We start from the raw sequence: 236193 nt of genomic DNA, 5'->3' as shown, positions 1-236193 counted from the left end.
GATGGGTGGGTGCAGGTACTCTGGGTCCCCCATGCAACCAAAGTAATACCAGCTCTTACCTGCAAGGCTAACTGGTGGGAGACTCGGTCTGTTTATGTTGGGCTTCTGTTTAAGATTTAATATGAAGCAAAGATTTGTTCCTTGAAGGAGGAGGGGGAGGAGAAGAAGAAGGAGAAGGAGGAAGAGAAGCAGGGGAAGGAGGATATGAAAAGTAAAAGAAAGAAAGAAAAAAACAAAGCAAAGCTAGAGATCCACCTTTCTGGGAGCTTCTGAGAACAGAACCCAGAATTTATCCTTGTGGATATTAGGGATAGAGGTCAGCAGCCCTGTTCTGAGAGATCCAGCCCGATTTCTTACACCTACTGCATGCCTTCAGGCACACATTGGGCACCTGCTGTGTGCAAAACGCTGGATCAGGTGGTGGGTGGAAGTTAACATAGAGGTGACGACTCTTGTCCTTTGAGCCTTTGAGGAAGCAGAACAGACACCTCAAAGGCAGGAAAACGGGACCAACAAATGCTAATTAATGCAGCCAGTCTGGTCCTTGGGCTATATTGTCGGAATTTTCTCCCTTTTATTTATACGCTCTATTTCCCCCAACCAGACTGTAATTTTCCAGGGGGGCAAGGAACACCTTTCACTCAGCAAATATTTCTTAAGCATTTGTCATATATGTCAGGTACGGGAAAGGTTCACAATCTCGTGGGTGAGAGACTACTTCCTGCATGGGGTCACCGATTTTTTCTGCGTAGTGGGGGCCAGGGAAGGTAACACCGAGGAGATGAAATTTAAGCTACATCTTGCAAGAATAGCAGCTCTCCATATTCCTCTTTCACTTGCCTGGGGGGCGGGGGGGGGTCCAGTGCCACACCCCACTGGAAACCAATCAGCAATGCCAACATGAGGTCGGGAGGGAGGAAGTAAAGGCAACTGCACATCCAGGTGTGGGTCTCTGAGAGCCTCCTGGAGGGAACTTTGGAACTGGCTTTCCATGGAGGAGGAGCCTGGGTTGGCTCTGAGGCGAAGGGAGTGTATCCAGGTTGAGATCATGCCAGCAGCAAAGGCAATTAAGTGAAGCCAGCAGAGCTTGAGTCTGAAGCTGGCCTTGAAGGGGAGGAGGTGAGGGAAAGCCAGTTAAGCTCGAGTAGAGTGAAAGGCAGAAAGAAATAAAGGTATTGGAGAGGGAGCTGGGAGAAACAGCTCGGAGGCTGGTACCCTATGCTTGAATCTAGTGCAAGCAGGGTGTTCCTGGCCGCACAGTAATATGCCATCAAAAATGTAATAATGGGGGTGCGCCCCCCCTTTCAACCACAACCTCACCACCCACCTATAAAACAGGATCCTAGGTCCTTCTCAAAAGACCTCTGGCTGACACCTCTCTTCTGCCTCCACCCCAAAGTCTGAGTTCTCCCAGGCCCTGCCTGCAGGTCCGGAGGCGCTGCGGGAGACAGGAGCCACCGAGGTGCGGGAGGAGAGTGACCCTGGCCTGTTTGGCCTGCGATGTCTCCCAGCGGTGACTCACATCTGGGGCTTCTGGAAATCTGACCTGAACTCTCCCACACTCACTCCTATACGTTCGTCGCCAGGTAAAGGCACGGATATGGACATGGGGGAAAGAAGGGACACCCCCCACAAACACAGCACACATTAAAGAGTCCCCAGGGCCGTCTAAGGGGAGGCTGGGTGTCCTGGGTTGGGTAAGAGAGGTGGCTGGAAACGCGGTTTCTCTTCGGTCCTCCTGGGGCACCCGTGCCGCGGCTTCTTTCTCTCTAATAATGTGAATGAACCCTGGGAGAGGGAGAGAGAGCGCGCGAGCGCAAGGAGGGAGAGTAACCCGAGCGGGGGGAGAGGGGAAGAACCGGGAGCGCAAACCCGGGTGGGGGCCGGGGCGCGAGGGGCGGGGCCGAGAGGAGCCGGGCGCGGGCCGGGAGCGCGGCGGCGGCGGGCGGAGGCGCGGAGGGCGCGGGGCGGAGGCGCGGGCCGAGCGGGGAGGGCGGGCCGAGAGGGAGGAGCCCCCTGTCGCCGCCGCCAACCTGCCGGGCGGCCCGCGCAGCCCTCACTCGCCGCCGCGCCTCGGAGTTTGAGCCCCGGCGCGGCCAGAGCGCAGGCACGCCCGGGGCGCCGGGTTGGAGCGCGCAGCGCGGCGCCGCCCCCCGGCCCTCGGCCCCCCAGCCCGGGCGCCCCCGGAGCAGCGCGTGGAGGGAGGAGGGCAGGCGGGCGCGGCGGGCCGGGCCGGCGGGCGGCGGACTATGAGGCGCCCACCATGGTGCGATGCGACCGCGGGCTGCAGATGCTGCTGACCACGGCCGGAGCCTTCGCCGCCTTCTCGCTTATGGCCATCGCCATCGGAACCGACTACTGGCTCTACTCCAGCGCGCACATCTGCAACGGCACCAACCTGACCATGGACGACGGGCCCCCGCCCCGCCGCGCCCGCGGCGACCTCACCCACTCGGGGCTGTGGCGGGTATGCTGCATCGAAGGTATGGCTGGCCCCGGTAACCCCGCCACACACACACACACACACACACACACACACACACATTGCCCTGGGCGCCGGCCGGGCAGGGGGTGGGCGCGGCACTGACTCCGCGCGAGACACAAAGGAGCCGGAGCGAACGGGCGGGTCCCCTCGCGGCCAGCTGTGTATCAGTTCGGGGTCCCTCCCGGCTGGGGACCCCGAACACACCGATCCCACAAACTCTCCACTAGCACACGCACACCCCCTCGCACACAGACACAATGAAACACCCCGAAACTCACGCGCGCGCGCCCTGCCGGACACCGAACCGATCCCGAGGGGCCGCGCTGGCAACCCCCGGGGGAGGTGGAGGCTGACGAGGGGGCGGGAGGAGGCTGGGGTTTGGGGGGAGCGATCGGGAGAGGAGGGGAGGGAGGAGGGGGAGGGGTTGCTTGGCAACCGGTGTCAGTGCGATTGCTATGGGAACTGGCCATCCTGGGGCGGGGCCGGCCGGGGGCGGGGAGCGCCGGGACCGCTCAGAGCTAGCTCCAGGCCCAGACCGAGGGGTGGGGGTGGGGGTGGGAGCTGGGCTCCTAGCGGGTCTGGGGGTGTCGTGTCGCCTAAGCCTGACGCCGCCGAGACCCTGCTCCGTCCCCTACTCTTCCACGGGGCTACTTGTCCGCTCCTCTCCGCTCGGTGTGGAGGGGAGGGAAGCGACACCCAGTCGCCCTCCGACTGGGGCAGCGAGCCCTCCGTGGTGGCCCCTGGGCAAGGAGGATGCGGGAGACCTCCGCAGAGAACTAGAGTGTGCAGGGGCTACAGGCGGACCAGGAACAGCCTGGAAGGGGCGTGGCCGCCGGGTCAGGTCAGGAGGGGCGGGGCGCCGCGACCCCCAGGTGCGCTAAGAGGCCGGGTAGTAAGTAGGTGTTGTACGGTTGGAATGCCTTCAGGTGCCGAAATTGGGTGCCCCGGGAATGGGGGGACCGCTCCCTCCGGGGTAGGGCTCCAGACACCCTCAGTGGCGAAATGCGCCCGACTTCAGCGCCTCCCGGGTGCTTGCCCGCCCGGCTACCGGACTTGAACTAACAGGTGGTTGTGGAGGGGCCGTCTGGTCCCCGCCAGGTTGTGAACGTGTCTGCCGCTTGGTCTTCGCTTTCAAATTGGAGACAGGTTGGGGGAAGTTGGCAGAGAGTTCCTGTCAAAAATCCTTGGACACAGTTTCTTCTTTGTTTTTCTGTAACCTTTTCCCGTGTGTGAACTCCGCCCATCAGTTGTTGGGGAAGTTCTCCCACACACCTAGCCTTCCTTACCGTAGTTACAGCCCCTGCAAACAGTTCAACGTGGTTGGATCTTGGTGGAGGTTGGCAGGGAGCTCTTAAAAAGATGGCCCTTTTCTGGCCGCATTTGGAGTCATCTAACAAGAGGCTTTGTAAAACTGGGTGGGCTTGATGAGATCCCACTTGCCCCCTTTCTCTCCCCCTAGACCATGCCTGTTCTCGTCTGGAATCCTGCCCACCTCTGCCCCCCACATTCTCTCCCAAACTAGGTTGCTTTGCCCTTTGCAGTTTGAAGCTCAATGCCAGGGCTAAGTGGAGTCTTCTAGGAGCAGTAATGTGCAGTCAGTAGTTTGGGAAACACAGCTGCACAAAGGATTGGTGGGCCCACGGTCACACCCTCCTCGTTTCTTTTGAAAACCATCATTTTTGTTGTACAATTGCTCAGATCGTGAACACCTACCTCCTCCTTTCGTCTGGAGAGTGTACCCACGTCACTACCTGCTATGGCACCTGAGTTAGACACAGAGCAGGGGCTGCAGTGCCCCCGCACAGGCCCCACTGGGCACTGTCCATGTGGCACACAGGAAGTCATACCACTGTCAACACCCAAACGTGCGTGTAGACCCCAGGCCTTCCCGTTTCCCAGGAAATTGGAACTAAGTCCTCCATGCCCGCAAGCCTGGCCTCTACAGAGTGGCTCTGATGCCTCCTTTATTAATTCCTCACCCTAATTAGGATTGATGTGCTCATCAAGAGAGCCCCAGGCCAATCTGGGCAGCTGGCTCTGCTGGCAGAAGGAGGGTGGAGAACTGCCATCTGGGGGACTTCACCAATGCCTCAGTCAGCCTCCAGAACTCAAGGGTTTGAGGGCCAATCCAGGCCACCTCCCAGCACTGGAACACCCTTGGATCAACCAAGGGCTGGGAGGGAGAGCTGGTTCAGGATTCCTTGTCATGGCTTGAATTGTCGTGACCATCCCTCAACCTGGGTGGAAACTGCCAGCTTATCTCATAAAAGCACATCACGGAGGCTGACAGCCATCTGACACCTATGATGCCACCACCTGCCAGCCAGTGTCCGGGCTGAGACTCGGACAACACATTAACCTCAGGCCACTACCTGAAGGCATGGAGAGGCCCTTTCACCTCAGTGTTGGCGTTTGTGTGTAAAATGCGTTATTTCCACCTGTTCTCTAGCAAAGTGCCCCAATGCATTACAGAGAAAGAGAGAGAGAGAGAGAGAGAGAGAGAGAGAGAGAGAGAGAGAGAGAAAGAAATAGAGAAGGAGATCAAACCTCTGAGCGGAAACTGAAGAAATACTGCAGGAGGCAGCTAACAAAGCACCAGTTGTGATGGCGGGTTTGCTGGCAACTCACAAACACCGGATTCAGTTTCCTGGTTGTTTCCCATAAATGATGTTGCCAGGCCAGGAGAGCCCAGCCCTCTGCGTATGTAAAGCATCCATGCAGTCTGGCAGGGCTGCATGCAGAGGGATAGCTGGAGGCTGCCCTGAGCCCCACCAGGGCTGACATCACCCCAGTCTCTTTTTGTGCCCCTCCAAAGCCAGGTCTTCTCCTTCTGCCCCTCTGTTGGACCTGTGTCAAAATACTCAAGTGCCCAGAGCCTTGTTCATGTTACCGCATGGCATGCTCACAACGCCCTGAGAGGGCGCTGCTTCACCCCCATCTTTAGGCAGGAAACAGGTTCAGAGAGGGTAAAGCACTTGCCCAGCGGCACCCAGGTAGGAGGCTGCAGGGCCAGATTTGAGCCTTTGTCTCACTACAGAGCTCTTCCCACCCTATCATCCTGCTCTTTCTCAAACAGCTTCTGGGTTGCCATTAAAAATAGAACCAAGTACTCGACTGCTGTGGAGCCCAGCTCTGAGGCTGGGCTGGCGGCAGCCTGGAGGCATTTAGGCATTTAGAAGCGAGAAGTACAACTGATGCTCAAATTGCATAACACGTGCTCCTTCTCTTCTCTTCTCTTCTCTTCTCTCCTCTCCTCTCCTCTCCTCTCCTCTCCTCTCCTCTCCTCTCCTCTCCTCTCCTCTCCTCTCCTCTCCTCTCCTCTCTACTTCTGTCTTTGTCTCTGTCTGTGTTTCTCTCTCTCTCAATCTGTCTTTCCATCTCTTTCTCTCCTTCCACCATGTTCTGGACTAGCCTGCCCAAACCACAATTAGCCATCTGCTCCCTCCCTCTCTGAGACCCCCACTCATTCTTTTCTTTGATGACACTCAGCCCAAGGCTAGGGACACAGGAAAGGAATAATAAATCTTTGCAGATGTTTCAATCAAAGGTATCGCCAACCAACGTTTGTTCAATCTCGAATGCATTTTGGAATTAGACTAGGTGTACAATGTAAGCAAGCATTGTGGAGCATGTATTGTATGCTAGGGCCAGAAGACCTTGTGACACGTCGGGAGGGGAAGAGGCGACTCTGGGCCCAGATGACAGAGCTCATGCCAGCGTGTCAAAGCCCCCATGCACACTCACTGTTAGTGCTGGAGCATTTGCTGGGGCTGCTAGAGGCCAGGGTCCACAAGGGACCCAGTCACGGTGCTGTCATCAGGAGAGCTCTGGCCCCAGAATAAACGGCCCTGGCAAAGTTCAGCATCAGCAGCACCATGCCCCTTGCGTGCCCTCATGTCAGCCCTAGATGAAGCTGCCCCCAGCATACTTGCAGCTCTGTCAGAACCTTAGACTTGCTACCAGGGGTGGTCCCTGTGCCTGCTTTATGCCAGCTCTGTCCTGGGCACTGGCAGGGGAAGGTGCAGAGAGATTCTGGACCCTGAGAGGGAGAGGGTCCTTTGCCCCAATCATGCCCACCTCCCTCACCTGGGCACCATATCTAACACCAGTGTACCAAGACTATTCACACCATGGCACACAGAGAAAAACAAACTATTATCCTGCCCCCTGGGGTAAGGGGCGGGAGAGAACAGTCATTAATGACTTGCCAAGGCTCCAGCCCCCAGGCCCTGCCTGGTTGCTCAGAGGTGGCTGGGGCTCACTCTTCTCGCACCTGGAAGGAACCCTTTCATGGCAGATCAGCTGGGAAGCTCTGCCTTAAGCCACACTCCTGACATCAGACCATTAGGGAGCTTTTGATCCAAATAACATCCTTTCCGCACCAGCTCCAGGCCAGGCACCGGGCTGAGAACCTTGCCTGCCTGTGTTTGCTTTCATTTTCTCCTGCAGTAACCCACGGGCAGCCTGTCCAATCAGGCCCCGGTGGGTGACAGCAGCCAGAGCAAGCCTCCTTCCCACAGCGCTCGCAAGTCACCTCACCCGCAGGCCTTCCTTTGCCCTCTAGTGTTAATAATACCACCAATCGCTTATTGAAGACCTTCATGCAGGATTTACATTATTTCACGTAATTGCCAGCAACACTTCAAGGTAAATATTAATTATCTGCCTTTTATAATGTAGAAAAGGAGGCTTAGCGTGGCCATAGCTCCTCAGTGTCAGGATGCCTGCTGCTGTCCGGATCTTGGCTGACTGTGCATCGATGAGCCAAGCCTGCCGCCAGTCAGGAGCTGTCTTTTATTTGGACCACACAGATGCGGGAAGGGGCAGGAAAGAGTGTTGTCTCCGGCTGCCATAACAAAATGCAATAGACTCGGTGGCTTAAACAACAGACATTCATTTCTCACAATTCCAAGATTAAGGTACGGGCCAGTTTGGTGCCCGGTGAGAGCCTGCTTCCTGGCTTACAAACTGCCTCCTTCCCTCTGTGCGCTCACATGGCAGAGAGCTAGCTCTCTGGTCTCTTGTTATAAGGGCACTGATCCCATCATGAAGAACCCACCCTCAGGACCTCATCTAAACTTTGTCACCTCCCAAAAGCCCCAGCTCCACACACGGGTGGGGTTAGAGCTTCAACATATGGGTTTGGGGGGGGACACAAACAAACATTCGTTCTGTGGCAGGGGTGGTCTCCCTTCCTGTTCCTGCTTCGTAGCTGGTGCTCAGTCTGCAATCATTCAGGGAGGGGCCCTGGCAGTCCTTTCTTGTGTCTAACTTCCCTTAATGCCCTGCTCTGTCTCTTCACCCGCCTCTGCTCTTCACTCCTTTCTCTCTTCTCATAAGAAAAAAATCAGCTCCTTTTAACTGGAACCCCCAGACCTAGTGGGGAGAAGCTGGGGATCTTGGTTTACCCCAGCCTGAGATCTGATTTAAAGGCCCCACCACAGAGCTAGCTTTGGAGGAGCCGCCTATCTGAGGCTTCAGCAAGGCTCAGTAGGAAGCCAGCAGCTCTTTAAAAGATACCTCCTGTGTCAGTCCCCACAGAAGGCCTACATTCCGGGAGTTTCCAGGACATAGTCACGGAAGCGTAGAGTACTAGGGGCCTCTGGCCATCGGATCCAAGGTCTCAGAGGTGAGGGAGGCAAGAACAGCACAGCCAAACTGGAGCTGTGGAAGAGAGCCTGGTGGGCCTCTGTTTGCTCATCTGAGAGTGGGGCCTGGCTGATCTAGAATATTCTTCCCCCCTCTGACTGTCTGCCACACGAGCCCCCGAGAGCCATCACTTCCAGTTGAACCAGGTTCATCGTGGCCTTAATTGGGATCCTAGGAGGAGGGGCGTGCTTCTCCAGCTGGACGAGCCTTTGAGATTACCTAGTTCAGCGGCTCTCAACCTTTTTCCTGCTAAGACACACACATAAGGGATATAAGTCACCTGCCTGCCGGACACACTTCTGTTCATTCCTTCCTGCATGCATGCATACATGCATGCTCACTGAGTACCTGCTCTGTGTCAGACGTGTGAGGCTCCGAGTCACAGTTGTGGACAGGACAGACATGGTCCCTGCTCCCCTGGAGCCGACATCTAATGGGGTAGCTGACACTTCCAGAAACTAATGAGTGTTACGATGAAAACAGAGCAGGGGGCTAAGCTGGGAGAGGGTAGGGAAGGATGCTGTCTGTCGAGGGGACAGGAAAGAGCTATCAGAGAAGGACTGGAGGAAGACCTTCCAGGAGGAGGAAAAGGAAAGCCAAGACCCCAAGGAGGAAAGAACCTGGTGAGGACGGAGGGAGTGGGCGAGGAAGAGGAGCTCAGTGGGGTGCCTGGGGCTCCGTCACTGTGGGGGGGGGGTCCTGGAGAGGCTTTAAGGTCAGAGTCAGGAGCCTGCTTTATTTTATGTGGTGTCCTGTAAACCCCTTTTTGGGAGCTTTTGGGCAGAGGCGTAAAGTGATCTGATTTATGTTTTTAAAAGATCCTGTGACTGTATGTAGAGAATGGAGATTCGGGAAAGCAGGGGAGGCCACCAGGAAACCAGTCTGGACATTATGGCAAGTGACCAGTCTGGGACCTGAGACCAAGGAGCAGCAGCACAGATAGAAGGAATGAAGGGCAGGATTGGAGGAGGGAGTGACGACTCCAGGATGACAGCCTGGATTTTGGGCGATGGCAGCGGGCAAGTTAGTTTCCAATCCTGTTCCTTCATGTCCACGTTGGAAACACGAAGGAACAGGATTGGAAAAGGAAATCAAGTGTGTACCCCTGGGGGTCCCCAGTTTTTGACACTGCTACCCAACACCCCCAGCCAAGCAGTGCCAGAAAGTACTATACGTGTAGAGCACAACTCAGGAGAATCGTAACCCCTGACAGTCCCAAGTGTGTGGGTTCATTGTCAACTGCCCCTCACGACAGGTAGCTCAACCTCGGGACGATTTTGGGTCAGATCATTCTGTGTGGGGCTTTCCTGTGTGTGGGAGGGTGTTTGGCAGCATCTCTGGAGTCCACTCATTGGAGGCCAGTAGCATCCTCCCTCCTGCCCACCAAGTTGTAACAACCAAAAATATCTCCAGACGTTGTTAAATGTCCTCTGGGGTGGGGAGGGGGGCAAAATTGTCCCCCATGGAGAACCACTCTAAAGGAAGCATCATTTAGGTGGAGGCAGGGGCAGACCCCGTTCCTGGCAGCTGGTAGGAACACCACTCATTTGTCTTTCCTTCTAGAAAAGGCATGCATCGCAAGTAAGGGGAGCATCTCTGTTCATGGGATGACCTGGCATCTGCTTTAGGTGACTGGAGGCGTAGACCGTGCCAGTCCCATTCCATCCTTAAGAGTAATGAATTGCAGGTGACCCAGCTCACCCTGCCTGGGACATCCTAGCATGTGTCCACCCTGGGGATGAGAACAGCTGATGTAACCCGATCCTCACACTCTGTAAGCAAAGGACACTAAAAGCAGGAGAGGCAGAATGATTTCCCCCAGGTCACATGGCTTGTTAGTAACAGAGCCAGAGCAGACAGAAGTGGGTGGGGGGGGCGGCCTGATTAGGGCTCTGTCAGCAACCCCTTCCCTGGAGCCAGCAGCACCTGGGTGAAGGTTGAGACGAAGCAGCCACCCCAGCCTGGGGTAAGCAGCAAGAAATGCGGAGAGACAGGGAACGCGCTACCTGTGGGCCTTTCTCTGCCACAGTTTGTCAGCTCCATCATAGTTAACCTGTGAACACACACTGGCAGAGGCAGCCCTGTCCTCCAACAGGAACGTCCTCCTGTGAGTGTGTGCACGGGCCGGCTCTGCTGGAAACAGCTTCAAAAAGAGAACAGACTGGTTCTACCCTCCCAGGGATCCGCCAGGCAGGGCTGCCTAGATCGACCCCAGGAGCCTTCCACCTTTCTTGCTGTTCACCCCCATGACATTCTGGGAAGTGCTGCGTGAGACCATCTTTTATGAACTGCAAGTCAGGGCTTGGCACCAGACCGAGCACAGTGTTTTCTAACGTATCAATTTCTTCATATGAAAACTTTTCGAAGCTGTGAAAATGGTATCACACGATTTTACTCTGTTTAGTTCTTTTTCCTCCAACTGAAAAATAGAGTAGAGAACGGAGGGAAGGGACCGGATAAATAACAAAATAGGTGAGGGACTGGGATGGAAGTTAAAATAAAATTAGGCAAATAAGATGATGGTTGAATCTGGTTAGTGCACAAAAGGCCTGCTGCAAAGGCTGGCTGAGTTGCCAGAGGTGGGTTTTCACAGATTTGTCTCTGAGCTTTCTGGGGGCTGAGACAGAAGAATATGACCAGATATAAGAGTCACAGTGCACATATAATAAAAGGAAATGAACACTCAAAAGAAGCCTAGCTCTTTCTAGTACAGAGGCCTGGAAGAAATGTATTCCTTGTCTCCTTATAGAAGGGACAGATATCACAATAAAATTGACTGTTGAAAAGGCATCAAGGAGTAGAGGAAAGAAGCCAGGTTTCGGGGAGAGAAATCCCAGTTTTTCCGGGTAGCTGTGTAGCTTTGGGCAGGTTACTTAACTTCTCTGAGTTGTTCACGTGCCTGGAAAATGGGATAATGAGGCAGTGAATGTGAAAGTATCCAGCACACGGCTAGAGTAGGTGTTCCCCAAATGGAGCGTTTGTTCAGAGAACGCTGGGGGAAATCGGGGCTGCCCCTGGCCTCTGTATTCCACCAGGCTCCTGGGTGTGGCCAGGGGACCAACCTCCAACACACGAGGCCTGTGAAGGAGGCCCAAAGGTTATCCATCACTGGGCGGCCATCCAGGCAGGAGCAGATATCCTTGCCCGTTTGCATTTCCAGGGCTCCCTGATATCTCTGCTGCATCCAGATGACCCTCCAGGTGAAGTTCCAGGGTATTTGCAAAGCGGACAGTTCCTGCCCTCACAGACCCCAGGTTCCCTGCTGGCTCAAGGACTGGAGGCTGTGACTTCACCCTTAGCTTTGCTTGGCCTTGGCGTCAGGCCTTCTCTCCCTCCCCTCCCACTGCCCTGGGGGCAGGATGGGGGCAGGGAGCCGCCCTGTTGGGGTGCTGGAGCCAGAGATGTGCTTGGGTCTAAAGAGTCCTCTATTGTTTTTGCTCCCCCAAAGCACCACCCCCACTTCTACTCCCCCCTCCAAACTTCTATCCATCCTTCAAGCCACCTTCTTTATAAAGCCAACCCCAGCTTGCTCCTTCTTTGGGCTCCTCCAGCATTTATGTCCCCCCAGCCACAAGGGGCTCCACTGCACCTAGGCTTAGAAGGGCTTTGGGTTTTAACTGGGGCTGCTCTTGCCCCTTCTCTCCGTACCCTCCCCTCCCCCACCTCCGCAGACCTCCGAGGCCCCTATTGTCACAGCGCCCAACCCTTCTGTGTTCCCTACCGTGCCAAGCCCACAGAGCCAGGGGTGCTTAGCAAATGCTCTTTGGTCCCTCCTTCTCCCCACCACTGCCCCATCTCTGAGTGTGGAAAGGCCTAGGAAAGTTTCTTGACTTGAGCCCAGCTCCAAAGCCTGGGAGAAAAAACCAAGATCTGGGTTTGAGTACAGACTCTGCCAATTGTCAGCTGTATGTCTTCAGACAAATCACCTAACCTCTCTGAGCTCCACTTACCCTCATTGTAAAATAGAGCCATCACCAAATCAACCCCTGGGATTGTTGTAAAGGTTATAGAGGAGAAAACAATGCAAAATACCCTCTGAGTGCCTGGTACCTCGCAGATAGTCCAGGTATGATTGCCTTCTCCCCATTTCCATGTTTCCTGAAACTTGGAAGATTTCCCAGAAGAATGAAGCGGCCCAACCTTTGCAGCTGAGCTCAATGAAGCTCCAGGTCAGCTCCTTGACCTCCAGAGTGTGGGAATGGAGAAGCTGAGCCTCCCCAAGGATGTTCGGGCCAGTAGAGAACATGGCACTGTCTCCTCACCTCTCAGAGGCAGAACCGCACTGAGTGGCTCCTGTGAACCATCAAATCAGAACGTGAGGTCTGTCAATTAGGAGTTGAAATAGGGTCTAGCACCCATGGCAGCCCCCCAGGCTGCCTGTCCTCTCATCCCATTCCCCGGCAGGCACTGAGGTTATAGCTGTGACGTCCAGTGTCCCAGGATGTGGGCTGCGATAAAGGCGGATGGAGCAGGGATATGGAGACATCAGGTTGGGAATCAGGAAGCCTGTGGACTGGTCCTAATTCTGCCACTAACCATCTGGACACTCTTCTGCTTGTCCCTTAACCTCCTTAGTTGGCTTGGCTGTCAAATTGGCAAAGGATCAACCTGTCCTTCCCCCCATGCTTCTTTCATCCCTCCCTCCTTCCTCCGTTCTCCCTCCATCCTTTCTGCTACCCTCCATCCTTCCTTCCCTCCATTCTCCCTCTGTCCTCCATCTATCCCTATGTCCTCTCCCTCCCCGGACCCCGTTCTGTGAAAAATCCAAAGAAATGATACTTGGGAAAGTGCTGTGAAAAGTACAGTGGCTGTGCTCCCACAGCGGCGCTACAGAGGGGACAGGATTTCAGGCTCATTTTCTTGGAAACACTGTTGGCTTGGCCTCTTTTCACCCTGACACCTCAGCAAGGACCCACACACTGGCGGAAGCCTCAGACATCAGATATGCTTGCTACTGGCTAGTGTCTTCTCAGCTCTGGAGAATCAGCCCTGTTCCCGCTCCACCCGCTCGGTCATTAGTCCACTCATCCAGCAAACACCAAAGCCTACTCTGTGCCCCACACAGTGAGGGCCACCGCAGAGGTAAGATAAAAACCCCTTTCCTGCAACACCCCCTCTCAATTCCTTACAACCCTCCCCAGTTCCACCCGCTCCGTCTCCAGAACTCACCACAGCTTTCCCTCCACTGCTCTCTCTCAACCTCACTCCCAGTCTCTGTCCCCTCCCCCCTGGATGCCCCAAGTAGTGTCCTGACCCATCTCCCTGCTCTCTCTGCTGCCTCCCACCCCCCATGCTGGCCCTTCCATCATAGCTAGAAGCATCTTATAAAAATATAAATCAGATCACGTCATTCCCCAGTTCGACACCCTCCAACGGGACCACATCCCACTTGTGCTAAAGGCAAACTCATTCCCTGATCTATGAAGCCTCACAGATCCAGCTCCACACACCTCTGACATCTCCCACCAGGAGCTTCACTGTCCATGAGAGAGTCAGGGAAGATGATGTCCAAACTAAGTTCAAGTGATGGTGAATAGGACAGGTGCTGTGGGGGATGGGGGTCAAAGAGAGCAGCATTTGAATCCTGCTCTACCCTGTATTAGCTCTGTGACCTTGGGCACATTCATTAGCTTCTCTGAGCCTCAGTTTTGTTATCTGTAAAATGAATATAGTGACAGACACCCCCCCCTCCAGGCAATGGAACCATCTCCCAAGACACAGACGAAGGAGGAGTCATCTTCGGATGGGGAACAGGAGAGCTTGGCTTTGGATGAGTTGGTGCTCAGGGCTGGGGGACCACTCTTCTCTACAGGGTTGAGGCAAGGCTGGCCTGGAGACACAGATGTGGAAGTCACCTGGACGGAGGGAAGCAACTCCTCCTCGCGATGAGATGTCAGGCCGGGGATGTTGAACCCCAGTGCCACACATGGCAGTGTGGCATTTGCATTTTCCGAACTAAAACTCTAGATAAAAGAGCAGGCAACAGACTTTCTGTTGTCATTGTTATAAGAGGCAATCCAAGAGTTGTTATTGAGATCCTCAAATGTTGGCATTTCTAGTTTTGAAGGGAAGTGGAGGAGTGGGGAAGAGAGCCAAAAAATTTTAAATCAAGACTGCCCTAGAAAAATCCAGACCCCAGTAATAGGTCATGTTCAAGGAATGTAAAATGACTGGTGTCACCCGGGCCATATTCATGGGCCTGAGACTTGTGCAGTTGGACTTGGTACAATTTATGCTTTGCTGTCACGTCTTGAAGTTCTTAATCACATGGGAACAAGAGGACCTGCATTTTCATTTTGCACTGCACCCCACAAATTATGTAGCCACTCCTGGGTGTTCTGTTCTACCCTGAGAAAAGACGTTGATTAGAGGATGAGTGGGACAGGGGAAGCAGGTACTGCAGGGAAGCTGATACCCGAGGGTCCTGAGGTTGCACAGAAATTGACAGCTGGGGTGGGGTGGGGGGCAGAGGTGGGTGCTGGAACCAGACCTCACCTTTCTCTTGTTTTTTCTAAGGCCCACCACAAACACTACACAGAGCCAAGGGCTGCTTGGAGAGCAGTGTTACTTAAAACTCCATCATTGTTTAGCATTTATGGGGCTCCCGCTGAGTGCCTGCCTTCATGCTGGTGGGCACTGTGGGTACAGAAAGCCTTTGGGGAACTTCCTTTCTGGGTCCAGGGAACCCGCAGGAGAAAGACGGACAGCATAATACAGCGCAGGGTGTGCAGAGCATTAGAACACACCTGGGTGTCAGGGCCTCCTGCTGGGGACTCTAACAATGCCTGTCTCAGGGTCTTCAGGAGGATCAAATGGAAAATACACGCAGGGCCTCGCCACATACTTGAAATACACAGTGGCTATTTTGAGTGGCGTCTTGGAGCGGAAGTAGGACATGGTGGTGGAGATGGTGCTGGAGGGCCCAGGTCCTGGAGTGAGCAGGGGTTTGAATCCAGGCTGTGCCTCCTACTAGCTGTGGGACCTTCAGCCAGTCATTGCACCTCCTTTGAGCCTCAGTTGCTTTCTCTGCAAAATGGGGATGTTAGCAATACCTACTGTGCAGATTTGCTGGCAGGAGGCGAGATGAGGTATGTCAGTGCTTAGCTTAGGGGTGGAATCAGGTGTTCAGTGCTTGGCGCTTATTCTCATTTGCTGACCCAAAGAATGCCCTGCATGTGGGGTGATGGGACGGGGTCCCACAGTGAGGATGGGTCGCAGAGGGAGGGAGTCCTTGGCCGTCAGCCAGCGCCCGGACCAAACCACAAGCAAGGAAAAGATGATGGATCCCCAAAGACTCCCTGAGGACGTTTCAGGACACCCAGGCGCCCTTCCAGGGGCTGAACAGTCCAGCCAAGGCCACGTCACCAGCTCATCTTTGCCATGCAGTGGGGGGAGGATGCCTCACTTTTGCTTCCGGCCATCGCTCCGAAAAGCCCGATAACAAGCACGCATTGACGGCCCGGGTTCCCCAGGGCGAGCTTGCTGTTCCCTGCTCCCATCTGAGCCCTCGCCCGAGACGTTTTCTCGCTTCGGCAGTTTGGCATGTCATACAAAGGGGCTCTGATCTTTCCTGATGTCCAGCTCCTCTTGCATGAAAAATAGCTTTTGTTGTCTTTCTGCCCACGGATTCCTGCATGTGAGTCAAGGCCAGATGCCTGGTGGGTGGAGAGTCCCCCATTTGCCTAACCTTTGGGAGGGTCTCCCTTCTTCCACCGTGGCGGCCATTTATAGTCCGTGGCCAAGGCCTTGAGGTTCAGTCTCTTGGGAAGTTGCCCACTGGCCCCTTGCCTTCCCTCCACCTTCACACTGGTCAAACTACTCTTCCCACTCAGTGACTGATTTTTTTATGTGTCCCAAGGGTCCTCGTTTGGGTCGCTGCCATCCCCACTGCCCCCACCATCACCACACCCACCTGGCAACCCCGTGGGCCCCTTCGATGATCATCCTCTGAAACCCAAATGACTTATTCTTTCCCATCCCCCATCCCTTCTTCCCTTTTTCTTATCTGTATTATATGTCTAATCATTTCTACCCCTCTCGTTTCCAGGCTGCCATATTTAACTCATAAGCCCTCTCCTACTTCCTGTTCAAGTCAGTCTTTTTTAAAGTTCTTGAAACATTGACTGGATAAAAATGTATTATTTCAACTCTGTGATTATCAGGAGGATTATTAAACATGGGAAGCATTCTATTAAATAGTAAATGGAGTGTGTCAAAAAACCCACAGATGTGGAACTTCTGAAGATCGTCCGGTGCAATACAGAGAGAAACATGGCTGTGGCCGTTCTATGAGGCCAGAAAAAGAATATTGGAAAGAAATTCCAAAATGTGAAAATGTGATCATGGGAACTATGAGTTATTGATTTTATCTCCTTCTATCTTTTTCCAATTTAAACCTGATGTTTAGATGTAAAAAGCACCGGGCAGGGCCTGTCTCCAGTCCTCAGATAGATAAATGGAGGTGGATGTTCATTCAGCATTGATGGTGTTTCTTCTTTTTATTCTTAAACGCATCCAGGAACACGCTCCCCGGCATCATGCCCAGTCACCTTTTGTCAGTGTTTTATTACTGTCCACCCCTGACTTATAACCAAATTGATTCCTGGATGAAAGCCTTGCCAGCCGTGCACAGTTGAATCTTTATTTCCTGTAAGCACAGTTTACACTCTGGGTTTCCATTCCTAGAAATCCATCTCATACAATAAAAGTGCCCAAACTGACCACAAAAGGAAGTGAAAAGAAAAGAAAACCCAAATCTATGGTCTTACCAACTTTTATCACATATGTAAAACTAAGCACTTAACATAAAAGCTGTGTCATGAAAGGTTCCTTTGGGGGAATTTTTCTGCCGGAGCCAGACTGCCCAATACGAACCCAATGAAGTTTGAACAGAAGATGCTTGCTTTATTTTTCCTGGAAAATCTCTCTGTGGCAAGTTTAAGCATGCTTCGTTGCACCCCCAAATCCTCAAACACTTTAAAGTAAAGAGTTCTTCTGTCTCAAAATTTTTGCATTGCCAATTCCATATGTGTAAATTCTTTAGAAAAAAATCTTTGCATGGTGATACTGGAGGAAATGCCATTTCCATCGTGACTTGTACCGCCACTGTGGCAATCCCTTGCTCTTTGTGTCAATGAGTCTGTTGACCCTTAAATTTCAGGCGACGCCAAGGTCTCAGCTTCCATGTCCTTGTTGCCAGGGGCTCACTAATGTTCCTTTTCGCTGTTAGCAGCCCTCCTAGTTTAAAAAAAAAAAAAAAAAAAGTGAGTTATTTATATTTTTGGATATTAAGCCCTTATCAGATATATCATCTGCAAATATCTTTTGATCATAAGGTTATATAAATGTGTAAACACTATGTTGTACACCTGAAATTAATATATTAATGTTGTATGTCAACTCTAATTAAAAAATAAATTTAAAAAGAACTAAAAGTGCAGGTGATGTACAGAGAAGCAGACAGTGAGGTCCCACGTCCATCAGTCCTGCGGCTAAGATGTCCAGTACTGGGATTAGAAAGCCGTTCCTTGATATTCGTCAAAATTGCTATGTCTCTCATGGTAACGTCTGTTCCTTCTTGTTCAGTCTTTCTTGGGGTTGAAAACAAAGCACTCCTCTACCGCCCTTGAAAGCCCTTCATTTTCTTGGAAGTGGTATCTGCGTCTTCCGTCATCTCTGGAGGATCAGGGAGGAAATTTACCTGGTGGTTTTGTCTTTTGTTTTTAAACCTGTTTGCTTTCTCTAGACCGTTTCTGGTTTTCCATCAACAAGCCTTGGTGGCATATCTGCCGGTACAAAGCACTCTGGGAGGCGCTGGGGTCCAGAGACCCACAGGAGACCTTCCCACTTACCAGAAGTGGGTCGTGGAGCTGCCCACGAGCAGGAAGGTGGCCAGGCCAGCCCTGCACAGCCCTTGTTCCCCTCCACCCTTACCTGCTTATCCACCCCACACCTTCCCGCTCACCTCGTGTACGATCCAAGTCATGAATATTTAAAATAAAAAGAGAGAGACTATCTAGTAAGCACTCGCTGTGTGCCAAGCCCTATGTATAGTATCTCAAGAACTTGCCATGTGTCATCCCATCTTATCCTCATAACAGCTATGATTTAATACTATTTAATTAATTATTTCATGAACTATTACTTAATCCGGTGTATTATATATAGAGAGAGCGAGCTAACACTTACCGGGCCTTTACTGCATGCCAAGAACTGTCCCAAGCACGTTATAGACATTGGTTAAGTTCATACTTAGCCACCTTGTGAGGTAGGTACTGTCACTACTTCTATTGTGTCGATGGGGAAACTGAGGTACAGAGAGGTTAAGTAACTTGCCCAAGGCCCCAGAGCTAACAAGTGGTGATGTCAGAATTCAAACCCAGGCAGTTAAGCTTCAGATTCCATCCTCTGCAACACTGAGCTATACCACTGAGCTGTGACAGCAGTAACTGCTACTTCTGAAAATCTCTTATGTGCAGGCACTTTCCATAGTTCGTTTCATCCTTACAACACAGCACGGGTACCGTTTCCCTTGTGGGAGGTGAGGAGATGAGGCAAGCTTACCGCTCTGGAACACGAGCCAGCATTTGCACCCAGGTCTCTGGCTCCAAAGCCCACTCTCAGCCCTTTCTCCAGCCCCATGCTAAAAACTGTCCTCTGCATGCTGCATGTCGGAAAAGAGAAGCAGCCTCAGTCTCTTCCAGGAGAATGTGGGGTGGCTCATTGTCCTGTAGATATTTCAATTGACCCCCCAGGAACCCAAGGGACACAGTGCAGGCTGCTGATGCTGGTCGGGGGAGGGAGGTTAGATGTGAAGAGAGAACAAGACCCACCCCACAGGTGCAGCCCAGTGGTTACCAGACACTGGCAGTGGGCCAGGCTGGCACGGCAGTCTTCTCGGAGGAGGCGGGCACAGCGTCGTGACCAGAACAGCGCACGATGTGGGGCTCCAGGTCTGACTCATGCAGCCTGGAGAGAAAAGATTCCGTTGTCAGACCGAGGGCGGCTCTTAAGATGGGGTGCTCTCAACAGAAAAGGTGAAAATCATTCTGCTCAAGACAGCTCCTTTAAGGAGACATTAACTGTGCACGTCAAACCCCCGGAAGCCCCTGGAAGCCACGTTTTGCAGGGGATGCCACCTGCCAGCACGCTTTCACACCCAGATTCCGATTGTGGGCATTCACGTGTTGACTCCTGGCTCACAAAAAGCAGATAGAATAACCGAGTCTGCTCATACTGTATGCCTCCATTTATAGCAGGTTCAAACATAGGCAACACTACCGCAGGGCGATGGAAGTCAGTGACGTGGCTTTTTGTGGAGTACAGACCAGGAGGGGGCAAGAGGGAGCCTCTAGGGCTGTGACCATGTTCTGTATCTTGATCTGGGAGGTAGTTACACGGATGTAGACAGGTGTTCATCGAGCTGCACTCTTAGGATTACTATCTGTACATTACCCTCTATAAAAATTTAAAACAGACAAATACATGTCTGGAGTAACAAAGACCCCTCAGGTGGCCTGCCACCTGCCCTCGTCTGACCCCACTGATCCCCACCTGCTGGCCGGTGTTTTCTTTATTTCTATAGCCAACCCAGCAAATACTCATTGGGAATGGATGCACCCAGCTAAGTTCTGAGGACTCAAGGATTCATTTGTTCATTCTGCAATTAGTTTTGTGCCCAACCTCTTGGGGACGCTGCTTGACCTGCTAGAGGAAAAATAGGTTCCTGTCTCAGTGAGTTCCATGATTTGGCGCTGTTCAGAGTGACAAGATCTCCCGTTTTTGCATGTCTCATGATCGGTCATCTCTCATGGAACCCTCCCTCACAACCCCACAGGAGACCATTTTTTTCTCTGCTGGGCAACTGTGATTTTGAGAGACTGCTTGGTACCCTGCCCTGGGAGACTCAGACCACCAGCCCTCATCCTACCCCATCTGCCACCACTGTTGTTTTAGTCTCTATTCAAATCGAGCAAATACTGATTGAGAATTTGAAAACCAGATCCCAGACTGAGTCCTGGGCACCCAAAGACTGATTCGTTCATGCCGCGCACATTTATTAAGTACCCGCTACTGACCAAGCAGTATTCCCAGTGGTGAGGGAAGTTTTCTTCACTGTAGTGAATAAAACAACAATTTGTGTAAGGGTTATATTGTCACAGGGAAGACAGACAATAAGCGAGGAAAACCGGCAGTGTCAAGGTGAGGGTTGTGATGATAAAGTAGCCGGGAGGGGCCTCCCTGTGGTCATGGGAGTCTTTCTAGATAACAGGTCATCTGAGCCAGTTTTGAAAGATAAACATGAGTTCGGTAGGAAAATAAAAAGGAGCAGAGGGATGTGGACAGAATTACCAGCATGGGCAAAGGTACACAGCCTGCATGTGTGCACCCAGCCATTCCGCGGTTATCGAGTACTTACCATGTCCCAGGTCCTTGGGGAGCCGAGGGACACAGAGTGTGTTCTGGAATGCGGAAGAAATTCAGAGGATGGAATGGAGGGAGCAAAGCTAGAGGCAGGGGGACCAGTAAAGGAAAACACTGGGAGAGTCCAGACTAGGGTTGATGAGCCCTAAATTAGGATGATGGAATGGAGGAGAGAGGGTGGTTGTGAGATCCGTCTTGGAGATAGACTGCATGTGGGGATGAAGGAGGAGAACCCATCACGGACGGGGTTACGGGGTAGATGGTGTGTTAGCAAACAAGACAGGACACCTGGGAGGAGCAGAGGACTTTTATGAATGGGACTGAGAAGTCCAGCTCCATGGTGAAAGCACAGGACGTGTATAGGGAACGGCAGGGCCCTTTATAGCAACTGACCTGCTTGGCCCTGGCTGAACAAGGCCGTCGTGTCTTAACTAATTGCTTCACTGTTTATCCCCATTTCACAGATGAGCAAACCGAGGTACAGTGAATTACAGCAACTCTTCCAAGTGGCAGAGCTAGCACTGGGATTTGAACCCAAGCAGTCTGGCTCAGGATGCCATACTCCTAACCACCACACTGTGAGGCCACCCTAGAGAGGCCCCCACCTGCTGGATACAGGGGAGAGCTGGGAACTTCTCTGGGCAGTGGGAGGAGCCATGCAGGCTGGTACCTATTTCTCAGCTAGCATGGGGGAACTCTGTATCCCAGGACCCCGCAGGTGTGACCAGGACGGACAAAACAGAGTTCACTGAGCCTCCTCAGCTGTGTTTCCTGGAAGGCTTGTGTGTGCCAGCTGGCCTCCCCGCATTAGTCATGTCTCCAACCTGCAGTGCTCGCTGGGAGAGAACATAGCTGCCGCTTACTGTCGAGAGACACTTAGCTGTCATCAGTGTAGAACTAAGCCCTGGAGGACCCAGAACATAGTGATGAGACCTGCTAAACATGGATGAGCCTAGAAAACAATATGCTAAGTGAAAGGAGCCAGACACAAAAGCAAGGGCTGCCATAATAAAGTACCGCACACTGGGTGGCTTGAACAGCAGAAAGTTCTTGCCTCACGATGCTGGAGGCCAGAAGTCCAAGAACAAGGTGACAGCAGGGTTGGTTCCCTCTGAGGGCTGTGAGGGAGAATCGGCTCGGTGCCTCTCCCCAGCTTCTGGTGGTGTGCTGCCAGTGTTCACCGTTCCTCAGCTCGTAGGTCTCTGCCTTCATCTTCACATGGCATTCTCCCTGCAGGCGCGTGTCTGTGTCCAAATTTTCCTTTTGTATAAAGACATCAGTCATATTGGATTAGGGCCCACCCTAATGGCCTTCTTAACTATATCTGCAATGACCCTTTGTCCAAATAAGGTCACATTCTGAGGTACTGGGGGTTAGGGCTTCAGCATACGAATCTAGGGGGAAAAGGACACAATTCAAACCTTAACAACCACGTTTTGTATTATTCTATTTATACAAAATATCCAACATATTCATAGAAACAGAAAGCAGATTAGTGATTGCTAGGGTCTGGGGGGTGGGGATCAGGGAATACGAGTAACTCTGAATGGGTGTGGAGTGTCCACTGGGTTGCTGAAAATGTTCTAGAACTGGGAAACCAGGGCTTAGAAATACTAGGTCAGACAACTAAGTGGTCAGGATGAGACTTATCCCAAAGTTTGTGTTCTTCCCCTCGCAACTGAGTTCAAATAGACGTTTCTCCTTGGACAAGTTATTTAAATTCTCCATGCCTCATTTTTCTCATCCGTAAAATGGAGTCAATATATCAACCCCATTCGCTACCCATGTGAGAATGCAAGGAGATAATGTACGTAAGTCACTGGCACCTTCTAAGTGCTCAATAAATGGCCATTATCATTATTAGTCAGGGTCCATCCAGGACAACAGAAGCTACTCTGTCTTGATAGAGGGAGTTGATGTCCCAGGTGATGAGAAGCCATACGGGGGAACCATGAGGCACCCAGATGTGAGTAACTACAGGAAGCCCTGCCACTCCTACCGTGGAGAGAAAACAAGAAGAGGTGGTTTTACCAGAGTCCAGAGACCAGGCCGTCCAGCAGGTGCTTGGATGATGGAGGAAGCTGGACGTAATCAAGTTAAGATGAAGTCATACTCAAACTGGATGGGTCTCAATCCAATAAACTGGGTCCTTAGAAGAACACACACACACACACACACACACACACACACACACACACGGGAGACGACCATGTGAAGACGGAGGCACAGATCAGAGTGAGGCAGCCCAGGAGCACCAAGGATTGCTGTAGACACGAGAAGCTAAGAGAAAGCCACGGGACAGGTTCTTCCCTAGATCTTTCAGAGAGAGCAGGGCCCAGCCAACACTTTGATTTTGGACTTCCAACGTCCAGAACTGTGGAAGAATACATTTCTATTATTTTAAGCCATCCTGGTTTGCAGCGTTTTGTTACTGCAGCCCTAGGAAACTAGTACAGGGAAATGAATTCAACCTTACACATACCTACCAAATTAACCCGCCTCCTGAAATTGTGCCCATGTCATCTCTAAGAATGGGTAACCTCAAACAAAAGAAATGTGGTTTTTGTCGGCAGCTGTGTGTCTTCTCGTTTAACCTTCCTACCAACCCTAGGATGTAAGCGCTGTTATTATTATCCCCATTTCTACTTGAGGAAACTGAGTCTCAGAGAGGTGAAATCGTTTTCCCATGACAGCGTGAATATTTTTATTTCTTATTTGGTCACTGGCTCATTTCAAAGCTGAACTCAGCTACTGAAGGCAAAATGGACTTGTTTGGATGAGAAATGTTGGCTTTCTATGCTTCTTAAGAAATTACCACACGCTTAGTGGCTTAAAACAACGCAGGTTTATTATCTCACTGTTTCTGTGCCTTGGGAGCCTGGGCCAGCTCAGCTGGATCCTCTGCCCAGGTCTCCCAGGTTGTGATCAAGGTGTCAGTGGGGCTGCATTCCTTCTGGAGCTGGGTGTTCTCTTCCAAGCTCAGTTGGTGGCTGAGTTCTTTTCCTTGTGGCTGTATGACCTAGGCCGCGTTCTCTTGCTAGCCATCAGCCAGGGGCCTCTCGGATCCTAGGGGTGCCCACAGTTCCTTGCCACATGGCCCCGCTGGCAGTTCACAACATGACAATGTGCTTTCTTCCAGGCCAGCAGGAACATCTCTCTGACTTCTCCCCCTCCCACCTGCCGGTGGAGTCTTACATAACTAAGCTAATCATCATATTCACAGGTGCTGCCCACACTCCAGGGGAGCATACATACCAGGGGGTGGGGATTTGGGGAACCACCAAGTTCAGGTGAACTTGATTTTGAGACTGAGATGAACTTAACTTGGAGTCCTGGCTCTCCGTGACTGGGGGTGTGGCCTTGGAGAATTTTCTTCTGTACCCTTTAAATCTGAGTCTTCTTATTTATGAAAGAGAGACAATGATACCAGACTCAGGGCTGTTATGAGGATTAGATCAATTAAACCCTCAAGCACTGGCAGTTGCTAGGAGCTCAGTACCTCGCAGCTCTTTCCCTTCCTTTTGCATGTGTATCTCCTTCACAAAGGAAAACACGGGATGGGTGGAAGGCACCTGGTCCTGAAGCCAGAAGGCCTGGCCAGGTTTCCGCCTGATCTCGGGGCAGGGCCTGCCTGCCTCTTACCCTTCTCCCAAATGCAGCTTTGCCTTCTGAAAGGTGACGATGAAACAAGATCCCCAAACAAACCCTTTGGAAAGGTCTTTCTCCCTGTAAAGCGTGAGGCATGGCTCTCCTCCTCCCAGGGTCCAGATCCCATAGAAGGAGAGGCACCCTCCCCTCCTGGTCCTCAGCTATGTCATGAGGGCGTGCAGGTCAGTAGTGGATATCTTTCCTCCTGTGTGATCACTCGTTGGTCCATTTGGTACCTTTAGTGGGTTCTCTGTCGTAACCCTCAGGAGAGTCTCATGCAGACCAGGTTTTTCCCACCCAGACACGGCATGAACCGTCCTATGCAGCCTCCAATTATTAACCCTGGATAAGACCTGGCAACTCTCACCCACACGTTAATGATACTTGGGCAAGTGAACAACCAGGAGAGCATCTTGCCAACCGAGGGCCTTGTTTGTTAGGGCGTCATCTGGCCCTGATGTTGAAGCAAACTGAAATCAGAGGTGTGAAGGCACAGGTCTGCAGACGGAGCCTTCTTTGCCACTTCGAGGGAGAGTTCCAAGTTGAAATTCCGCTCTCTGCTGTGCACTTCAGCCTCACCTACAGCCACCCTGCTGGAAAGTCATGGGACCTTCCCAGGGGACGTTGCCTGGCGCCCAACTCCATTCATCCTTCAAGACTCACCTCAGAGGCAGCGTTCCCCATGAAGCCTTGACCTCATTCATTTTTTCATTCATTCATTCACTTAACTGAGCACTGATTCTCCCAGGCACAGGGCATATGTCAAATAGTAAAGTCCTCCCAACTGCACAAAAGGAACCCAGCCTTGTCCTGAGTGGCTAGGGAGGGGGTCAGACAGGAACTGCCTGTATGAGCCCCTCTGAGGTATCCCAAAGCCATCCAAGCCTGATATAGAGACCCCCAGTCTGGTGGGGGTTTCCCAAGAAGGTAACAAAGTGGGAGAGGGCTGTGGTGTTTGAAATGCTTTCTCCACACAAGATCAGTCCTGAGGCCCAGGAACCTGTACTGGGTTAGCCCAAAAGTGGACTTACTGTGATGCATGAGAAGCCAGAGCTCCCTTGCATGGGCCCTTCCTAGGCCCAGAGTCTAATTGTGTGTTTGTAGCTGTATATTCTTTTCCTTTAAAAGGGTCTGTCTAATTGCACAAACTTTAGGGCCCAGTGAAATCTGGATCTGTCCCTGGTTGGGCCATAGATGTAAGCATCACCCAAGCAGGACTACTCAGGAAGATGGGGTCCCCATCTGTGGGGGCTCCAAGAGGCCCTTTATAAAAGGTTTGGGGGCCCAGAATGTCAGTGCACACCTCTGGGGGTAGCCCACTTTCCTCCAGCAGGTCTCTCTAAATCAAGCTATAAGGGGAAAGGGATAATGGACTCCTGGCACTGAAACAGGACCCATCTCTAAGGATGGAATTGGGGATCCTTTCTGTCTGAAGCCAGCCTGCTGGTCCTGTGCCCCTGGCCAGGTAGGGGCCCCCGAGCAAGGACTGTGAGTGCGTTTCATTTCTTTTCTCTATTCTCCAGCTCCTCAGACAATTAGAAAGCACACTGATCAGACTGACCTTTCAGATGCCAGCCAGCAGCCCTAATCCCTGCCAGCAAACACAGAGCCCTCCAACCTGGCTGCCTAAGTTTCTGGAGGGAAATCCCAGAGGGAACGCCCACCCCTGCATCCAGCATTTGCCTGTGTCGGCACCCAGCCCTGCCCACCGGCCCGGGCGTGGACTGGCTGTAAGGCGCCTCATTCCCACACATATGGAGCTCCGCAGGCCGCCACCCGGCCTCACAACCCGAGGCTGCCTGGTTCATTCGTGTGGGCCCAAGGCCCACGGTGGAGACTCGACATTTGCTGAGAGGTTTTCCATCATTTATTAATGAGCGTTGGCAGCAGCCCCGTGAATCAGGGCTCGGCTGGAAACGTGGGTTCTGAGAGGCTGGGCAGGCAAGGCCACTGGTTTCCAGTGGCTTGTCATCTGCTGGAAGATGCTGTGTGCTACTTCTGTCTGCGGGTCTCTCCCCACAGTGTTTGTCTACTCAAAGCCAAGCTCATGCATTCGGGGGCAAAAGGCAGCTTCCAGCCCCCACTGGGGCTGGACTGGGCCTCTGACAAGGGCACACAACTGTCCATCCGCCTTCTCCCCCATCACCACCCCAGCTGGAGCCGCCATGTACCAGCTCACCCACGTGCCTATCCACACACACACAGGTTGGCACAGCCTGTCATTCGAGGACAAAAGCATTTCGATACTGGGCTAAAGTCACAACGTCCTCTCCTGTAAGGGCAGACACGCGTGAAGGCACATCAGGCGCTATGCCAAGGCCCTCTGCTGCTTTACCTATTCTCACCCTCGGAGGCGGATCCTGTGATTATCCTGGTGTTTGGAGCCAGAAAACGAGGCACAGAGGAGTTGAGCAACTTGTCAAGTGCCAACAGCCCATAACAGACTCAGCCAACTACCAACTGGCCCCGTGTTTGAATTCAAACCCTGGCTCTGTTGTCTACTTGCTGCTCTTTAAATCACTTCCTGAAGCCTCAGCTTCTTCCTCCATAAAATGGGGACATTGGTACCCAGCTTTCGGGTTATCAGAGGATTTGGCAATAAACATGTTGGCAGCGTTTCATGGAGCCCCACACAAAGCGCTCAGTTCCCCTTCTTTCTTGGAGACTGACGGTGGGCAGAGGGTGAGGGAATGATATTTCCAGGATGGGGGTGGAGGGATGGAGATTTATGGTGTTGATACGAGGAAGGCTGGAACAATTAGCGCCCAATGGCCTTGTGAATGTTAAGTGGAGAGAGCTACCTTGCAAAGTACAATGGACTCTGTCTAACATCTTTATTTCTCGTTAACAAATTTCCCGAAGGGCCCATTTCAAATCAAGTTAATGCTGGGATCTAAAGGTATAAAGCCCATAACTCAGAGGCATTAGATGTGAAATATTCAGGCCTCCATGGGTGTGTTGCTGGCTCCCGGCCACAGCTCACGCCGCTGGCCTGGGTCACGGCACCTGGACAAGCTTCATTTTCCGCCTGTTACTTGAACGGCTGGAAATGGGCGTCCCGGGCTTCTGTCCGCAGACAGGGAGAGGTTCTGCCAAAGAACAAGGGTGTGCTATTCCTGTGTCTGGGTCCAGATCTCAACTGGGAGGAAAAATGGCTTACTGAATAATGAAAGCTTTGCCGTGCGTGACTCGGCAGTGGCTTCTCATGGGGCCTGAAGAAGTGCAGGCTTTTCTGCCCCAGCTCAGAAAGGGGATATGTTGGAGGGCGGGCTGGAGAGCTTAGGCCTCGCAGGATCCATGCCTCTGTTTGCAGCAGCTTCTCGTGTGGGCCAGCATTTCTTCTGAAACAGCAAGACGGTAGGACGGTATGACAGAGTATGTGGAATTGAAAATGGGATCTAGACAGACCCCTGGGTTTTTCCTTTTTTCCCTGATACTGTCACTTCAGCCTATTTACACAGTGGTGATTTTCACCTTGGTTTTAGAGTTGGTCAAAATGGAACTTGTCTGACAGCGGTCACACTGGATCCCCAACGATGGCTCTCAGAGTGCAGCCCATGTAGTCCATTCTAGAACCGTCGTATTCATATTACAATTGGCCCAGGTTTCCAGGAGTGATTTATTGACTTAGGAGGGTTGACGACAAGCACATGTGTCGTTGGCATCTCGTGAACAGAGAGACATTGCGTGTCCTGCCAGTGTCTTCCAGCTTTGTTACTGGACATTCTGGTGGCATTTCTGGAGTATTTCACCCACGGGGGGAGAGAGCAATGGGAGTGCAGGGTGGGTGTTCTTTTCCCCTTTCCCCTGTGGACATGGAAACGGTGCCAGGACAGAGCAGTGCCCTCCACACCGCCAGCGTCACAGAAGCCCCCTTTGGAGAAGGAAGTTCAGTGCAATTCAATCAGCGTGAATTGAGCAGAGACTGGGATAGGAGCTTGAGACTCAAAAATAAGTAAGTCTCAGAACTGGCCCTCTGGCTCAGAGGGAGACACAATGTGAATAGGATGCAGGACGTTGCAGTGATGGGGGTATGCACAGAGCATTGTGTGCGCTGACAAGGAAAGGGGGAGGCAGGTCCAGAAGCTTCTTGGAAGGGGCAGTGCCTGCACTGATGACTTCTGGGAGTTGACAAAGTGAAAGTGGGGAGGAACACTCCAGACCAGGAGAAGAGCCAGAACCAGACATGGTTCAGGAGAGAATGGCATGAACAGGGAACCCTGCACAGCTCACTGTTGTTGGAGGACAGAGCCAGCCAGCCGTGAGACTCGGGGCAACACGTACCAGCCCCTGATGACTGGCAGGCCCGAACTTTGTCTTGCAAGAGGTGAACGTCACTGACGGTGCGGTGGTCAAGAGTCCCATGTCACAAGATCACCCAGGCAGGTGATTTTGAGGGAGGCAGTGACAAGGCATCTTGAGGAGATAAAGTTGCAAGGTTGGCTGATGGATGAAATCTAGGCAGGGTACACAATGGGGAAGAGACGAGACGTCTTCCTGTGAGGGTCACCCAGAGACGGTTAGGGCGATAAGACAAAGAGGAGGTGGACGGTCACCAACGGCAGGATGATCATTTGATGTGAGCCACACCAAGGGTGGTCCCTGCTGGACATCCAGGCGGAGGTGTTCACCGGGCAGCTGGATGTGGGGTCTGAAGTTGCAGAAGCTGTGGACTGGGGAGCAGAGCCTGCAGAGTGGTGAACACCACGAGTGCGGAGGTCACCAGGGGGAGTGTGAAGACAGGAAGTAAGGGCAGAGGAGAAACTCTGGACACTCTGAGAAGAGATTGAGAAGGACAGTCAGAGAGAAATTAGGAGAGCACAGGAGAGAAAGGCCACAGAAGCCAGAAAAGTAAACTTTGAGAAGAATTGCAAAGGTCCAGGATGTTGAGCTGTTTCCCTTGAAATGTCAGGGTGTAGGGCCCCTCAGAACAGTTCTTGATAGTCACCAGGGGAAGCATCCATCTATGCTGAGAATTTGAGGCCCTCTGAGCCTGGGAGTCCCCCCGAGTGAGGTCTCCAGGCTTTATTTAACATGTCCATTCCTGAGCCTAGGATTGTGAACTGCTGGTCCAGAGCCTGGCCCAAAGTTCCCATCCTTCGGGACCCCACTATGCATCCACTCCCGAGTGTCTCCCAAGCCCCCATGCAGGCAGCTCCTTTCCAGCCACAGTGCATGGCTGAGCTCACCCAGGCCCAGCCCTGGGGCCTCGGCACGCTCCTGGGCTGACCCATGCACGCCCACTCCCCGCCTCATGCTCTGTTTCCAGGTCCATTTCATCTGAGGGTGATTCATACATTTTTCTCCCTCACCCTGCCCAGCTCTGCCTTCCCAACTGAGCACGCATTTCCAAGGAGACACACCCAACATCTCGGTCCACTTGGGTGCCCAGTGTGGTACAGAAGCTGGTGAGAGGGAGGCCCTCCTAAAATGGTCCAGGGAGCCCACAGAACATTCCATCATATGGGTTGGGCCTCCCTCAGCCCTGGCATGGCCAGATGGTGCCTGTATGTGTTATACACAGTGTGTGATGGTGGTTGAGCCAAGTGTCTTTACATGCTTGGGCTCTGAAGGATGACTGCCTGGGTTCTAATCCCAGCTCTGCACTTATAATCTGGGCAGCCCTGAGCAAGTCACTTAACCTCTCAGAGCCTCCATTTTTCCATCTATAAAATGGGATTGATGGGGCGGCTGGATGACTCAGTTGGTTAGAGTGCGTGGTCTTAACAAGGTTGCCGGTTCGATTCCTGCATGGGATGGTGAGCTGCGCTCCCTGCAACTAAGATTGAAAACGGCACTGGACTTGGAGCTGAGCTGTGCCCTCCACAACTAGATTGAAGGACGACGACTTGACTTGGAGCTGATGGGCCCTGGAAAAACACACTGTTCCCCAATATTCCCCAATAAAACATGTCATAAAATAAAATTAAAAAAGAATAAACTGGGGTTGATGACAACAGCAGCACCCACATGAGAGGGTTGTAGTGAGGACTAAATGAGTCGCCTTGAAGCATTTAGAACAGTGAGGTCCTCCATAAGTGTCAGCTGTTGGTACTCGTCGCTATTGCAGTAATCGTGGTGGTTAGCATGGGAGATCTGCTTGACCTCACGGGGGCTCCCCTCTGCAGACTTGGGTCCTGTGTCCCTTGTACATCTCTGGAGACTGGCAACAAGCCAGGGCAACTACAAACTCCTAGGACAGAAGAGACTTCAAGTTCGGGCTGTCCAACCGGGCTGCCTCCTGAGAACACTTTATTTCGATGAATGAGGGAGAAGGCCCACTCCCCCGCCCCCAAGCTGGCCTGGGAAGGATGATGGGTGACAGATGAAGAAGCCCCCGGAGAGGAGATGAAATTAGTCATGTCCAAACGCTGAGTGCTTCCTAATCAGGTGATAAATGTGGCTCCCACCACCACCTGCTTCCAGCCGGCTTCCATCCAGCCTTCCCCGGATCCCCAGCTAGCAGAATCCTGCGGCATTCCAGGCCTCGGCTCTCTTTCGCTGTCTTTCGCCAGCATTTCTCTTGCTTAATGGTGAGGAATATGGCTTCCCATTAACTTTTATCCTCCCCATAAATGGGCCGCTTGACTCACAGTGACAACTGTTCTGCTCTGTTCCCGGAGGTTCCTCCGTCGTCATCGTCTTGCTCACACCGCTGTGTCCCACTCCACCAATACCCCACTCACGGGCCGTGCTGTGCCTGTGCAGGGAGGGAAGCTGGCTTTTACATTTTATTTACCTTTTTTTTTGCGTGAGCTGGGCCTTGGAAGTAAAGGGCCTGGAGACAGGAGACGGGCCTCAGGGCACCTGCCCTGGGACGCTGAGCCATCAACAGAACTCAGGTGTGAGCATGGCCTCTGGGACAGACTGGGAAGGACACAGGAGGACAAATGAGGGCCAAGTTCCCCAGGCCCTGAGTCTGGACACAGGACATGAGTGAAGCAGCCCTGGGAAGGCCACTTTGAAAGGGGCTAGTGTCCCTAAGCCAGGGCTCCTTTTTGGGGAGATGGATGTTTAGTCTGAAGATCGATGGGAAGGGGGCACAGATTAGCTTTGGGGAACCCTCCTTCTCTGCCCCAAATCAGTAGGTGATCTTGAATGAGATTTTCATCCTAGAGACTGGGTTCTGACGGGCCTCCCTGCCTCCACTCTGTTCCCCACTCTAGAGAGGGACAGACCTTCATAAAAAGCAAATCCGATCCTGTCGGATTACTGGTTGAACACTCTCCCACAGTCCCCTGTAGCTTGGAGGCCCTGCCACTTCCCATCCCCTCCCCCTGCCCTCTGCCTCCAGCTGCACCCACCGGCCTCTTTGCATCTCCCCAGATGTGCCCCACCTTCTGACCTCTAACCCCTGGCCTCAGCATTGCAGTTTCTTCCACCTGGAATTCCACCCGTCTTCACCTTGCCAATTCCTGCATATCCTTCAGGGCTCGGCTCTTGTGTCAGTTCCGGGGGCAGCTTCCCTGACTCCTCTATAGGCACCCCAGCCCCCGTCAGTGCTAACTCAAAGTCAAGAGATTCTGGCTTGCCCCCCACCATGGCCCACTGCACAGCCAGCTTCCTGGCACATGGCAGGCCCTCGGGTCTGGGTGCTGAATTGAATTCAGGGAGTCTGGATAGCTGTGACTACACAGCTAGCTGCTCTGCTAGCACTCGGGGGGCCCTTGTGGAGGAGGCGGCATTGATGTGCTTTCTCTGACTCTAAAGAGAAGGGACGGTGCATAGTCCAAAAATAGTGAAGCCCTTCCTGGAAAGCCTCCAGACAGTGGACTGGGCACTGGCAGGACGTTGGGTGCTCTGGAGTTGGGGAAAATGGGACAAGGCACTAGGTGTGGCTGATCAGCCCAGGCACTCTGAGATCCCATCTAAGCCCACAGCTTGGAGGTTCCCCACCAAGCAACATAGAAGTGCTATGATTCTAGCACAGGTGAGGGGAATTTTAACCTGGCATCCTGGACCACAGGTGCTGGCGATAGTGAGCACGGTCTTGAAAACTGGGCTTGAAACCCATTCCTGGCTGCCCAGGAGGAGCCGTTTCCAACCCTGGGGAGACTCAGGAAGCAGATGTGCCGTCCCTGCAGCCTGGGCTCAGCCCTGCCCACCCACCTGTCACATGCTGGTGACCTGGCATGTGTGTGTACTCCAAGACGCTGGTACCCTCTCTCCCTTTTTTCTTCTCTCTCTCTTCCGTTCTCAAATAGAATAGGGAAGCAGGGCTGCACAGTGGTGAGAGCTGTGGTTCCGGAGTCAGACAGGAGCAGGTGAGAATCCTAGATTGGCTACTTGGGGCTCTGCTCCCTCAGGCAAGTTACTTGCCCTCTCAGAACCTTGGTTTCCTCATCTGTAAAATGGGTTCCTAGGAGCTCCTCCTTCATAGGTTATTTGGAGGCCTCTATGAGAAAATGGGAAGAACTTAGCACAGGGCTTTGCAGGGAGTCAGTGTTCCAGAGAGGCCAGCTCTTGTTCGTCCATTGGTGTCACGTGGGGTGTCATGTGGGGTCTCTAGTCCCACTCCCCACATAAGAATGCAGGATAGGGTGAGGCCAAAAAGGAACACCCACAGAGCCATAGATAGGGAAGTCATACCACTATAGTGTCACTTGCGGCTGGGTTGGAGACACAGGAGGCAGGAGCCACACGAACCGCAACCCGCTGTCCACTAGTTTCCGCCAACCAACCTCACTTGCTAGCTGCAGTCCGCTTCTCTGCAATCCGTAATCCACGCTCCGCCACGCCACGCCACGACACCCCCACCTTGCTAGCTTAGCCGTGGCAGTTACATCAGTGGCCAATGGCTAACCAGTAACAGCCAATGGCCAACTAGTCACAGCCGATGGCCATCTACTACCTGAGCCAGCACCTTTCCATGTGAGGCCGAGAGCCTGGAAACTGCTCTCTGGGGCTCTGTCCCCACAATTGGTAACGGGGCTAAAGGAGGGCAGGGTTGCTTTGCTGGGCCTTCTAACAGTCAGGAGGCTTTGCTTATTTTGAAAGCCACCATATCATGGGTAAATGAGGACAACGAAGAATCGATGTCAGTCCTGATAGGGGACAAACCTGGTCTGCACCCTTCTGAGAGTAGGGCCAGCTTCCTCTTTGTCATGAGAGCAGAGCTGATTATAATGACAGCTTACATGTTTTAAGCACTTACAATGTCCCAGGCACAGTGACATTTAAAGACTGCATTGACTTGTTGAATCCCCCAAACAGCCTTCTGAAGGTTTTCCCGTTTATGAGCCCCATTTCACAGATGGAAAAAAATAAGGCACAGAGAGGTTAATTAGGACCCCAAGTCACACAGCTAGTAGGTGATAACAGAGCCAGGACTCAGATCCAAGCAGGATGATTTAGAACCTGCCACCTCTTTGGCATCCGGCCATGGGATGATCAAGAGATACCATCTCGACTAGAAGTCCCTGCAGGAAGAAGCATCTAGACTGTGATCAGGGGAGAAAAGTACGATGACTGATTAGCAATGTCTTCCATGGACTTGGGAAGGGAGGATTCAGCTCTCTACAGGATACTTACGCATCAGGAACCTCTATGGCCACCGTGGGCCAGATCGTTCTTCATTATGGGGCTGCCCTGGACATTGTAGGTTGCTTAGTAGCATTCCTGGACTCCACCCACTACTTGTCAATAGCACTGACAACCTGCTGCCCCCCCGTCACCCCCCCCAAGTTCTGATGATGGAAACTGTCTCCAGACTTTGTCTCCTGGGAGGCAAATTTGCCCCTGGTTGAGAACCTTTGCACTGGAGCAGGCCATGGGGGATGGACAAAAGAGCACTGAACACGGAGTCAAGAGACCAGGGTTCTGTGCTTGGCTCTGTCACCAACCAACCTGTCACCGTGGAAATGGCCCTCTCCTCCCCAGGCATCTGGTTCTTAATGTGTAAAGAGAATGAAGTAGATGGCCCCAAGAGTCGCTTCTGGAAGTCTGTGATCCCACACTAAGATTCTCCCTCCCTCACCCAGACCCTTCAGTTAAAACTCTCAGGTTATTGGAGCATAACTTCCCAGAGATCTGCAGGGGCAAACCATCGGGAAAGCCTGGAGTCTGCAGAGTGCTGTTTCGCCCCCTTGGCGCTTCCTATTTGCTCCTCATTAAAAGAAAGAAACAAAGGGAAAAAAACCCGAATCTTGGTACTGAGATTTCATCCAAGCAGTAGTTATCAAGCAGCTACAAGTAGAAAAAGCACAGAGACAATAACTGAACACCCATTTCCCTGTGTTAGGAGAGAAAACGAGCTATTGGTTGGGGAAATCTCCCCGGCTCCGTTCAATTATGAATCTCAGCAGGAAGCCTGGAAAATCCTGGCTGCGTTGGAGTGAAGGGTTGGAGGAGGCGTAAGGCTGGCGCTGTGGGTTCTTGAAGAACTTGCTGAACGAGATGGGGGATGGCGGGTGGTGAGAGAGTGAGGCCAGGGTCCCACCTACCACCAAGGTCCAGGGTGGGTGGACAGGAGCTGGGCCATGAGGATGGGGTCCTCTGGGGCCTAAGAGCCATCTCTGAGGTCTTCACAGCAGGCGTTCCTTGAAATGGCAGGACTTATGTGGGAGGAGAGTTGGTTCAAGGGCTTGGTGCGTTGGCCACCAGCAGGTAAGAAGGCTTTTTCTTACTGGGATGGAGGAGAAGTCACCATTTACAGGGAACCATCTCCATGCTGAACACACATGGTCTCATTTCCTTATTCCTCATGGGAACTGTGTGAGATCCATTGATAGCTCCACCTTGTCCATTAGGAAACAAGAGATGCTGGACGATTAACTGACCAGCCCAGTGATTGTTTTCCCAGGTGACTGAGACCTCAAGAGGCTGAAATTTGTAGGTCACACCGTTTCCATGTGGCAGCACGGGAACTGGCGTTCAGCATCCCTGTCCCCCAATACAACGTCCCTCCTCTCCCCTGGAATGTGTGCCTGAGGAAGGAAGTAGGGCCCGAGCTTCAGAACTGAGAACTGGGTTGGAATCTCTTTCCCTTGATGGAGGTGCAGCTGGTTGCGGGTTAGGGTTCTCCTGGTTGTAGGCATAGAAACCAACTTCTGGCTTGATCCCAAAAGAGGACTTGATTGAATGTAAAGGGTCCCAAAGGGTGAAGGGAATTTAACAGCCAAAACCAAAGAAAGGGAGAACCAGGAGTTTTGTAGCTGGCATCACGGGCCACTGAGACGACCCCATTTGTGGACTTGCCAGCATCCCTTAGCCCCTGGATCTCCTCTGTTTCTGATCCAAAATCCAATCTCCTGAGTGAGCATCTGATTGGTCCCGCTCGGGCCAGATGTGTGCTAGGATCCCTGGCCAGGGACAGGGCCGTGGTCTGTGTGAAGGACCCATACCCTTTCCCACGGGTACACCCCGGAAGTACATCAGAGCCTCAGAATGGGCTTAGCACCAGGCACATGGCCCACCCCTCGCTCCCCACCTTCTGCCCCTCTGGGTCACTGCCCAGCTATCCAAGCACAAGGTCCTTAGAGTCCAGGACCTAGAGAGATGCCTCCATTTACCAGACTCATGGATCCCCAGGTTTCCGGTTTATAGAGACAGAGTTGGGGGCAAAAATAGAGTTTTCCCTGAGAATCCCACTGCCTGGGGAAGGGTCTTGAACCAGGACCGGTCCTAGACAGACCCCAGTTGCCTATCAGACATTGAACCAGAGAGACCAGCCCCACTGAAACAGGTGCCATCTTCCTTCTGCTGATGACAAGGGTGGCTTCCCCCCGAATCCTCCACTGGCCTCACTCCAGACTGTCCCATTTGGGGGAAACACGCTAGTGGACCTAGTCGCTCACTGAGACTGCAGAGATAGGAGGTGTCTTGGAGACAGATCCCCCTGCACGCTGCCTGATTAGACTAGAGCTGAGGGAGGAGACATTTCCCCTGGTTAGGTCAGAAACATTGCAAGTAGAGACCCAAGGCTCCTCCAGATGGCTCTCTCCTTGTGACTGACAGAGAGCTAGAGGCCAGGCAGGCTGAGCCTAAGGTTCCTGCCAGCCTCCCCACCCCACGGCCCTGGCAGCGGCGGGGACTGAGCCTGCCATGGCCCTTCGGACAGCTGCAGGAAGCTGCCGACTCTGAGCCAAAGTTTAAATGTGTCCCTCCTCACAAGGAGCTCCAATGTGAGGGGAACAATGAAGGGAGAGCTTGTTAATCCTGGAGCGGAGCCGCCTGCAATCTCCCACGCAGCTGGGCTCCTCCGGGACTAAAATAAGACGCCCAAGGGGCCCCAGGGTGGGGCTTCCACCCTAACAGGTCAAATGACACCCAGTCAGGCTGGGAATAGATTCCCAGACGTGTAGAGCCGAGAGGGACAAGAGCTCCCTGCGTTAGTCTGAGGGGACTTTTCCAGTTTAAGGAAAGCTCACAGTGGCACTGGCACCTCGGAGCCGATGGCATTAAATCCAGTCCCTTTGCAGGGCAATCCAGGCCACCTCAGTGACTGCAGCCCCACCTGCTTTTTTTCAGCTTCAGTCCCCACCCCTCCAAGTCCTCGCGCCTGCTGTCCTCCCGAAGCTCACTCCCTAACGGGAGAAGGCCTTTGGCCTTGTCCTCTGCCTGGGCTGCCATATGGCAAATACAGTGGTGCCTCGGTTTCCGAACGTCTCCATTGACGAACACTTTGGTTTATGAATGCCGTAAACCCGGAAGTAAACGCTTGGGTGTTTGAACACTACTCAGAAGTCGAACATGTCACTCGGCTTCCGCTGAGTGCAAGATCCTGAGGCCTAGCTGTTGGCTGTTTTTGAATGTTTCAGGACTCGTGGATTACGTTCGAAAACCGAGGTACCACTGTACCCCTTACTCCTCAGCTCTTCGTGAGCTCTCGCTCCTTCCAGGAGTTGTCCCAGATGACCCAGCCAGCACGTATTCCTAATTCTTTGAAACTCCATGAACCTGCCACGTCCCTTGTAGCAAATGCCACTGGCTGTCCTGTTCTAAGGTGATGTGTGCACCCACCTCCCCAACTACGCTCTAAGTTCTTGCCAGCAGGACCCATGTCTTTGGATTCCCATACGGCCTGGCATGAACAAACGAACGCTGAATTAAAAGGAAGAATGAGCAGAGGGCTGGAGGGATGATCCATGTCTGTATCAAAACCCAAACCAACCCCATAGCGATGACGAGGCACCTCAATGAAGAAGAAGAAAAGAGCGCGTGTGGGACTTGTCTGGCACTGGTGTAAGTGTCATCGTTGCCCAGAGACACTGCTCAGGCTCTGAGTCCCAAGCACTTGGCCATGGGGAGGACACAGAGAGCTCCTCCCCAAACCCCAGTCGGAAAACAGCTCAGTCTGAGGCATCTCTAAGAAACGAGGAGTTAAAACCTGTATTCTCACCCTCACAACATCATCAGGACTTATCCTTCTCCAATGCTTTGACCAACTTGGATCCCCTTGGGCCTCACTTCAGCTCTGAAAGATCAGAACAGTATTTCCCCCATTTTCCAGGTAATGAGAAGCTCTCCTGACCTCCGCCCTGTAGCCTAGGCCAGGTTCCTCAGTGACATACGCCCTGAAGCTCTGGCCTCTCCTCAGACTTCTTTCCTCAGTCATAATTGAGTGGCTCTGTAACCAGAAAGCTCCAGAATGGCAGAGACCACATCTGTCTTGTTCTTTATTATTATTACTATTATTATTATTATTATTGTAACAGAAACGCACCAAAATGTATAATCTTAAACATAATAGAAGTGGATTTATTGCTTACGTAACAGCCCAAAGTGGATAGTCCCCTGAGTGGTGGCTTTCCTCCACAGTGGGATTCAGGGACCCAGGCCCTTTCTGTCTTGTGGCTCCCCCATTCCCTGAGGCTGGTGGGGAGGCAGTGGAGTTGGTGGGGGCACACCCACTTTGAGAAGTATCCAAGAAGGGCGCACATCACTTCTGCTCACACACCATTCGACAACTCGGCCACATGGCCACATTCTAACTACGAAGGAAGCTGAGAAATACAGTGCAGCCACGTGCCCAGTAAGAAGGGGACGTGAGTTTTTATTGAGCAGATACTCTGCTGCATCAGAGTCCCCAGCATTTAGCATATAGCAGGTGCTCAATAAATGTAAATTGGGTGAAGAAACTGAAGGTCATAGTGGCTTAACAGGGTCTCACAGAGAGTCACTAACAAGCCAGAAGCTCGGGCTCCCCCAGGAAAGCCCAGCTCAGCCCACGCTGCCTCTCCAAGGCTGGAGTTTCTTTACCCAGCAGCCTGCCTCGAAGCAGCTGGAGAGGGGCCAGCTGTAGGAGGACACCAGAGGGTGCCAATTGGGAAAATCACAGCTATTAGGAGGATTCTTTGGAGACAGGCAGGAAAGTGGGAGAATTATGGGGGGGAGGGGAATTATGGAGAGCAGGGAGTAGGGCAGGGCAAGGAGCTCACTGGGTGGGAGAAGCATGGAGCCCGGGTTTGTTGATGGTGGCTTGGCACACTGACCCGGACACTTGACCGAGCATCTGCTCCTAACCCTGTGTTTGGCTGAATTGTGTCCCCTCCAATTCTTATTTTGAAGTCTTCATCCCCATGCCTCAGGCTGTGACCTTATTTGGAATACCGGTCTTTACAGAGTTAATCAAGCTAAAATGAGGTCGTTCGGGTGGACCCTAATCCAGGATGACTGATGTCCTTATGAAAGGGGGAAATTTGTAAGTGGACACACACAGGGAGAATGCCAAGTGAAGATGAAGGCAGAGAGCAAGATGATGCTTCCGTAAACCAAGGAACGCCAGCGGTGGCCAGCAAACCACCAGAAGCTGGGGAGAGGCCTGGAACAGATTCTCCCTCAGAGCCTCGGGAACGAGCTCTGTCACACCTTGATCTTGGACTTCTGGCCTCTGGACTGTGAGACAAGGAATTTCTGTTACTTAAGCCAGCCAGTCCCGTGGTACTTTGTTACAGCAGTCCTAGCAACCAAGGCACTCTGCCTCTCTGCACTGAAATGGTCTCAGCCAAGTTACTTCCCTTCTGGCCTCCGGTCCCTCATCTACAGACACATCTAAGGACAAGAGTTGGGGTCTCCCCAAAGCAAGCACACTGCTTGCCGTTGTCCTGTGCTGCCTTTCTTCTTTTCACACCTCCTGGCTGCCCTCACCCCATGCAGCCCCCTTCAGGAGTGGCCGCTGCCCGCCCAGAGACTTCCAGCCCCAACTCACCGCCCTGGAGACTGTACAGGAAAGTCCCATCTCAGCCTATCATGCGAGACCCCCAGGCCAGCCCAGCCTCTTCTGCCTGTATGCCCACGCCAGGCCATCTGAGGTTCCAGAGCGCACGGCTGGCCTCTCCGCACGCCTCGGCCCCCACGTGTCCTGTGCTTCCACAGCCAGTCATAGCACCCCCTCCATACACACCGGCACCTCTCAAAACTCCTGACCTTCCGCCACCGCCAAGCTCTGTTCTCATGCCCAGTCCCCCAACCCCACCCCAGCTACTCACTGTCCTGACAAGTGTGGGGCCCTGGATTGCCATCCATCTACTTGAGCATCTCCACCTCCAGGGAAAGGTTGTCCCGCCTCAAACACCAGCCAATGAATGCCCTTAGCCCAAGAGTCTGAGAAAACTAGTTTTCCCACCAAAGGAGAGTGTTGGGCACCCACACTTCCCCATCATGCTCCAGCCAATCAGAACTCGTTGGAGCTCTAGAGCACACTGCGTCCTCCGGCCTCCAGAGTGTGGGAGGTCAGGGCATAGAGTCTGAAGCCGGGCAGCCTGGGTTCGAATCCTGCCTAGAGCACCTGGTAGCAAATGTTAGTAATCCTATCTGGTTCATAGGGTTAGTATGAAGATGAAGTGAGTTAATAAATGCCAAGTGCTTTGAAATAGTGCCTGACATGTAATAAATGCTCAGTAAATCCTTGCTGTTATTCTCCTTGTGCGGATAACACTCTTTCCCCCACATCCTCACCCATCAGCCTGGCCAAAACCCTGCCACCCCTCTATTCTCCACCTTCTCCATGAAGTCCTGGGTCCTCTCTGGAAACATACAGCCCTCCTACTAGGCTGTTCCTGCCCTTCCTAGCGTTAGGGTTAGGGTAGGAGTGGGTTAGGGTAGGAGGCCAGGCTCACAGATAAACAACTCTGGGAAAACACTGGAAGAGAAGCCGTCCTAGCAGGTGATTGCCACCAGGATGGGGAACTCCTCCCACATGCCCCAGTCTGGGGCAAGGACTTGGGCCATTTGGCCCTTGGACCCCGGCAGTGGCCAGCATCTGATGACTCAATTCACAGTAGGAGACGGCCACTTCAAATTATTAGAAAAATAAATGTTGTTTGATTATTTTCCAACACATAAAATGATTCAAATGAAGCTGGTGGAATGTTTGGCTCCCACGTGGTTCTCACGCTCACCTCCTCCTCCGGTCTGGGCAGCCTCCCTCAGCAGCTGGGCCTCTTCTGGCCCTTCCCGCTCCTTGTATTGACCCCGAAGGGCGGGGATAACGGAGATGTACTGAAATCACGTGTCTGAGTAGCCTCTGCAGGGGCATCTGTCCCCACATGTGGGCCCCACACCTGAGCCCCTGACCTTAGCTTTGAGCTCAGCCACAAGTTCAAGACAGGAGTTCATGATCTAAAATGCCTCCGACCCGTTCCTGTGCCGGCCAGCCCGTATTCCCACCTGAAATGACACCGCTAGTCATTTGGTTTGTCGTCTTGTGTTGTCAGGTTCCCCCAGAACGGGAGCTTAGGACAATGCCTAACTCAGATCTGTTGTTCCAGCGCCTGGAACATACGTGGCACAGCAGTGTGTGCTCAGTACAGATACTGTTGAGGAATTGAGGGTACAGAAAAGCCCCACTCAGCCCCCTCTTCTACAGGGCCCTTTTGCTGTGTGTTCATGTTCATCCTGTCCTTGAGCTGCAAGGGGCCTTGCCACGCCAGGCCTCCTTCCCCCTGCCTCCAGCAGCCCCACCCATCCAGCGCTGCCTTTTCCAAGGCCTGGAGACCCTTTTGCCTCCTGCTTCGCTACCAGGAAACTGTTCACTTGAACCCAATGCTCTTGGTTGCTATCTGGTTTCACTTCCTGGTCGATCTTGGAGGGGAGGAAGACCAGTGGCCTACACTGCATTAGAACCCCTTCCTGCATTCAGACAGGATTCTTGGTGTGAGGACAGCAGTTTCCAGGCTCTCGGCCTCATGTGGGAAGGTGCTGGCTTGGGCAGTAGATGGCCATCCGCTGTAATCAGGTGGCCATCCTCTGTGGCTGGGTGGCCATCAGCTGTTACCGGTTAGCCATTAGCCATGGCCATGGCTATGCTAGGTGGGGTTGGTTGGTTGGCAGAGAAGCGGACGGCAGGTTGCGGATCGTGTGGCTCCTGTTTCCCGTGTGTCCACCCCTGCCGCCAGAGAGAATATAGTGGTATGACTCCCCTATCCATGGCTCCGTTGTTGTTCCTTTCTGGCCTCACCATATCCTGTGCTCTTGTGTGGGGAGCGGGACCAGAGACCCCGCATGACACTTGGCATGGCAGCGTCAGGGTGGGGCTGGAAGAACACTTGATGAGCCGTCAAGAAGCTGGATTCCAGGGGCCGCCTCTCTGCCACAGGCACACCAGGCATCCCCTGAGCCTCTTCTTTAAAATGGGGCAATGAAAGCTTTGTAGCGGAAGGGAGAAGGCCTAATCATTCAGAGCTGGGCCCCTGCAGTGGGGCTTCTGAAAGCAGGTCTTCCACCATCTCTGTCTCTTTCCTCCGTCTGTAAAGGAGCATTACTACGAAGATGAAATGGACTGATGCATCGAACACGCTTCGTAGCTTTCATCTTAGCCTGAGCCAGGGCTTGCTCAGAGGTGGTCCATCTCGGGTGTCCATCCTAGGGAGAGGGCATGGGGGAGGGCTGGGGAGAGTGAAACCAAGGCAGAGGGAGAGCCAGTGCAGGGGCATCCTTGAGTTGACTAGTCCTTGGCTCGGTCCTGCTGGGACCCACCCCAGAAGCAGGTGGAATGGACCTAATGGTGGAAACCGGAACATTTATCCACCAGTTCCCATCCTCTTGCCCAGAGATTACCCTGAGGTCGGTGAGGGTGGGGTCCTAGTCCCTTGAGCTTCCAGTTCCCCATGTGCACATACAATGCAGTCCCCCTGGGCAACCTGCCTGGTGCCGTGGCAAACAGCCAGAAATAATTGGTGCCACTGCATTGAGGCATTAGCAGGTGACACGTGCATGGAGCTGGTTGCTGCATCAATGAATGGCTGGAGTCACAGGTGGCAGAGAAGTAAGAGGTGGGGCAAAGGGTGTCCTAATACTCGCAACGGGTGTCCATTGTTGCTGTTAGTAAGTAGTATCGGGGTAGTTAGTAAGTAGTTAGTGAGTAGAACGTCAGGTGAACTGGTGCTTATGAAAATGCTTCGCAAGCAGTAAGGATCACACGGATGATCACCATTATCACTAAGTCGCCTTCTCACATTCTTTTCTCCAGGGTCCCCTTAATTACGACAGACCTCTGCGGTGGCCCATTACGGAGGCTCGTGTCAGATGTTAGCGCCCATGAAAAAACTCATAGAGTGACCAGCTCATCCCGGTTTGTCTGGGGCTCTCCTGGTTTTAGTGTTTAAGTCCTATGTCCCCGTAGGCTGAGTCCTCGCTGTACATAACGGCATGACCCCAGGGCATGACCTTCACCCACAAGAGGCTAAAATGCCGCCCACACATCTTCCAGCACCACAATTCACATCCTCTCACCTGCTTCCATGTCCAACTGGATCTACGGTCATTTCAGATGCACCACCCCGTTTTCCCTTAGAACCAAAGATTCTGTTTCTTTTCTTTTAATAAGCCTTATTGGTTCCCTTTCAGACATCATAGAAAACTCAGAAAATACAGGGAAAAAATGTGAAGAATAAAATTTTACTTCTCTCATAACCCTAGCACCCAGAAATAAAACACTGCACACATTTTAGGCTGTTTCTTTCCAGCTGTTTCCTATGCCTGTAGGAATACCTTTAACAAAAGTGGTTCATGGTGTATGTACGTGAATGGCTATGTTAACACATGCACACACTCTCCTATACCTTTTATCTACAAAATAGTCCTAGAATCTTAGGGCACGAGGGGCTCCCGCTGACCCAATTCCCAAGTTGTACAGATGCGAGAATTGGGAACTAAGCTAGAGAAGGGTCTTGGAACCATCCGTCCTACGTCCTATACCCAGAGTAAGAACTGAAGACGTTTGACATTCATTTAGGGAAAATTCTCAAATAACTGTGGACTCTAGGAGCAGGGAGCAATCTCTTTCACTCTGCATGTGCCAAAGATGCCTTGTGCCCGTCTCCTCCACAGCCCCTGCCTCTTCAGACTGGGGATGAGAGGAAGGTTAATCAGAATAGGGTCAGTCTTCCAGCCTGTTAATAAGGTCGTCTAGGGAAGGCGCCCGGTCCCAACTCTTGGCAGCTTGTAAGCCACCTCTGTCCTTACCTGCAAATCCTGGGCAGCTGGACAAGTACCTGTGCATCTATCCTATTGGACACAATTTCTCTCTTTTATGATTTGAAGGGTTGACACACGGTCGAAGGAAGGTTTTATTCCCAGGGATAATAAATACCACCAGTGGATGAAGTTTTGTGGAGGCAGGTGTCCTCTCAGGAACTTAAAGCTGTTTGAAAATGGAATGCTTTGGGAGGTGGTGAGGTCCCCGTTGCTGGCAGTCCCCACATAGGTACTGGCTGGAAGATTCGGGCCCCTGGTGGGGGGAACCTGCACCAGACGACTGACAAAGTTGCTTTGGAAGACTAAGCCTGAGAGATTGCATGAGTTTTCTTGTACAACATTCAACAAGAAGGTGCTTTTGCAGATGCCCAGGAAACATGGCTTCTTAGACATCGTCCATGAGCTGACAGAGAAGCAGGAAGGCCTGTCATACTTGTGACTGGGGACCCTTTCACCTTGCTGCAAGGCTGGGCCCCAACGATGAGGCAGGTTGCATTTTCTCTCACACAGCAACACTCCTGTGTTAGCTTCCTAGGGCTGCCATAACAAATGATCACAATCCGGGTGCTTTAGAACAACAACAGTTGATTGTCTCCCAGGGCTGGAGGCCAGAAGTCTACAATCAAGGTGGCCACAGGGCCACGCTCTCTCTGAGACTTGGTGGAATCCTTCCTTGCCTCTTCCTAGCTCTGCCAGCTCTCCTGGGCATCCCTCGGCTGGTAGACACATCATTCCACTCTCTGCCCCTGTCTTCACATGGCCTTTTCTCTGTGTGTCTGTCCACATTTCCTTCTTCTTATAAGGACACCAGTCTTTGGACTCTTCTTCTTATAAGGATTCAGTCATTGCACGCTAGTTCAGTGTGTCTTCATTTTAACTTGATTACATCTTTGAGACCCTATTTCCAAATAAAGTCACATTCTCAGGTACCAGGGGTTAGGACTCCAACCTATCCCTTAGGGTGGACACAATTCAACCTCCAGCAGCATCCAGTCTTTTAGTCTATGCAGAAGAGCTCGGTGCAGAAGGAGAAAGGGGGAGAAGAAAGGAAAAGAAAGGAGTCAGCAAGTGGCAGAGTGACTGCGGAGTGCATGCATTCAGTGTGCTTTAGAGCATAATTCCATGTGGTCGCATCCATGTGTCAGTCCCAAGAAGGGGGAGGTGTTTATGTCTATGGAATAGTTGAATTGGTAAACTGTAACTATGGATGGCTAAGCAGCCGCTAAAAGGAATGTGTACATAGTGATTTCTGTTTACAATTTCTGTCAAATATAAAATAACTCCCTCAATGTGGAGTGGAGGTTAGCAAAATGTAGTGGAGGAGCATTTGGAATAAACGTGTCTATATACAAGCTAGTAACGTTTCAAAACCTGAGTTTTACTTTCAGACTGAACATATAAATATATGGTTTCCTCATTTCTGCCAAAGCATATTTTTCTTTTAACATTATCAGCGTTGGGGCAGGTTTTAGCCCCCTCGTCCCTATGCTGTTTATTTCCTTCTAGGATTTTCAGCAACATTTGGATAAGTATCAACTTAATGTATTTTTTTAAAAAATAAACAGGTTTTTTTTTTTTTTTTTTAAAGTTAGAGCTACAGGTATTGACCTGGAGAGATGTTTGTACATAGTGGTAAATGAAAAAAGCAGGTAACAGAGTAAAGAGTATTGTATAATTCCGTTTTAAAAATAGGGATATAGCCATCCTCAAAACCAGACTGTCAGTCCCTTATAAAAGTAAACATGCAAGTACCATATGACCCAACAGTTACACTCCTGGGCATTTATCCCAGAAAATGAAAACTCAGGTTCACCCAAAAACCTATACATGAATGTTTATAACAGCCTTATTAGAAATAGCTAGAAAACACAGGTGTGATATGTGGTGTTCGTGCCGGGTCAAACATGAACAGCTTAATTTACCCATCCTCATCGGTATTATGGAGATAACCACAGGCCTTACCTGCTAAGGACCTAGGAGACTCGCACAAGATAATACCTAATAGGTGCCTAGGTGGTTTTTAGCCCATGGTGATGGCTCGGGCAGCAGGGGGAGGGGGAAGTTCACTGCTATTGGACCCAGAAATCACCCACCCTCTGCTCTGCAGGTCCTTACGCTACTGTGGGTAGTTAAGTTGGTGGAGAACCACGAGTGTTTGTGATCAAGAGGAAAGGCATTCTGATCCCAGCCTGCAAGAGCAGGGATGCTGCCCCGGGTATGAGGAGGTTGGCTGGCAGGGCAGGGCCTGACACCCTGTGTGCTCCCCCCACCTGTGTCCAGTTCTGTGCTGGGCAGGGGAGCAGGGGCTGGGAGAGTTGGATGGAAGATTCTGGAAAGGAGGACTGGCCTCTCTACCTGCAGTTACTAAACTGCCCAAGGTGTCGTGCCTCCCACCCTGTGAAGGCTACTTCTGGAAATAGCCTCGGCCTTTCTGGAAATTTCTTTTGCTCCATGTTCTCTTCCTTCCATCACGTTGAGTGAGGGGATTGGAATCAGGCTGTCAGGATTGTACATATTCGGTGTGTACTTTAGAAGGGATTCGCCATAACTGTGAGAGAGGGAAAGACACAGACAGACACTGTGGGAGCAGATTTCATTCTGCCTTCCCTGACCCGTGGCTGCCCTGCTACTGCCTCCAGCCCCTCTTCAGACCAGCCCCCCCACATACACAGGTCCTTCAAAGTTCCAGCCTCACGGAACTTCCTGCCACTCCCCAAATCCACCAAGCTCTGACCCTAACCCTGTCTTTCATGGTCTCCTACTCTGCCTAGAAGACCCCCTCCACCCAGTTCCTGGTGGCAAATTCTGTGTCATTTTTTAAGACATGGCTCTGCAGTCCCCTTGGGTAGGGGGACTGCACATCCTGCTCGCCCAGGGCAGTTCTGCCTGAGGCCCCTTGTCCCTGAATAGTTATTGATGGTCCTTTCTCTCTCACAGGTGAAAAATCAGACGGGACCATAAATGCCATAGTTACCTTTGGGGCACTTTCTCACTGTCCAGTCATTCCGTGTGTGTGTGTGTGTGTGTGTGTGTGTGTGTGTGTGCGCACCCATCCGCCACCAGATTGGGGATTCCTGAGCCTTTCTTTTCTCTCTGTGCTCTGGACCTGCACAGAGCCTGGCACACATGCAGTAAGCAGCTCTGGAATGAATGGACAGGTGAACCCATGGAACAGTTACAATGTTCTTTTCCTCTTGTTCCCTCCAGGGATCTATAAAGGGCACTGCTTCCGGATCAATCATTTCCCCGAGGACAATGATTACGACCACGACAGCTCAGAGTATCTCCTTCGTGAGTGTCAAGAGTCTCTCACTTCCTTTGTATGTGGAGGGGAAGCAGGTGATGGGTGGGCAGCTGGCAGAAAGACTGGGTAGAGGGGGTACCTTTCTCTGCACGCCCATTGTCACTCCCTTTCGGATTCAGAATTGTTAGTTCGGACGATGGAGTTTCATTCAATGCTGCCATGACATGCTGGGCATCGCAGTGTAGTAACTTGGCTGATAGGTGCATGCCTGGGGAGAATGAGGCCTGGGGAGTGCCCATAAGGGTGTGGGTGTCCCACTCCCCAGGGGTGCTGGGAGTGGTTAGCTTTGGAGGAGCTGTTGCTGCAGGTGGGCCTGGAGCCAGGAGGTTAAAGACATGGGCTTGTCCAGGCTGAGCATCCCCAGGGGACTGTGAACCCCTAACCACACGGCCCTGCTAGCACAGGACCTGCCCACCGCTCCCCACACACCCCCAGTATTCTACTCTCAAAAAACCAGATTACGTCGCACAGTAAGACAGCCTGCTAGGGTGCCAGGCAGCCTGTGGGAGAAGGCGAGGAAGGTGGCAGGAGCAGCCTCTGATATGTGGGACTCAAGTGTTTTCAGCACCAACTGGTGGAGCCACCAGGTCTGCCCCTGCCCTGCCTGCATCCTGTGGCTGGGCTGGCCCCAGAACGGAGCCCGGAAATCTCAGCACATTCTGAACCCGAAGGACAAACCCACCCCACGCCCTCAGTGCAGCTCTCACCCCTGGGCTTGTGTATACCTGCCTGGGACGAAGGAGCCTGGAAACGGAAAAAGCAGCACCACTTCGAAGTTATCTTCCTTTTCACGCAGCGCCACTCATAGCAGCACCCCAGGGGCTCTGGCCTGGCTTCATTTATGGAGAATCAATACCAGTGTCCTGCGAGGGAGCACACGCAATTCACTCTGCACCTGCTTATGGATCGTTTATTCCTAAGAGAAAGGATTTTGGTTCTGAGTCATCTCGTGAAACAGAACAGCGTGTGGTTCCCGTGGAGCCCTTGGCAGTGTCGGGCTGCTCTGGCGAAGCACAGAACCTGAAATAATTTGGTCAGATCTGCCTCCCCTCCCTCCTCTCTCACCTGCTCCTCTTCCTCCTGCCTGAACTCTCTTTCTGCTTTCTGGCAGGCAACACTGAACCGAGCAAATGATAGTCCATCGACCGCCACAAAGAGTTGTGCAGGTTGCACACTGCACAACTTGGGGGATGCCCTCGCATAGACGATGGTTGAATGACACCCTTCGAGTTGTACAGTGTGTGACCTGCACAGCCATCGAGAGTGGCCCCTGGGGCTGAGCCCAGCTGGGATGACTCAACTGAAACTCCAGGCTGACTCAGAACCTGCCCTTCTCTGCCCCACGCAGGGCAATCAGGTGGTTCTGAAGGCTCTGCGGGCAGATTTGCCCCACTGACCACCCGGGGACTATGAGGAAGGAGGCACTGGAGAAACCAACCATGCCCTCTGCATGTCCCACTTGAACTTGCCTGAAGTTATGGACATTGGTGCTGGTTCTTCCTCTTCACTCGTCTGCCCCGTCCTCCTCGTGTCCCCAGCGCTCTAGGATCTCTTTCTGGACTGGCCTCATGACAGATCAGCCCAGAGGTCAGAGGATGTGGCTTCCTGAGATCCCGGCAGGAAGCAGATGGCGTGCTCGGACGGGGTGAATGAAGGACGTTAGTGCAGGACTATTGACCAAAGTGAAGGTTAAGGGAAACTTGCAAGGAACGGTGAGCACACCGGGGTGAGTATAGAAGGAGCCCATACACCCCTGGGCTCCTGGGCCTGGACAGCTGAGGGAGGCAGCCGTGGGAACCTGGAGGAGAGCAGCCATAAGGACAGAGCTGGCTGGCAGGAGCTGTGGCCTTTATGAAGGAATGCAGCCACCTGAGGTACAGTCCACAGGAAGAAAGCCAGGGGAAGAACTGTCTCGCCTGCACTCTCCTCCTAAAGCCAGAGTCAGGGGAGCCCAATCGCTCATCCATCGATGGCCTCAGCCTCCTGGGTCCAGAGCAGGATGGAAAGAGGTGGAACGAGGGTGTGGGGGGCAGACCAAGCACGTGCCGCTCACTTGCCATCCAGCCTCAGACTGCTGCTTTCCTCAGACCTCACCAGGGCTGCACTGGCAAGGGTGTGATGGCTCAGAGGACCCAGCCATGATTTTCCCAAATAAAAGGATGGTGACAACACAACAGCGATTAAAGCTCATTTGAGAAGGAAATCTTCTCCTCAAATGTACACTATGGGGAAACCAGCAGGATCATTAACAAGCCGGGAAACTCCCCAGGAAGAGAAGAGGTGACGGCTTCAAGGCCTGTGATCTCTGGCCGCTGGTGGAATTGGGGTGGAGGGCAGAGACGACTCTCTCTGACAAGGAGGGTTTTTTTCCCTTGTTTTCCACTCAGGGGCTGCAGAACTGGGGAGAACTCACCCTAAAACTGAGCTCCAGAGTACAGGTCCTGTGAGCTTGGGGCGAAAGGGAGTAGGCGACATTCCGAGACAGGCCAAGGTCTCGGTCACCGCAGCCATCCAGCCTGTGTTTCCCAGGATGCCAGGGTTCCCAGTATTCAGTCCTCTGGTCTATGTCCAGACTGTGGATCCCCAAAATATGTAGAAGCACAGGAGAGAGAGAGAGCTCTGGGGACTGATGTTTGCAGGGGACAAGGGTTCATGGGAATTATTCACTCATTTAACAGAAAGTTATTGTGGGCCTACTATGTGCCAGGCACTGTTTTAGGCATGTGGGATACAGCAGGGAACAAAACAGAGCTCCGCCTGCTGGTGCTGACATTCTAGGGGAGACCGGTGTGTTGGAGGGCATAGAGTGTTCCCAGTGGACTGCCTGTGAGAGAGCTGGTTAGAGTAGCAGCTCAGCTGTCTGGGTGTGGGACACCAGCCCCACCGGGTCCAAGACTGTGCTCCTCATATCCTGTCTGTGACAACTCAAGAACAAAGTCCACCCTCAAGCCGTGCATTCTGAAGCCTTTCGGAGAAACTGGGCTTGCACTGAGTGAGGTCACTTTCACAGGGCTTCCTGATGGCCTCCGGGCTCTGGGGACACCACTGCTGATTTGCAGATTCACAAGCAGGTGTGGAGTTTGAGGGGTCACCACCCCACACCCTGCCTGCTCTTTCTCTTCCACTGGCCCCACCGGCCACACCGGCTCCTGAGCATCTTACCCTGGGCCTGGCGTCGCTTTTCCAAGTTTCGAATTTCCAGTTAGCTGGATGCTTTCTGTGTTAAGCTGCAGAGTACTGGAGTCAGGGCTGCTGAGTGTGCTTGAGGGCGAGTTAGAAGGAGGTGTGCCAGGACTTGCTCTGGCCAGGGGACACGGGCTGGACATCGGCCCCACTCGTCCAGCTGTGTGCAAACCCAACCTGCACCTCTGTGCACAGTGACCCCAGCTGACATCTGCACATCCAGAGCTCCAGAGTGAGCCCATATGGCAAAGCACAGGTACTCACATGACTAACCTGGGCAGAATGGATAGCTCTAAGCCAGGCCTGACCTCAGCGAACTTAGAGGCACCGGGTACCCTTCTCTCTGCCCCTCTGAACCACCCGCAGAATGAGGGCATCCAGGGGACCCTGATCCTGGCTTTTCTGGCCTGCACAACTCAGAGGCACGTTTCAGAAGCCCACAGGAAACCTCCCCCCAGAGCCTGCGGTTTCAAGAAGCCAGAGGGAGGAGGAGGAGGTCGTGCGGAGAAGGGCTTCATTTAATGCCCCAAACAAACCCGTCTCTGTGAAGCACGGCACACACTGGTGGGCTTAGAGAACAGGAGACAAACGCTGTCTTCAGAGGCTGAAAGGCCACAAACCGACTCAGCTGGCTCAGGAGGTTGGCGCCTGCCAGTGCTCCCCAATGCACTGTCCCCTGCCGGGGCCACCAAGGATCCACCTAGTGAGATTTCTGCTGGACTGAGAGACCTGCGGGCACATCAGGAAGGCTGAGCTCAGAGCTCCTCTTCACATCTCCCTTCCCTCCCTCCTGCCCTTCCTCCCAGCCAGATGCTAAGGAAAGGGGACCCACCTCTGTAAGCCCCTACTAAATGCTTTGTGAACCTGATTCCATCAAATTCTCACAACAACCCTCGTGGGCAGTGTAGTCTTTTCCTAGGCCACTATAAGAAGTTACCACAAACTGGTGGCTTAACACAACAGGAATCTACCCTCTCACAGTGTGGAAGCTAGAAATCTTCAGGCAGGTGTTGGCAGGGTGTGCTCCCTCCAAGGCCTCCAGGGGAGACTCCTGCCTGCCTCTTCCAGCTTCTGTTGTCTCCCAGGCCTCCTTGGTGTGGGGCTGCATCCCTCCTTTCTCTGCCTCCATCTTCTCCCCTATGTGTCTTTTCTTCCACCTGTGTCTTCTCCTCTTCTTCTAAGGGCACTTGTCATTGGATTTAGGGTGAACCCTAATCGAGGACGCATTACCTCGAGACTCTTAGCATCATCACATCTGCAAAGACCATCTTTCCAAATAAACTCACATGCATAGGTACGAGCAGTTAGGACTTGGACATGTCTTTTGGGGCCCACAATTCAACCCCCTCCAGGTCGGTGTTACTATTCTCCTCAGTTTATAAAAGAGGGGACTGAGTGGTCAGAAGTGAGCTCCTGGTCACCCTGCAAGTCAGAGGCAGAGCAAGGGTGCCAACCTAGCTCTGTTGGTCACCATGGCCCATGCATGCCCCACTGTCCTCCTCTGTGACCTCAGGTCCTGAGATTCCAGGTCCTCGTCTGTCAGCTGGGGGTGATGATGATGGTGACGATGATGGTGGAGATAACGGCTGTCACTTAGGGAAGTGTGTGCTATGGCCAGGCCCTGGGCTAGGCCCTTTACGTACAAAAGCAACCATAGGACATAGGTACGGTTATGAACTGCATTTCACAAATGGGGACACTCAGTTTGAGAGAGGTAAAGTGACTTGACTAAGGCGACATAGCCAGCATGTCACAGAGTAGGGCCTGCACCCAGACCTACCCCGGGCCAAAGCCTGTGTCCTCAGCCACCCATTGGAGCTACCTCTCATAGACACCACTTCCCAGCCGTCCAGAAGCTTTGTGGAAATGGTGTCTATGAACAGGCTCAGTGGGCTGTGAGATGTCACCCAGATGACAGGTGGTCCAGTGTTTTCATCGCTGTTATTATGGCCTCCCTGATGCCACTGAGGGGCCCTCGTCCCTTCTGGCGGGCAGAAGTGTGACCCACACCCAGGGAGAGCCTAAGCGAGATGTGGGCAGATGTGACCCCAGCCCACTCGGCGTCCGGCAGGGGAGAACCAGCAGGCTTGGACCACCTCGCCCCAGCTGCCAACCCACCACAGTCTCCATGGCCTGAGGGGAATATGCAAAGTCAGGGGGCAACGCCTTGAGTGTTGGGGCTCTTGGCCAATGCCATGGCCATGCCCAGGAGGGCGGGCGGTCTCACTGTCTTGTCTGCTCTGTCTCCTGCCCGGCCCAGGCATCGTCCGCGCCTCTAGCGTCTTCCCCATCCTCAGCACCATCCTGCTTCTGCTCGGCGGGCTCTGCATCGGCGCCGGGAGGTTCTACAGCCGCAAGAACAACATCGTCCTCAGTGCTGGCATCCTCTTTGTGGCTGCAGGTGAGCCGCCTGCTCTGGCCCCCGCTGCACAGAGCGTACATCCTGGTGGGGAGGCGGACCGTACAATAACTTCCAAAATCCAGGTGTGAGCAGGCTTGTGTGGGGCGTGGGAGCAACTGCTTACCAGGTATGGGGTCTCCTTCTGGGGGGACAAAAATGTGCTGGGAGTGGATAGAGGTTGCTGCACCACATTGTGAATGTTCTAAATGCCGCTGAATTGTGCACTTTAAATGGTTAATTTTATGTTATGTGAGTTCACCTCAATAAAAAATACTTAAGTCCAGGTGTGCAAAGTGCCACAAAGGGGTAGCACTGTTGGCTCTCAAGCCTGGAACAGGGATGCCTAGCTGAGTCGGCGTTCAGGGAGGTACCCACAGGGACTCATGGATGCGAAGACCTGAAGGAGCTGAACAGGGATAGACAGGGTTAGGGGTACAGGGCAGGCGAGGGTGCAGAAGGAGCAGAGAAGCCCAGTGTGCCTGGGGCAGGGTGAGTGAGAGGGCTCCGGAGAGAGCAGGGCAGACCCTCCTGCCCATCCTGACTACCCGACTCTCCTGGCTCAGACAGACAGCAGCACCTCAGAGCCACCCCCACTGTGACCTAGTGAAAACCCACAGAGCTATGGTGACAGTAACATCCCCCGTTTAATGGGTCCAAAATGGCTTACCACTGTCACTCCTCTGAGCCTCAGTGGAGACAGAGCAAAGCATGCCATGCCATTGCAAACGTGGAAGAAATCCAGCCCAGAAGTGGTCTCACAGCTGGTCAGTCACTAGCCAGTGCATGTAGTTCAGCGAGAACCCAGTTTTCTGGCCCTGAGTCTCCGGGAGCCTGTGGAGAGGGTGCCTGCCGGAGCAGAGCTTGCCTGGTGGCATCTTCAAGGCTGTGGCCATGCCTGTGGAGTTCAGATAAAGGTGCAACAGGGTCCCTGTCAGGAGAAACAGGAGCTGCCTGACTTCTATGGCCTCGTTCCAGCAAATAAATGTGAAAAATGTTACAAAGCTCAGCGATTCTTTCCTAAATTGTTATCATCGCTCCTTGCACTGTCCTAACAGCACTTTTGCTTTCAAAGTGTCTTTTTTCTTACACTAGACTGGGAAGGTGGAGCAGTGTTGGGGGTTGGCCTGAGCTCCAGCCCAGCCCTGCCCCCTCGCTGCTCCAGGTCTGCACGTCCTAAAACGGTCAGGGAATAGCTGGATGTTAGTAATGAGAATTCCAGCACTAGTGGTGGTCGTGCCCCCTTTGCTGAGGACAGGGAGGGCCTTAAGTGGCCCCCAACCCACGTAGGTGCCCAGAGGTCATCCTCATCCCCTCTCGTCTTCTCCTCATGGTTTCTCTTAGACGATGACTTCTGTTTACACTGAGGGTCAAAGCATGTACAGGACCAGCTCAAAATCTTGTGGCCACATTCGCAGGGCCCCGGGGGCTCCAGCTCCAGTTCCTGTGCTCTTTCCTCTACACCCCTTATGCTTTTGTTTCCTTCAGGGCAATAAATATGTATGTGTCTTCCGGATGTCTGTGAGTGTGTCTGAGGGGGTCATATATATATCAGGAGTGGGGTGTGTGTGTGTGTGTGTGTGTGTGTGTGTATTGGGAGGGAGAACATGTGTTCAGGATCGAAACCTACAACTGGTTTGCTCCGGGCAGGATCTCTGATCCGCTTAGCAGGAAATATTCCAACCTATCCACACTGGGATCAGTGCAGTAGGAAAATGGACAAAGGACATGGCAGTGCATTGACAATACAACAAAATAGGGCCTAGAGCCCACTCACTGTGTTCCACGTGTGGTTGTAAACACTGCTCACATAATCCTCACACCCACCCTGTGAAGTGTGCACCACGGGGATTCTCATTTTGCACATGGGGATACTGAGGCATAGGGAGCGGAGTCATTTGCCCAACATTTCACAGTTGGTAGAACCAGGATTCAAACCCAGGCAGCTTGGCTCTGCTCAACCTCACTTATAATAAGAGAGAACCAAATAAACACAACCACGGGTGACTATGTGTCACCTCCCAGGCTGGCAAATATCCAGAAATTGGATAATCCAAATTATAAGCTGTAGAGACATGTTGTGTCCCCATGGAGGGTGCTTGGGCCGTGCCTGTTCATCGAGGAAACTAGGTAGGGTGTTAGAAAGGGGTTTTGTGTACTATTTCTCAGCTTTTCAATAAATCTGGAAGTATCCCAAACTAGAAGTTTATTTTTAAGTTTTTAAATGCACCTACCGGATAAAGCAGCAGTTTCCCTTCAAGGAATTCCCGTAGGGGTACACGTTCACGTGTGGAATGGTGTGGACACAAGGATATCCAAGGCTGCAAGCCACCTGATTGTTCCCAGCAGAGGCCTGGTTAGATGTCCATGCAGTGGGTGCCACATGCAGTTAGAAAGACAGAGCCAGCTCTTCAGGTCCTGGTACGGACCACCTCTCAGATGGACTGTTGAGTGAAAAGGCAAGGAGCCAACGAGTATTGTGCAAAGAAAGAAACAGGTGTGTGTGTGTGTGTGTGTGTGTGAGAAAGAGAGAGAGAGAGAGAGAGAGAGAGAGAGAGAGAGAGAGAGAGAGAGAGAGAGAGAGAGAGAGAGAGAGACTGGATATAAGAAAGATATACGAGAAAGGATAACAACAGCCGCCTTCAGGAGGGAAATTGAGTAGCTAAGAGCCTATGTTTTGTACCCCTCATCTGAACTTTGTACTTTGTCACCCATTCAAAATTAATTACTTAGACAATAAGTTAGCGACCAGACGATAGCAATACCCACCACCCACCAAAACAGGGGAGTGGCCACCCGCCTGCCCTCCGCCCACCTGCCCCCGGTCCTGCTGTGGATCTAACCGCTGCCTCTCTCCCTCCTGCCCCCTCTCCTGCGTCCCTTTCAGGCCTCAGTAACATCATAGGCATCATCGTCTACATTTCCAGTAACACAGGCGATCCAAGCGACAAGCGCGATGAAGACAAAAAAAACCACTACAACTACGGCTGGTCTTTTTACTTTGGAGCCCTGTCATTCATTGTGGCCGAGACCGTGGGTGTCCTGGCCGTGAACATTTACATTGAGAAAAATAAAGAGTTGAGATTTAAGACCAAACGCGAGTTCCTTAAGGCTCCCTCCTCGTCCCCCTACGCCAGGATGCCCAGCTACAGGTACCGGCGACGGCGCTCGCGGTCCAGCTCGAGGTCCACCGAGGCCTCGCCCTCCAGGGACGTGTCACCAGTGGGCCTGAAGATCGCCGGGGCCATCCCCATGGGTGAGCTGTCCATGTACACTCTGTCCCGGGAGCCCCTCAAGGTGACCACCGCCGCCAGTTACAGCCCCGACCAGGAGGCCAGCTTCCTGCAGGTGCATGACTTCTTCCAGCAGGACCTGAAGGAAGGCTTGCACGTCAGCATGCTGAACCGGCGGACGACCCCCGTGTGAGCACCCCTTTCTAGCACCAACCTCTCCCCCAGAACGGCTGTTTGGATCCCACACGAGGGCACTGAACCCTTAAGACGGACCCACAATGGACTGAAGCCAAACCCAACCCTCCCGGGTCTCCAGATGTGTCATGGGCTGGCTCAGAGCGACGTGCCAGGAGACTAGAACCAGAAGCGGAAGGCTGACTTTAGCTCCCCAAAGGCTGTTCTGATGCCCCGGGTTCCAAAATCTCCCAGGAGGCCAAGCGCTCTCCTGAGGCTGCCCAGCCTTCACCAACCTGAGTAAATAAAATCGAGCCATTATTTCCTGTTGGAAACAAATCTTGCCAGAAGAATGGGTTTCCGGGGCCTTCCCTCCCTGCCTGGGCGATGGCCACCAAGGTATTCACCAGGCAAATGGAGGCCTTAGGATACTGGTCAGCCGCTTTTCAACCTGGGGTTGCCGTGTCTGGGAGCTGGAAACGTGGAAGCCGAAGCTTGCCCCTTCCTCCCTTCTGTCTGTCTGTCTCCCTCTGGCAGTAGCCTGTTGTCAAAATAACAGTAATCCTGAGGAGAAAGCCCTGCAGCCAACTGGTGCTTTGGCCTGTGTGCTGCCCTGGGGCTGGCTCCCCTGGCCCTGAGGAGGAATCCACAGAATGGGAGGCCTTCACTGGCCTGGGCATGAGGTAAAGGCTGGAGTCTGTTGCTGGGTTTCCTATCTGCTTCTGGAACTTTCTGCCTCACACAGAAAGAGCAGAACACACTAACTGTACTTGAGAGTCCAGAAGATTCCATGGGTCAGAGGAAAGGTGGTCACGTGGCCTCTTGCTTTGTCCCGCCCAACTGGCCTGACTAGCAACTCTGTCTCTCCTGGGGGAGGTGGAGGGCAGATACCCTCTCCCATGGGTGTTTAGCAACAGAAGCTTGAACTCCTGGGCAAGAAAGGGAGACCCAAGGGTCAACAGTGACCAAAAAAATCAGAGAACAAACATCCATTTCCTAGGTGGTTATTAATCACGATTTGTTGCAAATAAATGCCAGGAGAGCAAGTTACATTCATTCCCTCATTTTCAAAGTAGCAGAACACCTCGCCCAACTCCTACTGTTGTAATTTATTCTGCCACCACCTGAAAGGGCTCAGTGAGGAAGTTTGGATGAAGGGCCAGGCTATGCTTTTCTTCCTCCTCATGAAAGGGACGTCTCAGCGCTTTGGAACTGAGGAGGCAGGTTCCCTGTTTGACATTTTTTTTCCAAACATTTTTCCACTTCCTGAAGCCAGGAGAGAACATGGAAGCATGTCTGGGTTCAGAAGAAAAACTGTCTGGAACATGGAGCTTACCCTCTTTTATATAAAACACGTGCTTTCTAAAGACACATCCTTTCTTACTTTTTGAGACTTGGTCATACCACCTTGAGCAGTTGTCTGTGATGCCAGTAGCTGTGTACTTAGAAGTGACAAGCAAATTCTTACCTCAGCCACCTGCTCACCTAGCGGACTCGGCCCCTAGGGGTTCACATCCAGATCATGGTCATTGCCATCCTCCTTTTGCCCCCAGAGAGGAAATCTCCACTGTCCCATCTCTATTGGATGCCCCTGTGTGCTGGTGAGCTGAGGCGTGGCGTCCCTGGCCTCTCTGTGCTTGCTCAGAACCCTTCCCTCCCATTGAGGTTGGCTTTGTGTGGTGGTTTGTCCAAGCATGTACAACAGTGAATGCTGGAGAGCCAGGGCTCATGGCCTGCCCCTGCTGTGGACCAACCTTGTCCCCATGCCCTAATCCCAGGCCACCCGCACCCCCTCTACGCCATGACACCATCTTTCCAGGCTAGAAAGAAGGGGGTGAAATCGGGGGACCCATCACCCAGCAAGGCCCAGAGACTCTTCTGTCATTTCCAAAAGCAAGGCAGCCTTGCTGTTTCTTCCACATAAGTTTCTATCAGCTCTGGAAGTTTCTGTCATCTCATGGAGAAAGCTGTGCTCCAATGAATCCTACCTCTTGCCCAGTCCCAGGCAGAGAACGCAGAGCCCACTCTAGTTCCTAGAAAGAGTAGAAAGAAGCGACAGAGCAGGGAGAACAACCTCAGACCCCCTGGTCTTCACAGCCTTTCTCCACACTGCCGCCCCAGGCTCTGGGAGGGACCCTCGTCTGTGGTCTGTCCCCTCCTCCTCATGGTATCCCGGCCAGGGCATGCTTGGAGAAGGGACCGGAGCTGGCCCCCTGCCAACTACCAGTCTGAGACCTTGCGCCCACGGGGCAGATGTGGTGGCCTGTGCCCACCTCCTCACCACCCTCCCGTGCCACCTTCCTCTCCCACCAGCCCCTGTGTGTTTCGCCAATTAAGCACCTGTGAATCCTGTACCTACGACTGGTTTTGGATTAGTTCTGTCTTTTTTTTAATTAAATAAAAACATTTTTAAAATGTTCTCTTCTTGACGTGGGTGGGGGGCGGGAGGAAGGGGGTTGAGCGCCCCTCAAATCTTCAGGCACTTAACAGTGTCCCTGAGTCTCGGGACTGGGATTGGGAAGGAAGGTGGATTCCGTGTGGGTCAAGGCCAGCTTCTCTGGTTTTCATCTGGGTCCCCGGCCACCTCCCCAGTCCCAGCAGCTGATTTTAGACTTCCGAGTGGTGTTGTCGAGGGGCCTTTCCACAAAAGGGTCAGAAGACGGACAGGCCACCCTGGGGATGGTATAGGCATCAGGCAGCTGAACAAGCCGAGCTGCAGGGTACAACCTGCAGGGTGGAGGCCAGACAGACAGAGCCACAGCTTCAGAGGCCCTAAGCTGCTTGGTGGGGTTCCCAAGAAGTCCGCTAACCAGCCTCCTTTCCCCTCCAAGTTCTGAAATGATTAAGAAATAGAGAAGCCCAAGTCCCAGATATGAGCTATATTACTGAAAAAGCTGATGGGAGAATGTGGCCCTGACAGAGGCCAAATGAGACAGAGCCCCCCAAGCCCAGGTAGACAGGTGGCCACCAGGAGGAGTAAGGTAAGGAACAGAGGGGGACCAGACTGACCCCTCTGGTCAGGGTAATACAGACATCCAGCACAAGCCCTGGAGGCCACAATGTCACCCGCCAGGTTCAGCCTTGCAGGCGAGCACTTGCTGGATGCCAACCCTGCTGTACTGAAGGCATGAGGAGGAGAATCAGCGTCCCCTAGTTCTGAGCCATCCGGCCGCCCCTCCGGAAGCTCAGCAGCAGCCCGTTGTCTTCAATCTAGTTGTGGAGGGCACAGCTCCCTGGCCCGTGTGGGAATCGAACCGGCAGCCCTGTTGTTCAGAGCTCGCGCTCTAACCAACTGAGCCATCCGGCCGCCCGAGGCACCAAACTCTTGATCCTTATGAAGGCCTTTCCAACCCTGATCAGGGGACATTTGCCAATGTCTGGAGACATTTTTGCTTGTTCCAACTTGGAAGGCAGGTGCTACTGGCATCTAGCAGGTAAAGGACAAGAAGGCTGCTGAAGAACCTGGGATGCACAGGACAGCAGCCCCCATCCCCCGCCACCCCCCAAGAATGGTCTGGTCCAAAATGTCAGGCTGAGAAACCGTGCACTAGCCTGATTTTATAGTGAGGGGGACTACGGCACAGAAGGTGAGGTCACTGGTGCAAAATCACACAGAGGCTTTTTGGTATTCGTATCTAGGCTGTGGATATATTAAGAAAACTCATCTATTTATTCCCAGTGTTTCCTTTCCCTGCAACAAATTCCAATTTCAGCTTCTTTCTTCTTCACTTTTGAGTCAACAGTTTTGGAAACAGAAGCTGGGGGGTTGAAGAAGGACATGGGGAAATGGCCACCTGTCCCGGGTTGGGGGTGGGGGTGCCTTTGTTCCCTGGGCTTAGGAGCAAAATTCAACTAAACAGGCAGCCGAAGAACAAGCAAGCACAGAAACCTGGCCCAGCCTGACACGGCCCCAGCTCTCTGTGGCGTCTTCCTGCGCCCACACCCCAGCAGCTGCAGTGAGGTGGGCAGAAAGATGGGGATCGAACCCTCCAGTCACCTGCAGGCAGCCCTGGGTGAGTCACCCAACCTCTCTCCGAGCCCCAGCCCTTCCTCGGTGGAACGAGGAAGGTGAGACTTCTCTCCCAGGGTTAGTGGAGTGAATCAAACTTTAACCTAAACAAGGAACATTCATAAATACCCCAGCTCAGAGACTGGCATCAGAGTGAGCTTTCAGGAGTACCTGTTGACTAACAATACTCACGCCGTTTCCCAAAATGGATTGTTCTAGAACAACCCCTGGAGGGGTGCTCTGAGAGCTAGTCCCTAGTGTGTTGAGCCCACCGCACTCTGGTTTGGGACAAACCTGTCATCCAGCCAATCCAGGTACCATGCAGGACTCTCCCTCTAGGAGAGGGGTCCTCCCCCAGCTGTTCCTCTGGCTGATGCCCATGCATTTCTGCCCTCAGGGGTCCCCAGCTGTGGAATTCTGGTGCTCAAGGCAGCCACATGGCTGCTGCTCTCTTTGCAGGTCCCGCAACCCCTAAATCCCACTGGGGCATTCCTGATTTCACACAGGTGACGCGGGCTGCAAGAGCCTGGTCCTGACCACTCTCAGGTGCCCTGGCAGCCGGGCTGCACAAACAGGAGTCTTGTTCTAGGTCCCTAGTGTGGAGCTAGCAAAGGGGAGAGGCCTGGGGGGGGAAGGGGAAGAAGAAGGGAGAGAAAGGGAAGAGAATTGGAGGCAGGAGGGGAGGCCCCCCTGTGTGACTTCAGCTCCTTGCACTGGTTCCTAATATAGCATCCCCGACTGTCCAGTCCTAGAGATGAGGGCAGGGGAGGGACTGCCCAGGGACCTTAGAATCCAGAGGGGCAGATGGGGCAGATATACCTGATACAGATGTTTTTAAACTTGCAGCTTCCAGCAAAACTACCAGGGCAACCTCGGGAACAGAAGTATGATATCAAAGAGGGTTAGGGACCCACCTCCTTGTGCTTACAATTGCAGGAAAGGGGGCTTGGAGGGACCTCCATCCTGACCTTCGTCCCTTGGTATGTTTCCTTGGAGATACAGTAACCCCTGCGGGATCTCCAGAATTCACAAATTAAGTTATAAATAACCAGATCATTTTAAAAACAATATACTTATGTTTTTTAAAAAACATTATACTTATTTTGTTAATTCTAAAAAGTATTACAGCTTACCTAAAAATACATGAAAAATACAGCACAGTTAAAGAAGAAAACAATGTCAGCCATCATTCTACTACCCACGCCATAAGCACGGTTAACATTTCAGGGTACCCAAATGTGTGTGTGGATACGGCTTAGTCCCCTGTCTCTGTCCACTGTTTTTCATCATGAGAATCTTCCCACCTTTCAATATTCCTCAAAACCATAATCTTTAAGGGCTGCATAAAACAGAGATATCACCATTTATCTAACGTGTCCTATTGCCGGATGTGGCTTATTTGCTCCCTAGATCATAAATGGAATCTGAATGAGAACAAAGTACTGGGATACTCAGGATGCATCCAGTTAAGATCTGACAACTTCTCACTGTGATCTTCTGGTCCAGATTTATGCTAGAGGCTGATGGAAAGATCCCCCTCCAAACACTGTCAGGATCTTGTCTACGTTCTCACCTGGGTGTCTGGGCTCTGGGGATAACAGTCGCCCCTCCCACACTCCCTGCCAGGTGGCTAGGGAGCAACCTCACACCAGGTTCCTCTCAGACGGCCTTACACTTAGCCATCCTCAGCCACACAGAACAGAATTCCTCCCAGTCACAGACTGCATCTGTTAGTAGGGCTGTGTAACAAATTACACCAAACCTTAGTGGCAATAAACGAGTATTAAATATGGTCACAGAGTCTTACCTCTGCCTGATAGAAAGACAGGCTCAGGATGGCTTCTCTCTGCTCCAGAGTGGAGCCTCGGCTGGAAGGCTCAATAGCTAGGAGCTGGCTTCATCTAAAGGCTCGTCTGCGCACATGTCCTGCAGGTGATGCTGGTTAGTGGCAAAGTCCTCAGCCTGACTATGTACACGTGGCTTCTCTGGGTGGCCTGAAGTTCCTCACAGCATGGTGGCTGGGTCCAAGGGCAAGGGTCCCAGAGCAAGAGAGAAAGGTGGCAGTCTCAGAAGTCACATAGCATCACTTCCTCTGTACTTGACGTATTAGAACAGTCAAAAACCTGCCCAAGTTCAAGGGGAGAGGAAATAGGTTCCACCTGTTCATGGGGAGTGACGAGGTTCTGGAAGAACATGTGGGAGCAGAAATGGTGCTGTGGCCACTTTGGGAAGATATAATCTGTCCCCCTTGTCTCTCCAGGACCCTCACCTGGCTCTAGGCTTCTTCTCCACCCTCCAACCTTTCCATCCTCCATCTCCCTCTGGAACTCCACACATCTTAAAATCTCCTTACTGAGGTCTCCCTCCACGTGCTGGGATCAATGAAACTATCCTCTCTTCCAAGGACACTCCTTTCCCCAGTATCCTGGTGAAAGCTGTCCATATTTCTGCTGGGGTTCCCTGCACAGGTTCCCAATGTAATGCTCCTGGCTGCCCAGTCCCAAGAGGTGTGGGGCTGGAAAAGCAGAAAGGGGATCTGAGGGACCTTAGGATCCAGAGGAAGACTGGGGCAGATACACCTGATACAGATATTTTTAAACTTGCAGCTTCCTACAAAACTGCTGGTGCAACCTCAGGAACAGAAGTCTGCAATCAGAGAAGGTCATGAACTCACGTCCTTGGATTTATAATTGCAGGACAGGGGAAGGTGGGGGCGCTGATACCGCCAAACCATCACTCCTCCCCCCTCCTGGGGAAAAGCCTTCTCTGAGGGCCTGGGTAGACCATCCTGAACCCTTTCTCATCACTGTCATTTCCCCAACCCCGTTCCGCCCACACCTTTATGTTCATCAGGAACTTCGCATCTAGCTCAAAGCCCTCTTCTGCTCCCCAAGTCCTACCACCATCAAACTGAGCCACATCAACATCTGTGGGGCCGGCCATTCCAACTCCCTGGCCTCACAGCTCTGCCTTCTCACCTCCCTTGCCCTTCATCTCCAACCTGGATCTTCTCATCAGCCCTGACTGTCCCCCCTGTAATCTTCAGGGCTACGTCCTCCTCTCTGACCGCAACTTCCAGTGCTCCCATTTCCTTCACCACTACAGCTGTTCTCCAACCTCATCAAACCCTTCCGGGCCTTGACCTCTCAATTTCCTCCTAATATGTTGACACCTCCTCGTTGCCGGGCATCCTAACCAGCCCAGACATGGCAAGTCATCATTTAAACTCACCCTTGCCGATGCCCTCAGTTCCCTTGGGCCCTTTTCTTTCTATCTTTTCTCTCCTGAAAGAGCCTCAGCCCTCTTTCAATCTCACCTTCCATCTTCCCCATCCCTGCACCTGAGCTAAGAAGTGATGCCAGAGAACATCAAGCAAGTTCAAAATCGATGCTTGTGGTAGACAGAATAACGGCCCCTAAAATGTCCAAGTCCTAATCCCTGGAACCTGTGACTATGTCACTTGACACGGCTAACGGGACTTTGCAGGTGTGATTACATTAAAGACAGGGAGGTTTTCCTGGATTATCACCTTAACCACACGGGTCTGTAGAAGGGAAAGAAGAGGGAGGCAGGAGAGTCAGAGATGAAGATGCGATGACAGAAGCAGAGGTCAGAGTGATGCGATTAACTGCTTTGCAAATGGAAGGCTTCTGGACAGAGGCACCGGATAGAATTGGAGGCAGCAAGCCTGATGCAACAGAGAGTCCCAGATGAACAGTGACAGGAGGCAGAGGGAGTGGAGTAAAAGGTTGGGACCAATTGGGTGGTGCCTTGCTTTTTTATACAGGATCTTAAGATCAAACACGCAAGGCCATTTCTTAGCCCAATTAAGCCTGAGCTCAAATTAGATCAGCGTATCGCCAAAGAGGGGTTACTGGGCCCCCACCCAGGCGTAACCTGGTCCTAGCTCTGAATGAGGCCCACCTCTGGGAGGTGTTTTCTTTCCCCTAGTTATGTCTGGTCCTTCTTGGGAAAAGATTAGTCACTTGGGATAAATGGAAACGGGTTCATCTGAATGAGGAAAATACAGACAATTACCAAATTTCTCAGTGTGGCACATCTACTTTGAAGATAATGTCCTATCTCAGGAGGCTGCTGTGACAGGCAGGCAGAACTTGGTCGCAGAGGTGACGACAGTGCCTTCCTGGGGTGTCCCTCTGCACCTGGAGGTAAATTAGCCATTAATTCAAGCTGTCCCGGGGCTCCGTGTGGCCTTAAGCTACATAGAAATGTCCTTTGGATCACCCAGTGGAGTAAATTATCTAAGCTTCTATCTCCTTCTTCTTTCCATCCATGAGTCCATCATCCATCCATCAGTCATTCAACAAACATTTATGGAGATCCCATCCTGGGCTCAGACCTAGGGGGCTTCTCTAAGGGGACCCAAAATGAATACATAATACGGTCTCCCCGTCTCTATCTTCCCATCAGAGAAAGCTGATCCATCTGCAGTCTATCGATAATAATAACAGCCATCCTGGATCAGTTGCCTACTGTATTAGTCAGCTCAGGCTCCCATAACAAAATACCACAGGCTGGGTGACCTTAAAAACAGAAATTTATTTCTCACAGCTCTCCCTTCAGTCCTAGATCAGGGTGCCAGCCTGGGTGGGTTCTAGTGAGAGTCTCGGCTTTCAGCTTCTCACTGAGTCCTCACACGGTAGAGAAAAAGAGAGAGAGGAAGCCCCCTGGTGGCTCTTCTTAGAAGGACACTAATCGCATCACGGGGCCCCACCCTCATGACCTCATCTAACCCTAATCACCCACCAAAGGCCCCGTCTCCAGATACCATTACACTGGGGTTTGGGTTTCAACATATGAATGGGGGGGGGGCGGATAATTCAGTCCATAGCACCTACCACAGGCTAAACTGATAAATCCATTATCTCTACTCCTACAGCAGCTCCCCAGCCAGCTGCCATTGCCCTCATTTTATAGATGAGGAAAGGGCAGTTTAGAGAGGTTAATGGCTTGCTGGAAGCCATACAGCTAGAGATTGGCAGAGCGGGGACCTGACCCTGGGGCTGTCCGTTCCATCACTGGCAGGCTGACTCCCAGTCCCTAAGAAGCCATCTTTCCTGATGACCTGGAAAAGGTAGGACCTGTGTGGAGGACGTTGACGTCCCCCAGCCCTGGCTCCCAGCAAATGCTGGAGCCCCCTTCCTGGCCCAGCAAGGCCCTGGGAAGTGCCAAGCGAGCAGCCTGGCAGTGGCTTCCACGAGCAGAAATGGTCTGTTTGAAGGAGCTTTTAGTAAATGAGAGAGAGAAAGGAGACCTGCCTGCAGTGCCTGGCACTGCCAATGCCGTGGGAGATGTACAGCCCGACTACTTCTGAAGGAAGAGACATCAATCTTTCCTGGCTGGGTTGGAGGACTCAGGACCCCTGCATGTGGCACAAACCTGCCCCCCACTGAGGGAAGGTGCAGCCTGGCTGTCTGAGGAACCTGCAATGTGGGTGCAGCTGACACTGCGTGGACCCCGGGTGTCGGGCCCCCACCCGGAGGCCAGGATTTTGAAGCTCAAAGCCCTGGCCAGCTCAGGGGTTTATTTGTGGCTATGCATTAACCTCAGATACACCCCAAAAGAGGCACCTGGTGAACTGAGGAAGAAGAGGCCGAACCCAGGAGGGGTGTAGGGGCCTGGAGACCAGCCTGGGGGTCATGTGGGCAGACAGGCCCTCGGATGGTGGTCCCAAACTTTCACGTCTTCTGCTGCCTCTGCTCACCCATTAGCCTCACAGTAGTCACCCATAAATCAATCTACTTCTGTTCTTTTTTACTTAAATGTATTTATTTTGTAAATGGAAACATAACTGGAAAATCTTTATTACCTACAATTAATAGAGGTAAAACTAAAACAGTAAAACCAAAACAGAACTACAGTCAGGTCCCGCTGGATTCCGTGTCCTCTCCACGCTTTGATTTGCAAGTGTCAGCAAGGTGGTAAAGACTTACTAACCCTGAACGGGGCTTCTCTTCTGGACCAAATAGGAGAGACGGGAGAAGGGAACCAGAAATAATGTTCTCAGGCTGGGCAGTGTCCGGCCACGCCAGGCCCAGGAACCACCTGAAATCTTCCTGCCGTTTGGGGGATGGCATAGGCCTTGAGCTAAAGCTCTTGCCTGAGTAGTGGGCTCCAGAGGCCCTGGCGGGGCGGATCCCCAAGGTGTCCCTAGGCAGGATTGTGGGTCCCCCAGGCCTCCCGGACAAGGACCCACTCACCCTGCCCAGTGTGATAACCGAAAGCTGTGCCACCGTATCTCCCAGGGTCCCCTGCCCTCACCCAGCAGTGCCCTTTCTCCTTCAGGCCAGAGCAGGCAGACTCCACACTGAGTCTCCCTGTTGCTTATGCCTCACTCCCTCCCACCTCAGGTGTCCTGAGCTGCCACTCATTGTAGGTCTCCAGTCACCATCCAGATCCTTCCCTCCTTGCCCCTCCCTGGGGTATTTCTGGCTCCGTGAGAGGAAGACAGCCCTGAAACCCGAGAAGAAGTCATCCTCGGTGACGGTGGCGTGCCTGTCCATGTGCATTAATAGAAGCCTCCCTCAGGCCCCTGTCACGTCTGGGCAGCTGCTCAGCCCCGTCCAGTGTCCCTCTGCCCCAAGGCCAGCCCACTCTGGCTCGGCCAGGCACACTAAACTTAGCTTCCACCTCCTGCACCATCACTGCTGCCACCACCCCAGCCTGGCTGCCACCTGCCCAAGGAGACGCTGCCGCCGGACTCTGTCCAGAGTACACGCTCCTCTGCGACCACCATGTCCCAGATCAAAGCCCTGAAGATCCGCGCCACGCTCTTCTGCATCCTGGTGGGCATCGTGCTGGCCACGGTGGCCGTAGTGACCGACCACTGGGCTGTGCTCAGCCCCCAGGTAGAGCACCACAACACCACCTGCGAGGCGGCCCACTTTGGCCTCTGGCGGATTTGCACCAAGACTATTGTCATGAGCGACAGCAAGGACAAGAGCTGCGGACCCATCACCCTGCCTGGAGGTAACGTACCCAGTCTCTGTCCCCTGTCCCTGCTTCCTGCCCTTTCCCACCCCCCTGGAAAAGTGGCCAGTGGGAAAGAGGGTAGGTTTTCCGGCCTTAGAACAGCCCTCTGCGTCCGGGGAAGAGGATCTGAATTGCATGAGGTTGTGCTGGCCGCCAGAGTTGGGCTGTAAAATGAGGGCATTTGTCTCTCACTATTTCTGTCTTGCTGAGGCTTGGGGCTTTTTACCCAGAGCAGAGGGCTGCTCAGGTGGGACGAGAGGCTCAGGAAAGGAACCATGGACCTGCCAGACTAGGGGCTTCTGGCCCCAGCGGCAGTCACTTTTCTGGGTGTGCCTAGCTCCACTCTCTCCGTGCAAGGACAGGCTAGTGGCCCAATGTCCCCAGGGAAGGGACCTGTGGGGCTGGCTTGTTTCTTCAGGGTATAGAGGCTTCTTTCCCAGCCTCCAGGGTATAGACAGGATCAGCTGCAGAATTTATAGGGCCTGGTGTAAAATGAAAATGCAGGGCTCCTTGTAATTATTTTTAAGAATTTCAAGATGGTGACAGCAGAGCATGAAATCAAGCCTAGGTCCCTTCTGGGTGCAGGGCCTTCAGTGACTGACTACACAGGTCACACATTTGTGAAGCAGGTACCTGGCTATAGATGAGCCACCTGCCTTTTAGTCAGAACTGTCGGTCCTTCCATACATCCTCTCTTGGCTCAGACCCCTTCAGAGTTGGAACGCATTTTCTTCCTCTATAATATAAGCGCATTCCTCGATGTCCTACCATGTGACCAAACGACACGCTGAAGGTGAATTCCTTCTCAATAATACCTGGGTGGGGTATTCTGCAAATTAGGTCTCTTCTGCAAATGTGGAACCCTCTGCACTCATAGCAAATAGAGCACATGCCGAGGGAAGAACGCTGCTTGGAGAATCAGAGTCCAGGGCTCTAGTCATACATTGACCATAACCCCCCCAAATGACGACGGTGGGGTGGGGTGGGGTGACAGCCCATCACAGCCTCTGGCTCCTCCTATGGTGCTTGGGGTCAGCAACATGAAACCCCTTCCAGTGCTTACAAATATCACTCCAAGGCGGCAGGGCATTTGGGTGAGTGTGGTGTCCCACCTGGTTTTCAGAATATTTCCTTCTGTCATTCGACTGGGTGTTCCTTGAAACCTGCCCTTCTAGGAAATCAGTGCCAAGTCTGCACACATCTTGCACTGTATGTGTGGGACAAAGGAACCCAAACCCTGTGCCTCCCTCTTCCCTCCTTCGTCTTCCTTCCCCTCCTGCTGGCTCCAGGGAACTCCTGCCTTGCTTATTCCCACCGGATACTCGCAAGACTTGTAAATACCCAGCTGTCTTGGAAACATTGCGTCCCAGGGCTGAGGGCTTTAAATGACATGAACATGCACTGGAAGGGTATCACATAGCTCAGATGCCCACGCCCCTCGGCCACTGCTGAGCACACCCGTAAACAGATGCATTATCCAGCCAACTCAACTGGGCAGGGAAGGGCAGGGCAGGGTGAGGCAGATTCTCCAGGGACCATGCACGGAAATGCACTGATATGGTCCTGTCCACCTGTCCTTGGAAGCACCTGCCTTTTAAAGTCTGGTGAGTGTACAGAGCAGATGAGGAGGGAGGTGAGCTAAGTCTATACAAGGAAGAGACAGATTGGTGGGAGGTGACCGAATCTGCCACAGGGGACCAACAGGCATGGCTTGGCCTTGAACCTGAGCTGAGTCTATCTCTATGCCTTCTCACTCTGATCCAGAGTGAACCATACTACTCGTGAGCACTGCCTTACCCCAAACAAGCTTCTGACATGCATCCCTGCCTTCTTCCCTTTCCCTTTTCTCTACAATCTTCTTTCTTCCCCAGCCACCCTCCCTGTGCTCTATGGGTTCACTGTTTTCTAGATAGATGAAAAGAGATCACACATGTTCTCTGATTTATTATTAACAACAACGATAATAATAACAACTGCCAACACAGACAGAGCAGTTATCTGGAAAACATTGTTTTCAGTGCTCTATAGATATGAATTACGAGAATATCAGAGAAAAAAAAATGACAGAGTAAGAACCTCCAAAAGTCCTCTCCTCCATAAGAACAATGAGAACATTGGCAAAAATGATCAGCATAAACTTTTTCAGAACTCTGGAAATTAATCAGTCTTGCAGCAATCCAGCAGTGCTTATTCTAGAGAAACGGGTGAACCTCAGTAAGAACAGTGAGCTTTGTGGTGTTTTAACTTGCTCTATTCTTATTTCCACCCCACCCCCAACTCTGTCACAGCGTTGACAACCCCCAGCCTGCAATCACAGTGAAAACCAGCAGCCTGGTAGCCAGCCATCATCAGAGGGGACAGAATGGGCTGGATCTCTTCCAAAGTGTCATTCCCAAAGAGCGGTCATTATTTGATCCGTCTGGTGATTCCCTGCAAGTCCCTGTTTGCAAGGCTGTCTTTATTTGACCTGACTCTGAGCTCCTCCAGGGGAAACAGTCTTTTCCCCGGGCGGGGGGAGTGGGGGGTCATTTGTCAAAAACAATTAGAAACAATTATTTAATATCACAACTGCCTGAGGCAGTAGGTAACAGTTAGGACAAACGATAGGCTAACCAAATAGCTGGAGGATGAGAGATCCACAGGTGGCTTTGAAAAGTTTGGACAGATTCCTTCCTGGGCCTTTAGAAGGCCATGTGTAGGCACAGTGCTACGTGAGAGCGTAGGAAATACCTGAGAAGCCACCCTGAAGCTCTCAGCTCGGACGCATCCTGAAGCTGAACAAGCAGAACGTGAAGGCTAAGGCAGAAATGTAGACTGCTTCACCGACTGCTCTGCTTAGCACGGAGCCCCTCAGTAAAGACTGGGTGATGTATTAGTTCCAGGCATTTTAGGAAACCTCTGTGAGCTGAGCACTAAACTAACTGAGCAGAGATTGTAGTGGCAACACGTGACAAAGAATATAGAATTTACAAAATTAATTCAGAAAAATCACTAAACAAACAACAGGAACAAATGGAAACAGGAACAAACCCTGGGGAAGGGTGGGAATCTGATTTCTAGAGTTTAAACAACTCTGTTGTTTAAATTGTCCAGTTTTAAATTTAAATCTTAAAAAAATTATAAAACATGCAAAGAACTAAAAAGGGATGGCCCACACATAGGGAGAAACAAGCAGCCCATAGATCCTTAAGGAAGCCCAGATATTGGACTTACTAAACAGAGATTTTAAATCACCTGTTTTAGATACATTCAAAGGACTAAAAGAAACCACGTCTAAAGAACTAAAGTAAAAATAAGAATGATGTCTCATAAAACAGAGACTCTTTAGAAAGAGATAGAAATTATTTTTAAGTGACCTAATAGAAATTCTGGAGTTGAGAAGTACACAATAACTGAAATGAAAATGTTCACTAAAGGGGTTCAATAAAAGACCTGAGCAGGCAGAAGAAAGAATCCATGAACTTGAAGATAAGTCAAGTAAGATGAGCGAGTCTGAGGAACAGACAGAAAACAAAGAATGAAGAAAAGAGAACAGAGCCTGAGATACCTGTAGGGCAAAATGCATAACATGTGCACAACGGCAGTCGTCTCCAGGGAAGGACAGGAGAGAAAGAGAGGAGCAGAAAAGATAGATGAAAAATAATGGCCACAGTTTCCCCGAATTTGATGGAAAACATTAATCTACAAACCCATGAAGCTTAATGAACTCCCAGTAGAATAAAATGAAACCTAGACACATCATAATGAAACTGTCAAGGCAGAGAATCTTGTACGAGCAAGAAGTGACTCATCCCATACAAGGGATTCTTAGTAAGAGCAATAGCTGCTCCTTTCCAGACACCATGGAGGCCTGAAGGCAGTGGGATCGCATATACATTAACTCATCTAATCCTCACCAAATTCCCGATGAGGTCCATACTATTATTATTATCCCATCTTACAGATAAAGAAAAGGAGGCACAGAAAAGTTGAGTAATTTGACCAAGCTCACACAATTACGCTGGCAGAGCAGCCAGGATTCAAACCCCTAAAATTCACCTTCTGAATCACACTTTACAACCACCCAGTGAGGAGGCGCTCATTCTCCATGTGGTTCTCCTTCTACTGGTGGGGAAATTGAGGCTCAGAGTGGCCTTCCTAAGGCTAACCAATTAACAAGCAGAACCAAGTGCTTGCTCAGGGCCAGAGCCTCTTGTCTCTCCAGTCTCCTCCCATACCCTTTACTGCACATACAAACACAGCTTCTAAAAGCTGCTGGCCCAAGAAAACACAGAAGAGGCCAGCTTTTGACATGACGTGGCCCAGTAGCAATAGAGGAGACTTTTCAAGGTCCCATTCCACCAGAGAATGCTGGAGGCTCAGAGGACACAAATTGTCTGATTTGGTTTTTCACTGACCCAGAGTCTTAAAAGGACTATCATGTACGACGATCAACATCTGAGGTCAATTGCAGTGCCTCCAGAGTGGAAATAGGGCTTCCCCAGCTGTCAGGAGAAGCTGTCTGTCTGAAAGCCCAAGTGAATCTCCAGAGGGGTCAACACCTGCCCTTGGGCCGCGTAGAATGTTGTTTCTTTCAGGCTCTGCCTCTTTAGGGCAAGGCAGCAGCCTGTCCCAGTGCCCCATTTCCCTAGTGGCCTACCTTCTCTTCTGGTATTTAGTGCAGGGACTGGGGCCATATGAAAGAACACGATGCTACTGACCCCAAGAATTTCAGGGGCTCCCTTCCCATCCACGCAAGCCCATGCTGGAGACCCAGGCCATAACTAGACTTCTCTCCCATAGAACAGCAATGCTGGGAAGCTTAGGGTCCAGTCTTGGGGATTTCTCCACCTCATTTTATAAAAGTCTTCAGTCAGAGGGGTGGAGGGAGACAGAGCACAGAGAAACCACTGTTGGGAGCAAGGACTTTTACAAAAATGGTGACGACAACCTTGGCATTGATGCAAGTAAGGAGTGAGTGAAATGTTTCTTCCAACTCCTAAAGCACTAGTTCCCTTGGTTTTATGCAAATCAACCAGGTATTTTTTAATATATTAAAGTCTGCATCAACCAGCACGAGATGCATTCTCAGTAATAATCCAGAGGCATCGCCTAATTGTATAAGCTGTTCCAACTATCAGAGAAAGAGCTGTATTCATTCAAGTTCAGCTTGGAGTCAAATGTGCCTTCTGTTGTAGTTCTTTGAAAATGGTAGTTAGATGTGGTTCTGCATCACTCCCTTCAAAAGGATACTTGGTTAGCCAGAATACTCCGACCCCAGTTAAGCCCAATAGCTGAGTTCGCCATATTGTTAAAGGAATAATCCACTTCAAGTTTTTAGACCACTGAGTCTTATGACAGCTCATGGCAGATATTTCTGAAATACAGTCAAATAGAAATACAAATGTTAAAATCACCATGAGCCATTTGCAGAGACGAAGGGCGCTGGTCTTGGGGCTGCGGGGGTGGGGGAGTTCCTAATTATGGTCCCAGACCATCACCCTGTCATTGGTCTCTCTGCTGACTTAGTCCAAAGCATTTGCTTCTTCGGCTCAGTCAAGGGGCTGGAGCCCATCGAGGCAGAGCTGCAAGCCCTGAGCTTCGTGCAAGTGTGATGGAGGCCAGGCAGGGGCCGTGGAGGATATCGGAGAGGCATAGGCAAGAAGGCTCGGGATCCGCATAGGGTCTGCACTGAAGTGTCACTGCCCCTCTCCTCCAAACCCCTTACCTGTGCCTAAGTGGCCCATACATGGCTCATTCCAGAGGTCTTTCCTTTTGCAAGTTGCCCTTGACGCTCAGTTTACCCAGACAGCACCCAAAGGGGCAGAGGCAGGTCTGCCCATCTCGACAGGACCCTGGGCAATTCTTGAATGACAGTGGCAGATGCCTGGCTTGATCAGTCCTGAATGAGCATCTTGTGGGTGCTGGACATATCCAGGCTGAGGTCTAGGGCTGACATGCCCCCACCCCGGCCAGGGCCATCAAGGACCACAGAGGAGTCCATGGTCTCCAACGGGCAGCCACGGCTCCCTGAGTGGAGGTTCCTCCTGAGTTCAGGGCAGAAAGCACCAGCCTTCCTCCTGCGCTAAGTCCCAGAGAGGAGACTGGGTTGACCTGTCCATCCTCAAGCCCTGAGTTCAGCCACGTCAGAGAGAAGCTGAGACTTCCAGATGTCCTGAGTGGGAACCCCACCCACTGCGTGCTCCCATCCCCCATGTGTGAGAGCATTTGACAGGGGAGGGGAGGGAGGGAAATATCGTACCTGGGCTACTGAGGGGCAAATCACCTCCCAGAAGCCTCAGTCTGCCTTCCCAGACAGGCAGCCTCCCCCTGTGGTCTGAGCTAAGACAGTTTTGATGCAAGAACCTGGTGTCAGTTTGTCCAGAATGGAGCCTGGTGTTTATCTGGTAGGGTTGACAACCCAAACACGACCTGTGCAAGAGTACCGTGTTTCCCCTCAAATAAGACCGGGTCTTATACTAATTCTTGCTCCAAAAGACGCATTAGGGCTTATTTTCAGGGGATGTCTTATTTTTTTCATGTACAACAATCTACATTTATTCAAATACAGCCATGTCATCTTCTTCTGGATCATCGTCGTAACGTACTAAATGCGTCCGTCTGGCTGACGATCTTCACTGGGGCTTATTTTGGGGGTAGGTCTTATTTTCGGGGAAACAGCCTCAGCAACCCAGAACCACCAAATAGCTCTGCCTTGGCCAGGCTCTCGACAGACCTTTATCTCAGGGCTCTCCACTCGAAGGCCTTTCACTTGCGGATTGCAAGTAGTCAGAGAGGCAGCTGACCGTGAAATACACTTGAATTTAGTCAATTCTTTTCAGAGGGTTTTCAATGACAACCCAAATTGGTCCTTAAAGAATGAAACAGAAATGTTCCTTTGTCCAGAGGGAGACACATGGTGACTTATGACATAGCATGAGCCATTTTTGAAGCAGTGACTCAAGAGAATCTATAGCTAATAATCTAACAAATGTAAGAGGGTTGCATTATGCTTTAAAATAGCACCAGAAGCTGTGAGAGAGAAAAGAGAAGCATCAATTCTGACATCACCACTGGTAGTCAGACACCCCAGGTAACTCAGTTCAAAAGGAAAGTGATTTAAATATAGAAGCTCAAAGAGAAGGCAATTTACCTCTCTGAGCATTTACTGTTGCTAAGCCAGGCCTAGTCTCCAGGGGTCATTTCCTTCCTCAACCGTGGGGGCGGCAGTAACCCTGACACTGGGGGAGGAGGGCAGAGTGGGAGGCCGCAGTTGTCAGTGGCAATAATGATTTAGGCCAGAGAGAAGGAAGTCTGCATCCCAAAGAAGGTTATGGCTTTGGCAGCACCTCCTGGGTGTTTTCAAAAGAAACGAGGCATCAATCTCCTTGTAAAAATGTATATATAGCCTGAAGGTAAAGAAATGAATGCAAAAACCAGATGCCATCTAACCTAGGAGCACAGATGTTTTCTATTTGAAGGTCATGGATCCACAGGAAAAAGAAATCGGTGAAGGGCCTCCCACAAATAAAAAGCAACCTCATTTAGGGTTTGCTTGTTTTTTGAAGAAATAAAATAGTATAAAATAACCCGTTCATCTACTTCCTAAATCAAAAGTAAAGAATATTAACTGTATTCAATAAGCAAAAAGGCTATCCTTTGATTTTTACAGTATCCCTGAGTTATAAGAGAGATGAAAGGAGAAATATGGAAGAGAAATTATGCCTGAAATTATATTTAAAACCGGCATGAATTTCTTTGTTCTGGGACCTTCCTCTAGCCCCCATCAAATCCATATTTTTGGTCCGCTGTCCACAGATCTTCTATGGCTTTTGCGACACTTATCAGGGGGCCAAGCAGTTCTCTAGGAGAGGTCTTGTCTGGGCTGCCGCTTTGACCACAGGTGTCAAGAGTCCAATGAAATGATGCGATGGTCCCATTTGGCCCTCGAATGGATGTTCTACGCTTCACCCAAGTCCATCCCGATGGCCCACTCAGGGAAGCACTTCGTGGGGCATTGTAAGGAGCCTGGCGCAGGGCTTCCCAACCTGGCTGAGCATCAGAATCTCCTGGAAAGCTTTTGAAATACACTGTGTGCTTCCCAGGTCACACTTAGTGAATCAGGGTGGGCCTGAATGCTGATAAGAAACACAGCTCTAGATGTTGGTGTGATCCAGCCTTTCTCAACCTCAGCACGACCGCTACTGGGGAGCTGGAAAATTCCGTGTCGTAGGGAGCTGTGCATAGTGAGATGTTGTGCAGCGTCCTGGCCTTTACCCACTAGATGCCAACATCAGCCCTGCCCAGTTGTGACACCAAATATGTCTCCAGACATTGCCCAATGTTCCCTGGGGGGCAGAATCAGCCTCGGTGGGAACTACTGTTGGGCCCTTTGTCGACCATGTATCCTACTCTCCCTGAAAATTGGCTTGCGCCCTGGGCCTCAGTTTCCCCATCTGCCCCATCCCTCAACTCACCAGCCTCAGCTCCCTGAAGATTTCCCAGCCTCTTATGCAACCCCCTTAACTTACTGACATTTTGGTGTCAGGGTCGGGGAACCATCTTTGTCTGGGCCCAGAATCAGGGTTTGGGGAGAAGAGGACCAGTCACCAAGTCCCTGCACGTGCCCCTCCCCCTCGTCCTCTCCCACCCCCAGCGGGATCACACCCACCCTGTTTTGGTCCAGCCTCTGCCTCTGGCTGCAGACCCTTTCTCTCAACTGTCTCTCTCCTTTGCAGAGAAAAACTGTTCCTACTTCAGGCATTTTAACCCAGGAGAGAGCTCAGAGATCTTTGAAGTCACCACTCAGAAAGGTGAGCCCGTGGTGGGAAGCAGGGAGGGTGGGGAGAAGTGACTGCGGTCACACGCTGCTGAGCCAGAAAATCATTTGGCACAAAAGCCCTGACTTCCCCGTTCTTGATGAAAAGCGCCTTGTCACCCTCTGCGCTCCAGAGACAGCACTGCTCCATCTCCAGGTGTGCTGAGCTTCCATTCATGAGGGCTGGGGAGACGCGGTAAAGGGCTGGTTCCCGGTAGGCGCCTGAATCGCGGAAGGAATGCGTTTTCCAAGAGCACCTAAGGGAAGCTGTTGTGACAGGAGCTAGGAAAATGGAACAAGTACTCCACATCCCGATGATGGTTTTCAGGCCGGAGGGTCAGTCTGTGGGGAACTGTCGGTTTCCCTCCCTCGCTGATAAATCGCTCCCTGAGAATCAGGAGAGCAGGGACGTGGGGAGATCCATAAGGGTTCGGGGAGCATGTGAGCCCTGGGGCCTTTCGGGAACCATGGAGCTCAGATTCACCCCAGTGTCATGAGTATAGACGCACATCAGCCCATGTGCAGACAGCTGCACACACACACAGGCACACACACTCACGCTGAGAGATCCTTACATGCCAGTGCTGCACTAATACCCTCACTGGCGAATCTTACACCTGCACATTGTGTGTGTGTGTGTGTGTGCACACGTGCACACACACACACACACACACACACAAAATCACTCGCGCGGTGCTCCGAAACAAGCCACACTTCCACATGCTGTCTGTCCCAGGACAGACCTTCAGCCCAAGTGCCCCTCTGCCCTGTCACTCAGAGGAAGTTTTCTGCTCCAGAAAGTTCTCCAGCCATAAGCTTCCCGCTCCTTCCCAGGCCTCTGCCCCTAGGGAGAAGGAACTTGCAGTTCAGGGCAACCTGGGAGTTGGAATTAGGACTTGTCAACATCCTGGCCACACCCCTTACTGGCTATGCGACTTTGAGTGAGTGATTTAATCTCTCAGACCCTCAGTCTGCTCACCTGTGCAATGGGAATCGCGGTCCGTGGTATCGTCACTCACCTGGTTGACAGCACAACCAGCCGTGACCCGAGGCCCTGGGATGAGGCTGTGTTTGCCCCTCTGTGTGCTGCAGAGTACAGCATCTCGGCCGCCGCCATCGCCATCTTCAGCCTTGCCTTCCTCATCTTGGGAACCATCTTAGTGCTCCTGTCCTTCCGGAAGAAGCGGGATTACCTGCTGAGGCCGGCCTCCATGTTCTACGCCTTCGCAGGTAGAAGGGGGGCTCCTGCCCATGGGGGGGGATGATGTCACAGGGAGGGGGATGCTGCTACCCCATCCTCACAGCGACCTCAGGACGGGGGTCTGGAGAAATTCCCAGGTTCCACCCAGGAGCAAACTTGCTCAGGGTCTTAGCAACGCTCGGTGGGTCGGGAAGGGGCACAGATCTTGGCAGTTGGTCCATTTCTCACCAAGACTGAATCCTCAAGGTCCTGAGAGCAATGCCGTTACTCACAAAATTTGTAATTAATTTTAAAAATACTAGCAAAAGAAGGAAAGAAACGCAGTTCACCGGAGGACTAGCGAATTGCGCGGTGGGCAGGCAGAGGGGTCACTTTTGCAGGTTCCCCTTTAGTCAGTGTCCGCCCAAGGCTGGGTCTCCGCCTTTCCCTGTGCAGAAGCCCCGGTGGACACACGCTTGGGTGCGGCCCTGAGCGTCCCGTCCCGGCTCCGCCCGCAGGTCTCTGCATCTTCGTCTCGGTGGAGGTCATGCGGCAGTCGGTGAAGCGCATGATTGACAGCGAGGACACCGTCTGGATCGAGTACTATTACGCCTGGTCCTTCGCCTGCGCATGCGCTGCCTTCGTCCTCCTCTTCCTGGGCGGCCTAGCCCTCCTGATCTTCTCTCTGCCTCGAATGCCCCAGAACCCCTGGGAGTCCTGCATGGACGCCGAGCCCGAGCACTAGTCCTCCTGAGGCCCCAGCGACTCTCAGGGCTTACCCCTCAGGAAGCCGAACCCAGCCCAGAACATTCTAGATAGGAGGCAGGAACTTGACATCACTCCTGTTCCCACGTGCCCCACCACAGCTGCAGCTGCTTCCCCTCTCTGAGCTCCTCTCTGGGCTGTGACAGGCTCCACTGCAAATGGAGCAAGTGGACATGATCCAGACCTGCCCACGGTGGGAAGGAGGCAGGGCCAGCTCCGCTGGGGCTCCAAGTTGTCCCCACTGGGCCAATTGTCTTTGATAAGCTGGCTCCTGTTGTTCTCTCTAACCTTATAAGGATGCCCTGTGCTCACTACCAGCCCGGGTGTCCTCCTGTGTAAATAGCCAGCCCTTCTCTCCTCCTGGGTGACAAGTTGCACCCTGTCCCGTGAGCTGAGTGTTCCATCTTTGGCTCCTAGGAGGCCTGAGAAGCATTTTTAACTGGGTATTTTCTGACTGTGATTTGAAATAAAAGCTCTTTGAAAACTTGCCTTTTCTTTGTGCGTGCATAGAAATGACTTGGATTCCTGACCACAGCTCAGGGGCCCCACGACCCTGAAGGAGAAAGGAAAGTGTGTCCCGTGGGTGTGCTGAGGACTTCTGTGCGGATGACGGGGAGAGGGGGCAGAGGGGGCCTGTTTACCAGTGAGACGTAGAGGTTCTGAATTCCAACTTGTACCTCTGGGCCCTGAGATTTTCTCTGGGGGAAACCAGAGAATGTCTGACTAGGCAAGGGTGTTAAAAATAGGAGGGGTTATTTCCAGAGGCGGGCACGCTGGCATCTAAGTGCTAACACAGCACTCAAGCAGCACAGCCACAAGTGTCTGATTTCTGATGCTGAGTTTTTGTTGCCAAGAACATCAGGAAGCAGAGCTTAGCAGTTAGACACATAGGGCCACATGGAGTGCCATAATTGACACTCTTCTGCCTTCCAAAACCCCACTGTACTCACCCAGCCCTCAGAGACGGCAAGTCGAACATCGCTGGCAGAGGACCCATATACTCCTTTGCCTGGAACGTGCACCAGAAGTCATGCGCAGAGCTCATTCTTCTAGAGCGGGCATGGGGCGGTTGCAAACTACGGCTTGGGGGCCAAACCTGGCTCACCACCTGTTGTTGTACGGCTCACAAGCAAAGGATGCTTTTTACAATTTTAAATGATTTTTTTTAATCAAAAGAAGAAGATTTCATGATGTGAAAATTTTATGAAATTCAAATTTCAGTGTCCATGAGTCACGTTTTATTGGAACCGTCAAAGATAAACAAAGCCACTGGTTAAAGTGGGAAGGACAGATTTTAATCTGTCCTGTAACGTGCTGCTGCAATAGGGAAGAGTCCAGTATGAACTGGACTCAACTAAGATTTGTACAGAGGTGACTGGGCATTTTAAAGGGAGAATGAGGGAGTAGGGAGGGAGGTAAGGGAGAGGTCTGTAGAGAAATGGAAGATTACAAAAAGCTGGAAGGGGGAGTTGGTCCATGTAAAACCCACCTGGGTTTGCTAACTGGCTCTTATCAACGTTAGGCTCCTACCCTCTCACAGAGACTGGGAGATGGGCCATATCTTCAGGAGGCGGCCATATCAGGACAGTCTTTTGGCAGCCTTGAGTTTTCTCAGGCAATCATTTTAAGAGGGTTATGGTCATCTTGGGGGTGCGGGCTTGAGCTGTCAGCAACTGTTAGTGTTTGCTGAAGTCTTGATCGGTCAAGGTTGAATTGAGGAGAGGGCTCAAAGGAACCAGGCTAGAGTCTGGTCAAGGAGAGACTCTGTCAGAACACAGCCATGCCCCTTCTGTGGCTAACTTCTTGCTAAGACGGCAGCATTAGGTAGTTGCAGCAGAGACGGTCTGGCCTGCAAAGTCAGAAATATTTACTACCTGGCCCTTTATGGAAAACGTTTGCCAATCCCTGTTGTGGAATAACTGTGCACTCATCAGCCAGCTTGTTAACCCTTCGCTGCTCCCATCTGTAAAGCGAGGGGAAAGAGACTTGTTCATTCTGCTTAGAACAAACTAAAAGAAAGGTGCGTGAGTCTGGGGGCATCTGGGTAGTGGCCATGGGTGGGGTTGGGGGTGCTTGTCAAGATTCTTCTCTGCTATCTCAGGGGTCTGGGCTGGGCTGGGAGGGGTGGCTGAGGAGCCTGGGGACAGACAGAGAGCACAGCCCAGCCTGCCTTTGAGTCAGGGACAATGCAAATGTTTGGCACATGGTTCTGAAATCCAAAAGGGTCAAAAAGAGCAGGTGATATAAAATGTGATGAGGTCAAAGCCTGGGCACGGCGGCGGGGGGCAGGGAAAGCAGGTAGCAGGTGAGACCTGGGAGAGGCTGCACAGCTCGATGAGGTCCCACAGCCAAAGGCAGGACACCGTTCCAGCCATGCAAAGGGGAGCCTGGGAACAAACTTGCTCCAGGTAAGAGAATAGGAAAATGGAAGTCTGGGCCAGCCAGGTAGCTGGGGCCATGGTTTACAGGTAAGAAGAAAGACGAACGACCTCATTCCACAAACTCCATTTTGAGGTCAGTAATGTTGCTGTGTTGTTTTATTACTATTATCACTTTTAGCAGAATTAGACTGGTGCACGTTTTATATTTCTACAGGGATGCCTGTCTTTTTATCACTGAACAACATTTCTGAACGGACTAACCATCCACTGAACAGAACACATTTGGCTTTCTAGAGTTTTAAATCTTTCGATAGAGACAAAGATGTGCCTGAAACTGCTAGGCAGACAAAAGGGTTGGAGGTTAGCTGCCAGACACCTCCTTTTGCCCCTGTTGTGGAGAAAAAGACGATGCGACAATGCGAAACAGAGCCCGATGCTGAAAAAATGATCCCATCAAGCAAACTAATGAGAGAAAACATCTGGTTTTCCCCAGTCCAGGGACCGATCCTTGCCAGGAATGGGCAGTTGGTCTGTCTTGCTCGGGCTGGGTCTGGCTCGGGACTCAGGCATGGATTGGCTCTCACCGCAGACAGAGTTCAGCCAGGCCATGACTGAAAGCCTGCTGGGGGTGGGGTGGGGGGCCAGCAAATAATAGTGCAATTTGCTCTGAAGCAGGAGTTAGCATCAGAAACCCACAGCTTCTAACTCCTCACCAAGTGTGTGTGAATTCAACAATCCTCAAACCCTGAGGTCCCATAACACTGACACTTTTCCAGCTTTTTAAAACTCATCAGCTTCTATGAGGTAAGGAAGGTACTGTGTTTCCCTGAAAATAAGACCTGGCCGGACCATCAGCTCTAATGCGTCTTTTGGAGCAAAAACTAATATAAGACCCAGCCTTATTTTAATATAAGACCAGGTCTATAATATAATATAACATAATATAATACCCGGTATAATATAATTAATATAATACCAGGTCTTATATAATATAATATAACATAAGACCGGGTCTTATATTAATTTTTGCTCCAAAAGACGCATTAGAGCTGATGGTCCGGTGTGGGGACAGGGTCCCAGAGAGCAGTTTCCAGGCTCTCGGCCTCACGTAAAAAGGTGCTGGCTCGGGTAGTAGATGGCCGTCAGCTGTGACTAGTTGGCCATCAGCTGTTACCGGTTAGCCATTGGCCACTGATATAACTGCCGTTGCTGCCCTAGCAGGCGCGGATTGCAGTTAGCAAGTGAGTTTGGTTGGCAGAAAAGCAGACGGCGGGTTGCGGATCATGTGGCTCCTGCTTCCAGTGTCTCCACCCCAGCCACCAGCAGGAATATAGTGGTGTGACTCCCCTATCTGTGGCTCCGTGGGTGTTCCTTTTTGGCCTCACCATGTCCTGCGTTGTGTGGAGAGCAGGACTAGAGTCCCTGCATGACATCCGGCTAGGTCTTATTTTCAGGGAAACATGGTAGCAGAGCCAGGACTAGCAACTCAGTCATCAAGATTAATACTTAAGTGTGGTATTTTTAAAAAATTGTGGTAAAATATACATGGCATAAAATTTACCATCTTAACCACTTCCAAGTGTACAGCTCAGTAACATTCTGTACACTCACATGATTGTGCAACCAATTCCATAATTCTTTGCATCTTCCCAAACAGAAACTCTGTACCCAGTGAAATACTTCCCATCCCCTCTACCCACCGGCCCTGGCAGCCACCTTTCTATTTTCTGTCTCTATGAATTTGACTCTTCTAGGGGCCTCATATAACTGGAATCATACTCGTACAGTATTTGTCCTTTGGTGTCTGGCTTATTTCGTTTAGCATACTGTTCTCAAGGTTCATCCATGTGGTAGCAGGTGTCAGAATTTCCTTCCTCTTAAAGGCCGAATAAAATTTGCTATATGTATAGACCCCATTTTGGTTATCCATTCCCCCATCTATGGACACCAAGGTTGCTTCCGCCTTTTGGCTATTGTGAATGACGGTGCTGTAAACACACGTGCACAAGTATGTCTTCAGGACCATGCCTTCAATTCTTTTGGATATATACTGTGTGATATTTTTTAAAATCAAAATTGTTGCAAAATATCCCCGGTGAACATAATATCAAAATTTAAATAGAGACAAGCTCTGTATCACCGATTTTTCCTTTTGCATCATGCCCCTACGGCCCTGCATGGCAGTGGGAGGGAGCCACGATGAACCCCATTGTACAGAAGAGAAAACTGAAGACTGCAGAAGGGCTAGTTTCCTGGGCCCTGGTTAACTGGTACCCGAGCAGGAATGAGAACCAAGGTTGCAGGTTTCCCACCTGTCTCACCAGGGCTCTTTACCAGTCTTCACTTGGCCTCTACCCAGGTAACTGCGGGGACCAAGAGACATGTCACCCTGTCTTTGGCTAACACATAGTAGGGCCTGCCCAAGTTTGGTTCTTATTCATCCCTCCTTGAGACTGAAAATGTCAAGGCTCCCTGTGTACCTCTAGTTTCCCTGGCTGCCCCAGTAAAGAGGGGTTTTAACCACACCCGACTACAATATTTTCCCTGCCAGTGTGACTTGTCCAATTTTGATCAAATATTTTATTTACAAATTTATTTTTAATTCATACCCTGTCCCCTTTCAGAAAAAATCTGAAGTGGAGACAAAGTATTAATAAATAGTTTTGTTTTGTTTTGTTTTGAGGAGAAAAGTGTTCTTTATTCTAGATGCCAGCAGCTAGGGAAGATGGCGGACTAACATCTAAAAAGCCACCAATAAATACTTTTTAATAGCCCAGCTATTAAGCCAATGACTGGTGTTCAGGTGGGGACACAGCTGCTCATGGCCTCACTCAAGTGCAGCCACTGAGGCCACAGTTAAAATTAATCCGCATGCAAGACATCGGATCCTGGGCGGTGAAGAAAGTTAAGGTCACTGCCATTATAGAGAGCGATACTTCCTCTTCTTTTAACTTTGCTCCTGACAAGAATTTTTGACCTGAATGTAAAAGTCCCAACCTCTTGGAAATTTTGTTGATGTGGGATTAGACTTGCCTCTCTCTTCACCCACAAAGCAGTCATGGTCACCCCAAGGAGAAATGGAGGATGGAGGATTTGTCTGTAACCACAACGTGAGAGTTCTGGGCTCTGAGCTTGAAGAGTTCAAAAACACATTTCCAAGTCCGACGGCCAACCCCATTCCCGCCCCAACCCTGCCAGGCTGGTAGAATTTGTGCTGCGTTTCAAACAGGATCTTAGAGCAACCAAGCACGTGCTTCAAAGCACTAGTGAGGTTAATGAAAACAGGGATACCGTTTTACCCAGAAACGTCCAAGAGGCAGGGAAGTGACAATGTATAATCTGTCTAATGGGGAGGAAAATGAGAAAAGGAAACCGGCACAGCCCAGGCCGCCAGCCTCAGAGGCAGGCCGCGAAGCCGTGACAAATGAGAGAGCAGGCGAGGCGAGAGGCCTGCCAGCGGTTATTAAGAAGAGCTGATGGGTGTGACTGAAGCTGAGAGGCTCACACGCCAGCTCCAAAAATCCTGGTATCGAACTCTTAGCAGAGAAACGAAGTCTAGAACACCAAAGAACCACAGTTGTGTAGGTTTCACAGAAGTGAAATTTACTTCTGAGGGAGGACACCTCAAATCTGGTTGAAGGAAGCCTTTTCCCCTCCTAACCTTCCTCAAACAGTTAGACCATGTCTCAAGACCAAAAAGGGCAACCTGTGAACTGTGTTGAGACCCAGCTCCATCTTTAGCTGGAGAAGCCCCCTCTGGCCTCTGTGCACAGAATAGACTTCAGTTTATTCCAACTGGAATGGAAACCAACAGGCACTAATATATGTAACACGCATCGTTTGGGTACCTAAGAGGCCTCCAAAGAGATCAAACATCTAAGGAGACCTTAAAACAAAGTTTTTTCAGCCCTTTTCTCTGCATACATTTCAACTTCCTGTCTGTATTTCATGGATTGGGATTTTTGTTCTGTATTGGTCTTTGTAAAATTCAGGCCTGTGCATGTCTGCTTAGGTAAAGTGGTCCAAGCAAATACACTACTGTTCATCTTAAGGAATCACAATGTTTGTTCATATTGCCCAACCGAAACAAAATAAAGAAAATAAATTAGTCGGGGCGGCCGGTTAGCTCAGTGGGTTAGAGCATGGTGCTGATAACACCAAGGTTGCCGGTTTGATCCCCGCATGGGCCACTGTGAGCTGTGCCCTTCTTAAAATAAATAAATAAATAAATAAATAAATAAATAAATAAATAAATAAATAAATAAATAGTTAGATTTAGATAGCAGACACTATCCACCTTTCATAAATTCCATCTTCAAACGCGTGTGTGCTTCAGAATTATTGTAATTGCTCTAATGAAATGATTTTACAAGAAGCTGTTATAAACGTATTTACTAAATAAGTTATAAAAATAAAATATATATTTATGAAGTTATAAAAATAAAATATATATTTATGCATCATATATTTAGGCCTCACAGATTTAGATTCTAAATCCGTTGTTAGGGAAAAAAAAGGATTCTGTTGCTTAAAATCGTTGAAAACCATTGACAAGCATCTGATCACTAGATGATCTTTGAAATTCCCTCTAGCTACATTCAGTGAAGCAGATCTTGCAATCAAAACTTACAAGAGTTCAAGAAAGAAAGATCTCCTTACAATAAATTTATATTGCTTACCTTACAGGTAGCCAGAGAAGTTTTTTGAGGAAGGAAATGGAAAGATAAAGATAAACAAATAGAGGTGCAGATGAGAGGTGACTGACGAGGCGGAGATTACAGGTCCAGAGAGTAGTTAGAAAGGGTTAGGGTAGTGAGTGTCCCGCCTTCCAGACCTACAACCTAGCCTTTACCTCTTATCAACTGCCAAGTGTCTTGAAATAATTCTCCATATCTGTCACCACTGATTTATTTTGTATTCACTTAAGCCATGCAGTCTATCTTCCACCCACCCAGCCATCGAAACCACTCTCCTAGAGGTCACCAATGACCTCTCGATTACCAGCTACACCCTACGACACCTTTCTGTAGCATTTTGTACTTTTGACCTCTGTATCCTTCTTAAAATTCCCTGAATTTTCCCATGGTCCTGTTCCTTTTTACAATGTTCATATTGTTTACCACCTGCCCCTTAAACTTTGGTGTTTCCAAAGCTTTCCATCTTCAGCCTTCACGTCTCACACCACAATTTCTAAGAAATTTCATTTATTTCCAGTTCTTCAGTTCCCTGTGACTGTGATCTTGGCCTGTATCTCCAGCCCATCTTTCTTCACAGGTGTCAGTTTCAGTGCATTTTGTTGCCTTCCTTGGGGACCTGCTCCCCAGATGTACCAGAACAGCCTAGACATGTCCATCTATTCCCAGCCTCTGACTCTTCTTACCCAAGCCTATTCTTCCTTTTCTGTTCTCTCATTTTGATGGCCTCATACGTACCCATTCACCCAAGCCACAAATCGCTGCCTTTTTTTCTGGATGATTCCTAGATTGTTCACTGACCGAGCTAAGCCTCACAGGTTCTACTTCTGAAATGACTGCTAAATCCATACCCTCATCTTGTCCACCAGCCATCACCTGCCAGGGTAGCTTACCTTCTCTCTACCTGTGCCCTGGCCACCTTAGAGAACGTGGCTTTCCAAACATACCAAACCCGATCACATCTCTCACACAAGGGGTATGCTTTCGTAAGCAAACACATGCTTATTCAGTATATTCTATTCCTACTGATGCTGTAATAAATCATACAAACTTATGGTAGTAGCTAAAAATAACACAAGTTTATTTGCTTACAGTCCTGGGGGCCAGACGTCTGAAATAAGTCTCATGAAGCTAAAAATCAAGGTGTCAGCAGGGATGGTTCCTTCTGGAGGCTTCAGGTGAGAATGCATTCCCTTGCCTTTTCCAGCTTCTGGAAACTGCCCACTTTCCTTGGTGTGCGGCGGCCTCACTCCAATGTCTGCTTCCATCCTCACGTCTCCTACTTCTCTGTGGTCCTCCTGCCTCCCTCTTATAAGGACCTCTGTGTTTACACTGGGGCCATCCAGACAATCCAGGATGATCTCCCCATCTCCAGATCCTTAATTTAATCACATCTGCGAAGTCCCTTTCTCCACGTAAGGTAACAGGCCCCAGGGATTAGGGTATAGACATGCATTCACAGGTTCTGCAGATTCAGATATGGACAACTCGGGCGACCATCATTCTGTCTGCCCCGCTGAGTATCAACACTGCATGTTAGGCATTGAGCTAAACTAGGACATAGCAAGGAATAAGGAATGGTCCTATCCTTAGGAACTTAGAGTTCAACGACGGTTGATTTAAAAATGAAGTCTAAGTGCTATCAGATCAGGGCGGGTTCCTACGTAGGAAACACACAGGGGCATGTGTTTTTAAATGCCCCTGTGTGTTTCCTACATAGGAACCCGCCCTGATCTGAACCTGCTGAAGTCCTATTCTGCTCGGCCATTGCAAGGTGACTTGTTCTCCAGCCCCTCAGTGCAACATTCACGCTTCCCCTCTCCTTGTGTCCTTGACACTGTGCTGCTGTTCCCAGGACTCACCCATTCTGTACAGCTCAGTGGGTCTGCACGCCTTGCTGGATTACAAGCTCTTTGAAGGGAAGGGTTGTGTCTTCAGAATCATCCTGGCAGCTAGAAACTTCTTCTCCCACACCCCAAACCCTATTATTTTTTCTAAACCCTGTGCACAGTGCAGACAGTGCCCTCAGGACGTGCTGATACTTTGAACAAGTATGTGAACTAGACTGCTGTCGAGGTGGAAATGGGCAGGGAGGTGTGCACGCAAAGACGCTACAAAGAGGAAGAATCAGAAAGTGCAGTAAGAAAGCCAGGAGAAGCAAGAGAGGAGCTTCAAAGAGCTTCTCTGGGATCTGGCTCCCTGGCGCAGGTGTCTGCGGCCCGAGTGGCTTGTCCCTCTGCCTGGCCTGAGTCCCATTAATGAGACTGAGCCAGCTGTACTCCCTACAGCAGAGCACACGGTTGCCTGTCTCCCAGATGAGATGATTTTCTGAGCCAAAGCACATCAGCTGACAGCCTTTAAGAAAAGACAGGTTTCCGGAAGTGCTTTTCTACAACCACCCTTAATTACACTAGATCAAAAATTTTATTTTGAAACAGTTTATCTTCCACCCTGTTGGCAGAACCAGCCCACTCGGAATTATTTCAGTCCTACAAGGCCTAGAGGGTCCCCTTGAGGAGGAGATTTGATTCATGAGATAAAGCCTCTTCATTTACTCGCCTTCTATTCCGTTACCCATCTTCCATTAATTTCCTGTGAGTTACTTTTGTCCCAGGGTATGCAACTTACTTTAAGCCTGGTCGTGAAACTGAGGATTGAATCCACAAAACTCTCTCTTAGACGAGTCCCTGCCTAGAGTACCCACTTCTGTTTAGTTTTGTAAAACTGCGTACATGTCTGCATTCCTCACAGATGAAAGACCTAAGCAGCAGGCAGCTTTGAAGACCAGGCACAATGACAAGCCACCCACTCTTGTGACTTCAGGCCCTTCCCTTTCAGCTCCCTGTGTCTTTAGTATATGAAGACTAATTAGAACATTTCCGAGTTTCCTTTGCAAGGTCTCCTACATGTTCAAGCGGTCTGCTCACCCTGAGAGGGCTTGTCATCAGATTACGTTGCTATTCAACTATTGAGCCAACAACATCAAGCCACATTCTCCTCTGGTTTCCTTTGCTGGGTTGCCCAGAGCAGGAGCCTACCGGCCAGCCAGCCACGCCCACTTTCTGAGTCCTTTGCTGGCGCATCCCATCCTCTAACCAGGGCCACTTTCTTCTCAGGGATTATCAGGACAGTTTCCCCAAAACAATGGTTCAAATCAGTTTGCAGAGCCTCAGTTATAATGAGCTGGGAGTGGGATAATACTCTAGTTTTTGCAAGCTGCAGTTTCTATTCAATTTAATTACCTCCCTCTGCGGATTTAAAATCAACCAGAGTTTCAAACAAAGGGAGATTTCATCACTTTCCCAGAACGCTGTATGGTAGGCATATGCCTACAGACCAGGATATGCTAAAGTAGGCAACATCCATCAAAACTGACATATCCATGGTGACGCTGTCAAACTGAGAGTTCTAACAGTGATACCTGGTAAGACACAAACTACTCATGAATGCTAATGCTTTGTCACTGCTCGGAGTGCCATGCGGAGTGGGTGGGGACGTCATTGCACAGGACAGCTCACTCCTCCTTCACCCCAGCTCATCAGTCCTGCCGATCTGGCCTCCCTGCACTGGCAAAGGATGTCAGTGGGGAGGAGAGAGTGTCTTTAAGTTCTTCTCTCAGTCGCACCCTGGGATCCAGTTCAACAAGTGTTCCAGGGCACGCTATGTAAAAGGCAGAGGGCCCGGTGCTGTAGGTTTAGAGGTCTGAGGACATGACCCCTGCCTCCCAAAAGCTCACAAGCTCCTAATTACAATACAAAAACGGTGAGAACAGAGGTATACGGCTTAATCACAGGCAGAGGAAAAGGGAGCAGAGGAGGTGGAATTTAGAGTGTTGAATAAGAAGAAGAGCTCCCCAAAGTAGACTGGGGGTTGGGGGCATCAGTGCTCAAGCGCACACTCCAAAGTGGAGGCAGGGAAGAGAAGGAATAGCGAGTGGTCTTAGTCTGCCGTGTGCAGTGCTCAGGAACGAGACTTGGGGGCACCTCCAAAGTCCAGCTAAACCAGGGGTGTCCAAACTTTTTTCGTTTTTCACCAAGGGCCATATGCGGTAAAATCCACAAACAGCCGGGCCGCTGACTCGAGGTGAAGTACGTATTGCCTCACCTGGTTTATTTAAGTAAACTAAATATATTTTTGGAATTTGCTGCGGGCCAATTAAAAATGGATTGCGGGCTGCAGTTTGGACACCCCTGAGCTGAGATGTAGGATGTGATGGGAACTCCCTGAGGGCTTCTCACAAAAGAGTGGCACGATCTGTTTCAGACGTAACTGGAGAACCGGAACTGAGGTGATTCAGCTCCTCACAGGGGGCTTCACATCTGAAGCCAAGGATTTCCAGCCCTTAGGTGCGTCAGGACAATACTATGTAAGTGAAGCAGCAGAGTCAATTTCAGACCAAGGCCTCTTCAGCTGCTTAGGACCAAACATGGGGGTACCTGGATGTTCTAGTTCAAGCAAGTGAAGTGCAAACCGTTCTCCATCCCAGCCCTCCCTCCACTGAGCCGACTTCTCCTCTTCAGGCTTGACCTGCACTCCATACAGAACGTTCTCACCGTGCCATTCTGATGAAATGACACCATCCCATTAACTTCCTCATTAATATCATTCGCAGAAAGATGCTTCAAAGAGCACCGATACGGCACAGGAACCTGAGAGTCTTAAGACCTGAGAGTCTTCATTGCATTTTCTCACTGAGGGTGGTGCCTTGGCTTACTTCATTCAGAGCAGATGGCTGCTCAAGGAGCCCTCCACATCCATTTGATTTACATGTGAAGTGTTTTCTCTTTCCAAATTCCAGAGATGATTTATGTCGCATCCTATCAATTCAACTCAAAGAAAGCAAGATGCCTAGCTTAAAAACTGACTCACTGCAATGAGTAAGAATTCTAAATTGTCCTTAGGAAAGCCTGACTGTCCTATCTACTTACATTTACAAACTTTGAACACTTGAATATTCAAGTTAGATTTATGGGGCCACACTAATAGGATGTTAAAAATAAAATAGCCAGGGCACACAAAATCATTTTGTGACCTGTTAGTGCTTCTTAAAATTGCATCATGGTGGAAGCAAAGAATTATTTCCCCAACAAAAACAAGATCCTGACGCAGGGCAATTTTCTCCACAGCCAGCATTTCAGAGTTTGGTGAGGTGTAGGGGGGAGAGAGTTGAATTCATGCTTGTCACATACCACTATCAAGTAGATTATTATATCCACATAATATATTGATGTAAACTACGTTTACAAGTTCTGAAATCAATTCTGGGCTGCATAAGCCCAGCATTAACAAGTGACGTGTTAAGAGTAATTCATGACAATTTAAAAAAAAATTTTAAGATCTGTGTTGAATGACAGTTTGAGAAGGGCTCAGTTTCTCACGGACTACAGATGATTTTACACTTTCAGGTAACACTTTAAGCTTAGGCTTTGCAACTGCAGATGTTCGGAGAGTTAAGTAAAGTCGCAAATTTCTGGAAATTTGCGTCATGATTTTTGAGTCACGATTTTACAAATTATCATTGAGTTCTGCTACGAGAGCTAGTTTTACCGATTAGGATTATGAATAAAATCAAAGTGCTGTGCTTAACTTCTGTCAGGCCTTTGACCTTCAAATGAAGCAGAGAATTGGGGTTCACACGTAATAAACAAATCTCCAAATTATTAAAAAGGCATTTTATTATAAATACATTTTAGTTGTAGCAGTAAAATACATTTTGTGTTACCATGAATCTTTTAAAACAAAAGAACTTCACTGAGACAATGATCACAATGTAGGAACTGTAGACCCCCAAATTGAAGAAAACTTGTTCTAAGAAACCAAAGTGGCTAAAGCAATTCCAGAACTAAGTTAAAAAAGAAAATGATAAAAAAAAAAAAAACCTAGAGAGTGGCTTTGGGTTATTTTACTCTTTAGGTACTAGAACCTCTCACCTGAGGTATCATTAACTTCAAAGAAAAAAATTTTTGTTATAATTTTGCCATAAATTATGATAATTAGATTGGCTGCACGGCTGGTACTTCTAAGAGATGGAAACTGACCATCTCAGGTTTACGTAGCCTCCCTTTGGAAGACTTGCCAAAATAAGACCGAGTATGAATTCGCTAAGTAATGGATCATATGAAGTTAGCTGAACAAGTTTAGATAAGAACTGTTTTTGAAGCATTAAAAAAAAAAAAAGCTGTTACTAATAACAGGACCGTTTAATAAAATGCAAAACAAAACCCATTACCTTTATAATTTAGAGGAGAGGTATTTCAATCACCATATTTACCTAGGATACAACTACTACATATAACCAGTACCTTCATGGGTTTCCAAGAATCAGGTCAGATGACTGGCACAGAAAGCGGATACAGTACAATGTCATATACATGGATTTATAGGAAGAAGACATGGTCTGGATACATGAAAATCCAGGACCCTTCCTCTGTATGGGAGGGGGGATGACATTCTCAGGTGTGACTGACACGCTAGGACTTCACCCTGGACAAAGGAGTCCTCTGATCTACTGAAAGATAGAGAGAGGTCTTGGCATACAAGGCAGCGTGCAAAGCAAATGTAAATAAACCAAAGCTCCCTATGAGCTGGAATTGGATAGAGTAACCTGTGCGAATGTAGGCAATCCCCATTGAAGCTCATCCAGCCTTTCTAGTGGGAAGTACTGTGTTAAGAATTCCAAAGCTGTGCCTTCTATGGAGCTTATCATGGGGACTTCACATCTAAGTTATCCTACAGTTACCTTAGAAGTATTTTGTCTCTTTCTAGTATCTCAGTAAATTCAAAGCCAAACTAAAAACCAGAGGCAGAGCCCAATACCCCTCAACCTACAGTCCAGGGGGGGACACAAACAACAAGGACAATAACACACACATTTTAAAACATCCAAAGACCTGTCAGGTTTATTATAGACAGTTTCCTTCTCAAAAATAACTTGCTCATACGTGCGCACCTATGGTTTAGGAATAACTCATGCTGTGTAGCCCGTAGCTTCCCCTAGACTGTTTTGCAAACATATATAGATTTTTTTTAAGGTAGCAAAGTAATCAGAGACAATTATCAATTTTCTGCCATACACAACACTTCAGCCTCCCCAACACCTGCTGACATGGCAGAGAATCCAAAATAATTCTGTTAACCTGAGAAACACATAATTTGAAAAGAAATCCTTTGCCCTCACTTCCCCTATCCAAAAAAAGAACCCATAAAAACTACAAATACATTATTTGGGGACGATCCATTGTTTTCAATGCTCCATGTCACTGCCATCCTAAGGCAGCACCTTCTCTACTTAGTGCCTCGATCAACGCGAAGTGCATCCTCGTGACATTCTGAGGGCACCCGTCCTTCCACAATTCTCGTCTCCATGTGTACAGATTATCAAGACGGACTCTAAGCACACCAAACATACGCACAGCTTCCAGACCAAAGCCCAGGCTGCAATGTACACAAATCCGAAGTCACCCCAGAAATGAAAGAGCTCCTGCACCCTCATGTGGAGGGGTACCACAGACCTTAAAGGAGGCGGGCAATGGGAGCGGAGTGGCAGCCAATCAGCAGGGCTCGTCACTCCACAGAGCTTTCTCCATGACTGTTGCACGCATGGCATCAGAATTATAAAAATGTCTCAAGAGCATGGGTTTTTATACCGAGTAAATAAATGCTTGGTTGAAAAGAACTTCAGTCTCTCTAGACCAGTGGTTCTCGAAATGTGGTCCCTGGACCAGCGGCATCAGCATCACCTGGGGACATGTTGGAAATGCAAATGACCGGGCTCCAGCCTGGAACCAGAAACTCTGGGGATGGGGTCCAGCAGTCTGTATTCCAGTAAGACTTCCAGGTACTTCTGATGCTTGCCTAACCTTGAGACCACTGCTCTATCCTGCTCAAAGTTCTCAAATCTGAAAAACAGGACAGACCTGTGAATAGACACTACTGTGTGACTTCTACTGTGTTGAAACCTATGTAATTTGCCATCCCTTCCCCTTAACTTTCTCAAACATAACAAAAAAAAGTATTAATGAAAAAATTTATTTCTAAAAATCAAACATTTTTTAAAGTAATACTGATTTCCCCTCCTACACATAGTTCTAAGGCAGGCAGTCACACATGCTAGAATGCAAAATAAAATACAGGAGACCTCATAGAGGAGGTGCAGAAACAGCTAAAAAGACTCCCCAAGAACATAATGAAAGTTCCATAATATTGTTTAATGAACTCATAGAATTATATAAAACTTACTATGCTTTATGCTTAATATTTGTATCAAAATAAAATCTCTCTGTTGAACAAATTGCAAATAAAGTCTGGTCTAATACTCTGATTACTGAAACTATAATATATGAATGTCTCTAGGTTTTCTTAACACTCCAGTTTTAGAAGCTTTAGACTACTTTTCAAACTGGGTTTAGGATTTAACCACAGTCCACATTACTAAATCTAGATTCTTCTATTAGGTACCTCCCTTCAAAAAAACATTTAGAAACTCCTGTGACTGTTTCCTTAAAGTTTATTCCAAAGTAGATGTTTTCAATCATTTCAAAAATTTTAAACGTTACATTAAAAATTTGCTTTTAAACTGTGTAATCTGATCGTCTAAATAACAATGCCATTTGCTGAATGTTTTATAAGAATGTTAAACGTTAGTAAAAGTCACTTCTTGTAACAATGGTCTTAAAGTTGCTAATTAAACATGTATGAAAGTAGTTAAGTGTGAATTTAGCAGCTTTATAGTAAAATCTCAGCAAGTAAATATCCAACCTCAAGTAGACAGAAAATGTGAGAAGCCTGATATAATGAGCTGCTTAAAGACTAACAGGCCACTTACTCTGTCACGTGATGGACATCACTAAAGTGGTCTTTTGAACAAGAAATGTTCGGACTATAATATTACCCATTATTTCTAATTGTTAGGTAGTTTGAGGATCAGATAACAAAAAGGGGAGAGAAAAATCAGATCCATTAAAACATTTACGAGCGATTTAGGAAGACGCATAGGATGGTGGTAGAAATGAAGGGTTTTCATATGCTAAAGGAATGGTTAGCAAGAAATAATGTCTGGTAAATCATAAAAGACAAATTACTACCTTTCTGGAGCGGGAAGAAAAACAAATGGTAGCCTAACTAACATTTTAAGGCGGCAATTTGTATCTTTCAATACATTTAAAGTTTCAGTCTTGTATTTTTTTGATAGACTTTTTCTGGGATTCCCTTTTTAAAAACAACTCCAATATGAAACAATGCTAAGTATAACAGGTGTCTCTTTTTTAACGACTTTTCCAGTAAATCTTATTTTCTCAATAATAGTTGAAATCTAAAATTCATCTTGAAATTGTTTTTCACAACCTGGCTTTTAGGCAAGGTGGCTCTCTCTAGACAAGGTACCTAGAGATACATTCTTATATGTTTATAGCTTTGCTCTTGAGATGTATATTCATGGAAAATATTAAATGTGTAAAATCAACTACACGAGACCAAGATAGTACTATCTATTAATTACTTCAAAGTTAGAAAATTAAGTGAGCTTTCTCAGCAATTTCAATGCTTCCATAAACAAGGAAACTGTTTTTACAAATAGGTCTTGGAGATTGCGGTGTTTAATTAGCTAATGCTTATTCAGTGGGAATTCTGCTTATTTTACTTATTCTGCAATTCTGTGAACCGAAAAGACCAATTGATGTATATACCAAACCTGAACTTATTCTAGAATCTCTGTTGGAAAAAAACCCACAAAGCAGTTTGTTATTTCATATATACAAAATGACCTAGATAGAAAGCATGTCTGAGGAAAGGAAAATTAAGGTCATGTTAGTTTAAATGGTCAATAATTAACTACTGACTAATCAAAAACAAAGTTCTGCTATAACAAGTTGACAAGGCATATGCCAAAATGGCAACTAAAACCCCTTTTAAAAACACACCAGAAATGATCCATGTTACACTGAATGAGGCTGTTCAAATCTTAACAAAAAATTCATTTTTCGATCAGGAAAAATATGTTAGCACGAATACTCTACCTTGCATTCTATCACCCAAAAGAATTTCTTTAAGGTCAAAAAAGAAAATCACTAAAAGAAATTAAAAAGTGAAATGACTGAAAAACCGTTCTGGCAAAAAAAAAAAAAAAAAAAAAAAAGGAAACCAGAGTGACACAAAGAACAAAGAAGTAGAAAGACATCATGTGAATGATTAACCTCACTTAGAATAAATCTGTTCTAGAAGAAAAGGAAATTGGTAAGACTTGGTATCATACAATAGCTAACACCAAGTTTTCTTTAAAAAAAAAAAAGAAAAAAGTTCCATCTGAACTCTAAGGTTGAACCTAGTGTAGAAGTTGTTTTATAAGTCTGATTTGTGGGTACTCGCGAATACTACCCAAATAATACCGAAACAGCATGAACTGTACTCAGAAGCCATACCTCATTTCAATGGAAACTTACAATGATTTTTGCAGTAAGACTTGCTCAAAACTGGTTAAGATATTATGCATAAATGACAGATTTAAAGCACGGTTGGAAAGATGGCATTAAGTATTGCTGAGAAAGAGTAAGCTTGCTAGCAGTGGAAATACGCAATCAAAGCAGAATCTAAAAGAGTATCAGATGGAAACATTCGAATCCCTGACTGGCTGTAGAAGCAATAAGGAAATGAACACTCAGACACTTACAGCAGAGCAGGAGACTAATACGTAGCTATTACTTTTAGTTTGTTTAGAAATAACTGCTTAGAACAGCGATATCACAACAGCTTCCTTATCCAAAGCTTCCATCACTTATGTATCTATATAAGGTGGTGGGGTGTGCACAGGACCTCTTTAAGTATAAATATAAATAATTTAAAAACTGATACTTTTTAAAGATTCAAGTATGGAAAACAGAAAATTAGGCAATTACTTCATGACAAGGGGTTAACCCTGACATGACAGTTCTATCTTCATATTATCAACATGCTTTTGAACATATATCTGGCTTGTGTTATACAGTCCTGTATATTTGTGGGGGGTGGGGGAGAATCACCATTGACAAGAAAATTATTTTTCATAGACATCCTCACATAGGGGAGATCTAGTTTTCATTTGGGCTATGTCTTGAGTTTTGTCAGAGAATTGGAAATACACAGCTATATGGCAAAATTCTTCTTTTCTTGTGACTAAAGTGTGTTGCGTAAAATCTGACATAGCTAGCTAACTGGAGAGCTGACATCATACAGAGAAAACGTGGTGCGGTAACTTGCTGGCTCCGTTTTCTAACTGTGATTTATACTAACCATTAGCACGTCTGCAGTCTACAGGTCTACACCTGCCACCTGCCACAGAGACCCGCAGCCTGACACATGAAGCCACATACAAATGAACTGTGCTCTGAGCAGAGACAGAACTCAAACGAGGCACTCTTCATTTGTCCTGCAGCTTGGTAACCTTTAACTAAAGGCACTCTCTTCTACGTTATCTGAGGATTACAGGGGTTGTGGCTGGCCAATAGCAACTAAACTCCAGTCATAGAAGAGATGTAAGTAGTTTTTCTTTACCCCTGCCACTTTTCCACCCCGTTTTAAAAGCTTACTGCAAACAGGCTGTACGCGTTTGAAGAGGATGGCCTTTCAAAAGTCATCCTCCAAAACACTGTTTTTGAATGGGTCATCAGGACCCATTGGTTCACTCGCCATGTTTCCCAACCTCATCTTATTTTAAAAAAAAAAGTTATATTGTAGTTTCAAGATATTTCTGAAGTATAAAAGCAGTACGACTAGATCAGGAAAACAATAAGGACATGCATCGCTTCAAAAGTGTTACAAGACCACAAGTTTTAAGAGGGTAAACGTTTTCCTTTGGATGTTACCAAAGTTCATTCAAAACAATTTTTAGACCGTAGAATATTTAAGATAGCTATTTAAAGTTTATATTTTTGTACAAGTTCAGTGGGGTTATTTTCAAAGAATCAAAAGACATGAAAAACAAGGGTAGTTTTTTGCCCCAGATTTTGATGAATTTTGATACATCTTTGACAAACATTGTATTTCTTCTTTAATGGTGTTCCTCAAACAAAACAGTTAGCAAAACATTTGAATTGCCATGTATAATGTCACATTGTAATGTAAACATCAAATAAGGTACCCAAATTTTTACTGGAGGGGGGAAAATAAAACCTTAAAGCGGCACAATTCTTGATACCACTGGAGTGGGGAGAGCCAGATTACAAACATTTACACATGCATAGTGAGGGAAAAAAGGATTTTACTAAATTCACGCATTTTTAAAATAGTTATTAAGTCTACTAAGCACCAACAATCCTAAAAATTTTTCAGCTTCATGATTTGTTTAAAAAAAAACCACACTATCAAATTAACATTAAAAACAAGCTTGAAGTGTAGCTTGTCCAAAAATAACTAAGTATGCCAATGTTTTTTCACTATATAAAAAACAATGGCATACAAAATACACCTGCAAAGAATGCCTTTAACTCTATCCTACAGTGGATGGAGATTACAACAGCACATCAAACAGTCTAAAACTATAAAAGTTTTAGAATGCAGCATCTTGTCACAAAAAAAAAAAAAGCTGATAAAACTTAAAGTATTTAGAAGATGCTGCCCCTTTATTTTAAAAAATTTTAAATGAATTTAAGCAAAAATAACATACATTTGTACATCAACTGGCCATTTCTGGTACAGAAACCCAGCATATGGTAATATTATTGAATAAATGTAAATGCTACTTACAACTTTTTTTCTTTTTAAATACATTTTAGACAAACTTTTTTTCTTTTTTTTATAGTTGCACAATTAACCTCTTAGCTGCTAGCTTGATGCAAACATATGTAACAATACACAAATTTAAAAATATTTTTTATTCTACATAAAAGCTGTCAAAATTCCGACTCACGTCAAAAATGCAAAATAATGGAATATACTTTTAAAAAATTAGTTGCAAGTCTAGCAGCAAAGCCATTAAGTGAGAACATACTTAATATTAAAACAAAGGGAACTGTGCATCTATAGATGAGGTCCAACTATCTTAATTCTATTGATACAAACAGAAATTAAAACATTCTCCCTTGAGGAAAAAAAAAACTGATTATTTAAAATAGGAGTAAAAGCCATTGCTGCCCGAGGAGCTCCCCAGGCTAAGTTCCTGGAACAGGGACAGAGGGTCGCTGCTCTTCTTGGCTTGCTCGGGTGGGGGCCGGGGTTTGGGGGGCGCCCGCAGAGCGCTGGCGTAGGACATGGCGGGCTTGCTGCCCCCACAGCTCTGCGGGCTGCTGCTGGCGGCCGACTCCGCGATCTGCTTGTTGGGCAGGAGGGGGGGGAACTGGCCGAGATGCTGCAGCACCTTATAGTTGAAGGAACTGGACACCTCAAGGTTTTCGGACTTCAGTTGATCCTCAGAGGGTTTCACGGTCTTGGGTGGAGCTACAAGCAGAAAATACAGCACGGAGTTAAAGACAGGCCCACTAATACTTGTGCATCTCCTCAACCCTGTGTCACAGCTGGTTCTCATCTCCGGGAACTCAGTGACAGTAGGGCCACAAGGGCAGACGACTTTTGCCACACAATGGTAAAGTCACAACACATCTAACCATACTTCTCTGTCTTTATTAACACTCAGAAAATAATTCACTATGTGAACTGGAATAGCTAACAGAAAAAATAAAGGTCAAGTCTGAAGGTTTGCTTCAAAAAACTAATTTGTACAATTGTAGACTTTCATATTTATTGTATTAACTGCTCATAGTTTGAACATGGGAAACATGTTCTTTCTTAAATAAAAAGTCGTATTCGCAGACTAATGGTCAAAATAGCTTTTATTATTAACCTAAGTAATAGTAGTACTGGATTCCACTTCTTAAAAATGCTACCTTTCCTTGTAATGTATATTATAAATAAACATGGAATAAGGTGGAGGAAAAACAGCTCTAAACTTTGCCTCACAATTCCTATAATCTGCCTGACTTTCAAGGTCCTTTGAAATTTGACTCTACTCTTTCTAACTAATTTTAACGCCCACTAAATCATAACTTGTTTTCAAATTCTAAAAATTTAACTAATGTTATATTGGATTGTAATCATAATACATATTTATTGAGGATAACTTGAAAATTACAAAAAAAAAAAAAAACAAAGAAGAAAATAAGTCATTCATATTCCAAAATATCAGAAATAAGCCTTAATTTGTATATTTTTTTCCTTAGGGCATTATATAATGCAGGTATTTCATAACTTATTTAAGTAAACTCTTGTTTTTAGAAATTTGAATTATAGCCAATTTTTCACTTTTATACACTGTGATAAAGGTTATCAGAGATACATATTTTTAAATATTCATGACTATTTCCTTAAGATAAATCCCTAGAAATATAATGGCTGGGTCATATGGCATGTACAAAATAAAAGCTTTTGATAACTATGGCCTAACTTCCCTGCAGGAAGATACTGCCAACTTATACTCAACCAACTATGCTGACCCATTTCCTGACTCGATCACAATACTGGTGTTATCATTTTTTTTAACCTTAGCCTATGACATCCATAATCTTGTTGTGGCTCTAATTTGCATATCTTTGATTACTGGTGGACATTTATGGACATTTTCCCCTATGTTTATTACCTATTTGTAGATTGGGAGGTTCAGGTAAAAATATTTCATTCTTTAGTCCTAGTATTTCATTGACTTGATATGCTAACTTCATGGTACTCTTTTAAAACTTTAAAAATTCATAAAATTGTTCAAAAATTTTTAAACCACTTAATGTCCTTCTAGAACATTCATCTCTTTTCTGTCTCAATGTTACCAATTTTGTGAATGAAATAATTGCTTTCAAGAGCATTAGTTTAACAAACAGTTCAGTATAAAAGTGGCCAGTACTAACACAATACATAAAATAAACATCTTATTGGCTGTTCAAGAACTCACTTTTTTAATTTACTTTACTAAGATTATTATTTAACCATGTTCTCATTTTCATGACACTATCATCAATTTAAAATGTTTTCATTTAAATAATACAAAACAATATTTTAGAGGCAGTTTAACCTAATGCCTATTTTCCTAACTGTGAATCAAAACCTCTATTAATTTATCTATATACTGCAGATAAGAGAAACTATTCTTTTTTAAAACTCTGAATTTTACTAATCTGACAACCAATGATCTTTTTCAAAATACATATCTCTATCGAGCCTTACATTTTCATCCATTATCAGACATTTGTTTTAAAAGCAAATGTCTGATAAGGCATGTCTTATCACCAAAATAAGTGAATATATATTATTCACATCCGGGTTAGTGAGGCGAACCCCAGCTGCACCACCCTGGAACCACCACACTTAAGGCCTTGCGGTGCGGCTGTGTCACCCCTCAACTGCAGAGGACCTATTTTCATTATCTCCTTACTCAGCAGGCACTGATAAGAGCCTGAAGCGTGATCAGTGACAAAATGGGAAATCCAAAGTGCAAAAAGGTCAAAGACATGGTCTCCGCTCTCAGGCTTAACAACAGTGGAGAAAATCTTTTCCTTTTGATTCACCACTGACAATTGCTATGTTCCTCTAAAAATACACACACACACACACACACACACACACACACACACACACACAGACTGATACACAAGAAGTTATGCTTCAGGATATTAGCGATTTTTGAATTAATTTTTAAATACTTAACTGTTACTTCCAACTAAAGAACACTATAATTTATCTCTTAGCAATGAAGAAATAATTTTATATTTGTGAAAAAGATACCACAAATGACATGCATTTTGGGCATTTGTTCAGGAACTTTCTACCTTATTGATTCAGGTCAGATTTTTATTGATTTTGGCCAAAAGCTACCCTAAAATTTAGGTGGCAAAAAGAAGAGAAATGATGTCATCTTTAAAATAAATTATAATAAAACAACGAAAAAGTAAATTTTCATCACTGATTTGTAATTTAGATGTTTCTCAGGAAATTCAAACATGAGAATATAAGTGTATTTATGTTAGACTTTTAAAATGACAGAGCAACTCCAGATAAAATACAGCAGCTAATACATGGCAGGTACTAAAGAATGTTTCAAGATTACAATGACAATGTCTCTTGCCAGGAAACAAAACCAAAATCTTTTTAATGCGTTTTATCCTACCATATTTACTGTTCTAAACATGTGCTTGTATGTCACATGCTCTAAAATGAGTCAGTTACAGAAACAATGGATTCACATTCTACAGGTGAGCAAAATTAATTTCAAATACAAAGGGTACTACCAGGGCAGAAATTCACCAAAGGTCACAGACTTTTCACAAAGATCAATGTCTACAGCCTACAAAGAGAAGGCTATAGATTAGAGAACTCAAATAGTACCATTCATTTCTTTACATTCAAAATACATACATAAAAAAAGAGTGGACAAAGGAAAGATAAAAGTGCATTCATGTTCAAGGTTAAAGAGGAAGACTTTAAACATCCCCCCATACAAGTTTAGAGCCTTGTCCATTCCAAGGCCTTGCCATGCTTGCTTTTTTTTTTTTTTTTTTAACACTTTAGCCTTGGATTTCTCAATTCATTAGAACACAGGGAATAAACAAGGGATATCTAAATCTCGAAATGTTAGACTTGACTGGTTTCTCTCATGGTCAAACTCTACTGTATAGCAAACAGTCAACAACTTTATTGACAATAAATCTTTGAAAACTGCTATTGACCTAACCAATTCCCACCACCCCAACTCTTAAGAAACAAACAAAAACAAAAACAGAAGACAAACTTTTTCCAAGCAAAGGTATTCTATCTAGTATTTAGAAATATGTGTTAAGTTCCATTACTTCTTTGATTCGTTGATGGGTTAAAATGATCGGTTTCCAAATATGGATAGATCTACTTACATAATTCCAGACCATAAAGTGGAATCAATACAGTCCTAATTAAGATGTATGCCTGAGGCGCACCTATAAGCTATGACCGTTAAATATTGTTTAAAGATAATAATGCAAATGAGGGATATGGGTGGGAGAAGAAAAACTATTAAATGTCCAGGAGCTGAGTAGTTAAAATTACAGTGTTTGCAACCTACCAACTCTGTCTTACCTATCAATTCTCTGGGCTGAGCTGTCCTGCTGGAGCCATTGCACGGAATGTTCTGGTAGGGGGTAGGTGAGGTGTTTATCCAGGACTCCGGGGATGAAAAGTTGAAAGAAGATTGGTTATTATGGTCCTGAAGCTCTTTACACTGAGCAAGGCTGTCTTGAGGAGTGCTCACTTCTTCAGAACAAGGCTGGACTGAGCTAGATGAGATTCTTCTTTGGTACAAGGGCCGACCAGGCCCTCTGGGTTCATACTACACAAAGAAAAAGGACATTTCATGAATCAGTGAAACGTACACCCCCCTTCCCTTAGGTACACGACAATCTCACTGTATCAAACAGAAATTCTCAAAACTATTCTCTTCTGTGACCATGAACCCCCCACCGCCAAAGCAGGCTGAACTCTGGACATGGTATCAGGAGACGTGGGTTTAAAACTCATTTTGGCACTTAGTACCTGGTCCGATGACAACACACATTTAATTTCTGATTCTGTTTTCTTGCCTGTAAAATATAGAGCTGAGCTTCCTCTCTTCAGTTCTAAAATTCTATTGATGTTTCAGGCAACATTAGATTAAGAATAAGAATGAAAAAGGGGCTGGGTGAGAAAGGGGAAGGGATTAAGAAGTACAAATTGGTAGTTACCAAAGTTATGGGGATATAAAGTACAGCACAGAGAATATAGACAATAATGTTGCAACAACTATGTATAGTACCAGGTGGGTACTAATCGGGTATCAATGCATAAATTATATAAATGTCTAATCACTATGCTGTACACCTGAAACTAATATAAAATAACACTGAATGTCAATTGTAACTGAAAAAAAAATTTTTTTTTTAAGAATAAGAATGAAGAAACATATCTGCTCAAAATTAAACGGGAAAATTATAGTCACAATCAATCGAATCACAGCCATCTTGAACAGTCATCCATTCCAGGCTTATCTCTTGGGCCTGAGCCTTCACAACGTCCCAATTTATTATTCCCTAGACAGACCAGATGGCAAGATCCGATTCCTCCTGCCCCACATAAGTACTCCCGAATGAACTCACTGATTGTAGTCCTTCGGACAGTCTTCAACTGACACACAACATTCATTGCTTTTTTAAAAAAAAAAATCCTTTATATGTCTGAAACCCAATTAACTTATTCTGTATATTTTCTCCACCCTGCACTGCACAACCTGAATTCCTTTAACCCTCCCAACAAAATCTACTTGCCAGCCATTTCAAGATTTCTCACTGTTACTTAAGTACTCTCTAATTTTTTTCTTGCTGGACTGCGGTGACTAATACTCAGTCTCTGTACTAAATGGCAAAGCAGTCTGGGCTGGTAGTTAGGTATGTGGCCTCAGTCGACAGCCGCACTGACTACCTGGGTTAGACTTTATAGGCTGTCTTTTGCAAGCAATGTCACCCTGGGCAACCGACTTAACCTCTTGGGAACTTCATCTGTAAACGTGGCTTCATCATCCACAGTACCTACCTCTTAGGATTACCGTGAGAATTAAATGAGCTCAGCATATCAGTTAGAGCTGTTCCTGGCACACAGGAAGGGCTTGTTGTTATATAATTGTTTTCATGTAACACATAAAAAGATTCCACGTTAGATCTTAAATGACAGATTGGAATTGCCTTCGTTTGCCCCCAGTAATAACAGATTTGCTATTCAGTCTGTGATCATTATGAGTCTGAGGAATCTTTCACTGTTGTTGTTAGCAAAAATCAGAAATCAGGCACTCGAGGTTAGATTACAAAGAAGAGAGAAATGAATTGGCATCGTCATAGCAGGATGTTTTTGGGGACTGTAAGCACAAGCAGATATTGTCGGACAAATTAAAGGGGGGAAATTGTGGTACAAGTACTGTGAGGGTAAGGTTGTCACAGAATCACCAGAATATAAACCAGGGAAGGGAATGGGTCTGGACTGGCTGGCCTTGTGCAGAAAGGCAGGGAAGTGTGGGAAGAGAACAACGCTCTCGCTATTAAATGATGAGTGTCCATTTCCAAATTTTTAGCTACTGGCAGAGAAAGGGGAGAGAGAATACTCTTCCATCTAGTTAATCCTTTTCTCATATATTTTTTATTATTCTTCTGTCACTAAGTATCTAAATTAATCTTTAATTTTACTCTGCTTTAAAGGCAATATTTTTCAATGGTCAACGTCATTCTGAATTTGATTTCATTAGACTACAGTGTTGAGAAGAATACCCAACCTTTCTAAACTGCTTTCTGTTCTCTATGGGTAGGCAATCCAATCACTGATCACAACAGCTTGTGCAGTGTGTCTTTTTTTATCAGTGTTATGAAGATGATTAGCTCTTACAATCAAAATGAAGTATTTCTTTTTATTACCATGTCCTGAGTGTTTAGCCCAGTCGCAATCTGTAGGAGGTCACTTTCTAATGTCTTTATGTGTGAATACTTAAATACAAAACTAATAATGTCTGTTATGGCCTCAGAAGGAACAGGTTATAATAATCAAATCCCCTGGTGATACAGAACACTAAATATGCTCATATAAATTCAGGTATTAGTCTTATAAGCTTCTTTTCATTAAATATTTAACAGATATACTCTGGTAGTATAAACAAACACTCTTGTAATGAATAGATATATGAACCACAAAGCTTAACTGAGAAAAACTTAAAAATCAGAAAGCTACAGAAGGCTGATATAAAAGGAGACAATATTCAATTAAACTTTTTAGAAAATGTGTACCATTTGTATCTTCCAAACTGAAATTTAAAAAAAAATCGGAAAAAAAAAAAATCACAGAGTTGACAGGCACAGCAGTACTTGGGGAAGTATTGTGTAAAATATTTATAACAGCTCCTAAGCGGCTATTGACAGAGATTAATGTGTAGATGAAATATGAAATTCAATTCCAAATCACATTATGAATATAATCGATCCTTCGTTAGAAAAAGAGCCAAAACTTGAAATTGTTTTTACGTTCTTAAAATTAGATAGACATATTGAAGGTTTTATACATATATATAAAAGTCTGCTGGTATATCTATTTCACGTAACACAGATGATGGTAAATGCCTGAAAATATGATTTGCTACTTTGGAATCTGTCTTCAAAGGAAATTTGAGTATAGGCAGAGAAATCTTGATGACAACTGAATAAAATGATTTATGGACCAAATAGACTATATTTCAGCAGTTTTGTAGTTTTCAGCATACAGATCCTGTATCGGTTTTGTTACGATTTACACCTGAGTATTTTGTTTTATTTAGCTATTGTAACAGTATTGGCTTTTACAATTGGGTTTACAATTGCACGTTGCTAGTTATAGAAAAGAGACTGATTTGGTGCGTTGACCTTATATCCTGCAACCCTGCGAAACTCACATCAGTCATAGGATTTTTGCTGGTGTTTTCTGGGTAAATTCCTTGGGGGTTTTTCCACTGACAATCATGTCATCTGCGAATAGGGACAGTTTTACTGCTTCCTTTCCATTCCCTATGCCTTTTATTTCTTTCTCTTGCTGTACTGCACTAGCTAAGACTTCTAGTACAATGCTGAATAGGAGTGTTGAGAACACACAGCTCACCTTGTTCCTAAATCTTAGAAAGCATTTAGTGTCTACCATTATGTATGATGGTAGCTGTAGGATTTTATAGGTGCCCTTTAACAGGCTGACGAATTTCCCTTCTATTTCTAATTTGCCAAGAGTTTTTATGAATGGATGTATTTTGTCAAACGTGTGTGGGTTTTTTTGTTGTTGTTGATATAATCATGTGATTTTCCTCTTCAGATTATTATTAGTATGGAGTGCAAACGATGACACTGATTTATTTTCAAACACTGAACCAGCCTTGCATTCTAGGAATAAGCCCTGACGTGGTCATAGTGTATTAATTTTTTTCTATATTGCCGAATCCAATAAGCTAATGTTTTGTTGAGATGTTCTCAGATATCACTCTGTAGTTTTCTCTTTTTTGTACCGTCTTTGTCTAGTTTTGGTATCAGAGTAATGCTGGCCATATAGGATAGGTTGAGAAGTGTTCCCTTCTCTTCCACTCTGTGGAGGAGATTGTAAAATTGGTGGTATTTCTTCTTTACATGTTTGGGAGGGGCAAGAGGACACAGAAAAAAAGCAACAAGGTTTGGCCCCACTCTCTAGATACCACAGCTCCACCAAACAGAGATGGCTCCCCTCCCTCAGAGTTTTGGCTCTCGCAGGATTTCGTTGTGACCAAAGTCACCGCAGTGGAATTTTAAATCCCGTATTTCAAATACTTTTATTTTTCTTTGCGACCTTTTGTTTCTACATTATAGCTGAAAAAATTGTACGTTTTTTGTTTTGGGGGTTTTTTTTGGTGTTTTTTTTTTAGCTAAAATGCCAAGCTTGGTGCCCTTGCCTGGATGTTCTTTGGGGCCTCCCCCTACGCCCCCATCACCACATCCTTGAGTCTGGAGCTGAGTGCAAACGCTCATGGAGACATGTGGAAGCACCGGGAAGGCCACGGCGTGTTAGAGGAAGGCGCGTTCCAGGGCCAGTCTGGGCAGCATATTCTCCCAGAGCAGAAGGCTGTGACTCCTGTCTTTCCGGGGTTATTGTAACCCAGTTAATGAGTTCGCCACTCTAATCGGCCACCGGGGCCACTGTCTTCTGATACAGCCTGGCCAGGAACCCTGCCATCTGCAGAAGGGAGTTCACACCTTCTGCTATTTTCATATAAGTACATCTAATTTCCTTAACAAACTCTAGTTTCAAATATTCTGCCAATTGGAAGATTTCACACACTCGAAAAATGCTGCCAATGATGTCTTCTGGTGAACAGCCGAGATGCCACAGGTGAGCAAGAATCTCGCAGGCTTCGTCGATACTGGCCTTCACACAGTGCTGGGCGTGGGGCGCGTCACAGACCTTGAGTACATTCTCACTGTTAATAAAGCCGAATCCTGAGAAAACAGACTGCACGTTGTTCAGTGCCTGCCTTGTGTCTCCCTGGGAGGTGAAGATAATGGCTCCCAGACCATCGTCAGTGTACTGCACCTTCTCCTTCTCGATCACGCTCATTAACCTTGTAAGGATCTGGGCGTTGGTCAGCTTGGTGTAATGCAGGACTGCGCGCCAGGACTGAAGGGGCTCTGACTTTATCCGAAGTATTACAAGCAAGAGCAAAGCGCGTTGTTTGGGAGCAGGTTTCCATGATTCTCCTCAAGGCCTGCTGGGCTCCATCAGTCATGCTGCCTGCTTCATCTTGTTCAATTATAAATTCTCATACAATACGAAGGTTACTTTTTCATTAACAAAATTATCTTTTGGAGATGCTTACAATTCTCTCTTAATCTAAAAGTATGTTTTGGGCCTGAATCGGTTTAGGCCTGGATTTGTGTGATCCAAAGAGAGGCAATGTAACCTTGACTGAAATTAAAATGTAAAGGGCATGCAAAGATTCTGGGGCAGAAATTAGATCTTCCTTGTGTATTCCCAGCAACTAATGCACCTGATAAAAATCTTCAATAAATATTTGACAAAAGACTTAAAATGCTGAATGCTGATTAAATGCCATATTGTCTATTTAATTTTCCCAAGATTTGAAGAAGAAATTCTTGACTCTAGAACACTCCTAGGCTATACTAATTTACTTTAATTTACTTTCCCATAAAGTTATCATCTTATGTTTACAGCAATGTGCTCTAGTTTCCCATAGAGATACAAAGTTACCTAGAAAGAAAGAAATTAGAAAGGAGGGAGGAGAGGTGTACTACTGTAAGATAGAAAACAATCAATATTTTTAAAAATAATAAATAAAAACAATCAATATTAGCAAGGCAGGAAATGTGTGATGAATAAACTGTAGTTTGCAACAGTAATGTTTATGGGTTCATGGGATGTAATCTCCTGAAAAGTACTTGATAAATTATAACAATATTTTTTTAAAGGCATGATTCCCAGTTAAGGGTGGAGATTGGCCCAAGACTCCACTAAAACAACAATAAATGAATACAAAATATCTACAGCCATCAAGACCAGATGACTAGCCATCGACCAAGGACACATTTCTGGAATATATGGAGACTCCGTGGGTGAATGGTGTCTGTAGAAGAAGAATGGGAGTTACAACTCCCAACCAAGAAGAGAATTAATCCGCTCTGCAGAATTCCACAAAGGCTCAGGCCTCAGAAACACCAGCTACGATGGAAAGTGAAGGGAAGATGAAGGAATGTAATTGAGGGGATTAACTGAAAGTCAGTACAGGGAACAGCTGGTCTCACTCCACACTCCTCCCCAACAACCAAAGGGGCTCAAGCATGAAAAAGTCCCCCGGGAAAGCCTGCCACGCAGTAAGTCCTGAGACATACATAAAACTACCAAGTTGCTTTTTAGTAACACAGATCATCAAGGGTTACCAGACGTTTAAGGGGAGTTCTCCAGCATAAAAGATAAGGAAAGAAGGGAGCTCCAGGAAAAGTAAGTGACGGCGATGTTTTAAAATATTTTTACTAGTTTTAAAATATTTTAATAGTTCTTACTAAAATCTAAAACAAAACAAAAATAAGATGTTATGAAAAAGATGAGAATAAAGACCTCTTGGAAATTTAACACTTGAGGGCTCAAATGTGAAATGCAACAGAAGGGCTTGTAGACGAAATCAAGGAAAACTTTCAGAAAGTAAGAAAAAATACAACGATATTAAAACATGAGAGGAAAAAAACGAGATTTGGAGAATCCAGGAGGTATACTATCTTACTGACAAAAGTTTCAGAAAGTGAGCTACAGAAAAGAGATGGTAGGAAACTATCAAAGAAATAATATCAGACAATTTCAAAGAGCTGAACGAACGGTTATGCATCTTTCTCTAGAGCAGTACTGTCCACAAGACCTTCCCATGTCCATGGAGATGTCCTGTACCTGGACTGTTCAACAAGGTGGCCCCTTGCCACACATGGCTGTCGAGTAACTGAAATGTGGCTAGTGAAACAAGGAACAGATTATTTTATTTTATTACACTTCATTGCAAATCACACCTAATACATCAAGAATTCCTCTAGCTTTTACCTACAAATAGATCTTGAACTTGTTTACTTCTCGCCATTTCCATTGTTATGTCATCGTCCAAGCCACCACTGATTCTTGCCTAGATAATTACGATACCATCCACTATTTCTTTAATATTATTTTAAAATAATTATAAAATAAAATGCATTATCTTAACAGAATTTTAGAAACAACTTTAATGTCACATTAGGTTCATAAGACTCGATCATACTAACAGAAACAAAAATTTATCTTAATTTCCAAAATCATAGTACATTTATTTCTGGGTTTTATTATTATTGTCTTTCTTGAAAGAAAGGTATATGGAAATGATTGTGACTTTGTAGCAAAGTTCATTACAATCAATTTAGATCTAAATAAAGAAAAATACCACTTGAAGTATCTCACATGCAAGCGTGCTTAAACTTGCAAATAGTATTGTCCTACTCAGCAGTATTATTTCCCGACATCCATACATGAGGTACCAGTGGAGATACTAGAATGAATGCAATATTACTTCTAGGAGAGAAATGTCAGATTCACTGCTGTGACATTCTGAGCTACTCTGAATCTATCTGGCTCTTGTTTACTCTTCTTGAATATGAAACAGTCAAGTTATCAATTACAGACCACAACACCTTTTACAATGAGAAAATTTCAGTTTGGGGAGGAAATAAAATCGTTCATAGACGTTTACCTTCAACTCATAACTATTCTCATTTCTCTGAAGAATCATAATTACCATAGTTAAATAAATATACCAGCTTTAAAAAACAAGGTAATGCCAGAGGATTTTCGTTTTATTTTTAAAGAACATTTAGAAATGAAGTACTACATTAATGTTAATTTTCTGGTATGTGAGGTCTCTAAATTAATCATCGAAGAAGTCAAACATTTAGCAGATACAACTGGTTAACTTCAGAATCAAGAGTTCTACAACGAACCATCTCCCTCTCTTCTCCACCACGATCTCCCCACTCCCGAGAAAGGAAAACTTGATACATCAACTGAAGATTTAATTTTTTGGTGCCAAGAACATAATTTGGCTTTCCCCCCACGTCTATGTCATGTCATTGCAATCATTTCTTGTTCTCCAGGAATGAACCTTACTCATGGCATAATGCTCTGCAGAAAAGAGTGACGTTCCAGAAGCAACACAGAACAGGAAGTCAGCTCCACTTTAATTACTAACTGCTTAAGCTGCAAGTTCTTTAACTTAGTGCCTCGGCTTCCTGTAAAAAGGAGGAGTCAGAATAAAGGCTCTCCAAGGCCTCAAGTTAGTCCAAAGTTCTAAGTTTTATTTTCAAGTCTTCAATAAATCAGTCTTTGTCAAAGAAAATATAGTCTCACTGTTTGTTATTAAAATATCCAAACACAATCTATCACCAGCTTTAACAATCATCACCAATTCGATGTATTTGTTAAAATAATTCAAGTGTTATGACATATACAAGTCTACGTAAGTTATTTAAATTAAAAAACCCAGAGTATGCTAATTGACTACAATAGTATGTATTATGGGCAATGAGTTTATATTTTCAGATTTTTTTCCTACAGAGGGAATTTCTATGAAGTACACTGGAAGTACACGCAAAACAAAAATTTTAGAAGATCCTTTCCTGCAAAAGAATATTTCTGACAGAGAATACCCTTTATATTTCCACATACACTTTAGTCTTGTGCGCCCCTAGGTTGTTTAAACATATAACTCTATTTTTCCTCCCTTCTTTTCTTATTTCTTGACCACTGTTTTGTTTCCTGTTACTTTTGTCCAGTTCTCAGTTTTTTTCATGAAGAGACTTTTCTGTCTACATCCATCTCCTGCCAATCAGACTGTTTCTTTACTTTTTTTGGATGGCAACCGTATCAACAACTGACATTAAGTCTAATTTTAGAGTCCTCGGGTCTTAAATAATTTCATTATTTATTACTCTAAGGCTCACTCTACTCTGTGAGAGATCTTTACTTCTGGGTCAAGTATCAACTCCATATATATTTGTGTGCTTATAAATATTCTTCATGTTAATCTGTGAAATAGTTACATAGCTAAACATATGATCATTAGTTGCCAAGTCTACTGCTAATATCTCTCTCTAACAAAATATAATGCTAAAATTTCAAAAGTCATTTAAAAAGGAAAAACTAAATGACTAAATTATGCATAAATTTTCTACCGTTAAAGATGGTTGTCAGTATAAATAAAAATTTATAATTTGCTAGCACTGTCTCATAAGGTATATCTCTACTGTATGAGGTTAGCGAGCTATTTCATATGTATATACATAAATAAATAACTGGAGGAAAGGTTAGTAACTTAATTAATTAGAGCTCTATTTATAATTATACTATTAAAGCTAATCACTAAGGAAGAGCTCTGGTGAAAATTCCAAGTCTCATTAACTATGGTGCCAGAAACGTTAATTAAAATAGAACATCTCATTTAAATGATTAGCTTTGATAATTTAAGCATGAATAGAGGTCTAATTTATCAATTTGTTGATCACTGTCTCTGTTATACGCATTAGACGTTTTATTAGATACCATACATTAGCGATCTTTCTGAGAAGACAGCAACATTACCACCTGGTTATACAACACCATCCACTTCTAAAGTCAGGATAGGCAGAATATGTCAATCAGCCAAGAATATAATCTTCAAGTTACACTTGTACAATACTTTGCCCCATAGAAGGGAATTGGGATGGGGGTGATTAGACAACAATATTGAAATCATAACAATCAACTAACTTCAAAACTAAAATTGTTTGAGGGAAAAAATAAAAATGAATAGATGGGCCAAAAGTTCAAAGACCAACACATAAGACAAGAAATATTTCAAAGCAATATATACCCAGGCCTACGTGTCATCTCTAAGATGGTGTAAGTAAATGCTGATTTACTGAAAGTTTATCAAAATGAGTGCCTTATAAGCATCCCATTTTCATTACAAGGTCATTACAACAACACCACCACTGCAACACAAAACCCTGCAGTTTCATAAACAAATTTTGAGACTTTTACAGTGATGTTTTTAAAAGAATTTTCCATTATTCAGAAGCACCTTTAATCAAACTATTTCATGGCGAAGCATATCTTAAATGGCAAAAGCTTTGCTCTGCACCAGTATCAGCATTGCCAGTTCTATGTTAAATGAACATTTTTAACGTGGTAAAATTATGCCCACTTAAAGAAGAATGAGGATTTGTCCCTCAAGATAAAATGGCTGGAAAGTATAATGGGATAAAAAGGTCCCTTTCATAAACAAAACAAGGAAAAATCAACCTAAGAGTAAATTTAACCAGAAATGAAGACACTCCAGAATTTTACAGAGGAATATTCAGAAAATAAACAAAAAAGGGAGGAGGGGAAGAAGGGAGGGGAAAAAAAATCAAAATACTGAAGACTGTACTAATTCCTACATGAGAGGTTTAAAATATTTGTAAAGACAAAATTTTCCCCAATTTAAGCTATACATTTAAAGAAACCCAAAGAAGGTTATTGTTTGGGAGGGATCGCAGAGGGCGGGGGGGGGGGGGGGGGGGGGGGGGAGGGGGGGGGAGGGGGTATGGGCGGGTAGAGTTCAAACAGGTATTCTAAACTTCTAGTAAAAAGACCATCGACTAACCCTCTTCTCCCCACGACACACATACAGAAACTGGAAGAAAAAATAGTAATAAGGGAGACTTTACACTATCAAATTACAATACTACAAAGCCTCAAAAGTTAAAACAGTATAATTCTGGTACAGAAACATATAGATGAAAAGAAAAATATAAAGTCCAGAAACAGATCTCAGTATATACTAAAAAACTGTATCTTACTCAGAAGTTAGATTATAAAGTTATCACACAAAGTGAAAAAATCGCATGCAGATAAAAATTACCTTGAAAACTCCTGAATCATGCCAAAATTACTAGAAACTGAACCCTTAGAATCTCAGAAGTCAAGAATTAACTTTTATTTGTTTCTCTTTGCATTTCTCTCCCCACCTCCACAGCAGTTAGTTGAAATGCAAGGATGATACAGTGCTATTATAAAGAATTCAGTATTTGATAAGAAAGCTATTATTCTATTTAGTGAGAATAAATAACTTAATAAAGTACGAAGACAACTGAAATGGTCTATAACCTGGCCTAGGTAAGGATGGCACCTTTGCGGTCAAGAACTGGAAGTGGGAGAGGGTGCAGGCACTACCACCAGCCTACAGGGCCCCAGCCTCATCCAGGCAGCCGAGGGCCAGCACTTCGGCTGCATATGTGGTCGGTAAGGAAAACCCCTAGAGTCAAGCCTGAAGCACCTAAATGAGAATACTCTTAAAAATGTTAAGTAGCAAAAATGTTATAGAATAGGATCAAGATTCCATTTAGGGTGCCTCGACACAGTGGAAAGAAAGGTTTGATGGGGTGATACAACTGAACACAACAATTAGGGGAAAAATTGTTTTTAGTTCCCCAGCAAGTAATCACCCCCACAGATTCATATATGACGAATGCTATGAAAAGCTAAATGTTACAGTAACTATCTTTGTATAGTGAAATTAGAAGTAATTTCTCTAACTTTTATGTTTTCCATGCTAACCATGTATGTACTTCATTTGTCAAAAAAAAATCTAAATATTATAAAAAAGAAAAACCATAATATGAAAAACCATCTCTATTCAAGTTAACTGTTAAGCTAACATCTAGATGTTTTCATCCCACGTAAGATTAATTACAAGGTTTCTAGCAATAAAAGAATTCATAGCAGGAAGGGAAATAAGACATTTTTCTGCATTGTTAATGTTAAAGAAACTATTTTAAAAGGCTAGAAATAAACAGCAAGCACATAAACCATTCATTCTATGAGATGATTCATGCAAAAGCATTTTGTACAACATAACACACAAAAGTCATCCTAATGCACTCAAAACGTCAAAACCCAATGTGGTAAAAATAATATTTGCCTTGGCGAAGTATTTTTTCAGTGTTGCAAGTTAGTCATCATTTGTGAATCTCATGCATCAAAATAAAGGTGACCAAATGATTCTGCAAAAATAATTCCACTCTAAGAACTCACTGATAATGGAGGGTACTTACTCATATACTCACAGCTAAACAGTAATATCAAATGTTAAGAGCTCAAGGATACAAAGAACTTATTTCCAAAACTTTGGAACATTTAAATAGAGCAATAATTAAAGTACATTATTCAGTATTTTTCATAAAGTACAAAACTTGGTAAGATCTTATAAAAAACTTTGGCACATTATTTCCCACACATATTATACATTAACTTGGCAGGTTAAGTTAAAACATCCCAAGTGTTATCAGTAAAAATGGTGGAGTAAGGAACTCCAAAGTCCATCCCTCCAAAAGATCAATGAAAAAACTGGCAAAATTGTCACAAACAACTTTCCTGGAATGAAGGAAACCAAAGCTTGCAACTGTGTTTCCCTGAAAACAAGACCTAGCCGGACAATCTGCTCTAACGTGTCTTATGGAGCAAAAATTAATACAAGATCCAGTCTTATATTTTAGATAAGTCCTGGTCATATTATAGTAAAATAAGACCGGGTCTTGTATTAATTTTTGCTCCAAAAGTCGCGTTAGAGCTGATTGTCCGGCTAGGTCTTATTTTCGGGGAAACGAGGAACCACCAGGAGAGCACTTAGTTAAGAAAAACCAGAGAATTTCAGTAAGAACAGTGAGCTTTGTGGTATTTTAGCTTAACCTAGTCCCATTCCCTTGTTCTCCAATTCAGTGGTGGCCTTGAAATATGATGCTGTATTTCTGGCACCAGTACCAGAGGGAGCAGAATAGGCCTCATTCTCAAAGAATTGTAATTATTTGCTTTGACCTGTCTGGTGACTTAAAAACAAACAAAAAAACAAACAAACAAAACACAAGACCCCAAAAAAGTACTTGCCTTATTTCTGTCTAACTCAAGCTAATGGGGCCATATCGAAAACATTTGTAGACAAATATTTTAATTGCTGCTGCCTGAGTTAATGGATCAGCGAGATGAAACAACAGACTAACCGAAAGCTGTGGAGGCAAGGCTGGGGAATGAGATGCTTTAGGGAATAAGGGCCTCGAACAACTCGGACATTCCCAGGAAGCTAGAAGAACATACACGTTCTGTGCACATGCTCAGGAAAGACCCGCAAATCTCTCACCTCCAGCTAATCCAGAGGCTCTGAGGAAGCAGAACTTGGGGCTAAAGCAGAGATGTCAACTGGCAGGATGAGCATGGAAGGTGTGTCCAAACACACAGACAGATCCCACTGTAAAAACTGGGTAGTTTTTGGTTCTAAATATTGAAGGAAATCTCTGTGCAATGATTAGCTGATCATGAAGCTAACAGAAAGACTTTTGAGGCCACACATGACAAATACAGACTTCAAAAAAATAGTCTGGAATTTTAAAATTAATTTAAAATTATTTTCTAAAATTAATTCAGAAAAGTCACAAATGATAACAAAATCAATAATGGATATAAAAAGCTATCAGAACATCCAAAGGCAATTGAAACTGTGAACAACAATATAAACCAAACAGACCTCACGTATTTATAGAATACTCCACCCAACAAGAGCAAAATACTCATTCTTCTCCAGTGCACCTGAAACATTCTCCACGATAGACCCTATGTGGGCCACAAAACAAGTCTCAATAAATTTAAAAAGATTAACGTTTTACAAATATGTTCTCCACAATGGAATGAAATTAGAAATCCATAACAGAAGGAAATTTGGAAAATTCACCCTAAATATACTTGTTTTTCTCTAATTTTGCTAAATATGTACCCTAAATATTATACTAGAGGTTCTGGCCAGGGCATTTAGGCAAGAAAAAGAAATAAAAGGCACACAGGTTGGAAAGAAAAGAATAAAACTACATTTGCAGATGACATTATCTTTTATATTAAAAAATCAAGTGTCCACACACACACACACACAAATCTATTAGAGCTAATAAAGAGTACAGCAAGTTTTTATAGTCTACACCAAATGGTGCCATTTTGGAAGCTTTACAACCTGAAATTACTAAGATTTTCTTATCAGTGAAGGTCCATAAAGATGGTCTTTGGAAATACCTAAGTAGTTTAAGATAAAATTTCGATTTACCTTAAAATGCTTAGTTTAGCGGAGTCAATTCTATATTAAACAATGCAAATTCCGGGATTCAGAGTATCATTTTGTATCAACTGCCTCAGTCTAAGAAACCACCAAGATGTGTAGTGACATGAGAACTGACCACTGGCTGAGACAGCCAGCCCCTACGGAAAGCTCTAATTAACCAATGTAACCTAAGCAAAAAGATGACTCGCTAACAACCATTTCCCCAGATTAGACAGGACTAAACTAGGGCTTCCTCAAGTCAATCAGATGTTAAATGTTCCACAACAGCAATAAAAGACAAGAAGGGGCTTCAGGTTTCAACAATAATGACCATTCTACAAAGTCTGTAATACCACAATAAGAGGAGGCAAATTAAAATAAGTGCCAACATTATTTCTAACAGACTATGAAATTAAGTAAGATCTGTTCACTATTATCAAATCAATAAACATTGGAATTTTTCACAATCAACTAATCCCAAAAGAAAAAAAAAAAGGAAAGAAAGGCATTTACCTCTTCTAAGCTGGGGAGCGAAGAAGATGATACTGTTCGAGATGACAATGGGTGAAATGGCTCTTGACCAATAGCATGTTGGTGATTCTGTATCTGTACAAAAGGGTTCTGCGGTGGCCTGTGAGGCAATGGAGGTAGGCCATAGGGAAAACCCGGCCCCATTAGGTGATTCTGTTGTAAGTTAGCAAAAGTCCATGCTCCATCAGGTGCCAGGTATTTCAGGGGAGGAGGGGCAAGGTGTTCCGATGGCAACGAGAAAGGCGAGCTGAATATCTGGGGTGGCAGGCGCTGTGGAAATGCTGGGTTGTTGGCTACTTCAACGTCTCTGCTGTTGTCATTGAAGTTAGAAAAGTGGCTACTGTGGTCTGTACTGGATGGGGGAGATGGGACTGCTGGTGGGCTCCTAGTCTGAATTTGTCTATATTGCAAAAGTCTTGATTGAGGTGGTGGCATTTCAGCTAGTTCCCGCGTTTCACTTTGATCACGATTCGACAGTTCTCTGAGTAAGTCTTGAAACCTACAAAAAGACGACAAAACAGGAGGAGGAGAAAACAAAAGAAAGGCTCCATCACGTTAAGGAGAGCGCAGTCACCTACAAGTGCAATTTCTACAAAGTCATAATGTATCACTTGAACCAACATTAATTAATCTCAAATGTAAGCATTAACACTCAGCAGATGCTGAGCTGAAGACACTAACTATGCTCAGGGACCTAATTTCTTTCTTTTCCCTTTGTATTAAAAACGACTGCCCTTGTCTCTGTGTGCCTCTGATAACCGCAGTGATCAAGTCACCATAATGGCAGACCTGATTCAGAAGGGATCAGGAAACGCCTCAACGCATTCACATGACACGAGCCATCAAAGCAAGTTTACAGTCAAGACTGAACACTCATAAATATCTGTAGTTAAAAGAAGGTAAAAATCTGCGCCATTAGGAAAAAACTTAATAATAAATTTATAATTTTTAACCACTAATTTACTTCTGTCCTTGTTCATTCTTTGTAAGTATTACTGCTGAGTATGAAAAAAAACAAAACCCCACTACTGAGCAGGATGGTACGTTTCTCTTTTAGAAGAGACCACAGAGCCAAAGGCCATGTTAATTTCAGTCCACAGCCCACCGCCCAGGCCTGGATTTGCACAAAGCTAGCTTCTAAATCAATTCTCTGTATTTCAGGGTCAATCCATAGAACTGTGTAGTACGTGCCCAGAAGGCATGCATCCAATTAATCTCTTTGGGACAATATTCCAACCTGAGGCTAAAAGGACAGCATTCGAGAAAGAAAAAAGGGGGCGGGTCATGTTTCAGAGGCTATGTCCAGTCTGCTGAAATACCTCGAGTCTGCTGTTTCGGCTTCATCCTCGGCACTGCTGGGAAGCTTCCAGTCTGCTCTCACTGGCGGCTGAGGAAGATGCTGGAGGTGAGGATGAGGATGGTGATGGTGTGGGTACGGAATGCTGCCCTGGCTGAGATAGGCATGATGTTCGTTCCACTGCTGTAACCGTACTTGCTGCTGCCTTAATGTCTCCAAAGCTACACTCCCATGCATACGATCTGCAAAAACGTTTGTGAAAAGTTCACGTTTTCACGCATTTGGGATTTTCAGTCAGTTTTTTCACAAGTGTTTACAACCAGGTTTTCTCCACAAACAAATGGCTACTATTTAGGTTTGGGAGAAAGCAAATGTTTTCTAAATCTGCCAGTGACCAGAGTTCTGGTAATGATGATGATGACTCTTCCTCACCTACATAATGAGGTAACCTGGCTTCAACGGAGTGCTTAATATTACACAGCATTTGGAACTAGATCCTAGCTATGCCACTAAGTGACTGACTTTTGCTGGCATTAAAGAAGGAATCAATCCTGACCCACATTAATATTGCATACGACGTGTCATTTGAAGTAAATAATACCTGAATCTGTCACATTCAGCAATGACCGAAGAACTTACCTAAAGTCTCCCCTATAGGCAATCCTGGAGGGTTCTCATCAGTGAAGTTATTCAGATGTGAAGGAAGAATGGGGCCAGGCTGTGCAATGGCTCGCAGGGGACTGTGGCCTTCTTGCAGCATGGGAGGTGGCTGCTGCTCAGGAATCACAGCCTCTGCAGGAGGGGACTGTGGTCGATGAGAAACTGCATTATTAAAAAAAGCACTGCTGGGTCCTCCCTGATAGGCAGGAGAAAGTCGAGGAGGTGGCTGCTGAGTCAGCTGATTCAACGGATTCTGCTGCTGTACTACCTGATTTGGTTGGGGGGGCATTTGATTGGGTTGTTCAGGCAAATTATTCTGCTGCTGATTTAACAAGGCGTGCTGCTGCGGAATTGGAAATGGTGGTCTTGGTAGCTGCGGAAGGGGATGAAAATGACGACTAGGGATTGCATACTGAGCATGGGGAGCAGGAGGAGGAAGATTTATGTGTCTTGGGTTGAGATTATCTTTGCGATGAAATTTGGTATTGGGATAAACAACACCAGGACGTGATTCAGGACTTCTGCTCTGTGGATTTGATTCCAAATCAATCTAGAAAAAAATAAGAAGTCTTTTTTAACTATAGAAGGTCTGAGTCCTGTGGCTCTCCATCTTTTCCCACCCCTAGCGCATGTTAAGGATATGATACATTCTTATCAGTAATAGCAGGAGTGCTGGGTGCCCAATTAATCACTTTCTGACAATCAAAAGAGGGAATAAATATTTTTTCAATTAGGAAAGACAAAACCGATAAACAGCATATTAAGTCTTAGTCATAAGAACAAATACTGCCATTTTATTAGCATATGCACTTTAATTCCTTTAAAAACATTATTTTTAATTTCACACTTTCTTCTTTGGAAAGATAATCATTTCTTTCTTTCTAATATAAATCATTAAAATGTATTCTTTCCTTCTTATTTTTTTATATATCTCTTTCCTCAAAAATATCTATATTAATAAAAATAACTTATCTCAATTTAAATACTAAGTTGATGTTAACAAATAATGTATATATCACCTTTGTATAACCAGTTTGGTTGTCAACTTTTGCCATTAGATTTTGACATTTATTCCTTCAACAAACATTTATTGAGGGTTTACCAAGACTACTGTGCCTGGTGCTGGAGATTAAAAGGCAGTAAGACTGAGTTTGTATCCTCAAGAGCTTAGAGCAGGGGTTGGCAAACTATGGACCCAGGCCACTGCTGTCTCAACAGATTTTTATAAGTAAAGTTTTACTGGAACACAGCCATACTCATTCATTCACATATTGTCTGTGGCTGTTTTCTCACTGCAATGGCAGAGTTGAGTGGCTGCAACAGTAACCATATGACATACAAAGTCTGAAGATTTACTATCTGGCCTTTTGCAGAAAAAGTCTGCTAAACCCTGGCTTAGACTCTAGTAGAGGAAACCATGTAAACAAATTAAAATTAGAGGTGCTGTAAGAGGAAATGATATGAGATCTTAGTGCCTGGGAAAATATCAAGTGGCTTCACAAAGGCTATGGTGTTTGAGTTGAATCTTGCACAAAGACCTGGAATTTTTCAGGGAGGGAAGGACATTCTAGGTGAAAGTAACAGCTTATACAAAGGTGGAGAAGAGAGAAAAAGTATGGCAGATTTGAGGAACATGAAATTTTTGTGTACATAGCTGTAACTTCACTTGTTTATGTATCAGTTTTTCCCTTCTTGACATCAGATGAAACTGCAAGAGCCCGATTATACAAGATGTTGAATGATTCAATACTGAGCATAAACATTTTTTTAATCCTTAAACTGTGGCAAGTTACCAAAGGTTTGTAAGCTAGGGATGCTGTCATCCTTCTGAAATGCAGGCTGGATCATAAGCAGTGACAATGTGAAAAATGAAATATAAAATGGAAAGAAGAAAATTTTATTTTCCATCTCTGTCAAAATACTCAATGAGCTGCTTTGGTGTATCAATCTCCTTACAAGTTTTAACACTGAAATAGTCACTGAAGATGGCAGAGTACCTGCCTCAGCAAAGACTCTCGTTAGATGTGGAATGGACCACTCCCAGGAACACAGAACAAGTAGCATGTTCCTGAATTAAAGCGGGGGTACACCTGGCAACCAAGCCTGGTTGCAATGTGCCAATCATGCCTCAAGTGCATTCTTACCTCTAATCATTAACTCAAATGGACTGCCAATAAGTTTGGCCAATATGGTCCTTAAGATTACTAGGTGTATATAAATTGTTTAGAAAATGAAATGAGAAGAATGACAATTCTGTCCCAGCCTTCCTAAGCAGTTGGAATGCCAGCTCTTCAAATGTCTCAGAACCTGATTCAAGTTCTTTAGAAACAAATATTTTGCCCCATAAATCTTTATCTTTTTAATGACTGAAGCTACATTCAGCTGGGATATACTTTTTCCAAAAACACTGTTGATATACATGCTCTGATTGAATGAGGGCGACCATGATTAGATGTCAAGGTTGCTTGTGGATAAGTTGTTATTTTAATTGCCTCCTTCACTTCTGACTTTGATATGGACAGGAACCTAGGCCAGTGCCACAGAAATTTAGATCAAGACATGATACTTTATGATACTACAATGGGCTAAGTAGGATACAGGGATGTAAGGTCTGAAACAGTCTGAGTCTACTGTTATCAGAACTAGATCATCCTCTATCACTTTCCTCATAATACTGACTTACTGACTCAAGGAGAGCTAGGAAGTTTCTTACCCCTGGGCCCCAGCACAAAGCATCAGGGTGGGTAATAAAATGAAACTTGTCTATCAGGTTGCCTAGTCTCCTGACAGGGAAGGATCACATGGAAATTTTAAAACAAGGACATGAGAGACACTCAGCGATCTTGGCTTTAGTTGCTCTGATAGCACCTACGAGTCTTAGGCTTGGTTTTGTCCTAAGCTGCCTTTGACTACAACTGCTGCAACCCCATGCTCAAGTGCCGTTTGTTCTCTCCCTGAATCCCTTCCCAAACACGCAAGACTTCTACGTGCTCTGCAGCTCCCTTCTTACTGTCAGGAAGTTCCCTGGCTACCTCATTCGCACTGCAGCTCCTCCAGTGGGCACTGAGTCCTTCTGGTTGTTGAAACTGTGAGTCAGAGCTGCTTGTGGGACACAAGTTACTGAATATAGAGAGCAGCTGCTTAAAGCAAGGCTGAGGAAGCACAGATTTGCAAGTCATTATCATGGACCACGTACTTAAAATTACGGAAACGAACTAGTTTATAGTAAGAAAACATAGTATGCAAACAGAGGTGTAAGACAGTGACAAAACTCTGGGAAACCCCAACTTAAGGACTAAGAATAGATGGGAAGAAGGTGCACAGGAAAAGAGATAGAAGGTCATGTTAGAGAGTTGTGAAAAGTAAAAATGTGTATCACAGAAACCGAAAAAAACAAGCCGGTCCAAGATGAAAGAAGTAGAAAACAGTACCAAATACCAAAGATAAGTCAAATTAGATTACAACTGAAGTCTGTTTATAACATTGGGTCACTTGGAGCGCAATAGTTTCACAGAAATTTTGAGGCCCGATACTAATAATTTTGAGGCCCGATATTGGTAACAGACAAATAAAAGATGAGGTGGAAAGGAGAAAACAGGTGGTAGCTAAAAGATGATGGTCAGAGAAAGTATCTCTTAAAAAAACCATCTATCAATCAATTTACATATAGACTGAGGAAGCAGAACCAGTACCTAGAAAGAATCTAAAGATAAATGAGAAGAAGGGACAAGGTGACCAGAAAGGGAGAGATTAGTTTTAATGGGAACTCCTCCTCTGAGACTGGTAATAAGGAAGGAAGGATGTTCAGGATATAGAAAAGAGGTAAATCTAAGGTTTTAAATTAACAGGGTGAAAACCTGATGATGGAAGTCTAAGGCACGGTGACCTCCAGATCATAAAGATAATATGAGCTGCTGAGAAAATCAGGCAAAAGGAGGTAAGAACATGTAAAAGAAATGTGGGAGAGCACCTCAGGTTCCCTGAGATTAGAAAACATGATTTTCCAGAGGTACTAATTCAACCAATAATCCGATTTTCCCTAACTTGTTCACAAGCACAGAAACACAGAAAGTAGATGAATGAAAGGATAAAGAGTTAAGGATTTACACAGTGGGTGTGATGAGGTAATAAGTAAAGGACATGAGGAAGTTAATCCTTCCTCTGAGGAAGTTAACTCTTCTTCTTCACTATAACAGCTCTTCCCATTCTGAGATAATTTTTCAATGACACATTTATAGCTGTGTCTTCATTTACTACTTTATCATGGAAAGTCTCTAAATTCAAGTCTATCATTGAATATCACAATTTGAGAAAAATATATTGATAAATGAATAATGTAGACAAAGAAAAGGTAGAAGGAGAGTCAGCAACATGACCCACCAGAATGTTGTGAAACAATAAACATAAAAAGGTAAATACTTTTCTTTAAAACATCAATATTTCAAGATGATAAATCAGACTAAATCCATTAGAATAATGCATTCACTAAATGTAAGCAGCATACCTGTTTTGATTCTGTAGGCTTCTTCTCTGGTGTTCGAATCTTATTAATTTCAGGTCCAGGATTATTTGTATCACTTTTACCTAAGAAAATATTTTAAAATTCTTATAAATTATCTCCAGTGGATGTTAATTTCCAATGACTAACCAATATTAGACAAAGAAGCAGAATATTTTAAACATTTTTTTGCCCATTATTATCAATTTATATTACTGCTTGAGTTTTGTTCTTAAACTTTCAGTGGCAGTTTCTCTGCAAGAAAGAAAATTTATAAACAAAGCAGACCTCACTGACAAGGCAAAAGCTTAATAAAGGGATAATCTTAAAACATCAAATAATTCCAAAAACAATTTCCCAATCTCCAGGAATTTACAGCCTCATTTTCTTAAACAAGACATGGAAAAGAACTTGGTATTCTTGCCTATTTATAAAGGCTCAAAAATTTGGTCATTTATAAAAATAATTAAGCATATCCAAATAATGTACTAAAAGAATCTTAACTGAATATAGATACTGTGAAAGAAATGCAGTTATACATAAATAGTGTGGAAGCAAAATTGAGGTTAAAAATATCACAATTATAATAGACTTAAACAATGCTATTTCATACATGTGAAAAATTATTAATATATAAGAATTAACTGCTGGATAATTTAAATTCCTTGAAAGAATCCTTAATTTGGGTTCTTGTTCAAAAAACACTCCTTTAGGAATGCCATTGAAAGTGTGAAATGAATCATTGTGCCACAATAACCTTACTACTAAACTTCAAGAAATGAAAACTACATGCCTGAGATGAAAAACACACCGGATGAAATTAGCATCAAATGAGACAATGCAGAAGAAAACCTGAATGAACTTGAAGGCAGAGCTATAAAAACTATGCAAAATGAAATACAAAAATAAAAAGGATTTTTTAAAAAATAAAAAGAGCACCTATGAACAGTGGAGAAACTTTAAGTAGACTAATATCTGGGTAGTTGAAATTCTTGTAGGGAGGAAAAGGCGAAACAGAAAAAAAATATCTGAAGAAATAAAAGGTCAAAAATTTCCAAACTTGATGAAAACTGTAAACCGCAGATCCAAGAAACTCAACAAACCCCAAACACAAAAAGCATGAATAAAACTACACCAAAGAATATTTTAATCAAATTACTAAAACCAGTATAAAAGAAACTCTTAAAAGCAGTCAGGGAAATAAATGACACGTTTCATATAGAACAACAAAGATAAGGGTGATATCAGATTTCTCACTGAAGACAATGCAAGCAAGAAAACAGAGCAACACCATTAAAGTACTGAAAGATAAAAATTGTCAACAAAGAATTTTATACCCTGCAAAAATATCTTTCAAAAATTAAGGTAAAATTAAAAGATTTACAGAAATATAAATGCTGAAAGAATTCATCACCAGCAGAGCAGCACTACAAGGAATTTAATAGAAGGCCTTCAAGGAGAAGAAAAATTATATCAGATGTAAATATGAACATAAAGAAAGAAATAAAGATTACCAGAAATGCTACCTACGTGGATAATACAAACAATTATTTTCCATATTATTTAAAACTTAAAACAATGCTTGATGTTTAAACAAAAATAACAATAACTTTTGGAACTTGTAACATATGTAAAAGTAAAATGCATTATAATACTATCATAAAGACCAGGAAACAAAAAATTGAAATATTGTAAGGTTCTTTAACTGTATATGAAGTGGTAAATATAAATGGGAAAGTAAACTGTGATAAGTTAAAGATGTGTACTATAAACCCTAAAGCAAAATACTAAAATAACAAAGTTATACCTAATAACCCAAAAAGGAGACAAAAAGGAATAATAAAAAATACTCAACTAATCCAAAAGAAAGCAGAATTAAAAGAAAGGGGAACAAAATCAGATTGGACAAATTAAAAACAGATATAGCAAGATGATAAAATCAAGCCTAACTATATCAATAATCACATTAAATATAAATGGTCTAAACAACTCAATTAAAAGAGATTGTCATATTGGATTTAAAAAAAAAAAAATCAAGAGCCAACCATATTCTATCTAAAAGAAACACACTTTAAATATAAAGACACAAGTAAATTAAAAGTAAAAGATCAAAAAAAGATATACTGTGCTAACACTAGTCAAAACAAAAGCTAAATGGCTTTACTGATGTTAAGAAAAAATAGATCTCAGAGCAATATTATTACCAGGGATAAAGAAGGTCATTCCATAATGATAAATGAGTTAATTAATCAACAGCACACTATTGTGGTACTTAAATGTTTAAGTACCTAATAAGAGAATCTAAAAATTCATCAAGCACAACTTAAAGGAAAATAGGCAAATACCAATTGTATTTGCAGATTTCAATATTCCTCTCACAATATATATGTATTTTTAAGTAGACAGAATATCAGCAAGGATATAGTATACTTGAACAATCCTATCAACTGATTTGACCTAATTAACATTTACAGAGCACTCCATTCTCCTCAAATACATATGGAAAATTTACAAAGATGGACCATATCCTGGGACATAAGGCCATACAAAACAATCTCAGTAAATTCAAAAGGATTTAAGTCACACAAAATATGTTTTCTTACTACAATGGAATTAAAGTAGAAATCAATAACAGAAAAATTCTTAGAAAACCCCCAATAACTGAAAACTAAAATTCACCTTTCTACATATTCCAAGGATCTAATTTCAAGAGAAATTAGAAAGTGTACTGAACTGAATGAAATGAAAATAATACAATATTGGAATTTGTGGAACGCACTACTGAGGAGGAAAATTATAATACTAAATACCTATATTAATCTAAGTTTTTCCCTTAAAAAATATGTACAAGAGTTGTATACTGAAAACTTTTTAAAAAGCTGAAAGAAATTAAAGAGCTTGAGAGAGAGAGACAGAGAGACAGAGAGAGAGAGATGCCTTGTTCATAAATCAGAAGACTCAATATTGTTAAGATGTCAATTCTCCTCAAATTGACCTATAGATTCAACACAATCCCAATCAAAATCCCAGTAGACTTTTTTGTAGAAACTCACAAGTTGATTCTAAAATGTATGTGGAAATGCACAGGACCTGGAATAGACAATTTTGAAAAAGAAGAACAAAGTTGGAAGACTTACTACTACCTGATTTCAAGACTTTCATAAAGCTATAGTAATCATAGTTGGCAAAAACATAAACATATGTATCAATAGAACAGAACAGACTTCAAATATGTGCTCAACTGATTTTCAACACAGGCACCAAGTTATTTTAATAAAGGAAGGACAGTGTTTTCAACAAACAAATGGTACCAAAACAACTGAACATAAAAATACAAAAACAAAACAACAAAAAATCCATCAAATCTTAGCTCACATCACACACAAAAATTAATTCAAAATGGACATAATGTAAGAGCTAAACCTATGAAACTTCCAGAAAAAAATAGATGATCTTTGTGATCACGGGTTAGGCAAAAATTTTTAGACACACCCCAAAACATGACCCATAGAATAAAAAAATAGATAAACTAGAGCTCATCAAAAATGGAAGCTTCTACTCTTTGAAAGATACTATTAAGAAAATGAAAAGGCAAGCCATATCCCAGGAAAAAATATTTTTAAAACACATATTTAATTAAAGATTTGTATACAGAATATATAAAGAATTTTTATGATGTAGTAAGACAAACCAATAAAAAGCGGGCAAAAGATAAAAATAGATGCTTCATCAAAGATATACAGATAGCAAATAAGCCCAATAAAAAGATACTCAACGTCACTTGTCATTGGGAACATGTAAATTAATACCACAATCAGATACTACTGTGTTTCCCCGAAAATAAAACCTAGCCAGACAATCAGCTCTGATGCGTCTTTTGGAGCAAAAATTAATATAAGACCGTGTCTTATATTATGTTACATTATGTAAGACCCGGTCTTATATTATAGTAAAATAAGACCGGGCATAACATAACATCACATAACATCACAACACAACATAAACATAACATAACATAACATAACATAACATAACATAACATAACATAACATAACATAACACAACACAACACAACACAACACATAACATAAACATAACACTGGGTCTTATATTAATTTTTACTCCAAAAGATGCATTAGAGCTGATTGTCCAGCTAGGTCTTATTTTCAGGGAAACACGGTATCAGATACCCACTAGCAAGGGTAAAAATTAAAAATACTGACAATACCATGAGAATGTGGAGCAACTGGAAATCTCCTACATTACTAGTAGAAATTTAAAATGCTTTGGCCACTTTGGAAAATAGCATGGCAGTTTCTTATAAAGTTAACTATGTACAATGTGTTCCGCAATCTCACTCCTGGGTATTCACCCAAGAGAAATGAAAATGTATGTTCACACATATGTTCATAGCAGCTTAGAAGCCCAAATTAGAAATAACTAAGGTGTCCATCAATTGATGGACAGATAAAAAGATTGTGGTGCATCCATATAATGGACTACTAATCAATACTAAAAAGGAACAAACAACTGACACAGATAACATGAATGAATCTCAAAAGCATTAAGCTAAGTGAACAAAGCCTAACATAAAAATCTATATACTCCATCATTCCATTTACATGACATACTGGGATAAAGACAAAAGTACAGGGACAAAAGCCAGATTAGTGGTTGCCTGACTAGGGGTTGGAGGAGACAAATTGCCAAGGGATATGAGGGAACTTTTTGAAGTAATGTAAATACCCTGTGTCCTGATTTTGGTGGTGATTAACAACTCTATGTATTTGTCAAAAGACATCAAAGTGTACATTTTAAAAGGGTGAATTTTACTGCATGGAAATTATATCTCAATAAACCTGACTTTAAAAAAATATAGTGGGTAATTTTTCCTTATTTGTAATTCTAGTAGACAAGAGACTATGACATTTACATAAGACACAACTACTTTAAATCTATTGCCACAGTAGCATTAATGTTTAGTATACCACAAATACTTTGGGTCAACAAAAATGTTTAACGAAAGAGGGTTTTCTGTCTCAATTATAAATTACTACAATTTTTAAAAACTTTAAATATTAAAATTGAATCTTTTTTCAGGAAATTGGTAATACCAATCATAAGTAGTAGGTTACATGCACGTTTTGTATCTATGTACATGTTTGTATCTTCTGGAGAGAGGATCCATAGTTTTTATGTAGATTTTTTTTCTCAAAGAGGTCTATAATCTCTAAAGTTAATAATCATACAGTTAAAGGAACTTTATATGTTGATACAATTTAGCACATCATCCACTTAGGAACATAAGAACAGCAAACCAACTCACCATTTCGATTTTGCTCATGTTGATCCTTCTCCTGATGCTGGTTTTGTGGTTGCCCTATGCTGACAGGTGGATGATGCCCGAGGCCATACGGTATAGGAGACCCCCGTCCATGTGTCTGTAAGAGGTTCATGTTGTAGGCCATTGCTGCTTGGTGTGTAATGATTCGAGGATCAACGGCAAACCTACCCTGGTATCCTGTCCATGGTACCTAGGTTATTAAAAGAAACAAAATAATTTCATTAAGTACCTTTTGGAAGGCAAACTGCCATAGTGCTGTTGATTAGTAAACAGCAAACACACAGGGAGATGTTAATTTTATCAAAATGAGTAACTACAAAGTCAATGCTAATAGTAGTAATTGGTAGAATTATTACTACATCTTCACTGGCCAAAACATGGCTCCCTACATCTTTAGTGTGTAAGGGATAATTGATCATTTTTCAGATTAGGAAGAAATTGAGGACTTAAAATTAGTAATTATTTCTTGAGGCATTAAATCATTTTACAGTTTTGAATCATTTCCCCTCCATATGAACGTATACATGTAACATTACCATGAAAATTATCTTTTAAAATCATAAATGCATAGTTATATAGTTTAGACTGACTAAGAGAACGGGGGGGAAATTTAAGAAAGAATTTAGTCTAAGGAGCCTCAATTCAAAAAATAGGTATTCCAACTTTTATTACAAATCATTTAACGTTCATTATGATAAGCAAAATTCAAACAGGTCATTAGTTTAATTAATGCTTTTGATTAATTTAACTCTTCCCTTAAATCACAGAAACAAAAAATTTCTTTGGGTGTGTCTAAATATAAGGTCCCTGAATATTAACATAAAAGGAATATATACAATGACATCTGAGCTACTGCCCCTATTATTTTAACATAACTGCTAAACGCAGACTCTTAGAAATCTTATATAATAAAAGCCTCTTTGACCTAGTAAAATGAAATACAAATCCTAAGGGACTCACTATTTAAAGCAGATGATGTGCAACGTTGCCAGGCTGTCTGGGAAGAAATAACTCAGCTAAAATTGAAAGTCTATGGGGAGTAAGCATGGACTACATATTTCTTACTGACAGTTACTCTCATTGGCTGCCGTGGTTGTGAACTACCGTGACCAATATGGCTGAGAAATGTTTGTAGCTTGGCATTTGTCCATTTTTGAGGTGTGGGCACGGGTGCCAAAGATCCTCGGCAATGATCACCTCTGCCTGGAATTACAGTACTTGACTTAAATGTAAAAAAGGCTTTCTAGGCTAAAATTCTTGAATTTGGAAATATTAGTATATCAGCAAATTAACAAAGTTACCAAAATATTCAAATATCTTAAAGGAAACAAAAATGGGTTTACACAAGATGGAAGCCCTCTAAAAATCAGAGTCTTAGAAAGGATTTAATAATGTTTTTAAGTACCAGTAAGATTTCATAAGGCGTGGAATTTCTCAGATAAATTTAGACACAAGGGAGTTATTAGACTAATCCAGCCTCTCTGCCTCCTCCAAAGAACTGTATTTCTTAGGAAGGGTTAGTGAATTATACAAGAATAAAAAGCAAACAATAAAAGACAAACATCTTGTTTACAAAACAAGAGACCAACTTACTACCTCGGTTAACTTTTAGCCCAAATTTCTTCAGGAAAAATATTGTAAAAGAATACAAAGGCTTCTCAAGCAAAATATCTAATTTACGGATTTCTTCATAACCACTGACAATCTAGTAACAAATTCTAAGCAACAATTCACATTTCTTTGGTCATTTCAAAATTTGAAGGTTAAAGAAAAGAACTGCTTCAAAAGAAGCTTACAAGCATTGAAAAGTTTTTTTTAAAAAATAGTTGGTAGAATACTATTTGGGATAGGCACTAATTTAGTGAATGAAGCCTATTTTATTTTATTCAATAGAAAGTATCTCAAATGTCCACTTACAGGTAAAGGCACCGACATAACTACATTCCCTCCATAGACAGCAGGTACATAAAGAATACTTGTCCCAGTGTGAGGATCTATTCTCTGAACAGGGCTTGGAGATTTCCCCAAATTTGGGTGAGGTCCAAGAGGGGGTGGAGGAGTATATGCTCTAATAGGATTGCCAATAAGTACGGAAGGATTGGGCTGAACTGAAAAATAAATAGAGAAAGGAGGCACTCAATAGCTGTACATATTCACCTAGACAAAAATAATTTAAATCATCCAATAGCAAACTACATTTCCCAGGTTTGCCAGAAGATATCTTATAAACAAAGAATTATCAGGGTGGAAGAGTAAAGCATATTAAAAAAAAAAATCATAACCATTTAAAAATGTTCCCTAAAATTAGCTTAAGCTACACAAAGTATTCCTTTTAGAAACTAGCGTAATTTTAAATTCTGAGGCTAGAGACGTGTCTTTCGAGAGAGAAAACCACGCAAACACATACACTCTCAATAAACCTTCTTCCAAAACTAGGAAAATAAACACAATTCTTCAGAATAAAGTTTTGCAATTGTAACAAAGCCACCTATAATACGAAGGATAAATAATTATTATTTTTAAAGCATAATTCTGCAACATTTTAAATAATTAAAATAAACTTTTATCTTGAAATTTGTATGACTCAATATTTGTAGAATATGAGTATGTTCCAAAAAGTGTTTATGTTGCATAGAAGGCTTAAATGTTTTTATTCAAAGTTCCCGGATATGAACCTGGTACCTACAAAATAACCCCTTTTCAGAAATGACGTGAATGGGAGAGTTGAGTGAGCTCCAATGTGTCTGTGCGCGCGCGCCCTCTCCACCCTCCTCTTTCTAATGATGAAATTTGGGGTAAATCTCTTATATCATAAAAGCAAGTTTTCAAAAGGCTAATTTTTCCACTTACCAATTCCATCATTCTGGAAATGATCATTCTGGGTATGATGAAGGCTTTTCCCCTTTACAGAAAAAAACAAATGTATAATAAACACACTTAATATTAGGAAACAATAACCACTTTTCCTAACCCTATGCAAATCAAATGTATACAGCAACAATTAAAATTTAAAGACTGCGAGTCTTTAGTTAATAACCATTAGACTGCTTTGAACCAACTTTCTTCTTAAATATTAAGTCATGGTGCTAGAACTCAAGTGTTCTCAGCTTCAAATTAAGGACATCTAAAATTCTTTTTTAAATATTTTTTTATAAAAATATACATGTATGTAATCAATATGACTGAAACCTAAATTCTACTCCTTGCAGCTTCTCTATAAATTTTCTATGAATTAAATCACAAAATGTAAAAGTTGTTTTTCAAGAGAAAAATATCAGTCTTCAATTCTTGAGGATGAGAACCTTAAAAACAATAACATGAATGTAAATATGATTTGGGATTTATGATATTTTGGATACGATTCATGGCATCTTAAAGGGTGAAATTTATTCAAAGGGCAGAAAAAGACACACTATCATAATTTGCTTAAGAGAATGTACAAATTTTCTAGAAAGCAATTTGGCAATACATATTAAGAGCATCAAAAAAGTACACACACTTTAACCCAGTGACTATACTTTCAGGAATGTATCCAAATGGAATACTGGATTTGGGCACAGATGTTCATCTCAGCATTGTTTATACATGTGATAAATTGTTAACAACCTCAGTGGCCATCAATGGAGGATTTTTTAAATAAGCAATGGCAGATTCATATAATGGTATACTAGTCTATCACTAAAAAATGATGACTTTTCGGCAGAGACAGTATTTGAAAGAGACAATGGTTCTGAATTTTCGGACTTTAAAAAATTTCTTTCTCTTTCCATTGACTAAATGTAACACACAAAGCCATTCTACAACACAAGTAGCACATTATACAATTTACCCTTATAAGCGCACAAATTTGTTATTTGTATATTACATCTGAAAACTCAAGGGGAAGATAATGTCTATAGCAGGAAGAAAAATTCATTTGTGACTAGAGCAAAAGTATAGTGATGTTTCATTTATTTCCCTGTCAGCGACATTAAATGTTCAGATCGGCACTAAACTTCGAAGGCCATTTGGTTAGTGATAGGCAGGCAAGGGCTAAGCTCTAACTCTTAAAAGGTCAGAAAAAAAATAGTCAAAAGAGAATCATAGTTGGTCTATTAACCAGAAGAGAACGTGCACAGTGATTGGCACTAGCCGTAAAAAACAAACTTCTGAGGAATAGAGAACTGATAGGAAAAGCAGGCAGAAAAAAGGAGAAAAAGTGGAAATGAGAAAATGGCTGGCAGAAGCAGGTGGGAAGACCAGAAGCATAAGCAATCAGAGACGAGAGCAAGAGCAGCCAGGGGCACATAACACAGACAGAAGAAAGGTGAGCCAATGACAGAGTCCGAAGATAAGACGGTTCCAAGAGAAGAACCAACCTTTTAGATTTCTTAGCCTCTAAGGACCCATCAACCAGGGGCAATTGTGCAGTATGTGAAGAAAACAGTCATTTAGGAAGTGTGGTAGGCAGAATAGCCCCCCAACGATATCCACACCCCAATCCATGGAACCCCTGAATATATCACGTGATGCAGCAAAAAGGACTCTGCAGATATAATTAAAGTTATAGAATTAAAATAAGGAAATTATCCTGGATTATCTGGGTGGACTCAATCTAATCATGAGCCCTAAAAGTAGAGAAGTTTCTCCAGCTGGAGTCAGAGAGATGCAGCACAAGAGGAAGTAAGAGATGTGGGAGAAGGGGAAGTCATAGAGATTTCAAGGGAGAGAAGGAGTCAATGCACCACTGATGTCTCTGAGATGTAGGGGCCACATGGGAGAACTGGAGAGAAGCCAGCAGAAGCTAAGAATGGCTCCCAGCTGACATCCAGCAGGGAAACAGGGATTGCAGTCCGACAACCACAAGGAACTGGATTCTGCTAACAACCTGCATGACCTTAGAGGGAGAATCTTCCCAGAGCCTCCAGATAAGAGCCCGTTGGCCAACACCTCAATCCTGGTTTAGTGAGACCTGGAGCTGAGAAATCAACCAAGGACATCTGACCCAAAGAAAAGTGAGACAATAAATTTGTGTTGTTTAAAGTCACAAAACTTGTGCTAATTTGTTACAGCAGCAATAGGAAACCAGTACAAAGAGTAACCATATTCTAAGGTAATCCTGTACTCTAAAGCTGGAAGCATGCCAGACACATACATCAGCACTCGAGGTGCTGTGGGATAGACTAAATTAAAAAGCAACCTAGAATCTATCATGTAAAGCTACAAGCGTTATTTAGCAGTCTGTCCAGCTCGATACAGGAACAACTCCTCTAGCATATTTGGATTGCATGCAACTACAGAACATAAGAGTACTTGGTCTATACAAAATATACAGTTTAGTAGCTTATAAAGAAAATAATAATGTAGAAGTAAGCTAGCGTTAACTATGTATATAAAAGTCATTTCTTAATGAGAATTCTAAACTTTGGCTAATAAATCTCAGAAAGTATGTGTACCTTTGGTAGAATGCTAATTAATTCCAGGATTTTTATAAGCAAATGCAGTTCATATCTATTTTCTGAGGATTATCTTTTCACTCCACCATTTATTCATTCAAATATTTATTTTTTAATTCATTCTTTCATTGTTTTTCACTTATAGTTTCAACAAATGTTTCTGAGGGACCACCATTATGTCCACCCTTGGCTAGGCATGGAGTCTACTGACACATTCTCTGATGTCTGGACAGTGAGACACAATATAAACAGCTAGTGACAGACAGATGCTGAAAAACAACTCACAAACTGAAATCTATAAAATAATGCTTTGGTCTTTCCAGAGGATCCATTTCTGAATATTATCTATCCTCTGCATAGTTTTTATAGTGTGTATAAAGGAATCTACTCCATTTTAGCAAAGCTTCCAAACATGGCGCCCGCAATCGCCCTAGGAGTAAGCACCGTGAAGACAGGTATATAGTTTCCTACATGTTACTTCTGCAGGCGCCCATGAGATGGACAGTGCTGTAATTGATGCCTGGGGAGAATGAGGCCACGAAGAGTTAGCGGGGACTACCTGCTCCTGCATGTCCTGCATGCTCCGGCATTTTGTACCTTTGCTAAGCTTATCACAGAACTGACATCTTAGTGAGGAGAACAAAGTAATTTGCTGAACAGCCAGAGGTATGTTTTGTTGCCAACGGCAGCCCTGAGGAAGCAGGTCCTGAAGCATTTTCAACGATCATCCAGCCTTCTGATTTTATCCACATGAAATCTTACTGGGATTTTAAATCTTAATATAACATTAACAATACTAATTTTTAGTATTTCTTATGCACAGAATTGTGTTGGAAGTTAAACATTAAGGAAACTTCGGGGAAAACTGTATGGTTTAGTATCACATTTTCAGAAATATCATTTTTCTATCAGTGATGTAAATTCCCTTTAAACAAAAGACTCCAGCACATAAAATAAAATATCTGAGATTTGTTTTAAAATTCTCCAGTGTGTATATGTGCTGGTGGTGGAGTGGGGGAAGTGGGCTGCAGACAAAAATAAGATTAAGTAGATAATTACTGAAGCTGGATGCTAGGAAATTCATTATACTATTCTCTCTACTTATGTAAATATTTAAAATTTTCTACAATAGAGAGTTAAATAAAAAGAGTCCAGTACTTATTCAAATTTCAAAACAATTTCATGGAAATTAAAAAAAAATACTGGGTAGAGGAGAAAGACAAGGAGACAAAAATAACCTTTGGCTCACAATACCTCAGTATTTAAAATTATTATTATTATACATGATATAAATAATAATTTAAAATAACCAAGGGGATAGATAGTTTGGTGAGCCACTGTGTTAGTGACATAGAAATAACGGGTGATATCTATTGGATCAGTGGAGAAGACTCTCTAAAAAGTTTTTAAAAATTGGGGAGATGGCTCCTTTGGCCTTTAATTACACAATCTTCTCACTGAAAGAAGAAAGCCGCACTACCAGATGCATGTCCTAACCATTATTCACTTATCAGATACTTACCAAACACCCACTACGCAACAAGAGGGGCTAGGTACTAGGGGCAGTAAGAAGAACACAAAATAGGATTTTTGTCTTCAGGGAGTTTATGGTTTTGGAAAAGTAAGTGGATTCGACATATATTTTCTTCACCTTTAAAACAAAACCAAAGAGCTAACTGCAGGATCTTGCTGAGGGTCAGGAGACATTTGGTATCACGGCTTGAATCCAGCTGCCTCTATAGTACATTAATTGATACTTACGTTACTCAATTAAATAAGAGAAGAATTTATTCTAGTTACTCTATTGTACTTAAGAATGTGCAAAGGCTAAGATGATTTTGCAACATTTTAAATAAAAATAATATTAAAAAATTTCTACCTGGGGTCCCTAGTCCTCACATACCCTGAGCTACTTGCTATTCCCTGTAGAGCCTTTTGTGTAAGCTCTTTCTTAGCTTCACTCATTTATCTCAAAAGCACTTCTACCATGTTTCCCCGAAAATAAGACCTAGCCGGACAATCAGCTCTAATGCGTCTTTTGGAGCAAAAATTAATAGAAGACCCGGTCTCATAAGACCGGGCATAAATAATATAATAACCAGTCTTATTTTACTCTAATATAAGACCAGGTCTTATATAATGTAATATAATATAAGACCGGGTCTTCTATTAATTTTTGCTCCAAAAGATACATTAGAGCTGATGGTCCAGCTAGGTCTTATTTTCGGGGAAACAGAGTAAGCACCTATGATGAGCCAGATGTTGTCCTAGGCACAGAGAGGCAAGAGCAATAACTAACACAGGCAAATAGCTCTGCCCTAATGGGGCTTATATTCTAGTTTGTGACATGGCTCCCCAATCTCCCACCATCCCCACCCACTCAGTAGACTCTTACACAAGGTCCCCCCGGTGGGAACTGCCTTGAGCCCAGCTCCTTCCTCTGATCATCACCCCTCCAACATCTGCCACGAAGGACTGGAGGCTAAATGCTTATCTCTGCTTCTCTGGCACCTACCATAACAGCTGGAATGTAGAAGGAACTTAACTGTTGGATAAATAACTATCATTCATTAATAGTTTAAGCTTTAGAAATCTACAAGATACATTTAAGCAAAGTGCTTAACCCCCTAATAAGCCCAAGTCACTAAAGCATTATTGTACGTTAGGTTCATTTTTTATTACACTAAGAATACATAACAGTACATTAACATAGTAAGTACCTGTAGTTCTATTCTCAGCTTAATACATCTATTCAGCTAAAAGATTTTCAAGATATTAAGCCATTAATTATTGTTTACACATTAGGTTTTACATTTTTTAAATGAAACCCAAAACTGACACACTCTATTAACTCATGTCAATAAGTTTAAATACCATGCTGATGACTATAAATACACTAAAACACTGGAATAAATACTAAACATGTTATTCTCATAACTCTTTTCTAGATGGTAAGTGCAAGCTTTTTTTTTTAGGCACTCTAGCAAATAAACCAGCTGTCTCTAGGTCCAAAATAACTAGGGTTCAAAAGTAAAAATGGCTTTGACTCTCCCACCTCTACGCCCTGACTGAACTACTACTTCTACAACAAATATAGGTCAAAATCAACTCAAGTAATCTTTAAGAAGTCAGCCAAATTATCTCACAGTGTTAAACTTAGCTTCACTCATTCCACCTGAAATGAACTGGTCATCAACAAATGATTAGAGCTATTTTCTTTATACAAATATTGTTTTTATAATATGATTCCTTGTAAATAATATGCTTTTAATAACTGTGATAGTCTTTGAAACTGCTTCATTTTATATACATCTTGCTAGCATAAATAGAGAAGAATGGGAGGTTACGTTATACAAAGGACGCCAGAAGAAATCAGGTGCTTGGAAGCGTTAAGAGGCTGATGACAGCATTAAGCACGGCCCAGCACCACACTGTCTCTCCACTTACATGTCCACATTAGACAAGCTCCTTACACAAACTGCCTGCCACCAAATGTAACCTTCAAATGCAATATTTAAAAGTGACTTGTAGCCCAATAAACCTTTGACACTTCTGTCCCTTTAACCTTTTCAATTTCAGGAACGGGCTTTACCTTGGGAGGTGACTGCTGCAGCTTGTTGGCATTTCCTGAATGCTGCAGTCTTAGAGCCCGCGGGATAAATTCGGGTGCCAGTGGATTCAACACGTATGTCTTCTTTAGTTCTAAAGCCTCTAGCTGAGCTTTGATCTGTTCAAAAGTGATTCCATGTAGGCTATTATTTTCATGACACAGGGCAATAAACCGCTCCCAAAATTTCCTACAGAAAAGATTTAGAAGATCAGTTCACAATTTCAGTGGATGAGATCACAGAAATGAAGATAAGCAACTAAAGATCATTTCAAATTCCCTCCCCCTCCCACAACTCCTCAGGTCCAATACTCACCTGAGTATGATTCAGATATAAGCTTCCCACTAAATCACAAGACTTCAGGAGTTTGACTCTGAAATTAGAGTCATGTCTAGTACTGCAGAACATACAAAGTATGCTCTAATTCATTTTAGCTGATCAATTGCAAGTAGCATGGTCCATGTTCAACTATCCACACTAATTTAGAATGACGGTTTTTGCTATCCACATATAGTAAGTAAGGATTTCAAACCTGATGATAGCTCATTTGTACTTCTGGGCATGCTTATACCTACATATGGGTGTATATATATACATTATATACACATCACACACACACATACACACAAATTAAACTAATATGAATTATGGAACTAAAGTAGCGTGGTGCTGGATGACTAAGAAAAGCCAACTCAGGACATAAATCTAAGCCACAAAGCAGATAATCTCCTCATGAAAATTAAGAAATAACTAGCTCCTCCTATATTTTTCTCCGACATAACAAATTCTTGTCACAAGCACAAGTTATAACATTAATTGACTAAGTCAAGAATTAAATTAATTATGGAAAATACAGGAAGTTGGAATGCTCATTTTAATGTTGATTATTCATTTCCTAATCAAATTATTAAATACTAAAGGAGAAAAATACATTCAAAACTTGCTGCAACTATATACTGTTGTCCCTTAAGTTTTGAAAATAGATCTCCAAATATTAAAATATTAATACATATTACAAAAGACAACATGTAAAAAGTTTAAAATTTGTAAATGACTATTATAAATATGCATACCTATCTTTAATATGAGGTTCAAATAATGTTTTATTATGCTATAAAAGATATGTGATATGGATTCTTCCCCAGTTGGTATCCTTGTGTCCAGGGGGACAGCAGGTAATCAAGATGGCTTCAAGAAGCATAAATGAAAAGGTTTATATTATAAAAGTTAGTATACGAATGGGAATTGGGTTATTAATATATCCATAAAACTTTGCAGTTTAATTTCAAACTATGTTTCTCTCACATATGGCTTCTACCACCTTTTCTAATTTTTCAAAGATTAGTTTGAAAAATGGGTCCAGAAAAATTTCAGGCCTATATGCCAAAAACAGTAAAAGTAAAAATACTACAAAATATTATTATGTATTCCTGACATTAGATATAAAGGCTAACAAGACAGTCATTCAGTTCTAGGAAGTGTGTGTTGCTAAGAAATGTACACTAAAGCTGCCCTTTATTTTTATTCTTAAGGACCCTTTTGAAGGAATCAAGTTTTTTTTCTCAGTCTGATAGCTAAGAAAGGATTATCTTTAATATAGCACTCAGGATCTAAAATCCAAAAACTTTCCCACCCTTTTAATTAAAAAGCCACAACATTCAATTGTATGAATATTTATCAACACAATTCTACATGCTGTATTCAGAAGGAAGTTTTTTTGGTCTAACTGATAAACTATCGGTTTCACAGAGTGGCATTTAGTATTTGTGTTAAACTTCAAGACACAGCAAAACAACAACGAGAAAATGGATTGGCTTTTACTCAGTTTTTATTATAAATTTCTCCTAACATATTTTCATTTCCAGCTTAACAGAGCAAAAATGCTAGAACTTGCTCTATTTTCAAGCTACTCTTTTAAACTCCATACTCAGTTCCTATACTGCCCTCACTGACCCCAACCACACTGAGCAAGAGTTGAAGTAACACCAAATTAAGCAGAACCTTCAAACAACTTCACACCTAACAAGAAGCTAGTAGCTTAGTGACTGTCTACAAGATCGGAGGGATCTCAAAGAAGCAGGCTTTGAGCTAAAGGACACCACTTCCAAAGTAACAACACTAAACACTTACTAATCAAGTTAAACTACTTCTGAAAGTAACCTGAAATTTCCATTTTAAATCTCACTTGTCTTTTAATTACTGCACTGGTATATAACAAAATGGTCAAGAGAATGGATTCTAGAACTAGACTGCTTGGGTTTCAGTTGCGGCTCTGTCATTCATTCAAGTAGCTGTATAACTTCAGGCAAATTACTTAACCTCTCTTTGTACCTCAGTTTCCTGTGTAAAATAGGACACCAAAAGTATTATTATTATACTTTATTATTGAAAAGACTTATTTCTCACTTTTAAACTTTCAGAGAAATGTATTCTTTCCTTTAAAAATTCTTAGTTTTAAATCTTAAAATTTTCCTTTTTCTCTCTTTTTGAAAGCTTTTTCAAAGACTATTCACACTGCCCTTGAACTCCTTAATACTTGAATGAAATACTATGCATGGCATTATGTGGCATTTCTGAACTCGTAACTGGAAGATCACTTGAGAACTTCAACTACACTCAAAATGAAGGTAAGGATTCACCACCATCCTTATTTAAAGGCTTCACCAATTCTCAGCCCCCTTCCTAAAACATTAACATATTATTAACAATTTTTTCTAGTAATGTTGGTTAGAGAACACAAGTGTAGCTTTACATTGTAATATAAGTATTTCAAAGGACAGAACCTTACTTTTAATCAATGCACAAACACAAAATTTGCTTTTAAAACTTTTAAAAATTTGCTGATAAAACATTGAAAAAGCACTTGATGTCCTTAGGTCAGAGATAGAGAGAGAACAGAGGAGGAAATGTATACATACGCATACACACACATCTCTACACATATGTGAAAGAAGTTTATATCTCACTGAGTAAATGGAATTTGCTTACAAAGAAATTCAGTGAAAAGGTAGACCTTCTCCAAACACAATGGTTTGGAGAAATGTTTTCTCCCCTCTTCGCCTTTCCCCATTCAGTTCAGATTTATCCAATATTCATCACTTCCTGGAAAAGGCAGGGTAACCCAGTGAGAAGGGCTTGGATTTTGAAGTCAATCTGACATCTGTTTCAGTAAACTACTTAATAGCTATGTGACCTTGGGCAGTAATTTCAACTCTCTGAATCAGGCCCATTTAAAATGCAAATAAAACACCCACATTGCAGGGTTGTTGGGATGACTGAACGAGGCAAAGTGTGCAAAACACTTAACCTAGCCACCTGGCACAGAGAATGCTGTCACTAAACAGCGGCTACTGTATTACAGTTGTTGGTTTGGTGAGTAGGGGAGGGAGAATTCACTACATTCGTTTCAGGTTAACAGAACAATTCTATTTAAAAATACTTTACAACAAAGAATATTATATAACTGGTTGCCTTCTAAATGGTATAATATACCCAGTAATTATTCCTTGAAAATTTGATCAATATTTGAAAATAACATATTTTTGGGGTACATACTGAAGGGGGGGGTCCTGATTTACTCCAACTACAAAATATTCACTCCATTATTATAGTACCTAAGAATCACATTATGTCCTCCAGGTTTACTTGTATTATAGATTAAATTAATTTCTAATGAATTTAGAAACATTAAAGCATAAATATCTATATGCTTCAACTATCAACTTTTGGGTTAGAACCATGATTAAACTGTCCAAATAATATAGATAATCAATATTCCCATTTAGCCATGGGTCACATGACTTTTTCCTTCCTATACAACATATTTATCACTCTGAAAATATTTTGCTTAGCTTATAAATTAATTTGAAGTCCTTGACATACTCCAGCTCAGTAGTAAGAAATAAGCAACCAGTAGAGCTGGCTTCAAGTTAAAAATTAGCCCTGGATAATTCTGACAGCATGGTCTCACGAAGAATCATCCACCTGTAAGCTCTGAGAAAGTAATGGTTTATATCAGAGAGGAGTGAAAAATGCTGACTTCCGGCATTTCACAGTATAACTAACATGACTTTACAGAAAAGGGTAAGGATTTTTAAAAAATATTCATGTTGGTAAATGCTTGGAGTTATTTATAAGGAGAGTCTGAAACTAATGTGGCTCAAGATGATTGTTATATCTACTTATCCCAACAGTTTCAAGTTGGTTGTTAGTACATTTCGTCTTATTTTATACACCTGCTTTAATGTATTAAACAGTAATCAAACTGTATGTGTTCTCACATTGATCAAATGATAAAAACAAAAATGGTAAAATATCACAGCACTATTCTAACCAAATATACTTTCAATGAATAGTAAAGAAACTAAAATAAAATTCTCAGGAGAGAGGCCAAATTAATATCCTTAGTTTTATTCATTTGTAACTTGAAATTAACATATTCTCTTTCCCAATTTTTTGTCATTAGTGGCCAAAAACGAATGGAAATCTATTTTTAAAATATGAAATTAAAGGTATTTCACAATAGAATTGTTTATTTATATACAAATCCATCATAAATCTTTCAAGTTTGGGTTTTTTTTAAGGTTATTTTTCATAATGTAACTTACAAATTAAAACTCTACTTGATTATTTACACTGAGAAGCCTTGAGAGAAAATGAGTGGAGGAAATTCATCAAAAACAATAATGAAGGAAGTAAAACGAAGTATCCTATAAAGGATATTAACTTCTTTTGGAGTCTTAAACTCTAATACACGCATCTTATTCTTAAAGGTCCCAAGTCACTTCCCTTTCCACTGAATACTTTTTTCCTGCTGAAACGGGAAAACAGACAATCAAATGCTGCCATATCTATACTGCAACAGAAAGCTGGTTTAAAGGCCACTTTCTAACAGTGTTGTGCACTTTAATTCTAACACATTAAAACAGCATATTTGGGACAGTCTACATCTCTTGCTACTATTCTGAACTCACGTGGACAGGTACTAGAACACTTATAAAATTTTAAGTAATCCCTAGTGTATTTCTTTTTCATAAAAGAACATTATAAATTTCTGTTCAACTGGGTTTTCATGAATGTTAACATAGTTTTTCAATACTGCAAAGGCCAAGTGTTACATATTAGCTTCATACAGTTAAAATCCCTATTAACTAGTTTAAATCAAAAGTATATAGAGAAAATTTTTGTTTATGTTGATGTTTTAACATTTTAGTAGGAATAGTTCCTATGATTACAATCTAAGGAACACTAACAATGCTATCCGGAGACAAGTAACAACCACTTCTGTTAAGATTCTTCGGATTAACCAGATACAAAGAATTATTTACACTGACAAGCCTTGAGAGAAAATGAGTGGAGGAAATTCATCAAAAACAATAATGAAGGAAGTAAAATGAAGTATCAATATAAAATGCAGTTTCTATCAAAGATAACACACAAACACAAAACCATCTCAGGATCCTTGCATGGGTTATTCCCTCTTCCTGGAGCACTTTTACCCCAGATACCTGTATAGCTCACTGCCTCACCTTTTCGGTGAGGTCTACTCTGACCACACTATGTACAATCACCAACCGGCCAAGCCCACCCCATCACTCCTAATTCCCCTTAATGTTCTAGTTCTTTTCCATTGAACTAACCATATAAAATACTACAAGTAATCTTGTTTATTGTCAGTCTCTTTCTCTTCCCCAATAAAATGCAAGCCCCACAAAGCCAGGGATTTTTGCCTTTTTGGCTCACTGATACATCTATCCTTAGTGGCTAGAAGAGTGCTTAGAACATAGTGGGCACTCAGGAAATACCTGCTGAATGATGACTGAATGAATGAATATACAATTATGTATATACCGTGTTTCCCCAAAAATAAGACCTGGTCTTATATTAAGGTTTGCTCCAAAAGACACATTAGGGCTTATGTTCAGGGCATGTCCTCCTGAAAAATCATGCTAGGGCTTATTTTCCAGGTAGGTCTTATTTTCGGGGAAACACAGTATAATAGACTCAAAGCAATCTATTTTTGTGTTCTTACTGCAGATGAAGTCAAACTACACCTGACTTTAACTAGTCAAGAGGTCATATAAATAAATGTTCACGTAGGGATGCACATTTACTCTCCATTTCCCCCTTTAATGTCTCAACCAGTAACACATAATTACCTGCATCTTCCAATAGAGCACAGAGCAATGGGATCGCCCACCACGGCAACCAGGGATTGTGCTCTTGTGATGGCAGTATTGAGAAGTTTGTAGTTAGATAAAAAACCATAATCTAAGTCCTCTGTGGAATCTTCCAGCAGTTGCTCTTTCTTTTTAATTGGTGTCTGTTTATGTTTACAAGTATGCCTTGTACGTACTGTGCTAAGAAACAAAACTCTGAATTGCTTTCCTATTAAAAAAATAAAAAATAAAACACTTAAGATTGTTATTCTGAACCACTGATATGATAAAAAGCATTTCATTTTTTTTAAACGTTATTGCTAAATATCAGGTATTGGCAGGAATGTGGAGGAACTGGAACTCATGCACTGCAGGTGGGAATATAAAATGGTATATAAAAAACTATGAAAAACAGTATGGCAGTTCCTCAAAAAATTAAACATAGAATTAACATATGATCCTACAATTCCACTTCTGGGAATATACCCAAAAGACTGAAAGTAGAGACTCAAACAGATATTTGTATACCTGTGTCATAGCAGCATTATTCACAACAGTCAAAAGGTGAAAGCATCCCAAGTGTCCATCAAAAAGATGAACAAAATGTGGTATATACATATAATAAAATATTATTCAGCCTTATAAAAGAAATTCTGACAAATGCTACAACCTGGGTAAATCTTGAACATTGTGCTAAATGAAATAAGCCAGTCACAGAAGGACAGATACTGTATTACTGCACTTATATGGTGTACTAAAGTGGTCAAATTCATACACAGAAAGTACAACAGCGGTTGCCAGGGGCTGGGGAAGGTGGAAAGGGGAGTTATAGTTTAACGGGTACAGAGTTTCAATTTTACAAAATGAAAAGAGCTCTGGAGATGGATGGTGGTGATGGTTATGCAACAATGTGAATGTACTTAATGCCACTGAACTGTGGCATTTTATGTGTTTCTGAACACATAAAAAATGGTTAAATGGTAAATTTTATTAAATTTTTAAAAAATATTATTGCTGGACCCAACCTTAGTGATTATCTATACATTCAATACAAGCACCTTCCTTGCAGCAGGGTCATCTAGGCTCTCAATGACCAAGGCAGGCACAGCTGATTGCGTAAGAAAGCCTGTACATCACTTTTTAATGCTCTTTCTTACAGTAACACATCTATTCCCACATTCTATGGCAGGTCTCCAAATATTTGAATACAGTGGTGATGTGAGCCTTTAGTTTTTCTCTTCTGTAGGCCAAATAATCCTAGCTCTTTCAACCATTCCTAACTCCCATATGGCAGTTTCGAAACCATTAATTATCCTATATCTCCTTTGGGTGCTTCCTAGTTTACTAGCAATATTTCTTGTACAATGCACACCCAAATTCTGCGTGATCTGGACAACACATGGTCTAGTGGAGCCATTTGTTCCCTATGATTTAGAAATTGTTTACTCTTACTATTGTTATTCCCATGAAACCTAAGATTGTATTGGCTTTTGCTAGCATTCACATTGTAGTGTTGCTTCATATATTTAAAAGCACCGACTTTATAGCAACTAATTACACGAAGACAATTTAAAAGATTTGCTGGTAACTATTCACTTAGGAAAGGCTATAGATGAAAAACAAGTTGTGCCTTTAAAAATGCATTTAAACAGAACTTGCTTGACAAGATTTTTAAAAATCTTTATGAACAAGTTAGTCCTCGGATGGAGTAAAACAGTAGGTGCTCTATGCTCCAGTGATTGTAACGACAGCACACAGATAATGTATGTGGCACTTACACAATTACAGTCATTAAAAATTCATTTGTTTACATTTCTTTTTATATTTGGATATAAAAATTCAATGAACATGTAAATGAGCTCGACCTTTAATTGCCAAATTTGGCATTAAAGAGCTTGGTATGCAATAAAAATATTATTTATCCAGAAAAGAGAATTTGAGAATTAAAAATCAAATGTGCACCCACATTAAGACTTAAGCATCTGAATGACTTAGTTCGTTTCAATTAATACTCACCTTGAACATTTAGCACTCTTTCTACATTAACATCAGATAATCTCTTTTTCCGAAGTTCAGCACGTATCCTAAACACTTGATCAGCATACGGGGTCACCACACCGATACTGCCGTCATCTAACTTCCCCCACGCTACTGGCCACTTCCTTCTTAACTCTTCCACACGTTCCACCACTTCAAATACCTTTAAACAAACACACATATACATATTAAAGTTATACAAGTGTTGAGTGAAAAGAACATGGTAACTGAAGTAGATGTATAAAGGATTCACTTTTAGTAAATGTCATATAAAAATTACCTCTAAATAGGAATTTATGAACATAGTAAGAATAAAAACTTTTTCTTTACGTTCCAAACAGCAAAATTCTACGATAATACACCCAGTGAAAACATGAAAATCAGAGACAATGTGATTGGTGATTGGCCCCCACTCTTTACCCAGCCCCCATTCTTAAATGGGGACACAAGTTCCTGTGTGGGACGAAGGGCAGCGACAGGGCCATAAAACTGGCAACCCCATCTAGGAAACAGGGAAGCAAGTCCAACATTCCCAATATTTCTCAGTCCACTCTCTCCAGATGGAGCCAATGAAACTAACCAACCAACTAGAAGATTCCTAGAGTCAGTGTCACTAGTAAGTCTCAGCAGTACAAGGTCTAGCGCTGCCCCTCCCCCACTGACATAACTAAGCAGAGCAGCCAACAGCTGGCACTGGCACCAACAAACCACTGCTGGGAACAGGACAGATTTGAACCGGAGAGACAGGCTGTCAGAAGTCACTGCCTCCCAGAGGAACAAGTTCACCAAAGCCATTTCATTAACCTTGCACTAAAATGACGCCATCTTTTACCCAACTGAATGTTTAGATACCATTTACTGGGCTTTCGGCGTAGTTTAATCTATTTTAATTCAATGACTGGATCAAATAGTGTCAATGCTTAGCACGGTGGGAAACACAATGATTAATAAAACATGTTCCTTGCCTGCTAAAAGATTACTGTATATTTAGAAAACAAATTCCTAATAAAAAAATATATAAGGGAAGCTCAAAAAAGGGTCAGGCAAGAGCCTAGAGAGGAAGGAGATATTTTATTTAATGTTTTTAATATATTATTTATTTACTATTTGTTAATAATATCTACTTAAATTTACATTAAACATACTTAATAAAATTTGAGTTTTTATTCCTTTCAAGAACTTGAAGATTACTGGTTAGGATGCAGATCCCACTTCCACATACAAATTCAATGAACGACAGAGGCACAGACCATAGTCGCCCTATTGTTATGACTGTATAACAGCAAGTGTATCAAATACACAGGCTGTGCAAGGATTCTGAAGAACAAAGAGAACTGAAGGCGTGGTGCTCTCACTATGGGGAACCAGAAAGGCAGGTCTGAATCTACTGTAATAAGGAGTAAAACAAAGCTGTCTGGACCTATTTGGTTAGATATGGGGGTAGGTGAAAGCTGGGGAGACACCTGTTGCTCCCCCACACAAAGAGGTCCTACTACTACTACACAACACATAACCATCTCTCTATGTCATCCCACTGTTCACTCCCTTATATTCTAAGCAGCATAAAACTGTAGTCAAAATACACAGACTTGGAATGGTGGTATAAAGAGCCTGGGGAAAACTCTCTCCCAGACAGATATCTAATAAGCTGGTCAAAATTAGCAGGCAATAACTCAAAGTCTTTGGAGGTTGATCAAAGAGCTTGTAAGAGATCGAGAAGCATTTACTGTATTCAACAAAATCTAAAGAAATTCAGTGAGAAGAGTGGGAGGCCGGGACATTCAAACTAGGGACTGCACTACCCCCCACCGCTCTATCTTAGGACTGTTTCAGCAGCTGAGGGGCAGTTAGTTCCCATCTCCCCCAGCTCCCTGGGGTGCAAGAACTATTCCAGGAGGTTTGGGCAGCTGGTGAATATCAGCGCTCCCATGTCCCAGGGCTCTGTGCTGAAGAAGGCCTACACTGAGCAGTGAGCAGCAGTCGGCTGCTGCCTACTTCCCTGTCCGCGTCTCCTGTTATGTCGGGAGGATCGGAGTGGGACAGCGAGGGAAGGGAGCGGTCCTTTCCCGCACAGGCTGTTCTGCAGGGGAGCTGATGCAGTGAGCCCGGCAGCAGAGTGACAACTGGCATCTCCCCCAGCTTCCTAGGACAGAAGGCCTGTTCTCGGTAGGTTGAGCAGCCAGTGAATACCGGCAGATCCCAACCTCCCCAGCTCTGGTTTGCAGAAGATCTACACTCGGTGGTGGGAGCAGCTGGATGGTAGCACCTGGAGGGCAGCACAGATTCCACACACACGTAACCCACACGGAGCTCTTGCTCCCTAGGGGTGATGTGAGTGTACAGCCAGTGAACAGCAAGTTCCACAGCCTCCCACGGCAACCGCTCCCTAAGTTCTGTCCAGGAGAAGGTCAGGGTAAGCCTCACCACCTGGCGACACTACTCTGCCTCTGTCAAGGGACCCATTCCAATTGGATCACAATGTGGAGCAATCGGTGCCTCAGGGAGATGAAAAGGAAAATAACTGCAACGAAAATTCACTGGAGGGCCTCCACAGTAGATCTGAAACTAGCAGAGGAACAAATCAGCCCACGTGAAGATAGAGATTATGCAACCTGAAGAAGAAAGAGCAAAACAACAGCCTGAGAGAAATGTGAAACACCATTAAGCTCACCAACATACACATAACGGGAGAGCCAGAAAAAAAGACAGACAGGAGCGAAAAATATTCAAACAAATAATGGCTAAAATTTTTCCAAATCTGATGAAAAACATTAATCTACACATTGAGCTCAGTGAAGTTCAAGTAAGATAACTGCAAGGAGATCCACACCCACACACATTATAGTGAACATGCTGGGAGTCAAAGACAAAAACAAAATCTTGAAAACAGCAAGATAAAAACAACATATCCCTTGTGAAGGAACTCCAGTAAGATTAACAGATGACTTCTCAACAGAAACACTGAGGGCAATAAAGTAGAAGGAAAGCATATTTCAACAAAGTGAAAGAAATAACTCAACCAATAATCTAATATCCAGCAAAACTACCTTTTACAAAATGAAGGCAAAATAAAAACATTCCCAGACAAACAAAAACTAAAAGAATTCCTTACTAGCAGACAGGCCCTAAGAGAAATACTAAATAAAGGAAGTTCTTTAGGTTGTAGGCAAGTGACACCAGACAGTAATTCAAACCCTCACAAATAATGCACACGGCTAAAGGCAATTATGTGGTTAATTATAAAAGGCAGCATAACAGTATATGTTGTCTCCTTTCTCCTCTCAACTGATTTAAATAGCATTGCATAAAAAAAATACATAATTGTATTGTTAGGCTACAACATACAGACATGTAATATATCTGACAATAAGAGCATAAAGGAGGTGAGTGAAAACTGACACCAGATGGTAGCTCGAATCCACAGAAAGAAGAGAAACGGAATAGGAAATAAGAAGGTTAATACAGCAAACTCTATAAATTTGTACTTGCCCCGCCCCCCCATTCTTCTCTCAGAATCCTTAAAAGGCATAAAATTATATAACTATAACAAAGTACTATTGAGTTGTAATTTACAGGTATAATATGAAAAACAATAATAGCACAAAAAAGGGAAAGAGAGAATAGAGAAATGTAGGAGAAAAGTTTCCGTATGTCATTAGAATTAGTTTACATCTGAAGTTGATTCTAGTAAATTAAGATGTATACTGTAAGCCCTAAAGAAACCACTAAGAAAACAACTCAAAAAATACAGTTAATAATTTAAGAAATTAAAACACGACACTAGAAAAATGCACTTAATGCAAACAGTGGTAAAAAAGGAGAAACAAAGTAAAAAAACACAAGACACATAACAAAAAGCAAAGGCAGAGTAAATCCAACCATTATCAATAACAGCATTAAATGTGACTGAATTAAAACATTCAAACAAAAGGCAGTTATTTTCAGACTAAATTTAAAACAAAAAACAAAAACATGATGCAATGGCATGGTCTAAAGTAGGTATACTTTAGATTCAAAGGTACATGTAAGATGAAAGTAATAGGATGAAAAATACACCATGTGAACAGTAACCATAAGTTAGCTGAGTGGCTATATTAATATCAGACAAATGGCTTCAAAACCAAAAAAATGTTACCAGAGGTAAAGAGGGACATTTTATAATAACAAGGTCAAGCCACCAGTTCGATATAACAATTATAAATACATACGACAACTAACTAGGGTCCCAGTATATACAAGGCAAAAACCATGTTGTTTTCCTACATACACCACAGATTCCATCAAACCTGATGGATTCATTTTTTATATCTGTACAATTTTGTTTACCTCTCACTTACACTATCTTATAGTTATTTGTTTCCATAGCTCCTTTCTTCAGACTGAATTTCTCAAGATTAAGAATCATGTCTTGGTGTTTAGTATTTAAATTCTGCTTTTCTTTCCCCCAACTTGGCATTATATTGAGACCATTTCATTTTTGTGGGATATGAGTTCAGTCAGAATCAAGAAAAAAAACAGATGATCTTTCTCACTGTCTTTCATCCTATCATTTTAAGCATGTGAAAGAAGACACAAGTTCAAGCAATACACAAACACGTTACATAAAATTGAAAACCATTTTCCCTGAAGAAAGGACAATTATACAGAGCAAAACTGCTATTAATATTCAACTCCAGGTTCTTTAATTTTGCTTTTAATTTCATCCTTTAAGTTCCTTGTGTGATGGTAAGTCTGTAAGACTATATTATTTTCATTACAATGAAATCTCACCCAGTCTCAAATCTCATAATGTCCTCCGAAATTTTCATTGGAACTTTTATAAAAGAAGAAATCTCATTTTTCCCCTATTGATGTAACTGGCGCCACTTGCTCTAGAACACAAATTAGATATAAGTTTCACCTATAAATGATCTACCCTCAAGAAAAGTCCAGGACTTCTAAAAACATTTCACTGTCCAAAAACATGCCTATTCAAAACTTGGAAAATATTGCCTATAAACCCAAGACCTTCTACTCCTGCCCAAACAATACTGATACCCCCTTTATCAGCTCCAGTGAACAAGCATCAGCTTTTGCCCCTGTGGGAAGAGCACCTGGCGCAATACTCGCACGTCTCCCAGATTCTGACTGCAGTAACTCATGGGGCTGAAGAGAGCGACTGGCCAACCAAGCTATTACAGTGAAGTTCAAGGTGACTTCAAATGTCTCTCAAGTTACATGTCTGATATTTAAAGGTCACACAAATCTTACCTTTGTGTTTTTTTAAATATGAAAAATATTTCTTTCCCCCCAACCCCCAATTTTTGAGTAAAATTGACAATCCAGGAAGATGCACCTTATTCGTCCTATAGCTTGTAGGTTTCCTGGGAAACACACCTTGTCACCATGCAGAAACAAGTAGCCCAGGCTGCAAAGCTCAGCCTCTGGCAAACATCAACTCTGCCTTAAGATCAAAGTTAGGGCTCAGCTCCGACCCCTGGTGTCACAGCAGGACCACCAAGCCTTCTGGATTTAAGCTTGCCTCTCCCTGTCAGCATTCTCACCCGTACCATGGCGGGTTTCCTAGTTTCCAGGCCAGTGGTTTCCAACCTGAGTGTAACAGTCATAAAGGAGACCCTAAAGTATTTGTCAGTATTTCAAACATTTAAAGAAAAGTTTACCTTTCAAAATTAAATGGCACAGACTAACTAAAATGTCAAAGTTTCTTTGCTTTTGGCTAGGATTTTATCAAGTGGGTACTATCGATTTTCTTGTACTGACTTCTAACTACAAGCCTCTGATCAATTTTTAAAGGGAAAGATGATTTACTTACATAATAAAAGCCATCTCTTCGAAAATAAAACGAGTAAAGCATGGGGTTCAAGAACAAAGGAAAATGGACATCGCAGACCCAGAACCATTCCCTAGTGACCATCCATGCACACACCACCCCCCTCTGGTTTCCTGAAGTCCAAATCTCCTCTCGCTGTGATGGCCAGAACTTAAACAAAGGTTCTCTGGCTGGCCCTTCAAGACTTCACCAGGTTTCTGTCTGCTGCCAGGCCTGACACCTCATTTGAGTATGCACTATAAAATGTAATCATTGTCTGTTAGATGGCAGACAGAAATAATCGTTATGAAAATAATATTGGCTTTTCTTTTTAATGGAGCCATATATTTTGTCTTTTATCATAACACGAAATGTAAAATCAAAGTCTTGGTATCCCACAGGAAATTCATCTTAACAAATCAATGTTATATGAGAAAGAATAAACTTTCCATACTATTTTCATGTAAATGAAGTCAACACACAATATGATGCCAACTCAAACTTGTAAATAAATGCTCAACAAGGTCAGACTGTGTGACTGTGAAATGTTAACAATTTGTAAAAGAACTAAGGTACCTCTGCATTATTATAAAAAGCTGTGCTATTTTTTTCTTGCACATCTTCCCCTCGTGCTGTAAAGAAAGTTAGTGGGTAGAAATCTTTGTGTGCTGGTTGCTTTCCACTGGCCATCAGTTTGCCCTCGTAGAAGAGCTCGGAGGTGTAACTGTAGAAAAAGATCAAAATAAATAAATAAAAAGTAATTTGGCATTAAAATTAAATTCACCCAGAAGAAAAAAAAATATCAGTCAATCCTAAAACTGTTGCTTTCTGTCCATGATTAATTTTAAGCCAAACATCTAATACGAAGGAGGCCAAGATTTTCTCCAAAATTAACTACAGCATTAGCAACCGAGTAGGCACCTGGTATACCATTGCTAAAGACAGGGATTTAGGTGAGGTACGAAGCCAGATTACAGAAAGGCAGAAATGAAGGCAATTCAGTACGAGATGAAAATCTTGCTCTACGACGAAATAAGCCGGCAAGTGTATTTTCTTGATTAATACACACTTTTATTTGTGTGGATCATATACAAGCACAGGGACATACAGGCATTGAAACAATACACATAAGGGAAGGACACGCAAGTCTCCAACTGTAAAATGAATACTCGTTACTGAAGGAGGTGCTCGCTAGCACTGGGTTCATCGGTGACTCCAGCAAATGACTGGCAACAATAAAAAAGGAACCCTATTTTGAGGTATCAGTAAAAGCCATAGTTAAATCTACCGTTTAGTATGTATCCTATTGCTTTCAGAGAAACCTAAAGATGGTTTTCACATGACTGACATAATCAACATTATTAAATTATACTGAACTTTACAAAATTGTAAGTTTTGGGTGGGAGTAGTGACTGGAAAGGAGCACAAAGGGCTTTTAAGAATGCTGGTAATGTTCTGTTTCTTGGTCTGGATGCCAGTGACATGGGTGTGTGTGGGTCATGACTATTCATTGAGCTGGCACTCATGGTATTTTCACTTTTATGGATACACACTATACTTAATAGAAACCTTTAAAAATTGTATTACTAAGTTTCATGGTTTTCCTTCCTTCCTTTCTTTTAAAACAGACTCCTTTCTATAACACAGCAAGACACAACAAGCAAACCACTGTGCGGTGTGTCAATATATTTGTATATTACATAACGTAGCTTTACATATATATTGCATATTCAGTCACAGAAAAATATGCCATAGCTAGTGGAACCTAAAGTTTTAGTTTCCAGAATTGCCCTATTTTGTGAAAAATCACAGCTCCGGCTTTTGAAGTGTTCTTTTACAGACATAAAATTAAACATAATTTGCGACCCTAGAGACGCCGTATAACTCTGCTGGAAATAATCTGTCCCTGGTAACAGTGCTATTGAGTTCCTTCCCACCAGACCACAGGAAGTGTGATACAGAGAGGGTAGTTCACACCTACTTGATGATAGCTTCATGGGAGCGGTAGTTCTCACATAGGAGGATCCTACATGGAAACTCGGCAGGATAATGCTCATAGAGTCGATCAAGTAATGAAACATGAAGGTTTCTCTCCCTGGCAAACTCGCTGTAAACAAAAGGACTGAGCTGTAACAGACAAACATACAGAGAAAATTTAACTAAATATGCAAATAGTATTTTTTAATGTACTTATTTCAAAATTCGCTATGCTAAAACTTCTGCTGTACTAAATCTCAACATGCTGAACAATGAAATAAGCAAATCAAAAATATTTTCTATGAACAATTTTACTACTATAAAGAACTAGGCTAAAATTTCTAACTTCTCATTTGAAAATACCCACAATGACCTAGAGTTTTTACACATATGTTAATAAAGGGCTCTTCCAACATAATAATAAATAACTATTACTTCAGTAATTTCAGAAATGCAACCCGTTGTATCATTGGGAGAGTCAATCAGTTATTTCACTAAAATTGATCGACTATTTAAAATAGTGAGCTGGTAGGACATTTAGCTTATGAATAAAATGTTTTTAATAATTAGCAAAATAACTTTCTTTATCTCATAAGGTATAAGGAGCCATTCTTGGTTATATCTTCAACTGCTAAAAAATAAAATTAAACTACTCTTGACAAAGAAACAAAACCAGAATTTGTTCCTCTACATTCAACTGTTTCCTGGATGTCTTGACAGCTACAGTATTATATAGGTTCAAGCTTAATCAACTGTAGCAGAAGAGATATGTAAAACAGATACTTTAATAGAAATATTATATTCTCTTTCATATATAGGTATACAAATGCATCAGATATGTTCTTTGAGACTTTGACCATTATATTTAATTAAGGATGTTGTTTCTTATGATAGTGAAAAATTAACTCTTCAGGAAAACAAATGTTGGAACAGGAATTAGGGAACTGTAGGAAAGATCATTTAAATTTGCTTTACAAAGGAAAAAATCAAATACACTATAGAGAACTAAACTTCAAACATTAATAAACATGAAAATTATAGACTTGTTCATTCACTCTCTATCCAAAGAAGGAAAAAAAGTGGTGAGATAGTAATTTTCCTTCAGAAATACCAGTATTTTTCATTACTAGTACAGAAATATTTAAACTACTTAAATTGTAATACATGGCACAATTTCATAGGATGATTCAGAAAACAGAATATTAAACATCAAAATATAATTCACAATTCCTTTTGGTGCGATGACTCAGAAGGTACTCACCTGCATGTGGTCACCAGCCAAGACAATCCGAGTGTTTTTAGTTGCTAATGCTAGAGGCATAATGGTTTCACACTCCATGGCCTGGGCAGCTTCATCTAATAGAATGTGCGTAAAAAACCCTACAAAGTACAGTACAAACACAGTAAAGCAAATTACAGCAGCAATAAAGGTAGGGTTTTCTTTTTTCTTTTCTGCTAAGGAAAGAGCTTACTGTGCTAATTTAGGAGTTGTGAGTACTTTTAATGCCGATCCTCAATTTGGAAAATTGTCAATGTAAATCATTATTTAAAAAGTAGAGGTTAAAAGGAATAACTATTTTACTCAATTATAGATACATAAATCGCATCTGGTGCTAAAGGCTCCAAGACTAACAGTTCAATCGGTATATTTAAAAATACGTATTTTAAAGGTACAAGATAGTGAGTGGCTTTTCACCAAAAAGAAGGGCTGGCACTAAATACTGATAGGTCCAATGTCCTTTCACTATTTATTTGGTAAAACACCAAAAATAAAACAGTGGTACTTTATAAATATAAACTTTAACCTAAACATGGACATTAGACATTAAAATAAAGAAAATCAATCATACCTAAAATCTAATATAAAGGAGAAAGTTCTGATCTAACTTTGAAATCAAAGGTTATATCTAGTAGTAGCGAATTCACTAATTTGATCATTTAGGTTTATTGTGTTGTAGGTGTGTGAGATTTTTTTTTTTAGTCTAAGACCCTACCCTGGCTGAAAAAACACCACCAGTCTGCAAAAAAAAAAAGGGGGGGTGGGGGGAGGCTACTAACAAATGTCAAAAATGCACATTATCGAATATCCCCCAAAGAACATTCTGTCTCCTACAGTAGGAGACATCCCATGTCCTGGTTGCTGCTGCCACTCACACTGGGGCAAAAGAATCTGTACAGAAAGGAGGTCAAGTCCCTTTGCCCCCAAAAGAGGGGAAAGAGGCAAAACTCTCCTTGCTGTCTCAGTGTGGAGAAGGAAATAGTCGTCCCCTGCTGCCAACTTACTGAAGGTGGGGGGCCCTCTTTTTACTAACAATAGCAAAGAACAGCAGCGGAGTTTCTCAACACAATGATGAGTTATAAAACTCTGAATTAACCAGCCTACTGTGAGGTGGCGCAAGAACCTAATCTCTATTTCTATCGTTATTTCCATGAATATCCACAAGTTCCAGACAATCAGTTTATACTGCCTTCTGGTGCAACTTGTTTTCAGGTTGGAACTTTCTAAATCTAACTGGCTGGCAATAACCCTCATCATCATCCATTCAAACGAGTGGCTATGGTTGACAATACAAGTATTAATAACTGTTGTCTGTTTACAGACAGGAGCCCAAGCATGAAATGGACACATGTATTTTTCTCCCTGTTGCGGAGAATTTGTGGTTCCTGTGCTACAAGACTAATTAAGGAAGATGATTATATAAACATAGGATTAAATTGGGGGGAAAACTGAGACTAGCGGAAAAAATCTACTGTTTTCATTAGATAATGTTTTAATTAAATAGAGCTAATCTATTTAATTAGAATCAAGAACTGGATAAATCATGAAATTGTTATAGCTACTGCTTAAGCTAGTAAAAGGTACCTTGAATTAATCAAACTGATTTAGCCTGAGCCTTGGTTTTCTTATCTTTAAAATAACCCTACATAGGGTTGGTATGAGAATGAAATGAAATAAAGTATCAGCAACGCCCAGAACAAAGCACACAGTCGACTTCTAATACGTATTCTTGATAATCTTGCTCTTCAAAGCCATTCTTCCCTCTTTCTCAAGAAACTATAATGTTTAGGAGGCCTGGGTATTTAATATATGTAGCAAATATGCAGAGTATAATCATAAAGTAATGAGACTGATTGTTAAATAAACATACCAAAATTTACATTTCAAATAAGTGTGGTTCCATTCAAAGAAGTCAGTTGGGAGGAAATATAACTCATTCCAATGGTGCAGTCACTGCTCAAAACATTTTTGCAACTCTGCTTTTGTAACTGCCCTCACCAGCCAGCTATGAGCTGCATGCACAAGAAAACAAGTCTCATTACTGAGAGGCACATCTCTCGCTCTCCCTCTCTTTCTTTTTTATCCCTTAAGTAAATACTTATGGTATTTACTGCTCAGTTTGATCACCTACCTATTTACCAGTCTGAGAAAGACTCACAAGTCTCAGAAAGATTTTAAAGCTTTTCTAAAATTAAATAAATCTCCTCTCAAAAAAAAAAAAAAGAAAGTTTGGCCACCATTCATTCATTTAAGATAAAGAGAGGTTTATCAAGGGCCTCCAGGTGTCTCTATCCTGGGCCAGATGCCAGGAATACAAGGTGAAGAGAACAGTCTCTACCTTCCAGGATGTTCAAAAGAATTTGTCACTGGCTATGAAAGCAATTTCAAAAGGAGAGAGCAAAAAAGTGTTGAGCAACGTTAACAATTATGACAGTAATAAATGAATATTCTTCCAAAGCAACTACCTTAAAGTGATACCACTTTGTGATGGTTAAGTTCTGCCATATTTATCAGAATTTCTTGTCACCTTGTATCTATATATAATATTAGCTTGATTTTACACAGTTCCTGTAGTTAAATGTAATACTCTTAATAGTATGTTAAAAAAAACTGTCATAATTGTTGTCTCTACACTGTGTGACACAAAAGCATTTTACAACAAAAACTTGAAAAAATCGTAAAAAACACTAACACTGTCCAAATTTGAATTTTTCACATGATCAATAGTAAATAAATACCATCTGATCAATTAGAGAACAAACAGAATACCAATCACTAAAATGTCTAAACTAGGGGTTGACAATTTTTTTTTTTTTGATGACGGGCCAAGCAATATATAATTTAAGTTTTGTTGGCCATACACTCTCTGTTGCAACTACTCAACTAAGCTGTTGTAGCATAAAAAGCATCCACAGGTAATAAATAGGTAAATAAACGGGGATGGATGTGTTCCATCAAATACACTTTTATTTATTTACCAAAGCTGACAGCAGGCCAAATTTGGCCCACAGGCAGTAGATTGAGAACCCCTGGTCTAAACTGAATGCAAAGCCCTAAGCATTCACAGACCCCTCTCTGTGTCTTGAGTCAGCATACCAGGTTCAAGGTCCAACTGACAGAGGTACTGGGAAGTATTCAATGTAACAACCACCACTCGGTGTTTAAGAATATCTTCTTTCTGTGGCATCTGAAAGGTGGAATGTGCGCTTGAGATCAAACAGTACTGATGCACAACTGGGTGAACAGTCTTTACCCAGCGATTTCTGAAATATACCCTATAAAAGAAGATAATATTTCCTATTTATATTTATTAATATCTTACCAGTATCTGATTATCAAAATATTGACATTATTATTTTAGGTTACAATATCTGGAAATTAACAAATAAATATAATAACTGTTAACATTCTACTGGATTAGAATTTAATGTACAACTGTGACTTACCAAAAAAAGATTCAAACAGAAAGCATATGCACTACCATAAAATAAATATCTATTAATTTTTGGTTCAGATTGACCTTACAATAGAATGGCACACAGACTTGGGAATACCGGATGGGAGAAGGGCACACAGTTTCACAGGCATTACAGTTTAAGTTCAAAGCACTCCCAATTGGGGAATTACTTTTTTTCTAAAAATTCTTACAAAAATACACTTAATTTCTATTTTAATTATTTGTGCTAATAGTGAACTGCATGCTTACAACAGAAATTAAAAGTTATTTGCAGTTCACTTTAGAATATATCCTTATACCTATATTTAAATAGACCTCTATCTAAGGTTCTAGAAATTTTTTTAAATAAATACAAACTTCGGACAATTCGAAATCTTAAGGAATAGGATCTTTTTCATTAATTGCAAAAGAAAAATATTAGCAGGCCTCATGCAATAGATTACTAAGATGGTACAGAAACAACCTATCCATCTATCTACTCATCCACCCACCCGCCCACCTCTAACCCAACCATCTCTAACTCACCCATAGAACAAAGATCTACTGGGTGTCTATTATGCTCCAGCGCAGAGGCAAATCACATGGCTTGAAAACTTTCATAACAGTTTTAGATTTACTCTGATTTTAATGGAAAACCAGCAGAGAGTTCTCACAGGACGACTAGTCTTGACATGACTTATGTGTTTAAAGGACCACTTTGTTTCTCTAGACAGAAGACATAGTTTGGAGGAGCAGGTATTTGACGGTGGTATGCTGGTAAATGTTGAACAACCAGCTCTGGGGTAGGGGTAGGGGACTGGGGTGCTGGCTGATTTCTGTGGTATAAAACCTACTACCATGGCCATTTTCAAGCTACCAACATGATGTCACTGAACATGAACTTGGGAAGATACACACGACTGGCTCTCACAAGCCAGTACAAGCTAGCTGCAACACACTACTGACTGGAACAGAGGCAGGAGCAGGAAACGGAAGCAGGGAGTCCAGTTAGGAGGTTGTTGTAAGGATCTGGACAAGAAAAAAATGATAGTTTGGACTGGGGCGGTAAGAGTGGAGACATGAAAATGGTCAGATTCACTATACACTTTGAGAGTAACGCTGACAGGATTTACTGATGAACTTGATGTAACATTTAAGAGAAAGATGATTCCATGTCTTTGAAACTAAATGAATGCCAGTACTATTTACAGAGGTGGTGAAAAGGAGAAACAGGTCTGAGGTGAGAATTGAGAATTCAGTTTTGGACATATTCCGTAATAGACATCCAAGTGGAAATGTCCAGTAAGCAGGGGGGTATATAAGCTAGGAGTTCAGGAGAATGCCTGTGACAAGAAATATACAATAGAGCCTAGATGAGATCACCTGGAGAATAAATGTAGATAAAAAGGAAACGATTAATAGTTGGAAGAATGACTGATGGACCATGCCAACATTTAGAGGCCGGTAAAGGAGAGGAATACAGTAAAGGAGACAGGGAAGGAGCAGTCAATGAAACAGGAAAAAGTCAGGACAGTGTGGGGACCCAATCAAAGGAAATGAACTTCCATGGCACTAAATCATTTGAACAATTTCTAGGCCCATCAAGTTACCTGATTTCCTAGCAGCAAGTTCTGTGGTTGTTCCCTCCTTGAAACACTCTCTTTCCTCAGCTTCCATGACTCCGCCTTCCTCTGCTTTCCTTCTACCTCTCTAGGTTAGAGTTCCTCAAGGCTGAGGCTTAGGCTTCGTTCTCTCCTCTTCTGAGCTCTGCTCTTTGCCTTAACAGCCTCATCCAGGCCCGTGGCTTCAGTTGCCACCACTACCCTAATGACTCACATTTTTCTCTCTCCAGCCAAGACCCCCGCTCTGAGTTCCAGAATGCATATCTAACTCTTTATCTCCTCTAAGATATTTCAAAGGCAGCTCAAGTGTAAAATGCACAAAAACTAATCTCATGATCTTCTAAAATGTGTTGTAATGCTCCATGAAACACTTAAAACTGGCTGTCTTTTTTAAGCAGCAAAAAAACCCAAAAAACAAAAAAAAACACCATATTTAATAAATGTCCCTAAAAATCAACTGTAATACAGGAAAGTAAAGAAATGTATTTTAAAACATTACTATGACAGCAAGGGCTGTAAACTTCTAAAAGAAGAAAACATTTTAAACATGTTTTAGGTGTTAATAAAAAATAATAATCAAATCAGCAAAGCAGAATATATGAAAAATCTCATTCTACAAACTATCTGAAAAAATCATTTACAAATTATGATTCCACTAATATTAACTAAAGTATGTGTATTTAAGCATAAAAATTACAAGAAATTAAACTCCAAAATATTAGTAGTATTTATCTCAGGCTAAGGAGATTATAATTTTATTTCCTTCTTTGTTCTTTTCTGTATTTTCCCTATTTTTTTGAATAAACATTTCATTGTAAAATTGAAAAAGTGACTTAAATTATTCATTAAATCTAACTCCAAGCACTGCTTCTTCTTCAAAGAAAAAATTGAAATTGAAGATCTAAATCTCACTACTAACTTTTTAGTAATCACCTTGGAAAGCTATCTGAAGTTGAAGCTAGTAAGAATACAAAGTTTGATCATTAGGTCTATGTTTCCTTAAAAGCATAATATTCTAGTGCTGACTTCAAAATAACTTAAATATTTTCTCAGTACTTTTTGTGCAACATTTAATGTAGACACACTATTTATAAGATTATTTAAAACACATTAAGAACATTTTCCAAAACTGGAGAATTGATAGTGACAAGTGACACTTTTAAGCTCATAGTATAAAATGTAAGTGACACCAACTAAATAATTTACATATTTCTAGAAACAAACCATCCACATATGAAGTATATGATACTTAACATAGGAGACTGTCTGGTAATGTAATATTTTAATTCATTGAAATTGTATTCATGAATTGAATTCATATGCAATAACCCCCCAAAAATATTATTACTTATGACACTACATAATCTGAAAGACCTGATCCCCAAAACAATGTTTCTTTAAAGATCTACATAAAACAAATACCTTCTATTTGCCCAGAAAGCAGTAAATGCACACTTTCTCCATAGATAATCTCTACCTACTAAGTGATAACTTAATTTTGCCAGAACCAGATACTCATCTTCAGAACCATACATAGAAAGAAACTGTTTTCCTCTCTATTCCATTTTTAAATCTTCTAATTCTAAGGAAGAAGTAAAACCTGAAACTAAATGTAACCTAAAATGATTTCTACAACCTCCATCCCCAAATATTCTAAGCTTGACTCCTGGCAACTAACAGAATTTTATACATTTTAACCGTAAGTATGCATATTTAAACGTATTTACTATATTAACTACGTAATGTTTATGACCATTTTCACATGTTATCCCGTTTACCAGGGCCCTCTCTAAATATACTGTGAAGAAGACAAACTTCATCAGTCTTACTCCATAGAGACACCACATCTTCAAGGTCATATGTAGATACTTAGTGCCCTCTTGTGTTCTTCCCTCTGCATCCTGGGACAATTCAGATAAAGCTGATCTCCCCAGAGAGCACAGCCATTCTAATCTTCTCTATTCCATCTCCCATACCTCTCAAGTTTACTGTCCACTAGGAAAATTATAAATTCATTTGAGTTAATGTAATAATAGATGATGCTAATAAATCCTAACATTTCAATGCATTAATCCTTGTAGGCAACACATTCACAAGTTAATGTCTTTCCCAGAAAAATTATTGTGAAAATGTAGAGCCACATAAAAAAAAAAAAATACTTGGAGAAGTCAAGCCTTTTCTTATTTTAGTCCATTTACTAAAATGAAGTAATGTAAAATTTGTATTTAAATATGTTTAAATATTTTTCCATCTTGACAGAACCACTCTTGAGATTTGTGGAGAGGTGAGACTTTTCTGCTAGATGGCAAGTTTCTGTATTTGGGCCACTACAACTATACATATACTCTACTTGAACATAACTTCTTATTCTACATATTTAAATACATTATAATATTGAATTATAACCCCCCCAAACATAATTTTACATGGGAAAGCCAAGCATAATGCCAGTCAAATGACAGATTTTAATGTTTATCAACAACAACTCTACTGCCCCAAATGTCCAATGACCTATGCTAGGTTGACCAAGATTTGAGGGGCCTTTGCTCCATTGTTTCCAAGCCTACTACACCACGATTACTGAGAGTGCCATGGTTCCTACATAACACACACATACACAAACATAAACACACATACACATGCTCTACCAACAGTAAATAAAACAAACATCTCCATTCAAGTTAAGAATAGTCATAGCAAAAATGCTACCAGCTACTCCATTTTTCACTTATGAGCTAAAAAAGATTCGAATCCGAAGCAAATTAGTTATTGATAAATTTATCCATTGGTAAATACCACATTTTCATTTATAGTGACTGTATACATGTGATTTTTTTATTAAACACTACTGGGTTCTTAGAAAATAATTATATCTGCTCTAATTTTCCAGGGTGAAAACAAAGTATGGCATAAAAACCTGTGTTAACAGTCCACACCAGTTTTTGCTCTTTTGTGTTTTTTTTAATGCAAATGTAAAATCATTCAAATGGCTTTGGTTATGGTTATAAAGAATTAAATAGCAAATTCCCATTTTTCCATGCCTAGGCTCAACTAGAAATAAAGAGTTAGTGAATTATGATTCAAAAGTGTGGTTAGAAATTAATTTATAAACAATAATTGTATTCAAACAACATAGGGCATGACATATTAGTTTGTAAAATGGCAAAACTAAACATTAATTCGTATAACAATGAAAGCAAATGGTATAATAAATAACCACTTAATGATTCTTTATTGTTTTCTGAAGAAAAGGATTTTATTCCCCCACAATTCTGTGTAAGTACATTTCATACCCATGTACACGGAAAGGACCTTGCCATATCAACCTAAAATTTTCTTTGACACTTTGTCTTTCAAATGATAGCAAAAAGTTGTAAATACCAGTCAATTACATTTTGTTGCAAAAATCACTTCAATACTTCATGCTTCTCTAATGTGTAGCTTTTATGAAATTACCTGCATGATCACAGTCAAAATCTTATTTCCATAAAGAACTATCACTGCATGACTAATTTGCCATGCAAAATATGCTAGAATTTTAATTACATTTTATGTAATCATATTTATATTACTTCATCATAAGTAGCTTTTAGAGGTACACATCAAAATCGGCTCAGACTATAACAACATTTCTACATACAAAACTTAAAAAAGGATGTCTTTATCTTTACTTAATGTTTAAGAAGTAAATGGTCAAAGATTTTTCAATTTTTCCTTAATTTAAATGTTTTCTTCAAAAGGTATACCCTCCAAATGCCAATGCAGAGTCAAGGATTTTGGTATTCTCGAAGTTACTAAAATCTTTACAGACACCTTTTCTTAAGAATAATAAAGTATGATACAGATACATAATAAGCCTTAAAAAATACCTGAGAGGTCTTGCCTGGGGATTGCCTGCTTCTACATATGGATGTAAATAATCCTTTATGTAGAGATCAGCAGCACTATTAGAATGGGTGCAAATGAGAATCCTGCTGAAATAAATGGTGCAAATAAAAAGAATGATAAAACACAAAACTATTCAAGCAGTATAATACCAAAAAAAAAGCAGTGGCCATCTTAACATTATACATTTCCCTCAACCTACTCAGTAGCCTCTAACATATTAATCATTGATGCTTTAAGGAAATTATATTACTCTTTATGCTACACAGGAAATAAGTTCCCCCAAATTATTACTACATCTATCATATACAATTATTTTTTTAAAAATCCAACTCTTTGGCTGTAATATATATCACAATTCCTTAGCGGACTTGCAGTTTTGCTGGCTATTTAAAAGCTATTATTCTCTGTGTTGCCAATTTTTAAAAACAGTTGTGTTTTAAGAGAATTCAAACTTTAGTGCTGTGGGGTTTGAGTGTGGGTCTTTTTCTCTCTTTCGTATTTTTTAAAATTGCTGCAAGATGGATGAAAATTGTCTTGCTAGCCTAGCCCTCACTTTGTATTCACAACAATGACAAAGGTCATGCCCTACTAATGAGATCGGAGCACACACACCCCCATCTCACCTCGTCTCCTGCTGCTGGAGCATGTGCTTTACGGCCTGAGCGAGAGTGAATGTTTTGCCTGTGCCATAGGGTCCAATGATGAGAACAGGAGGCAGCTGTATTGAAAGTGGAGTTGTAATAGCCAGAACAGCCTCTTTCTGTTTTGCATTTAGTCGAGGATCCAACTGTTCGTCCCACTGTCTGTAGAAAATAAAAATTTATTTTAAACAAATGCATATTATGAATAAACAGAACATGACATACAAGTATCCTGAATTTCACTGAACCATTAAAAATTCTGAAATCACATAGCATACACAAAAACAAATGCTTATTCTAAAACTACCTTTTACAAAATTACCCAACAGTCGGTGTAAGAAGTTTTGCTATGTTGATCAAAACTCACTTTAGTTTACTTGCCCTATTTTAAGTGCAGAAAGATTTTGATAACTAACCTAAGACATCACACACTTCCAGTCCGGTTTCTGCCAAATCTATATATAGTTAATGACAACGTCCCTAAAATGTAATTTCTCTCTGTTACGTAGAAACACCAGAAAATTTTTTTCTGTAGTAACGAAGTAGTAGTTTGTTTGGATCATTTCTAAAATACAAAAGGAAAACTAACCGATTTTCAATTTCAAATCCATTGAAAAATCTCTCAGTAAAGTTTAAAATAAGGAGAAAAGAAAAAAACCTTAAGTATATCCCTACTTAAGAGACATCAAACTTTTATGGAGTTTTTAATTCAGAAAATAGCAGTGTTCTTTTAAAAGCCCACACAATATGAACTGTTTCCTAATATTTTCGCACACACAAATAACATACATATGTCATGTACTTCGGGGTACAGAACACCTGTCACGGTAGCACAAATGGCTGCTGTAATGAGATCCAGCCTCCTAGTCTCCTGTCTATGTCTTGGCTGAGTTTCGAAGATTTAAATGGACAGCAGATGCTGAAAGGGATCAAACCAAGTGGAGCATCAACAGCATTCTTTCTCCCAACTACAATTAAAATACTAAATATTCCAACAACTATGGTAAAAATGATAAGGATGTGAACCAAAATAGGAAGGGTGTGTAAAGAGACTCAGAAAATTTGCAAAGTGCCTACAAAATAACCCTGAAGTAGGAGGATGTGGTGTAGTGAAATTCCCTCTCTGTGAGGCTATACTCTACTTAAATTAGAAGCTAGTTATTTATGGAAAATGTTCTTAACACAGTTTAAAGAAAAAAATTATAACTAATGCTATATTATAATAGATAATCTCAAACAAAGAAACTTCTCCTAAAAAAAATGTAAAACCTTAGAAAGGCCATATAAACATGCCATTACTTATTTTTCTGAAATTAAAAATTTTTAGATAAAAAGCAAAAGGACTCTGAACAGTGGCACTAGATTTCCTGGAAGCCATTCACTAAAGCTCAAGCATTTTACTCCAAAGTGTGAAGCATTAACCAGTTTATTTACTGATAATTCTGCCAATCCCTAGCAATGTCTCATCTTTTATAAAAGAGGAAATTGCTTTAGATACTTGCTAAATACAAATCTAATCTATGTAGCAGACACTGTGGAATGGTTACCCCCAAACCATCCACACACCCTTTCTCCCTTTTTTCTATTGGGCCTAGACAGCTATAACACTGCATTTCCCGGCCTCCTCTGCTGGAGACCCAGCACTCGTCCATGAGATGTAGAAGGAAGTTCTTCAGAAGGGCTTCTATACCCAACAAAACAAAATCAAAGCCTCACTAGAAGAAAGCCCTTTTTGCTCCTTTGCCTTCCTGCTTCACCTAGCTGGAATGAGCTTATTGTGGTAAATAAAACTGCAGTAGCCATCTTATAATGAGGCAACAAGTATCAAGAAGAAAACCAGCATGCAGAGAGGAGAGGGAAACCATGACCTTGATGGCACTGCTGAACCCTGGACCAGTCCTGGACCACCGACCTCTGGACCTCTATCTCTACATGTTGAAGCCACAGTTAGTTCAGTGAAGTGTCACTTGCATCAATACCTGACCGCTATGATTCCGATACCTGACCCCATGGTTTCTTTATCTGTACGTGGACATATTGATACTTGCATCAGATGATTATTTTAAAGATCAAATGAGATAATGCATACACACTTTTCAGAAAAATAATTGAGCAATAAGTGCTTGATTAATATTAGCTTCTATTACTATGATATTTTCTGAGGATTTCAGAAAAAGGAGCTATTACTTGACCAGCGCACTTTCAAAGCACAAGGACAACTTTTTAAAACAACATCTTTCAAATTCGGGGACGTTAATGAACTTATGAATGGGTATTAGATTATGTACACAAGTATAAATCTAAGAGATTAATGACAGATTTACAGGTATAATTCTAAAATATGTCAATATCTCTTTACTTATATAGCCCATTCTACTTATTGTTTCAGTGTAAATAAATGCTTCAAAGCAGATCAGAAATTTTATCAATGTTGGTCATCTCTAGAGTTTCCGGTCATGAATGATGAATATTTATACAAAGCCAATGAGTAAAACAAATTGTCTTTATTTATTGTTACCACCTGCTAAATTAAGGGAAGAAGATTTACAATATATATGCTGATAAGCGTAATCTCTTACTTTCACAATTTAAACAATATAAAGTCTCTTCAAGTTTATTCTGAATAAAGTGTTATTTTATACCCTGAACCAAATTAATTCAAAGTTCATTTTTCCCTTGGTTTAACACATTGTTATTATTAATTATACACTACATGCCCAAGAATAATTTCTGAACTTCATTTATCTATATTTCACCTTATTCCAGAAAAGATTTTAAATGGCTAATGATTTCTCAGTATGTTCCCAGACATTTCAATTACTATTTATGATTATAGTGCTATGGAATCCCTTCCTGCTTAAAAGTTTTCTGCTACTTGACATTTTCTTAGTTAACTTTTACAGTTATCACTTGCAGTCAAGGATATTTGAATATATTGTTATATACTATATAATTTTCAGAAGTGAGCATATCAAGTAAATGCCTAATAATTTACTGTAGTATGGCCTCACATATGAAACCCTAATTTCTTCTTTAAACTGGGAATTTTTATTAATTTAAATGTCATAGATTAATAATGTGCAAGGCTCTGCTGGAGATTCAAAGATAAATAAGATGCAGTCTCTTCCTTTAAAAAGCTCAGTGGGTACTCAACTTCTTGGGGGAATAACCTCACAAGTTATATAAATGATTAACCACTATGCTGTATACCTGCAACTAATATAATATTGTATGTCAATTGTAATTGAAATTTTTTAAATATTTTAAAAGCTCAGAATCTAATGAGAACAACACAAATGTACACAACTGACAAAAACTAATTTGAGAGAAATTATGCTTGGAAACACAAAACTGATTGAACCTAGCACACAGTAGGCACCCAATAAATATTTGTTGAAATAATGAAATGGAAGGATAAGGTTTATCTACTTGAAGGAGAGAGCACTTGAGCTAGACTAAATCTTAAAAGATGATAGATCTTCAATAAACTAATGTTGGGGAAAGATCACTTCAGGGAGAGAACAGCACTTACAGATGAGAAGACCGGTCTGGGGGAGGGCAAATGCGGAGTTTAATGGGTATAAAGTTTCAGTTTTGCAAAATGAAAAAGTTCTGCAGATTGATTGCACAACATTGTGAATATACTTAAAGCTACTAACTGTACACTTAAAAATAGTTAAGTTGATAAGTTTTATGTTATGTAGACTTTACCACAACTTTTTAAAAATTTTAAAGAACTTTTAAAAAGATAAGGAGGCAAATAAGTGTAGGGAAAATTAAGCAAACTTCAACGTAATTCAATATATTATCTAGATCAGGGGTGTCAAAACTGCGGCCCGCAGGCCAACTGCGGTCCGCAATCCATTGTTAATTGGCCCGCAGCAAATTCCAAAAATATATTTAGTTTACTTAAATAAACCAGGTGAGGCAATACGTACTTCACCTCGAGTGAGTGGCCCCGCTGTTTGTGTGTTTTACCGCATATGGCCCTTGGTGAAAACCGTTGAAAAAAGTTTGGACACCCCTGATCTAGAGCATGGGGATTTAGAGGGAGAAAGGGGGTGTGAAGTGAAAAAAAGGCGTGTGAAGTAAAAAAAAGTAAAAGAAACCTGAAAAAGATACTGTTGGAAAGCGCTGCCAATGAGACTACATAGGAATCTATTATTAGGCTACTCAGATTTTATCTACATATCAAGGAGAAGCCTTCAGAGGTGTATAAGCTGTGAAGTGAAATGATTATTGTAGCAAAGTAACTCTAAAAGAAATGTGTGGGTTGGGCCAGAGAACAGACACACAACCCAGCCAGCAGGACGGAAGACCGACTAGAAGGTGACTGAAATGGGCCAGCTCTAACTTAAGCATGGGCTGTAAGAACAGAAAGAAAGGGGAGAATGCAGAGAAGCTAAATCAAATGAGAACTGAGAAGATGTCACTGGATTTTTACAATTAGATCACTGATTGCTTCCGAGAGACTGAGGAAGTGGAAAACAGAGATTACAGAATGAATAAATAAGAATACTGGAAATAGGTAGACTACCCCAGCTCAAGAGTTTTGGCAGTAAAAAGAAGAATGGGGATAGAATAGTAAGGGTAAGGGAAAACAAGGGAGCAATGATTTAGTTTTTGTGTTGTGAGGCGTATTTTGTTTGGTTCTGTTTTTAGGACCAGAAGAAATAGAATGTGAAGGGGAGAGATACCTGTCACCTCTAGGCCTGGCCCATAAATGTCCCACGTGATGCTCTGTGCTCATTCTTCCCGTATGCCAGCTGGATGCCAACATGCAAGGTAACCTTGGAAACCTTACTGAAGATACTTATTGAAGATTCCAGAGCTGCCATCAGAGATGGAACAGGGCCAGGCTACCACGACTGGATTGACACAGTGATAAATAAACTATGGTGTAGAGCAACTGAGATTTAAAAAAACAAAAAACGTATGGGGAGAGCTGAGCACTGCCAGGGGCCAAGAGGATAACACCCAATGAAAAGGATGAAAAGAAAGGTGTAGTCACGTAGGCATCACTGCTCTTATTCTAGAAACAAAATAGAAGTATCATATTTAATTACACGTAAAGACGTGCCAAACAGAACTTAAGCCGAAAAATATTTACACAACCATTAACTTGAGAGTAGTTTCTAAAGTACCATCATCTACAACACTTTCTTCATTTTGCTAAATTACGAAAGTGCCTTCTATATTAAAAAGTTATTTTAAATGAACTATTTGAAACACTTTAGAAAGGCCCTAATTTTCCCATTCAACTTCTACTCAGACACACTCCTGAATTGCTTGGCATCCTATCCAATTAAGGGTGCTGAGAAGAGTAGAACTTATGCAGACTCTAAGGAAAAGTGAAGAAAATAGATAAAACTTTAAATGTTTCATTCTAAGGGTTCTTTTACTCTCCTTCCTCAATTAATATCTCAAGAATGTAGGAAAACTTTCTTACAAAAGTATGCTTGAGTTATTTGATACAGATATTTAATTTACCATTAACATTTTCCTTTAATGAGATATTGCCTTTTTGTACCTGTTGGGACTCCAAGGTATGGTTGGAGTCATAGTGATGTCTGGAAATAAAACCCCATTGTCCTTGATCCTGTCTAGCGCATAATGCATTTCACAGAGGGGTAATCGATTTAATTGAAACTGAAGTTCAACCTGAAACACAAAATTAAAAAAAAAAAAATGTTTTAAAGCATTACAGTAAACATCAACATTTGCAGCTCACTAGAATATTTTTTGTAGATAATCTTTTAGGGGGCCAAGTTTAGGGATTCTTTTGTATTACAATTATATTCTAACAACAATTATGGTGGCTAATATTTATTTATTTAGTGCCAGGCACTGTGATGAGCGCTTTACATGGATTATCTCACTTAATAGGACCAATGACGTATATACTATTATTAACCTCGTTTTACATCAAGAGAAACCAAGGCACTTATAAATTAATCTCTAGATAAAGGCTATGATTCCACCATTCCTATGAAGAATACATTTGATAAAATCAGAACATCTGTAAAGTATCATCTCTCAAGTGACAAAAACCAGCCCTAAGACACTGTGTCAATTTACTATGAATGAATACTATTCACCGTTTTAATGTTTACAAAGAAAAAAATTAGCTTTCCAGTGAAATATGGCAGACTGAACACACAGTTCACCTCTGAATCCATAAAGACAAAGAGAACAGGAGCGGATACAACTTCAGATGAGAATTGTTACCAGGATGTAACTTGGTTTCTTTTCATCTGTTCTTCCATTGCTGACTTAAAACTCTGATCAGAAAGCTTGACCTTGTACAAAACTAGAATATTTTAGACGTTACTTAAAGAGAATTCATTTTATCTGAGAGTTAACCAGAGGTTCGATTCTCCACCCACCAATGTAACACTTCAAAGAACTGCACTTTTGGTGATGGCAGGAGGAGGAAAACCAAACCAGTAGGGCATCAGCTGACAAAGAGACTGTTGCCACACTCCAAAACATACCTGTGTGTCATAATCAGGCCGAAGATTAAGTTCTTCACAGCATTCCCTGGATATCCTTAAAAATATATATTCTTTTGTTTTTTCTTCAATAGTAGCTTCATAAACCTTCTCTTTGGTTCCCTGGGTCTGTACTAAGTTCTCCTTAGGGACTGGTAATAAATAAACAGCATTGACTTTGGTCATCACCAGCCGTCCAGCCAAAGTATCTTCAGAAAGTGTTTCAGTAAGCTTAAAGCGACCAAAAAGTTGTCCATTCTGAGCATACTTTGCACCTCCAGAAACCCCAGTGAGCATGAAGCTTGCTAGAATCTGCAATTGCACTTTAAGGTTGAACCTAAATCAGAAGCAGAAAACGAGTTCGAATATTTTACATCAAAACTTAACTAAAAGAGTAAGACACATCAAATATGAACATACGAAAAATTAAATCTTCATTATCAATTCCACTCCACTGAGCTACAAACTACATACTGCCTGTTGTCTTCCTTTTAATCTAAACTGGAGACAACAAAACTATTTTTTTAAAGTGAATAAACTCCCACCCAGTAACAAGCCTCACACTTAATTGTGTTGAAGAATGCACACCTTTTTGTCTAAAATCTGAGCATTTAAAATGAAGCTAAGCATGATTTTTTAATAAAATGAAATATTATGTATAATTAATATGAAAGTCTGTTTGAACAGACCATTGGGACAATTAAGACTAAAATTGCCTAGAAGCAGAAGGAAATGTATTGAAACTACAATGGACTTTTATTAAACTGATGCTCTCCAGGTAGATTTATTACCAGAGGACTCTAAATAAATTTCTCTTTCAATACTGTTAATAAATAACATCCAAAAAATTTTCGTTCATGGCTACATCAAGGCATACCTCACACAGGAATTACGGAAAGAGAAGTTAAAGGCTGTCTTATTGAACAATGGTTGGAGTACAAGTGAGCATGAGAGAGAAGGTGTGAGAAAGAAGTGCAGAGAATCAAGATCAATTTACACAGCCAAGTAATATGAATTGAAGGAAACATTTAAACTAATGGACAGCTCTTCTTTGCCATTCTGAGATGGTACTGTAAGAGGGAAGGCAAAGTGGTAGGAATGAGAACACTTTGTACGTTTTCCTAGAAGATTTAAAATTTTTTGTTGTAAAATTGTTTTAAAATCTACATATCCATTTATGGAAAAAGCTAGTTTTTAACAGTACTACTGAATTGGTTTTTTTCAAATCTTCGTTTGTATATACGATGCTAAGGTTGTCTTATAAATTCTTAAGGAAAAACAAAAAAACCCTTTTTTAGAACATTACAAATTTCTTTAATGGAAACATTTGTATTGCTTACAGTACTAAGAAACTAAATCTAATTAAAACACTGTATTAAAATTTTGAATGTCCACTTATATACTTTAAAGTTACAAAATTATACAGAGAAACATTTTTACAAAAATAAGAAAATATTTACAGAAAATAACACATCTGAATGTTTTTCCCCTTAGTATTACATCATGACCATCTTCACTGTATTAAAAATTCTTCAAGAACATAATCTCAATAGTTATACAATATTTGCTTATATGGCTGTATTGCAATTTACCTAACTTGTTCTTCACTACTCTTTGAAAGACATTTGTGTACAGGCATCTTTATCTTCACCTATGATTATTTCTTCAGGATGATTACTCATAAGTAGAATTACTACATCAAAAAGTTCAACCTTTCTGAAAACCTTTAATACAAACTGTCAAGTAGCCTCCAAAACATTATACCAAGTTAGTTTGCCACCAGTGCTCACTTCATGCTGAAGATATTTTTAAGCCCCTCTTTCATTGGCTTTAGAAGCCTTTGCAAGGTACTCTCAGAGTGAACTTTTATCCACTTAATTTCTTGATCAGAATCTGACCTCCACAATTTTGTAGGGTTTATTCTTTTTTCATTCAAATTTCTATTTTTAAAACACTATTTTTGAAATAATAATCTATAAGCTTATTGGTCTTTAGTTATAAGTCCTAAAGTAATGTATATGGAATAATTTATAAACATTAATAAAATACTAAATGAATATAAGTTAATTTATAATTTTTTCTGAATTTCTGGTATGGTACTCCAAAACGGTCTCTAAGATCATAAGCTTTTAAGCTCTGTTTCATCCTAATATTTATGATTTATCATAGTGTTCTTTCTTAAGAAAAAGGAAACTATGATAATGCAAATGAAATACATGCACACTAATATATTCTATCTGACTCTGTAAATCTTATATGTATTTAATTTGAATAAAATACTTTCAAAAAGTTAGATCATGTTTAATCTGTAGAGTAAGACAAGGTATCTTTTAAGTTTTCACTTTTCCTTTCAGTGTCAATAATGTTAAGGATAAGGTACCAACAAGGCAGCTTAGAAAAGAAAAACATGTTAGTTAGGCTGTATGAAAAGAGAGAACTACTTATTAAAACGTGTTCATGCCTCGTAACTGGTTCAGTTTTTAAGGCTCATTCCATTTTCTCTAAAAAGTAGGATGCTACTACCAAATATAACAACTATTTCATTAACATCTTCCTTCTCAAAAACGTTCATTTCTAAGATTACTTTTCCTATAATGATTCAAATAAAGTTTTGATTTAAACACTTGGTCTTAACCTGTGGTATATGGATAAAATGTAAAATACCTTAAAGCATTTATAAATTGCTATAAAGTTATTTATTATCAGTGTTCCTTACGATTTCAATTGTTTCATCCTCAAAATTGTTTTCTAAAATATGTGATCTCTTTCAGTTTTTGTATATTTATTAAACAAATATCCACTGAGTGCTTGCTCTGACTACCACGAGCAGAAACCTGACGAAGAGCAGGGATCACTTGTTTGTACTCCCAACACCTGGCAGTCTTGTGGAAACAACCTATATACTAAACACTAGGGCTACCAAGATAAGCGAAACACAGTGTTAGCCTTAAGAAGCTCATGTTTAACTACTGAATTACAACCATTTTACTATCTGTCTTCAGATAGGAACTCGTCCCTTTTAAATATGAAAAATACCATCCAAAAGGGGGATTAACAGAAAAAATAAAAGTGTTTCTAATGGAACTTACTTGCTGACTTCTTTATACTGGGCTATTTCCTCAATATAAAGAAGGTCATGCAACCGTGACTGATAGTTGGTCTTGGTCAATGATTTGTCTAAAACGGACTGGGTAAATAGCTGGTCAGCAGAGAGAGGAATTTGGTATCTGATAAGAAGGCTCTTCTCCAAATCAGTAGTTTCATTAGGTTCAAAATCTATAATAGTCTTAGAAGAAGAATCCCAACGCTTAGCTGTGGTTACTAGCTGTTGTTTTGCATGCATCAGGTATTCAAGATCTAGATGGGGGAAAAAACACATTTATAAAGGAACAAAACATTAAAATTCTTAAATAAAACATTACACCTTTTGGTAAGAAAATTTTAAATGCTAAAGCTAAAATTCTTAAAAACAGAACAATACCAAAATCCACATGACAGAGTATTTTCCCCATATCAGAAATATTTTGTCTAGTATAACAAAATGCAATAAAAAGGAATCCGTGTGAAAACCATCTTTTTCACGTCAGACTAAGACATACCAGAGATAGTTATTAACATTTTAAAAATACAGATTAATATTTAGAACTTAACTCTTCAGTCAAGAGAAATCTGACCTGCAGGAAGAAGATATGATAAATTCCTCCTAAGACAAAATCTATCAGGTGACAATCACATTCTCCTCCTACTACCAATACCTGCCCCATTAGAGAAAGAGAAGATCAGAAAACTGTAAAGGTTAAATGTTTTCTTATGTGGTGAAGCACAGTGAAACTCTCTGAAAGTCAACTTACGACAAACCAAACTCTTTTAGAAAATATTCATGGAAAACACTGCTAATTCCACATTAATATGTAATACGATGTACCATTCAAATGCCATGTTAGACAAATGCAGTTTAGCCTTAATTAAATTATACTGTGAGTAGGGCACAATGTCAAAATGAATGACTGTTCAAAGTCTGACATCTCTGGGGAAAAAATGTAGCAAATACCAGCACAGGGCAAAATACGTCATAACGTAAGTTCTGAGCACTGGGTAGGTTCACTCTACCTGCAACGCATATTATTTTTCTATTGGGGGAACATACATACACCTATAAATATGAAACTTAATCCAAAGAAAAATAAGTTGCTTAACTGACTAATCAGGCCAAGGTCCAGTTTTAATATAACATAACTGGAAAGATGATTTCACAACTCATTAAAATTTAAGGAAGAAATAATAAAAAGTTTAAACAGAGGTCAGTTAGCCTCCAAAATACAAAGACAAATGATCTTCTGCTATCTTTGAAATGCGAGCTTAATGCATAATTGCCACGCTTTGCTTAGGTAGAGATTTTACTACATTTAAATGTTATGTATAAATTATAAACATAGTCATCCACCAAGAGAAATTTCTCAATCATAGAAAATGGCTTATCCTAATATCTTAATAAAGATTAAAATGTAAAGGAGCTAATTTAAATGTAAAAATGTATAAAAAGGGGAAAATAAAAGTAAATGCCCTAATCTCTAAGCTTTGCTTTTTGGCAACATAAATACAACTATAATCATCAAGCTATAAAGATGGTCTGCTCATTAAAAATTTGCCTTTTTAAAATACTCTGGATGGGACAATGATGGTCCGTTTTTGCAACAGCCTAACAAGTACAGTTGACCCTTGAACAACAAGGGCTTGAACTGTGCAGGTCTACTGATACATGGAGTTTTTTAAATAAATACTGCAAATGTATTTTCATTATGACTTTCCCAGTAACATTTTCTTTTCTCTAGCTTACTTTAGTGTAAGAATAAAGTATATAATACAGTGTTTCCCCAAAAATAAGCCCTAGCAGGACAATCCGCTCTAATGCGTCTTTTGGAGCAAAAATTAATATAGGACATGGTCTTATTTTACTATAATATAAGACCAGGTAAAGACTGGGTCTTATATAATATAACATAAGACTGGGTCTTATATAATATAAGACTTTTGGAGCACAACTTAATATAAGACCCAGTCTTATTTTCGGGGAAACACAGTAGTTATTCCTGATATTTAAGTAACTGGGATAATAATGGACCTAACACAGTACAGCTTTCCTTTAAAAAAGCTTTTTGTATCACCTTTAATATTTAATATGCAAAGCAGATTACACAGAAAGTCATTCTACTCTGGGCTAGACGTACATGTTCAGGCTTTTTGAGAAACAGTAATTTTTTCTTATTTTACCTATGTAGTGCCATAATTCCCACTCTGATTTTAGGAAATTCTTAAAATTAGTGTCTTTAAGCAGATAACATAACAATTTCAAAACCATTCCCAAGCAATGGTAAATTTTATTCCATTTATTTTTTAAATGACTATAAACATTGTACAGGAGAAAGGAGAGCTGGGGGAACAGAAAGAAGAATCTCGAAAAAAATCCATGTATGCCAACATCAAAAAATCTACCAATTACTGACCTCCATCATTAACTCAGATGTCAAAAAATGAACTGTGGCCAGTGATTACTAAGGATACATTTTGCAAAAACCACCTCTGCTTTCCCCACTTCATCTGAACTTGAGACAAACTCCTGCCTCCAATCCTCTCATTTGTAAGAAACAGCTTATTAAACCAGTTTTATTACCCATCTAACTTATAGTGTTTAAAGGTCATTGGATTTTTAGAGTTCCTCTTTAAATAGAGGAGGGAGACGAGGCTCCCCCATGGGACTGGACGTGACTACTACTCGGGCTCGTTTCACCCCCACCAGCAGCACACGCATATCTGCTAACATCTAACCCAGACATGTACTACTCAGGGCAGCCTGAGTCAGTTCATCCTTGGTAAGGGCTTTTCATCACCTAGATTAGGCTAAAATGAGAAATACTCTGGAAAAGATACAAAGTGAACAGGTTAGGGTCAATATTCATAAAAGCATGTAGGGAGAGTTTAACAGGTGATTTATCAACCAACTCCTGTAAAAATGAATCTGAAAGCAAACCTGACAGAAATTATACACCTATGGAATTTGTGACCCTGAGATATGGTAGGTAGCAGCTATAAACATATTTTAAGAGAAATTCATAAGAAAAAAGTAAAAGAAAAATTAGTATAATTAAAATATACCTAATTTTTTGAAGATAACATAAGAGGAGAGCTGCTGTCAAAAATAGAATTCGAGATTGGAATAACTAGTCTGACATAAGATATGCTTCCCAACTCCCCTTGCCCTCTGATTACTGAGAATAGCAGTGCTCTCATTTCAGACACATAGTTACTATTCTAATAAAGCATCCAAAGGGTTGGTTTGTTTTGTCTTGAAGCATATCGTACAGGAGACTTGAAAATTATCCTTAACGGGACCTGGAGAATGATTAAGAAGAAAGTAAGGAGGAAAAAAAAAATCCAGTGTTCTATGTACCCAGCACAAGGGCTGACACAAAAGAGGCATGCAATAAATGCATGTTAAACATGGAATTTATTAAAAACAGCCATATTTATCTAGGGATTAAAAAGAATGAGATGAAATGATTCCTAATTTCAAAAGCAGATACCACACTCTTATCCTTAGAAAACCTTTTGGTCTGTGGCTTTACAAATCTTGAATGCCCAAATTAACAGTAAAATAAAATCCACAAGTTATCCCAAACTACCATTTCAGCAATCCATTTTGACATCATTCTTTTCACCAAAACTGCTACCGTGTTTCTCAGAAAATAAGACCTACCCCAAAAATAAGCCCCAGTTGAGATCTCAGCCAGGCGGACGCATTTAGTACCATGTTTCCTCGAAAATAAGACCTAGCCGGACCATCAGCTCTCATGCGTCTTTTGAAGCAAAACATAAGACCCGGTCTTATTTTACTATAAACTTATTTTAAGCAAAACATAAGACCTTATTTCAAGCAAAACATTTTACTATAAACTTATTTTAAGCAAAACATAAGACCTCTTATAGTAAAATAAGACCTCTTATAGTCTTATGTTAATTTTTGCTCCAAAAGACGCATGAGAGCTGATGGTCCGGCTAGGTCTTATTTTCGGGGAAACAGGGTATGTTATGACGATGTTCCAGAAGCTGACATGACTGTAACTGAATAAATGTAGATTGTTGTACATGAAAAAGTAAGACATCCCCTGAAAATAAGCCCTAATGGAGCAAAAATTAATATAAGACCCGGTCTTATTTTTGGGGAAACACAGTATATAGAAGCAAGGTGAATATCTCTTAGCTTTGCTATGTTGTCTGTCCCTACTTTCCATCTCTTAGCAAGGCTAATAAAAAAAACAGGAAAGTAACAGTATAGGAGTTTCTTAGTAGTTACATGCTTCTACTCAGTTACATTCATCTTTTACTGACAAATACAGTATTTTTTAAAACTATTTTTCTATTACTTTTCTGATCATATATTAAATATTATGTATTTAATATACATATAAATTATGTATTTAATATACATACCATGTTTCCCTGAAAATAAGACCTAGCCGGACAATCAGCTCTCATGCGTCTTTTGGAGCAAAAAGTAATGTAAGACCCAGTCTTATTTTACTATAAGACTGGGTCTAATTAATACAATATAACATAACATAACACTGGGTCTTATATTAATTTTTGCTCCAAAAGACACATTAGAGCTGATTGTCCGGCTAGGTCTTATTTTCGGGGAAACACAGTAAAACATGTCCTTAATTTACAAACTACTTGGGCAGTTGGATATCACTTCTAAGTCATACTAAATTTTAATGTTAATGTTAACATTCGCTGCTAGACTCAAAGTACAGAAATGTGTACTACCAAGTTTTCAAATTTAAACATAAGAATTAATTTTCAACATGTAGCTTTCAGATGGTCAAAGCAGAATTCCAAATCAATTTTGCCAAGAAAAACTTTCCCTTATTCAAAGTGTATAATGCAGTTTGTTTTCTAACCACAAAGGAAATTCACTAATTTCCTTCTTTTGTAGATGTCTTTTGCCACACACTTTCAAGAGGCACATCTTTAATCAAAAAAAAAAAAAAATTAGTACATATAGTATCCTTTACTGAACCTGAACCTCACCAACAAGGAAAAAACACTGAAAAAAGCAAAGTTAAAGTTATACATATTTCCCAAAGAGTGCAGGAGTGCATATAATGACTAGTGGAAAGAAAATTCACTCATGACCTGCAAACAGAAAAGGTGTGGATGCTTTAGATATCATGAAAATAATGGGGGGGGGGGGGACAAACAAACCTGGGGTTTTTTTCCTAATTCAAATTTGAATGACTAAAGTAGGATTTTTAGTTCAATAATGAACAATAAATTAGAAAAAGAAATGTCTGTTTCGGAACTTGATTTTAAGTTTCAAGAAGTAATGTACTAAATGTAAGTAAGTTCCACGATCAAATCAGTTTGACAGATACTGAGCCCTTACTGCAGTGCCCTGTGAATCTCTAAGAGGGAAATAAAGCATGCACCATTTCCAAATGTACTTGGACATGGAACTCTTTACCTATTATTAATATATCACCTATTAATTTCTGTGGAACACAGTTTTGGATACATTGAACTAATAGATGACCTACCATGGTCCAAATTTATAACTTTATGGAAGAGAAATATATGTCCCCAACATTAATTTAAGGATAAAAACTTACTTAACCAACAGCCAATCAAGTGGAAGAAGTGATAAAGATATTTCCTATTCAAATTCTAGTTTCACACCATCACTATATTCCTGTGTGTATAGAAACCAAATTGTATTATGATATAATTTATACTACTATCAAAGTTGTATGGAAACATGATAAAGTCCAGACCTAATTCAATTCCCCAAGTCCCAACTGCATTTGGCTAATTTGTACCTGAAATGACACTGTTCTCCTAATTCTAGGCCAAGGAAGACCAGATAATGAATTAGCTGAGGCTGGAGGTGAAAGTAGCCAGACTGTCACATTGTCACCATTTAACAAATAAGTTCTCTGGCTTTCAATGTCTCTGAATGTTATCCACATAAGTATTCCAGGAAAAGATACAAATGAGACTGAAATTTTATACTATTTTTTTATTGTTTCAGAATATTTTATAAAATTGTGATTTCACATAAACAAATCTTTTATCCTCAATTTTTTGCTGACAAGCACTCTGCTATAATAACCAAAAATACTCACTAGCACTAAGATAGAAGCAGGAAACAAATGTTATACTGTTTATATACTGCTTTCATTTCTCCAAACTTCTGTTGGGACTCTGTACCCAGTCATATTGAAACAGATATAGGCACACAAGAAAAAATTTAAGAACTTAACAAAAATATCCAGACACTCAAGGACATCAATTTTAAGAGTACAGAAAATAGCAGCCAAAGATAGAACTAAAAATTATCGTAACAGGTCAGTTAATTTAAACAACGACAAAATAATCAACCAAATATCATCTAGCTTGCCTAAACCTAGATTTAAGTTCTCCTTTCTACAATGTTCAAAATCTGACATCATAAAATACGTTTTTGTAAATTTTATGTTGTTCTCTTGTACTATTTATTTTTCCTCTGTCCTTGAAAAGCAGATTTCACTATGTGATAGTGTTTTAACGTTTCCAAATTAGTTCAAGAAAATGCTTAATTTTTTCAATTATTTTCTATAACATAACTACATAGAAGTAAAACCTTGTTTTAAAAAAAAATAGGCAAAGATACCAAACTACAAAGAGGTCACTTAAAAAAAAGAATATAGTACTATAAAAAAGGGGACGGGTATATATAGTATTGGTTCCTAAAGGGAAGATATCCTTGACTGTATTAATTCCCTCTACCACATCTGAATGAAATATAAAACTTATTATATTTTCAAACTGATACATTAGAAACATCAAAGATGAGACTCTATTTCTTCCAGTTACCGCACTCAAATCATCAGTGTTTGGACAACTCCTCTTCGATCGTCTGTATTGCATTATACATGACCTGTAGGTGTTGAGGCATTCATGATTTGGTTCTTCATTTCTGCTTTTTAGTCCCTCTGCTAACACAAGTCTTGGTCCTCATTAAAACAACAACAAAAATCCTCCTCCTCTCTTCCCTACTTTCTTCATTCTGTTTATCAGCCAGAAATTATGGCTAATGATAAAAATAATAAGTTCTATTTACTGAATGCCTACTAAGTGCCAGATACTATGCAAGGCTTGTTTCTAGTTCTCACAATAATTCAGTAAGACAGATATTAGCCCCATTTTACAAATGTTCTCACGCGAAGCTCAGAGACGTTAAGTACTCTGCCCACGGTCACCCAGGCAATAAGGAGAAAAGCAGGATTCGAATCCAACTCTATTTCACTCTGAAATGTGTCCACTGCTCTTTTTTCTCCACTGGAAAAGAAGAACATAACTGAGGCAAAAGTTGCCAAAATACTCTCAATGTCTCACGCCCAGGACGGTGCCCTGAAATCCTAATCACCACCTCCCCTCATTATTATCTATTTTAATAGCATCATTTTTCTCTTACTTTTTATTGCAGACATTTAACACTTTATATTATTAAGTAGGCTTTTATTATCCGGTACAGATTCTTGATGACACAACTATTTCTATGGGAAATGAGTCATGAGTTACAAACCACCAATCTTTTAAGCGAACTTAAAAGCACACTTTGAAAATATAACCCACATGAAAAAATAAATAATAAATAAATAAACAAAAATGCAGCCCACATGTAACCCAAGAGCATCTTTTCAGAGTTCTATTTGACAGGGGGAAACGCACGTGGGTCTCTTTGTGTCTTAAATCTTCTTTTGATTGAAAAAGAGTGCTTCCTAGTAGTTCTCAAGTTCTAGTTTCTAAAAGTAACTTAATAACGTAGGGATAGGCAAAGCACAGCAGCCAAGACAAATTCAGCCTACTGTTGTTTTTGAAAATAAAGTTTTACTGGAACACAGTCATGCCTGCTCACTTACATATTGTCATGGCTGCTGTCTCACTACAATGCAACAGTGACCATATGTCCTGTAACACACAAAGTATTTACTATCTGGCCCTTTACAGAAAAAAATTGCCAACTAACTTCTTTACTAGTAAATGTAAACCAAATATTTTTATTTTGTCAATTATCATATCTATTTGGCTACAGGAGCTAACATTTTGATTCCAAAGAAAACTAAGACAACAAAAAGAATACAACAATAAAAACAAGTAAAAGAAATAAATAAAGTAAGTGAGAAATAAGGGTAAAATGAAGTGTGGGTAATAATATTAGCACATGTACAAGAAAGCAATGCCTAATTGTTCAACTTGGGCACAAATGTTGCTTTAACCTTACTAGCAGCTAAAGTAAAGACACAGAATACTTCCACCTGTTCACTACGTCCAAAAAATTCAATCCTAGCATGTGCTAGCATGAAAAAAAAAACATTTATGTCCTTATAAACAGGACAGTGTGGTACATGATAAAAAACATCCTCCCCATATGGTGAGTTATAGTCAATACAAAAGCAAATTTTATATACTCTGCTATGTGAAGTATTTGTTAAATAAATATTTACTGTTTGTTAAATAAAATAAAGCATCTATAAATCCAACCAAGAGCCAAAGAAATATAGGCTAACGTGACCTTTCCTTGTCCTTTTGGATTTTGGCATAAAATGTAGGTACAGGCAGTTAATACGACAATGTACAAAGAAATTCACCTTCTACAGGTGTTTACACGTTGAAACCAGGGACTTCTTCCCAAGGACACAGAACAATCCTCTTAAAGGCGTCTTGGTCTCCTTTACACTAGTAAATGTACAAAACTAACTTATGAAAGCTTATATTTAGGACTTTGGGTTCAGAGATAATGTACTAGTATCAGCAAAGTTAACTTTGGACATGGAAATAGACATCGCAGGTGAATTCACAATTACCATTAAAATTACATTCTACCCAAATTAATATTAAAAAGTTTTACTGTGCTAAAATGATCTCCCTTTAAAAATAAAGTTGGTAGACCAAAACAGACCTGATCATCTACTCATACAAGTTTGGGGAACCTCAGAGTGAGCTTTGCCTGGTGACTGTATAAAGAGAACTGGGCATACTGTGAACCATTCTAATCCCGCTACACAGTAAATCAGTCGATTAATTTGAGATTTTTTTTCCTTATTATTGCCTCCCTATCCATGGAATATTTAGGGGCCAATACATATCTTTTAATGTCGTTATGACAGTGCCTTTTAATACATCGTATCAGGGGAAAAAAGTCTAAATATTACCTTCTGTAGAAGCTGCATCAATCATTACTCTTTGCATGAGTACTGGTTCCAATCCAAAGTCGAAAACTATGGTTTGGCGAAAAGTTCCAAATATTTCTGTGTTAAATGCTATCCCGACTTTATACACGTAATGATCTAATCCATTTTGGGCCATCTTTCCTCCTATCCATTCTTGACAGTTTTCTGGGACTTCTTGTGATACCTGGGTAGTACTATCTCCGGCAGATATTGCAATGATACTAAAATGAGGACGATGCGCATCGTAAAGCAATGCTACGCGATACAGCATTCTTGCAGGCTACAAGGAAGTTAAAATAATTCATTGAGTACACGGGGATGAAAAATCCAATTGTAAGTGGGCTCTTCAACGAAAATATTTCCATAAAGGGCTTTTACTTTCCCATGCTTCTAAGATACTATGTCAGAAATACAAATTGTGCTTATAAGCCATTTAAGGAAAAAAAAAATCAGAGTGGTTTAAAAAGTTAGTTGTTAAAATGATATATTTATGATGTCAATTATACGTCAATAAAGCTGAAATTTTAAAAATTATATATTTATGCTGCATCACTAGCTTCCCTGCTCTTTCTGTGATACGTTCACCTTTCCTTGTGGCAAAGGCTATCACCCTACATACCACTGACCTGTAACTTTCCAACTTTCCTTGGCCTAAAAAAAGTTTTATCTAGCCTCAAGTAGGAAGTCTTCATAGGAGGGCAGTCACCCCTGAAGGCACTGGATTGGGTTCAAGGCCGATGCTAAATGTTCCCAGATTTTTCATCCCAAGATGCAGATGGTACAGTGGAAGGAACACCACCAAAAAAAAGTACATAAAACTTTTCCACTGCACATATTCTCAGAAATTTTTACTTTGCTTCATTCTTAAACTTTGAATATTTATAATTCAACGTGGGAAGCACTGCAGAAAATGTCTCATATTAAAAACCCATTATTACAGAATTTGTGATTTCATCAAATCAAATATAAAAACAAGTTGTCATTGTTTAAGTATCTCAGAACTGCCAGATTAAACAATTCAATTTTTAAATAGTGAATTATGAGCCATGAACCCCATCCTATGTTCCAAGTTTGGAAGACAATATATCAAAGACATCTTTGCCAAATAAACAAATAAGCAAGCATCTAAAATAAACATCTATTCAAAATCTAAGAAGACAATTGTACCTTTAATGATTAAACTACAGAAATACATTTTAGCACAACATAGAACCTGCATTAAAATATACTTAGATTAAAACGTTTTCAATGCTCTTTTAGCACAGATTTAAAGGTCAAAAAAATCTTTACGAAAATTGAAAAACAATTTACATGATTTAGCTAGCACAACATTCATACCTTACACGTGAGAGCAAAGGTCCACGTCTGGTGAGACTTTTTGGTGTTGACAGTAACCGACAGATCTGGATTATGCTCTACTTTTACTCCTTCTATACATTCACTAAGCTGAAAATAGAGAGCAATTAACATTCTGTTTTGATTCCTACAAGCACACACAAAACTTCTGGCATGGTAAATAAATGTCAACAGTAAAGATGTTAATAGAACTATTTAACCAATGTATTTTATACATTAATTTTCAGTTATTTGTATAAGAAAAAAATACAATAAAGCTAAAACAAGAGACACAAGAAAATTAACAACAAAAAATGGCAGTAAAAACTCAAAATGAAGATAAATTAATATACCTGCAAATCTCCAAACAAATGGCTTAGTTCTCTGCTCTTTATTTTAGTCAATGGGTCTACTTTTGCTATGAAAAACTCAATTAAGAATCAAGTTCTTCATATAGATAACGAAATAAACCAAAATATAGCACAAAATAAAGTCAAAATTCAAACAAGGTCATTGTTTAAAACAAACAAACAAAGAAATGCAGTTTATTTTCCTCACCACTTTCTCAGGAGATAATGAATTCATCCACTTTTCTATCAAGGTTTCCATGTAACTGCCTGAGAGCTGTTTATTCTCATTTTGCTGTTTCAATTTTATCAACCGTGAAGCATATCTTTTCTGCCATTCTGCTAGTTCTTCCTGGGAATGTGCTGAAGTACACTGCGCACCATACCTACAGATTCCTTGCTCTAAAAATCTAAGTAGAATAGGAAAGACTGTTTTATCATATACTTTGTTGGACCATTTAAAAGATAAACTTCCAGCATTTGCCCTCTGACTCTTCCATAACAAAAACAAAACTCAGTCTCCTGAAAGGCCATATTTATCATACTGTCTTACACAGAGGAGGAAGAATAGGTTTAGAGAACATTTACAACAGTTAATCAAAACAGCAACTCCCCAAATTCACTAACTCCCTTCTTTGGAATCAGCAGGTATTAAAGCAGAACATAATCATAACCACCCCCACCCACAAAAACCACCATTGAAAAGGTAGCCTCCTTCGTGGTATCACAACTCTATTAGACAATTTCTCTTAGAGCAGAATTTTTTTAAAGCAACACTGACATCAAGTGGATTTGTTTGTCAAACACAGGTATGTCCTACTTCCCAAAATGATATGACCTAAAGAAAATTTTCCACATACCAGGAATTTCATTCTGAAAAAAATTTTAATATATCATTAAATTATCATTTTAAAACTTGCACTTTTCACCTTCAAATGTAATGCCTTTACTCTTTCCTATATTACTATTACCTACATTTCATTAAAACTATTAGACTATATTTATTTGAAGTTTTAAATAAAGAATAAAAGTTTTATATTATAATCACAATTCAATAGTCAGATTAAATCCTTCAATATGTAAATTCATAAATCATAAATGTTCATTTTAAAGGTTATAGAGTTAATAGTTTTCCAGTGTTTCTGACTCAGAAAATTCAATTAATTCAGTGGTCCAAAACAAATAAAAATGTAAGATTTTGATCATTAATTTTTTGTTTTAAATACTCTGCAAAATTATTGATCCAATCAGTTTCTAAACAATTGAAACATAAAAAATTAACAGAAGATCTGAGAGAAAAGGAAAATTCAATTATAAATAGCAAAATGGAAACAAGAAGATGTTATATTACAGACAATTTGTCAACTGGAAAAATATGGATAGTAAGAAATACAAAATGAACCACAGCACAATTTAAATTATCAAATGGCTCACCATGTTTGAAAAGATGAGTATATATAAAGATTTTCTTGATGCTACACAAAGCACTTGAACTTATACTATTAAGTGTGCTTATGCTTCATACGACATTTAAAATCAAGTATTTATTTCTCTTAAGTATGTCTTAATGAGCCAAATATTTCTGTCTTTCTATTGCTTTGTTTTAAATTATTTCCCTAGAAGTTGAAGGTATAACATTCTCATTTAGACTACAAATTTTCTTACATTTCCTTTGTATAATATGATTGTGGTCTAGATGTCACAAGGATTTTCAAAATTCACTACTTAGTTTCTTTATTTCTACTATAAAATCAAATCTGATGTCTTAACTATTTAATCATCAAAACTACATACCAAATTTCCCTCATCATCAAAAGCAATCTAGAGTAATGACATTTTATATCTAAAATCCTACTAGTTACTAGCTCCTATAAAAAGAACTGAAGAGTTCTCTTTTCTAAATGTGACTTTAATAATTCTTTCCTCCTTAATTCATAATTATTAAATTTTGAAAGGTTAACCCTTCAAATATAAATTACTTGTAAATTCTATATAAGGATTACATGAAGATAACAGATTTTCTTTTTTAAAAGTTATTAAAATATGTTAGCATTTCTTCATCTATTTTACCCTCTACTTCAGTTTATACAAAGTCATTTCAATTTCAATCACAGTAATTTAGGTAGATTTCACGTAAGCAGAGACCAGCAATTAAATTCAGTCATAATAATCCAACTGGTATTATCAGAGACTTATAAACAGAGTCTTAACAATCTCCATTTACATCATTGCTGTTTATAATTAAAAGAAGGCTCATCACAGCTTTGACTTTTATTATTTAATGATAATGACCACCATGGCTTCTGTTTCAATTTGAAAATATACCATTTTACTCAATCATTATACTTCTTTCACATAGTATTATCTTCTTGTAAAAAGTGAAGGAAAATTAACTACCCTTTGAAAAAAGGCATGTCATTGGTTTAAAAAAAATTACGTTACCTTTTACACAAAGTATATTCCTCGCTGCTTGTGATTCCCCTAGGTGGTGGGCGGAAATGCCAACCATTACAAGATCCTAGAGAGTAATCAGGACAGTCTTATCATTTGAGGCTTGCTGATAATTCTGATATTTTAATATGTAAGAAATTCTATAAACCCTCCACATACATCATCCCAGATTATGTAAAAAGGACATGACATACCTGCCTCTATCAAAAAAGTAATCTACCAATCAAATGAGTTGAATCAATTAACCCTAGGAAACTTAGAAATCACTGAAGAAGCAATTACCCAGCAGCTAACTCACATCTATGGCCCTGACTCTATCCTAGCAACTGGTGGGCATATTTCCAGTGCAGTGCCTTCCGTAACAGCTAACGGGAGGATGCTGGCATGCTTGTCATTTCTTAAGTATGAGATGTGTCTCTACTAGGAATTACTACAGGAATGAGAAAATTATGTATCCTCGAAGGAAATTTTGTAGAACAAATTCCAATAATGCATATTCAGTGAGAAGAAGTTCCACATTACCATCCATGTTCCTTAGGGTTTGTCTGACACATGTCACTGTATAAAGTAATCCTTTTATATCGTTAAAATAAAGTTCAAAAAAATTGAGTTCTGAGATAAGAGCTAAAAAAAAAATTAACATTTGTTTACTTCTGAATACAATGCACTTTGACTTGTTTACATAAAAGGTTCCATACAAACCAGGGAAAATAAAATAAGGCTTAAGAGTGAAAAGGCTAGAGCTACAAAGGCTGAGCAGCTAGAAGTTTTCAAGGACCTTATTTTCTATTTCCTCACAAGTCACTGTGCCCCCACCAAAAAAAGATATTCAGCCAGGTTGAATTTACAACTGTGTTTTATCCCTTACTAGCTGTGTGACCGGGAAAATGACTGAACCTTAAAAAATGTTTCATCGCCCTTCAAAAAGATGGTGAAGGGCTCTAACAAGTCAGTACATATTTTTGTGAAAGCCACTACCAGAGTTCACAGTCTCTAGCAAGCACTCAATGAAATGTTGCTCTCTCTTCCCTTTCCTCTGGCAAGAGAAGAGGAGATCGTGGATTTTAATAGTGGCAGGAATAACTCAGTTTACAGATCAGAACTTCCAAAAAGTAATAACTGTACTAGCCTGGGATAAAAGAGCGGAGAAGGCCCTCTCTTTAAGGACTGCTAAGAATGAGTTTTAAATTTAGAACTACCTGGAGGCAAGAAAATGAAACAGATGACCTCTGGAGCTACCTCCATTACTCCATTATTCTATGAAAAGGGACCAGTAAATAAATTGCTTTCATCTCCAACTATTTCTTAAAATTAAAATTTTATATCCTCACCTCCACCACCACTTACATGTACTGTAACTCAGTAACTGTCCTCCCAATAACCAATACAACAGCAATGCCCAGAATTACAACTACCAGAAGTGACGGAGTTTGGGACTTACCCTCTTCGAAGTCTTCCAGGTGACATCCAGAGAGGACATGACTAGTTGCTGTCTGCAATTTTTCAAATGAAAGATATTTTTATAATAAGAAATATCCAGTTGATGTTCAATTAAATTTGGACATTTTCAACATTTTTTAAAAGGTTGAGTTTGAATATTTAGAAATTTTTAACAAACATTAATATTTCAAATGATATTTTTTGCTCTATATTAAACTATATTTAAATATAGAAAAGAACTTGTGTGGCCCTCATTAAGAAAACTGATAGAGATTTCCAACATAAAAACTACCTGTTAGCAGAGGAGAAGGCCGTTTGTTGAAAATATTTAAAGGCAAATGTATTAGTCACTGCCATATGGGGTAAGAGGTAACAGTTGGGGCAAACATCAGATTAACCAAAAAGCTTGGGAGGAAAGACTAGGCAATGAAATGCTTAAGGAAATAAGTTCACACATATTCCTGGAAACCTAAATACCACACACATGCCCTGGACACATGCTCAGAAAAGACCTGAGAAGACCCTAAGCTCTCACTTCTGGCTGACCTTTAGGCAGCATTATTGATAATAGCCTTCAAGTGGGAACAACACAAATATCCATCAACTGAAAAACACTAAAAAACATTGTATATCCATGCAATGGAATATTATTCAGCCATAAAAAGGAATGATATACTGATACATGCCACAACATGGACAAACCTTGAAAACATTACACTGTGTGAAAGAAGCCAGGCCCCAAGGCCACATATTGTATGATTTATAGGAAATTTATAGGAAATGACAGACTAGGAAAATCGGTAAAGACAGAAAGCAGATAAGCAGTTGCCAGGGGCTGGGGGTACGAGGGAATAGGGAGTGACTGCTTATGGGCATCGGGCTTCTTTTTGAGATGACGGAATGTTCTGAATTTATATAATGCTGATGGTTGCACAGCATTGTACTAAATGTACTAAAAGCCGTGGTATCTACACTTTAAAATGCTTAAAATGGTGAATTTTATGTCATGTGAATTTTACCTGAATAAAAAGTATAAAAAAAGAAAACAACAACAAAACTACCTCCTAGCAAAAGAAAGACATCTAAGTCTCCAGTCCTGAACCCAACGGAGTAGCACTTTCCATCCATTTATTCATTTCACTCTCCTCTTCTTACCACCTAGAGAATGACCAACTAGCAGGGTGCCATTATCAAGTGCAGTGCCACCACTTGGGGGCCTGAGAGCATATCTTACCAAGGAGGTCCCCCTCACTCTGGGATGAGCCTTTCTCCCACAGTGGAGACCATGGCTGGAGACCCCTCACTCTCACTTCCAGGTTTTCTTGACTTCCTTGGTGCATATCTTACCCTGTGCATAAATCCCCAATCCGTCCCTCTGGCCCTAGGTTCACTCTAAGCTCCATACCCCCAACTCCAACTGAGTGCCAGCCACAGCACTTTTTATTAACTAGTCTACAGCATTTTACATGCTGCATCACTGTCAAGCATGTACAGATCCGCCTGCAACTGACCTCTCGCACTCCCGCCCCTCACAGAGGATCTGGCACATAATGGGTACTCAGTACATGTCACATGGATGGGTGGATGGACGGCTGAACACCCAAGTATTTCAAACATACTATGTCCAAAACAAAATTCATCAGCTTTACCCCAACTTTCATCCTCCTTCAATGCTCATCTCAAGTTAATGAATTCATCTTCCCAAAGAGAGCCAGACTGAAATTCTTGAACTATCTTGAACTCTCCCTCTTCTTTCTTGCTTTGAGTATTGTCCCAATCCTGCCCAACCAGGTCTAGAATAGCTCTCAGATTCTCTACACCCACGGCCCCAGTCCTAGGTAAGGCCCTCATTACTGCTTGTCTCATCTACCCCTGAACTAACGGACGGCTGATCTTGCCTCGTACCAAGTCACCTCTGGGTATTTATTCAGCTGCCCCCATCCTTTGACCTCAGTTCCCACACTCTTGCCTCTCTGGTTTCCCCACAGAGTGTTCATCTCTCCTTTCTCTGCCTGTATTTCCATTACAGCACTTACTAACTACAGGCTGCCCTGTGAGTACATTAGCTATATGCATCTCGGACTGACCCACCAGAATGTTTTTCATGAATATTTCAGCTTTCCAAATCCCACAGAACCTTGAACGGCACAGGTACACAGTAAATGCCGAACCGAATCGAAGGAAGAAACAGTAACCCAAGGCGAAATTTGGAGTGTCTTGTACCATAGAAAAAAATGTCATAAATGCTAACTGGGTATAACAAAAATACCACTATAATTTATATGTTGTTGATTAAATTGGACCTTTCAGGATGGGCTGGAACTAAACTGTTGTAATAACTCTTTCTACTGGAAAATATCTTCTGATTCTCAAACCACTTACCAATAAGTTTTTAAAAACAACCCGATCTATTTGTAAAATGAGGACTAAATATAAGAATACATAAGCTAACAAATCAGTTGTAATTGTTCACATTACAAGGATGCTATGCTCACAAAAAGATACATTAAAATATCTCTCTAAATTGTACAAGCAAGCGCTAAGTGCCAGAGTCCCACACTAGCTCTTAAAATATGATTCCATCTACACAAAATGTATAAATACAAAAGCTAAATCTTGACTTCAAGTATGAATTTAAAACATCCCCTCTAAAAAAATTCTATCAGAATAGGGGCCGGACCGGTGGCTCAGGCGGTTAGAGCTACACGCTCCTAACTCTGAAGGCTGCCGGTTCGATTCCCACATGGGCCAGTGGGCTCTCAACCACAAGGTTGCCGGTTCAATTCCCCCATGGGTCAGTGGGCTCTCAACCACAAGGCTGCCGGTTCAATTCCTCGAGTCCTGCAAAGGATGGTAGGCTCTGCCCCCTGCAACTAAGATTGAGCATGGCACCTTGAGCTGAGCTGCCTCCCAGATGACTCAGTTGGTTGGAACGCACCCTCTCAACCACAAGGTTGCTGGGTTCGACTCCCGCGAGGGATAGTGGGCTACGGCCCCTGCAACTAGCAACTGCAACTGGACCTAGAGCTGAGCTGCGCCCTCCACAACTAAGATTGAAAGGACAACAACTTGACTTGGAAAAAAGTCCTGGAAGTACAGATTGTTCCCCAATAAAGTCCTGTTACCCTTCCCCAATAAAAAATCTTTAAAAAAAAAATTATCAGAATATATGATTAAAAATTATAATAAAATGAGTATAGAAGGAAATCACCTTGAAGGAAATCACCTCAACATAATAATGGTTATATTATATGACAGACCCTCATCTAATATCATACTTAATGGTGAAAAATTGAATGCTTTTCCTCTAAGATCAGGAAGAAGACAAGGAGGCCCTCTCTCACCACTGTTATTCAACATTGTATTGGAAGTCTAGCCACAGCAATCAGGCGAGAGAAAGAAATAAAAGGCATCCAAACTGGAAATGAAGAGGTCAAACTGTCACTTTTTGCAGATGACATGATTCTTTATATAGAAAACCCTAAAGACTCCGTTAAAAAACTATAAGAAACAATAAACAAATACAATAAAGTTGTAGGATACAAAGTCAATGTACAAAAATCCATTGCGTTCCTATATACTAACAATGAAATTTCAGAAAAAGAAATGAAAAAAACAATTCCTTTTGCAATTGCAACAAAAAGAATAAACTACCTAGGATGTGAAGGATCTATACACTAAAACCTACAAGATATTATTAAAAGAAACTGAAGACACAAAGAAATGGAAAGAAAATTTTATCAAAATAAATATATAAAATATGCAAAAACATGGGAATAAAATGTTTTGGTCATAATATGAAGGCTAAAGCATTTATAATGATTAGAAGGGAAAAATACATGGTGTGTTTCACGAGTCAGCATCTACGATGCTCTGCAAACGGGCAGAATATGCCTGTACGGACACCACAGCTCTCAGTCTGGCAGGGTCTGGTAAACAACACATCCTCATCAAAAGAGCTGGTAAAAATGAGAAGCTTGGCCTGGGCTGAGTACTTGGCCACTGTGGCTTTTAGGTTCCAATGTACTATGTTTGTTTTGGGGGTTTTTTTTTTAAACATCCTTTTTATATGCTCAGACCCCAAGACAGAATGGCAATTTCAATTAGCTTATGATCTTCAGTCTTTGCTGACATCTTCAGGGAAAGCAGCCAGATGTCATATTGCTAGAATTCCTATAAATTCACAATCAAATCCATTGATTTGGCATTTTAAATTTTACTAGAGAATTGTTTTCGTTTTATTAGCCAGCCTTTGGTTCGTCTTTATCCTCATCCACTAGCATTTACAAGTTAAATATGAACTCAGCCCAACTTTTAAATAACAAGTTGTTGCTATTTTTAAATAATGCCGTGTGCAATAAATGAGAGTACCATTGTTTGGTAGCTTTTTCTAGATGGTTTTTTTTAAAATATCAGTTCATTAACCAAAAAGACTACTACTTTAGTTACATAGAAAATAAATTATAAACAAAACTAAATCGCTTCTTCCAAAAGCACAGTCACAAGAGTCAAATGATATTTGTGGCCTTACATGTAAAAAAATTATAAATATTAAAAATAAAATTTTATACAGTATATACATTTTATATATATATATATGTTTTTATATATATATGCATATATATATATATATACATATGTTGGTTATCAGATGTAGAGTCGGTAATTCAATCAAGGCAATAAAAAGAGAAGAACAATGCCCAATATCTTAAAATGAAAGGTCATCTTATTTTACACTCTCATTTTAAAAGTCTGAAACATTTTTAAAATTGTCTTCTGCTAGTCTTTAGAACTAGAAAAACTACATATATACAAGAAAGAAAATGGTTTTGAAGTTAATTAGAGCCTACTGATTCTTGATTAATTCACAATAACAGAAGACAATGACGTTTTTTTAAAAACCTATAGAACTGCAGCAAAACAAAGAGTCTCTTTATCTAGCTTATGCAATTTATGACGACTGTCTTCTTTGCTTACTTATTTGTTGGTATGAACTGTGATACATTATTAGATTTGAAATGGGAAATTAATCTACAAGAGGTCATGGTTTCCATCCCGGGTCTCTGCTCATCCTCTCCGCCTGTCTGGAGCACCCTCCGTCTCACTCTCCATGACACCAGCACCTTCTCAACCCTCACCTCTTTGTTTAACTGTCTCATCCCCACCCCAATCTCAGTGAGTTCTCCATCACAGAAAGTTTATCCTTTCCCTGATACCACCTACCTCAATGTGAATTACACCTATAGTTGTTTAATTTATTTATTTATTGTCTATCTCTTCCTCGAGACCTTCACCTCCCAGAGGACAGGACCATGGGTGTCTTGGTCAGTGCTATATCCCCAGGATCAAGCACTGCACCTAGCACACAGTAGGTGCCAATTTTTAAATAAATAAGCCAATCAACCAATCACTTTACATGGGCTTCCATTTAGGATAAAAGCTGACCAAAATGGATATTTTTAAAATAAGACTTCTAAATAAAAATACTTTTATATGACTGTTTGAGGAATAGAAATTTGAGACTCACAAAGCTATGGGTCTTTTTCATACCATTGCTGTCCCTGGCCTTCCATGGGTCCTTCAAGTGCTTTCCCAGAGCACATATTTATTCCCCATTTACCTGGATACGCATTATTTCCATCACCTAAACCCATTCCCTAAAAATAGTCTTTAAATCACAGACTTTTTTTAGTTGCTTAAAAAAGGCTTGAAGAGTATCTGATTTTTAATGACAGTATTTTCTGACAGCCAGATGTAGTCAAATGCTAAAATTTCCCAGTCATCTTTACATTTGTTGGCCAGAGACAGCTAATAAAAATTAGAGATAGAACAGAAGACCTGGGATGCAGAGAAGACATAAGAAGCAAAGTTCCTAGGATGGGACCAAGCTAGGTTACAGGAGATTTTTCCAAATTTTAATACCAAACTTACTAGCCAGACTGAGTTAAACTCTTTCCAAAGAGACCCACTGAAATAGTCTTACCTCAGTTTCTGTGAGAAGTGTTTTTAATCTTGTCAAATCTTTTGTTACCATCCCATTCTGAAAGGGTAAATGAAAAAAGGAAAACCAATTAATATATTAGTTCTGTACTATAGGGACCTCAGCTGTTTCTAAGGTTTATCTGTAAAGAAAACAATGCTACCCTCATCTCCCATCCCCACCACCATTAATGGTGACAATAAAGTTAAACATCTATAAGGAAAGTTTAAAAAGTTAACAGAACAAAATATACAGTGTAATTTGCAAAATGGTGAACTCAGTTATCCATGATTCAGATTCACATAAAATGACGATACCACTTTAGACGGCTCATTAATAAAATTGTTACAAGAAAATATGCAAAATATTCACTCTTCTGAAATTCAAATTTCACTTGAGATATAAAAGCAAATTACTTCCTCCTAATTTAAAAACCCAACAGATAAAACTATATAATATGCTTAACTTACATAAAAAAAGTTCCTTAAAGATAGAATAATAGTACCTTATCATCTACTTAGAACTAAAGAGTTATATAATTTTCTACATTAATAATATATTTTAGCTTTTATATTCATTTGTCAATTTGGTGAAATAAAAAAAATTGTTAAAACAATTAAACAATCACTGCACAATAATTCCTTAGAAAATAACTCAATTATCCTCTGAGATGAGTCATTATATTACACTCAAGTACCAAGTACTTCCTAAATTCTTTTACCAAATATATTTGCATTAAAAACACAACTTTGCTTCAGATTTTCACAATTTATATAAATCCAAAAGAATAAATGATGCATAGGTAATTCATGCTTTATAGCAAAGTATACATGTAACTTTCCTGCTTTCACTATTTTTCATTACGATTCCTGAAAAATACCATCAAATTTTACGTTACCAACTAGTGAAACATGAGTTATAATATCTCTTTTCTTCCACTGTCTATAGATTGACAAATTTAAAGTTCCAAAAAGCCATCTTTCAATTACCTCAAACAAAAACTCTGGAAAAGTAAATGCTACATAAAAAAAAACAAAAAAACAAAAAACGTATCCCGAAGGCCGAATAGAATAGCTCCATCAGAGTGGTCATGAATATCAACTTACATACACACCATCTTCAGAAACAAAAGTAATTAGTACTTAGTTTAGACAAATTTAAACATTTTATAAAATAAATGCCTAAATTTAAGAACCCTATAAGGTCATACATATATCCACAGAAGCATTTAAAAACCGCCCAAAATTTCCAGGTTCTGGTAAATTACATCTTTAAAGAAAATCATTTAGGTATCCTATACTTTCAAAGTTTTAAAAAGTACTTGCAATTCTTATATATGTTACCACAAACTACAAGAATCCAAAGATTAAACATCAGTTTATTGAAGAGAAATGAGTATCTCAAGATGCTCACGAACTTTCATTTCTAATAGGAGGAAGTAAGAGGAAAAATGCACACTAATTATTTTTTCCCCGCAATATTCCTAAGGAGTTAAATGAATGAATCTGTTTTTGGACATTCAAAATTAAAGCTCGTCAACATACCAGGGACTCTCCTGTCAGTGACTTGGCAAGAATGTTGGCTACAGGTTGGAGCTTTCCTTTCAGCTGCATGCAACAAAGCACCGCCTGGAAGGCACCATCTCCCTTGGCGAGACCTTCTCCCAGCACTGTCAGAAAAGAACACCCATCATTAATCACATGACATGCAATACACATTTGTCTTGATTAGAATAGTAGCATACTATCACAAGCATGACTTCTTACGTGCTAAAAGAAAAACTTCGAGTACTAGAGGAAAAGCAGTAGTGTTTCAGTTCTGTCCAAGACACGCGTAAAGACAAGAAAAAAACGGGACAATCCATGTATCTAACCCACTATAGCCTAGAGCCAGTAGGATCACACCAAAATCACAGGAAGAATTAATCTTAAAGCTCTCAAACCTATGATTTCTGGGTACATGAGGGCTTTTAAGCTGCAGATATAACTTGATGAATGAAGTTTTCACATTCTTGACAGTGACACAAGAGACTCAGTGCTATTCAAATGCGTAAGAATAGGCAATGAATATCTCAACATTTGATATTCCTAAGCAATTAAGAATTAGCCGTTATCAAAACCGAAAGATTAACTAGAACCCAATTGTCAAATGGCCATTGAAAATGCTACGCAAATTGTTTGCAAGTGTCTACAGACTTAATTTTATACAATCACAAGGAGCACATATTTCTAACAATACAGAATACACTCATTTTTAGGCCATGTCATTTGAGATAATTTCTCACAGCAACTGCTAATGGTTCAACTTGTAAAATAATCAGTATCCTTCTCTTAACTGCTAAGTCCAAGATTCTATTTTTAGTTTGTACACATTTTATCTTCCTTTGCAAGAAAATAATTTCCTGAAAGAAAATATTTTAGAAATTGCAACAGTAAACTCACATCTCCCTCAGACCTACTATTCCTAAAACTATTCAAATACGACCTTTGGCAAGTCACTTTATCGCTCTGGCCCTCATTATGGTCATCTGTAAATTAGAAAAATGTAATAGAAATCTGTTATAAGGATCAAATGATATTAATATAATGCAAATAAAACGCTTTGAAGAAAAACAACAGTCCTACTAAGGTCTGGACTCCTTACATTGCGAAGCCTATTTTCTCCCTTGTAAAATGGAGGCGACAGTAGCTCCTAATCAGGTTGTAGTAAAGATTGTGTTAATTATATAAAGTATCTAGCACAGACTTCCTCATAAGAGTCCCCTATTTGTTACCGTCCCCTTCTAAAAATTATAAAGCAGTATTGAGACCTGCAAAGGAACTTAGTTCCTTTTCAGTAATCGGGATATCAAGGCACCATAGCTATTAAGAGCTAAAGAATGTTTCAGGGGAACAAAAAAAATCTAAGAATTATTTCAACCTCAGGTGATTATGTCATGTTTAAAGAGTATTAAATCACATATTTTACAAACATCACAGATTTTTAGTTTATACAAGATATTTGCTGGATATTATTTTGCAAAAGTTCTCCCACTATACTAATGTTTGAATGTCCGAGTATTTGTCAAAATTATGTTTCCCTTTTCTCTTTTACAAGCAGTACTGATGTAATTTCTTCCAACTGTTACCTTTAAATGCAATTCAACTATGTCTTGTAGGATCCCACATGAAGAACCATGGCAAAGGAATAATCAGCAATTATAGATAAAAAACCTTTCCTGCTACTATATCATCACAAAATTAATTTGCAATGCTGCCACTCTGGTCCCTTATTATCTTTAAAATCTTGAAAAAAGTTTTAAGAAAACAAAGTATGGCCTAGTGTATTATTAAACTTGCCCCAGTTATAATAATAGAACTTACCAAAAGAGATGACATTAAAAATATAATCTAATCTTGAGTGATTATAAAAAAGCTACAATTCCCTGCAAATAAATTCTCTTCCCACCAATTATCAGCAAAATTCTACTGGGAACACACAACTGTTTCCAAATTGAATTGCTCCTCCGTGTCCACTGGGAGTTATAAAGGAGGAACTCTGAACAGCTTTAGCTGTGTCGCTGCATTCAAGTCTCTATCCCTAATCATTCTTAAGCTTCTGTAATATTTTCTAACACTTGAAATATGTCTTACTTGGAATGGTTTGGACGAGAAACTGAGTAATATTAAAGGAGTATTTATTCAACTGTTCCAACAAAAATAGCCTGTTAGTGTTTGATAGCCTCTGGCTACCAGAGGGGAGGATTAACAATTAAAATGTAATTCCCCTTGTTTGTAAAGAATTATTTCCAGTGAGAAAGGTAATTTAAAACAAGCTTAAAGTACAGTAAGTGTTGAGTATTGTTCTATATTTTTTCAGTAACATGATCACAGTATTTCTAAATTCTTTTATAGAAGAGCTTAGCCTAATCAACGTATTTTCCCAAATTTTTCAAAAAAAAATTTAATTACCAGAAAAACTAAATCCTCTAGTCATTAATAGAAATCTTTCACTGATTGGATATAATTACACTCTCAGAACCAACACTTCAGGAATTGAATCAAAAATGAAAATAGATTACGAGTATGCTTATGAATACATAAAATAAATTTATAATTTATAAATTTTCTTTCTAAATATCAGCCATGTAATTTTTGGCGATAAATTTATTTTCCAAAAAAATTTTTCTTGGGGGTGGAGGGGGGATTAGTATACAAAGGAACTCCAAACATAACTCTAAATCCAATTATTAACAGGAGAATAGAATGTTCATTTGTTACAAGTATCAAAAAAGTGTAACATAAACCAGAGTTAAAACACTGTGGCAAATCTCTCACCAGTGTCCAATTTGCCAAATTAGGTTTATTTTCCCAACATTCTTCTCCTCTGCCTCCTCAACCCTTTTTCCTTGCCCTCTATTTTCCAGTTGTAATAAATAAACACTTTTTGACATGTGGGCTGCAGCTTTTGTAGAATTTTATGCCCTTCCTACCAAGGTCTTTTGTAGATAAAATGTTTCCTTTATAAAATGTTTTTGAAAAATGAAAAGCTTTAATAGTTTTCAATGTTATCTATCACTTAGTCCTGAATATTTCATCTCCAGCTTTAAATACTCTAATGCATACGTGTGTATGTGTGTGGGTGGGTGGGTGGGTGTGTTGTTTTTACCCCAAATCCCTGCTACCTTGCTCTTTTCAATATTTGGTCCTTAATCTGGTCACAAAAATTGTTGTGATCTCTTTTACAGCCTCCTTGGGTGTGCAATGAGCTTTAAAGTTAAGCTCTGATTGCACATTTCTGGAAGTACTCTGTCCTTCAACTACAGTTCATTGTAAAGAGGCTTGGACTCCTTCTTTCTGGGTATTTTCATACTACAGAAACATAGGTCATTTCTCCTGGTTTATTTTCAGTGCTCCAGTTTAAATTTTAGAGCTAATTCATTTACTGTCCCTCAACTTCCTCACTACTATACAAATATAAAATAATTATACACAGTAGAAAGCTGACAATGCAATTAAGTCTAAATCAAACCTGAAACCTGGTTCCCAGAACATCAGAAAAGGTTATTCCATCATCTACCTACTTGAATAAACTTTTTACTTAAGACACTGCTAAAATATTTTCAAAAGTAGCCTGTTCTACACTGTGTGTGCATTGGGGGGGGGGGGGAGAGAGAGAGAGAATTTGCTGCTTGTAGAGCCTTAAACTTCCTCTTTATATAAAGAATCCCGATTTCTGAGATGCATTTGCTATATAGTTATAGCAAAATGAACCTCTGTTAACTGTTCAATACTGGATTAAGAACCTTTTTCTATTTCACACAAAATCAATTTGATTATATATATTTTTATCTTAAAACTCTTCCACTGCCATCATTTCCATTTCAGAAGTCAACATCTCGCCAGCTCTGTCGTAAGCACTCAAAGGAAATCCTGGCTGTGGAAAAGGCGAGACTTTTCAAACCCTCTGCTAGGCACTACCATGACTAATTTGCTTACTTTTTTCCCCCCGATAATTTGCTTACTGAAAAAAACTGACATTTTGCTAATCTTCTGTTTTCTTTGTCCTAAGGGAGAGAGCTATGTTTTCACATGTTCACAATTATCTTAATTTCAGCTCCCCTTTTGGTACAGAATTACTGAGATTTTATAAGGCAAGGTACCATTCATTTTTAATCCTGTTCTATAAAATTTAATTTCAGTTGATATAAAATTAATGCTAACAAATGTTTATTCCATTAGTCAAAAACATAAAATAAATATTTAAAAATGTCACTCATGACTACAACTGACACCCTGAATAAATTAGAAAATGTCTAGAACAGAGAATCACACAACCATAATGAGATTCTCGCAACTGAATTCATATAAACTCAAAGACGTAAACATTTATTCATAAAAAAGAGAGCTTGCATCTTTAGAGGATAACAGTCCTCAAACTTAATAAACACTCACTTCCCTGATTTACATTCTGTCCCAAAATTAGTATTCTATAATTTAACTTTTTATTCCTATCAAATTAAATATAAGAACTTTACTTAAAACAGTTAATAAGCCTTATGAGGAAACAGAGTGAAAGTCAAGATCCTATTCCACAAACCCTTATGTTCCTGTTAGAGAACAAAGTGTGGTATGGCCATACCGTGGAACAATATTCAGCCATATAAAGGAATGAATTATTGATACACACAACTCGGATGGGTCTCAAATATACGGTGAGGGGGGGAAAGCCATCTAAAAAGGTCACAGACAGTATTATTCCATTATGCACTATTTTCAAAACGACAAAACTATGGAGATGGACAACAGATTAATGGTGGCCAGGGATCAGAGATGGCGGAGAAGGAGGGTGGTGAGTGTGACTGCATCAGGTCGCAGTAGCACAAGGGAGAGCTTCATGGAGATGGAACAATTCCCTATCTTTACTGTGTTGGTGGTTACACAAACCTACACATGACAAAATGACATAGAGTTATACATACTCATTGTAGCATGGTCGGTTTCCAGGTTTTGTTATTGTACTACGTATAGTGATGGAAGATGCAATCAGTGAAGGAAAAGTACATGGGACCTCTCTGTACTATCTTTGAAACTTCCTGTGAATCTACAATTATTTCAAAATGAAAAGGCTTTTTAAATTCCTGTTGGAGAAATAAAGCTTGTATACATGAAATTTTTTAAAAAATAGTTAATGCAACTGGATCAAAAGAACAATGAATTAAGAAATGTTATTGGAATACAACCCTATTTTAAAAGTTTGGTGAATAGAAAAACCAGTGGATGGGCTAGGGACTTAAGACTCAAATTCTTGTCCCCATTCCACTAACGATTATCTAAGTGATCCTGAGCCTCCATTTTTTTCAGTTCTAGAATATTCTTGTGCCTTTTTCCCCAACTTCAGTATGCCAAATAGAACAATGTCTGCAAAACCCTAAAGAATACAGGCAGTAATTCAGGACAAAGAAAAGGAACATGGCCTTTCAAATCAGAAAAACCTCACTTTGAAACCACAGTTGCGCTCTGGACTGGCTCTGTGCTCTTAAGCAAATTACTTAATTTCACAAAGTCTGTTTCCTCGTCTGTAAAATTGGAATGGTATTACAATATGATTAAATAAAATAACATATTTCAGAGGGCATGGCCCAGAGATCATTCTAAATAAATATCGTTGCCCCTCTTCACTATATATTTTTCAAAAAAAATAATAATAATAATTTCCATAAAGTCTATTTAATCAAAACTCTTCCAAGAAGAAAGGTGGGTAAAGATGCCCCTTTTTCCACCTGGGAGAGAGTAAAAGGTTCAATCAATCACATATCAATTTGCCTTTTTTTTAATATACTCAGCCTCTATTCAACAGGGGTTGCAGGTTACTTCACAGGGCAAGTATCATTATAATAAATGTCAACAGATGTCCCACATTCCTTTGTAATGATGATTCCCTAAATTAATGACGCTCTTAGCTAGGGTTTAAAACTCTTGCAGTCTTACGAAAAATATTTATTGATATTTATGATGATTGAGTTTGTCCTACATACTACATATAGCATAAGACTCTTAGTTGCTAAAATTTTCTTTTGATTTCACTTTCTCCATTTACCTCATTTTATTAATGTAAAAAAATGTAAGTTTCCTATATAATGAATGTTTGAAAGGCAGGAAAAGAATCACTATTTCAGGAAAGTTTTCCTGTATGCCAAATACAACTTATGTTCGGATAGACTGGGCCACCTCACAATCCAGTGGTCACCAAGTCTGGCAACCTTCGTTCTCCAGAATACATCATCAAACTGGGAACTCAACCCCCTGAACTTAAAGCCTATGTAGTTTATTTTCAAGATGCCTTTGAGTCCTCAACTCAGAGCCTATTTACTCTTACTGAAGTAGAATTCCAACTTTAAAATTTTATGACTCTGATTAGTTACTGCTTTGAACAAATCAGTCATAAAAAAAAACACATTGTGAGGACAACCAGGTAAATCTGATTACGGCCTGGGTTTCAGATAATATTGGGGAACTATTATCCATTTCATTAGGCTAATGATAATATTGTGGTTATGCAGGTATGGCCTTATTTTTTAGAGATGCATCCTAACGTATCTAGGGGTAAATATCATGATGACTGTAATTATTTTTTTTTAATATTTCAGAAAAAAATTAAGGAAGTAAATATGGTAAAATATTACAATTTAAGTTTTGAGGCTATGAATGTTTAGTATACGGTTTTCTCTACTTTTCTGTAGGTATTAAATTTTTCATAATAAATTTTTTTTTTAATTTTTAAAAACTTCTATGACAAAGACTGCCCCGATTTCCTAACCCTTCCCAAGAAAGTGAAATCAGTTCAGAAGCAGCAAGTGGAGAAGGGAGGGTACTTGCAACGAGGCATGCTGAGAGTTGAAAGGAATGCGAACTGATAGCTTGCGAGTAAAGGAACAGACATCAAGACAATACTGTATATAAAATGCAAACGTAAGGTCTGGGGCCATTAAGATAGAAGTTACTCCACAGCTATCTGGCATTACAAAGCAGTATAATAATTAACAGAGGTTGAGGTTTTCATCTTGCTTTTTATTACTAATTGACCGCCTAACCATGGTATTTTACCTCACATATAAAAATAATGTTACCAAAAGCTGAAAAGAAAAGAAATTACATGCGATAGCAGAAACTGAAACCCAATCCATAATCAGGTAACTCTACAATTAACGATATATATGTACAGACTTGGCCAATGTTCCCAAATCTCTATTTCAAATGAACAACTTTATATACACTGCTTTCGCATTTAAATAAACATTGTCCATGTTCTTACTTATCACTGAAATAGTAACAAGGAATGGATAGAATTTAATTAATGAACTCCTCCCTTATTGGAAGCTAACTGAGTTTTCACTTTTACATACAGCACTGCAATGAACACCATTCTGCAGACAATTCTTTCTTTCTTTTGGATTCTTTACTTGGGATAGCATCCCAGAAATAAGATTACTGGGTCAAAGGGTGTAAACATATTACCAAGCTGCATTCTGCTTCCTACTCCACCAACACCCAAGAGTGTAGTCATTTCATTACAACTTTATCTCAGACATTGGTTCAACTTTTTTCCCAACACTACTGAGGTACATACAACTGGTATACAAAAAAACTTCATATAATTAATGTATGCAATTTGGTGAGTTTGGACATATGTATACACTCCAGGTATACATATATTACTATCATCAGAATCCAGGTAATAAATATACCCATGACCTCCAAAAGTTTCCTGGTTAAACTTCTATTTTGGTAATTCAGTAACTGTAGAAATAGTATCTACCTTTAAATGCTAAGTAAAACAATTAACTGAAAAATGTAACATTTTTTCATATGCTCTTTCACCAACAGCAGTTACTCTTCTGTGACTTTTCACAAGTCATTTAACCTTCAGGACTTTGCATAACTCCAAAATGAGAAGACTGTATCAACCTCACCAGAACTCAAGGAAGTCAAAATTAAAGAAAGAGGGGCCATTTCTCACATATGAGATTGGCAAAATGTCAAGACTGATAGGTTCCAGTGTTAGTGAGATTACAGGGAACAGGCATTCTTATACATTGCTGGTAGGTATGTACATCTGAAACGAATCTGACAGTGTCTGTTAAAATTATATACTACAAAATTATATAACCCAGATACCCAATTATTACAACTCCTTAACCCAGACATGCAACTTTTAAGACTGTCCTACAGAAACAAAGGCAACAGTGAGAAAGAATATATGTGTATTACAGAATAGATTATAACAAACTAGAAAAACAGAACCACCTCAATGTTCATTAATATGGAAATTTCTGAATAAATCATGGCACATCTACACTATAGAACAGTAAGCAGGAATTTGAGCAGGTTTATTAACTTAGAAAGATTCCATGATCTATGGTATGTAAGAAAGCAAGTTGCTTTGTGATGATCATATAATTTTTTTTTAATTCTTAAAGGAAAAATCCTACTACGTATTATAAGTATTTGTGTTTACTGCTATAGTGAAAGGTACAGAAGATACAGCAAACTAATAACAATGTTTTCTTCAGAAGGGGAAGAAAGAGAAATGATTCCCTCCCTCATATTCCTCGATGTTATCTGACTTATTATTATTTGGCTTCTTGGTAATTTTTAATGTCCACAGACAGTAAGGATTTTGTTAAAGAAAGATTGTACTAGATATCTCTCAAATTCCAATTAATTCCTAAAGTATAAAATTCTAGGAAGTGAGGCTCACAGAGAGGTCACTGAATCTTTAATGAATGGTTAAATTATGTCCACTATGCCATAGGAGTATGCAGGATAGTTTTGCAAGGTTTACAACAAAAAAGTTAATACATACGTTTAAAAGTTTTGAAATAAGGGAGTAAATAGGAAAAAAACAATTAACTTCTGTTAAATACCTCAGCCCACCCCGCCAAATTCTGGATAAATGAAACATTATATTATTCAAATCGCTGAACTGTGCAAACAATTCCACCAAGAGTGTGTGAGAAGGTACACTGAACCCTCTCCCACTCACTCCTAAATTCACTCTAGTGAATTCACAGCAGTCACACAGAAGAGAATTCCTATTCCAGGAGCACCCAAAGAGCAAGAATCTTTTTATTCAATTTCCTGCCCCAAAGAAAACAGGAAAAAGCACTAAAGACCATTCTAGTCAGTCTCTTCTTTCTAAGGGAAATCTTCTAATGAAGGGGAAAAACATTTTAGGAGGCATAGGCCCAGCAGTCCAATTTATCCAAGCTTACCATTTTAATGTGTGTTATAGCCCTTAAAATTTCACTCATATTGACTGAAAATACACAAACTTTGAAAGGACACTACCAGTGTTCCTATGGGAGTGACAGTATTTCAACACTCATGACTAGGAATAGTGTCCACATAGACACCCATTATACTGTGACTAGGAACAACATTCACATGGACACGTATATCATATCGTGACTCGGAATAATGTCCGCATGCACACCCATCGCATCATGACTAGAAATGTCACATGTACATCCATCATATCGTGATAAGGAACAACGTTCACACATACACCCATATCACGATAAGGAACAATATTCACATGTACATCCATCATATGACAAAGAACAACGTCCACACGTACATCCATCATATCATGATAAGGAACAACGTTCACACGTACACCCATATCACGACAAGGAACAATGTCCACATGTACACCCATCACATCACGACTAGGAAAATCCACATGCACACCCACCATATTGTGACAAGGACCGATGTCCACATATACACCCATCGTACCGTGACTAGGAACAATGTCCACGTGTACACCCATCATATCATAACCAGAACAACATTCACATGTACCCGCATCGTATCGTGACTAGGAACAACGTTCGTATGTACACCCACACCCATCGTAGCAGGAAAGGCGTCCACCACATTAGTCACTATTCACCTAATGCAAAAGGCGGAGGTGAATAGAAAGGCGGAGGTTTCTTTAATATTATAGTCACTTTTGAAATTAGCATATGGAAAAATGAAATCTTAAACAATATGCAATTAAATAATTCAAAATCTTCAAATTAGAAAAGTCCCATTTTTACACATACCATGTCTACAGTCTTCATCAGCTTGCCCATAGTTTTTCTGCAAAATAAGAGATATAAGATAAAATTAAATAGTGAAAAGCTACTTAAAACAGAGATTTTCATCAAAAAGCTCGATTTTGTTTCAAAGTTTAATCATTAATGTTGCAAATACTCAGAGCAAAGCTAACTCATGTGCTCTCTGAGGATTACACAATACTCTACAAATAAACACAATACACTTCCCTAGTCCATTTATTCACCCTCTTACTTCTCACCTTCTCTAACCTCAAATCACCAGAACCTCCTGAGCCCCCATTCTCATTCTCAGCTAATGACTTTACTGACAAAACCAAACCTATGAAAAAAGAATTTCCATAGACTGTTACCACATCTACCCACTTCCCAGCCTGCTCTCTGTTTTCCACCTGTCTGTTACCAAACCATCCGTGTTTCTTTCTAGAGCCATCCTACCACTGTGCAGATCTGCTCTCTGGCCTCCTGAGAATATCACTCTAGCAAGCCTCCTCTATTTCCTCTACATCGTTAATTATTTGCTTTCTATTGGTGCAGTCCTATAAACAAACATACTGTTATTTATTCCATCTAAAAAAATCATTCTCTTGACTTCACTTCTCCCACCAGCTACCATTTCATTTTTTTGTGCCTCTTTGGGGCAAAACTCCTCAAGAATTGTCTATACTCATGTACTTAAGTTCCTTTGCTCTGATTCTTTCTTAAACTCGCTTTAATCAGACATCCCCCCACCACTCCACACAACAGCAACATAGCAATGACACTGCAGAACATTCCCTCATTTGCATACACTTTCTTCACTTGGCTACCAGGACACCTACTCTCTTGGCTTTCCTTTACCTCAAGGGCTGCTCTTCAGGCTGCTTGGCTGCTTCCTCTTCTCCCCACCTCCTAACACTGTAGCGCAAGACTAAGTCATTGGTCCTTTCCTCTTCTCTGTCTGCACTCGTGACAGAGGTGATGTGACCCAGGCTCAAGACTTCACAGATCAACAGGTCAAGACTCTTCAATGACTGTCTTTAGCCGAGACTTCTCTCCCCAACTCCATACCTGCACATCTGGCTGCTGACTCAACACCTGTGGCTGGATATCTAAATGACATCGCAAACGCAGTATGTCCAAAATGAACTCTTCCCCTCCCAGAGCCTGCTGCCTATCTACAGCCATCTCCATTCCTCCAATTGCTTAGACAAAAAAATATCGAAGCAGTGTGTGACTGCTCTGTATGTCTCACTCCCAGCATTAAATATATGAGGAAATCTTATTAGCTCTTCCTTCAAATTACCAGAACCAAACCACTTCTCACTATCTCCACTGCTACCATTTTGGTCCGAGCCACTGTCATCGCTTACCCTTTCTAGTTTATTCTCAACACAAAAGCCACAGAATTCCTGTTACATCAGATCATGACACTCCTCTGCTCCAAGTCCCACAAAAGTTTCACTTCCAACTTCCAGTCCTTCCAGTGACCTGGAGGGCCTGATGGGATCCAGCCCTGTGACCATCTCCCCTCCATGCACCTAATCCAGCATACTGGCCGCCTATGTCCCTCGAACGTGGCAGGCATGCTTCCACTCAGGGTCTCTGCACTGACTATTCCCTCCGCCTGGAATACTCTTCCTCCAGGTTTCAACATGGCTCACTCACTTATCTCCGTCATATCACCTTGTCAATGAGGCCTACCCTGACCACCCTGATAAAACTGCAACCCTCTCCCTAACCTTACTAGCCCCAATCTCCCTCGCCCTGTTCTACTTTTTTCTACCCAGACTGTTACCTTCTAACAATCTAAGGTGTTTACTTATTTACAATGTCACTTGTTTATTGTCTGTACCCCTACTAAAAAAAGTACCACGGAGAAGGGATCTTTTTCTTTTTCACCAATGTATACCAAGCACCTAGAGCAGTATCTAACATAGAGTATGCACCGAACAAATGTTTATTGAATAAATAGTCCAAAATGCTATGTAATAGTACAATTTTCAAGGCTTAAAAAAACAGTTGCTTGCCGTCAAAGATATTCAACAATCACTAGCCACTTCACTCATCTCCTCAGCCCAGAATTAGGTGATTTGTAGAGGGAATGACCAGTACTAGTCCCCATTCAATGAAAAAGACAGTTTTACACGGTGTGCCATTGGCTTATTAACTTACCAGTTGTAAAAATGAGGCAATTCTGTAGAGAAGGCTCTCAATTTTGATGCTTTCTATCTCCAGTGGACATGGCCCTGTGAAATCGGCCATGGAGTACTGGCCAAGAGAAAGAAGGGCCTCTGTGCAGTGCTTTAGGGCCATTTCATAGTCCTGCCTCTTAAGTGATTCACACGCTTGTTCACATGACTTCTCAGCTCTTCTGTCTTCCATGACTCAGGGACAAAAATCCTAAAGACAAGGAGAAAGAACAAGTAAGAGAAGGTTTTAAAAACATATTAATTATAAATCCGAACCCCATTCCCATCTCGGCTGGCTTAATTATCTGAATAGCTACCTCAACCAGCCTTTTGATCAAGGTCACAGCTGAGCAGCAGCTATTGATGCTACAAAATCCATACTTCCCTTTATATTTTATGAAGTCTTTAGTAAGAGCCAAGCAAAATGCCAACCATAAGTCAGGATCATACCAACAAAACATCCAATTTATAAATGAGACAAATTTATAAATAAAATACAACTGAATATTGCAAAGTGCAACAAACCATAAAATCTTTTTTTTAACCAGAAGGTGCAGAAATGTTTCATATCCAAACTTCCCAATTTCAGTCTTGTAATTCCGTGATTACAGAAAATCAAAATCTATATATTACATAGGATTTTTCCCACCAATATAAAAAACTGGCTAAAATGCAAGTTTGAACTCCCTATTAATTCAATTCAGCAAACATTTCCTGAGGCCAGGCCCTGTGTTACTAGCAGCACTGAATGAATTCAAAGATGGGGCATACCATCATGGCTTTTAAGAAACTCAGATTCTAGCAAGAAATGCAAAGCACAAATGAACAATTACAAGAACAACATTCCATCTGCCAAAAGGCATAAGCTGGCCTCAAAAGGTGAACAAAAGTTCACCACACAGATGACAGGGAGAGCATATGTGAGCTTTTCAGAAAGAGGAGTTCAAGCGAAATCACCAAGAGGAGAAAGTACAGGACTGACTTAAACTCCAGCTGTGTCAGAGGAGGAGGAGGGAAAAGAGGAGGAGGAGAAGGGGAAGGAAGAAAAGGAAGAGCTATGAATGACCTCAAATGCCACAAGAAGTGAGGGGAGGGATTTATCCCACAAGCAATGGACACGACGGAAAGTTAAATAAAGAAGGAACCTATCATTTATAAGAACTGGTGAGAAGCAGCCATTGTCATTAATAAAAGACAACTAAAATAGTCCAAGTAAGAGATATTGAGAATTGAAGCACGGCCTCTCCCTAATTAGATCAGTCATATAGAAGGAAGCAGAAAACCTGGGCAGAGACCTAAAACCCTTTGACCTGACAATCATAATACTGCTTCAGAGGACCACCCTTGCTGAGCTCGTCACAAGCTCTGCCGAGCACAGGGATTGCTCTTCCTTCCTGCTCCCACCTGCACCTCTCCTGCGCTTCCTACCTTCTACCTTACCAACCAGCCACAAGGTACTTATTCATCCCCCCTGCCTCTCTCCAGCCTACACATACTCTGCTGCCTTGGCCTCTCCAGCTTTGAAGACAACCTGGCCCTGCCCTCTCCTGGCTGTTCTGTGGCCTATACACTACCTACATACTGCAGTGAGAGGTGAGGGGACAAAGTTGTTGATACGCAGCCATTAGACAGTAGCAGGAGGTGAAGCATGATGACGGACATCAGAAGATGTTTAGGCCCCTTCAACCTTTGAGATTCTTGGTGTATCAAAAAATGTAGAAATACCTAAGGAATGGGATGAGGAGGAGTTCAAAAAGGATTTCATATCTGTTAGCATTTGTTAAATATGCTGGTATATATGTGGATATATAATGTGGAGAATATAATATTTTCTACTCTCCTCAGTCTGAAACTTTTAATTTAAAAAATACCAAAACATGGTTTTTCAAATTACAAGATATTTTTTAAATGTTTACATTTAACAAATTAACACTTTTACCATAAAAAATGAAATCTGTGTTATTAATAAGATAATCCAACAAATATTTAGAGTAGTGTATTCTCAGTCTTTCCATGACCTCCCTTTCAACTTCCTCAGCTTTCCTTCGGTGGACTATAATTCCCAGTTTGATTTAAGGGAATTTAAATGTTTCAGTTGTAGTTGGTATTTATGCCCCATATAGACCTGTATAAATTTGGGTGAAATCAATTATCAAACAAAAATCAAAAATGATTGTATATTACCGCACTGGCTTTGGACGTAAGAATGGCATCATTAATTACATAGATCAGAACTGATGCTATTGACCTTTTGGGCTAAATAATTCTTTGTTGTGGGGGGTCTGTCCTGTGCATTATAAGATCTTTAGCAGCATCCCTGTCTTCTCCTCACTAGATACCGGTAGCACATCTCCCAACTTGTGACAACTAAAAATGTCCCCAGACATTAATGTCCCCTGGGGGGTAAAATTGCTACTGATACAGACAAGCATATAGTATTTGCTTGCCAGATAACAACAGTGGATAAATCAATGAATACCAAAGGCCCTAGAATTAGCAGATCTTACCTATAAACCTCCCAGCCCACATCTAGGAAATATTACAAAAAGAAGTAAAAAGAAAAGAAACACTAATACTGCTAAATTCTTCCTAGGCAGACAATGCAGCACAATGATTCAGAACACAGGCTCAGAGCCAGAAGACTTGCATTCAAAACTCACCAGCTCTGTCACTCACCAGCTGCCACTCACCAAATTCATGGCCTGGGACAGGTGACTTAATCTCAAGTATCTCAACTGGCTCACCTCTAAAATGGCAAGAAGACAACCAATACCTATCTCCTATGGTTATTGTAAGGCTGAAGTGAAATAATATGTATAAAGTGCTTAAAAGAATGCCTGGCACACAGTAAGTGCTCAATAAGTGTTAGCTATTGTTATTTCCCTAAACTTCCAAATTTTCAATTTATATAAAGTGGAAATCATTTTACTGATTTCAACATACAATATTATATTTATAGAAAATAAAATACCATTCTAGGTAACCACTTCAACCTATTTTCTCCATCTGAATAAACTGATAATGATTATGCAAGAATAGTCATTAGAGAAAAGTGCATTTGTATATCACTGATAAAGATGAGCTGACCCCTAAAACTGGCTAGAGGGGAGATCACAAAGACTGCTGCCAACATTAGTCACCAAATGTATTAGCCAGGGAGATCCCCAGAACATACAAGTAGAGATTAGAACTATCAGTGACAGGAGCTTTGGGCGGAAAGGACTTAGCTTAGAGAGAGCAAGTCCCTGATACGCTAGGCTCAGGTGCCTACCACAGAAGTCGAGGGCAAGGTTTCTATCACAATTACCTTTGGTAATCAGGTCCTGATCGTTAGGTTCCAGCTGAAGCCTACCTGAACCTCACCAGGCATACTTTGCTGTAGTGTGGATCTCAGTACAAGGATCTCTGTTCAGCTGTTTTCTCTGGTTTTCAGAAAGCAGCATGACCTTGCTACACATACCACGCTGGGCCTATAGAGCCTCCCCCAGGGGGACAGAGAGGCCCAGGGAACAGAGCTGAGTCACATGAATCACACCAGTGTAAGAAGCACTACATCTGCCCATTGTTAAGTCCACCCCTATGTACCTTGATTCTTTCTCTTCCTGTTAAAAATTATCCAATTTTCACTAAAAGGATATAAAACACTGTAACTTTCTGCAAACTCCTACACCTGTGAGTAACACAGACTTGGAAGACGTAACTTCACGGGCAAGAAAGCTGGAATCAGAAACCAAGATACTAATCAAAATCCATTAACTCCTATGATCTGTTGCTGACCTGTTAAAGAGACTGATATCACATTGGCTGTTTGGCCACCCAGTATCCATTCCTTTTCCTGGTAATAAAAGCCCACAATTAATTACCCTGTGAGAATTCACCTCTCCCCCACTCTCAGTCCATGTGGTTCCTGAAGAGCTGACTCCACCAGGGATCCAAGGGTGACATGTGACCAGAACTGGCCAATCCGAGCCTCACAGCCCTAAATACAGGGATTGGCTCAGGATAAGACATGTGATCCCTTAGGAGCCAATGAGAAATCATGAGACTTTTGCTTAGATGCCTGGGAAAGAGACAGGTGCTCTTTTGTGCTGAATCTACAATCTTAGAGGCTACAGGGGTTGCATATGCTGTGGCCATTTTTGTAACATATAGTGCCTGTAATTGAAGTCTATAAGGAAAAGGCAGAGTTGACTCATGGGGAAAAAACTGAGTCCTGAAGACATCATTTGAGCCCTGAATCCAGCTAGCTGTGCCTGGACTTTGCAGTTAGGTGAGCCAAGAAATTTCTTTCTAGCTTACCCCAGTTTTAGGCTGATATTTAAGGCAACTGGAACTTATTAATGTATGTGTGTATGTATATTGATTAGTATTTCACATTATGTAAAAACCAAATGAGCTGATAATTGTTTTATAAAACTGTACATACACTATTATTAGTAATACTGGTTACAGTTATTGATTACTAATAACAATAAGTGTAAAGAGAAAAAATAGGCATAGGAAAAAAAATGGCTTAGTGTGATATTTGGTTATTCTGTTTCTTGAAAATGTAATTCTAAGACATATAAACTTTATCATAAAGCTATTTTAGCAACAATAATAAGAAGAAGAAGAACCATTTGCTAAATGCTTACTGTGTGCCAGATGCTGCTGAAAAGACTATATTCATACAATCTAATTTAATCCTTATTAATAATAACTTTAAAGGGTGCATTTTATTGTTATTATTATTATCATCATTCCCACTTACAGATAAAGCACAGAGAAGGTAAGTTACTTACCCACAGTTACACTGTAAATTAGAGAGGCAGGATTTAAATCTAAACAGTGTTGACACAGCCATGACACTGACTCTGAACCTACAATCAAGGTTCCGATGATGTTCCGATGGAAGACAAACTCAACTCAGGCACTCCCAAAAGCATCAAATGTGAACACAAAACAGCACCATTTTAACTTGGGAACACTCTTAAAAACTAATTTCATACATAATTCTGCATTATAAAAGTATGCATATATTAGCCACATTAATGATAATCTAGTATTAGTGATAATCATTTTTTTAAAGTGTGAAAAACCTCACAAACCTAAGCCAATCATCTCCTTTAATTAAGCAAAAGCCATAATGTGCCCCCAAGACTGGGAGTATCCTATTTAGTGCCACCTTTCCATAAAAGGGTAACTTTTGCACCTTCCACAAAAGTCAGCTTTACGAGAACATCCCTATCGCTAAGTGACTCTGCACCCCTTTTAGAGAATAGAAATTTGTTTCAAAATCTATCCCTCTCAGTGCAGTCCAAAAATGAAAACTGATTAAATTGGACTTTATCAAAATCAAACATTTTGTTCTTTGAAGGACACTGTTCAAAGAATAAAAGACAAGCTAAATACTGAGAGGAAATCATTTGCAAATCACGTGTCTGAAAAAGGATTTGTATCTGAATGTATAGCAAATTCTCAGAACCCAACCATAAGAAAGCAACCCAGTTAAAAGCTGGGCAAAAGATTTAAACAGACACTCCACAAAGAGGATATAATGATGTCAAATAAGCACATAAAAATATGTTCAGTAGCATTAGTCAACAGAGAAATGCAAATTAAAACCATGACCATATACTACTACACACCTATTAAAATGGCTCAACTTAAAATATTGATAATATCAGTGATGTGGCATATATGAACTCTCACACATTGCTACTGGGAATATAAAATTGTACAGCCACTCTGGCAAAAAGGTTGACAGTTTCCTATAAAGTTCAAAAATATACTCACTATATGACCTAGTAATCACCTCTCCCCACAGTTACCCTAGAGAAATGAAAACTTATGTTCACACAAAAATCTGTACACAAATGTTTTTAACAGCTCTATTCATAACTACTAAAAACTGGAAACAACCCAAATGTCCTTTAATGAGTGACAATGGAAAACTACTGAGCAATAAAAAGGAACTTTCAATATATGCAATAACTTAGATGAATGTCAAAGACAAAGTAAAAGAACCCAGTCTCAAAAGCTCCCATATTGTATAATTCCACTTATATGATAATCTCAAAAAGACAAAACTATAGGGACGGAGAGAAGATCAGTGGTTACAGGGGTTATGGGATGGGCATGGGTAACCATAAAGGATAGCATGAAGGAATTTTTGAGGTGATGATACTATTCTGTCTCCTGATTGTGGTGAGGGGTACATAAACTCTACATGTGTTAAATGAACAGAACTGTACACCAAAACAAAAAAATTCAGTTTTACTGTATAATTTTAAAAACATTTTTAAAAAATTATTTTTAAAGTGTGAACCTCAAAGTCACAATGGACATACTCTTTAAAAACTGAAAAGAAAGATAAGTTTGTTGTTAATAAATGGAAAACCTATACATTTCCTCCCACACATGTAGGTTTTAGAGGTAAGAATGGAATCTCAGAAAGAATGTCTCCAAATAGAAAAATCATTGAGTTCACTTGGTACAAAATTTAGGATACGTTTGAAGAGTTCCACTGTAGATAATTGGTCCAGGATCAAAAGTAAACACTGGAATAAAAATGAAATCAGTAGTGTACCACAGAGGTGGTAGGCAGACTGGCGTGGACTAAGACAGTTTCAATAACAGATAATAAGAAAGGAAGTGATTTATAAGTATCACTCTCCTCCCATTGTGGATTTCTTTCTGTAACAGTATGAGAGTAACCACCAGGCAACCTTGAAATCAAGTCATGAAATGTACTTTTATTTTTTTTAAATCAGCTATCTTCCTTAAATTTTCTTGTTAATGTAGTCATGGTCCTCTTTTATTTCAAAAGACCTAAATCTTACTTGATTATAGAGACAGACGTCAAAGAAAATAAACTCTGATCAAATAGCGGGAGCCAACAGTAGTAACTAAAATTTCAATCTAACTTGAAGATGATTTCTGTATCTGTCTTATACACTTGTCTCCATTAGAAAAAAAAATTATCTACCTCATAATTAACTTGGGTGGAATGAATCTGTTAAGGTTTCAGAAGAGTGGTGAGCTCTGCGAAACGTTACCACTATCTACTTGGACAAAAATTACTAATATCCATAATCAGTTCTTGATTAGACCTCAAGTTATCTTTAATTATTAAACTATATGAACAATAAAACCATAGGAAAACTTAAAAGACAAACATAATAAAATATGTAAGTTTCTTTACATATCTAAAAAACAAAAATTTAACCAAAATAACTCTTACGGAAAAAATTAGCAATTCACATTTTTTAAAAAGTCAGTAATTTGCCCTTACACTGCCTCACACATTATTACTCTCCCTGTGGAAACTCCATTATTAGTCTGAAAACAAGACTATACTAGAAAGTAGTAAATATATTATGACAAAAAAAAAAAGCCAGAATGATACATCATTAAAAAACCCACAGGACCTAGTACAACGGAGTAAGGAAAACGTATCAGAACTTGCCCCTTTTCCCCACTAGGCAGCATGGCCTGGGTAAGACACTACAACTAGTAAAAGTATGTCATGCTTCCTCAGGGAGGAAAAACATTAAGAATCATTACTCTAGAGATGGCACAGCGGTTCCAAAATGCCTGTAAAACAACTTCCAAGCTCATTTCTAGAGATCCAGGCTAGCCACAGTCTGGCTGCAACCTAACTTTCCTACCACTCCCCACGCAAGCCCCAAGCACAGTCGATTCCGAATCTCTGACAATGCCCTTCCCTCATCCGAATGTCCTTTCCCTCCTCTCTCTGGACCTAAATCCTACACAGCTTTAAATGAATATTCCAGGGCCTAACTTCCTAAAATGCTCTTCTACCCAAACCAGCATTACTTCTTTTTGTTTTTTAATTTTTTTTGCGGGGGGGAGGGAATAGTGTTTTTCCAGGACCTATCAGCTCCAAGTCAAGCTGCTGTTTTCACTCTAGTTGTGGAGGGTGCAGCTCACTGGCCCATGTGGGAACTGAACTGATGACGCTGGTGTTATGAGCACTACGCTCTAACCAACTGAGCCAACAGGCCGCCCGCAGCATTACTTTTTCCAGAATGATTTGGCCTCTTAATCATCTATTATCTTGCATTAAATATATCATGTCAGATGCCTTAACCCTTAACACAACTATCTTATAAATAGGAGTCATATTTTATTTTACATCATTTATAGCCCCATGGCAACCATTCAATTCACTAAAACCATTCAATAAATGCTTTAATTGAATTTCCCAAAGAGATGACCTAAAATAACCTAAATGCCAAGCATTCCAAGATGTCCTATACCAAATTCAATTCCCATTAGAATGACAAGTCATAAAGTGGAATGTTGTATTATCTTTAAATTTATCTGCTTTTATACAAAACTGGAATCTGTGGTTGCATGGGATACATATGCAAAATATTCTGCAAAGTAATAAAGTTTTATTTATTGTACTGCGCTTAATATTCAGCCAGACTTGCATTTTTCTCTAAAACTCTTATACAATCACTGAGTATGCAAGAAGCATTAGAAGAGAAGCTAAGCCTACTGAGAAGAAAACTAGAAACTAAGATGATCAATCATATTCTATTTTGAAAAATCTCTTTCATAAAGAGGTAAACTCTCCCAAATTCCAGAATGAATAAAATTCAATACAGCAAATGTTTTAAACACATAAAAGAAATATCCTGATGGACCTTCTACCATCTGTTTCAATGACTAAAATGATAAAAACAAGAACTAAATTTTTAAAACATATCAACAGCTAAATCTGAAAATTCTTTTTATACCTATTACTTTGATTTTACCTGACCCATTGCCTTCTTAGTTTCAATAATTCCAAATTATTTCTTGAAGAGTTTGAGCCTCCTCCCAAATCATAATATGCTACCTAATCAAAGATATGAATAAACAGAAACCCATATTTACAACACAAGCAAATTATATTAAAAGACTGACTTCTAGAAAAGATTGCCACTTACCAAGAAAACTTTATTATAAATCATTTTCTGTTCTTTGTCTTTATTACTTTTTCCTTCCATATTATCTGTTTAGACGTGTATACACATCATAATTTAAAACAGTTGACCTTTTTAAATGAAACATAAATATAAAAGAGCCAACTGAATAATTAAAACAAATGGGTACCACCACCACCACCATCATCATCATCCCTCTTAAAGGCTGTCTTCAATTTACTAACAGTCGGTGCTCTAAAACTATATTTTCAAATCAGATGTTTGAAAACTCAGAAGAGTTTCCTACAGAAACAGTGTTAAGAATAGGGGTTATTGGGTCGGCCCGGTGGCTCAGGCGGTTAGAGCTCCATGCTCCTAACTCCGAAGGCTGCCGGTTCGATTCCCACATGGGCCAGTGGGCTCTCAACTACAAGGTTGCCAGTTCAATTCCTCGAGTCCCACAAGGGATGGTGGGCTGCGCCCCCTGTAACTAGCAACGGCAACTGGACCTGGAGCTGAGCTGCACCCTCCACAACTAAGACTGGAAGAACAACTTGAAGCTGAACGGCACCCTCCACAACTAAGACTGAAAGGACAACAACTTGACTTGGAAGAAAGGCTTGGAAGTACACACTGTTCCCCTTCCCCAATAAAAATCTTTTAAAAAAAAAGAATAGGGGTTATTGGAAAGATGTAAAGTTAACAAAAGCAGGTTACAAAATTGTATTTATAGTGTAACCTCACTTTGTAAATAACGACAAGCAAATTATAAAATAATATAATCTATAATCCCATTTTTATAAAATGTGTATCTGTATGTACAGAGTATTTTACATAAAAAGCCAAGAGAGATATGAAACAAAATATTAAAAGTGATTATCTCCTTCTCCAAAACCCATAGCTCCAATCTAATCATGAGGAAAACATCAGACAAACCAAACTGAAGGACATTCTATGAAATACCTGACCGGGACTCTTCAAAATTGTCATAAAAACAAGGAAAATCTGAAAAACTGTCATAACCCAGAGGACATGACAACTACATTCAACACGGTTCCTATCTAGGGACCATGATCTTTGAACAGAAAAAGGGTTTTAGTGGAAAAACTGGGAAATCCAAACGAAATCTGAAAATTACTTAATACTAACGTTCCAATGATAGTTTCTTAGATTTGACAAATGTACCATAGAAATGTAAAATGTTAACAATGGGGGGAAACTAGGTGAAGAGTATAAGAGAACTCTAACCTACATTTACAACTTTTCTGTAAATCTGAAATTATTCCAAAATTAAAAGTAAAAATTGGTATCTCTGAGTGGTCAATTACAGATTTTTTTAATCATCTGCATTTTCTAATTTTTCAACAAGCAACACACTTCGTCATCGTGAAAAACAAAAAGCAGAGGGGGTAACTATTCTAGATTAAAAGAGACTAAAGGGACATAATGACCTAGAGAAACGAAATATATTTGGGAGCTAAATGGGGATTTATATATTGACTTGATATTTGATAGTATAACCGTTAGCATTATTGAATTATTTTCTAAAGTGTAAGAATGCTATTATGTTTATGAAGAAAAATGTCCTCATTCTTAGGAGATACATGATGGATGAAGTGCCATCCAAGATGTTTGTCTGCCACTTCTTACTTTCAGTTGGCTCAGAAAAAAAACAACAACAAACAAACAAAAAACACCTCTATTTAGAAAAAGAGACAAGGCAGATTATGGCAAAATGCTAACAACTGAGTATTGATTATACTGTTCTTTCAACTTTGCTATAGTCCTAACGATTTTCATAATGTAAATAAAACAAATGGCTTTAACTTAAAAAAGTGATTCAAAACCCAAATTAATACAGTTTTAATTTTTTCTTAAATAGAAAATATATTCTATGTACTGCTTAATTTATCTTTTCTAAATTGAAAAAAAAATGATCAAAACGGGGTGATTTATTTCACATAGTTAAGAAATTATAGCTAACATTCAAGAATAATATTTAGGTTCCCTACAAATTGATATTGAATATAGTCTTCTTAATTAGTTAGGCAGTTTATACTGATCTTGGGCTTGTTAATTTCTAATGTATCTAGTTTTTTAAAATATGTTTATTTGAATACAATTATTTTATTCCTTAAAGAAGCTAGCGAGAAGATTACATAACCCAGAAGACACAGTTGGAGACTGTAAAGAAGTGTAAGAAAGAGGGTCACTGGCAGATCTCTTCATTCCATGTACCCGCAGCACAGACAGCTCAGCTTGAGTCTACGATCCAATATAGACACACCTGCCCAAAATGCCTTTCTTCAGCTGAGAAGACAGTGGAAATGCTGAAGCAGAGGAGGACACTCATTGCTGTCTATCGCTAACTGAATTAGGAACCTTAATATCATTTCCAGTCCTGAAATTCTATGATTCTACATAAGACACCTTTAAAACAGGTATATGTTATCCCTTCACACCCATTAGGATGGTTACTATAAAAATAAATAAAGAACAAGTGTTGGCAAGGATGTGGAGAAACTGGAACCTTGTGCACTGCTCGTGGGGCATAAAATGGTGCTACTGCTATGGAAAACATTACGGTGATTCCCCCAAATTTAAACAAAACATTACCATATGATCCAACAATTCCACTTCTGGGTATTTCCCAAAAGAACAGAAAGCAGGGATTCAAACAGATATTTGTACAGCCACATTCATTGCAGCATTATTCACAAAAGCCAAAGGTGGAAGCAACTCAAGTGTCTATCAGCAGATGAATGGATTTTTAAAATGTGGTATTTACATACAATGGTATATTACTTAGCCTTAAAAAGGAAGGAAATGCTGACACACAGTGCTACCATATAAATGGACCTTGAAGACATTATGCTAATTGAATAAGCCAGACATAAAAGGACATACATTGTATGACTGCACTTATCTGAGGTCCCTAAAGCAGTCAGATTCAGAGACAGAAAGTAGAATGGTGGCAGCCAGGGGCTGAGGGAGGGGGCAATGGAGAGTGAGTGTTTCAAGGGCACAGAGTTCCAGTTTGGGGGGCGGGGAGATGAAAAAATTCTGGAGATGAAGGATGGTGACAGTCCTGCAACAAGGCGAATGTACTTAGTGTCACTGAATTGTATGCTAAAATGGTTTAGATAATAAATTTTATGTTTTGTATATGTTATCAAATTTATACAAAAGTATCTAAACCATAATACCCTCTTTATAAGCAGTAAGGCCTATGCTGTAATCCAGACGCAAACTTAAGGAATGCCCACTGCCCATTCCCTCATGGCCTGTCCACGAAGGAGGACGGAGCTGACGGAGCAGAGCCAGGGCCAGAGGCAGGAACGTGGGCCCAACATTAGTCCCACTAAATAAACGCAGAAAAGCCAAAGCACAGGGTAAGGTTCAGAGTGGCTGGCAGAGGCCGGCGAGGGAAGGAAGAGCAGGCGAGGGCAGGAGGAAGGGACTCCCTCCGGACGTGGACAGCTGAGACTGGAAAGGGATAACACAACTGAGGAAAGGGAAGAACAGAGAGGAGGGGAGATCAGAGGCGGAAATTCCCCTCCAGATAAGGAAAACGGGGAGTGGGAGAAGAGGAAAAAGGGACTTATACGCAAGAGATCCTGCTCAAGTGCCAGCAGAAAAATGGCTGCCTTCGCCTGAGGTGGCCATTTGTAGCTAAAAAAAAAAATCAAGAAAATTAGGGAAGCCTATAATAAGAGAAAAAATACTGTTTTATGAAATGCTAATACGCCTTTATCCACAGAGAAATACTGCTGGTTGTTTTTTTTCCCCCATTTGTTTTTGTTTTGTCTTTTACAAGAAGAGCACGTTTATTTGCTTAGGAATAATTTCAATCTGGACCTAACTTTTTTATTTGCATCAAACACTAGTATGAGTTAAAGGTGTCCTATGGCATAGGGGTTAAGAGTATGGGCTTGGAGCCACATCTGCCCAAATTTGAATCCTGGCATTGCGACTTGAGACAATCTGCATAAAAATTTCTCATCTCCAAACCTGCAAACTGGAGATAATAACAATAACTCCCTCACAGGACTGTTGCAAGAAGTAAATAGGTTAAAATATGAAATCACTTAGAACAGTTCCTGGCCCACACTAATCACTATAAAAGTATTAGCTATTATAACTAGCAATCACTATAAAAGTATTATCATCTAGATCTAGAACATGAGCTCCACGAGAGCTGAGATTTTGTCTGTTTTGTTCACTGCTGAAGTCCCAGGGGGCTGACAAGTATTTGTTGAATAATAAAAATTTGTTTATAAACCTCATGCCAGCAACACAGAAGCCCAAAGGACAACTGCTGACAACTAAAATCTGCATAATACTTGAGCCTCCAAGTTTAGAGTTCATAGAGGGATTTTACATACCTGATCTCAAGTGATTCCGTGAAGCTAGTATCTCTATCTCACAGACAAACTAACTAACACTCAGAAGACTTAAGTGATTTGCCCAAAAAAGAAGTCTGAGGCAGCACTGGAATTCTAGAGTAAATCCTACTTCTGTTCACTCCAGACCCCACCCAGAAAGCTTGGAAATACCCCACTAAACTGTTCAAGTCTCCTTACCTGCAAATACTCAAAGTTTCAGGTCACCAAAACACCTTCTCCCTCTTGCTTCAATATAATTGATGGGGAGGAAGAAAACAGATGGAACAACATTAATAACTGTGAAAGTTGGACAATGGATACAGTGGAGTTGATTATACTTTTCTTTCCATTTCTGTATGTCTGTAAGTTTCCATAATTTAAAAAAAAAGTTTAATTAAAAAAGAAAGTCCTCGCTCCCCAACATAAACTCTACCACTTCCAACTTTCTATTGAGCACACCTAGGTGTGAGAAAAATACCACCACTGAGAACCCCCAGCACTTCTCAGCTGGAGGCGGGGGGAAAGAGTGCGGGGCTGAGAATCAGGAAGTTTCCGTCTTTGCTCTGCTTTAACTGACTGTGAGACCTCACCCAGTCCTCTCACTCTTCGGCCCGGAACTTCCTCATCAGTTCCTTTAAGGATTAAAATTCTTATTTCAGCTTTATACTAGTTCCTTAAACTCAACACACAAAACCAAATTCATCTTGTCTCTATTTTAAACCTCTAAAACCTGTTCTTCCTCCTGACTTCCCGATTCCTGATGGCCCATCCTGCCAGCCACCCGACCATAAAAACCTCATCATCTCTGACTTGAGACACAGAACTGACTGTTTGTTCCCTTCCCCTCCTACCTAATCAGTCACCACATCTCTCTGTTCAACCTCCAAAATATCTCTTGAATCCCTCACCTCCTTCCATTCCCAAGGCCACCAATTCAGTTCAGGCCCTCACCATTCCTCACTCCAACTATTACCATGAACCCAACTAAAGTCCCTTGTCTAGTTTCTCCTCACTGCCCATCCGTCACACTCCTCCTCAGTAGGACCCTCCAAACTCAGTCCTGACCTCTTGGCAGCCTCACCTTCCACTATGTTCCTTTTTGTATCCCAGGGTCCAGGTAATTTGGATATACAGTTTCCTGATACCCACCTCGTTTCCAACACCACCCAGCCGTTGCTCAAGCTACCCTCTCCCCCACCACCACCACCACCACCACCATCCCTCTTCTTTCCATTGCTTCTCATCGTCACAGTGGTGCAATATAAATGCCACCTCTTCAGCTGAAGAATTCCTCCATCTCCCCAAGGGGGCATTGCCATTCCCTCCACTTAAGGCCTAAGCACTGTGTCCCAATCCCTTTTATAGTACCTAGCAAATTCCTATTAGTCCTTTCATCATTAGTCTATTCTCCCTACTAGATGGTGCCTTCCTTGTCCATAGAAATGATGTTTTATTCATCTTTGTATGTCTCAGAACAGAGCTTCTCAAGAAGAGTGCCAAGGCACCTAGTAGGCCCTGAATGAGTCAAAGATGCTCTAGACAGTGATCCACTCAGCCCTCCCAGCAGCCACAAAGGGACTTCAGCAGCCAGAGTCCCCAGTCGGTCAAACATCAAGCATTCTCAAGCAGCCTCCTCCTTCAACCAGGTAGCAGCCATGGTAACTAGAAAAACACTCAGAGGACACAAAGGCAGATGGTACGCAGTGGACGCCCAAGTATTTGCTGAATTGAATCTTGGAATAACCCACTTGTTCCCCCTTTACCCACTATCCCCAAGATCATGTACCACCTAAACCAGACTCTCTCTGAATGTTTTCACTGAACGTATTCTAGTTGTCTTTTTCACAATCACCTGTGTAGTAGCTGGTTACACCTGCCTTATCATCCAAAGCCCACATCAATAGTTTATTGCTTAAAATATCCAAGGATATGAACAAACAATTTAACATGAAGAGGCTCAAAGAGCAAAATTCCACATCATAGAACAAAGACATGCAAGTACCACCTTACTCTATTAAATAAGCAAAAACTTTTAAGGAAAAAATGTATTTCTGTCCAGTCACGTTGAAACAGAAACACCATGTACCTGTTAGTAGTACAAACTGGTAAAATATTCTTGAAAAACAGCATGACAAGATATACTCAAAAGCCATAAAAACATTCATACCATTTAACACGTGATGTACTCAAAAATTTACCCTAGAGATATAATTATCAGGAAAAAAATACAATATCTACAATAATGCAGATTAAAGTATTAACTGAAAATCAGCCAGCAACATAAATACGTAACATAAAAAGACTTAGGTGAATTATAGGAGCATGACTTGATGAAATATTTTGCCTTTTGAAAGGTAATCATATAAATTAAAATTGTGACACCTTTTAACATGGAAATGTTTCATGATCTAATAAACAGGAAAAAATTCAAATTATATGCACCATAATTTAAAATGAGCGAAATATATTTTAATGGATGCCTAAAAGAAAATCAACTATTTTAGTGTAATAACACAAATTTTAACTATTTATTTAATATCAATTCTTAAATTATCTCGTAATTTAAGAAAGAAAGTTCCACCATACTGAGGAAACAGTGGTTCCAGGATACAAGCTTGATATAGTCTCAAGGAGAGGTCCCCACCTCCTTCTACGGCTCCCTTGGGCCTTAACTGAAAACTCTCACGCACTTCTTATCATGATGAACTATGACAACCCCAGACCCCAGCTTTCAAGGACCAAAAAAAAACCACCTCAATTGGTCTTCTGATCATCCCCATGAACCTGTGGGACACGAATCATGCAAAACAAGCATATACAAGAAACAAAGATCCCTACAAACAGGTATTATTTTAGCAATCAGCACGTAGCCAAGCCCAAATTCAATTATAAATCCTAAAAAAGTATATTGTTACATTAAAGTCTCTGGGATTCTCAAGGCCAACTTGCTGACTCACCGGCGGACTGAATCACAGTTAAAAAGCAGTCCAGACTCATGGCAAATCAACGAACTAGGGGCAAGGAGACCTGAGTATACCTAAACGAGGGGAAAAGGTTATTTTAACTACAAGGAACAGAAAACTAAAAACTCCGTCTTAAAACAGAAGGGTAAAAAACAACAACAAAAAAAACAGATGGGTAAAAAAGTAGCTGGCAACGTCTTGTAAATCTTACCCAGCTAAAGTCCAAAAGGCAGGATAGCAAGTCATTTTATTAACAGATGAAGCTTTCTGGAGCTGGTGATGTCTAACAAGAGACTAGTCTTGAAAACATATCAAAAAATAATTTTACCACTGATGTCCCACAAGGACAAAACAGTTTTCTGACTGTTTTTCTGAGGTATTACCATTTTCTAAGTTTACTAATGAAATACCATGATACTATGATGGACCAAGGAGATTACTGTGAAATAGTAAATATTCAAGACTAAATTGTTTTTCTTTACTTAGGGCATTTCAGCTAAAGATAAATTATTTGAAGGACTAATACAACCATTAGAAAACGTTTAAACTTTTGTTTCTATTGATGTGTTCTCTGTATCTAGAGCCTCAAATATGCAAATATATAGTCATTTATGACAATACATACATAGCAGATAACAGAAAACAAACAATTCAATACTTAACCAAGTTCATCAAAGCACAGGGTGATTGCCACTCCAGAATACTGACACAAAAACTGAAGGACCTCTTAAGTTCCAATCTTATGCAGATAGGTTGAGCCCCTGTGTAGTTACTCATTCAGAACAGAAGTGGAAGATTAACCTACCCTCACTTCTCTTCAAACAAACCCTGACAAAGCAGCAGGCAGTCTCTTCGGAGTATGTTCAGCATCATCCAGTCTGTTCCAGACCAGAAGTAGCCATTTCAGTCAGGACCCTCATCTTCCAGTTACCACTGCTCCACCCTGCCCCACCTCATCCTTTCGGACCAGACGCTCTTGCTGAGATTAAGTCCTTCTGGTGTCTTTCTCAACCATTACCAAGTTCTTGTTTTCTAAATAAGGCTCGGCTACACCATACTCACTCACCTGCAGTTCACTGCACTGGGTATCACCCAAATAGCCCATCAGAGCTCTTTATAATTTCTGAAAGAGAGAGAAGGAAGCTTTTAAATACATAGTAAAAAATACCAAGGTTGATGTATCAGTTCTGAAGCATTTGTATCCAGTACTCACAGCTTCTGGTCTTTTGGTGTGTAGTATTTCAACAAAATATAGCATAACCAGCAAGGACCAAGAGTCCTGAGATAAGAGTCCAGAGATAAAAGTTTGGTTTAATGTTGCTACTTAGTTGTGTGACCTTGGGCAAGTCACTTGACTTTGCCAGGCCTAAAATGCCTCATATGGAAAATAAAGACAAACTAGACAGAAGTAGCAGAGCACATTACAATGGAAAGAGCACAGGCTTTCCAAAACACCAGCACCACTACTTACTAGGTCTTGTGACGTTATGTTACTTTACATTTAGTCTAAGTTTCCTCCTTTGCAAAACGTAAATTACAAAAACTATCTTGGGGGCCGGCCCAGTGGCTCAGGAGGTTAGAGCTCCATGCTCCTAACTCCGAAGGCTGCTGGTTCGATTCCCACATGGGCCAGTGGGCTCTCAAACACAAGGTTGCCAGTTCGATTCCTCGAGTCCCGCAAGGGATGGTGGGCAGCGCCCCCTGCAACTAAGATTGAACACGGCACCTTGAGCTGAGCTGCCGCTGAGCTCCTGGATGGCTAAGTTGGTTGGAGTGCGTCCTCTCAACCACAAAGTGGCTGGTTCGACTCCCGCAAGGGATGGTGCAACTATCCCCCTGCAACTAGCAACAGCAACTGGACCTGGTGCTTAAATAAAATCTTAAAAAAAAAAAAAAAACTATCTTGGAGTTGTTATGAGGATTAAAGGAGAGACAATGAGTTATAAAAAGCCTATATAGTAAGGATACTGTGCAGCATATCATATAATTCCACAGATGGTAATTATCACCCAGCCCTAAGGTTCACAAATATTTGTTTCCTTAAAATATCAACAAATCAAAACTTGACTGAGCTGACAATGTAATTAACTGTTTGAGTGTTTCACTAACAATTCAATTACAGTTATCTCAACCTGATGGTAGTTTAAGATTATCAATATTACTTAACATCACAGGAAATAAGAGTGAAACAGTCCCTGCACAATATCTAAACTGGTTCGGTGGCCATGCCTTCCCTGACTTCTCCCTCTGCTTTCACAGCTACTACTCTACCTCAGCAACAGAGAGGTCTTCCAAAAGCCAAGTGACGCCAACTGTTTTCTATGCTTAGCTCAGGGGAACAGGACTAAAAGATGGAGGAAGGAGAACAGAGGCTTGTTTTTTTCCATCTTTTTTTACTTTATACACTTAAGTACTGCTCAGATTTGTTTACCATAGCATGCATCAGTTTTGCATGAAAATAAATTAATACAAATAAAATTTTTTAAATGACATTATTAATAGTTACACATATTGCCTACTGACAGGAAGGTTGACTTACAGGAATATTTTCGCCAAAAGAATTTCCACAGAAGAAAGCAAAAAGGAAAATTCAGATGTGTAGAGAACACCTTAAATATGGTACAGGAATAACAAAAATCACACACATTCACACTTTAGAACAGTTCAGTCAAAAAAATATGTACATATTCCTTAAAGAACCTAATGATAAATCAATTTTTGGCTTTTTGTTTGTTTTTATTCAAAAGCAAGATGAATATACAAACTCTGGTGTTATCAGGCAACTTTTTGCTTTTGGAGAAATTGACCCAGTACAATTTATATGAGTAAACAAGTTGGTCTGTTTGGTAGTATGCTGAAAAACTTTCAATTTGTTTTAGGCAACTGATAGCTTTTAAGAAAACTATTATACATATAAATTAAAAGTATTCATGTTATATCCATCTCTAATATTATTTTTCAAAAGGAATATTAACTTTATTAAATTCAGGACTACTTAAAAGTATTATCCCAGCCACCCTTAAAGTGACAGACCACTTTTAGGCTGCTTCTAGCCAATGCTACAGAAATAATCCTGACTACACCCATCAATTTAAATGAACTGTAAACTAGTGTGGCCACAGTCTCCACACCTATCATAGTTCTCTCCTAGAAAACATTTCAAAATATTACTTAGAAATCAAATTATATTTGCATGTACACTTATCCAAGTGTATGAAAATAAACAACCAAAATAATTTGCTTATAATTTTTTAAGTAGCTTCTCCCCTGCTCTTGTTTATCAACAAGTTAATAAACTTGGCCCACAATTTTCTATGCATTTGAAACAACAGGCAAAGGATCTTATTTCTTGTGCCAGGCCTGTATCGGGATCTTAAATATAGTCTGACAGACAATAATAGACTGATTTGCATTTAATATTAATACCAAGCCTACTTCTGAAAGAGAACGAAAATGCATGTATACGATCTAGTCTACTTATTTGTAGTTCCCTCTGTAATATTCTTAGCCTTTCATGAATATGCTGCATATTTTTAAACCTCACAAGGCCCTTTGCAAGTAGGAATGATTTCTCCCGTTGTTTGGCTCACTCCCCTCTCCAGTAAAGCACTGGACACTCCAAAATGTATATAGACTTTAAAACAATGTCGATTAAATATTTATGGTATCAGAAAATGAAACTTCTTGCTAACAATTGCAAAAGTCAAATTACCAGCTGACAGAGAGGTACTTAGGACTCCCCAAAACTACAGCCTTACCTAAAAATAGTGTCCTAGCTTCCCAGCCAAAAGGACAGACTAAAAAAGCTACGTCTGTATTCAGCTCAAAGACACAGACTTCTACTTGACCGCAACCTTCAATACTATGGTATTTCCCATTTTAGAAGTCTTTGTGTAACAACTTGTTTGGTGGCCAACCACTAACTTCACTTTGAAGTGAATACTAATACTTCACATGGTCAACATGTGTGAAAATTGTGGAAAATGTCCTGACACAATTCAGGCCAAACAACACTAGCCACACAAGATTACCTACTTCTAAATATTCAATTTTAGACTACAAATGAACATCTCCGTAAGCCAAAAAGCAGATCACTGGTGCCTTTCCACAAAGTAATCTGTAAATTTAAAACAAACAAACAAAAAACAAATAAATAAAAATAAAAGGTTCAGATTGGGAGGTCTAAGGCATGAATATGCCTCCATCTGTAAGCTGAAAATAAAAAAATTTTAAAATCTGTATTTGCTCTGCCAAGAATAAAAATAAATGTAATACACACAAGCACTGCTGAGTTTCAGACACAAGGAAAGGTGGTGTGTGCACTTACAAAAAAATCTGGGTTTATGTCCACCTTCCTCTCCCAAGTCCTTTTTTAAAAGGCAAAATGTCAATTGTATGCCTCAATCTGGAAAAAAAATAAAGCACAGCTTATTCTTCTTAAACAGATGATGTGATAATATGAAAAGTTATGAGAGGATTTCAGAATCCAAATGCTACCCAGATGTGTTAAAAAAAAAAAAAAAACAACCTGCAATAACTAATCAATCTATCGTAACTTAATTTTCTCAATAAACCTTAGTAAAATATTTTTAAAGTTGAGAAAACTGCACGTGAAAAATGTAAAATTAGCAAACTTCTCTCCTTCTCCCTAGTACCAAATACCAAATGTTCACTAACATTATATCAATAATGTCCTTCAAATCCAAAGCATCACCAGTTAGATTAAATAAAGCAACGCTTTGAATTCACACACCACCTATGACCAGAAAATAATGACAAACCAGTCTTACCCCTAAGAAGCTCAACAGAACTCAACACCAATGGTTTTATTTCAAAGTAACTATGAGACAAGTACTATAAGTACTATTCCACTTTTCAGAAAATAAAAGGAGTGACTGATTTGCCTAAAATAATTCTTTACAATGTAAAGGGTGTACTTTGCAAGATTCCCACAAACTGTGCAGATACACAATCCACATACACAATCAGTGACGCTCAATGTAGGGTAAGTGATGGACACCAAAACACAGATAAAATTAAGACATCCAATTAAAACTACACAAGGAAATTTAAATAGGCAAACTATAACTACCCCTGGTGAAGATACTGATCAAGGATAGCTGCAAATAATATTTGGCTCTGGATAAGCTCCACTATGGTTGAGTATGTTGCAGACACTGAAAAGTTTGGTACATTTGACACATTTTTCCTTTCTAAACCTAGCCCGCCTATACACCCACTTGATTGAATGAGTTATTTGGAAAATAAAGACGGCCCCATCAAATTACTTAGTTTCAGCCTTACCCTTATGAGTTAATTAAAAAAAAGAAGGAAAAAAGGTAAATCATTTTAAACTGCAGTCTCACCTTACACATCTCACCAGCACTGTAGTTCTTTAGTGATCAATTACTTCATCCAAATCCTGAGACAAATAGAAAAGTAAAGTCTATACAACACCAGTTAAGATTCATGATCAGTAGCAAATACTTTATCAGCCTGAAGTGAAAGGGCACCGAAATTTCGAATGGAAAAAGTTACCAAAATGGTACAGTATGCAGCTTTGTAAATGAGTCTGTTTGTTTTACTTTAAAATAAAAATATTTCCTTTCCGTATGATAAAATAGATTATAAAATGCTCTTAAAATCCACAACATAAAAAAGTTATCTCTTCAGCACCGACTGACCTTACTTTCAAAAAAGAAGAAAAAAATGAAGAAATGAAGGAGAAGAAACCTCATTCATTTGAGTTTAAGAGAGGGCAAAATTAAGAACAAACTAGCCAGGACAACTCCCCACCCCCTCCCCAGGAATCCACTGTCTCTGGAGTTATACATATTCTATTAATGATTTCCCTGAAAAGTATAAGTTATGCGGGAGAAGGCAGAACAATTTTGAGTTTCAAACAAAACCTGAGGACCCCAACCCAAGAAGAATCCTAAGACCCTGGCTTCCAGTCCTGTCTGAAGGAGCCTCACTCAGCAAAGGGGAGGGTTTAGAAGTCTCAAATAATTTAAGGGGAGAGGGATCAAAGCCCCGAGGTAAAACTGCAGTCCCTTAGCCCTACAAAAGGGGAGTCTTAAAGGAATCGCCAGGAAAGGATAGTGTTTTTATGTTTGTTGATGTGTTTGTGGCCCAAAGAGAATTTCCGAGGAGGGGGCAGAGAAAGAAGGTAAAAAGTGAAGCTCAGGCAACAGCCCTCGGCGGCGGAGGGAGGGGGCGCACCCCTGACCCACTTTTTCCGACGCCCACCCTCGGGCCCCCGCCCCACGCGGGTGGAAGTCCGAGCTCTGAGGGGTAATCGAGCGGGGCGTGGGAGGCCCGCACGCTCCCCACCCCCAGCCGCGACCCGGAGAAGGGGAGCGTGCAGAGAGGCTCGACTCCCCCTCGCGGAGTCCTGGGGGCCCGAGAAACCTCCCGCCGGCTCGCGGCCCGGGTCTGCAAGGCCCCGTCCACCGCCTGGGCCGTGGGCGCTTCGGCCCCCAGCGGAGGGGAAGGGGACCGAGGAGGGGAAGAAGCTGTAAACAGCCCCAGCGTCCGGGCCTCGCCTCGAAGAGCCCCGCTTCCCAGGCCCCGCCGAAGGCCGCCGGGACCCCCAGCCCGCCCCGGGGCCGAACCTCCCGGAGCCCGGGGAACCAGAAGAGAGTCCAGTCCCCTCCCCGGAGGGCTCCGGCAGTTCTCGGAGCGGTCCCAGCAGCAGAGAAGGGGGAAGTCAGGACTTACCTGTCATTACTTTCTACGCCATCTTGGATCCACTTGTCAACGTCCCCACAAAGCATTATGGGTAAGAAAGAGCCTTTAAAGTGACTCCCCCCCTCGGCCCCCGACTCCCGCCTCTGCCGCCGGCGCCGCCCCTCCGGCCGCATCTCCCGACCGGAAAGTTGCCCCCGGTGGCGAGCCGGCCCGGGCGCCCTCGGGCCGGCCCCCCTCCCTTCCTCCGGGCCGTTTGCATTTGAAAGTCACCCCCATTTTTTAAATGTGGCTTTGGTTTTTCTCTTTGCTGCAGCCCCTAGCCTCCCTTCCCCCCACCCCTCGCCTCCACGCGGGTTCCCTCTGCCCAGCCGCCCTCCTGCCCGGCCAGACACCCCACGTCTGCATTTAATCAGCCCGAGGTTTCCCTGATGCTGGCAGCAAAGAGCTGCTCATTGATTTATTTGTGCGCATTATGTGTCTGTTATTGCTCCAGATCCTCGGTGCTAGGCGGCGGTCTCCTGTGACCCGCTTCCCGCCCCGGGCGGTCCGGAGTCGTCTTCAGGGCCCGGGAGCCCGGCAGCCCTGCAAACCACCCGGCGCTCTGACTCCCGCAACCGCGGACCGAAAGGTGCCTCTGTCCTGACAAACCGCTCCGGAGCCGTCGGGCTCCGGATTCTGGGCTACACGGTATCCCCGAGTCAACTAGCGTCGAAGCGCACTTGGCGGGGGGTGGGGGGGGGGAGGTTGGCGATAGAGTAATAAGCTAAATGCAACTTTTACCCTGTTTACTTTCACTCCTGCTGTCTCCTCCCCTCGGCTGGTAACGTGATCCGCGACCCTATAATTGGGGACCCCTCCCCTAGGAATGTGGCTTTGGGCTCTACCGAATCCACACTTTCAGTGCCCGAGCTGCGTGCGGACTGACTTCCCGGGGCAGGTAACTCGGGATGCAGACTGTGGACTCCGCCAAGGCTTTCAGGAGGGTCCCGGAGAGGGTCCGGGGCTGGTAGGAGCGTGCGCCCGCCAGGGTCCACCTGCCGGGTCCCAGCGGGGCGATAAGCCCAGGCGGCACGGCGAAGGAAGGACTGTTGGCGCCACTCCCGCCCAGGGGTTGTGGGGGGACGCCAGAGTCGCCTGGCTGCGCCCCGAGGCGCTGGAAGTAAGGGGCGCCGAGACGCCGGCGGAGGACCCGGGCAAGCGACCCGGTACGGTAGCCAACGCCCGCCGCTCGGGCCAGCCAGCTCTTTCCCGGGGAGCCGAGCTCTCTCGGCGACACTCGCCGCGGGCTTTCGGTGGAGCTGGGCGAGCAGAGCCATGGCACAGTCGTCCCCTTGCTTTTGGCGCCCGTTGGTCACTTCCCCGCTCTCTCACTTCCCGGTGCTTCTGGTCTCTGCTGTGCAGACTTTGGGGACCTGCTCTGGTTGCCGTTTTTTTTCCAAGCAAATTTTTACAAAGAGATGTCCAAGGGAAAATGCTCTAGGTCATCAGTGCTTGCGAAATTGTATTCGGTACAAAATGCTATTGAATGGCTCTGAAATTAGAGGAATGCGCGGGCATTATATTCGCGCTTCGGTGCACGGGGAGGGCCTGGGGCCGGGGGCTACTCCAGACCCTATGAGAAGCCTCTCTCGAGGAACCTGGACGGTTGCTGACAGGAGCCCTGCCCCCGGGGTGCTAAAAACTCCACCAGGCAATTGTCCCTGCCAGATGGGAAGAGTGAGGTGTAGACTCATTAAGGGATTGGCCCGGGGACAGCCGTGTGGAAGAGAGCGAAGCAAGGTAGTGAGTCACTCCCAGCCCAGAACGCGGCGTGCAGGGGAGGGACCTCCCCTGAGTCACCCGATTCTCTGAGCTCCGAATGAGTTGAGAAACTGGAGCCTGGAGCCAGGTTCTTCGACGTTCCAGAGCAGGCAGCCACGCGGGGCCGTCGGCTAGGGGCGGGGATACAGGACGGCTCGTGACCGTCTGCTGCTGCCCGCTGGGTTATATAATGCCCCTCCGGTCTAAGGAAGACTTCAGTCGCCTCTTTGCAGCGTACCCCAGTTGCTCCTTTTCCAGTTCCCCTTCAGCCACAACTGTGCACTGATTTAATGGTTGCTTTGTTTACAGGGCACCTCTAGATGTGGTCTGTTTCCTATAATTAAACACTAAACAGACTGAGGTCAAGGATTGTGCCTCCCAAAAGTTTCTTTAGTAGGTCCCTTTCTTTGCCGTTATAGGCCTGGACCCAAAGAAGCACTCAGTTTATGTGCCTGCCTGCCCCATTCATCCATTCCAGAGTGCATCTGATCCATCCTTCTCTAAACACACCACGTGGTGCCTGAGCCAGGAAGCCTCCTCTCTTCTCCCTGCCTCCACTCTGCCCCCTACAGTCCATTCTGCATCTGACCAACCCTGTGACCTTTGTGATGTGTTAATGGGATCTCCTGACTCCAGCTTAACCCACCCAAACGCGTCCCCATCAAACTTAGGATAAAACCCGAATTCCTAACCATGGCCACAAGCTCCTGTGTGAGCTGGCTTCTGCCTCCCCTCCTTCACCCTGACCGCTGCACTGGCCTCTCTCCCCTTGCAGCACCCTTCTTTGCAGCAGGAACCTTGTTCCCCCGACTCTGGTGATAGTCATCTTTTCAGCAGTCAGGTCTCAGCTCAAGTGCCACCTCCTCAAAGAGGACATTTGTGATCCCTTTAACCAGAGTAGATCATTATTCTCTTACCCTGGGTTAGAAATTTTCTCATTTATCTGTTTGTTGATTGTTTATCTGCCCTGCCCTCATTGGCGTATAAGCTCTATAAGGGCACAGACCTTGTCTGGCTTATTCACTCAGTGCTGAGACCAAGGTCTGGCCCATATATAGATGCTCAACAAATGTTTATTGAATGAATGACAAAACTTACCGGAGCTAGGGGGGGTAATGAAAGAGAATGTTGAGCTGCTGAGGACCCTGCTCTTCCTCTCTTCAGATCACTCTGGAGGTGAGCAGATAGGAATGGAGTTGGGGGAAAATAAGCCCCTTGGCCAACATTAATGCTGCCCCCATTCTGATTCTGACCTGATGAACACCCTGCCCCAAATAATCCCTCACTCACTCCCCTCTTGTTCTTGTTTCCTCGTTTTCTTGTTTTCTCCTTCCTATTCCCCTCATTGGTCACACCTTCTTTTCAGCCCCAAGGCTCAGTCCTTCGGTCTCTCTTCTTCAAATACACACACCATCTCTCCAGTCTTTTTTTTTTTTTTTTTTAAGGAGGGCGCAGCTCACAGTGGCCCATGCAGGGATCGAACCGGCAACTTTGGTGTTATTAGCACCACGCTCTAACCAACTGAGCTAACCGGCCACCCCTCCAGTCTCCAATCTTTAAAAACCATCTTTACCCTGAGTGAAGAAAGACTCCAAACCTGTGGCTCCAGCAGATAGCTTTCCCCTGAGCTTCAGACGCTTATCCAACAACTTGGCGTGTCCACTTGGCTCTCTCATAGACATCCCAAACTCAGCATGTCCAGGAATGATTGGAGGCTTGATCTCCCCCACAAATGCACTCCACCGGTGTTCTCCGGTTCTATCATTGACAACTCCATCCTTAAAACTGCTCGGGCTACAGTCCCTCCTGCCCTCTCAAACTCCATCTCCAATTCATCTGCAAATCCTGCTTTGCTTTCAAAATATCCAATATCTGACCATTTCTCATCACCTCCATGGTGGCCAATCTGGCCCAATACACTGCAATCTGCTCCCTTTTGCCCCCATCTAGTGTATTCTTGACATTAACTGCCACACTGGTCTTATAAAATTAAATCAAATCCTGTCTCTCTATACATGACTCTGATTTCTACTCATTTCATTCAGGGGAGAAACCAAAGTCCCACACACTCTGCCTCCTCTCATCTCTTTGACCTCATCTCCTACCTCTCTCCCCCGGCTCTGCCTCAGCCACAATGGGCTCCTTTTTGAGTGTTTCTCCTCTAGTAATATTTCCATATGGCTCACTCCTTCACCTCTTTCAAGTCTTTGCTCACTTCAGTGAGTCCCTTTCTCACCATTCCATTTAAAATTTCAATATCCCTCAATATACACATATTCTATATTCCCCTGCTTTCTTGCTTTCCATAGCATTTACTGGCTTCTAGCATAATAAGTAATTTGTTCAGTTAATCAGTTTCTTGTCTATCTCTCTCCACCTAGAGTGTCCACTTGCTGATCACCAAAGATTTGTGTTTGTTGCTGAGAATTACATTTCCCGGCTATGCCCTTGCATCTAGCTTGGGTCATGTGACTAGTTCTTGCAAATGGACTTGGAGCAAAAGTGTGACTCTGAATGAGCATGTGGAAATCTGCCAAACCAAAAATACATGCATTAGATTCGAAGCTCATCAGACAATAGACCTTTAGTATGCTAATTCAATGAGAACTTGTGATCTATTTGTCATAGCAATTAGCATCTCAATTACTACATCGTGGTTACTATAGCCCACTAGAGTGGAAGCTCAATGAAGGCAAGGACTTCTGTATGTTTTGTTCGTCACTGTATCTATTCTCAGTGCCCAGAACAGAGTTTGGCAAATAGTAGATACTTAAGAAATATTTGTTGAGTGAATAAATGAATTCTCTTTTCCACGACCAGTCATGAAAATTAGTGAATGGTTGGCAAGAAAAGAACAATGAGAAAGGATTTTTGTTGTTGTTTTTGTTAAAGTAGAAACTGAGTTTCTAGAGAATCATTGGCTGCAAGACTTTGGTAAAACTAAAGGGAGTTCCCTTTAATTTTGTTCTTCCCTGTTTTCACCTTTTCCTTGTCTTCCACCTCTTCCATCTCTATGCCCCCTCCCCAAGTCCTCCTTCACTCTCCCTTTCTCCTTTTCCCCCTCCTTTTTCCTTCTCCTTTTCTTCCCACATAATCTAACAAGAATTCACTCCTATTAATATGAGCCACTGTGAGTGCTCAGCCAAGATATCTACTCCAAGTCACTTAAAATATAATAGAAGGGGATGACAGGGGTTAAAAAAAAGAAACATAATGTTCTCTAGGTCCATCCATGTTGTTGCAAAT

The 236193-nt window shown here is 42.2% G+C and overlaps 4 protein-coding genes and 1 non-coding gene across 12 annotated transcripts; 2 read left to right on the top strand and 3 right to left on the bottom strand.

The window, feature by feature from the left end:
- The first annotated feature begins 2228 nt into the window (after window positions 1-2228).
- CACNG4 (calcium voltage-gated channel auxiliary subunit gamma 4) lies at window positions 2229-58260 on the top strand. Its single transcript, XM_033089050.1, has 4 exons — window positions 2229-2483; window positions 46829-46912; window positions 52369-52509; window positions 55394-58260. The coding sequence occupies exons 1-4, from the start codon at window positions 2264-2266 to the stop codon at window positions 55930-55932; spliced, it is 984 nt and encodes a 327-aa protein (XP_032944941.1). The 5' UTR covers window positions 2229-2263; the 3' UTR covers window positions 55933-58260.
- Window positions 58261-66476: 8216 nt separating this feature from the next.
- On the top strand, window positions 66477-78136 carry CACNG1 (calcium voltage-gated channel auxiliary subunit gamma 1). Its single transcript, XM_033089218.1, has 4 exons — window positions 66477-66912; window positions 75633-75707; window positions 76805-76942; window positions 77411-78136. Exons 1-4 carry the CDS (start codon window positions 66678-66680, stop codon window positions 77635-77637), a joined length of 675 nt encoding a protein of 224 aa, XP_032945109.1. The 5' UTR covers window positions 66477-66677; the 3' UTR covers window positions 77638-78136.
- Window positions 78137-90408: 12272 nt separating this feature from the next.
- Window positions 90409-231223, bottom strand: HELZ (helicase with zinc finger). Of its 8 annotated transcripts, XM_033089789.1 has the most exons (35): window positions 231178-231216; window positions 229824-229879; window positions 228785-228862; window positions 225524-225580; window positions 221693-221740; window positions 208178-208405; window positions 206012-206048; window positions 195966-196090; window positions 194425-194481; window positions 188443-188494; window positions 186993-187068; window positions 184762-184960; window positions 184207-184314; window positions 182851-183148; window positions 173689-173956; window positions 170603-170936; window positions 169639-169769; window positions 164091-164270; window positions 163449-163553; window positions 157618-157796; window positions 154504-154622; window positions 153247-153392; window positions 151842-151989; window positions 145436-145619; window positions 143420-143648; window positions 137246-137450; window positions 131069-131120; window positions 130136-130326; window positions 128201-128408; window positions 122881-122960; window positions 118356-118926; window positions 117739-117958; window positions 116402-116918; window positions 101791-102040; window positions 97802-98136 (listed from the first exon to the last, which is right to left on the bottom strand). In XM_033089789.1, exons 6-35 carry the CDS (start codon window positions 208385-208387, stop codon window positions 97802-97804), a joined length of 5814 nt encoding a protein of 1937 aa, XP_032945680.1. In that variant the 5' UTR covers window positions 208388-208405; window positions 221693-221740; window positions 225524-225580; window positions 228785-228862; window positions 229824-229879; window positions 231178-231216. The 8 variants fall into 8 exon arrangements, with proteins under 8 accessions (XP_032945675.1, XP_032945683.1, XP_032945682.1 ...); XM_033089786.1 differs by lacking the exon at window positions 228785-228862 and having other exon boundaries at window positions 231178-231219; XM_033089788.1 differs by lacking the exon at window positions 221693-221740.
- LOC117013075 (replication factor C subunit 2-like) lies at window positions 106163-107476 on the bottom strand. Its single transcript, XM_033089793.1, is given in 2 exon segments — window positions 106163-106897; window positions 106899-107476. Coding segments are annotated over 2 exon segments (606 nt in total). The 5' UTR covers window positions 106994-107476; the 3' UTR covers window positions 106163-106386.
- A 3186-nt stretch (window positions 231224-234409) lies between the features above and the next one.
- Window positions 234410-234483, bottom strand: TRNAI-AAU (transfer RNA isoleucine (anticodon AAU)). The gene has a single exon. It is a non-coding gene; the product is annotated as a tRNA-Ile (tRNA).
- Window positions 234484-236193: the final 1710 nt, after the last annotated feature.

Source organism: Rhinolophus ferrumequinum, chromosome 21, assembly GCF_004115265.2.
Source record: "Rhinolophus ferrumequinum isolate MPI-CBG mRhiFer1 chromosome 21, mRhiFer1_v1.p, whole genome shotgun sequence".
Taxonomy (NCBI): domain Eukaryota; kingdom Metazoa; phylum Chordata; class Mammalia; order Chiroptera; family Rhinolophidae; genus Rhinolophus; species Rhinolophus ferrumequinum.
This window is presented reverse-complemented; position numbering and strand designations above follow the sequence as displayed.

Coding starts and splice junctions, on each gene's coding strand:
- CACNG4 (XM_033089050.1), top strand. CDS start 2,264: ATGGTGCGATGCGACCGCGGGCTGCAGATGCTGCTGACCACGGCCGGA. Junction 46,913..52,368: donor CAGCTCAGAGTATCTCCTTC/GTGAGTGTCAAG, acceptor TGCCCGGCCCAG/GCATCGTCCGCGCCTCTAGC. Junction 52,510..55,393: donor CATCCTCTTTGTGGCTGCAG/GTGAGCCGCCTG, acceptor CGTCCCTTTCAG/GCCTCAGTAACATCATAGGC.
- CACNG1 (XM_033089218.1), top strand. CDS start 66,678: ATGTCCCAGATCAAAGCCCTGAAGATCCGCGCCACGCTCTTCTGCATC. Junction 66,913..75,632: donor ACCCATCACCCTGCCTGGAG/GTAACGTACCCA, acceptor TCTCCTTTGCAG/AGAAAAACTGTTCCTACTTC. Junction 76,943..77,410: donor CATGTTCTACGCCTTCGCAG/GTAGAAGGGGGG, acceptor CTCCGCCCGCAG/GTCTCTGCATCTTCGTCTCG.
- HELZ (XM_033089787.1), bottom strand. CDS start 208,387: ATGGAAGACAGAAGAGCTGAGAAGTCATGTGAACAAGCGTGTGAATCA. Junction 194,482..195,965: donor CACTGACAGGAGAGTCCCTG/GTATGTTGACGA, acceptor TTACCCTTTCAG/AATGGGATGGTAACAAAAGA. Junction 153,393..154,503: donor TGGCTGGTGACCACATGCAG/GTGAGTACCTTC, acceptor TGTCTGTTACAG/CTCAGTCCTTTTGTTTACAG.